This window comes from Hippocampus zosterae, chromosome 2 (genome assembly GCF_025434085.1).
Source record: "Hippocampus zosterae strain Florida chromosome 2, ASM2543408v3, whole genome shotgun sequence".
Classification (NCBI taxonomy): Eukaryota; Metazoa; Chordata; class Actinopteri; order Syngnathiformes; family Syngnathidae; genus Hippocampus; species Hippocampus zosterae.
In genome coordinates, this window is record NC_067452.1 from 32,977,629 (window position 1) to 33,265,986 (window position 288,358).

Sequence of the window (288,358 nt, forward strand, 5' to 3'; positions counted from 1 at the left end):
ATGCTCTTATGGCACTACCACTGCACACTGGTTCGGAATCACTTTTAGTATGCCGAATTTGGGAATTACTGTACATATGTTAGAAATTATCATTTTTTAAACACGCATTATGAATGCTCATTAGCACAATTTAAATCTCCCAAAAACAATACAAATAGTCATATGGTTGGCAGAAACTCATTAAAGGAAGAAAAATTTAACCACAGATATAGAAATTCTGACTCTCATCTCATCTCCTGAAAATGTTATGTGCTTAAATTCAAATGCATAACCGAAGGGTATGATCTAGAAGAAATTTTACTAGCCTTATATTTCAGTATGTCATGTAGTAAGACGAAATGTCAATATTCCAGTCTGCTGACAGTATTCACCATGTTAACAATACTGCATTCAGAAGTGAAGAGCAAAGTTATTGCTATGGTGCAACGGGAGAACAGTGGAACACAACATTATCAATAAATAAATAAATACATGACAACAGAAGCATTGATAATTGAATTTTTTCCTCATCTCTTACCATTACAGTTAGTTTTATGGCCCTTCAAAAAAACGTATTGGGATGTGTTGTGATCTTTATTGTTACCACACAAACACGCACTCAAGTCAGTATGAGAGCTGCACTTTTCAAGGAGAGATAATATTAAAAAGACCTCCGGCATTTAAATCTCTCTCGCCGCATGCTCCCCACTTCATTTTGTGTTAGTTGTGGGAACCTGCTCCGGCCCCTAACTGATCATTGTAATATATGTTGCTGTTATGCAAGCAGTTGGGTACCAGCGCTCACCACTGTGCTGGTACCCTTTTAATCAAACAAAACCCACTGTGAAATCCTGACTCCCCACCTACCAAAAGCGAGCATTTCTCCTCAGCAACCCCCAAAGTGGCAGCTAGTATTTAGTAATATTGCACGGCAATGCGACAGCTTCTGCTATAATGTACTCACCGATGGCGCTGGCCTCTGTGCCCTCTTCTCAAGTTATATTAGAGCACAGCAGGAGATCTGGGAGAGCGGTGGAGAAGGATGGAGGTTCTCAATACAATCTGGCATTTTCTCATGCTTTGAGAAGGGGGTAGACTTTCCAAGCATTCCATACTCTGTGCCGCCTGATTTAAATTATTTACTCAATATTGGGTCTGGGATGGCACTGATGTCCTAGTTTCATCAGTTATAATATTTGACATCACCATGGTGATCAAAATGTTCTTTTATTAGAGAGAAGGGAAATGTTATTAACAACATATCCCAGCTGCCGTGGGGTGGAAGGCAGGTACACACCGGCCAATCACAGGACACACCAAAACAAAGATCCAAACAAACATTCATTCATTCATCTTCCGTACCGCTTGATCCTCACTAGGGTCGCGGGGGGTGCTGGAGCCCATCCCAGCCGTCTCCAGGCAGTAGGCGGGGGACACCCTGAATCGGTTGCCAGCCAATCGCAGGGCACACATAGACGAACAACCATCCACGCTCACACTCACACCTAGGGACAATTTAGAGTGTTCAATCAGCCTGCCATGCATATTTTTGGAATGTGGGAGGAAACCGGAGCACCCGGAGAAAACCCACGCAGGCCCGGGGAGAACATGCAAACTCCACACAGGGAGGCCGGAGCTGGAATCGAACCCGGTACCTCTGCACTGTGAAGCCGACATGCTAACCACTGGACTACCGGGCCGCCCTCCAAACAAACATTCACATTCAAACACGACACGCTGCACTTTCCATAGAGTCCTAATAGCACAATCACTTGCACTTGTCCCTGTCTGAGTGCTAATTACATTTTTTAAAAAATCTCTGTGTGAAATACACATTATTTCACACTTACATTATCATTGCTGAAATGTGCACCTAAGTGAACCTAACATCTGCAAAAGAAGTCAAAAAGCAATGAGTGAGTGATTGTTTGTTTGTTTCTTGAACATAAAAATCATATACAGTATTAAATTGACAGAAAGTAAGGTAAGTAAAATAGTAAAAAGGAAAGAGAAATCGGTTATTATGTTCAAAGGAGTAGGAAGCTGCTGAAGTGTGATGCTATCTCTTTACTGAAATCAACAAAAACAACATGGCTCCCCCACATGTATTGTAGTTTTTCCTGTTGAGTTTGCCAGGCAAGGGACGGCTCCGGGATTTTTCTCTCCTGGCATAATTTTACACAATAAATTGCAGTTTTTTTATACTTTGCCTCGTCCTGCAACCTATACTCAGGGGCAAATTGTATATACAGGATTGGCAACCCAAATCCCAAGTGTGTGTTTGGAAATTAAATCTGATGACCAAACACCATTATCTGTGTGTATGTGTGTGTGTGTGTGTGTGTGTGTGTGTGTGTGTGTGTGTGTGTGTGTGTGTGTGTGTGTGTGTTCAGAGAGGCAGAGTGTGCTCCCCTTGGTTTAATTTCCAAACGCAACCTATGTTAAAAAAAAAAAAAAACAATCAGGAACTCATGTTGAACTCTTCCATCAGTATTGCCTGACGCACTGGGTGCACTGTGTCCCCAGTTAGAGCGTGTAGAGCACCAGCACTCCTTTTTTTCGGGCACTCTGATTTATCATAAGGCACATTTGAACAACACCCTGAATTTCCGAACAGTCTGAGTGAAGCAATGCACACTTGGAGCATATTTCCAAACACACGGCTAATGGTGTTAATGGCAGCGAATCTGTTCAAGTTGGATTTCCGCTTCTAATTACAAAATGCTTTTTTGTAACTTAACGGTACTAGTAACTAGAATCATGCAATTTCACCACCCACATTCTCAAGCAGGTGGTTAAAAGCTGAAGTTTGGAATCCAACTGGAAATGGTTCGCTGCTGTAAAATACGATTACGGAATGGAGATTTTGAGAGCCAGTTTGAGCTCTACTGTTCTTGGTCTCAGTTTTTGAAAAATAAACGTTCCCCCCAAAATGAAAATTCCTGAATAAATGTATACTTGGGAATACCTTCTATATGTTTTTTGCCTTCTTCATGAAAGTTTTTACTGGTGCAACATATAAGGTACAATGTTAAAAAGAATGTTTAAACCTCATAAAAATACTGAATATATATATGAACCTAGCATAAAAGAAAGGGTTTAAATATTTGTGGGCTTGACTTTCGAATTTTGTTTTTGTAAAATTTTGTTTTTGTAAAATAAAGACATTGGCTTCATACGTTGCAGCTTCATCCCATGTTTTGGCTTAATTTTCCTGTGCAATTCTGTCATGACTGTTTTTTTAAGCTAACCAATTTTTTTTAAAATAAATCAATCAATATGTTGCAAAATGCAAAGAACAACACCTGCACTGACTATAGTCATTCTGCCCATTGTAAATTTCCCCAGTGTGGGACGAATAAAGGATATCTTATCTTATCTAACGAACGGCCTCGATACAAGGGCTGATTATTTTTCTGAGTGAAAAGCTCGGAGACCCGAGAGGTTTGGGGCAGTGACGACATCGGTAATGACGACCTCTGACCGTTTGCATTTTGTTGTGCCTCATTAAGCAAGCGTGAACACATCAAGCAAGGCTACTTAACAGCCTTTCTGTTATGGCAACCAACAAGTAAATAAGCTCCAACTTGTCTCTATTCTCTTCGCTCTCTATTTGGCCTGCAGCATCACACAAGTGAAGAGTCTCTTTCCTGGAGTGCTGCACTCCCCCGAGACCTAGACGACCACTCATCAGAGAGCGACTGTATTGTTGCATGAATGCTTTGGCGTCCGTACAAAATTCTTCCACACTCACAGTGGGACCGCACTGACTGTGTGGTTGTGTTAATTTAGTTTCCTTTCAGTGTTTCTGGACCTCCACGGAAAAGGAGTTAAACCCATCTGTGTCAGCACAAGAAAGTCCCATTCAGCCCGATAGTGAAATGTCATTAACAAATGTGGCGCCACAATCAACTAATCTGCCGTTTACCTCACCATTGAGCGACTATTGTCTGTTGTCGATAAACCACTGCAGTGAGTATTTTAGAGAGAGACACAGTGGGTGTTCCACAATGAGCCACAAATGCAAAGCTCAAAATTTGTCCTTCTTTCTTTTTGGAGCAAATCGCTGACTTCATTTGAAAAGTTGCTTTCTAATTTTGTGGAGCAAATTTTTAATCCCAGCCACCTGAAACAGGGGTTTTGTAAAAAATAAATATTAATATATATATATATATATATATATAAAAAATGAACAATTGGGTGTGGGGGGTTGTTTGTTTGTTTGTTGTTATATAGATAATCAACAATTTTATTGTGGCAGGCAATTCACATCGTGCATAGCTCCAAATTGTCTAGTCTCAAAGCAAAGCCCAATTTAATATTTGGAAGATCTAACTAAGTAAGAAAACATTTCATATGCATACTTCTAAAGTCACAATCCAAATTCAGGACTCTATTGCAAAAACAAATAACATTATGTTGTGAATATTTCAGAATTTATTTATGTACTTTAAACCTTATACAGTAGTCAGTTGCGCCTAACTGACATAAACTGAATTTATTTCATTTCCGAATCAGTTGAGCTAGTATGATTTTCTTTTCAGAGTCCAGACACATATTCTTTTGCCTGCTATTTTGCTCCCTATGCTCTCCTCTTTAACGCTATTTAAGACAGATGTCTGTGAGAAGTGTATTCGATCTTAGGTTAGCTATTAGCATGGTTTCTCCGTCTTTCCTCTTCATCCCTTTCATGAGGACAATACTTGGCAGAAGTGTATCTTAGCATTGCGAAGTCAATTACTCGGGAGCGAGTCAGTGTTTCACTGTAGCGGTAGCAAGCTAAAGCTCGTTGTTAGATAGCTGGCGTGGTATAAACCGCTTCAAATTTAAAGCATGCCTGGCCCGCCTACTTCCCACACATAGGAAATGTAACAGGTCCGCATCCAGCCCAGGGAAGTTTTTTAGGACTGTTTTGGCAGTTGATTCTCTGTTTTGTTATTCAACGTGTTTTGATGAGGTGTAAAATGCTAACGTTTGCCATGCAAAACCCCAATGCAAAATCCCTTATTTCAAGCCTTGCAAATGAGTGAAACAATAGTTGTCTTTTGGGTTCTCAGAGATGCCTGCGCCCTTGTACAGTCATTCTGGCCACCGATGATACAGACGACGCCTTCACCCACCAAATGGCTGAGTCACATCAAGAGGGCAACCAGGGCACAGCACAGGAAGGCAACCATTGAACAGACACTGAACTCTGAGCGTTAACAGACCGTTTGTGACAAAGTTAAGGCAGAGTGGGTCATATCTGGGAAATGATCTCATTGCAGACACAATAAACCCCAGGCAAACACGAATGTGGCATGACAAAATCGTGTTATTTTCTAGTCAGTTGGACAACCACTAAAAGCTCAAGAAATTAAGCGTACCAGCACATCCATTCAGAGGTTGGATGATTTTTTTTTCTTTTAGAAGAACTAAATAAATACATGTCTCAGAATGATGGAGTGCATATTCCTACGCTTGTGGTTGCCGCAATAATACATTATTTTTATTACCTCTCTGGTAAATTTCAAAGCTGAGCACTGGTTCTTAATAGCTTGGGTGAGTTTGTTTTGGCCACAAGATGGCAGAGTAAATTTGGTTGCAAATCAAAATACAAGTGCAGATTATTTTTATTTTGCCATTTCAATGTGTGGGCACTGGGGCCGTGCGCACACGTATTTGTGTGTTAATGTGTAAGTGTACGTGTGTGAAAAGGTAAATGAAAGAGCCGCAACGTGATTGGCCAGAGCACTTCCTATTGATCGCCATTGTCCCTGATAACCCGGGTGACCCAGGCCTAAGGAAGGAAGCCTTCAGTTTGCGGCGGAGGATTTGTCACTCCTTTGTTTTGAGATAACTTATTAACCCGTCAAGTCCACTAAGAGAAGAATGATGTGTCTCATGGCTCACTGCATGTTTAACCCAGAGTAAACAGGAGTACGTCTGCATAGAAGAATGGAATTGGCAAGGAAGAAAGTTTCATGTCAACATACCTTGGTCAAAAAAAGTACAACTTACTGAATTTTAGTGTCAATAGGAATTGGTCTTTAAGTCAGTTTACAAAAAATGGGTGTAGCAAAGTTAGTGAGACGCAAAACTGAAGACACTACCCAAACTATAATTTACCCAAATTGAAAGTACGTTTTCATTTTTCATCAACAACTTGAGCTCGTTTTAATTTGATGGAATCTATCTGTCGGATTTGAAAGTAACGCAATCATAAAGAAAGCATTTTGCAATATTACCTTTAATTTTCTAACATGTCTCTCAGAAGAAATCAATGTACGTTTAGAAACTCTTTTAGAGGTGAAAAAAATTTGTAATCATGTTTATCAAGTGTTTATCAAATGCACCATCAAGTTATACGCACTGATCACACTTTGTGACCTTCGTAATACAATGGCTCAAGTCATTTTCTCATAAAACACAAAAAATAGAGCCAAATACTGATTACATTATATTTATCAATCATTTCATTCCATCGGTAGAATTGGATGAGCTGTTTAACGAAGGCTGCAAAAGATTTTAGCAGACGTGGCCAAGCATCATGAGGACATCTTTTAAGTATAACAATATTTTTTGTCAAAATATGACTGAGGTCATGGTGGATGTCACTTTATTTCAAACAAAAATATCACTACAGTGTGCATCTCAACCTCTGTCTGAATTATTCCAGAAATCGGTTCATTGAACCCATTTTTATTATCATCAGCTTTCTTATATTTATGAAAACACCCCCCTGGGCCACGAAAGAGTTACGAATTAGGAATCTGCTTTCATTGGCAAGGAAGTGAATTGGCTGTGTTCATTTATAACTGCGCCCGTCTATGAAAATAACAAAAGAAAGAGAACTCCACCCATGCGCAGTTGGACTGCACTTTGCGCTACACTTGCGCTGGGCACGAAAATCGGGCCCTTGGTGTGAGTGTGAATGGTTGCTTGTCTCGAAGCTTGGCTATGTGACCACTCCAAGGTATAGCCAGTTTCTCACCTAAAGTCAGCTTGCATCGGTTCCAGCTCACCTGCAAGCAGGGGTGTTGTGTAAGTGTGAGGCAGAGATGAATTAAATAGTTTTATCTTGTGGTTTCAGCCAACTTGTGAAGCTTCCCGGTTCTGCGAGGCAGAGAGGGTAGGTCAAGGGTCAGCGCGCACCTCGGGCTCAGGCGTATGACACCATGTCACGCTCCTGTAGGTCACGCCAGCGCGCCTTACAATCACTGCAACTGTTCTACTTCAAGGGAGGAAGCGGGGAAAATAGGCTGAATTGTTTTTACTGGTGTCAGGAGTCAGACCGCCTAAAGGCAGGAGACGGCAGGAGGAATCTCAAGTCGCCGTCTGCCGCGCTAAAAATACTCTAGCAGCATGCAACTAATGTGAAGCGATGTGCTTGTGTGCCTGCATGACGAAGTGGAAGGAAGTCGCGGAGGCCGACAGATCGGCTTCAGCGCGTGGTGTGCACGTGGTGCGCAAGACTCTGCCTGTGCCTGCGTAGGTTTTCTCTGGGGTTCTCTGGTTTCTTCCCACACTCCATAAACATTTAACATAGCTTGATTGAACACTCTAAATTGTGATTGTGAGCGCAAATTGTCGTTTGTCTATGTGTGCAATTGGCTGGCAACGAGTTTAGGGTGTACCGTGCCTGCTGCCTAAAGTCAGCTGGGATCAGCTCCAGCATGTCTGCAACTAAATGTTAAAGCGGTTCAGATAATGGATGAACGGGTGGATGAAATGTCATATAAATGAAAGCAAATGTTAAACAAAACTCTTTCATTTCTTTTGCAAATCGCCGATAGAAGAAGATGCGAAAGGAAATAACGGTTGCCACATTGGGTGGGATCACCTCTGTCAGTTGCATCGGGCAAGAGGTGAGGTACACCCTTGACTGCTTGCCATGTCGCAGGGCATATATGAACAAACACTCATTCAGATCTACAGAGGATTTTCAGTTATTGTCCCATCTTGATTGAATGATGTCACGATTGGGTAGGACTGATCTGATCCTTTTTGTTTTCCAATGTTCTATGTCAACATTTACATTAAGTTCATTTTGAACTTTTGGAAAACAATAGAACTTTGTGCAACTTGACCCCTCTACTCAGCTGCATCCACAGGTGTTGTGTCTTATTTTTGCAGATTAGACCTGTGCCCAGGTCAAATATAAATAGGGTCACAGTGAGATTAAGTGAGATCACCCACCTTTATCCATTAATAACATTCCCATGCTTAACGGTTGAACAATATGATTTATTTGCACCCACCGGATAAAATAAGCGTGAGGGTAAAAAACTTATGGCATGCCTCGAACGAAGAATAATTATCCAATATCTACACCAGATGTGGGCAAACTGTGGCTCAGAGTCCACATACACTGTACGATCCCCACTAGTCTTTATTATGGCCCACAAAGGAGTTACACAATGAAAAGTCCCGTTATCCATCCATCAATCCGTTCTTTGTTCCTCACCTCACTCGGGTCAAGGTCATGCTTGAGCGTATCACATCTGACGGGCTACCGGTGGTTGGGGACGACTCTGCTAACCAGTTGGTGTTATTTAAACATTTTTTTGTCAGTGTCAATCTAATTCAATAATTTGCTAGTTAAATAAAAAGTCGAAACACTCGTAAAATAAAGATACACATACATTCATAATTAAACTCCATTTGTTATTTTCATTTTAAAAAACTGTTAGGCATAAAAGGTTTGAAATAACTTCAGCCTTTTTCAAGAGAGACGGCTACCAGCCAAATGACAAGGCACATAAGTGTCAGCTTTTGTTAAATTGTTCATTATTATATCATTATTATTATTATAGTTGCCTAAATTATATTCTCTTTGATAACTTCTTAAACATGTTTATGTTGAGAGCGTCTGATTGGCTGAAGGAAACAGGAAGTGTTTTACCGGAAAAAGGAGTTGTGCTCTTGAACGTGCTGCGGTGTATACGTCTTTTTTTCTTCTCAATAAAACTGAATTCAAGGGATTCCATCTCTCCTTTTGCCGTTCGTAAAGTAGAGCTATCCACTAAAAACACTGAACCCCTCAACTTACATAAGCGAGCATACACACTCACATTCACACTTGTGGTCAATGAAGAGTCTGAACCTACCTTGGATGTTTTCGAAACGTGGGAGGACTCGGAGGCCGGAGTACCTCAAGAAGATTCCTTATCCCAGAACTGTGGCTGGCGCGTCTTGCTATGCTGCCGTTTCGAAAATCAGGCCCGCTTCAATTAGATCTCAAACAATGGTTGTGAGGCGCCATCAAGTGGTTTACTGAGAGCAGTGCGCTGCATACCGTTAATCTAACTGTTGTGTCCTGAATGACGAGGCACACACGCGTTTTCTATCACGTATTCGACCGTCGTGTTCCGCCATTATCCTCGTGGGGAAGAGATTTAGACATTCATTATACAACATATCACGCATGCGCAGTCAATGGCTATGCAAGGTACGGGAAGCCAATACTACATACAAAACTATGGTGGTTAATACACCACACTAACGTTGAATGAATTTAATGCGTAAAACGACCGGTAGAGTCGGAATATAAACTCGCACGTTTTTCGCGATGTGTCTGTCCGTCCAGATTAATTGTTGAGGGACTTTAACGCGAAAATGTGTTTCGGTTGTGTTGTCACGGTCGGTTGAGCGGTAGACAAAGATGCTCTTGTCAATGTACACCTGATCCGATCTCACCATTGTCAAGGGGCCCGCGGCCACATTCGTCGGCAGACCTGTTTAAACTGTTGATTATTATCAGGAGAAATCAGCCAAGTGGCACCATCGAGATACAAATAGACTAATATCTTATGAATGTTCAATGAAATGTGCAGTCTATATTACCTGTAACATGCATTATGTTACTTACCATTGCATTATTACAGCTTCGTCATGATTTTAACATATAGAATATTAAAATTTAACAGTAGGCCGTAATATGATGTCCTGCACGTCAAAGACATCTTGGTCAAATATTGCGCCTGTAAAAGCTATTCATCCTCAATTGTGATAGATTCTCACGTCAGAGTATTTCATATTAGTGTAGATATGAATGAAAATAGGACTAAAATCGAATATGATTTCATCAAATCACTATTAGCGTCTATTCAGGGTTTTTTTTGGACTCTTCACTCTGCCTCCCCTGCCCGCCCAGATTGCACATCCTTGAGTATGTTGCAGTGTTGCTCTACACTTCTACAAACTACAATCTCAATAACGTACTTTTCTGATAGTGTCAAATAAATTGAGTTTAAATAGCTTGTAAAGTCATGCACATAATTTTTCTGTTGTACAGTCATTTATTTAAACTGTATCTAATTACCGTACATGTTAAATGAGTTCAAGTATCTTATTCATCCACATAACGCTATAAACTGTGTAGTATTTGTACATAACTAACAGTATGTATTTGTTCTCTGGAGATCACCCCAAAAAAAGGATGCTTGCATGGATGAAAACATTGGTGAATGTCTGTTTACCGGTCACTGTTTAATAAAAGCCGAATTTCTGCACCTGACGTGGGAGACAATTAGGGGCGCATATTCTGGGACATTATAGCTTGAGCAGACTGCAATCTTAAATCCAAGAAATGGCTCACAAGAACCTAATCCTGTTGATGGAGACAGAAGCCCACCCGCGTTAAAACGGCCGACTGCCCCAGGTGCTGTGGCCACACAAGCCTGTGCTTGTCTCCCTTTTCTACAATTGGAGAATCGAGCGGCCCCTCTTGGGCACTGAGCCCAGTGTGGCTTGCCTAATTAGCAGCTCTGTTTTCTCATAACTCTCTATGGTCATGGCAATTAGGTGAAATAAAGGTTGTTGTTGCGGCCCATGAAAGTGTTCGGTAGTGTGACACTTGATAGAAAAAAACAGATGGCAAAATAAATGATTCACCTTGACATCAGACATCAGAATGGACTATAGTACTGTATATGTGGTTGACTTTTCATGTAATATTTGAACAAAGCAAGCAAACAAAAACAATATTTAATAAATCCCCCTTTTGATGTATCATTTATTTATAATCATGACTTAAAATCACCAATCAGCACAGATAATGAAAAAAGCTGAGGATACATTTATAATCACTGCAAATTGACCATCAAATTCAGTGCAGATTATTACGAAGTTTGATGATGACTGACCCAAGGCAACAATGTTGAATCAACACATACTGCTGCAATTAAGGCGCATTAGGCACCAACTAAGTACAGTTTAGCAGTTAATGAGATCAGAACAAGGATAGGTTATCTCTGTATCTTTTAGTGTGTGTGACAATATGACAGTAAGGATGGGCTCCGTAGTCACATTGTTCTCACTGATAGCTGTAAACAAAGGCTCAGCCACCCCCATTGAGAAACAGACCTAGCTAATGGTACATTTCACAAGAGACTAGAAACCAAAATCTTGCTTTTAGCGTGCCAGATGGGATTTAGCTGACAACTATCTAGTCATGCCCCCTCGGTGAAGAAAAGTTGAGACAACTTGAAAATAATTTGTAATGATTGAAAATGTTCATATTAGGGACAGTCAGAAAGTAGAAACCACCGTGACTTTGTTCCCCATCACCCTAGTATTCCTAGCAAGAAATACAGAGTGGTAATCAAATATGAAAAACGTTATTCAATTGAAAAAATGTATTTTTGCTTAATTAAATACAGAAAATCACTGCCACTGCCTCACAAGAGAGAGGGCAAACACGGAAGGCACCTTTCAGTGGATGGAGTATTCTCATTTTTTAAAAAGTGATGATTTGAACCTATAACAAGCGATGAACTCCTGACTTCTAATTACATTTGTACGCTTATGTTATATTATTAATTATCATTTTATGTTGGAGCATCATATTATTTCATGTTAGGCATACCAAAATTATATTTTGTTGTTTAATAATTGATTAGACATTTTTTATGTTGATTGTTTCTGATTGGCTGTTAAAGTAAGAGAAGCAGGAAGTGATTTTAGTGACGAGAATTGTGTTCTCGGACGTGTTGCGGTGCAGACGCCTTTCCCCCCCTTTTATTAAACTGCATTGAAGCAGTCCATCTCTCCTTTTTCATTCGTAAAAAAGAGCCATCCACTGAAAAACGGAACCCCTCAATTTACACATGGATCATTCACACTGCAGCCACAAAAGCCATAGTTGAAATAGAACGCCTGAAGTTAGACTTCCAATTTTTAAGTGAAAATTGTGCCTGCCTGGGTGCAAATCACATGTTAAACTTTTTGCTCAACCCCTCGACACTCACCCCAGCCTCACCTCGACTCCCACTTCCACTCTCAACACGCGAGTGGTTAGGATCCAGCCTTGCTCCGTTATGTCACACCCGTGAGCTGTCAAGTGACTGACAACACAGCAACCATGACTCATCGTGGAGTGACGTGACTGGGAAGACGCCACTTGTAGGTTCCTGCAGATTGTTTGTGATAATACTGTAACACTATTAAGATTGTGGGATAAACGCAACGTCAGAAACATCACAGCACAAATTCTGAACAACAACTAAAGCAGCTTCCAAGATTGGTGTTTTTTTCCAAGTTGCGAAATGTTACTTGAAATAGACTCTTGCTCTGTTGGAGACGCGGGCTCGACGTGCATTACGTGATCAGAAGCATTGCTCTATATTTATCAAATCATGAGGCTTGTAGTGACGCCTGTAAAAAGGACGCCCACCTCAAGAAATGCAACATGGTGCCGTACAAACTGCAGACCTACGGACCTTCAGAACCTCCGAGCGATCCAAGCGAGTATGGTAGGAAGCATGCGCACTTGACGCGAAATACTAATTGATAAACTGTACTTTATTTACTTGAGCTTTATCTTATCAGGTTAGTCCATATGACAAAACAATAATTTCATTGGCTCTCTTTATTTTTGTGGATGCATCGCTCTCCATATTGCGTTATTTGAACATATTTTGCTATATGAGTGTAAAAGACCATATTCGCTCTCTCTCTAACACGCGGTACAGAAATGGATCGATGGATACTGCATAAATGTGTTTTCCCTGCCATCAACGTAGATACATAATTCCACAGGATGTCCATAAAGTCTGAGTGCATGGTGTAAAAAAAAACCCCACATAATTCTTAAAACAATTACATTAAATTGTAATGCTGAGTTTAAAAGTTATTTTTATTAATTTCAAGGCCGAATCTGATGCACTTGATGGTAGAGATTTTCATTGTTGTTGATTTCAGCACATTGACTGGGCATGCGTTCTCTCATGTGGCTTGAATCTGTCGTCTTTTTTTGTTTAATTTATAAGTCAAGACAACTGTATTTATAGAGCACTTTCCAACAGCCATCGCTGCATACAAAGTGCTGTACATGGAGCAATTTAACATATAAAATAAACGGTAAAACAAATCGGTAATAAAGACGGTAGAAAGGACCAAACAGTAAAGCCAAGAATATATCATTATAATGATTTAGCATAGTACAGAAAAAGTATTCAAGGAGAGAAAGGTCTGATGAATGAGAATTTGCTATGTACACAGACTTTATAATAATAGTAATAATACATTTTATTTATAAGCGCCTTTCAAGACACCCAAGGACACTTTACAATAACAAAAAAAATTTTTTTTTACTTTTACAACTTCTAAAAATCATGGTTCAAATGCCACTGTTAACTGTCAGTTTACTGTCTTTAATGTCTGTCAGCATTGATGTTTACATTGACTTTTTTCATTTCTTTTTAGCTTGCATCGAGTCTCCCACGTTTAAATGGAGGACTTGGAGTTCAGTGTGGAGATCTGCGAACGTGATTGGCAACACTTTTTTGAAATGTGCGAGGAGTGTGACTTGCATCCTCCCTCGCTGGCGACAGCAGACGACTCTGGGCTGAGCGATTGTGATCACACAAAGTCCACGCTAGCAGAAAGTGCCCAGGAAGTCTATCTGACCAGACGCTACTCCCTGGACGCCATATCCAACTGCAAGGACTTGGTCATGGAGACCCAACTTGGTGAACAAGCCGCCGGTGAAATGGAGAGCATCCTGTCGGGCAGCGAGGAAGATATTCACCTGCAGTCGGTGAATATGTTCTTTGAAAGGATGACGAACCAGGCAAACGTTGGAAAAAGCAAAGAGTCAAAACGGGAGGACGGACTGTGCAGCAATGGGATGGAACCCGGCTCAAAGCAGTCTGTCGGAGATGAAACAATATTTGTCAATGAGAACGACCTTGACAAAATGAACACCTTTAAAAAAGTCAGGCCTTCTTCTTATACTTTACATGGCCTCCCAGCCTGCAGCGCACAGCTCAAGAACGACGGGTCAACTCATACCGAGTCATTTATCGGCATCCAGACTCAGACTAAAACAAATGATACTAATCCTCACAAACCTGATGACTCATTCAACCTTCATAAGTCACAACAAGGCACAGTCAGCACAAAAGAAGCCAGTGGCCCACCATCATCATTGGCAATGGCCACCATGAAAAGGAAGAGGAGGAAAAAGAGATGCCACGGCATCGAGTCAACCCAGAGTAGACATCAGAGGAGCAATGATGAGGAGCAGAGTTTATCTCGATTTTATCGCAATATAAAGCTGTTGTATTCAAACGAGCCGCAAAAGACTGACGCGTTAGTCGCAACCATGGTCCCGTGTGGAGGTACATGTGAAAGGAGGTTCCGTTGTAGAGATAGCGAACACAATGACGAATTAACGCGTCTCCAGTGCTTTCATCATCCAGATTGTGAAGATCAATTCAATCTAGAAGATAGAAGACTACAAGTCCAGGCAACCAGTGAGGGTGCAGACTGGGATGATGGGGATGTTATGGATGGTGGCCAAGGTGACACCCTATCTGCTGCTAAGTCCGTCCAGGCTGCAGAGGCTTTACATTCTGGCAGAGACAAGGGGACGGGATGTCAAAGACAGGCTGAGACCCAGCAACAGTTGGAGATGGAAGCTGACAATTTAGACCAAAATAGCCATGAATTTCTGTTCACATCTGATGCGCAGAACTCGACCTTTCCCAACACAGAACTCCAGAAGTGCAAAATCACTGTGTCTTCAGTAGACGAGACGGTAAGCGAAGTGACCTGCGCTCAATTAACGGCCAACTTCACGGAATTATTAGCTCATAAAAAGCACCTATCTGAAAGACCTTCCAGTTTAGCTCTTACGGAAACAGAATATCATGTGGATAATCATAAATGCGATGATGAAGACCGTGAGATTAGCTCTTTTGTTGGTCCATTTTCGGATAACAAAAAGAGAGAAACAAATCCGGAGTTGCCCTCGTTTGAAGACACAGGGCCAGCGCTGTCTCTATCCAATGTAAATATTGCTGGTTCTTGTTCATGTCCCAGTCCAGATCCGGATCCAGTTAATAGATGTGGCTCAATCATGCTCACGCATCAGGAAGAACCTCACGGCACAGGACAAACAAAGGATTTCAAGGCTGAAGACGACGATGTCATCTCAACATCACGTGAGCCTGAATACGTGCCAGATTCAAAAGATCCGGTTTTTGTCATGTCTTCTTTTTGGAGCGAGATGGAGAAACTGACAATTAATGACATCATGGGTCTAAGGAAAACGAATAAGGAGACGGATGAGAGCAATCCCAGTCTTTCCTCTCAGTCGGTCGAGTCCAAGACGCTGCCTGCTGGTGAGGACACCAATGGCGATTTTGACGCCGTTCCTTCAAATCCCGATTCCACTTCTTCAAAGCGTGTACTGTTGTGGGAGAAGGAACCTGTTGATATCATTACTGAGAAAGCGGAGGAGGCACCTTTCAGCGGCTCTCCGAGACACGGAAATCCTCCACAGGGCCTCCGAAGGATATCGAAAAACACAAGCGTGCACAATCTGAGAGCTTTGGATTCTCTGGAACCATGCAGCAAAGCAAAGACAGCACACATTTTACAAACATTAGAAGAATTAGAGGTGAAAGAAGTCAAGAAACACAGTTTAGATTCGACGCACTGCAAGAGTTTCTCTCTTCATGACGTATTTCAGTTCCTCCTTGGTGGAAAACAACAAATCCACAGCCAGTCAGCGAAAGATGATATCGTCAACTTCAACACGGATGGAAAATCAGTCCCTGAAACCTACGATCATTTCTTTGCAGAGTTCGGTATCGAAAATTTTTTCTACCCTTTCATTACAGAAGAGAAGCACACAAAGGCGCGTTCAGTCACCTCTGGACAGACAAAGATGCACTTGGCAGAAGCCTATGACTATTTCTTTGCATGCTCTTCTTCAGACGATTCTGCAGGGGAAGAAGAAGAAGAGGAAGAGGAAAGCGGCAGTCCGGTGAGGGTGGTAAGCAGGCTTAGCCAAAACTCAAAAAACACTCAAACTTTTACGGACGATTATGAGAATTTCTTTTGTGACAGTGACACGCGAGAGAATTTCTTTTGGACGGCAACATTTTCCTTCAGGAATTTTCATCTCAGTAGAGGTGCAGTCTGGAACAAGAGGTCAACCCCGTCATCACTCGGGCATGCGGGGCGGAATGTGCAAAATGCTGCGACTCTCCGTGATTTAGGACATACGGGCTTTACTCATCTGCTCAGCCAACAAAGGGAAAACAGGATCACCAGATCAATTTTGACGCAACTATTCGGATATGAAGACATGCAAAGAGCTCTTCCAAACCCAAGTAAGCTCATAAAAAAACTTTACTTGCATTTAGCAATAGCAGGAGGAATGACTCCCTTGCAATTTACCTGACTTGTTGATTTATGTGGGTGTTCCTGATAGACCCAATACTGTTCAGTATTGCCTCTTAATGCAAAAAAGTAGGTTCCGACTCAGTGGTAAAATCAAAGCACATGCTAATGTTGACTCGTTCTGTTTGCGGCGCTTTAGCTCTAAACGTTTTAATGTCATCCAACGGCCTTCACTTTATCGCATCTGGCCTTCTTTGCTTTTTATCAGTCTCCTCTTGAACAAAATTTGTTTCCTCACAGTATGCAACACCACAAGCTGTGGAATAAATACAAGACAGTCTTGTTTCTGCCCTGTACGGTTATCATGGGGACACAGCTTGTCTTGCTCAGTTTTCGAAAGTTTCAAATGAGTAATTCGTATGTTTGATGCTTTCGGGGACAGTGGTTATTACAGCGGACAGCTTAATCATGTTATCAGGTTAAAGGTTTCAAAAATGGTTTAAAGAATATGTTTTCAAAAGTGAGTTAGTTAGCACATCTGCCTCACGTTTGTGAGGTTCCAGGCTTGAATGTTGAATCCAGGCCCTCTTGTGTGGAGTTTGCATTTTTTTCCCCCATGCTCGCATGGAATCTCTTCTTTTGCCACATTCCAAAAACATGCACGTTAGCTAAATTGAAGACTCTATATTGCCCATAAGCGTCAAGTGAGAATGGTTGTTTGTCCATAAGTGCCCAGCAATTGACTGGCGACAAGGCCAAGGTGTACTTCTCGCCAGATGTCAGATGGGATAAAATCCTGCCATGTTTTGGTTTGTGACCAACAGGTGGCACTGTGGGGCATTTCCCTGCAGCTGCACACCTGTTGGTTGTTAGGTAATTAGTGGCTATAAAAGGACTCCCGGCCAACGAGTTATTGTTTGTTGCTCTACGCTGCTGTCATGTTTAGGTCATGTTTCTGTTATTGATAGTTTTGAGCTTCAGTCATAGTTTTTGTTTGATACTTTGGACTTTGTTTAGGATTTAGTTTACTGTGTTTTATCAATCTTCTTCTTCAAATACACCCTGCTCCTCCCTCTTGCCTGCTTTTTGGGGTCCATCACCACCTCGTGATAAATCCAACTCATATGTGACCTGAATAGCGACACAACTTTTTAAAAAATGACGGAGGTTAAACAGTTTGCAACCTTTCTGATGGGAGGCCTAGATTACCTAGAACTGACGCACATAAACATACAGATTTAAAATACCCAGAAAATCAAAATGTTGGAAAGATTCACAACAGAAAACATTGACCAATTACACGACTAATGCCAGTGGCGCGCGCGTGCTAACTTGACTTGACGTAAACAGTGTCCTGTGTCAGCAGAAGAGATCAACTTTGTTCGTTAATTTGAACAAGTGAGGAGGGAGTCCTACCGTATATCCCACTGTGGCTAGGGAGGATCGGATTGCAGTTATTTCTGCAGAACATGTTGGAGATGTATGGATTTAACCGGGTCATCGTGTGACATGACTGGAAGCGCGAACGTATTGGCGAGTTCTACTGCTCAGCTGTTGTTGTACGTTCACCAAAGATGGTGTCCATGTCTGTTCAGCAGGATCCACCGTAAAAATCTTTCCCTTTTTGTTTACAGGGACGGATGTTTCCCTGCTCCGTCTCAGACAATCGGATATGTGTCTGGTCTGTATTGCATTCGCTTCCTGGGTGTTGAAGACGGCAAATCCCCAAGTTGGAGACATGTGGAAGGCCGGTATGTATGTTAGCACGTAAGATTGGCGTCAAGCACAGAGACTGATTCTGAAGAAATGAATTTACAGTTTGAGATTTGTCTTATTTAATTTTTTAGTTCATTTTTTAAAGAAATAGCACGATTTGTTACTTTGTATGCTATATGATGCGTTTCTACTTAGATTAAATCAACCTGGAAAAAAAAAGAACACGACCCAAGACTGCGGGGTTATTTCAGTACAGGCAGAATGATTTCAGTTGTGCACTGCATCACTCGTTACTTTTTTCTTCAAACAGTTCTGCTGGCAAACCTAAGTGCTCTGTCAGCCATTCGGTACCTGCGGAAGGACGTCAAGGTGGAGATGGCAGCCGGACAGAAGAAACAGCATCTGACCACACTCAGTGGTACTTGAGTTATCTAAATGATTCAGCACTGAGCTCAAGTTCCTGTAATTAATTCCTTTTGAATTTGTACCAAAACCTCAAACTCTCCTTTGTTGCTGTATGACTGGGTTTCCACAACTACACCCAGGAGAAATACTCGATTTTGTGGAGAAGTAAGCGAGTCAAAGTAGCAGACAAACACTATGCCTTTGAAGCTTACTTTCACCGTATCACACTGACACAAAGAAATAATACAAAAGTTGATGGAAGCTAACTGGCTCAGAGTAAAAGTGAATATCCACTCCTGATGAAGATTGAGAAGACGAGAATATCAAGGAACAAACCTGTTCCTGTAGAGTGGGCTGGTTCTATATTCACTATTTCAATTATTCAACAGCACATCATTCGCTTAGATTTGCCACCGCTGATAGCAGTTACGTCTCATGTTAGTAGATAGTTCCTGAATCAAAATACAGAAATGAACAACAACGTACCATTCATTCATTCATTCATCTTCCGAGCCGCTTGATCCTCATTAGGGTCGCGGGGGGTGCTGGAGCCTATCCCAGCTGTCTTCGGGCAGTAGGCAGGGGACACCCTGAATCGGTTGCCAGCCTATCGCAGGGCACACAGAAACGAACAACCATTCACACTCACACTCACACCTAGGGACAATTTAGAGTGTTCAACCAGCCTGCCACGCATGTTTTTGGAATGTGGGAGGAAACCGGAGCACCCGGAGAAAACCCACGCAGGCCCGGGGAGAACATGCAAACTGCACACAGGAAGGCCGGAGCTGGAATCAAACCCCGTACCTCTGCACTGTGAAGCCGACGTGCTAACCATTGGACTACCAGGCAGCCCACAACAACGTACCATTATAGCTAATTACAAGCAGGCTACATAATTTATCTTGTATCATACAAGTGTATGGTATTTACAGCGCCTAGATTTACAAAATAGTCCACTGGATGGATATATCCAGTTCCATGACCATGATATCAAGTTCATTATGTGTGTTAATTAAACATATATTGTATATATGCTTTGTTTAGTTTTTGTTACTCTGACTTTTGTAAACATACCTGAGAAAAATGCCGTTTTATACTATTCAAGCACTAGAGGGAAGCATTTGATCACGAGTCAAGCAGAAAAAAAGTTGGGTGCGCTTCCGAGAACAGTGCCGTAATTTACAATGTTTGCAAAAGATTTAGTGTCACGTTGCGAGCGAAGCGGAAAGGAACACGCTTCGTTTGCAACAAAATTGAAAAATAGGATTCCCGAAACAGTAGACACCAACAAGAACTCCGTACGAAAATATTAATTAACAAAAACCGAACCGCAGAAAATAGACAACAGAAAACGCTGGTCAAAACGTATACCACAAAAACATGAACAACCCCAACAAAAAGCGCTCGCACAAAAGGCAAGGAAGAAAATAAACTCGAATACTATTACACACGAAAATAAGACGACACCAAAAGAGCCGACGAATATAACTAGCGCACAAAGACTAAGACGAGAGCGAAAATACCGATACACGGGCATAAGCAGTGGCACGGCAAGCAATTCTCTGGCAAGGAAGAGCTAGAAAGACAGTCCTAATAAAGCAGGGGTGTCTATTGTCTAAAGTCGGTCCTCAAGGGCCGCTGTCCTGGCTGTTTTCCCGCTCTCCCAGGAGACACGCACCTGATTCAAATAATCAGGAATGTTCTAATGCTGATTCAGAGCTGATCATCTGAATCAGGTGTGTTGCAGCCCAGAGAGATGAAAAACAGGCAGGCGGACCTCCAGGCTCGGAGCTGGACATGCCTGTAATAAATAAAGCAAGTGCTTAATGACAAATAGGTAGCAGGTGTGCAGCCAGTCAGAATGCACCGCCTGCCACCTGCTGCCGAAAACGGAACATGACATATTGATGTGGATCCAAACTAATAAACACATTCATTAATTGCTCACAAATCTTGGAAAAGCACCCTCTGATATCGTTTCATGATTTAATCCCGTACTTGAGAGTGCTGGGCTGAAAAGTAAAGTAAGGTCATTTTTGACTTTTGTCTTTGAAACTGTTGTTCAGCCCACCGTCCCCGCTCCATCATCAGTCCCAAAATAAAAATGATATTTTATTATGTCGTTGGAATTTGCATGTTCTATCCATGCTAAAATATTCTCTTAATTTCAAAGCTAAGAGGATATAAATCTTTGGCCTTTAAGCCAAGTGTATCGTCTTTGTACGGACAGACTTTTTGATACAACGCTTTATTTTTTCACCAATTTATTTTTTGAACATATAAATAAACACCTCAAACAAATGGACAGACACTACATGTGTATCAGAACGATGAAGAAATATGACATCCTTACAGCCAAAATAAATCTGTATTTACATATATAGTATACTATTTACAAAATATATACAGTAGGTTCATTAAGAATGCCCTGCGGAATGTTTTTATTTCTTGTTTTTTGTTTAGTTTTAATGAAGCAAAAAATAGAATAAAATAAAATAAAATAACAGCAAAATAAAGAGATTGACTTACTCCTGAGTACAAGTACAATCATACAAAATTAGTGTCAAATATGTGAAATTGTATTTAGAATGTATTATTCTTTAGTTCTTTTTAATAATGTTTCCCCCTTCACACACCCACCACCACCACTACATCCTACACTTTTAATGCTACTGTACACTGACTGGATAACAACACAGCCTGCACTAGTTCACTTTCATAATCCCTCTGGTAGAGGTCCGTTGTTTGCACACGCACAGACGAGTGCCGGCCTATTGTTTTGCTTTATGACCATCTCTGCTCCGTTGCCATGGCACCAAGGCCCCTGGCCCGGCCATTTAATCCCGTCCAGTGTGTCGGAATTACAGACGTTGGCTGAACCATTCCAGTGTGGCGATCAGACTCCCAAATGTTGTCATAGTCCATTTCCTGGTCATCTGGTTCTGTGGGTTTGAGGTATGAATGAAGATCTATCAGGGGGAGAAAGGATAAACGGACTTTTAGAAATGATTCAATAACATGAGACACAAATCACCCACAAGCAAACCACAATTCCATTGAAGCTGGGATGTTGTGTAAAATGTGAATGAGAAAATGATTTGTAAATCAAAAAATTGAAATCGCCCACAGATGTCCAATATAATCAGGCTGGTTTGATAGAATTGGAGGACACAATATAGGCACTACAAATGTTTGTCTCATTTCACCAATTAATTTTTTGAATACATAAATAAACACCTCAATTGGGCTGAAAATGGCTAAAATTATGGTCTTGTGCTGGAGTATGGTGCGTGGGGTGCAGGTCACACATTGTTTTTTTTGTTATTTTTTTTAACTTGTCTCAAGTACTGACAAAACCAAACTGCGCTATTGTGTTAAGACCAGCGCTTGCCGGTTCTTCAACTGAAACCAACATAGCTTTGTGGACCTTGCTTTACGCACTGAGAAAAGGGAGATCCTCAAACTGTTCCCACAAACTTGGTAATAAGATTTCAATACTTTTGTGTTTCGCGTGGTGAGCTTTCAACAAAGGATTAGTTTCATCGTGCTTCTGAATACCTTCTATCAGTTCCTACCTGGTGAGTAATCATACGTCCGAGAGGAGTTGTTCCCACAGTTGGACCGCAGGTGTCCCTGTCAACAGATGTGAAAACACAAGAATGTCACTTCCAGTTGTCAGTAATAACAAATATTCTCTTTCATCCACAGCAACTGATAAAAAAAAAAAAAAAACACCGGCACAAAAAACATGTAAACGCATCTATCATTCAGTCAGCCACCCTTGCATGTTGTACCACAGTATTCCAGAAACCGGAGTGCCCTGGGAGATGAACGGTACTTTCTTTCTCACCTGCTCTTGTCCTTTTGAGGGTGCATTCAACAGCTTGAGCCTCGACACGGCCTCGGCTCTTTGCTCCACTTGACCCCGAGGGCTCTCTTTCTCCAGGCCCGGAGCATCTCCCTGCGACTTGGTCACGACCAGACTTCTCCGGTTGTGTCTGCCCATTGGTGGGGTGCGGAGCTTGAAGGAAGAGGGTGGAACCCAAGAGCTTTGCTGGGCGTGGTACAGATTAATGGGCTCCTGCCAGCTCTCCTGTTCAGGGCGAGGGAGATGATTTAGGGATGGTTCTATGCGCATGTGACTAAACATTTCACACACTTTTGATTGTATTTATTTATTTATTTTTAGGGAGAATCTATCCACCGTTATTGACAGAAAAACTCGCTTTAAAAAAAAACTCAGTTTTTGTATTCAAGCCAAAGCCATGTCTAATATGAAAATGTTTCTTTTCTGCCTTCTTGGGGCATCGAGGGGCCAAGGAATGCATGTTGAAGTGAGGGGAGGAGCTTAATTTAGGCAGGACATAAGCCTTATCAAAGTGCTTTGCCACCATTTATAAACAATTCAACGTTTTAGGGGAGACGTAGCAGGCCTTGGTCCCTATCCCCCGCAAACAGCAGGGGAATGGCAAAATTAACAATAGCTTAACTGGATTAAGGTTGTTTATCATTTGATCAGCTATGACCTTTGTCAACAAAATTCACAGAAGTACATTGAATTCATTTAACGAACAATGACTTTCGTTACAAAGACTGACCAATTCACTTATCTTGCCCGTTGCTGATTGTCACCAGACATGCAATTTTTGACTTCTTGTTTACGTTCATTAATTAACCTGTGTGGTGTAAATTGAATCTATAAATGCAGTATCAATGAACCCCTTACCTCTGGACCCGCTTCATCCAAGGCGAAGATTTCAGGGCTGCAGGGCACATCGTAGAGGGGGGACAAGGGCTGGCGAGGAGCGCACATATCCGAGTGTCGCTGTGGGACATTCAGGGAGTAGCTGAAAGTTGTCTGAGATGTGTTCCAGCTGTTTGACTGATCAGAGCAGACCCAAGTGTGAGTTTCAAGCAGTAATGTGATTATTCTTCTATTAATCACTGTGAGGCGAACATAAGTACCAAGTCTGTGTACTGCTGAGTACACACACACACACACACGCACACACACACATAAAATAATTTGTGGTGAACTAACCACGTAAACAATTGCTCAGGTACTCTGGCTTGTTTTGTGATGTTCTAAACTCTCTTTCAATCGCAATGCATAAATAAAATAGTACAGACAACAAACATGAACAATTTAGCATAGGGAGCACCAAGATCATTTGCATGACCGCTTGCTGCTACGTAGCGTTTATAGCATTCAATCACATGTGCCGATAAATATTTTGGCACATGCCACTAGGTTCTTTGAATGTTTGACAGGATCAGGAAGTCCAAGAAGGAAAATTGCTTAAAAAAAAAAAAAAAGAAAAACGCATTGATAAGCTCTGTAAAACAAGTTTGTTTTTAATTTTGCTCTGTATTAACTTAAAAATACATTTAGGAAAGGAAGCAAGCACTCTCTCCAAGATCCAACCTATCAGGTCATTGTTTTTCTGCTCATTGAGGTTTATAGGGTCAAAGGTTAAATTGGTACGTCTAAGCTTTGCCACTACTATCACAAATGCTCCTCCATATCATGACCGAGCTCGACTTCCTACTCACTGTGTATTTATAGTGCCATGTAAGATAAGTCGACAGGCATAAGGGGGAATACTGTATGCACTTATCAGGTTGAGAGGCCGGGCTGACTGATTACCTTGACAAGCAGGCCTTTCTCGAAGGGACGCGGGCCAGGGTACGGCGTGCTGTACAGCTGTGGCATTGCAGCAGAGCTCTCTCCTGACTGGAGGTAGGAGCTGCGCATTGGCAAGGGTCGTGGGTCACGCTCAGGCTTGGTGTGGGAAGAGAAGCTGCTGGTCCTGCTTCCCAGGCGGGCGGTCTCGGTCGAGGAGGGACGGCTATACTGTGGACAACAAGCGGGGCAGTTGTGAGCGGTGCAAACATTCTCAAATTGCGCCTGCCTCATTTCAAACCATTGCGACACTAAAGGGAGGGAAGAAAGAGGTCTCTGTCATTTTAATTAGACAGGTGTGGGTCAGAGGCTGAGAAACAACAAGTCATGGCAGTGAGCCCTCTCTGGCAATAACTAACTGGGAGTTTGCGCTGCGTTGCAGTTCTCTTCGAGGAATGTCAAAATGTTCTGATATGATCATTATTTCTACATGCCTGGATAAATGGAATGTTGTTTCAGAAGAAAATCCAACTTAGCAATGTGGTGTGTTTTTTTTTCTTGTCAACCTTGAGGTGTACCACCTGAGCCTCTTGACCTTGCTAAATAATTAACTGGGAGGGGGGTGGGGGTTGCTGCTGTGCTTCAGTAAAACAAGCAATGGAGTTTTCCTTATCATTGACAATTGATGTCCTCACGTATATTGATGACAACTTACACAGAGAGGTTCCGAGTATCCTGGAGAGAGTGGGTTTTCTTCATGAGTGGGGAACTGACGGCTGTGGGATCCATGTCCACTCTGACTGAACTTGAGGGACTCGGGGTAGCCTTGACTGTTTCCACTCCACCTGTCAAACTGCGGCGCCTACACGGCACACGAGTTTCCACACATTAACATCATGACACGGTCAATAATACTTGTATACGAAGTAGGAAGAAGTGAGCTGAATTTTGCCTCTATTTCTTCAAGACACGAACGATCAACAATTGTTTCCACACAAAGGGAATTTGCTATCATTCGCAACAATCCATGAAGTCACTATTCAATGAATATTAAGCTTTCCTAGTGTCTACGGTGCAAATTAAAAAAACACACATGAAATGTAAACTTTATCTGAAAACGTGTGTCATAACTCAGTCCAAAAAAATGAAACAGAAAACAATCATGTCTCTTCAGTGGTAACCTATTCTAACCTATGTAACCTATGTAGTCATTTCCCTTCATTCCCATTTACACCTATGGACAATTTAGAGTCTTCACTGAACTGAACTAACATGTTTTTAGCATGTGGGAGGAAACCAGAGTACCCTGAGAAAAAATTGCAAGTACAGTGAGAACAAACAAGCTCTCACACAGGATGGTCGGAGCCGAGAATAAAAACCCCAAACCTCAGAAGAGTGAGGCCAAACACAAGACTAGCAAGCTAGCTCACAGTTTCCAACATGGATTTATTTGAGACATGACGACAAAAGAATATTTAGCTTTGTCCTTAAGTAAAATAATTGCAAGTATATTTAACATTGTCATCCCGGAGACTCACGAAAAAGGTGTAGATAGAAACATAGCCTGCTTTGCTCATGATTGTTTATTTAAAAGAAAAAAGATGGGTAGGTCTTACCTCCCTGTGTGTTGGCGTGTAGATGATGTCATAGACCGGGGGCGGTGGGCTGAGAACGGGCACGTCAGCAGCTTTAAACTGTTGGATCCAGTCGCAGAACTCTCTCCTATCCAGACAGGACACCACGATGGGGTTGATGAGCTTCCCTGGCAACAGAAAAGGGAAGGGGGGGGGGGGGGGGGGGGGGGGGTTGGGGGGGTACAAAGCGTGTCATTCGATTCAGTCGTTCAGTGGAATGCGCCACGGTCAGAATGTCATTCAATGAGGATAAAGCCAAATCATTCATGGAGGGTTGCACTTTATGACGTTAGCACATTCCCGCAAAAGTCCACATAGCGTAAAATATGCATAACACTGAACACTAGGGTGGGACAACAAAACTGTATAAAATGATGTGAATCTCAATATTCTCCTCCGGGCGCAGTCAACATGGCTCACATAAACGACCAATGAAAACAGATTTTATTGTGTTGTGTTTTTTAACATGAGGTTGCTTTATGACTTATCATATTCATTTTCTTTCGACGAAGACAAAAGAGACAACATTGAAGCAGAGAGTCATCCATCCATTTTCTGATCTGCTTTATGCTCACAAGGGTCATGGGGCATGCTGGAGCCTATCCAAGCTGTCTTTGGCCAGTATGAGGGGGACACCTTGAACTGGTCGCCAGCCAGTCGCAGGGCACACAGAGACAAACAACCAATCGTGCTCACAATCACACCTAGAAACAATTTTGAGTATTCCATTAACCTGCCATGCATGTTTTCGGAATGTGGGAGGAAACCCGAAGTACCCGGAGAAAACCCACGCAAGCATGGGGAGAACATATAAACTCCACACAGGATTGCCAGAGCCGGAATTGAACCTTGCACTTCTGCGCTGCACCAGGCCACCTGAAGCCGATATATATATATTTTTTCATAAAACAAATCGGAAATGTTATCTACATGTACAACATCCATAACATTAAAAGTACCGTATATGTCAAAGACAGTTCTGATCACTCAGTGAAATACCTGTTTTTTTTGGTGGGTCCCCCACCCCCACCATCCCCCAATAGAGGATAAATTCAAGTGTACGGGAAATTAAATGTGTTTCTGTGTTTTAAGTGTCAGGTATCTTCCCCTTCTTCAGCTACATATATGTCACAATATACCAAACATGTTCTTTCTAGATTCCGGCTCCGGCCTCCCTGTGTGGCGTTTGCATGTTCTCCGCTTGCCTGTGTGGCTTTTCTCCGGGTACTCCGGTTTCCTCCCATATTCGAAAAACCTGCATAGCAGGTTAACGGAACACTTTTAAATTGTCCGTTGGTGTGAGCGTGAGCGTCGATCATTCGTCTGTGTGTGCCTTGCGATTGGCTGGCAACCGATTCAGGGTGTCCCCCACCTAGTGCCGGAAAAGAGCTGGGATGGGCTCCAGCACCCCCCGTGATCCTTGTGAGGATAAGAAAATGGATGGATGGATGGATGCATGCATGTTTTTTCTCCAAAATATTGTTGAATCACCGCACTGTGATGTTATTGATGCCAGCATTCCACACTGACAATACGTACACCACGCTTATTGTATTGCGCTTTGTGTAGCTACCTTCAATCATAAAGGTGTTGGGCTTGACATCTTGGCAAGGTGTGGTCACTGTGATCATGTTGAGCGGAAGCTTCCCCTGACAAAGATAAGAAGCATGAAGCATTTGATAAAACAAGGCATGCGCGCAGCTCGGGAGATGCTAAAGAGTTTAAATGGTGCCCGTGGGTACCGCAGTATATAAATCGACGTATTTATTTTTGTTGTCAATACCTTGTAGAAGAGGCCATTCTCCTCTTCTGATAAGATGATCATCGTTGACGTGTACATCACCAGTAGCCTTTCACTTTGTTGCTATCAACAAAAAAGGGAGTTGTTGGTTTCATGTACTCTTTTTGAGCTCATCATTATTTACCCATATTGTATTTTTTTGACACTTTTCTACAGGTTTGTAAAACTTTGAAGCAAGTAGATGTTTCCACCCACATTTCCCAATTTTTAACAGCAGACAAAACACGGACTGAATGTTCTTGACCTACTCAACTCTTTCTGCAGCTTTGAAGTGGCACATGGCATAACAGCATCAAATTCTTTTGCTCTCAGGTTAATAAAACCTGATAACGTCTTGCGGACAGATAAGACTGAACAAGGAAATGCACCTTCACCTTCAGACTCTTTTTAACTCTTTGGAAAAAAAAACACAAATTGGATCCTTTCACCTCTGCAGAAAGACCCAACATGAATCCTGGTCAATTTTGGGCATTTAAAGGTCTGGAAAGCGTAGGTTAAATTTCCTCACTCTCACACAGGGTGTGTCCGCGGAGACAGCTGACATTCCAGCTGTGAGGTGAGAGTAGTTACTTCCCACACCCTGAATCTCAACACACTTCAATGGGGCAGCCGCTCGTTCCCACAGTGAATAAATCTCAACAATCCCAGCACGTTGTGGCATGATTACTGTTTTGTTTTATTTTTTTTTCCCCCATCTCTATTTGATATTGTTCAACTTGGGTATGCCACCTCCTGGAAAACTAGAACTTAGATAAATATTTGGCTATCCAACATAGAGCAGTGGTTCTGAAACTTGGGCCCGCACGAGTTATAACTTGAGGGTAGTGAAAATTATTTGCATTATTATTATTATTATTATTATTATTTTTTTTGTAAACGTGCATACTTAGAGATGGGGAGTAGTGCACCAATAACACAATTAACATTCTAAACCAGTTAATCCGTCCGACAATTGCTTTGGCCAATGGTGTGATTGTCAGATATAGACATATATCCGATTTCATGGGTACATAATTTTTGTCTCTCATGTACTTTTCTGATTCTGAGCTTTGCAGGTGAGGCAAGGCAACCTCGGCAGAATATTTGCAAGCATGGAACACACATTACACAGGGACCATGTTTTGGGCAATGTTCAGGACAATTGACTTTGTGATTGCCTTCCCAACTCCTTTCTTGAAGAAGAAAATTTGAAAAATGATTTTAGATGTCAGGGCGGCCCGGTAGTCCAGTGGTTAGCATGTCGGCTTCACAGTGCAGAGGTACCGGGTTCGATTCCAGCTCCGGCCTCCCTGTGTGGAGTTTGCATGTTCTCCCCGGGCCTGCGTGGGTTTTCTCCGGGTGCTCCGGTTTCCTCCCACATTCCAAAAACATGCGTGGCAGGCTGATTGGACGCTCTAAATTGTCCCTAGGTGGGAGTGTGAGTGCGAATGGTTGTTCGTTTCTGTGTGCCCTGCGATTGGCTGGCAACCGATTCAGGGTGTCCCCCGCTTACTGCCCGAAGACAGCTGGGATAGGCTCCGGCACCCCCCGCGACCCTAGTGAGGATCAAGCGGCTTGGAAGATGAATGAATGAATGAATGAATGGAAGATTTTAGATGTCGATTTCTTAGTGAGGATTAAACTTGCGAGATGCTTTTTGAATGTATTTATTTATTTTTTGAGTTGCTAGTGGAGTATGTCAGCAACACTGACGTGCTTTAGACAACGTGCTCCTTCTCCGAAGCAGTGCATTGTGCACATTAGGGCAATGTTAAATATTATTGATTTTAATTTACACGGGTCAGAAAAAAAACGACTATTTAGGAGGTAAGATGGTAGTTATGTTTGAGGAATTTTCTGTGGCCAATCAGAATTTGTGAAGTGCGGTTGTGTGTGTGCCTCAGTGGTCCAATACAAAACGTGCTAATGCTATTTGCAACGGTTCTAAACAGTCTTAGCTGATCCACACCGCAGAGAAAAAAATAGGGAGATGTGGCAGGAACACAAACATACACAGCCTACGACTTATTAAAAACAAGCGCGATAAGGAGTTCGGCATTTACCGTTAATTGATTTACTTTGTATTTTTATCTGCACAGCACTTCTCTGTATTTTTTTCTTTTAAAATGTGCTTCTAAACAACTTGGGCTCGATTTATCAATTCACATTTGATTTCCAAACAATCATTGACCTGCATTTATTGTGAAATGAAGAACAAGAGCAATCTTTTTTGATTGTTATTCACAACACAAGCTAACTGTACCACTTGATGCTTTTCTCTACTTGCCACTAAAGCAAAATCCTGACGGTGCAACAGTGTGCAGTAGTTCACTCCTGTGCCAGACCTAACTATGCTAATCATTTGTTTAAACACAAATAAAGGCAAGAAGTGGGTGTGCAGGAGAGGCCACAACACTCCACCTTTTATACTCAGCCCTCATATTTTGCGGTGGAAGCAATAAATGTGTTACACAATTCGAACACTCCGTGACTCATTTCCTACTTTCTTTAAGTCACGTCAACAATTCCGTGAGCCTGAACACAAGTGATGCAGCTCCTTTATGTTTCTTCAGAAGCTACGAAAAGAACATGAGTGTATGTTTTGGTTGTACCTGACAAGGCAGGTGCTGCAAACGAACTTTGGTGACATAGGTTATGGGGCCCAGGCTGTCCCGCTGCGAGCCCTCCCACTCGTAGATGGGCTCTTTGTTGATTGAGTTCCTCAGCTCTTCTCTGCCTGCAGCAGTCTTCTCCTGGTTTTGCTACCAAAGACACACAATGCATCTGGAAAGTTAAACATGGAAAATGACTCAAGAACCAGCTGCCAATCAAAATGCAGGTCCCCCCCCCCCCATCTAATTTACATCAGCCAATTGCACACCTGACGTACTTAGGAGTGCTTAAGGTTTAGTCAACGATCGTGGTGTGGTCAAGGCCACTCCCTACTCTCGAGCCCTGAAGGAGAGCCAGGAGTGACCTACTTGACTCATCCCCCCCCCCCCCCCCCCCCCCCACACACACACACATATATCCTGTTTCTTCATGCTTGGTGCAACTGATATTTTCCCACCGGGCAAGTTAAGACATGAAAAAGGTAACGTCCAAGCGCAGAAAGACTATGGTGAGAACTATTGTTTTGATCTTGGATTGTTCGGCATTCTGTACTTTCTACTTCTGTCAGTATCCTTTTGTTCCAACAGGATGGTTTTGTTTTTATCCCCCACCTAGCATCATTCATTCATTCATTCATTCATCTTCCGTACCGCTTGATCCTCACTAGGGTCGCGGGGGGTGCTGGAGCCCATCCCAGCCGTCTCCGGGCAGTAGGCGGGGGACACCCTGAATCGGTTGCCAGCCAATCGCAGGGCACACATAGACGAACAACCATCCACGCTCACACTCACACCTAGGGACAATTTAGAGTGTTCAATCAGCCTGCGACGCATGTTTTTTGGAATGTGGGAGGAAACCGGAGCACCCGGAGAAAACCCACCCAGGCCCGGGGAGAACATGCAAACTCCACACAGGGAGGCCGGAGCTGGAATCGAACCCGGTACCTCTGCACTGTGAAGCCGACGTGCTAACCACTGGACTACCGGGCCGCCCTAACATCATAGAATAAAAAATACAGTGGTACCTCTACTTACGAAATTAATTAGTTCTGGAACTAGAAAATTATGTAAGTAGAGACGCGTTTTCCATGTAAATGCCCTAATCCGTTCCAAGCCCCCCTAAAATTCAGACATAAAAGTTTTCGAAAGCATAAAAATGCATCAAATATACAATATACCTTTCATATCTTGAAAATTTCTTTCGAAACATGAGGCAAGATTTTCCTGTTGTGACATTTCGTCACTTGATAGTTCATGTTCGTAAGTAGAAGTACTGTACTAACTACCTAATACTAATATAAAAATACAGACCCATGAGCAGCTTCTTCAGGACATTTTAAGCCGAGTATCACTTTCTGACCACCCAACAGAGTTAAAGCGCACACACACACACACACACACACACACACAACCACACACACACACACGCACTACTATAGAACACCATTCCACTTTCCGTCCGGCCCAAATCCCAAATTTGGTTTGTCAGAACTTACTTTGATTCTGGTGTAGTTTTCCGGTGCGACCGCGTTGCCGCCGTTGGCTTCAATGTTTTCCTTCAGAAGACCAAACCATCGGTCCATTTCTTGTTGGTTGGCACAATAGACGATGATGGGGTTAAGGCTGACACCTGTGAGGAAACAAAGGAAATTCATTGCCGGGATAACTTTCCACTCGCTCAAGGAGTTCCCGCTCCGCTCCCCTTGTTATGTCTAGAATGCAGTAACTGTTCACATATGTGGAAAACCACACGTCACACGGTTTTCTTCTGAAGATCCCCACAAGAATTTCAAATCATAGTGGTCTCGTCCTCCCACACTCTGAGGGCCCGGAAGGAATGAGAAAGACTTTCCCCTCGATCAAATGTGCACATACCAGAGATAAACGGCAAAGAAGTTTGATTTAATTTGTGCTGGAAATGGATGCCTTTGCAGATGAATCCATATCTGTGTCGAAATTGAGCTAAATTATCATTGAAAAGGTCAAATTCTTGATATCCCTCTCGTAACGAGCTCATTAGGTTGAAGAAAGGAACAGAAACAGAAACGTATTGTTGATAATAAATCCATTGTTGGTAATAAAACCGCTGTTATGTAACTTTCATGCCGCTGTTAACATTTCTTGGAAGTTTACGATAACTTGTTTGCTTGACTCAGACTTTCGTCTCACACTTCCTCCATATGTGTGCCGTTGTCCGTGCGTCCCATGAAGTCAACGTTTCGGAGTGAGTCAGAACAATGACGAGTGAGTGACAACACGTCTGCCTCACAGTGTAGAGGTGCAAGGTTCAATTCAGGCTACGACCTTCCTGTGTGGAGTTTGCATGTTCTTCCCGGGCCTGTGTGGGTTTTCTCCGGGTACTCCGGTTTCCGAAAACAAGCATGGCAGGTCAATGGAACACTCGAAATTGTCCCTCAGTGTCATTGTGAGCATGGATGGTTGTATGTCTATGTGTGTCCTGCAATTGGCTGGCGACCAGTTCAGGGTGTCCCCCTGCTTACTGTCCGAAGACAGCTGGGATAGGATGCAACACCCCCCGCGACCCGGATTAGAAAACGGATCAATGTTACACCGAAAGTATGACGTGTAACAGTTGACTCGGCAAAGATGTCTAGGTTACATAACGCGTGAGGTCGATTGCGACACGAAATTGACGCCGACGGGTTCATTTTTCCACATACCATCTCCTCCGATCTTGTAATTTATTATTTTCTTTCGCATACACCACCGGTTAAACTGTTTGTGTCGTATTTCCCAACATAAGCGTTTCACTTCCACGACCTTTTCTGGTATATAGTAAGTTCAAAAATGAAGGTGGCATTCGTCTGCGGCATGCATGGTAGATTTGCACCAGTGACAAGGCTGAGAATGGTAGCTGTGGCTTTTTTGGGGGTTCGGGGGGACAGCTGGCCTCTGTGAACTGCACCTGTTGTCTAGCAAGTAAGGCCTCTGAGGCAGATTTGGCCCTCTGACCAAGGTTAAAGGGGGGCCCAACTCTAGTTAGTCTTGAAGTTGAGTGGAGGTGACAAGGGTCATAGTGCCGTTGAATTACCGGAATGCGATAATATACGAAATGCCGGAGCTTGAAAAGATGACAGATTTTTTTTTTCTTTTGTTTTCTTGTTTTGTTTTTAAGGCCATGCTACTTTGATTATCTGAGATAACAGTGAGCAACACAACATTTGACTTGCTAACATCCTGGTGGATTAGCCGATTGCAGTATGAACCCGGCTATCCCCTCCATGGCAATATTATTCATAAATCATATTGTAATGCGTATTTCAGATTTAAAAAAAAACAACAGCAATGCCGTAATAGTCATGTGACAAGAAAATATTCTTCAGCGCTCACCATTTATTTGAAAGGCGTACTCCATCGGTTGGCTGTGTTTGCAGTTCTGTTGCGGGTTGCAGATGGTGAGCTCTTTCAGCGGAAGAGTTCCCTGCACACAAAACAGCACAAGGATGATCCATCTATCATTTGCCGCTCAATTTGTCCTGTTCCGCGTGATTCGGTGGAACAAACGCCGGAACGTTCTCCGGTCAGTTGTAAAGTAATTGCGGAAAGCCAACTGAGTCATCGGTGTGAATCACTATATAAACAATGACACGTCACTTTTTGTGAAGAAAGCTTCCACCATGTTTGTTTACAGTTAGTCGCATCTTACCATGTTCTAACAAAAGAGTTTTTTTCCCTTTTTTTTTTAACTAAACCGAGATGAGCTAAGTTCGCCATGCTAATGCTGCCTTGTGTGTGACGACTTAGACGGACGGGCGCTTTGACTTCAGCGGACGAGGTGCTCGGATGATTAATTGACTGCTCATGCTCCAGTAGACAGGTGACGATATGCAATCATATCACACTCCCTCCGGTTGACAGGATACGTATGTCAGAAGCAATGACGGCATGACTCCAACGTCTGATCCCAGCGAACATGAAACCTCGTAAAAATGCTGACGTAGTGATTCATGCATGGATTTTTGAAGGAAGGTATCAAAGTGTTTCTGAGGTTGAAGGGAGGAAAAAAAAAACTCACCTGGTATGTCAGTCCAGGGGTGTTGTTAGACACAAAATGAAGGTGTGTCTGGAAGAGATCCAGGTAGCAATCGTGTATATCCTGAAGAGACAACATGAGAAGCTCAAAAGTCAAGTTGGACTTGTTGCTGTAATTGGCTTCCTTAACAGGTGGCAAGATTTTGCAAACCGTAGATAAAGATTACATTGACTCAGCACTTCATACAAATTCATAACTCTGTAAAGGTCTCGGTCAAAATGAGGTCTTGTTATCATTGTAAATGCATCTTTTTATTTTATTTTTATTTTTTTACATTCAACTCTTGTGTTGTGTTTTAATTTTGTCTGAGAAGAATCATCAACAAAAAGCAACTGCTTTTTGAATGGCCCGCCTGTTGTCTCAGGTGCTGATTCATCGATTATTTAAAGGAAGCATGAGGGTGATGTAAGTTTTGGATTCTCAGAAATAGAAGAAATTGTTTGACTTTCACATGTGATGTCAAGTAAATATTCTGGGATGGTTTTCTCCCATCTCTTGAAATACTTCACAAATCTCAAGAAACACATTTTGCTTCCCGCGCTCTTTTTCTTTTTTTCTTCTTTTTTTAAATTAATTGGATCTGTTTCTCAATCTTTGAATTCTTTTTGTTGTTGTTCTGGACAGATTTGTTGTGTCACAGCGCCGACAATTTTGACTTGCCGTCTATCAGGACGTGCGATCAGGAGAGCTCTCTCTCTCTCTCTCCTCCCCCCCAAGGTTTTTTTTTCTCCCAAAGATGTTTCACAATTACCACCTTGCAAAGCGTGTTGAAACACAGGCTGGAAAAGAGATTGAATTATTCACAGCGAACCACCATGTCAGTTGCATCACCGAGTTTCTGTATGTCAATGTTCGCACAGTCGCGTCCTGCAAGGCTGCACCTGCTTTAGATCATTTTGACACCTTCCGGTTTGGTATGGATTTGTCATTGCAGCATTGAGTCATATTTTAATTCTCCGGAAGCAGCTGATTAACCTGGATAATGTAGTATCATAATGTTTGCCTACTGCTTCATAACAAGGCCATTAAAAAAAAAAGGAGCGAGCGAGCGGTTCTGCTCACCTGGCAGTGCAGGAAGCGGAAGCGAACTTTGGCGCTGTGAATCAGCCGGCCGTAATTCTTCACGTTGATGCTGCTCTTCTTCCAGCCGCTTGCCGGGTCGTACGGGAATGGAGGATCCCATTTGATGTTCTCGATGGTCTGCAGGTCTTTAGTGGACATTTCCTGCAACCGGACCACCGATTAGCATTGACTTTGCATGCACACACAGCAGGACAGTTGCATTACAGATGATGATGATGAGTTTTTACCTTCCTCGGGGTGACCGTGCAGAGGATATTGATGATGCTGTTGGACTTCTCCTGGCCCTCTTGGGGATTCTTCTTGCGAAACAGGCGACTGCTGCTCAAATGGGAGAAAGTCTCGTCAGTGCTTTTTTTTTTGTCCGGTGTTTATGACTTGCTTCCCAAGTGCGTTTTCAAGGGACATTTCCTGTTTATAGGCGTTGCCTGTCGTCGTCCACTTCTGTCCCCGGGAGGTAGAGCAAAGATTATAACTGCTCGTGATCTTATTCAACACTTCATTTTATTAAGTCAGACTTATAATTACATTATGTACCGAATTTGGATCCAGCATACATTTTACTTTGACTTGAGTATTTGTCTTAACGATGAATGTTTTTTTGCTTTTTTTTTAATGTTGTCACACTGAGTAACAGTACATTGCACAGGTTACTTTAACTTGAACACTTTCATCCTCTAATAATGATGACCTGTGACCTGATAACATGCGAAGCCGTCCACTGTAGTGACCGCTGTCCCTGAAAGGGTTAAACTAGTATTGCTCTTGTGTTGTCACTTTCACACGAATCTTTCACCAATCCAATATAAACGTTGGTGACGTTTGACTTTATTTCACCCATCAAACAAAGCCAGGAAGTTCCGAGAAAAGCTATTTCATTCTCTAAAACAGGGGTCCTCAAACTTTTTCCTGTGAGGGCCACATAACTTTTCCCTTCTCTGATGGGGGGCCGGTGTTAGTTTGTAACAGAAAAAGTGTAACGATCGAACGCCACCTATCTTGTCTTGTTTATGTCTGCTACTGTCTTGTTCATGTGTTCTACTAATTGATCTGAGACACAACTAAAACACTGAATCATTCTGTGGGGTGTAAATAACTTTGTGACCTTGATTTCAACCCTATTTGCCTCATGGGTCATTTTTGACCCGAAGACCACCTTTGTACTTTTTTTTTGTACAGCTTCCATGGAAATGTGAATAAAAACAACATTTCAATTTTTCTGCAGTTGGGGCCAATCTAGGAAAAGTCATAAAATTTCAAGTTAAAAAAGTATCATTTAAGGGTTTTTTTGGGTGTTTTTAACACAGTGACGGGTCATTTTGACCCGAGGACAACAGGAGGGTTAGAGGGCCGGGCCAAATGTGCTGGCAGGTCGTATACGGCCCGGGGGCCGTAGTTTGGGGACCCATGCTCTAAGATGTCTTTTTAAGAAAAAAATGGGGCGGGGGGTCGTAATTTCTGCCTGCTGAGCCTATTTTGCCATTTCATGAGCGCAAACAAAGAAAGTTAATTCCAGACCAATTTCTTGTGGCTAATTTTGCTCGATTTAAATCCATTCATGACGACTATAGAGATTAGAGTTCTTTTCTTTAAAGTAATCCGGGGCAATCTCTGAACATGCATGTTCACATATATTTTTTGCCTATTTGCTCTGTTTAAAACAATAAATGAATCCGAAGTAATTCACCTGGTACTACTCGAGCACTCCCCCTACGCTGAATACTTACAGTCCTCTTTACACTTTTCATTATTTGGAGAACTATTTTACTTTTACATAAGCCATATTGTTCTAAAGTAATTATACTCCACCCTCCTCTGCAGACAATTCCCAATAATTAACCTCCTCCCTTTGTCTTAATTACATCAATGACAGACATTTACTTAATTTGAACAATTGACTCCTGGGCTGCTGATATGCATAGGAAAAAAAATCAGCATTCAATGCTCCTCTTTGTTTTGCATGACCCTCGCCTGCTACCATTAGTGTCACATCTTCATGAGGAAGCATCCTCGGTGTCCCCGATAAAGCGCTTCAGCACGGCTGTTGCAGGGTCACTTTGGGAGTTGATCTGCTTATCTGTGCATGTATGTGTGCGTATGTGCAACAAAGTGGGCCTTTGTCTGCATGGTGGGAATCGAGTTCTGTCTAATCAGGAAGTCAGTGACCAGCGTCAATCATTTAAAGCCACCCAATGCTTTTCCGTTTTGGTTTTGTTTCAAAAAAGAGAAACGTTTGAGAAGAACACTCCAAAGTTGCCATCGGTGGATGCAGCATTAAAAAGAAAAAAAAAGAATGTGGATATAATGCTGATAAGGCGGTGCATTTACACACCTAGCATCCTCTAGTAGTCATCGCAATGGCATTTAACCACAAAAGGAATTGTAATTCAAAATTTACTGTGCATACTTGAGCCAGTGAGCCAACTTGAAACCCTTGTAGCTGTTCTGTGTGTGTGTGTGTGTGTGTGTGTGTGTGCGTGTGTGTGTGTGTTTACAAATACAAACCACATTTTAAGAGCTTCTGGGCAAGTTGGTGAAAACCAGAAAGTGAATCATCAGTGTAAGCTAGAAGAATGGGTACTAATGGAAATCAGATGTGATGATCCAGCACTGACTCGGAGCATGTCCAGACATATAATCCGCTGGGATTGAACAAAACCAGCCGTATAAACCATCACTTACAGAGTTAGGATCATGACAAGCTGATTCTGCTACATTGGGATCACAGATTTTTTTCCTTAGTTAAGTATAATTGGCCCCATGTCAAGAGGACCCTAAGGCGATCAAGGCCTGATTTTGTTATTGGGTCACTTGAATCTCTGACAGCCGGCAGATCATCTTCACACTCATAGAGATGTGCGGAGGAAGCAAATGGTAACCGGATAGTTGAACACAGGGCCAGTCGGCCCACCAGTCAGACGGAACACTTAGAACCAAAGCCACCGGTATGATCCCGTGTTACTGTGGGATCTCAGAATTCACAACTCCGACTTCTCCAAAGCCTGGTCAAATGCTGAGAATTTTTTCCACCTCAGATCACGGGCAAAAAGTAAACGAGCTGACGGGAATTGTGCGGATCGGATACACATTATGGAATAGACCAAGTATATCCGGATAATAGCACTTACCTGTTTCTGCGAATGAAACTTTTGCTGGAGAAGGTGAAGTTGTGCTGGGGCACACATGAAATGCTGCTCCCCATGTTGCCGCTCTTCGTTGTGTTCGTGCGAGTGTCCTCAGTCTGAGAAAAAAAAGTGTTTGGTGGATTGCAAGTAGTCCGGAGGGGCAGCGCAGTGCACGCCGTGCTCTCGTCAAACTGAGGGAGCAGCGTGTGAGCTGAGAGTTGTATACCGAGAGCGTGCCTGCGTAAAAGTGGGCGGAGTTAATTTTTGGGGGGAGGGGGCGGTGTGTCATTGACTCTGCGCGTTCATGTGTGTGAATAATCAGCTGGGCTCACACTTTATGGGGACTTGGCGATGGCTCTGTCTGGTATATCAATCCTGGCAGCTACAAAGACAAGTCTCGCGGGGGGCGGGGGGGTGGGGGGGTTCCGACAAGTGTGCCGTTTCACACCTTCCAGGGGCCAAATGGGGTCTCAGTGTGTGTGGGTCGCAACTGGGAACAAAATAGTGGTCTCTGCAAACAGACTGGTGTGTGTCAATCACAGAGGGAAGATAGGACGGAGCTTCCAATGCGGCATGGCCGGACATGAGCACAGTCTGCCACTGTAAGGAGGTTATTTCTAATTAGCGCTTATGTTTTAATATTGTCATTTTGGGAAATGTTTCTCCAGGAAGCCTTATGTGACCTGATTCGCGTACACAATCTGAATGGCAGAAATAGGCGGGTAACTTTAACCCTGGAGAAGCCAAGAACCCTTTTCGTCTTTGGAAAATGATTAATTATACATTAAATGACTGCTATATGTTCACCGAACACCAAAATATATGTTCTTTCAAATATTCAATGTTTTAATCTTAATTTAGGATTAGGGCCAAATTGAGCCCTTTGATATTTAAGGGTAGCATTTGAGTAGCAGAATTTATAGGGGCCAAATTTCACCCCGTGGCTTGTCCAGGGTTTTCAACACAGGCAATGTGACACCCCCCGATCGTGTTCTTGCCCTGGGCAGTCAGTCGTCTGTCAGTGTGCGCGATGTGAAGCATGGATGGTTAAACAGGAGGCCTGTGTATTCGAAAGGTTTTTATTTGCATATGGGTACGCAAAGAGTGACTATCCAGTTTGCATATAAGGTGCTCGCTCCCAAAAGATGAATACCCTTGAAACGAAATCCTTACTGGTACATTTGGAGTCTTAATAGACTTTCTCAAAATGTAAAACTAGATAAGCCCCGAATAATTGAAATTCTGATCAAATGCATGAGATTAAATACATTTTGTGTATTTAATTCAACTGAAAGTTGAATTGGTATCAAAACCTAAACGCAGTTTGCCAGGTTCGAAATGATTAGGACTTGGAATAGTACTATGGAACAAATCTATTGTAATATGAAGAAATTGGCTGTATATCTCTATTTAATTTTCCATTTGGAACTTCCAAATAAAGTTATAAATGATGCCATTCAGTATTAGGCCCATGACAAGGAAATATGTTCCTTTCCAGAGAAGGACAAAAGGGGATGCGATACACACTCGTATCTCTTATCAGTCGGAAAGGTGTGCTGCGTGTGTGGTTTTATTTCTATTTTTGTCTGCGGCCATCTTAGTTATAAAATCCAACACGTGCCGCTCGTTTGCAGCTAACCTGTTGGACAGGTTGTAAAACGGATAAACCTGAGGCACCAACAGTCCACTTTGCGGTCGTTATGACTTTGATGTACAACACTACTTTATTGTTCTCTCAAAATCTCTTCTTTGATGAGCTAAGGAACCGGTGACAATTTCAAAGAAAGTTGATTTGATCAACAAAGTGAAGCCGACTGATTGAGCTGCTTGTATGACTAACATCAGGTTTAGTGTGCAACAAGATCAAAATGAACCGGGGAAAGTTAATGTTCTCATTTGATGACTGGCACAAGAGAACTTTGTTATGAATGTCGGTACGTAAGATGAATACATAAATGGTTTGTTCACAATAAACATCTTAGAAGTGCAGCTATTACAAAAACACATCCAAAAAGACCTTTAATATAATGCCAACATTTTATATTTGAATGATAGACAGACTGACTATCAATCAATAGATACATACTCCTGTTATTCTTAAATTAAATGAGATGCCGTTATAATATGTGGCCCATCATGGAGAAATATGAAAGTAGGCTTGTTGCCACAGCCAGCCAGCGTGTTGACTCATACATCTCCCCCCAGTATTCCTCACAGGCACGAGGAAGTTGACGTCCTGCAAAATATTCCCGGGGTTTCCTGCGTTATCTTGTTTCAGTTTTCCATTCATATGTTCAAGTAGGATTCATCATCCGCCCAGCCCCTCCAAAAAAAAAAAAAAGATGACGGAAAGAGACTTACTCATGTACCGGCAACTTCATTTACAGTAGATCAGACCACTGTTCTTGAGCGCATTAGTGTGTTGCGAGAGATCACCAGGTGTGTCATGGGAAATTATGCAGTGTTGCTTAATTGGTCTAAAAATACACATTTCTTCAATTAAAGTACTGGTGTCAAAGTCAAAGTCCGGGGGCCAGATTTGGCCCCCAACATCATTTTATGTGGCCCGCGGAAGCAAATCCTGCGTGTCAACTATCAAGATTCTTGTTGAAATCGAAACCGAAATTTTCACGGGCAATAAATAACGTTGAGATTTTGCACCGGCCCTCCGTCGGAAGCCGTAACTCCAAAGTGGCCCGCGACAAAAAATGAGTTGGACAACCCTGAATTCAAGGTTGCACAGCGAACATGTGATGAGCTCATAGGCCTCAACGGCCGTGGGTTCAAATCAGGCCTCCGGCATTCCTGTGTGGAGTTTGGATGCTGAGTGGAATGACAAAAGAAGTTAAATAATCTCAGGATCAACATTTGAAAAACAATAAAAGTGCATAGAAACAATGATACATTTCTTAATAGTTGTAGTCTGGAGCGCTTTCTACATTGTCTCATCATTAGTATATTTATATTAGGCATACATATTGTAATTGCAGAGTAAATAGATTGTGTGTAACACATTATTTCAACCTTTTAACCTGTTTATGACCTCCCAGGTTCACAAAGTGCCTGATAATATTCATCCATTCTCTTTTGTTTTCACCAAGCTCCATCACCCATTTCAACAGGAATAAGAAATTTGTAACTGAATTGACATTTTCATATCTAAATTTGATCTAGCCCACTGAGAAGTGAACAACTCGAATATACCGTTAAAAAAACATTCAAAGCCCACAATATCACGAACATACTTTTATGGTTTTGGTTTTCCTTCACAGGTGACATAGCTTGGCTGGCACCGTGGACGTATAAGTATACTTGCTCGTCAGAAAAAGTGCCAAAAGTGTCTTTGGCCAATGAGATTTCGATATCGTGACTGACTTTGCATCGAGTATCTGCGCTGTCAATGTGCGATTGTGAAGTGACAAATGTGAAACATGCAAGTCTGAACGCGCTTATTTCATATTGCTCAACGGGGCTGGTGTGTTCATAACAGCTCGTGTGAGTTTGTCGCATGATGTGTCAAACCCTTTTTATTCATATTTTCCAATGGAACTGATACAATCTTAATCTCCCTCTCTCCGTGTGTGGTGTGGCTGAGGAGTCGCTCTCTGTTGTTTATCCTAGACTCAGCGGGTGAGAGAGACGGTGCTAAAGTCACACCTTGGCCCACTTCAACGGAGCCTTGGGTCTGAGAGCACAAACATCAGGTGTTCAGTCGAAACTCCACCGTGCCAAAGTTCTCACACGGGATCAGCATAAAGGAATCTTAATTGGACCCCCGGCACTCCTTTGAAGGCGAGATCAACAACAAATTCATTCCTCACATTCTGTTTCGTATGTGATAAGCACCAAACTGGAAAATTCATTTGTATTTCTCTCTAATTTTCTCAGGATAAAAACATTAAATATTGAGGCAGAAAGTCACATACTCAGGATAAATGGTTTGGTATCCATCTATATGTCTGTCTGGAATCAGATAGATCTCTTTCTCTTCCTCTCTCTATATCCACACATGTACACTTTATTTCTTTAACATGACTTTTTGAACAACCTTTGTTGCTCTAACACCGGGGTCCCCAAAACTTTTTCCTGTGAGGGCCACATAACTTTTCCCTTCTCTGATAGGGGGCCAGTGTCAGTTTGTAACAGAAACAGTGTGACAATCGTAGGGGAGCTAAAAAAATGTATCGTTTTCCAGAAAGCCACACATAAGCAAATAACCCTTTCCAGGTTCTTTACAGAAGAAAAGTCAGGAAACAAATAATAACACTATTAATGAAATAAAAAATAACTAAATAACCCTCTCTGAGTTCTTCACAGAAAAAACAGGAAATAAATAATAACTAAATAACTCTCTCTGGGTTCTTCATAGAAAAAAAAGCCATGGAACATTAACTTTCTGTTGTGCCATGTACAATCTTAACAGATAAAAGTTCAGCTCAGTTGTCAGAGCAGAATCTCTCTGACACATATGAGCAGTCTCTTAAAGTTTTTGTGTTCCTTCCTTATAATCCTTTTGTAGGTTCCAGTAGGCTTGTAGAGACCGCTGTTTGCAGTTAGGGGGTTTTTGGGGCGTTTTTAACACAGTGACGGGTCATTTTGACCCGAGAACAACAGGAGGGTTAGAGGGCCGGGCCAAATGTGCTGACGGGCCGCGGGCCGTAGTTTGGGGACCCCGTGCTCTAACACAAAGCTGTGCCCTTGTACTTTAGTTTATTTTCCAACCAGAAGTACATTTTTTTTGTCTTATCATTTTCACAGTGTAATAACCACAGTAAGTTCATGCACACATAACCACACATGCACGTGTCGATGACTATACATCACTACTTGTCTGCAGGCTTATTAAACATTGTCTGTTTGTTTGAAGGAACTACTTGAAGTTTAAACACACCTGGAGCATTTGTCAGTTGTTGACACATCTTCCGGAAAAAAAAAAAAAACAAAAAAAACACTTCCAAAACACATGTATGACAAAAATGCCACTTTAACCCTTTCAGGGACAACGGTTACTACAGTGGACAGCTTATCATCTTATCAGGTAACGGAGTGCAGGATAAGTTACTCAGAGATTCCAACATTGTATTTCATCTCATTGAGCAACAAACATAATAATCAACTGTTTAATTAATGCCGCTTTAATCGTGACATCATTATTAGCTTCATCAAGGCAGAAATTCATATGCAGCTCTTGCATCGAATATGTTTACTCTGTGCAAGTGTTAAAAGAGTTTGTGGCAGGCCGGTATGCGTTGTCACCAAATTCATGGATTGAATTTGGTGACATTTGATTTTTTTTTTTGGTTGATTGCATTTAATAGGGTTAAAATGGTGTGTGCAGAGGAAGCAGAGGGTGCGGCGACCATTTGAGTTGGGAGTTTTAGAGAGGGTAAAGAGAGTGTGCTCAGCTGTCTGCGCAGCTCACAGTGAAAGGAGAACATCTTGGGACACTACCAAGCAATCGTGTTGTAGCAAGTGAGCCAAGGTTCAAAGATTTAGATCTTGTCTCAAACTTGGATCACATTTGGAACATCTTTATTTCATTTTTGTATTGCTCCATTTGCAATAGTGCAAAATGTCTAGAATTATATTCATATTTTACAGTTCAAATAAATAGTCATCACATAGAAGCAGAGCAGAAACTTAAAATCATTGTTACAGTCACGTTCACACTGAATAACATGGATTCATGGAGCCATCTTCCTATTTACAGGACATTTTGATCGACATGCGATTCTTGGTCCTTCACTGCATAATTAAACACTAACAGTATCTCCATTAGACATGGGCACATTCATTTAACTGGATCCTTTCTGAAAAACAATAGCAAAAAATGAGGTAGAAACTGAAAACCTTGAACAAAATACGAAAAGGGCAATGTCTCGCAACAGTTTGCAATAATAATGTGGGATTTTCCTGTTTGTTAGCCATGATGTTATGTTGCATCTTGATGTTGCAAGTTCAACACGGGAGAGGAAGGCGGGGGGGACAAAAAGAACTGTTGGGGTTATTTCCACACATATTCATACTTGGCATTGAGTAATAGAAGTTGGGTGGGTGCTGCAATTTATTTTTTACATGACGCTGTAATTTTTTGGTATATTTTTTTTTTAAAGTCATCAGTCCTCCTTGTGCATTTGTGGTATTTGAGTCACATGATCATCTGACAAGTGGGAGTGGGGAAACTCATGTAAACTAGCCATGAGTATGGAAGCATTGATCTGAACCACTTTAACCACACATGGGTCGTGGGCATGCTGGAGCCTATCCCAGCGGTCTTTGGGCAGTAGGCGGGGTACACCCTGAACTGGTCGGCAGCCAATCGCAGGGCACACAGTGACAAACAACCACTTGCGCTCACAATCACACCACGGGACAATTTAGAGTGTTCCATTAATCTGCCACCCATGTTTTTGGAATGTGGGAGGAAATGGGAGTACCCGGAGAAAATCCACGCAGGCACGGGTAGAACGTGTAAATTGTGTCAAACTGAGTGCACAACATTGCTACAACTAGTAGAGGCCACCATTGAGTGGAACCAAATGAGTTTGCAGCCTTTACAAGTTTGACTTCAACGATGGAAAATGTTGCTTTATCCACCCAACTTCTCCAAGCATCATTCTGTCCAAAGTGAAAGGAAACAAGGTGGAAACAACCATGATGTTATTGCTAAAGTTACTCATTCTCCATTACGGAGAAGTCATTCGATGCCCACCCTTAAGGGAAACAAATGGAATTCTGCATCACAGCTAATCTTGTTAACGCTGCGGACGCAACCACACTATCCTGCTCTCACGACATATCACACATAAATAAATATATTAAAACACTTTTAAACAGGCATCTCATGTTGTCTTCAATTACCATTTTACAGATAAACATATAAATATTTATATAAGAATCTCGTGTTTTCTTCTCTTAACATCTTACAGGAAAACATCTGAACATCCACACACCTTTATAAATACTTGAAAATTCCTCACATCAAAGTTTGGAACTCCTTTAGACACGAGAGCTTGGCTTGTCGTGTTACGTGCATGCTGTCTCACAGCGCACTGCGGTGTGGGTTGAGGGTGTGGCATGTTACTGCCACCTAGCGTGACATTAGCGGTACTACCTCATTTTCACCTCCCCGTTTGGGAGGCGATGCCAGCCAGCTGTTGTGGAATAAACATGCAGTTTGCTTTAAGCACCCCGTGAGCTACATTCTAGTTTTTTTATACTGCAAATACTACATTTTGGGGTAGTAGCAAATACAGGTTTGCGCAATCTTCTTTAGTTTATGTTCATATCTTGAGGAGAGAGCGCGTGGCTGAATAGGACGCCGCTCAGAAGGGCAAAATATTCTGTCATCGTACAAAATAGACCTCTGGGGTGGCAGTAGCTCAGTCTAATCTGTCCGAATTCAGATTTTCATGACATTTTTGATGGCCAATCTGTAGCAAAAGTGCCATTAATAACGGCCAGGAGCCTCATTTTACCCCCCCCCCCCACACCCCCTCCACACACACACACACCTCATCTTCATCTTGCTCCCTCTCAAAATGAGCAGTTACGTCTCTTCCCAGAACCAGTCTGGGGTGTAGCAGCGGCGGCTGAAGTCAGCCAAGCGATGACCCCGTGTCAAAGGCTCGTGGAGGACACGGACAGCGTGGGCGAGGACGGCGGCGGGAAGTTGAGCAGTTCCAGCACAGCCACGCCTACGCTGCTGCGGCGGGTGAACATACAGGAGGCCGCCACCCATTTGTTGCTTCGCGGGTTGTACTTCTCGATGGAGTTGAGACTGGAGCTGCCGTCGTTGCCTCCCACGGCGTACAGCCAGCCATCCATCGCCACCAAGTCGTGAGTGCTCCTGTGATGGGCAAACAAAACAAACCAAAAGGTAAATCCCAAGATATTTGCCGGGGATAGGAACGGAGTCCTGCCACAGATGAAAAACTGAGATCAATTGGTGCCCCAAAATTTTCATAATTGCTTGTATTAATAGTGTAAACTGTAAATGTACTGTTCGCCCCCGGGCCTGTGTGGGTTTTCTTCGGGTACTCTGGTTTCCTCCCACATTCCAAAAACATGCATGGCAGGCTTTTTGAACACGCCAAAAATGTCCCTATGTGTGAGTGTGAGCGTGAATGGTTCTTTGTCTCTGTGTGCCCTGCGATTGGCTGGCAACCGGTTCAGGGTGTCCCCCGCCTACTGCCCGAAGACAGCTGGGATAGGCTCCAGCACCCCCCGTGACCCGTGTGAGGATAAAGCGGATTGGAAAATGGATGGATGGATACCGCTTTTGTGTTGCACAGTGAAATAGTTTTGGCAACGGGCAGAGGGACTGTGATGTCTGTGCCCCCTTCAGGTGGATGCCTGGCTGAAACTTTGTAGACTACCGGTAGATTTTATTTGTACTAAAAATCTGATTCTTAACCCTTACATGCACCCTGTAACCTGATAACACTATAAACTATCCACTGGAGTAACCGCTGTCCCTTAAAGGGTTCAACATTATTCAAAAAATGCTCTTCTCATGAAGTGTTGGTAAAACCAGCTGCCATTTTTGTGTTAAGCAGAGTTGTTGGCGGACGTTGAATGTCAGCAATAAAGTAACTTGTAATTGAACTCCGTTACTTTCAATAGCAATGAATCAATTAAGAACCTAAATCGCTTTTTGAAAATAACCGTGGCGACGCTGTTGTTGGATAGACACAGGAAAACTCCTTGCAACTCTCACACAAACCCTTAAAAAAAAAAAAAATAGACCGACTTTTTTTTTTTTTTGCTTCTCGACACATATTGACAATGTGTGTTTGGGTCAGGAGACAGATTAGAGGTCAGCACAAGGGGACATTACTTCAACTGTTAAATTGAGCCCAGCAACTGGATAATAAAAGCACTTCACGCCATGGTTTATTCATGGCGCTGCACTTGCTCCCACCACATTCTGACTCACACAAAGGCAAGAGGGTGTCTGAGCGTGTGCGTGCGTGTTGTGTGTCGAGGGGGTTGAGCGATTGAGCTGACACATCCACAAATCCAAGACGGTTCAATCGCCAAAGCCCGCTGCTCGATGCTGATCCGCTGCATCTATATTTGGTTGAGAGCATGCGCAGGATCATCACACATCAAACAAGTGGGGGACAATCTTAAGTTTTACTGTATAGCTTTCAGAGAAAATCCCCAAATGAAATTTCCAAATAATGTCATTGTATGATAATACAATGACATTGTAGTCATGATATTGTGTTTTATCCATCCATCCATTCATTTTCCGATCTGCTTTATCCTCACAAAGGTCGCTGGAGCCTATCCCAGCTGTCTTTCGGGCAGTCGGCGGGGGACAATTTAGCCAATCGCAGGGCACATAGAGACGAACAACCGTCCGCGCTCACACTCACAGCGAGCGACAATTTAGAGTGTTCAATCAGCCTGCCGTGCATGGTTTTGGAATGTGGGAGGGAACCGGAGTACCCGGAGAAAACCCACCCAGGCCCGGGGCAGAACATGCAAACTGCACACAGGAAGGCCGGAGCCGGGATCGAACCCACGACCACCACACTAGGCCTTTGTCAGGTAGTTTTATTTGTTTATTGATTTTTAATCAAGGGTATTGCATCCTGCTTTTTGCTGTACTACTGCAAGTTGTGCCGGCCGACAAACCTGCGGATGTTCATGGCAGACACTCCCTCCCACGTGTTGGTCTTGGGGTTGAACCTTTCCACTGAGTTCAGGCAGCTGGTGCCGTCATTACCTCCTGCGACATACAGCATGCCGTCCAGGACGGCCACGCCGGCACTGCTGCGTCGACTCAGCATATTGGCAATGGGTGTCCATGTGCTGCTCTGCTCATCCGATCCAACAATTCAGAAACGGTCATGAATCAAAATTCAGCCCTCAAAGCAAAGATTTTCCACGTCATAGCAAAAAGCAGAAAATGCACCTGAGGATCGTACTTCTCCACCGTTGCAAGATGCGAGGAACTGTCGTAACCACCTACCGCATACAAGTTGCCATCTGGAGGGGGAAAGAAAGCGAAAAGTATCAAAATGCATCCTTCAACATTTGAGCTTCAGTCCAGCTTGATGCTATACATTATAAATGTGAAAAATTCCGAGTAACACGAGTCGCTACCTAGAGTTGCGACTCTAACGTATCTCCTGCGTGTGCTCATGGCAGCAATTGAGGTCCATGTGCCGGTCAGAGGATCAAAACGCTCTGCGCTGTAAAGAATATGCAAAGATCTCTTTGAATATGTCTTAAAACGACAATCAAAACAAACATTCTAGTACTGTATAACAGTGTTTGTGTGTCTCTGCGTGTACCTATTGAGACAGGAAGCTCCATCATAACCCCCCGCTGCATACAACAATCCATGCAAGACCGCCACACCCAAACAGCTCCGCCGCGTTCCCATGGAAACCTCAGGCTGCCAGGAGTTAGTGATGGGGTCATATGACTCCACAGTTGCCAGATCCGAGGTCCCATCATACCTGAATGACATGTGGACCAATGAACAGGAGTGTTTTTTTATGTTGAGCAGTGGTTCTAAAACTTTTTTTCAATTATGTGGAATATTTTTGTTTAGCCAAGTGCCCCAAAATGAGTGCAGAGCATTTTTGGATGGGGAAAAAAAAAACTTGAAGCAGAGTGTTGTGCAATCAATGTCTGATTTCTTTCAACTTTGAACTTTAAAACTCAATTTTTAGTGGCATCGCTAGAACCATTTGGAAAGACTGTAAATAGAGGGGGGGAAAAAAAAGAAATAATTAACTTAATTATAGATTTGTCCGCATGAAAATAATTATCAACATAAAGTGTACACCTCTGGGATCACAGTACGGTCAGTTATGGTGGCAGGGAGGCAGCTGCTCTGATCGAGCTCTCGCTCTCTTTTTGATTTATTATTATTTTTTTTTGCAATAATGCTACTTTTTAAATATATTTTTAAATCTCACATACCGCCTGAAGTGCTTACACGAACACAGTGCTATTTTTCTCAACAGCCCAAGTCTAGCGCAAAGTTCAGTCTAACTGCGTGCATGGTTAGAGTTTTCTTTCTTTTGTTATCATCCGAATTGTGTGTTTGCGCCGCTGTGGAAGTGAACACAGCTAACTTGATTCCTAGCCAATTGAAGTGGTTAAATTCAGCCCAGGTGAGGTGTGTGGTAACCATGGTGTAAGCAGAGTAGAGTCGTTCCCTGCAGTCTATGCAGGAGATCGATGCACGGCAACGTACGTTTATAAGGAACTGCAAGATCTCCACTGGTGGATGATATGAAGTTGGCACCTGTCAAGTTGTCACTTGGAAACCAGTTTATAGCTCTGATTGTCTGTCTGTGAGCGGCTATTTAAAATGCAATGTAATGGCAGAAAGGATGAATTTGGAGAGCACTTCTGCCTCACTGTCAGAAGTTCTGGGTTCGACTCTCGGCTCGGGCCTTTGTTTTCCCCATGCATGTGTGGGGTTTCTCAACTTCTGCCCTCATTCTAAAAACAAGGATATTAGGTTAATTGAAGTCTCTAAATGACCCACCCATTGGTGTGACTGTGAGTGATTCTCTTTATGTGCACTGCTACGACGCTTCTTGCCCAAAGTCAGGTGGCTGAGGCTGCAGCACACCCGAGGCAATGAAAATACAGTAATTAGCGGTCGAAAATTCATGAATGTATGCTGAAGTGATAAGATGTGTGTACCAGCGAAGTTAGGCGTATATGTCTAGCACTGTTGTCACTCACCCGCCAACAGCATACAGTCTGTTCCCAATGGCTGCCACGCCCACCCGGGCCCGACGAGTGGACATGGATGCCACCATGTGCCAGCGGTCTGTCCTGGTATCATATGCTTCGCAGTCTCCATGAATAGCAAACAGGCTGCCTCCACCTTGAACACACACACACACACAATTCTAACTGGACTATTGTGGCCATTTTATAGTCGTTTGACATGAGTTTGTCACGAACCAACAGCAAAGAGGACGGGACTGGCGCCCTCGCAGCGACGAGGTCGCGTCCGGCTGTTACTGAGCACGCCTCTCTGTTCGGGCATCAGGTGATACTTCAGAGCCTCGATCAGCAGGTCCTTGCACTCCGAGTGGTGACGCACCAGCAGCTCTGTGTCCACATTGCTCATCAGGAAGTCTCGCCTCAGCAGTGGCAGCCGCACGCACTTCATCAACTGACGGCACAGTAGCACTGTTTCGGTGAGTTGACATTTAAGAGCGTAGTCAGAAATCATCTCAGGTGAGACAAAATGCGTCCTACCCATGGAACGTGTTGCCGACGCCCATCTATGTCATGTTTCACCCAGCTCAGAACAGCCCGGTACACTTCCTCTTCAGATGGTACGTTCAGGTTGTCACTGGAAATCAAATCCAGCACCTGCGAGGAAAGGATAAAGCGTCAAATGGAATGATTAAATTTAAAAAAAAATTGTTGTACACCTTATCGAAGACTATTAACATACACTATATTGTGATTTTTCGTTCCACAATATTAAAAATTGTTTCTGGTTTTGACCGTTAAAAAAAAAAAAAGTGGAATTCTGTTGACAGATGATTGCTTGAAAAGTAAAAACCCAAAACGTTGTCAAATATTTGCAGTGGACACAGATAGTTTACACACCCCTGTTCAATTGAGAGAAAAGTATGAGGGGGCAAACCCAGAGGAGTAGAAAAAAAACATACACAAAATGTTACAATGTGGTTGCACAAGTGTGCACACCCTCTTATAACTGCGGATGTGGCTCTGTTCAGAATTACACAATCATATTCAAAGTCATTGTAAAGGGAAGTCAGCACACCCCTGCCACCATTTAAAACAGCTCGGATTAACCCCAATTAATGTCCAGCTGTTGTCGTAAGCTTTTCCTTACATGTTTTTATTTTCAAGAAGATGCTTGAAGGTTTTGTGCTCACGGTGACTGCTATTTGGAACTGCTCGTCATTCCCTCCACCTTGACTCAGGTCCCAGATCTAATTTTGCACATATACTTGAGGAGGACATTTAAGAGTTCAAACATTGCGGAAGAAAAACTGATGCCTTTTGCAAGGCAATCGTTCTGTCGGTTCAATAGAAAATCCAGACTGGGAATGATGACTTTTAGAGATGGAAACCATTCAGCAGTGAACAGTTGATGAACAAGCTGTCGCAACTCATTTGGATGCACTACTAAACCTGCACCCACCTGTTTCAATGGCAGCAGCATGAACTCCTCTGTCTTGGACACCTCCACAAAGTGTTGCAGGACATACTTGTGCGCCGACTTGAGAAGGTCGCTGCAGGAGTGTGTGTCAGCAAAGCCTCGGATGCCCAGGCAGTTCGAGGGGTCCAGCTGGCTGAGGAGGAACTTGCAGCAGGCGTCTCGCACCCCGTTGAGTTGCAGCAGGCTAGCCGCTGGAAGCAACGTCTGAGGAAGGATTGTAGGTGGAAGTAGCCCCTGGGTATTCAATGCATATTGAAGATTGATTGATTGATTGGCGATCTAATCTGTAGGTTACCTGAACGTTACCCTCCCCGACCACGATCTCCGCTGTGTAAGTGTACTGAATGAGCTGCTCCAACGCTTGGGGGTCAATATCATGTAACGTCACGTGGGTCTGACGACTCTCTGACATCTCATCTACATAAGAGACAGAATAAGAGTAGTTAGCATCAATCCATTTTCTGGACCACTTATTCAATGCAGGTCACAGGAAAGCCGGCGCAAGATGGCTTTAGATGGTGAGAGGCAGGGGATAAGCAACATTTAGGGAGCCACATTCTCACCCAGTACATTTTTGCTGTGAACAAGCAGTTCTAACCCAGTCAGTGTTGGCCAGATCTATTGATTCAGATGAGACTACTTTCGTGTATGGACTGAAGCTCATTTGGCGCCATTTTTAGAATACAATAACAAATATACAACCAAACTTTTTACCCAATAGGAAAATGATATTACCACTGCTGTATTTTTGCATTAAATGCATTGCATCACGCAAACAACTACCGGAAAATAACACATAGAGGGGACCAATTTCAGAATGGTAGGACAGTTCAAAAAGTTGACTAGTGTCAATTTGGAGGTTTGCTCAGAGACACAATAACAGTGCTCAGCTGCTTGAATCTATTTTTTCATTTGAGGACCAATCTGCCCCAAATTAATAACTCATTCATGTAATTAGTATTATTATGATCAAAATTACTAAATTATTATCAAAATTACTGAAACAAAAATTGACAAAATATATTTTTTTTTAAATGTTAACTAAAGGAAACCACATTTTACATTTTTGAAAACTAACTCCAACTAGGGCGGCCCGGTAGTCCAGCGGTTAGCACGTCGGCTTCACAGTGCAGAGGTACCGGGTTCAATTCCAGCTCCGGCCTCCCTGTGTGGAGTTTGCATGTTCTCCCCGGGCCTGCGTGGGTTTTCTCCGGGTGCTCCGGTTTCCTCCCACATTCCAAAAATATGCATGGCAGGCTGATTGAACACTCTGAATCGTCCCTAGGTGTGAGTGTGAGCGCGGATGGTTGTTCGTCTCTGTGTGCCCTGCGATTGGCTGGCAACCGATTCAGGGTGTGCCCCGCTTACTGCCCGGAGACAGCTGGGATAGGCTCCAGCACCCCCCGCGACCCTAGTGAGGATCAAGCGGTTAGGAAGATGAATGAATGAATGAATAACTCCAACTAACTAAATCTAATTCGAATTACAAGGAAATTTTTCCTCACTTTCATCTTCATCGATTCATTTCACATGTGAACTTTCGAGTTTTACTTTAAATGCATTTATTTCAGAATTACTGTATAGCCGTACAGAAGAAGGAAGGTCGAACGGTTGTTCAGGAATTTTAGTTTAGGTTATAACACAAAACGTGCAGTCGATACATACAAAAAAAATTCTAACTAATAATGAAGGTAAAACATACTAAACTAAAACAAAGCATTTTCTATTTTTTTTAAATTGACAAATGTGCTCAAAACTAAATTAACTAAATCTAGAAAAATGAAATGAATATGAAAATGAAAAGTGAAAAAAAAAGAAAACCCTGGCTGTCAGGTGGCGCAAGGCCAATCTATACTTTTCAAACAACAGTGGCACTGGCACTGATAAGGCAAAAAAACAAAACAGACAATGAAAATGGGCTCATTAGTGACTGGGTAAGACTAGATGAGGCTTGGTGTCTGGAAGTCTGGAGGCATTTTATAAGGACAATGGTCTTGCATGGAGAGGAAATGTGAGACACGCACCTACACCGACCACCTGTGCCCCAGACAGGAAGAGGAGGCAGTGAAACAATGATGCTTAAAATGCATTAGGTAATGTTTACTGCACACATACTGTTTTGACATGAAACTGCAAATCTGAAACTATCCCGAGACAAATTAAAGGACATTGACTGCACAAAGAAACAGAGTTGCAGGCCGCTTTTAGGGGACAATGTGACCTGTGCTGAACTTACTGGTAAACATGGCGTGGAAGTAAGGGCTGCAAGAAGCCAGCACCACTTTGTGCGCCTTGATTTCTTTGTTGGAGACGTGCAGCACAATATCGCACAGCAGCCCGCGCTGTCGCATCCTGTTCATGGACACGAAGGAGTCGTGGTAGTGGCGCTTGGAGTTGTGCGAGATGCTGTGGCCGTCGCGGTTCAGCAGCTGCATGCCTCCCTCCATCATGGCGCCGGGTGCGTCGGTCACCGGCTCGGGCCTGTGCCGCACTCTGGCCAACTGAAAGAGTGATTGTCATTGCCTATAAAACTACAGGATAAAATATCCTTTGTCATCAGTCTTCCACCTGAAAGAGCTTAGTTCATCAGCAGGTGGTATGACAGGTGTCCAGAGCAATCACGGTTCTTTGTGCTACTGCTGTATTTCTCATGGTGACAGCTGTGACAGGACTCCTCTCAGCACAACAGAGATCCAATCATTAATTGCAGGCTGGCAGGGCACTTGGTGTCAACGCTGATTAAAGCCCAAAGCAGCAAAACATCAGGTCTATAATGCAGTTTACAGTATGTAGATTATTACTTGAAGAATAATTGGATATGAGAAGGGTGTAGCTTAACAATGACTTTTAACTCAACATTTTTGTTTTGGTAAATAGTTACACTGCATGAAACAATTCAAACCAGATACATATCAATCAAATAACTAAGAATTTGAGCTGCAATAGCTTATTGAACCAACATGACAATTAATTAGGTACATTATATCTGAAAAGCTACGAAGATCTCTTTGAAAAAAATGTATTTTTGCAATGTGAATAATTTGATTGAAACTGTCAGATTCATCATTGCAGTTTTTGTGGATTATGTCAAACTGCAAATGATATTGATGCAGTTTCATTTTAACACTCTGATGTCACGAAATAATGTTGCCAAATTAGAAGCACCTTTGCAGTGGTGCAGTTCTGCACCACTGCAAACTATAAAACTTGTAATGGCTCTTTGATGGTGTCAATCAAATGTGGCAGATTTTCTTATACAGGTACACTGCTTGCATGGGATCTCATTATTTGAGGTGTCCCAATGGGTGTTTGTTAGTAGGTGGGAGATTTGGGGTGAATTGAAAACTAAAATAAAAACATAAACATCACACAATCTTTGTGAAAAAGTCGATTTTTTTCCTTCTGTCAAACACACTATAACCCCACGCCCCACCCACACACACACACCGAATATGACAACCTCTGTGTCTTAAACCACTACCGTTGAGTGCCATATAGCATGTCGTGAATTTTTAGGCATGAAACGCGGCGCATAATCCCAGCAACCCACACCATCGCCACCACACACACACACATACAAATGATGATCATAATCATGCTCTGCTGGTCGGGACAATATTTAATGTCCACGGAGTTTGTCTTCGATACTTAAGCATTCATCCACAAAGCTCCGAGAGCCTACACTAATTATTGGCAACGTAAACACAGTATTGGGTAACAACGCAAGTATAATTTTATGAATGCAAATTTTTCCAACCTGGCCCGTCATTATCCATAGACAACATTAGCAAACACAGAGATATTGTCTCTTTACCGGTAGCTTTGTTGCGGTTATGTTTGCAATTCTTGTTCCTCCCGAAATGATGGAAGATGAGCCTTTAGTTGTCGCAGTCAGGATGGTTTGGAAATCGGCTGCAGGGAAGCTATCTGTCCATATTCGTCATAGGAAATATTCAAGAAAAAAATGCCTGTTTTGTGTCTTGTATACGTTTGACGTCATGCACAAAAAAAGTATGGGCGCCACCTTGGGTCTGTTAAGGTGGAAAAAGGCAGATCACCTAAATGCACGATACGATTCAAAGTGAAGAACCAAGATTTTTGTGGACGATTAGGCTAAAATGACACTTGAAGGCAGATTTCTTTTTGCATAAAATACTTACTACACGTTTTTAAAAGACCACCGCGTATGTTAAACTTTAGTCGTGATGCTTGAATACTATTCGTAATTAACATATACAACCTTAAAAGTTCGCCTCCGACTCCGAGTGCGGAAGTAAATTTGAATGATGCGACTGCGCTTGCGCGAAAGGCCGGGCTTCTTTTCAGGAATCATGATTGGTCAAGGTGTAATTTGGTTTGTTTGAGTTGTTTTTATTTTATTTTATTTTTTGGGGGGGGGGTCATCAACTATGATTTTTGCCAGTGAAAGTTAAATAAATCCCACCACTGTTGGTGGTTATTCTGTCTCTTATTCATGCGATGCGTGTACTCACCAGCAGCCGCTTTTGGCGTGACAGTCACGAAGCGTTTTTGTTCGTGCACTTTCCCAGCTTTGTGCAAGAAAATGACAAGTAAACAAAAGAATACAGCTGTTTCGATGCCAGTCTCTTGGATGTAGATATGATTCGATTTAAAGCTCATATGTAGCGTCACGACACAACTCGAAAATACTGTGATTCTCGTGCGCCCCGAGCGTTTTATTTTTATTTTTTATTTTAGAATACACTAACGACACATTGTAAACATATTTCACTGCTGATAAATGTAGCACCTATGGTTTTTCAACGACTGTACATATCTGAGGTAATCACGTGCTAATTTTTAAAGCTCTTAAACAAAAATATATGAGAAAGCCTCAGTAGTTGTCCATGAAACATAAAATCAACAGAACCCGGTGCATTATGGGTGAAGGAAGTTCGGCGTCACATGTTGAAAACAGCATGGCAGGGAAACGGTGCGTGTTATTTTTCCGATGTATATTTATTTGTAAAAGTTTGTCATACATCTCTTTGCCATTCTTAGGATAATACTGGATGTTATATTTTGGCATTAATATTGGATGTTATGTTTTGCCAATGTTGGACACTGAAATAGAGTTACTTTAACATGACTGATGTGCTAGCTTGAAGGAGTCTTGCTAGCGGTTGCTATCAACAATCAATCGGACGTGTTATCTATACTGCATATGAAATGTACCGACCCTGCTTCTTTTTGATGATGATACTTGAACTATTGTCCCTCCGTATACGGATGTGATTATAGAGATGTGTTTGTCGTAGAAAACTAGAGGACCTCAGTTTCGATGAGTTCTTGCGGTATGGATTGGATTCAGATGATGAAGCGGAGACTAAAGACAAATCCCCCAAGCAAAATGGACAGAAGAAAAAGGACAACAGGAAAGATAATAAGTAATGACCCTACTTGTTGATTCAAATGTATTAATCCAAACGCTGTCCTAAAACAATGCATTTCCCCCCTAATTAGGGATGAAGTGAAGATGGGGAAAGCGTCCCAGCACAAGAACCAGTTGTCCAGATTAAAAAATAAAGATCCAGAGTTTTACAAGTTTCTGCAGGAAAATGACAAGAACCTCCTGAATTTTGATGACACGGATAGCTCTGAGGATGAGGAAGAGGACAATTACCACAGACTGCCATCTACGTTGGAGGTGGGACTGACACCAGTGTTTAAAATCTGTTGTCAGGTCATAAATTATTCCCCAACTATAAAATCATCCTTTACATTTAGGAGGCCAGCGATGAAGAGGAGGTTGAGGTGGAGGGTGCTCAAAAGGCTTCTAAGAAATCCAAGAAGACAGACGAGGCCATTAAAATCACCGAAAAAATGATCCGCGATTGGAAAGCTTCCCTAAAAAAGGGACCTTCCTCCCGCCTCCTCAGAGAAATCACCCAAGCCTTCAAGGCTGCCGTTGCTACGACTAAGGGTGATGGAGCTACCCAATGCAAGTACAAGGTGGATGAGAGTTCAGGTAAGAACCACTCATTTTGTGTGGTGATATTGTAATATTATTAGCATTGTAACTCCGGGTTTAAGGACTAATCTAGCTCGGGGTTGAACTGCAAGCAAAATGATTATGAATACATAGTTTGGAAGATCACTCAAGACATTGCAAAAATGTCATCAAATGCTGTGACTCGTATCGCTAAGGCAAATTCATCGCTAAGGCAAATTCAATTTGGACTCATAGTCCTTATTCATGGCTAAGATGTATGCTGCAGTGCTGCCTCTGTGTTTTAGTCAAAACGGCAAGACTGCAGAGTTATTGACATTTTGCAAACATCTTTAAGCAAATCAAACTACATGAGCCCATATTCTCACGCCACCCCTCCCACTCCACCTTCATGGTGACTTCAAGTAGCAAGCCATTTGTTTCTGTCAGGGTCAGCCACCTAATTGGGGATAACGTGGAGGACCAGCCAATAAAAAAATGAAACCAAATACCACTGTTCCAGCAGGTGGCGCCAAATTAATGCATGGACATCTCGGCAAGACAATCAGTTAGCGAAGGCTTGGTTCCAAAACTAATCTGTGAACATGTGAGTTTGTGAATGTTGAACAGCCAGTAGGTGGTAGCTCAATGTTATCTTCCAACTGCCTTTGGTCTGCTTTTATTGGTGTAACAGTAATGTCATAATTTTTCCCCAACTCTGCAGTTTTTAATTCCCTGGTCCTCTTCTGCATCAGAGACATGCACGGTGCTTTCCAGCAGATGCTCAATTTAAAGGCAGATGCAGACTCAAAACGGTAGTCTGGGAGTTTCTAATCTGCTAAATTCTACGCCTCTGCATATTTCAGGGCTGATGGAAACAAATCATTGACTTTCTTCTGTTGCTGTTGCTTGTAGGCTGGTACTACCACAAACTAGTCCGAAATGGCAGAAGAACCAAGTAGACATCAAGATGTATCTCAGTGGCGTTATTCAGGTTGGTTTGCTGCCATTATTGTGTGATCTAGAGTACAGAGAAACAGCTGATCAATTCAGAAGTTGTGCCTATTCTGTGACTTGCCTGTGTTCTCTGCAGCTTTACAAAAAACACTTGCGTTCTCTTTTCATTGATGCTCTCCATCCACAGTTGCTATCCGGTCTAACAGAGGCCACAGTCATCAGCGCTGTCCTGCGACACGCCAATCAACTCGTCCCTTATTTTCTTTGTCTTCCCAAACAGTGTCGGCACCTGCTTAAGGTAGGATTGTTTCCAGATGGAGGGTAGCATCACGGTACTTTGTTAATCTCTAAAAGGAAATGAACAAAAAAATCACCTCTGCCAGCATCGCACAAAGCTCGATTATTCCGGTGTCATAGTTTTAATGTTTTTGTTCATCCACGTCACGTTTGCCTGTTTTCAGCAATTGATAAAGCAATGGAGCACTGGAGAGGAGACATGTCGGGTCCTTGCCTTTTTGGGCCTCAACAAAATCTGCAGACACAAGCAAGAAAACTACCTTGTCCCCATTTTGAAGGTGAGTAACAAAAAGACAGATTGAGATGTTATCTCAGCGTGGATTAATGTCAAGAAATAAAATGTCACTTTGTCCTCCTCCCAGCAAATGTACATTTCGTATGTGCAAAACTGCAAGTTCACGTCCCCCAATGCGCTGCCCATGATCAACTTCATGCAGCGCACCCTAACGGAGATGTACGCCCAGGACACGCAGGCCACTTACCAGCATGCCTTTGTCTACATCCGACAGCTCGCCATCCACCTAAGGAATGCCATGACCATGAATAAAACGGTTGGTCTCCCATCATGTGAAAGGGTTTAGGAGGGCAGACTACCAAAGCAAAGGAGAATTTGAAATGTAATCCTCAAAAGAATGGGATTCAGAATTCACATGCATTTTTTGTTGTTGTCCACTCTGAGGTTGCATTTGCTCCATCAATATGTTATCACTCATCTCAGTTTTTTTTTTAAATAAAACGTCATCACTGTGGGTTAAGTCATCCTAAATCTTTAACCAATGGCAAGTCAACCCTCCTAAAACCAGAGGAAAGTCATTGACACAAAAGGCATGATTTAAGAACGCCAGTCAGGAGTCTTGCCTGGTAGCAACGTCTAGTTCATGCTTGAATTTTAATTTGAAGACATGTTGAATTACAAGGTCTCAGTGTTTGGAAATGATTTAAGCCAGTGGTTTTCAAAAGGGGTGGGGGGTGGGGTGTCCGCACACCTAAATTGGGGTTCTGCAAAAATAATTTGCAATTAATTATGTTGGATATATATTTGTGAAATGTAATATATTTCATATTACTAGTTTCATTGAATTTGAGAGGAATGAGTTTCTTACACACACACACACACACACACAGAAGCAACAGCCATAACGGTCTCAGAACATTGTCATTAAGAGAGTTGAGAAGGGCTTTTTGAAACTCTGCCTTTGTCTGTTCCTTAGGAAACATACCAGTCAGTGTACAACTGGCAGTACGTCCACTGTCTCTACCTGTGGTGTCGTGTCCTCGGCACCCTGCACCCCAGTGACGTCCTTCACCCTCTCATCTATCCACTGTGCCAAGTTATCATTGGTACCATCAAGTAAGTACTTCGAGTTTACCGCAGGAATGTTGTCCAATGTTCTCCTTTTTCAAGACTGCAGAAAAAAAATGTTGCTGTATGTTTCACCACCAGCAGGTGGCGACGATGATCACTGTGTTGTGTCCCTCAACAGGTTGGTCCCCACGGCAAGATATTATCCTCTGAGGATGCATTGTTGCAGAGCTCTCACACAACTATCATGCAGTACCAATACATTTGTGCCGGTTCTTCCTTTCCTCGTCGAGGTGAGATTCCATGCTACCGTATTTGTCCTCTTCAAATACAGTATATCTATGTGGCCAAAGTTGCCTACAGCTTCCGTACTTTTTTTCATCTCGTTTTTCTCCAGTGATCCTGAAATGTACTTTTTTTTAACACCTAAAAATAAGGCGCCAGTATGTGGGGATTTTGACCATTCAAGATAAATGTAGACAAGAAGGGCGAGTGCCTTTTGTTGAGGGGTGGTTCTCAGAAAATGTGGTCCAGGAATGCAATACGAGAGCCCCAAAATAAACTTGTTCAAAACCAGGTCACATTGATATATGCGTTAAATCAAACCTTCCTTCGGTGTGCTCTGAATAAATAAAGGTAGTTTACGCACCGCTGTGTTCGCAAGAGATTGTTAAATGTTGTGGTCCATTGTTTTTTATTGAATTGGTACCTTTGCACCAAGCACTGACCACTCAAGTAAAAAAATAAATAAATAATAATGTCACTTGAAGAGCTTCATGAATTTCATACAAAGATATTCAGCTGACGAATTGTGCATTGAAAATCAACTCTGAATGGTGAATATTTTTTTATCTCAGTGGGTGTCATTTACATAGCGTTACTTTGGAGACACGGTAGATACCTTCTAATAATCAGTGTCCGCATGCCTGCAGCGGAATTTTGAGCCGTTACAATCCTGGTGACTTGGTCGGTTCCACGCTTGTATAGCTAGAGAACCCAGTTTTCTGTAGGCTTTCAAAAATATGTCAAAGTGATCAAAAATGGCTGCCACCGGCTCTCCCGATTTGAGAAAAACGGCTGGCGTTGAATGAGTTAGTGTGGAAGACAACCAGTGGCGGGTGTCTGTCCTTAGGCGAGTGTGCTTGTGAGCAACAGGAAAGCTTTGTTGCCTTAAATCGTGCGTCACTAACTGACAACTTACTCACAGCGTCGGGTGTTGTGCTTGGTCTGAGGGAAGAGAGTGCTTTTTGCTGCCAGCAACGACTAAACTTCCCCCTATAGCAGTGGTCTTTGTGTGGGTTTGTGCGTGTAGCAGTTTGACAAAAGCGATAAAGTCGCGGTTGTGGTTCACACTCTGGTCTCAGCCCACTGCGCAGACCACATCCTGTCTGCCTCTGCCCTACTCCACACACCCCGTTCTTACCCGTACTTTCATGCAGAGGCCATGCCCCATTTAGCTAACTCTCCTCCTTCTCCTCAGAACTACATCCCCGACATCAAAACCATTTGTGATGCTCATTTTTCCGTCTGCTTTTACTCATTTATGGTTCCTTTTGTTCAAGGTAAGCTGAGGTGCGCTGCTATTGATTTAATTAGGGCAGCAGTGGCAGAACCCCAACCCCCGCCACCCCCGCCCCATCCGCTGCTGTGTCTGTATGCGTTCTTGCCTCACCATAGGGGTGTATAAGTTGAAGCTTTCGCATCAGCAGTGTGTGCACGCTGGCGTGTGTGTGCATGTATGTATGCATGCATCAGGGTTGGTCCATGCTGTCCCACTTCCCCGTGCCCCCCCCCCCTTCCCTCAGACCGCCACCACATCCTCTGTTTATCGAGACAGCAGCGGCCAGCGACGCCGTTCTGCTTCGCACACACTGAGCACATTAACGACCACACAGGCGCACAGAACCACACAATGATAAGCGGGTGTCAGAAATAGCTTCAAACACGTACACAGCACATTTTCACGTGCGCGCCATGAGCAGAAGGCGAAAGCATGTGGACGAAAAGTCGATGCGCTGCCTGGAATGTTCTCTCACTGCTGAAGAATGTGCTGCATGACCGTGGCGCAAAGTCGGGAAATGAATGTTAGGCTGTACTCAAGCAGCGGGATATTTTAGTCTCTATTGTTCTGTATTAGTAAACACATTAAACCGATCATGGTTTTGATGATTTCATCAACTACTTTTTTTTTTTTTTAAATCTTATCCATCCATCAATCTCCTCTACCACTTATCCTCATTGCCGTCTTGCAGGTGTGCTGATATGCTGTACCAGCTGCCATCTGGCGGGAGTGATAGCCAGTCGATTGCAGAACACATATAGACAAAAACACTTACATTCACACCAAAGAACGATTCTGTCTTGTTTTTGGAACGTGGGAGGAAACGGAGGACTTCCAGAAAAACCTATCCTAACTCCACCCCGCAAAACCGGTGCCCAGATTCGTACCTCAGACATCGGAACTGTGAAGTTGCTCTGTTAACTACTTGCTCACTGTACAGCCTTGATTTAATACCTAAAGGGGAAATTAAATTTACGATTATACTAAAGTCTCACCTGATAGGACGCCAAATTGAATGTAGGTCGATGCTGAAACATCCAAACTGTTGTTAAATGATTACCTTTTTTTTGTATTCTACCATTTGAATCTCGTAAAATGTTCACTTTATTCTTGTCATAGTAAAACTTGATGGTTTTATTTATAACGTCAGTCCACCGCTTCCAGCTTTGCTTGGTTGTTCACATTGCGGTGTGTGAGTACCCTTTCAAACCAAATAATAGTTAACATTTTGAAACCAGTCGACTAGTACAGTATTTCATATTTTGAAAACGGTGGTATCCATTGATGTACACTCTTCTATACAAATGTCTACTCTATGAAACCATAGTTCTCTATTTTTCATATTTGGAAAGCTTCCACAGCGTTCTAGGCCTTGTAATACAATGTGTTTCCACCAAGCGATATGCACTTCATTTGATTTTTCCATAATATAGTTTGTAACTTTGATCTGGTTTGCAATTTATACGTTATGTAAATAACGTGACATCATTGCGGTAACAATGGCGGGCATGCAGTGTTTTGTTATTTCTTCCTGTAATGTGGCCATTGGACAATTTCTGGTCTGGCTTCACACTTTGTAAGTGTCATATCACTATCCCCTTTGAAATTGCAGTTAAAACCCTCACTTTTTTCCATTGTCGCAGTTCTATTTAAATGGCATTAACGTTGAATCGGGGAGCAAAGTTAACCCTGCCATTTTTCGCCTTCAAGGGTAGTGTGATGGACGCAAGAGGCGGGACGGCGCCTGCCTGCCTGTAAGGGAATTCCATCAGATAAATAAGTTCAACACCCAACACTCATTTCTCCCGCCTTGTTGTGCTTTGTGTCTCTGGTGTAAAACAGGCCAACGCAAGTGTTTTGGGGCAGGTGAACTTTTGATGAATTTAAAAAAAAATGAATGTGCCATTCTGAAATTAACTGGATTTGTGGAAACAGGGTTATATTGTCAATCTAAAATTTTCAGCAACCCTGCGGCCTAGGACACTCTTGTGCAAAATGGTTTGCGTAGCGCTGATCCGGGACTCTTGTTTTGCCCGGCACCACGTAAAGATGGACACCAAAATCGGGCTGCAGCTGCTGTTCTTTAACTATGTAGCTCAAAGCTCAGTCTTAAGTGGTGCCCGAGTAAAATGCCGCAGTAAACGCTGCTTGGCACTGACTTTCCAACAACGTTACGATTGGATTACATCACATGAAAGGTGCCTCTTTCCCCACTCCTCAGGGCGAACAATTGCAGTCGAAACAAAAATCAACTTATTTAAGCTTAGACAGTAAAAAGCTCAACTCAACTAAACCAGAAATAATGAAAATCCAACACAGGTTTCTTGCCAAACATTAACAGGAGAAAACATTGAAAACAAAATGCCTGCCCACCCCTATAGCAACCCGGATGGCATTTTTAAAAAAATTTAAATAATTGTGGCATTTGAACAGTTGAGTAAACTGGTAGACAATTTAGAACGATCCGAACGTCCACGGTGGCATTCTTGTCCACGATGACGTTGAAGCTGCCGGCTCACAATTCCTGTTCCTGCTTTCCTTCACAGATCTTTCAGCAGGTGGACTTTAACAAGAAACCAGGACGGATGAGTAAGAGGCCCATTAACTTTGCCGTCATCCTGAAGCTGAACAAAGTCAACCTGATGGAGAAAGCTTACAGGGTAACTAACGCTTTGAAAAAAGGCTCCGTGAACATCACCATCAACGATAACAGCAACTTTTAAATAGTGGAGGGGTAGGGAACCCCACTTCCCCGAGAGCCATATCCTGCCTGTTTTAGGGCTCTCCCTACTCCAACGCACCTGATTCAATGAGTCCTGAACGTTTCAGGCTTCTACAGAGCTTGCTGCCGAGCTGATCATTTGAATCAAGGGCATTGGAGTAGGGAGGGATCGAAAGCAGACCAGACATGGCTCTTGAGGAACCGACGTTTCCCACCCCTGAAATAGAGGAAACTCGGAGAATAGCGCAGAAAGTTTTTTAAAAAAAATGTTTTGTTTGCAAATTGTGAAGAAAATCCTGCTGAATATGTTAAGTGTTCATTTGTCTATGAATTTTAAGTATGGATTTGTGTTATTTAGGAGACTTCCAAATTTATTTGAGTCATTTAAAAAAGAGAGTTCATTTTTGATGTGTAACATTCAAACCCATGTCATACTGAGCGGCACAAAGACATTTTGATCATCTTATAATGTCTTTGGGACCATTACAACTATTCAAGAACGTCTTTGCAATGTTGAACGAACCCTGACGGTGTTCGAGCCGTGCGCTCACACTCACAAACCTTCGCTGCTGAGTGAGATATGGGCTGTAAGAAGATTGATTTCAAATGCAAACAGCTGTACATGCATAGTATAAGATAGGTTGTCGCATTGGTGTAAACCGAAGGGCACAGATGGCCACAGTTGGACATGTGCATCTGATTTTTGTTGCACGGAGAAAGAGCAGCTGATCCTGATGAGTCATTCAGGCCTTGTCTAAAGTTGCTTTCATGTTACACATCTGACACCCTGTGCCGAGTCTGTGTGTGCGTGTGTTTGCGCACATCACGGGATTGAGCACTCAAAGCCCTCCTTCCAGGCCTCTAAATCTGCCCCAAAAGGCACCACACTTAGTGCTGCAGCCAAGAGGAGTGCAGCGTGGGCCTCTGGGATTATTTCCCCCATTGTTTCTCATGGTCACCTGACGCACAAACTCATGTCTGTCGTCTCTTCCTGAATGTTTAGACGTAAACCCAGACCATGCCTCTTAACGAATTTCGTTTGCATCTTGGTAAAGTAGGTTTTCAATGAAAAGGGAAAAAAATGTTGAATTTGTGATATGAAAAACGCATTCAATGAATGGCATATTTTAAAAGTTTTCATATGTAAGGCGCACTGCATTATAAGGCACGTAGAATAGAAGCTACCACATGGGGTGCAGTTTTGCTACGCATCCACTAGATGGAGCTAAGCTAAAGGGAATACAATATAATATGATTCCAGCTTTATTTATATAGAGCCTTCTCAACCGCTGCAGGTGTAACAATGAAAACTGGTCATAGACATGAAACATATAAATACAAATGGCATTACAAAACAATGAAAGACAAAAGTTATGAAGACAGTTGCTTCAACAAACAGGCACACAAACCTCGTGGGCTCACATCAACAAGAGGCTAAGTATCCTGAGACGTCTTGCTTGTTTCTTTCGTTTAGTCACTAGTTAACTATTCTTTTGGTATTATCTCTGTTTCATAATGGCAGCGCGGAGCTCACAAAGTATTCAAGTGTGTCTTGGTAAATGCTCACGTCAGTTCGTGTCAGGCAAAAGAACCCTTTTGGTTCCATTTGGTTCCTGCTAATAATCACCACTAGATGGCATCGGAGCACGACCAAGGAAACAACTCAACGAGGAATATAAAGAGACTGTACACCATTTATAAGGCACATCGGATTTTAGGACGCACTGTCGGCTTTTGGGAAAATTGAATGCTTTTAGGTGCGCCTTTATAGTACGGAAAATCCGGTTAGATTATTTCGTGTGGAAACTACGTGCACGACACAGAAGCACATCTAATGTATGAAACGTTTTTTTTTTCTTTGTTTGGTTTTACCCTGCCATAGGATGGATTGATCGACCAGCTCTATGACTTGATGCTGGAATATTTCCACACTCAGGCCAGCTCCATCGGCTTCCCAGAGCTCGCTCTGCCCACCGTCTTTCAGGTAAGGCGCACTAATCACTACTGTGGTCGTCACCAAGTCTCTGTAACCTCTGCTGAGATGTTGAACTCCGTTCAAGGAAATGTGCACTTTTCGTGTTGGAAGAACATGGCAAATGTTCAGCTATTGAAGGGATTTTTCCAAAACAATGGTGACTAATTTGATTACCTCAGTAGGATGACTTTGTTGCCTTGCCTTTTTCCGTGCCACTGTTTTGTGTCGAGTAGACCACACAAGCACAAAATCAGCACTTTTCGACCTCCTTTGTGTGATGGTATTTCACAATGCAAGAAGCGGGAGTGAAGTTTAACGCAAGATGCGCACGCGCACAAACTCTGGATAGCAACGACACTTTTAATTGTGCTTTCATCCGTTCGTCTATTGGGATTCATGAGAAAAAAAAGTAAGATGTATTTTACCTTGTCAGTAGTGGACACCTCAATTATATTTTTATTTCAACAAAATAATAATCATGCTCAGGTGCTGCCTATCATTAAAAAAAAAATGGATCCAGCAAGCCGTGTCCAAGTGCTGTTTTTCCTCACCACCCCCAACAAAAACCCTTTTCCCTCTTCCAGCTGAAAGTGTTCCTGAAAGAATGCAAAGTGGCCAATTACTGCAAGTCAGTGCGCCAGCTTCTTGAGAAGGTGCAAGAGAACAGCAACCACATCACAGCAAAACGACAAAACGCCACCTTTGGAGTGGCCGATTCTAGCGCTGTGGTGAGTGGAGACCAGAGGGCTGTAAAAAATATTCCGTTTTACTTATGATTGGTGGTGTTTTGCTTTATTGTGATTAGATGTTCTTAGAAACATATTTCAAGACAGCTTTTTAACGTATTCAGTACTAGCCAATTCAAGACCAAGTCTGAAAAGACATTTAAAAACGTCTTTGGGAGTGAATGAATTAACATTGTTTTTTTTTTAGTGTCGGCGTGGTTGAACATCACACAAAAAAGTTATACAGACATTAATGCATATCTTATTACCAGAATCCACCCAGAATGATTGAAAGAGCCAGAATACCGTGGAATCTTCCAGTTTGACCAGAATCCATCGTGACTGCAATATGATTAACTTTTAAACCAAAATTATCCATTGAGATGAACAATATTTAGAGTGATTTGTTTTCAGAGCTGATCCTATCAGCATCATGAAACCTTTATGAACTACACGGAATTAATTTAGTAGTAGTCTAGCATTAATTTCAAGTAACTGTGAAGTATTAATCAAATTTGGGGCAACCTCTATCTGATTAAGAGAGAGAAAAAAACCCAACACTGAACATATGCAAAGAAGTCAACCAGTAAGGTCGTGTGATAGAGAATGTGAAATCCACTTTGGTTGAGACATCCGTGGATCATTTCCTGACTAACATGACGATGAAACACAATCATGCTGTCAATCCTTTAATACTGAAATAAATGAGGTCCTGTGGGGTCCGCAGGCAGCTTGCGTAATATGCAGATGTCACACGTGGTTTGAATTCCAAAAAATGTTGTGGTTATAACTTCGGAGCACCATGCATTTTTTTCCACCATGATTTTGGTTGAACTCAACAAATTCCAAATGTTAGGATGGTTCAAACAAAGAAATAGCCGGGCACGTTTCTTCTCCCACTGTGAAGTCTCGCTGAGGCACGATTTTGCTTTGAAGGGATGTACCGTACGTTTGAATGCACAAAAGTTTTGTGGGAGCTTGCTTATTGCTCGCAACAGGTGCTGCAAAGAAGTCGTACTTTTAGCGCTTTGAACTCAGTTTTCAGATGCGTCACATCGGGCCTGTCAAGGACACGCATTGTTATGCAATATTCAGAGGATAACCTGGATCAGCGAAGTAAGCCTTCTGGTTTTCCAGGATATCTGACTCAAGATTCACGACGGGATAAGAGGTCCCATCTTTCCATTGTCGGCCCTCGGTTTGCCATCAATCGCAGTGCCAGATTTGTGACACAGTTACGCAAATTCAATGGCTGTGTTATTTATTTATTTTTTTGCTTGTCAGAAATTATCAGCGGCCTCAAATATAGTCACCGAGAGACGGTCTCAGTGTTTTTTAAGTAGACGAGGCAATAAGATGTGTAAACGCATCAGTCTGCTAAATGAACAGACAGCTTGGCTCCTGCAGCGGTCTCAACGCCGCCGCCGCCACTGCTGTCTCATTGGATGCTGTCACCGTGGCATCCACTTCCTGTCAACAGAGTAGTGGTGGAGGTGTCCCTGCAGGCACGGGAAAGCGGACGTCACCCCGCCGCCGCCGCTGCTGCTGCTGTGCAAAAGGCCACGGCCCCCTTCTGGCCACCAGCCCCCTCAGCTGCTATTGCCACTCGAGCTCGGCGGAGATCCAACGTAATTAGTGATTCAAGACTGTTGTCTCTATCATGGTGTTTTATTTGTTAGTAACAGGGATAAATACGGAACTTGGATTTCTGTCGACAACCGTTATGGCCCACCATTAGTGAATTTAAGGTGTTGAGTTACTCGACTATTTAATCCGCACATCCATTTTCTGACCTGCATATCCTCAAAAGAGTCGCGGGGCGTGCCGGAGCCTATCCCAACTGTCTTCAGGCAGTAGGCGGGGGGACACCCTGAACCGGTTGCCAGCCAATCGCAGGGCACACGGAAACGAACAACCATGCGCGCTCACACTCACACCTAAGGACAACTTGGAGTGTTCCATTAACTTGCCAGAAATGTTTTTGGAATGCGGGAGGAAACCGGAGTACCCGGAGAAAACCCACGCAGGCACGGGGAGAACATGCAAACTCTGCAGCCGGTATCGAACCCTGCTGCACCTCTCCGCAGTGAGGCCGACGAGCTAAGCAGTCGACCACCGGGCCCGCCTGTACTACTTTATTTATTTGATTTTTTTAAATTTATGACAAATCTTCACTAACTACTAACTGTAAAACTGCAATTTTATTTTGCAATTTTCACTGCACTGCGTAATTAGTCACAAACAAAGGATCTGCATGTGCGCGTTTTTTCTTTCCAGAAAAGGAGATATGAGAAGAAATGTATTGAGGGGAAAAAATGTTGAAAGGAAGTTATCGCGAAGAAGCAGGCTTAACTTTTTAGCAGAAAGGACTCCAGTGGTGTCCCAAGTACTTTTGTATGACGTTAGCAATAGTCGGAAAAGATCACCTGCAGCCATCAGGGAGACTAAAGCAGAAGTGTTGTTTGTTTGTGATTTTCTTTAGCAATATTTTGTCTTTTTTTGTTGTTGTCTGTTTGTTCATTGCCCTTACTTTAAGACTTTGACGATATCTTATTGTCACGACAAAGACGTTCTTTTGTGGTGTGCGTTACAAAGGACGTTGTAGATTGATAACGCTAGCTTCTTGAGCTAGCCCAACTAGCCAACACGGTGTGTAGTATTTTAACATTTTCATACAGTGTGAGAGATTGTTTTTAGCTTTAAGTGTTTTTCGTTTTAAACTTGAGTGGTCGCGTTAGATCATTCGCCATTGAAGATATTCTTCCCAATATACTAGATCTCAGTGGGAAATTTGGGTTTGGAAAGTTCATCAAATCGAAGTTCGACAAGCGTCATAGAGCCGATCGCCGTCTAATTTTGAAGTTCCCCTCTATCTCGAATGCCTCTGTGCTCTTTATTGATTTCGTCTGTAAAATAAATGGAGATGAGCTGTTTTGATCTTCCGCTATCCTCAGGCGGCATGGGAGAAGGAGACCGCGAAGGAGGGAACTCCTCTCAGCAAATACTACATCCAATGGAAGAAGTTGAGGGAGAAGGAAATTCTGTTGGAGATCTCTGGCAAAGAAAGGGTAAATATCCAACACAGCACAAACTCCCCCCCCCCCCCCCCCCCACATCTCAAAAATCAATTCAGGCCTTTTTGTAGCCACGTGGCTGGCAATCTTGCCCAGTGTTAATCATATAAAGAAACATTCTTTCTATTATATGACTAAAATGCAAAAAATTAAATAAAAAAGGCCCTAACACTGTTTTCTGCTTTGTCAAGATGGAAGATCTGAATTTGCCAGAGATTAAGCGTAAGAAGATTCAGGAGAAGAAAGCAGAGGACAAAAAGGAGTTCAAGGGCTTGTTTGAAAGCGACTCTGAAGATGATGATGACGATACAGGACTCAAAATTAAAGGTGAGGCATTCATGTAGAAATGTAGCTTGGCCGGTGTTCCGGAAAAGAAAGGCCTCCCTCAAAAGTCACACAAAAAGTTGAAGGTGGAAGCTTGGGTGGCACGTGATTAACTCTGCATTTGTTTTGCCCTTTTTTTTTTTTTTTTTTTGCTATAATTATACAAAGTGTCGTCCAACTGCTATACACATTCTCAATGGTTGTCAAAGCAAGTGTTTGATTGATTTAATGTTTTACTCAGATTTGGGAGGGTTACTTTAATAACGTGTATATTTGTGTACATCAAAATATATTGAAAATGGAAATATGACGATTGTGATTAGTGGTGTCAAAATGTATTGATGAATTAATTTTCTCAAATAATTGATTATCAAACGATTCAACAGCTCTCATTTAGGGCCATTGATTTACTTAAAATTATCCAAACCACTAATTTTTAATCACTAAACAATATCAAATAAACAATAACTGGCTAATTGTAATTGGCGGGGGGAAGGTTTTCTAATACACCTTGACCCACAATATAATTTTATTCGATTTTTTTGATTGATGGACTAATTGATACAATAATCTAGCATTTGATGTATTTGGTGACAGTCCTAAATAATGCAAAATGATGAATGGATGCGTCAAGCAATGCCTCAGAACGGATTGCATTCAACCTGCGAGGTCAACCTGTATGGCCAAGCAAAAAGAGAAGATAAAGTACCCACGTTGGCCTCTGGGGGGCGGTGTTTTGCTATATTTTGATTCATACAGAGAATAATTTCCAAAGATGATGTCAGCTAAAGTCTGCTTGTTGCCATAGAGGTTTTCTCTTATTTCGTTTTTTTTGTTTTGTTTTGTTTTGTTTTACTTTAGTGCTATGTAAAGTACATCAACCTGTAAACGTCCACCTTAGATTGGAGGAGAAAAAAATATATATCTTTTTGTGTCCTGAACTCCCGTTGCTGTTTTGTACCTTGTCCTTTTGGAGCAATTGTCTCCGGGCTTCACCTCGAAACACATCCACAGAAGTTGGGGCGGGAAAAGTGGCTGGTTTTTCGAGGTCACTGAGAAAAAGAGGAGTCGGCGGCAGTTTTTTTTCCCCCCTTTAATGCATCTGGACTTGATTGTCGGGAGAGTCCCCGCAAACGCACGTGCAGCCGTCCCCCTCCGTGCCTCCCACCCTCCCTTTTGGTTGCTCTTTTCCTCCGCCCAGTACAAACACAAACTGACCTCCGTCGACAGGAAGTACGGGCTCGGCTCCCCTGCGGGAGTTCTTAATTCAAACCAGACCAGTGGAACAGCCAGAGGTGGCGGCTTCCTCTCTTGCTTTCATTGGCGCGCACACGCACAGATGACAGCACACGAATACAAACCTCGTTGTCCAGTCTTGAGTCTTCAGAAGCTTCTTTGTTGACACGGTCAGCCCTGGAACTTGCAGGAGAGGCTAATGATGTGGTGTATGTGTGTGGTGCTTTGGCGTAGGGAAAAGGGGCTGTGGGTGGGGGAGGGCTTGGAAGTCCTCCGGGTCATTTGGGGGGAAACTTTAAAGGTAGCAATAGTGGAGCAGTGAGAAAATCAGAGTGAGTAGCACGAGGCCACTGATTTTAGATGGCGAGAGAAGTGCCTGATATTTTTCTCCGTGTTTGTGTCTGCATTTAATATATGTGTGTGCGCGCGCGTGTGCGTGCAAACAGTGTAGCAGACTGGAGGAACCGCTCCACCGTGTGTGCATGCGTCTCGGCAACTCCCTCATCATACCTCAACTTCAAAGCCTGTGAACCCCCGTTGTCCCTTTGGCTATTTCACACACACACATGCACACACAACCTCCATCATAAGTGTTGCTACGAAACCTGCCAGCATTTGCTATATATAGGCCGTGAGCCGAAGATGTCTGAAATTGCCAGTAGTAAACTGTCATGGGTGTTTGTGCAGTACAAGCGGCAGTGGCTGTAATCGACTTTGGGTTCCATCTCTGGGACGAGTGGGGGAAGCACACACGCAAGCACGCAGAAACGCTTTGCAGCTGCCTCTGATGCTTGGCCCACATCGAGGTGTCTCCAAAGAACGTCAGCCGTGTAGCAACGCAAACTTGAGAAAAGTCATGGGGGGGGGGGGAGAATTTGGTTTGTATCTGCTTGTAATGTTCTGTCTTTGCCGCTGTCTCTATCTGTGTCTAGATAAAAAAGGCAGCCATGATGATGACGACGATGACGACGAAGATCTTGAAGGACTGTCTGACACGAGTGACGGAGACTCAGGTGGGTGTGAAATGAGGAGCACAAGTTTGTATTATTTGTGTCTTTGCCCCTTTTGTGCCGCATTCAATGCAGCCACGACCAGTCTGATCGTAGCCTTTGTGATTAGAAAAATCACATTTTATCCAATCACAATTATGTCGGAATGTAATTAAACGTTCTGCCCTATCATGTTGTTATAACCCGGTATGCAACTGATATTTTTAACACAGCAGTACTCACAGCCCAAGGTTCAAAATATCAAAATAACAACCCCCTTTCGCACGCACACATACATTTTGGCTGTAATTTGCCATCGTTGCTGTGTAGTAAAACCCTTTACGCATTTAAAAACGAAACAATCTTTTTATACAAGCTTGGGTCACGCATTTACCGAGTTAAGTGTCACTCATGGGTGTTGAAGCTGCTCGGACGGCCCGTTGGCAGTGGATGTGAGAATTCATTTATTTATTTATTTTTATGGGGGGGATATATATATATTTTTTATATGCTTATAATATTTAAACAGTTTTTGTCATATTTTTCCTTTTTTGGTTAAAATATTTACAGTAGTTTTGTGGTGTTATGACTTTTCTAAAAACTATTTTTAGACTTTTTCTAATACATTTTTGATTTTGGCTCAGTCCTTTACACACACACACACACACACAGATACATACATATATATATATATATTTTTTTTTTCCCCTCTCGGTTTCTTTCTTGTAATATTTGTCTCATATTTATTATTTCCATGTATTTTAAATGACACTTGTAAAAGTAGGTCTTTGATTTCCAATTACAGCCGCGTGGCAGTCAAATGAACCGTTTTCTCCCTCCTAATAGTCCCTTTTTTTAGGGACACGTTGCAAAAATATTTCCCATAATTATCTGGAACCCAACTTCCAAGATTTCCGCAGATCAGACAATTGGCTGACAGTATTTTCTAAAATCAATCCAATTCAGGTTGTTAGAAAAGCAAGACAAAAATCGCCCAGCTGCCAAACTGTTTTCGTCATATCCAAACCGTAAACTCGCATTTCTTTCCGCGCTCCGTTCTAGATGAGGAAGAGGAGGACAAAGAGGATGAAAAGGTGTCAAAGGCCCCTCAGCCATTATCGTCCTCTGCTCTCATCAAGCTGGCCGAAGGAGACGAAGATGTGGTGGAGGACCTGGAACTGTCCGACGACGACTGAGAGGCTCATTTCGCAAAGCCACTTCACCGTTTAATAAGATGTCGTTTGCTTTTGACAGTTGAATTGACTTCTCTGTACAGTACAAATCCATTCTCATGTCCTTTTATAAACCATAAACAAGATGAAACAATCCCAGGTTTGCCTTGTGTAATATGGAAGCGGAAACCACTTTTGGAACCCCCAACCCTGTCTTCAAACCCAAATCTGCTACCCAGGCTTTGTCTTGTAACCCGAACATTTGATGCTCCACTTGCCTTTTTTTCTATGTAAGTATGCAAATTTCAAGCAGTAGTGCGCTTGCATGTCCATGTTGCACACCTCCGGGCTCCCTCAGGCCAGCGTGTAGGGAGGGAGAAAGGGTGGGGTGATTTGTGGTGGTGGGGGAGGTGGGGAGGGGTAGACTAGGCAGGAGGTGGGCGTCAAGGCCCGAGGCAGCGGAGGCGTGCCGGCCTGGCGGGGTGGCGTCTGATGCCATGCCAAGAAGCCGGGCCCAGGTGGGAGAGCGGCAACACAGGCTGCTGTGTTTCTCTGCCAAGTTCTCGCTGGGCCCGCTGTCTTCCTGCCTGCGTGCTCGCCGCTCGGCTTCCCTCGTCCAAACACCGAGCCTGGAAAAAAAAAGGTTTGTCCTCGGTGTTGCCTGAACACAACACCAATGCTTAGCAGTCGTTATTGTGCAATGTGTAACTCTGCTGGTAGTTTTTGAAAGCAACAAGAAAAAGAAAATATCTCATGAACCTAACGTGCTAGGGTGGGGGGGGGGAGTACTGGGAAAGATATTTTGGGGGGGAATCAGCCTAAAAAAAGTTTTGGAACACACAAAGCCATCTCTACTTAAAATTTGCTTCTGACTAGTTTTATTATTTCTTTACGAAAAATCTAATTATGCCAGCGACATATGATGGGCGGAAAATTTTAAAGGTCCATTATAAAGCAGAATCGCCAGCCAGTATTGAGCCACCCTTAAATGCAGTTTCGGATTTTTTTTTCAACACACAGCCTTGTTTTACAATTGCACACCGATGCGGAATTCCATTCATCACCCACACATCCACACACACGCCCGCGTGCGAGGTTCAATCAGGCCCGCAGGATAATTTAAAAACGAAATAAATGCATAAAAGACAATTAATATAAACAAGGTGCAATTCATTGAGTATCCGCTAGAGGACACTGTTTTGACCAGAGAAGAAGACGACCACAGCCTCAGTCCGTCACTGAGACAGACCCATGAAAGCAGACGCTGTCAATAGCACTCTCACATTTACACATTTAATAGTACTCTCCTTAGTTTGTAAGGTGTAGGCAAGCATTACATTTAGATTTATATACACGTCTAAATGGTTTAAAACTTCCTTTCTTTATAAATCTTGTTTAATCAAAGTGCAATAATATATTTTTCAATACCAATTACTTGTTAAAGTTTGTACAATCAATGGGATCAGTTGCAATGCATATATGTGAATGATAAAAGTAAATTGCACATTGGTTGAAGGAAATGTAAGGTGTTTCATGAAATGTTTTGTAAAAGATACGTTCATTAAATTTCAACATTTTTCAAATGTTCTTGTGCTTCTTTATACCAAAACAAAGGAAAGACATATTGTTTTGGTTGTTTATAGCAAAGTATGGTATCATTTTAATGGTCCGGCCCACTTGACATCTACCAAGGTCGTATGTGGCCCACCATGTGAAATGACTTTGACACCAGTGATGCGTTCGGCGTTTTTAGCCGAAAAAAACAACCATGTACACAAAAGCGTTTTTAGCCGAAAAACCTCCGACTATGTATAGTAAGGCGTTTTTAGCCAAAAAAACCCAACCATGTATATATAGTAAGGCGTTTTTAGCCGACCCCCCCCCCCAACTATGTATAGTCAGGTTTTTAGCCCCAAAAAAAACATGTATCAGAAGCCGTTTTTAGCCGAAAAAAACGACCACGTAAAGTGTTTTGAGCCGAAAAAAACGACCATGTATATATAGTAAGGCGTTTTAGCCAAAACCCCCCCTCCCCAACCATGTATAGTCAGGTGTTTTTAGCCCAAAAAAAACATGTATCGGAAGCCGTTTTTAGCCGAAAAAAACGACCACGTACAGTAAAGAGTTTTGAGCCGAAAAAAACGACCATGAAGAGTAGGGCGTTTTTAGCCGAAAAAAAAACGACCATGTGTGGTGAGGCGTTTTTAGACGAAAAAAAAACCCGACCATATATAGTCAGGCGTTTTTAGCCGAAAAAAACCTGACCATGTATAGTAAGGCGTTTTTCAACGAAAAAAAAACAACCATGTATATATGGTAAGGCGTTTTAACCCGAAAAAAACGACCATGTATAGTAAGGCGTTTTTAGCCGGAAAAAAAAACGACCATATTTAGTAAGGCGTTTTTAGATGAAAAAAAACGACCATGTATAGTAAGGCGTTTTAACCCGAAAAAAATCGACCATGTATAGAAAGGTGTTGTGACCCGAAAAAAACGACCATGAATAGTAAATCGTTTTAACAAAAAAAAAAATAAGGACCATGTATAGTAAGGCGTTTTTAGCCGAAAAAAACCGACCACTGATAGTAAGGCGTTTTTCGACGAAAATAACGACCATGTATAATAAGGCATTTTTAGACCAAAAAAATGACCATAATAGTAAGGCGTTTTAACAAAAACAAAAAAAAAACGACCGTGTATAGTAAGGCGTTTTTAGCCGAAAAAAACGACCACTTATAGTAAGGCGTTTTAACAAAAACAAAAATAACCGACCGTGTATAGTAAGGCGTTTTTAGCCGAAAAAAATGACCACTTATAGTAAGGCGTTTTTCGACGAAAATAACGACCATGTATAATAAGGCGTTTTTAGACGAAAAAAATGACCGTGTATAGTAAGGCATTTTTAGCCGAAAAAATGCCCATGTATAGTAAGCCGTTTTTAGCCGAAAAAAACCCCATGTATAGTAAGGCGTTTTTTGCCGAAATAAACCCCGACCATGGTATAGTAAGGTGTTTTTAGCCCAAAAAAAGACCATGGATAGTAAGGCGCTTTTAGGTCGAACAAAACGAAAAAAACCCACCATGTATTGTAAGGCGTTTTTTGCCGAAAAAAAAACAACCATGTATAATAAGGCGTTTTTTGCAGAAAAAAAAACGACCATGTATAGTAAGGTGTTTTTAGTCGAAAAAACCGACCATGTAGAGTAAGGCATTTTTAGCTGAAAAAAAACGACCATATATAGTAAGGCGTTTTTCAACGAAAATAACGACCATGTTTAGCAAGGCGTTTTTAGCCGAACAAAAATGACCATGTATAGTAAGGTGTTTTAGGCCAAAAAAAATGACCATGAATAGTAAGGCGTTTTTAGTCGAACAAAAATGACCATGTATAATAAGGCGGTTTTTTTGCCGCAAAAAAACCCCGACCATGTATAGTAAGGTGTTTTTAGCCGAAAAAAACGACCATGTAAAGTAAGGATTTTTAACCCGAAAAAAAACAACCCTGTATAGGAAGCCGTAGGCGGGGGACACCCTGAACCGGTTGCCAGCCAATCGCAGGGCACGCACAGACGAACAACCATCCGCACTCACACTCACACCTCGGGACAATTTTGAGTGTTTAAGCAGCCTGCCATGCATGTTTTCGGAATGCGGGAGGAAACCGGAGTACCCGGAGAAAACCCACGCATGCCTGGGGAGAGCATGCGAACTCCACACAGGGAGGCCGGAGCTGGAATTGAACCCGGTACCTCTGCACTGTGAGGTCGACGCGCTACGACGCGCTAACCACTGGACCACCGGGCCGCCCCTTGTTGAACTATTATTATATCTTTGTTCCAGTTTTGCTGCATTTATACATTTTTGGGGGGGGGGGGGGACATTTTTGATTTTTTTCCAAAGTAAATGATGTGCCTCGCCTCAGTTGGGAAAAACGGCCTTACTTTTGCTATTGTAACTTCCATTTGAACCCCCCCCCCCCAAACTTTGTTGTTTGAAAACCTTACTTGAACCCATCGTAGACACGCAGAAGGTAGAGAAGAAAAAAGACAATGACGAAGAGAATCACCACAAGAGACAAAGGCGCCATTTCTTTATGATTTATTTCACCCGTGCGGTGAATAGAAAAATAGGATGAAGACAAAACCTTTAAAGGGACCATTTGAATCAATTGCTTGCGTGGATTGAAAAAAAAAAAGTCTTAAGAGCTCTGTGCCTTTCTTTGCCCTGCAACCAAAAGTAAAAGTATCTTTGGAATCCGTCTCAGGGGTTAATTATAATACATATAATTTGCTTTATTTACTAAGTCCTATAAATACTTTGTCCTCGTTTATATGCTACAGTAGCATTCGGGATTGGAGCGCCTTTTAATATTAGTTTAAAAAAAAAAGTCCAACAAAAAGGAGAGGAAAATATATGAACAAAAGTACCACAAAAGTCCAGCGAGTCACATTATTTCTTTTTTTTCTTTTCTCTTTTTTTTTTTAAGTCAAGAAAACTTTTTTGTTCTTTTCGTGCATCTACATTTAGCAAAAAATTGAAAGTACCACGTATGCAACCTTCAGGATATTTTCATTTCAAGCATGACTCTGTACAATTTTGCATGATTCGTCATTCTTCTTCTTCTTCTCATTATTATTATTTCAAACTCTCCCAACAGTAGTCAACACAAGTGTCCAAACGGTGTGAGCTATTGTTTCCAGCAACACGCGTGTTGTTGTACCAAGACTATTCGGACCACACTGAAAAGAAAAACAAAAAAAAAGAAATCAAATGAAGAGATACAGACCTGCCATATGTTTTGCAGAAGGAAATATTATTGTCTATTTGATCAAATACAGGTTCATGTGAATTTCTTGGCATTTTTCTTCTTGGACTAGGCAGATCTTTTTTTTTCTTTTTTTTAATTTGTATTTAAGTCATATAATGTTTGAATTTATTGCTTCTCATTACTTAATTGAAAAGTTTGGTGTTATTTGGACGATTCTCGTAATTTCAATGTCATAACAGTTGGCTTCTTGCGTGTTATTCTTGTGACATTTGACCTTCGTAATAATCTATTATTGGTCATGATAACTTTTTTCTTGTAATCCATCCATCGGTTTTTGATCATTTTTATCCCGCTCAAGGTCAACGGGGATCTGGAACGACTCTGGGGTCGACTACACCCAAGGCTACTCTTTACTCGTCCATTTTTTTTTCTTGCAATATGAAAAGGACCCAAATTCAGAGCGACCTCTCATAAATCTAGGGTTTTATTGATGTATTTTTTAGCGAATGACGAATTGCGATTTGTGATTCCTGTCAGTGCGGTCCGAATACAGTCCTTTCTCAATACCATCGAGTGCTTCATTATTCCCCGCTCTCTCTTTCTCTCTGTCTGACAGCCTTCATGCAAACAGAAGCAGAAACATGGTTTCAATTCCACTCATCCGGTCATCTTTGGTATCGGGACAGTGGAATGCATAGTTGCTGTGAAAAGACGGAGCTCGTTTTAGCGTGGCGCCGCTCCGGCCTCGGAGATGACGAGGACGAGGACGACAGCTTCCCTAAAGCCGGAGGAGGAGGAGGACGGGGAGAGGGGAGAGGGGAGATGAGTCTTATTCCTGGATTGTGCGGGGCTTGCAGTGGACAGGTACAGAAAAGAAGGTGGAAAAAGAAATCCAGCACAGGAACGAAGGAAGGAAGGAAGGGACGAAGGAAGGACAGACGGCATATTCCGCTGGCGTTGGCTTGTCTGACTTGCAAGAATGTGGCGTTCGTGGCCTCTTTTTGGCATGCTGTCTGTGACCAGCTGTCTCTTTTTTTGCGCCTCGTGCGTCTCCCGAGCCACTTTCTTTGGATTCGGCTCAGACACAACCTCTGGACAGGAACTCAGTCCATGTCGTCCTCCACGTTGCCCTCCCCCACTCCACCCCCGTCCCGTCCATTTCTGTTTTAAGGCCTGGAAGTTCAAGCGAACCCTGTGACGAGGGAGCCCTTATCTTCCCACCGCCGTGGAGCCGTTGGTCTTCTCCCGCTTGGGTGAGGAGCAGCCCGGGGTGGGCCCGCCGAAAGGAGAAGGGCTTCCGCTTGTGGAGGCGGGTCTCTGGAGGAGGGAGAGGGGCAAGGAGGGGGTGTCGGCGGGCACCCCCGGGGCCTCCCCGTCCCGCTCCGAAGGGCGCAGGGCGGCCGACGGCGGGAACGGGAAGGCCAGCGGGAATCCAGTCATGTAGAAAAGTCTGCCGATGCGCCGCGCCACCTGAGCCGATGAGAGGAGGAAACAGGGCTCAGCAATGGCAGAGACATGCTGCTTACATTTTGAGTTCAGACACAAAGAGAGAGAGAGAAGGCTTGTTTTTCAGGGCAGGCTACATGTGGGGAATCTACGCTACGCTGGCTGACTTTCTCGGGTCTACTGTCTGGCACACAAGGACACACGCACAGCTGCAGTGTGTGTACCTGCGAGCGAATCCTGAGGGCAGGGCCCAACTTTAGTGCCATGATGCCAAGCAGGTGCTCCTCAGTGAGCAGAGCTAATGTCTCCCCATCAATGACCTGTTCCCGGAAAACCTGGCGGAGACACAGCCGCTTCAGCCGCAGACACGCACGCAAGCACACAACCCACTCACACACTCGCGATACTCACGACCAACAACGCAAATTTATTTTTTCTATTTTTTTTTCTCGTTCCGTGCGTGCTGTTTATTATTACTGTCATTCCAAAAGATTAACATGGCTATTTTAACCTCAAAATCAAAATCTTCATGTTGTTTTGGGATCTCCTGTCTTGAACCAGACGTACTATTCAGCACCTCAGAAATGCCGCAAATTCAATAAAGGACAATTTTAAGTTCTTTGCAACCTACCAAATGTCTTGAAACACTGCTGTGCATAATAATTTGGAACAGTATTTTTTCCATAAAAAAACATATTTTTGAGGAAAATACTGTCATCATTGGGAGGTGTGCTTGGAAAACATTCAAATTATTCTCTTCCAGTCGATGACTTCAAAATAGATAAGAGATATGAGAAGAACTAGATCAGTTGTTTACTTCATCCTACTCCCTTGAACATAATACCGTAACTGTGTTGAATGAAGACTGATTTCTTTCTTTTTACTTTTTTATCTACCTTATTTTCTGTCAAATTATTACTGTATATGTTTTATGTTCAATAAACAAACAAACAAAATTATGCTGAGTGCCATTTGCAGAGACTTTATGAAAATCGGAGAAAAACATCCTTAGCAAATAATTTGGAACACGATGTAGTGTGTGTTCCTTCACCACCGGGGGCAGTATAATACAATGATAGGCACAAACGAAGAAGAGTTTCACAATTAAGTGACTCGGTAAGCCACAGTAACACTTTGCATTCCTAATTTTTCACGGAGGATAAATAATATCTCTAAACATTGTCTTTCTCTCCACGCGCTTGTGTCGAGGGGCATTTTGCGTCATGTGTTAAGCTTTAAACTCGCAGACATTCAAAGTCATGCGGTTGTTTTAATCACAACTTGTGATTCTTTTCCTTTTATTTTAGTTTGACAGTAAACTTCAACCACGATTGTCAATCATCAGCTTGAAACTTGTTTTCTGAAGAATATTTCACGATGTGCCAAACTGCTTCTTGTTGTCAAGTTACCACATAGCTTCAGCCCAAAACGCCACAAGATGCGGGCACCAGCCTGTCAAAATAGGAAAGTACTACTAGTGGTGTCAACGAAAAATGTTGGAGTGATTCATCCTGACCGTTTGCCTAGATGGAGATCTGCATGCACATACGGCACTTGTCCTTAGTTCTCGGTCCATCAACTTTAGACTCAATTTAAGTAAACTAATTAATTTTAGAACTACAGTGGGACCTCGATTTACGAAATTAATATGTTCTGGATGAATTTTCTGAACTAGCAAATTTTGTAAGTCGAGACGCGTTTTCCATGTAAATGCCCTAATCCGTTCCAAGCCACCCCAAATTTCAGACAGAAATGTTTTCTAAAGCATAACAATGCATCAAAATATGTAACAAACACGTTACAACGAGATTATTGCACAATAAATGAGAGTTGCGCATAATGTAAAAAACGAAGAACAGAGTAAAGAATAAAAATGTAACTTTCAACTCCGTCCCTGTCATTTTTTGCCCTCTTTAGCTTATGTTCTCTCTCAGAAGTGTTTTTTTGCCTGGCATTTTGTAAAGAACGGATCCAAGGACGTTTGCTTTTGTCGGCTTTCAACAATCCTTCGAAAATGTCCCTCAGCATAGTGAGCGATCGCCCGACTGCTGAACACTTTTTCTGGATGATTCACCTTTTACGTAAAACTATCGGAACACCTCATGGGCGAATGACGAGGACGCTGCATAGACACGTATCTATCTATTCATCTATCTACACACAGACACACACACACACACACACATACACACAAAAACACACTACACACATAATGAGGAGGTCTCCAAAAAAAAAAAAAACCATTCACATACAAAAGTGTACACATAGGGTTTGTGCACACACACATGCGCACGCAGACACACAAGCGCGCGCGCGCACACACACACACCCCAAGCGCAGACTTCTCAATCAAGTTGACTCATTGTACAAAACGACCATAAGGAGACGCGATGGTGATGACTGCACACTTCTATGGTTATTGGTCAGCCTGCCCCTGGCCTCCATTTGTCCTCCTTTCTCTCTCTCGCTTTCTCTCCTCCCGTCTTGTTGTGCTCACGGTCTCACCTGAGCGTATTCAGCACATCCTGCCAGGCTGCTTATGAAACCGCACACGTCCTCCACGCTCCACTTGCTTAAGTCCTCCACGGGGTTCGCTGGAACCGAGTCCTCCCCGTCCATGAAAAGACCTCCCACGGAGCCTGAAAGCAGCAGCGGTGGGGGTGGGGGGGGGGGAAAGACAAATCAATTAAAACACAAAAAGGCTGTCTGTTTCTTCACATTTGTTGCAGATTCATCGAATGAAAGTCACAGGAACGACACATGAACAGTGCTGCCTTGACTTACGAGCAGAAAACCGAGTCGTTTTGTGCATTTTTTTCACAAAAATCAACTCACTAAAAAATGTAAACATGAGTGAAGTACTATGTTTGTTCCGCAAAAAAAAAATTGCGAGGCCAACTACATTGTAGTATAGAGCTGTATAACTCCAGGTGTAATGACAAATATGCGATATCTACCTTTTTGTGGTTAATGGCGACATCACAACTTAAAAATACAGGCAGCCCTTACATTTTGGCCGTTTGGCTTCTGCGGAGTCACTTATTTACAGATTTTTTTTTTATCTGTATTTTTGGAGGAGGGGTATATTTCGTCAGAAATTGAATGTTTATCTCTGTTTTTGAAGAATATTTTGGTTTTGGAATTCTTTTTTCAAACAATATTTTTTCTTTCAAATCAAGGGGCCACTTGGAGTGCGGTCGGTGCGACATGCGGCCCGCGAGCCGCCGGTTGTTCACCCCTGTTGTATGTGAACAAACCCCTGCATGGCCCTGGTGGTGGCGTGCTCTGTGTTAGGGTCAAAGGCAGGCCCCCCAAACAGGGCAGCCAGATACGCACAAGTTGTGACGCTAATGGTTTTCACATGCTGCCTTTTTTTTTTGCCTCTTATGTGTGTGTGGGCGGCCCGGTAGTCCAGTGGTTAGCACGTCGGCTTCACAGTGCAGGGGTACCGGGTTCGATTCCAGCTCCGGCCTCCCTGTGTGGAGTTTGCATGTTCTCCCCGGGCCTGCGTGGGTTTTCTCCGGGTGCTCCCCACATTCCAAAAACATGCATGGCGGGCTGATTGAACACTCTAAATTGTCCCTAGGTGTGAGTGTGAGCGTGAATGGTTGTTCGTCTCTGTGTGCCCTGTGATTGGCTGGCAACCAATTCAGGGTGTCCCCCGCCTGCTGCCCGAAGGCAGCTGGGATAGGCTCCAGCACCCCCCGCGACCCTAGTGAGGATCAAGCGGCTCGGAAGATGAATGGATGGGTGTGTGTGTGTGCGTGTGTGAGCTACTCACCCATGTGAAAGTAAGGATTGATGTATGGGAATCCAAAGGGCAACGACTGTCCTTGAAGAGCGGGCAGAGGTGGCACAAATCCAGGTGGAAGCTGGAGCTTGACATCGGACTTCCCCAGCGCCGAGGTGAATAAGTGGCGACTGGGCGAGTTGGTGCCGGCTGAACTACAAGATGCGTTGAGCCGGCCCGAGCATTCTTGACTCTCCTTGGCGCTGTTGCACGGCCCCTTGCCGTCTCTTTCTCGACTGTCCTTGTGTTTGCTTTTCGATTTGGCAGCGGGGCCTTCCCGCCTCTCGTCGCATGTTTCCGTTTCACTGCCCGAGTCCTTCGTGTCCTCGTCGTCTCCCTCGCTTCCTCTGTCCTCTCTTCTTCTTTTGCGATGGCCAGCGCGGAGCTCGGGCTGAGGGCCGCGGTGGGCGGCCTTCTTGGAATCGGCGTCAGAACCGGTTGTGAAGCTCTGGGCTTGGGCTTCTTTGTGGGTAGACGACGTCTTGGGCTGCTCCTGCTGGTCGGCGCTTAGGAGGGGCGCCGTGGCCCCGTGTCGAAGCACCAGCATGGCATTGGAGCGGCGGACCAGTTCCTCTCGGAGAGGATGACCCTCCGGGATGTCTTGGAGGCTCCGCAGGGCCGGGTGGTCCAAGGGCAGGCTGGCGGGGAGGGCGGCCAGCGGGTCGGAGCTCAGCAATTGCTGCTGCTGCTGTCGCTGGTGGAGACTCTCCAACTCCTTCTGTCTCAAAAGCTCGGCTGACATCTCAAGTCTAGGCGGGCAAACGCACACACGATCCCGTCGAGTCAGATGTCAGCATTTTACAAGGAGAAATGTCCATCTGAATCTAAAATCCAACACACACACAACTTTTGTCGCACAAACACACCTTGCGAGATTCTGCTTCCTCAGCATTTCCTGCTGCCGCACAAAGATTTCGGCTTGAGCTGGTTGCAGGAAACCATAGCCTGGTGTTGAAAAGGGGAGAAAAAAGAAAACAGTTCAGGGTTCATATTTTTCAAAATGGTGAATGATATACTTGCATCATATATACCGACAGCCAAAGCGTTGGATAAAAAAAAAAAAAAGAAAATCTGCCTTTACATACAAAGCTTCACGAGGGTCCGTACGTGAGAACAAAGCTGCCAATATGAGGCAGTGCAGTTACAGTGATCCCTCGCTATTTTGTGGTTCGTTTATCGCGGCTTCGGTGGATCTGGGATTTTTTCAAACATATTAAAAAAAATAAATAAATAAATCATATACATGAAGTACAGTGTATATGTTGCTCTATGTGACTTGCTGTTGTTTTGCTGACTTTCGCAGCTTCTCGCGGACCGTTTGCGGACTTTTAGCGGACTTAAAAAATAATAATAATACTAATGGGCGGCCCATGGGCGGTAGTCCAGTGGTTAGCACGTCGGCTTCACAGTGCAGAGGTTCGATTCCAGCTCCGGCCTCCCTGTGTGGAGTTTGCATGTTCTCCCCAGGCCTGCGTGGGTTTTCTCCGGGTGCTCCGGTTTCCTCCCACATTCCAAAAACATGCATGGCAGGCTGATTGAACACTCTAAATTGTCCCTAGGTGTGAGTGTGAGTGCGAATGGTTGTTCGTTTCTGTGTGCCCTGCGATTGGCTGGCAACCGATTCAGGGTGCCCCCCGCCTACTGCCCGAAGACAGCTGGGATAGGCTCCAGCAGCCCCCGCGACCCTAGTGAGGATCAAGCGGTTCGGAAGATGAATGAATAATACTAATGTAAAAAAAAATATTTTACTGGTCGTTACTTCGCAGATTTTCGTTTATCGTGGGTGGTTTTGGTCCCCATTAACCGCAATAAACAAGGGATTACTGTATACCCAACAAACTACAGTCTAACCGTCCTAATGAAAATAACGCCCAAAGTAGTCATCATGTTCTCACTTCACATAAAAAGTTTTGCTTTTTATTGTGTTTTCTCATTTCAATTTTGTTTTGGTGCTCATTCGTTGCATAGAACAATGAAACCTTCGCGCGCTATTCATCTTTATACAGCGTACAATACTCGCTTTTTTTCCCCTGGATTATTCTTATAATTAAATTCACACTGAGCGGACGAGACATCATGTAGTCAAAGTAGCCTGCGCCTCTTTACGCAAGGTGACTTTCATCCTCCGCTTCTCTCGACAGACAGTGCGTGTCACCAAAGTTTACTGCTGAGGACGGAGAGTTTTATGATTGAGCGGTGAGCCTAATTTTACAAATGTATGCTTGTTAAGATTCTGTAAATATTACTTCAACGTATTATCTTGGCATTGCGCAAAAGCGACAACAACAACCAAAAAAAAAATCCTCGAGTTGATCGGGTTGACTTCATTCAGACATGTACATCGCTTGCACATGACTGAATTGCGTTCCGTTAACTTTTACCGCTTGAATATTTTGGAGAAGAAGAAAGTGAAGAATTATATTGATTTATTTATAATTTCGGAGAGTGTGGCAATCGATATATGCTGCTGCTTTTTGTTCAGACAGCACAGATTTGATTTCCAGGCCAGTTTCCCAAATAGACAGCCACTGCAGGTTGGAAGGTGGATGCAAAAATAAATATAATAATAAATAAATAAATAAATAAATCATCCAAGTGACTCACTCACGGCAACAAGCAACTTCAACGTTTATTTGAAGACGGTGAGGGCTTGAATCTGAGCGAACCGATTGGAAATTGGAAGAAATCGAAGGAAGGCCAGCGTTGTCGTGTGTGTGTGTGTGTGTGTGTGTGCGTGACCTTCGATGTTCCTCTGTGTATCAACGACCACACGCTGGGAACCAACGCAAATATTAGCATGCTGACAAAGGTGTTAAACTGTCAAATGCTGACTCACCAGGGGCCTGGCAGAGCGCTGAGGGCAAGCCGAGGAAAGGAGCCCGCAAGTGAGGTCCTAGCGCGATGTGAGGGGCCGTTGAAGGTGAAAGGAGGGGCGGAGGTTGGGACAGTTCTCTGCGGAGGCGAATAGGAAAAGAAAAGAAAAAAAAATTAACATTGGAATTTAAAGCCCCCTGCGTTCATTCCGACAACCGTGTTATTGTTTGTCCTCCCGTCGCCACGCGCCTCAGCCATTTTGTGTGCGTGCTGCCACATCGATGTGTACGGTGTATTTTTATCAGCCGTGTTCCAGAGGCCCCGACGTCGCCCCAGTGCCTCATCAGTCTTGTCAGGCTGCACCAAGCACCGCTGGCCATTGCTGTACCCTCCACTGCCGCCTCATACACACACACACACACACACACATACACACGCGCACACATTGGAGCCCCACACATAATGAGAGCTGAATGCACAATGCCAGTGTGTCATGCTCTGACAGCTGGGGCGGCCCCTGCATCTTGACCGGGGCCACGGGCTGAAGGACCTTCTAATTAACACTCATCCCGCCTCCATTCACCCTGTCACCCCCCCTACACTCCCCCTTTTTTGATGCCCCCATTCCCTCCCTCCCACTTTCCAAGCCAGCATTGATGCTGCTAAAAAGATGGCGCGTCCTGCAACCTCAACTTTTGAAAAGGCCTCTCCATTATCTCCCTCGTCCTTTGTCCTCGTCAAGGGGGGAAAGGCGCCTCTCACCTTTCTCCCACTCAGTGTCTCCCCTCTTTCTCTCTCTCTCTCTCTCTCTCTCTCTCTCTCTCTCTCTCTCTCTCTCTCTCTCTCAGTTTTTTAGAAGCAAACCATCTTTTTTGTTCTCAATGTCCTCTATGAAAAATGGGTGTGTTTGTGCCCTTCTTTTTGCCCTCTCTTCCCTGCCCTCCTCATCGCTCACCATTTCGTCAAGGTACGCTCCCCCTCATTCATTTTCCCAGTTATTTGTAAATCCTCACAGTTGGAAGGTGTTTTTTTTCTTTTTAAGATGACAGAATAATGAGGCACCTTGACCTTGTGGCTGTGTCAAAATGTGCCTTGGCGCTCGATGGCTGCTCGTTGGCAAAAAATTACTCCTGTCTCCGTTGGAGCCTTTCAGTCAGGAGTGCCGCAAACAACTATTTAGTCGACTAGTCAACGATTGTCGAGCATACGTAAATCACAACATATTGCATCACCAAGCAGCTGCTCCAATATAACCATCATTAGCTTAAAGCTTAAATTGTTCGACGCATGTGCAAATTAAAAATAAAGACAATTCAGATGAAAGTACTTTAAACTCTTCATTAAAATTTGTAGCTTGTATTAGCACCCCTGACATGCCGATAAATTATGGTGCAATTTAAGATCAAGGTGGAGTTGGCAGCCATTTGCGAGAGCTTTTTTTGTTGCTTTTGTCTTTTGCTTTGTCATATTGTATTTGTTGTCTTTCGTGAGGCCCCGTTGTGGACCGTTTTCAGTGTTTTGGCCACAACATTCGTCGAAGAACAAGAATATGCGCTTGACGATTCCGCCTTATCGGCATCACGCGTCTTACTAGCATTGATTCTGATTGGGAGGAATGTCGGAGCTATTTGACTGCTGCCCCTTGACAGCCCCGGTGAGCTTGTGTTTTTGGCGCCTGTAATCGGCGGTATTTTTCACAGCCCCATTTTGTTTAGCGGAGATGAGGGCGTTGTTGGACAGCGTGTGCTGGCTGGATAGATGGCTTGTGGAGCCGATGAGGAGAGAGGAGCTGGGCGCGGAGAGCGGATGCGTATTTGGACCTGAGAGTCGGCGCTTGGAATTGAAGCGGATTTGCACGGGAAGGGAGAAGCGAAACAATCTCTTTTTTTTCGATGGACGATGGATTGTATTAAATTGACCTTAACATTTTGTATTTGTATATTTCACTCTTCTCAAGCAATAAGCATTTTTTGACGATAGAAGAATGTGAAATCAGATGAGTTGAACTAGGAAAAGGCACTGTGCTAAAGAATACTAAACACTACTTTTTATAACACAAAATGTGTTTTTGTTCATTATTAGGTATCATTTAAAAGTATCAAATTAGTCTCCCAAATCAAAATGAGGTCATAATCCTCAAAGATTACGGATGGCCCAGATTACCACGACTCTATGCATGCATCACAGACAAGCATAAAGCCAACAATGGGATACAAGGCCGTTTTGACAGGAAAAACAAAACTGCAAAATTAATTATGATGACGTTGACTATTAAATTAGCAATCGTCCTGACTGGTCGACTAAACTTGGTGGTCCTACTTTGAAACTCTGTCAATAGCTAGCTCACTGTTGCCTTTCTGCTCGCACGCCAGTCAGCCGCGTGTGAGCCTGTCGCCACACACAGGCACACATGGGAAGGGAGCTGAGGAAAACAAAGTGGAAACCAACGACGGGACGCGTGCAACCGCAAATATTGTTTTGTAACCATGTTCAAATTAGCTAGCGCCTGCTTGTCTCTCGCTTGGCTTAGCGGCGAGGGAGCGGAACAGCTTGGAGGGAACACTCGCATGCAGGGACAAGGGGATGTGATAGTTGTGATTTATTGGTGTGTGTGTGTGTGTGTGTCGGGGAGGGGGTGAAAAGCATTCATCGATCGCCTTTGCCGCTGAAATGTTAATGCTAATCGTATAACCGCTCTCTCCGGCGGCGCCTTGCACTCCTGTGGCAGCGCCAATTAATCTTGGGTGAGGGCTGTGGCGCGTGACCCCGGGCCGCGGGCTGGGGGCCCCACTCGCCGCTTCTTATGTAATTACACCGCCCAGTGTGTAATCACCTGGTTTAATCCCTCAGGGCAAGCAATTAGCCTCGCGACGCGCTGCTCCGCGAGGCCACGCCGCGGCTCACGCAAAAACCGCCAACAACCCCCACCCGCGGTCTGCTCCCCGCACGCCAAACTGCCTCAACCGCCGCCTCTCAGATGTTCCCTTTTCTTCCTTCCGTCGCTTTGCGCCGCCCACCGTTGCCTAGCGTTAGGCCACAGATGAATAACGGTCAATTAAAGCTGCATGACTGGGGCTGCCAGGCGTCTGCGGCACCATAATTAGGCCTAATCACGGAGAGCGAGGGAGAGAAGGCGGGAAAGGAGTGCGCCTGACACTCCCCTCCGCTCCTTTGCTCCGTCTCTCATTCTTTCTCTCACGCTTTTTTTAGAACGCAATTTGGACGGACCAGTGGCGTGCCTTGGTCTGTTTTCTCTTTAGCCTTTCGATGCATTCCTATTGCACAAATGCAATGTGGACTCTTAGTAACGCAAAGCTCCATGCTTGGCCTGTCAGTGTGTGTGTGTGTGTGTGTGTGTGTGTGTGTGTGTGTCTCACTGTGCCGCCAGTGAGGCCAAGGGCTTCTGGGAAATTCACTCGTGTGTGACGACCTGTCAGAGTGGCGACAGCGTTCCTGTCCTGAAGCAGCCCAGGCGAGGTGTGTGCGTACGTGTGTCTTGTGAGAATGCGCACGCGCGTGCGTGTGTGTGTGTGTGTGTGTGTGTGTGTGTGTGTGTGTGTGTGTGTGACAGGACTGCCCTTAATGACGGGAGCGTGGGGGGATTAGGAGCGCCGCGCAGCCGCCTTCGGCTCCTTCTCCGCAGGAACACATTTACACAGGAAGCTCATTAAAATGGATGAAGCTCCCTCCTCGCTCGCCTGCCCTCCCTCCATTCCCTTATCTCACATTCTCTCCATCGCCTCACTCCCTATCTTGCTTCATCTCTCTCTCTCTCTCACTCTCTCTCTTTCTCCGTCACATCGTCCTCTCGCCTTCTCCGCTTTTTCATTTTTTTTGCTCTTGCTTCCCTCTTTTCATCCCCATTTTAAACCCCCATGTTTTCTACTTCCTTCCTCTTTTTATTTTTCTCCATCCCGCCTATTTGCCTGGCAGATGCTCGGCGAGCTTAGCGCCATTTAAGGCCAGACAAATGGAGCGCCAGGCTCTAAGCCCATTGAGCGGCCCTAATGATTTGTTTTTAACAATGGGCCCTAATGGGCCCAAGATAATCAATGATGGGGGTCGAAGGAAAGGTGAGCCATACAGAGAGTTAGGGAGGGAATTTGCCGCCTCGACTCGCTTCCTCAGCCACGGCTTTTCATTTCACCAATTATCTCTATTTGAATTCTCTCTTCACTTTGCACTCATTCCACTTTGAGGTCGCTCGAGAATTTGGTTCCAGTTCTTTCTTTGTGCAGTCCGGCCCTTTACAACTCACATGCACCGTGGTGAAAAGTATGGGAACGTAACACCCATGTTCCACTCGACTTGAATTAATTCTGCTTCTGGACGATAGAAGAGTAAGGTTTGGTTCACCGTCATGACTTGGAGTCATTGCGCTATTCAGAGAGGGCTTGATGTCATCACTTTTTAGTTTTAGTTGTCATTTTACGTCGATTTGAATGAACTGGCCAGTGATGTAAATGTCCTTCGAAACTGTATCTCTCTAATAAAAGGCGATTCCATACGTATCTCAATATACTTGACAGTAAAAGTAGTAAATTTGGTTCGTTTTTTTTCCCCCCATTCATTCATTCATTTTACAGCCTATCCCTGCTGTCTTCGGGCACTCGGCAGGGGACACCCTGAACCGCTTGCCAGCCGATCGTAGGGCACACAGATACAAACAACCATTCACGCTCACATCACAGCTTGGACAATTTAGAGTGTTGAATCAGCCTGCCATGCATGTTTTTGGAATGTGGATGGTATATATTATATATATATAAAATATATTTTATATTATATATATTTTTTTATATTTATTTTTATATTTATTTTATTTTATATTTTATTTTTTATATTGGATTTTATGGATTTATGGATTCTATATGGATTCTTTATAGATTTATGGATTTATGGATTTTATATTTTATTCATTCATTCATTCATCTTCCGAGCCGCTTGATCCTCACTAGGGTTGCGGGGGTGCTGGAGCCTATCCCAGCTGTCTTCGGGCAGTAGGCGGGGGACACCCTGAATCGGTTGCCAGCCAATCGCAGGGCACACAGAAACGAACAACCATTCGCACTCACACTCACACCTCGGGACAATTCAGAGTGTTCAATCAGCCTGCCACGCATGTTTTTGGAATGTGGGAGGAAACCGGAGCACCCGGAGAAAACCCACGCAGGCCCGGGGAGCGCATACAAACTCCACACAGGGAGGCCGGAGCTGGAATCGAACCCGGTACCTCTGCACTGTGAAGCCGATGTGCTAACCACTGGACTACCGGGCCGCCCTTTATATTTTTTATATATATATATATATATATATATATATATATACACACATACAGTACACACACACACACACACATACACATACACAGGGGAGGGTGTGAGGGGACGTGTGTGGGGGGTGTATATCATCAATGTCCTATGAAAAACATATACAGTACGTGCATTTTTTTTGAATTTTTATGTTAATGGTTTGTCCAAAATGTAAGGCTGGATAGACGGACGGACGGACGGACGGACGGACGGACGGACGGACGGACGGACAGACAGACAGACAGACAGACAGACAGACAGACAGACAGACAGACAGACAGACAGACAGACAGACAGACAGACAGACAGACAGACAGACAGACAGACAGACAGACAGACAGACAGATAGATAGATAGATAGATAGATAGATAGATAGATAGATAGATAGATAGATAGATAGATACTGTGGGTTCTACAGTCATTTTGTGAAGTGGCCTTAACGTCGAAATGGGATGCAGTACTCAAGGACAGGTGTAATTATGCTCCTAAGTAAATAAAGGGTTTGTATTGTACACTGACTGATACACTTTCTGTTCCCCTTTTTTCTGTCATTCTTTCATTCTGACAAAAGTTACAATTAATGCCAAGTGCTCTTGAGCCCATTTTCTCTTTTAACCCCCTCCATTATACTCCATCCAAAAGTGTGTAGCTTATAAAAAGGTTAAAGAGGAGGCAGGTGGGAGGTTTTTGGGTTTGGGGGTGTGAGGCCTGTTTAACCCTTCCTGGCCCTGTATGGCTAATTACGCTGCTCTTTATACAGTGGCGGCGGGCGCATGGCCGCGGCTTGCTGACCACATTTGCACGGCACCACGGGCCACATGCGCGCAGGCACAAATTATATTCATACAAACAAAGCCAAATTCAATCCGCATATATGGCGTACATGACGCTTGAAATTGGAGCACACGTGCACACTCACACACGCACGCGCACACGATGCACACACACACACACCCCAACACCGCACCAGGAGGCCGCTCCGCTTCCTGCTTATATCCCCGCCCCTTCCCCTCACTCCCCTGCTCTCGCACAAACATCCCCCCTTCTCTTCCTCCCTCCCTCGCTCCCCGCTGCCGCACCGTCGGCCCATTATCGATCCCCCGCCTCTCCCCGCGCCACATAAATAATCGACAAGCAATTATCCGCCCACTCCCGCTGCCCCCGGCTTTGTTTGGGAGGCACAGGGGCCAGCACTGGGGGTATAGAGGTATAGAGGGAGGGAGTACGAGCCGGGTATGCAGCCGTGCGGCTCCACAGTTGTAGGCAAGAGGTTATTTGGACACACACACACATAGACGATAGTAACCAACCAACCCACTTCGATGCGTTTTCATATTTTCTTTCCTCCTGTTTCCTCACATCAACTGTAATGGTCACTTGCGTGGCAGACGTTATTGTCAGGCTTTATTAATGAGTCACGCTCGCACTGCAAACAAACTCGGGGCCAGCAAGTGTTTGATTTGTCACCTTTCTGTGTAATGTGCATCCCGGTGCTGCGGTAGGCCCTGCTTGCGTCTCTGGCTGGATGATGAGGAGCTGCCTCCCGTGGGCAGGTGAGCTTCTAAGGCCGCCGGATTCCTCACCGCCGCAGCCAACGCTTCCTGCTGAGCGCGCAGCACGTCTGAGTAAAGAACAAAGATGGAAAACACGGGAACGGGGAGAAAGGAGTGCGATGGAAGAATGATAGTTGAAGCAAAGACAGGAAATGAGGAAAGGAGAGAAGAGAAGGTATAAATTTAGCATCCGGCGGCTAATTTCCATGCAGGCAGGCTGAAAATCCTTATAAACATCTACTTAACACGTATGTTGTGTGGGCTGTGCATTGCTCTGTTTGTGACACAAAAGGAAAGAGGTATATGCCAGATGACACACATGAAGGGCCACGTTTCGATTTGCCAACTATACTTGGCTGATTTTTCATTTATTAGCCAGACTAAACATCATGCAATGCTGTGAAATAGCATTCCCCTCTCCCTCCCCTTTGTTACATCACAAAGTTACCGTTGACTAACGATAGTTTCTGGAAAGCAGAGTTCAATTTCACAGGCAACACACTAGCGCCACATTTGTTGAATCAAACCATCACATAAATAGAATATATCACACAAAGTGAAGTAGGCTACGCGAGCTGAAGAAACAAACGCATCACGCCACGATCCGAAAGTAATTCAAGATGAAATTAGAAAAAAATCGTTATTGAAATCTATCAGTCCGGAAAAGGTTACAAAGGCATTTCCAAGACTCCGGGGCTTCAGCAAACCACTGTTAGAAGCATTATCCGCAAATGGATAAAACTGGTAACAGTGGCAAAGATTCCCGGGAGTGGTCAACCAGCTAAAACCAATTCATGCGTGCGATGACGACTCATCCAGGAGGTGGGAAAAGAACTTAGAACAACACCCAGAGAACTTTAGACCTCACTGGCTTCCGTTCAGGTCAGTGTTCACAACTCTATCATAAGAAAGACACTGGCCAAAAATGGCATCCATGAGAGAGTTCCCAGTGCAGATATCCACCATGGCTAAAAACTCCACAGTCGCATCAGCACCAAGTTGTAAACATTTATAGACACACCATGAAAAGTCATGCAATATTCACCGAGAAATGGGAACCAAAAATGCTAAATCAGAATTAAATTCGGCATTTGTACCTACAACTGGGTTGACATACTAAGGCTGAGTATGTGCCCCACTCAACATGAAAGTTGTTTGGAGATCGGTTGAGTTGTTTCTGCTTAAATGTTTGGCTTGTTGAAGTGCACTTCAACAGCAAACAGGCAAACGACAGAAACAGGTAACACAAGTGGCAAGAGCAATTGCTGAGTTTCATATACAAATGAGATTTTTGTTTTATACCACCCGCTGTCGTGATTCACAGACCTAACTTTTGTGTGACTATTGTTGGTCTTGATTCCCTACGCGCAATCGCAGTGTTAGTGACGGGTGATGATTTGCGGATGGATGGATGCATGGACGGATGGAGTGAGATGAAAGCCCGCTTGTGTGGCTCTCCCTCTCACCTCCACAACCACAACAGTCTTCTCACGCTGCCTCCTGCCTCGCGCCTCACGCCCAACCCTGACCTCTGGCGCTCGCTTCATTCCACCTGCTTCCTCGTCTTTCCCGCCTCAGCTTCGCCGCTTCTCTCGCAGACGAGACCTCATCATTATTGGCTAGGCCAGGCCGCACCAGGAGACAAGGCTTCTAATGAGAGAAAAATCCATCCCGTCTCTCTCTCTCTCTCTCTCTCTCTCTCTCTCTCTTCCTCTCTCTCTCGCTCTCCTTCTCTCTGATCCTCAATCTATCTACCCCCCCTCATTTTTAATTAGACAGATCCCTCAGGTGCCAGCGGGCCATTTCCGCCGCCTGTATGGGCGTTATGTGTGTTTGTGTGTATCAGGGTGATTTAGGTGCTGCCGTCTGTGTGTGTGTGTGTGTGTGTGTGTGTGTGTGCGTGCTGAGCGGGCGCCGGGGTTGGGGGTTGGGTGGGAGGTGAAGCGACAGATATTAATGCGGCCTAGCTCCGGTGTATCGATCTGTTTGCTGCGCCAGGCCACAGGGGACTCGGCTGGCGGCAGACAAGGTTTTGTGTGTATGTGTGTGTGTGTGTGTGTGCGCATGTGCGCGTGTGTGTGCACGTGCGTGTGTGTGTGTGTGGAGGTGGTAGTGAGGAGATAAGAGAGGGATCAGAGGAAACCTGAGCCCCAGAGCGCAAGCACACAGTTGTGCACGATGCAGGGGTGACACGGTGGAAGCGTTGACCTCTGTGAGTTTCCTGGGGGTAACGCCAAACACCACATCGGCTATTTGGGATAAGCGGCTCAACTAAAGGGATATTATTGTGATTTAGTATTGCATCACAATTGAGGTCGGTGTGTGGAGGTGGGAACCATCAAACAAAGTCCAAAAATATCCAAACTCTTAGAACAGACAATAACCACAAGACCAAGAAAAAAAGATTCCCGTTACCATGACATAAGGCCGGATATGTTGAAGCACTTTTGTCCAACACTTCAGAGTCATGATGATCAGATGTGATTGCCAGTGGGAATTTGGACATGGCACAACATATGTGCTCCTTCTGTTAAGCTATGATAAGAGAGATTACTGGTTTTATTTTGGAAGGTTCTGACTTCCTCTTTCATTCCACCGCCGCTTGTGAAAAAAAGACATTGCCTTGGAATTTCCGCGATTGGCGTTGAACATTTGATTCCACCAAGGACCACGAAGCAACGATGTAGACTGCAATGTTAGCTTCTCTTGCTAGCGAGCTGCCAATTGGTTCGCTGTCATATTGTTGGTAAAGGTGCAATAGCACACAGTAGAGCAGACGTCCTCTACGTCCAATCGATCTTGGTTTCAATCAGCACAAAATTCCACACATTTACAGTATACCACGGTGTCATTTTGGCCACTGAAACGATCATTGTTGTTAACTCAATCAGTACCAGCCAATCCTGGACCAAGTCTGAAAAGACGTATGAAAACATCTTTGGGAGTGAATGAGTTAATTGACCTAAATCGGGAAATCTTGCTTTAAAAGTTGCCCATACCAACGTTCAACCAGTATTACATGTTTCCCTGCATGCAACTGCAATTTTCCCTCCACTAAAAAGGAAACAACACAAATGCTGTAAATCACAAACATTTCTTCCTATGCGAGAGTTATTTTGGGAGTTCCCAGTTCACACCACTGGGTCCATATTGCTTATCCCCCTTTTGTGCAATCTCTGTCTTTCTACTCGCCATCATTCCTGGAGCTGAGCCGAAATCCTTTCAGTTCAGCTCGTGAGAAAGCAGAGGAGTGCCGCGCTGATGCAGCTTGGCCGGCCTTGTGACGGGGTTGGTGGACTGGCAGGTACTGAAAAGCCGACATCCATCCGCTCAGCAGAGAATACAGCGGCAAATAGTGAATCCTTTTCACAATGTGGCAAGCTTAGGCAGAAGTAAATATGCAGAGTTTGTCACGCTTCATCATTTTGACTGATTGTGTTTGGAGCAATCACAGGGTGGAGTGGTCAATTTGTCTGGCGTGATGATAAAAAGATGAAGCATATCGTTTCAAATCTCGGTAAACTCAGACATAACAATGACTCACCCACCCATCCATCCCTTCACTTTCAAATGGATCTCTTCCCCCCCCCCCTCCACCACCACCACACTTGTGTTTTCTCGTCTCTCCTCACAAGCTGCTTTCATCAACTGATGGCGCGAAGGAAAACCCTGCTGGCTATTTCAACAAACCAAAGCCCTGCCTCCACCCTCTCAGAAAAAAAAATGCCCAGAGAGAAACCTGCATCTCACAGAAACACCGACGCCAAATCCACACACATGAACAGACTTCCATCTCGCCCCCCCTGTTTTACGCACGCTTTCATTTTCTGCGGCCGACACTTCAAACACAAAAAAAGCATGCTCTGAGGCGAAAAAGGGGCGTGGGCCGTTGGTGGATGCAAGATTTGAGAGGGATGTATAGAAGAGACGATGGCTGGTAAGGAAGGTGCTTCATTGGGGACCCCCGCTGGAGACCAGGTCAATGTCAAGTGGCTCTTACTGCACAGATTCATTCATGCCTCCTGTGATACAAACCAGTCACCGCTCTGTCCCAACTCTCAGATGTACCTGCTCCCCCCAAAAATCTAAGATTTTTCTATCGAAGAACTGAGAGTCCAGATAGCCAGTTTCATTGAGTATTTACAAAAATAAAATGAAATAAAGCAGGCAATCTTTAACCTCCGATGACGTGTGACTGCGTCGCCGGACGTTGTTAGCGCTCAGCAGTCTGCAGTTGCAGCTTGTGATCAGAGTTGTGGCGCTATATCTTTTATTGTTATCATTATTCTCATTCAGAGTTTGTTTTGTACAATTCACAGAGGGGACGTGCAAAGAATGGGAATCTGGAGGGCGGAGAGAAGCATTTTAAAACGGTACGTGTGAGCCGCGATAGTTAACAGGCTGCCTAAGTGCCTCTTACAAAACAATAGTGTCAGGCTATTGCTCATCATGGCATGCGTGTAGACTTGTGTGCGCGGTAATGGGTCGATCGCGGGAGGTTGGTTGATCGAGAAGTAGATCTTCGGTCAAAAACGTTTGGGCACCACTGATGTAAATAGTCATGGAAGAAGTCTTACAATATTTAAGGCTTGGGTTTTCAATTTTTTGGGCGACTAGGAATGCCAGAGCAAATGGTTGTTGGCATCAGCTTAGTGTGCGGATTGGGCGACAGTACGTGCAACGTAATGTGTAAAAATGGAATGGATATGAAAACATACAATGACAAGGATAACAACTGGAGTGTGGAATCAGCCGCCTCATACCAGCAACGCTGCTGGGAAAGTACGTCAGTGACCAATCAGATTGCACAGTGCTCTGAATTCTGCCTCCTTTAAGACCCCAAGAAGGTAATTCAACCTTTTATAGGTTTCCCCTCCTTAAATTTGCAGCCAGCAATTCAACATCATTGCTCATCATTCATTCATTCATTCATCTTCCGAGCCGCCTGATCCTCACTAGGGTCGCGGGGGGTGCTGGAGCCTATCCCAGCTGTCTTCGGGCAGTAGGCGGGGGACACCCTGAATCGGTTGCCAGCCAATCGCAGGGCACACAGAAACAAACAACCATTCGGACTCACACTCACACCTAGGGTCAATTTAGAGTGTTCAATCAGCCTACCACGCATGTTTTTTGGAATGTGGGAGGAAACCGAAGCACCCGGAGAAAACCCGCGGCCCGGGGAGAACATGCAAACTCCACACAGGGAGGCCGGAGCTGGAATCTAACCCGGTACCTCTGCACTGTGAAGCCGACGTGCTAACCACTGGGCTTCCGGGCCGCCCCATTGCTCATCAAATAAAAATAAAAGTAGCTCAAACTTCAAATAGAGCTGGGCATTGAAAACCTTGATGCCACGACGTAGGAGCTTATAGAGAACAGGAAGGGCTTAATCGTACAAGTTTGACCAAAAAATTGAATAAATAATGGATGCCATGGTTGAACAGCAATGTACACCGCTTTCATTTGTCTTTTTTTCAATTCCAGTTCCATTAACATTGAAGCAGTCCATCTTATTTCTCCCCCCAAAATAAAATAAAAGATGAAGTGGGGGTGTACAAGGATATTGAGAGATTTAGGTGCCTGGCAACCAGCCAATAAGGGGTTCTGGATCAATGGCGGCGTTGATGCATGCCGCTTGCGGGCGCTGTTAATGACGAAGCGGCGAGGTGGTCAGAAATCAATGTGAATCCCACCTTGACACAGGGTGGGCAATGCCCCAATCAGAAATGTCAGGTCGACCTTTCAATGGCGGTGGGGATAATTGCAATGCATCTCTGATGGATATTTTGGTGGGTCCGCTTTGTTTATTTTACAAGCCCAAAAATGCAATCGAGTTATAAAGACAGCGGACTGACCATGTCCGGGCAGTCCCATGCTGCTGGCCAGCTGGTAGAGGCGCTGCTGCTGCTCCTCGTAGGATCCGTGCTCGCTGAGTGCTGACATCATGTGCCTGTAGTGCTCCTCGGGGCTCATGTGGCTGTGGCTGCCACCCGCCTCCCCTTCTGGGCTCTGTGCGGTCTCTGAGGGACGAGAGCAACGACCAATTTAGTCGATTAGGACCAAGATCGAACTGCCCTTTTTGCAAATGCTGTCTCAAAACCCAAAAGTCAGTAATTCACTGGCAAATAATAAAGAATGAACCTGAACGGCATATACGCGGAGTGTAACGATACATCTATATCGTCGATGTATCAATGTGAACTGCTATGCGATCGTTCGGCAATGGGCTAGTTCACATCGATGCTAGCCACACATAGACACATTTTTAAGTGAAGGGACACAAAATTGGTATATTATATGACAATTGCATTGTCCACTTGGAGTCTGATGTCTGGCTTGGATGGCTCACATTCTTTCTTCGAGTTCATTCTAAAGGGGATTGATAGAGTTACATTCAGATGCGTCCATCGATGCATCTATGGACCTTGGACAAAAAAAGGACCCAAACCAAACTGATCTCTCGAAGCCGGAGCATAAAAATGTCCAAAAACTTTTGTTAAGATGAAATATCCAAAAGGAGGCATGTAACGCGTTTATGAAGAAGATGCAGCATCTAGCGATTAGTCCCCTGCATTTCATTGCTCCGTATGACCTTCCTCCTCCCTCTTTGTGTCAATAGTAAAATGATCTAAGGTAAGATTGGAGGGGTATGTGGAGGTGGTTGGGGAGACAGAGGATGAAAAGGGGGTTATTTTTACCTTCCTCCTTTCTCGTGAAACCTGAGCCTGGCCCTGAGCAAGCAAGCAGGAGCGGGGCTAAGAAGCAGCAGTAGCGGCTGGAGGGAGGAAAGCCAGCATGAGAGCATCTCTGTCTCCACCGCCAAGCATCCGCTAATCCACCTGAGGTACTCAAGGCTTTTATGTTTGTGCGCGCAAGTCGTCTGTGCTTGTCAAAAGTTTTCTCACTCTGTAACCAGCAGGAGGGTGACGACTTTGGTGCAGAAAGAACAACAGACATCATTTACACAGCGGCATCCAATCTCACCGACTACCCCCATCTGCTCTCCTCTCAGTCCATTTCTCCACATTCATTACTCATTAATGGTTATTCTCTGTCGCTGCCATATTTGGAAGAGACGCATCACATCCGCAGCGGCGGGTGAAGCGTCGGGCTTTGGGTGTGGACGAAACTAGCGCAAAAGCTTACCCTTAAGCATGGAGGAGCTACGCTATGAAAACGAAATAACTAAAGGACATTTTGCCCGTTAGCTGAACACAAATGCTCAAACACACCGAAGCATATTTTGAACAAACTTGCTAACCATTCCGAAAGTGGTCACTTGTGTTCAGTCTTGGTGAGAAACAAATCACTAAAACAATGGCATCAATGAGACTCTCTATTTGCCTTGTTAAAGGTGTTGTGTTCACTTATGGCTCCATTAGCCATCTGTTAGCGCCTATTAGCAGTGTATTAGCACCAGTTAGCCATCTGTTTACCATGTTTGTTAGCAGTGTTTTAGCCTCCTCTCGTCCTGTTTGTTGTCATCTTAACTTTCATGCCTGAAAACCAGTTCCATTATTCTTTTGTTTGTTTGTTTGTTTTTTTGTTTTTTTATCGACACAACATATTTCAACATTTAGGGCCTGAATTGGTTCCTATTTTGATACCCAAGTTTAGCTCAACGTGCAGTATATGGGTGAGCGAAAGTTTAGCGGATATTGCAATTGAATGTTGAGCATACGTGAAGTTTTCTTTTTTTTGGTATTTTTGTAGCGAAGCGCAGTTAGAAAGGGGCATATGCGCCATTGTGGGAGTGAACACAGCCGACGGGTTTAAAGGCCAATTAAAGCAGCTCCACTCATTCTCTTAGAATTCAGCGCAGAGGAGGCGCACTGCAGCCCATGCACAGGATCAAAGCCCACAATAAAAATCCAGTCCCGGTCCTGGATCATTGTCCCCCCCCCAAAAAAAAGTCCCATCTTGCTCCTGGTGAAAACAACGCCCATTTACACTTTGCACCCATTTTGGAGGTCAGCTCCATTACAAATGGTTGTGCATCTGTCCATTTTTTTTTTCAAGTGGGTAATCCCGCTCCTGTCTGCTACCTTGAACTTTTTTTACCCTTTAACGTCCCAATGCCAGACGCACGTACACTCACATATAAATAACTGCATCTTTAATAGGCTGAGATGGGGCCTAAAAGTAAGTGTGTAGGAGTAGCAGTCAAAAAGAAAGGGTCACCAAACACCGCTCCAGTCACTCGGTCCAATATTTTATCATGTTAGTGATACGTCAACTAATCAAAAGTTACATCAGACAAGCCAGTGAATATGTGCAAATGCATGAACTGTATGCATGTTGCTGATGTGCAGTATTTCCAGGGATGGGCTTGGATGTACGGTAAGGCGCCCTGGGTTTTGCCTGCTCTATAATGCATCAGTCAGGAAGTCTTCTTCGGGAGCCGAGAGGGAAAAGCCTGTTGGCTGCGTCGGGCGCCCAGTTCCACGCCACATAAGAGAAATATGAATAATAGACGATGGTGACTGGATTGCTGCACTATCGCCAAAGGTATTCCTGTCAATCCATGATTCATCATGCACTCGTATCATGTTATGGGAAAATAGAAAATGTGAACTGAAGATTTAGTATCTCGCAACGATGCGAAATAATAAAATGGATTAATTCTGGCCTGATTATGTTGCCCCAACTTTTACGCAAGGACATTTCTTCTCAATCAAATCTTGAATTCAGTTTCTTGGGCTTTGCTCTAATCGAGGGATTCCTCAAATTGGTGCGCAAGCGCTTTGTGACACGATGCAACACAATAAAAGTATGAAATGGGGGTCCGCTGTCATAATTACACATTTACATCTATTTAAACATGAGCATTTTTTCTGTATTATTTAATTTCAGCGATTAAAGGTGATGCCTTTATTGGCTGTAGATTGGCTTCTTTTTTTTTTTTTTTTTTAAGGATCTCTTTGGAGATGGGATGCGCCATCTGTGTCGGGCGGATTTAAGGGGGGGTGCGCGGATTACAAAGTGCGAGAAAAGCGCTATTCTAAAAGCGTTCAAACAACACATTTTCTCAGCATAATTTTAACTAAGTCAACATTGCCTCTTTACTGATTCTTCCCCTCCTGTCTTTCTCTCATTAAAAGCTGAAGATGAACTTCATGCGCGCATGTGACAAAAGCAGTCGATAAATGTCAGTTATGAGGAATTTAAAAAAAAATTAAATGCAATGGCACCCTAATAATGCCATGTCTTGTGCAGTCTCAGAGTTCAAATCAGTCAAGTCGAGTCTAAAGTGTAAAATTGACGACTCCAGTCTGACTCGACTGAAATGTTGTGTCTTTGAGTCCTCCACCTCGGATGAATGGAATACTGGCTCTTACCTTTGGGGGATACGCTGCGGGACTTCTTACTGTTCGAGGGGGAGTTGCTGCTGCTGTTGGGAGAAAAGCTTCTCCTCTTTCCAAGAAGGTCATCTGTAAACATACAGACACAAAGAGAAATGAATGCAAACGAAGGGTAAAAAAAAAATACTGATTGTCTTCCTGAACGAATGATTGCTGGGAAATTAGTTACTAATACTAATTAGATACTAAAATTTCCAATTGACAGCGCGCGTCGTTTTCCGATTGTGTATGACTGGTACTACACGTTAAGGCATAAGAGAATTATTCTCATCTTTAAGTTCCTTGATTTCCACCACACGACATTTGGTGAGACATGTCTTGGAATCGTGATTATTGACTCCATGTTTACTCGATGTCAAGGTCCGCTAAGCACACATTGCTCTTGTTTTGGTTCTGAATGTGGCAATGTGAGTCTTCTGCTGCTCAATGCAGGGACGGGATCTATTGTAGAGGGATGGCAGGGCTGTTAGCCACACAAAATCCTTTACCTTTTAATTATTATTATTATTATTATTATTTTATAAGCGTGTAATATATTCTGCATATGAAAAAAAGATAATTGCTTCACCTGTCTTTACCTTCACTGATGAATTGGTTGTAGCATGTTAATAACCCTTTCAAGGACAGCGGTAACTACAGTGGACAGTTTACCATGTGATCAGGTTACAGAGTGCATGAAAGGGTTAAGTAAATTAAAGGCGAAGATGATCCAAATTGCCATCGCGTCCTTTTTTTGGCGATTTTTCCATGTGTGGCCTTTGAAAGAAAAAAATGGGGGCGCATCTGCTACTAGCTATTTCCATTTCCATCAGCCCACTTGATGCCAGTATATTAGTTTGTGACCAACGCAAATCCGAATCTCTTATTAAAACGGCCTCTCATTTGTTCCTCTCGTCCACATCCGAGTTCCTCCTTGTGAACAAATACGTTTCTTCGCCTTTCCTCATCTTGTGTACAATCACAGCACCCCCTACCGCTGCCTCCTCCTCCTCCTCACCCTCTCCTCCCGTTCTCATGCGTTCCTTCCTTCCAGCCCCGCCGTCTCACCTCCACCCAATCAAACACACCTCAAATCAATACGGGCCTAATCACGGAGGGAGGAGATGCAGACCGCGTCGCAGGAATGGAAAAGATGTTTGTCATCTCTCTTGCCGTCTGTTCTTTTTTTTTTCCCGGCACACCTCGCCTTTTGTCAGACTCTGTCAGACAAACCACAGCAGCAACTGCTTCCTCTGTTTTTTTTGTGGGTTTTTTTTTTTTTGCCGTTTTCCTGCCGTCTCTTCACTGAGGGTATTTTTAGGGATGGGGAGGAGCATTTTTTTTTTTCCCGACAAAGAGAATGGCCTTTCCGTCTCCTCTTTAACACAGCAATGCTTATCATTTGTCGATGAAAAACAATGAACAACAAAAACAATAGCCATTCTTTGTAAGAGTTTGTAGACTTCTGTCAGGGGCTCAGGCCTTGTTCAAAGAAAACACTTACATTTTATTCTGAGAGTTTTGGTGTATTTTTGGAAAACTGCCTCCACAGTGAAAATTTTGTCTCTGAGTGGAGACGGAAAAGATTGAACATTCTGGTGGGGCTCCACCACTTTTCTCTTGTTTTGTCAACTTTATTTCCAATACTTTGCTGTCAGGCCATAAGAATTATTTACAGAAATGACCTTAAGGCTACAGAGTGGTCAACAAAGTTAGCTAGGGGGTTACAGTCCCAAATGGTGGTAAAGTTTAGCTTGGCAAGATCGAGACTTAATTAGAGTCCCAAAGGGCATACAGGCTGACAGGAATTGCGGATAATATTAAAACGCCAGCGGGAAGTGGTTTATATGTCCACTAAGTGGACATTTCAAGAGAAAAGTTGCCGTCGGGTCATCTCAAAGTTAAAACGCATTGGAAGAGTTCCGCCATCAACTTGCTAAACGTTTGTCATTCCGTTACTTTTGAAATGCAGTACCGAGTGTGATCAGCAGTTACTTCCATAACTTCACTTGTCGATTATTAAAAATCTGCTTTTGCACACCGGGTGGGCAAGCAGTTGGTGCACCACCATGTGATATGAGCATGGTATGCAAATGGCAGTGCCTTTAGGCATGAAGTGGGAAGGAAAAAAAAAAACTTCCATTTATAATCCCTTGTTTGATGTTGTTGAAGAGATTCAAAAGCATTACCACCCGAAAAACCATTAGAGGGAGGAAGATGTTAATGAGGATGGATAGACACACACATGCACACATACACATGAAGGGTGCTTCTCAATGACCTGTCCCCCCACCCCCCTTCATTTTCCATCCCAATGTTCTTTTATTTCCCCCCCACTTGTCCCTTGTTCGAAAAAAAACCCTACTTCTCCTAATCCAGAATCGGCGACAATCCCCATTAGCTGAAGCCTCCATTCCACCTTCAGAAAATGCAAAGAGCGTGCTTCCACCCACGCTCGGAGGCACTCGCTTATGATCAAACACACATCCCGGAGTCGTCTCTCGAGCTGACCTCACTAAAGACACGCCGTCTCCAGAGCTGGGCGCCCGAGGGCCAGAGATTTGAGGGCGGCAAGCTTTTAAAGCCAATTAAATGGGGCTTCTTAGAGGACTGATGCTCCCTTTTAATGCCCAGCCCTGAGCAGTGCTAGCGCCTGTGCAAGCCGTTTACAAACTTACAGTCAAGTTTGCTACCCGGGGCCCTTCCCGATCACATGCTTGTTATGTTATGTTGCGCACTGCTGTGGGGGTGGTGATTATTATTTGATCATCGGTGTGGTGAGTTTAAAACTTGTGGCGATCTGGGTTGTAGCAAACAACACGACTAAATTCATCACCATTATGAGAGCGTATCCAGTGATACTACAGAAAGCTGTATGGGGACCGGGAGTGTTCTCTTCTTAGCCCACTTCACGTCAGTCTACCTTTTATTTCTCTTTATCCAACCAGTTGAGGCAGATGGCACCCCACATCCTCACCTCACCTATCCCTTGACTTCAGTAGAAGTCGTTGAGGCTCTTCCACCAGTCTCTGTCCTCCACTGCTCTTTGGGACTCGGCCAGGCCCAATCCTGTCCATTCTTGGATGTTGTCCTCCCATCTCTTTTTCTGTCTTCCCCTTTTTCGGGTTTCCTCTGACCGTGCCTTGCAGGATGGTCTTAGCGAGTCCAGATGAGCGGGATGTGTGACCATACCAGATGGATCTGTTTAAATGTTTTGAGTTCGGCCTTCACTGATTGCTCAAGTGTTGGACTTGTTTACTACGGTTTGGAATGTTCTAGTATTGAAATGTTTCAATTGTCCAATGTTGCGAGGGTACCAACTTGGCAAAACTTTTGGCACGGCAACTGAAGCAACTTGAAATTCCCAGAACACTTTCTGTCTGACATCAAAATCCAAAATGCACCTTTTCTAAAACAAAGCGTGTCTTCCATTTGTAAAAAAAAAACAAAAACAGCCATGTGCCAAGAAGAAGGAACACAGTACACTGGATGTCCTCCATTGTTGTCCTTTGTTTGCTGTCGGGAAATTGTTGGCAGGTGTCACTCTGTTACGGGCCACTGCTTATGCTGACGCAGCCATTCTGCCAAGACGCCCCGAGCCGGAGACGCGAGCCATCAGATCAGAGTTTACCGGCGTAAACTGCACGACAGCACGTTGACGGTCCCGAGACTTGCGTCGTAAAACCGTTCAATAACTTGTCATTTGGCTGCATGCAAACCCAACTGAATCTTCCGCCCTGTAATAGCCATCAGAAACATGTCCAAATGCCGCGATGTGTTAACCTTGCAAGTTAACCGCCTTTAGAAGCGCAATTCATCCAACTGAGAGGAAAAACAGATGAGCTCAAGACCGAGAGGAAAAAAAAAGCGGGATCTAAACCACTCTTTCATGTGACACCATCAGGGCGAACCATCAAGCAAGGCAGCATTCCTTGCTCTCTCCTTCTCTCTCTCTCTCCAGTCCAATTTCCTCTCCTCCCTCCTCTCTCCATCGCAGGGAGCGTGGTGACAGCTCAGACAGCCAGACTCCTTAATTCCTCTCTTACTCCGTTAATCTGTCATCTTTATCAGGCCAGCAAGGGGGGGAGGAGGTGGGTGGCGAGGGGGGGAGGGGGCCGCGTGAGGAAAGGCGGGGTGACAGGCGGGGACGCGGGGTGGGCCGCCAGCCGCAGCCCCCCCCCCAATCAATCTTCACATTACAGCTGACAGAATGGTGCTAATAACTTATTGATCCCCCCCCCACACACCCACCTTCCGTGCACTGGGGTCTCCGCCGGCCCTGAAAGCGTCAGCATTGATTGGCTTACGGGCCGATGCAGCTGGGGCGAGGGAATGGGCGGGGGCAATCGTGGTGGCTGATAGAGAAGGGGGGGGAGCGACGTGAGGGCACTTGGGCTCGTGCCGAGGGAGGATGCGCAACTGCCAACATGCAAAGTACGCGCGGCAATACAGTTGGGCCCGCGTGCTTGTCTTTCTCCGGCGGGAGGCGGAGGAAATTGAACGAAGTGGAGCTCAAGAAGAATTATGGGCTGCATGCGGACAAAATGTGTCGCAAACCGCTAAGTCATCTGGTGCACAGGTGGCCGCGTGCGTTTAAGAAGTTTCCGGAAGCCGTAACTTAGCGCATTTAGATTAGCGAAACGCTGCGGCAAACACGGAAGAAGCCATTAACAAGTAATTATTTGGTCTCTGTTGGTAGCTACATTCGATTATTCTCGGATTTTAAGTGGTCCCACATAATTTGGATAGCAGGCTGCGTTCAGAATGCAAATTACGGATAGAATGCGTATGATCAAAACTGATTCATCGAGGCCTGAAGGTAACTTTTAATTACTAAACTAAAAAAAAATATATATATATTAAAATTAACGTGCATCTTTGTTCCTCGTCAAACCTCGGGTTGACTGTTCATACTTCATCTTACAGCACCTGTTGCTCAGCAACACTACTCCATATGAATAATCAAAACAATGATTCTTAAAGGTTAGGATTTTTTTTTTAAAGCATCCTCACATGATTGAAGATTAGTTGATAAAATTTGCGGGACTGTGGGACTTTGGCTCATCTAAAAAAGTTCATTCGAATCATCTCACAAAGGCGCTACTTTGATTTGCATTCAAATAAAATGTGGACCATCATCCCCTCAGGCAGCACAGTGACCAAGTGGTCGGTATGTTTGCCTCACAGCTCTGAGAGTTGAAGTTGGAAACTCTGCTTCAGCGTTCCTTGTCCATCCATGTGCTTGCTTAAGGTATTCCAGCTTCCTCCCATTCTTCCAAAAGCCCGTTAGGCTCTGTGAAGACACTTCATTGTCTATAGGGGTGAACTTCACTGTGAATGCTTGTTTGTCTCGATGTGTCCCGCAAGTGGCTTGTGACCAGTCCTGAGTTTATCCTGACTTTTGCCCTCCGTCAGCTGCAATAGGCTCAACCTCACCCGTGACCCTATGGGTTATTAAAAAAAAAAAAATCACCCACCACCCCCCTATTCCAAACTATTGTTTCAGTTATTTGAACAAACCCTCCAACGGTGGCATGGCTCTACCGCAAAGAAAGACCTCTCAGAAACACATTTTCGATTATTTACCACCCATACTACTTCCTTGTCTCTACATCATAGCATGAGACACCCAAAAGCATTTTCTTTGTTTCATAGAACCCTTTAAAAGGTATCACATCAGTAAAACTTAAAAGGCAACTTGCACTCACTACCTGCCTGCGAAAAAAAATGAAATCCCTTCCCTAAACATGTTGTGTTCCAGATTCTCATGCAAGTAAAAAAACAAAAGAGGCACTTAAAACACCCTGGGGAAGATGCTCTCACACACACACGCACACACACACACACACACACACACCAACAAGTTGTAACTGCCTGGGGAGTCTGTGCGGAGGGAGAGTAGGAGGAGGAGGCGGTCCAAAAAACACCTTATCTGCCTGTTTGAGTCTCCGGTCTGACCACAGCGCCACAGTTTACAGTCTCCACAGGCCGCCAGACTCTCAGCAACGGCGCCCGTGGTCCCCCCCCCCCCTCCTACCCCTCCACCCCCCCCCCCAGCCCCCACTTCCCTTCCTCCATCCCCTCATCCCCACATCCCCCCCCCATCGCCGCTCAGAGACCCTCTGAATAGCCGCCGGCTGGGGAGCGAGAGCGCGAACGAGGGAGGGAAGGAGGGAGGGATAGAAAGGAGAAGAGAAGGCGGGAGGCAGCCTTCCTGTCTGTCCCTCAGATTTAATTAACGGCCTGCTCCGGCACAGAGACGACCTCCTTTCCTCTCCGCGCGCACGCTCACACGCACACACACACACACACACACACACACACACAGGCGGCGCTGTCCGCCACCATAGCTGCCGCCGGCTCTCCCCCGAAGCCGCCAGCACACTCATTCATCTCTCTTTCCTCTGTCTCACTAATTCCAAATGTTTCTTCCATCACGGCGTCTCTCTCCTGCGAGCGTTCTCTTCTTCTGCCTCATCTACTTCCTGTTTTTGTTTGCGCACACTGTCATTCCGCAATTCTGCATAAAGTTGCAACGTTGACAGAGGAAAGAAGAGAGAAAAGACTGGAAGAGAGACAAGTTAAATAATCCCCGGCTCTAAAAGTTATACAGACACCCGCGCGCGTATTTAGACATCAATCCTAACCTGTGTTGATTTTACGTGGGCACGCATTGCGTGTAGCTAGCCGCTATTTCGTGTGTAACAGTGTGCTCGTGAATGTGTGTGTTGCGTCTAATTTCACTGGCAGACAGAATTACAGGCACTGATCGGATTGGACCTGTTTACAGACACGGACCGCGGCGCGCGGGCAGCCTGTTAAATCGCGCTTTAATGCTCAAACGGGCAGATTTTCAGGTCCCGGACCCCCTCTGGAGAAGGCAAACTGTGGTCAGCCCCTCTTTCGTCAGCGGCCGCCCAATGCACCTCCATATATCCGCCCATTGTGTCTTCCTTCATTAGCGCAACTACTCAACACTGATTTGTCGCGGAAAGAGGATGATTAAGATTGCGGTGAAAATCCATTCCTAAATTGGGTGTAAGATGCTACCCGTCTAGTGGTGGCGCCCTTGTACCCACAATGCATGGCTCTGACAGGTACCGTATGGGCAATTAATCCTGGAGACAAAAGATGAACAAACAGAGCGCGGGGGAATGGAGGTGTTGGATCTGAGCTTATTTGCCACTTGCTGTGCTAATGGCTAATAGGATGAGAAAAAGGCAGGGTCGCTCCGAGGGCAAGTTTAGGGTGCTACCCACAAAGCTGCATTGTACATGCGGAATAAAAAACATGCGGGCTGCGGCTGCTGTCCTGAAAGACATCGGTCCTATAAAACAGTCTCTAGGCCTTCAAGTCAAGTAATCCACAGCTCTCAAACTTCACACACACCCAAGTGCCACTGGACGCGAATCTTTGGCTTTACTATTTGCATACAGTCAAAGTACAGCATAGGCACCCACTATGACGTTATTTCATTAAATTTCATTTAATGTGTGCATATTTATATATTTACATATTAAGATTTCATTGTGTCAAGTATTTTATAAGAATTGTGACTCTTTAGCACGTTGGCCTCATGGTGCAGAGGTCATTGGTTCAAATCCAGGTCCGGCTTCACTGTGTGGAGTTTGCATGTTCTCCGCCGTGCTTGTGTGGGTTTCCTCAGGGTACTCCAATTTCTTCCCACATTCCAAAAACATTCACACTAAGTAGACTGGGCACTTGAAATTGCTCATTGGTGTGACTGTGGATGGTTGTTCATCGATGTGTGCCCTGCGCTTGACTGGCGACCAGTTCAGGGTAAATCGCTGCCAACCGCCCAACGACAGCTGGGATAGGCTCCACCACACCCGCGACCCTCGTGAGGACAAGCGGTTCGCAAAATGGATTGATGGATGAATATATTATTGAATACATGATTAAAATCGGATTAGCAAACAATTAAATCTATTGGAATAAAACAAATATGCCTTTTTGTGTGTGTGTGTGTGTGTGTATATATATATATATATATATATATATATATAAATTCATAAAATAATTAATGTCTTGAATTAATTATTTCCTAAATTGAAGAAATAAATGAAAAATCTGAAATGAAATGAAAAAAAATAAAAACAATGAGATAATAATGGGCCGCCCCATTATTATCTAGTTTACGCCGGTAAACTCTGATCTGATGGCTCGCGTCTCCGGCTCGGGGCGTCTTGGCAAAATGGCTGCGTCAGCATAAGCGGTGGCCCGTAACAGAGTGACACCTGCCAACAATTTCCCGACAGCAAACAAAGGACAACAATGGAGGACATCCAGTGTACTGTGTTCGTTCTTCTTGGCACATGGCCTGTTTTTTTTTTTTTTTTTTTTTTTACAAATGGAAGACACGCTTCGTTTTAGAAAAGGTCCATTTTGGATTTTGATGTCGGACAGAGGGCGGCCCGGTAGTCCAGTGGTTAGCACGTCGGCTTCACAGTGCAGAGGTACCGGGTTCGATTCCAGCTCCGGCCTCCCTGTGTGGAGTTTGCATGTCCTCCCCGGGCCTACGTGGGTTTTCTCCGGGTGCTCCGGTTTCCTCCCACATTCCAAAAATATGCATGACAGGCTGATTGAACACTCTAAATTGTCCCTAGGTGTGAGTGTGAGCGTGGATGGTTGTTCGTCTATGTGTGCCCTGCGATTGGCTGGCAACCGATTCAGGGTGTCCCCCGCCTACTGCCCGGAGACAGCTGGGATGGGCTCCAGCACCCCCCGCGACCCTAGTGGGGATCAAGCGGTTAGGAAGATGAATGAATGAGATAATAATGATCACATCTATTTATGTCATTGACTACAATCATATTATAATTTATGGTCTTAAATTGAATTTCATATCACTAGTTTTATTTGAGAATTTTCTATAGTCATTACTATTCATTTTCAACTTGAGCAAGCAAACTTCGAGTTAAGTGTGTTGGACTTTCCTCTCACGTTAGTGAACCAGGCTATCGTTTGTGGAATCGCTAATGCTTTTGCTAAGTGGTGCGCATGTAACAACGAATGAAAAAGATGTGCTTTTTGTGTATTTAGCTGACACACTAAGCACAAATATGTCATTTTTAATGGTCCGAGTGGCATAAAACACCCAAACACACCATGATAATAGCTGATTAGTGAGGTCGTTTTACCATCCATATGTCTTTAATGGCGGCACAATATCCTCACACGGGCTCCTTGACAAATAGCTGCGATTAAAAGCTGTCTGCGTTTCGTCTGTAAGATCCTAGCTTAGCACAAAAGCCTCAGCTCACATGATTGTTTGGATTAAGAACAAACAAAGCTATTTATTTGCAGGTAATTTGAAATGGGGGTTTTAACCCCAAAATAAATCCCCACTTGCTGTACGGAATGTAGAAAGAACGTTGAGTAAAAGAGACAAGAGAGCGAACTTCAGGAAGAAGTAATAAGCCTATGGCAAAATCCCCCAATCGCACGCATTAGAGTCAAATAAAATAATACTTGCCAAGAATCTACCAGCGTTAGCCGCACAACGTGCCCCGCCCTTACGCACACGCAACATCACTGGAGGTCCTACCTGCGTGTCCCGGACTGGCATTGTGGTCGGAGGCTGACTGGCCCTCGGGCATGCCATGCTGTCTGCTGTGGTGCAGGTTCGAGATGATTGTAGAGAGGTCACTGTCACGACTGACGCACGCACACAGGAGAAGAAGACAAGAGAAATAAACAAAACCGTTAAGCACTTCCAAACAGAAATCCCCAAATCCAAACCGGTGTGACATCAACCTTTTTTTTTTTTTTAACACTCTACTTACAACAGAAAGGCTCCTTATAGACCGTACTACAGTATTTCCAAACTCAGCAGCTACAGGTGGCTGCGTCGTTGTGGACTGGCTCTGAGCTCTGATGTGTGTCACACACTCTGACAGACTACACTGCAACCACCAGCTTTTGTCTATTTTCCAACATTTTCACAACCTTTAACTCATTCACTCCCAAAGACGTTTTTAAACGTCTTTTCAGAGCCAGTCCAGAATTGGCTGGTACTGAATGAGTTAAGTACCGCCAAGTTTAACAGCCTCATTGATTATCCGGCTTCTGAGACAGATGCTGCTATACCATATGTTTGAAGGCAACATTAAAAATTGCACAAATATTAAAGGTACACATCGCCCCGCGTTTCAAGATGCGCGTCGTACCACATTGTGCAACATCCTGGGGAGCACCGAGTTATTACTGGAAGTCATGTAGGGTCGGGCCGAATTATGAGCAAGAAGAAGAGACAGAGGTCTCCATGACAATAAAATTCCAGTAAAAGATGTTGTTCCCGGGGAGCAGGGTGACTATATGCCTGGAAGTACTTCATTTGTATGTGTTGCTGCTCCGTGCGTTAAAACTAGCAAAGATTTGAAGGTTCGTTATTAGCATAAGATCTCGTCTGATTTCAATTAGCATATCAGTTGTATTTCGCATTATATGCTAGCATTAAGCTAGTGGACTTTGAGTGGATGAAACTATATGGTTTGGTTGAATATTTTACGGGTTGAAAATACAATGTTTAATTCTTTTTTTGATTCATGCGTCAGTCTTACAGTCAAGTTCAAGGGTGATTAAAAAAAAAACACCAACTTGAAGCTTTGCTTTGATTACTGTGCCTCTTCGTTGAAGACCTTTGTGAGCAAGAGAGTGAAACAAGCCAAAGAAATTTAAGTGTGTTTTAATAAGTTCAAATGTGTTTAATGCATATGGGAGGTGTAGATTTTTTTTTAATCATATGGTCGCTCTAAATGCAGGATTTCCAACTATTGCAAGTAGCTCTGGAACATATTTTATATCACCGACAGCGTCTTACTGTTGTGCTAGACTTTTTTTATTATTTTACAATCGCTGATTTTTTTCTTTTACATCTAAAACAAAAAACTAAATGTTTGTGTGAAAGTGGCTCTCACTGTTATTTATCAAACTACGAGGTTTTGTAATGAGCTAAAACGGGCCTGTTAAATCTGAATTAGAAATTGTCAATTTCTCACATAAGAATAATCAACAATACGTCTTGACACAGTGCTTTCTTCCGCACAATTAGGGCGTCCCTCACATTTTCCGTTGCAGAAAGTTGTTTTATACTGTAGGCCCAATCGACTGGTGTGTGCGTGGGGTGGAGGGGCGGGGGGTGCTTGAGTTGTCGGCTGTAATTCTTTTCATGGCTTTTCAGATCATTTGCATCTGGCCACGCTGTTAAAAGTCAGAGTGGAGTTGCCAAACTTTGAATACCACTGACGCAGGTGATGGTGTGTTAGCACAGGCATCAGTTGCAAACATTACTGTCCAGAGTTGTGGTCATTGCCTTCTCACACTATGCACGGTACCGAAAAAACACATCGCGCTTATTTCTTGATGATGTAACACTGCGTGGTGCTGTCCAGGTATAATTTATATGTTCACTAACATGGCGAAATCTATTCACTGTAAGGGGGAGCCTTGGTGCACAAAAACGTCCATTCGTTCTTCGCCTTGCTTTAAACTGAGAAAAAAAAGCAAAAAAAAATGGGTTTACATCCCCAAGTTGGCTGGTGCTGCCCAATTCCCCATCAATTACCTTCTTTCCTCGCCAGCAGACCCACACAAGTGTGTCAGGGGGGTATTTCATTTGCAATCTGATTACCATCCTGATCGCATTAAATACCATAATGATGGGAAATAGCCGCTTAGCATTCAGGGGGAGTGTAGCAGCCGTCTAGTGGAAGTGTCGTCACACTTAATGGCAAACAGCTTGTGGAAGCAGAGGCTTGATTTTTTTTTCTTTTAGCTGACATTCCAAAATGCTAAGTCTATATATTCATTAGTCTCTCATTTCGTCACCCCAAATAAACCTTAAAAAGGCTTTTTTGTTTTTTTGCCCCATGTTTTTGATTTTGAACTTATCCTCATATGTCGCAAAGCATGACATGTCAGCTCGCAAGATGATTAAAAGCAGAGCAGTCTCTTAAGGGGGTCTGCTGTGACTCGGCAAAGCAGCGTTTATGGGACAGAAGTGGTGAATGGTTCTTAGCTGCGACCACGATGACGATGCCACACTGTTTGCGGCTGCTGGATTTTTTTTTTTTTTTTTTTAAAGCCTCATGATTACAGGCTAGCGCCGTAATGTCAGGCTGCGGGGCCGCCAGGCTGTTTTCCACACGCTAACAGAAAAGATGAAGGTGAGCGTTGAGGGCCTAATGCTGGCCTCCGACGGTTATTTTTCAGTCACACAGAAGCAATGACTCAGTAAACAGTCAGACGGTCACCTAAGATAGGAGAGCCTTGAGTGGCCCCATGAACTGCAAACGTTTTACAATCATAACAAACATCTTTCCGTCCGTGAGATTCCCGCTAACAAACGATGCGTAACGCTGCAGCCAAACTCATTGCCGCCCTCCCTCGATGGGTCACTCAAAATAATCATAATACTATCGTGAACTCCTCGGGGAGGTTAGAGGTTTATTATCCTTGCGTCACGTCGGCCGCTGCGAGCCATGAACGGCAAGGGCATTGTTAGCGGAGTAATTAGCGCACTTTTCTTGAGCTGTCCGGCCTGGACTAATGAGGGGCTGAGGCCGATCTTCACCCACGTCTGGCTGCCCTCGGGCCCACCCCCTTTTCCTTTCAGTGGATGGCGGCAAGGTCACCCCCCTCCCCCTCCCCTAGAGGGTGGAGAAGGGGATGGAGTTTAAGATCCAGTCACCTGAGTCAGCGCTCCCACATGAGCTCTCAGGATGGGAGCTTGGTGAGGATAGGCTGCGGGGAGCGGAGTATTATATTAATGTTGGGCCTGGCCGCTAATAGGGACATGATCCGCCGTTTCATCCTCAGCTCATCCTCGAAACGGTCAACTCCACCCTTCCATCCTGAACCACGGGAGACTCACTGACCCGGACGTTGAGGTGATAAAATGGCTGTTGACACACGTTTTAATCATAGCATTATCTCAACACGCTATAAAAATGTTTGCTCGTGCCGGCAATAGTCCTAGTGGACATGATTTGCTTCCGTAGATCATTTCGGGGGAAATTGTGAATGGTCGCTTTACCGTGTTACTTTTTACCCCGCATTTTTGAAATCCTAGACCCTCCAAATAAAGAAAATAGTGGAAGCTCTAAGAGTAGGCGCAATCCTTTCTAGGGTACTTTGTTTGCACCATGTCCCATACATCAGGCAACTACAACTGAGAACAGTCCAGAGAAACAGGAAAGGACTCGGCACGGTGCAGCAGTACCCCACTGAGGCTTTGGCACGCCGAGTCTGGGGTGGCGATGCCTGAGGTCACGATATGAGCTGGCAAAAGCTGGCGCGGAGGCACGTCTCACACCGCCACTGGCAAAGTGCTGACAGACGGACGACGGGGATGTGAATGTGGAGGAGAAAGAGCGACTGAGACAAGACAGAAAGAGGTCAAAAGCGGGATGGAGCGTGAAGATCGAGAGCCGTAACCTCCAAAACAGCCCGAACGTAAAATCCACTGCAGCCTACACCAGACCTGGGCAAAGTACAAATCCGTCAGTCTCTGACCAGCCCTCAGAATGACTCTGAACTCAAAGTAAGACGTAAAATATGCAGTGATTTTATTTTGTTTTCTTTTCTTAAAAACACACATCTGAATGCTTGTGCAGGTGAGGTAGCAAGCAAGAGCTCAACCTGTGTCTGACTTTTTGTCAATCTTGCCGTGCTTTATCCATCCATCGATCTATCCATCCATTTTTTCCGATCCGCTTATCCTCACAAAGGTTGCGGGGGGTGCTGGAGCCTATCCCAACCGTCTTCAGGCATAGGCCGGGGACACCCTGAACCCGTTGCCAGCCAATCACAGGGCACACACAGACGAACAGCCATCCACACTCGCATTCACACCTTGGGACAATTTAGAGTGTTCAATCAGCCTGCCATGCATGTTTTTGGAATGTGGGAGGAAACCGGAGTACCCGGAGAAAACCCACGCAGGCCCGGGGAGAACATGCAAACTCCACACATGGAGGCCGGGGCTAGAATTGAACCCGGTACCTCTGTACTGTGAGGTTGTCGCGCTAACCACTGGGAAGCCATGCTTTAGCAATAGCCTATTTAGCAACTTTTCCGACCCCGCTAGCAACTGTTTTTTTCCCAAAAATCGACTAGCAAAAATGGCAACAATGGTCCCAATGCTAGCAACATGCTTATTTCCTGCACTTTGAAGGGAAGAGGGCCAAGAAAAGTCCTTCATTCACAAAAGGTTGTTCGGCATGCTAGCAATGGGGGCTCGAATTGAACCCGGTACCTCTGTACAGTGAGGTTGTCGCGCTAACCACTGGGAAGCCGTGCTTTAGCAATAGCGCTGTTGTGAAAGCGCTATATAAATCGGCATGTATTGTATTGTATAGCCCATTTAGCAACTTTTCCGACCCCGCTAGCAACTGTTTTTTTCCCCAAAAATCGACTAGCAAAAATGGCAACAATGGTCCCAATGCTAGCAACATGCTTGTTTCCTGCACTTTGAAAGGAAGAGGGCCAAGAAAAGTCCTTCATTCACAAAAGCTTGTTCGGCATGCTAGCAATGGGGGCTAGAATTGAACCCGGTACCTCTGTACTGTGAGGTTGTCGCGCTAACCACTGGGAAGCCGTGCTTTAGCAATAGCGCTGTTGTGAAAGCGCTATATAAATCAGCATGTATTGTATTGTATAGCCCATTTAGCAACTTTTCCGACGCCGCTAGCAACTGTTTTTTTCCCCAAAAATCGACTAGCAAAAATGGCAACAATGGTCCCAATGCTAGCAACATGCTTATTTCCTGCCCTTTGAAGGGAAGAGGCCCAAGAAGAGTCTTTCATTCACAAAAAGTTGTTCGGAATGCTAGCAATGGGACCAAAAATAGGAAGGAGGAATCTAAGAAAATAAAAGAGGCTTGTGTGTGACGTGCAGTAGTGGCGTGAATGATGCGACGTCACATATGAGAGGTATATCCCCCCCCCACCCCCCGAAAAGGTTGTATCACAGCATTTGCTGCTCCTATGGACAAAGTGTTGGAGAGAAAAGCGAAAACAATTATTTATACAAAAAAGAACTATGCTACTGACCTACTAGCCGCCACTGTACATTTAAATTCGGCTCATGCAAATGATTTTTGTTTTGTTTTTTTTGCTTGTGCTGCTTGCAGCTATGAAAGACAGCACAGAATTGAGAGTCAAGCAAGCAGAGGTGAGAATAAATAAGAATCAAAATAACGAATGAGCAACAGTCGCTCGTCTTCAACTTAATGCTGTTCTCCCTCAGGCACAACAAGTCACTACAATTGGAACAGTGTCGCTGATTTTGGCCAGACGTAATCTATGTTCGTCTTCCCTTTTTCACACATGGTACCGTGTTCATATTTTCTTGTTAGGAAACTCTGGAAATAATTCTCTAATTCGTCAAACGGAGATCAAGAGCATCAAATGGCACACGCTGCGTTCAAATTTGAGATTTTTGAGAGACTTATGAGGAATTACTTAAGAGTTACTTGTTGTCAACACCCACTCAAATACGAACTTTTGCAACTTTTTTCTATTAGGGCCTCGGAAAACAAGCGTCAACAATACTAAAATGGCTTAAAACAAGAAGCGCTTCCACAAAGCCATAAAGCCCCCCCCGAAGCTCACTAATTAACACTTAGAATAGAGACATTTCCAGTAAATTCACACTGTCCTTCTTGTTCCGTTGTTCAATACAGCCACAAAGCGAAATGTTGAATGCGTCAGAAATAAAGTGTTTCCGTGGTCGTGGTTATTTACTCAGATTGACGAGAACATAACCATGTGCAAATAGGAACCAATCCTACGGGAAAAGGCCTGCGTTTTCAAGTAAGCACGATTCCACTTATTTAAGTTCAAGGGTTCGTACGGTTGCGCATTACTCGGGAGAACGGCGGCTGATTAAAGAAGTTGCTGGCTCCATTGAATGGGATAGGAAGACGCATCGTTTAAACACCGCTTTGGAACAAATATATGAATAGATGTTTTTTTTTTCAGGGTTTGTTTAAAAACTGTGAAAATTAAACAGTGTCACTTGCACAAATGTTCATAATTGTGCCCATGGATGGATTGGATAGAAATTGTACATAATGTAAAGTAAATGGGCCTGAACTTGTGCCTCGTACTTTGCGCCGTAAAGTCAATTGGCTCGTTTAAGTAAGGTCCCCGGTTTCTTTAATGTCTGCTTTGCCACATTTAGAATGACTATTAGTCAGCTTGAAGTGAAATTCTGGAGGTCTTTGGGTCTTTTTTTTCCCTCACACTTTTTGATCTCCTCGTTCAGTAATATTATAGACGTTTCCCCTCAATGGTGATTAAGTGGCAAATGAAGTGCTCTGAAAATGCATAAATATACACCCACCACTTACCCTTCCCCCCCCAAGGAGGATAAACAGAAGACATCAGCAAGCTCCAGAGATGGTAACTGGGTAATTAACCCCGACTTTTTGTCAGCACTTTTTAATCAATCTTTAAATGAACTGAAAAGTGATTGTCTTATTTTGTTTTGTTGGTTTTTTTTGCACGGTATTTCATCTTTGAGATGAAATGTTCCATGGGTTTACCATACTGGACATGAAGTGCGATACATCAATGATTTTCCTTCTAGTGCCCTTGTGAAATATTACTTGGGTGGCTCAAGTATCTTTAATGTTGTTGATGCTCTAGTGGGCATACACAGCATAGATTGTGGCGATTTCTGTGATAGGTCGTGATGTATCAAGCGGCGTTATAATCCTCGGTCCTGTAGTCCTCCTATAAAACGGCCATTTGTAGTTGTCGTCACCTGTGGCTCAAACTGAATATAAAGGGAAGAACTGAGGAGATAAAAGCAGAAGTGTGCTTCTTATTCAGCCCATTATGCCGTACAAGGTTATGTGGAGAAGACACACACATTTGGCCTCAATTTAGCGACACGTTGCGGCCGCCGCTGATGATACACACGCACACACACACACACACACATATACAGGCGCCCTGTATTTTTCACATCCAATGGCCAAATCCAATTTGTTAAGACCCCTCTGCGACTCACTTACGAAGCTGCGGTCAATGGAAATCGCATTTCTGTGATTGGACATCCCATTATCCCTTTCGTCCAGACCTGTATCGGCGGATAAAGCGGGGCCGAGACGGATGCCCAGGACAGACCGGAGCTACGGCTCCAGTGAGTCCGTCGCCTTTCTAAAGGGTAAAAGCCTGACATATTCGTCATAAGTGTTCTTTAAATTCATTATCATCTTAACACGCCAGCGGCGCAAGTGTCAGGGGGAGAGGAAGCCCTCTTAAATGAGGTTAGTGGATCCATTTAAAGCGTCACAGTTGGTGCGCTGTCCGCTGTGTCACACGCCAAGTCTCAAGACATGAAAAACATCTCCTCCGCTAATGAGCTTGCACAAGCTGCTAATAATGCAGCCGGGGGACTTTCTGAGGTTAATCAATGAACGGCCGCTGCATTATATTCATCCCGACTCGGTCAGATTTTAGAATTGCACAAATCAGTTTATCCAAGCATCAAGTGATCGCAAATGCATGTGGCGCCTCTTTGAAAAAGTCACATGAAGGACTTACTGCGAAGTGCGCCAAATTGCATCGAATTTTCATCCATCCAAGCGCAACAGCCCATTTGGCTTATCTCAGTGAGACAACCTCACCCTGACCCTCACTGGGCCTGTGTATGACGTATGACTGTGTGTGTGTGTGTGTGTGTGTGTGAAGCTGATTATTATTGAAGATTGATTTGCGCTGGGCGGTCCGGCGTTCCAGTGGTTAGCGCGTCAACCTCACAGTGCAGAGGTCGTGGAGTTTGCATGTTCTCCCTCGCGCCTACGTGGGTTTTCTCCGGGTACTCCAGTTTCTTCCCACATTTCCAAAACCATGCGTGGCAGGTTAATTGAACACTCTAAATTGTCCCCAAGCGTGAGTGTGAGCGCAGATGGTTGTTCCTCTCTGTGTGCATTGCGATTGGTTGGCAACCGGTTCAGGGCGTCCCCCGCCTGCAGCCCGAAGAAGGCTGGGATAAGCTCCAGCACACCCGCGACTCTTGTGAGGATGAAGCGGATCGGAAAATAACTGGATGGATGAATGGCGCTGTTTGGTTGTCATGATTGAAAAATATTGTTGATTATTCATAGAAGTTTTGTACATAACGTCCAGCAAAATTTGTTCTCTGCATTTAACCCTTCCCTGACGAGCAGTTGGCAGCGACTGTGGAACAACAAATCCAAATCTGGGTGTCAGCACCTTCAACTCAACCTTACATATTTTTAATTGTGGGATGACCCTAGATCGGGGGTCGGCAACACGCGGCTCCAGAGCCGCATGCGGCTCTTTAACGACATCTAGTGGCTCCCTGTAGCTTTATTAAAAAAATGTTTGAAAATGGAAAAAGATTTTGATAGTAGGCTAATGTAGTTCAAATAGATATAGATAAATGTTGCAGGTCCGAAAAAGGAGAGCTGTGGTGTTGTTTTTTTAAACATACACTTTATTTATACCTTTAATAGTCTCGACAAACACAGACATGTCTACTTCCGACTCTGTGCGTTCTCTCTTCTCGTTTGATTCAAGAGGCGTTCAGGACAGCCTCCGAAAAACGGAAATTCATGATCTCTTCACTGACACTACTAAGAAAAGCGAAAATAATGCACCAAAACAAAAAAAAAAAATCAACCGAGGAAATTACAAAATAAATTCTATGGGGGCGTTAGTGAACACACAACAAAGGAATGAATAACAAACAATTCTGAGACAGTCAGTCTCTTCCATACATACAGCATGTGTTTCCTTCATTGTAAGTTTTATAGGAGGGCTTTTATTTTTTTGCGGCTCCAGACATATTCGTTTTTTGTTTTGTTTTTTTGTCCTATATGGCTCTTTCAACATTTTGGGTCGCTGACTCCTGACCTAGAGTAACCGGAGAGGAGGCACATGGGCATGGTGAAGGTGCACACTCCAATTCAAACTCAGGAAGGACCGAAAGTCAGGTACACAGAGCGGCCCATGCTGGAATCAAATTTGGGAATCTCCTTGCAGCGAGGCAGCCGCTCATTCGCCGAGATACTGCAAACCACTTCCAGGTTTCATCATAATGCGGAGTTTTAAGCATTCTGACTTCCTCCCATTCTGACGTGATGAATAGAGTGTGCGCCTGGGGGCCAAATCTGTTTGCTGATGCCAGACAGCGGAGTTCTTAATTTGTGCGGGGTTGCTTTTAGGCAGCGCCACTTTTTCCTTCCATTAATCCTCGTCTGATTTATTCTGTTTGTATTAATTAATCACTTTGTGCGCTTAGATCCTCAATCTTGTTAAATGGGCTGCAAAAAAAAGAAGTTGTCCATCAGGATGAGCGTCGGCTCCCTGCGGTCGTTTCACTATTTGGCGCTCGAGGTGCAAAAAAGATGACATGAGGTCATCGCGGCTAATGTACGATAGTTTGAGCACAGACCAAGTAATGCTCTGGGAAAAAAAAATACATCCATGACTCAACATAATGTCAAGATGCACATCATGAGAAACAACAAGCCTTGAGAGCAAAAGCCATCACTATCTGCACGTGTTGCAGAATGAGCCTGACGTACGTACTCAGTCACACATCAATCAAACGTGACGTACCCCTTGCGCACGATACTGTAATGAAGCTCGTCTTCCTGCTTGATGTGGCCATGATCCCCACTGGTCCGTTCGCTCCCTTCACTGTCGTCACTGCTGAAGATGGAGGCCAGCTCCTTCTTGGGCACACGGTTGGGGGGCAGCGGGATGGTGCGCTTCTCAGCGAGGCGGCCACGATTCTGGACAACGAGGCACACGCGGGAGAGGAGTGAGCATTTCAGCATGCCGAGACAACAAGTGCAAAACTTCAGCTGATTGATACAAGCCCCGGTTTTGACTGCAGTCTTTTCTATGCACAAAATGCTATTTTGGTGGGTTAATATCATTCCTGTAAACAATTCGGACGTCTGGGTTAGCCAATGTAGCATCTTTGCTAGTCACCGCAAAACCCAACAGTCTTATTCCGTCCTTGTCAACAGCCCTCAATGGTTCTGAAAATGTCGTTGGAGCTCATCCCCGGGCTAAAAGAAACTATCCAAGTCCTCCCTGCAGCTTTAGCTCAAACGGCTACATCTTCCGACATTAACGTTCGCGAGATGATGCTTTTGGTTTCCTCACCCAACTGTCCGGAAGGAAACCACGGCTGCTTCAAGTCCCGCAGTTCGTATTTGATTTCAAATCAGCATTTGATGTGCCAGTGACCGTATTTCAATATTTGTGGCCACAATTGTCTTTTGCTCACGAGTGCAGTTCTGTCGAAATCAGTTCCACACCACTGTGGACGACAATGAAGCTATTGATGATGCAATACCTCCTTGAATGTGTCAGTTGGCGCTACCTGGCCGAATCGACTTTCGACGAAGCGCCCGCAATTTGATCTTGTGCAGATGTGCCACATGTTGTGGCCGGCGAGTGGACCTCCGAAACATTCTCACCGGACAAATAAGCAGAAACATTTAGGAAATTTGGAAGCCCAGCTCGGACCTTGAATGATGAGCACGGGCCAACGACGGGCAGACGAAAGTGAGGAGCGCGAGCGGGGAGGAAAGGAAAAAGAAAAAGGAGGAAATTGGAAGCGAGCAAGAGAATTGGGACGTTTAGAGAAGGAACGGAGCATGGGTTTGTGTTTGCGCAAGAGGGGCCACGGGTCAAACGGAAAGAGAGACAAAAAAAAGGGAGAAGAGAGAACGTGGCGAGTAAAACTTGTGAGAGAAAGCTCCACAAAAGAAGGTGGGTGTGAGAAAGCGGACATGGGAAGTTTAAAGTCCTCCCAGGTCTCTCGCTTTCTTTTGTACGCCGACATCTCCGCTCCTACTCCCGGACGCCTTCCAGCCCTGCAGCTATCCCTTCAACCGCACGCAATCCCGCTCTTCTCCCTCGCTCCCCTCCTTTTCCTCTTCCCTCCCCCTCCTCGCCTCGCTTCTCGCCTCCCAGGAGGCGCTGCAGCGTGAGTGGCAGCCAGGCAGGCGGCGGCGGCGGCGGCGGCGGCGGCGGGAGGAGGAGGAGGAGGTAGTCGGGGGCTTCTAGCCAAGAGGCAAACAGGTGCAGCCCCTCCGGAGTCTCTCAAATGGCAGACATTAAACAGAGCCGGGAAGGGGAAGGGGAAGGGGAGGGAGCGCGGCATGGGTGAAAACATCCCCCAGGATGAGCAGGCCACAAACTTCTGCCATATTTCTCTCCCTTTACTATCCCTTCATTGGCCGCCACAGAAAAGCACTTTGCCCACTCTTTCTTCTTTCCCGCCGCGGCTAGAATTGCTCTAATGCTGGAGGACAGCGCGAGGACCACTTTGTCATTTGGGGTGGTGGTTTGCGCTGGAAGGGCTGGGAGGCTTTGTAAACACGAAGCCATCAACTTCACGTCAAGCACAGCAGACCAAAACACTCGCATCTGTTCAATGCAAATTCTCAGAGTCAAAGTCCCTTTATTGCTCTTGTTAAAAGGGAAACACAAATGTGCCCTTGCGCTCCACTCGCCCCCCCCTCCCCCGCACACACACAACCCCCACACTCGGACACCTGTTCCTGGTCTTGACACGTTGCGTTTCCCCTCCAAAGTGGGGGACTTTACTCGGAGCATGCCAGCATTATAGCATCTACAAGAATAGCTTGTCTGAGCACACTTGTGACTAAGACTGCGAACGCGAGTGTGTAGACAACCACCCACACTGGCTGTGACATAGCCGGGCTGACAGTCCCCCGTACCTCACCTCCCCCCCACGCCCGCACAACACACACGCCCTTGCCTCTCCCGGAAAGCCCCGATGCTTTCTTTAGTGGCACTGACGCAGAACTCGGGTTGAGCTCCCACTGCTTCCGGCAACACTTCCGCAACACGGGGGAGGGCTCGCCAAAGCAAAAACACCGAGCGTAACACACCCCTGGCAGCCCACGTAGGAGCCCTAAAAAAGGAAAGACGCACAGCGCATGCGTGTGTGTGTGTGTGTGTGTTGCGGCAACCTTACTGTGTGTGGTCAGCCTCGTTTCAGACGCGGAAAAAAGTCTCTCATAAAAGTCCCACTAAAAGCACCACTATGAATATCGCCTCCCACGTGTTCTCTCTGACAGTCGAGTAGCCAAAGAAAATATCTGGGCTTCACATTCAGACATTAAAAAAAAATAAAATAAAAAGCCCTCACATGTATGCTCATTCTGTTAACTATCCATCGGACAGATCAGAAAACAATCCTGACAAGTAGAGCACAACCTCAAAACGATTGAAACGATTCGATACATTTAACACACAGGCCACGGCATACAGCAAATGTTGAAGTCGAGGTGTGAATATGTGATCTTTAAAAAAAAAAGAAGTACCACCTCTCGTTCATCATCCACAACCCAACAAAGAAGAAACCCAAACATGGCAGAGTCGGTCGGCGCCTGTTGCCCATTCATTCTTCCTCTCTTATTTCCCTTTTTAATGCAGAAACCAAACTTTGACTTCAATAGTTATTCTTAATATACACACTCACATTCACACCGTCACTGAGTGGGAACCGATTCCACATTGCCCGCACGCAAGTCTGGCGAGTGCACCACTCCGCCATCAGTGACTGGTTATGAAATAGAACAAACTTTTAAGATGAAAGCACCCTAGACTCGGGAATCCAAGCAAATGAATGTACTGTGCTAAACTAATAAAACATTATAACATGAAATGAGCTAATTTATGATGAGCGTCAACATGTTAACTTAAAGTAGAAGAGGGAATAGCATTGCTGTGTTGTCAATATGTGTTTTGGCGGCATGGTAGTCGACTGGATAGCACATCTGCCTCGCAGTACAGAGGTCCAAGGTTCGAATCCGGCCTTCGGCCTTCCTGTGTGGAGTTTGAATGTTCTCTGCGCGCCCGTGTGGGTTTCTCAGTTTCCTGCCACATTCCAAATACATGTATGTATTAATTGAACACTCTCGATTGTCCCTCGGCGGGATTGCGAGTGTGAATGGTTGTTGGCCCTGCGATTGGCTGGCAACCAGTTCAGGATGCACCACACCTGCTGCCCGAAGACAGCTGGGACAGGCACAAGCACGCCCACAACCCTTGTTAGGATACGCGGATGAGTATACTACAAAAATTGCAATGTCTCTAAAAATGAAATGAAAACCACTTAACTTTTATAAGGAATGTCTACACTTAAGTTATGTCAAATACTGCACTAAAGTTGATAACGTTTAAGTGGCACACTGGTGACAAATACTGAAATAACTGAATGTGGGCGTCAACACGGACAAACATCTGATTTTAAAACTACATGTGTTGTTTCTGGTGCCAAACTGTTCCCCAAATTGAATTAGTGTGAGTAAATTTGTGTAAATGAAAGGCATGAACTTGATGCACTTTTAGGTTGTCACTTTTTGAAGTTGAGTGACGCTAACGTGCTTTAGTGTACAGGGGCGCTGCCACATCAAATATGGCGGACAAGCTCACCTGAAAGGTACTCTATATATAGACTCTATTTGTCGTTGTAATACTCTGTGTTAGACTCAATATATCGATGTCTATGCTTAAATAACGATCATCGTATTAAAATTGTATGGGTTCAAGACTACAGTGTCAGTGGTGTCTAATCCATCACTTTATTGGCTTTTCAATTAAATGCAGAAATGACGAAGTATTTGACCAGTGATCGATGAGCTACACGAGCGAGCTAACCTAGCTAGCTTACCGTACGTTCACAGAGCCACTTAGATGCACCAGACAGATGAAAGGAAACTTTGTAGCTGTCGTCTCTTTCATCTTCAAAAGCCTTGCATGTTGCTCTAGTCTTTTTTCCAGTTTCATCAAGACGGTCATCCTTGAATACAAAAACGTCGCCACGCCTTTTTTCTCACCACAATTGACTGCAAGCAACATGCCCCTTCGCCTCATTTGCATGCAACCATCGGCGTCTATATTGCGGTGCAGAGACGCTCCTTTCGAAGTGCACATCGCTTTACCTTGTTATTAAATAGTGGGCGGAAGCAACTTTGGCACGACGATGCGAACGGAAACGCCAGAGTCGAAACGAAAGGTGCGGACACTTTTCACGAACCATTCCACCCCGAGTTACGTTATTTATCTGTACTCAAATGTTAACAGCTTCAATGTAATCGTTCTCCTAGTTGCTCCCATGCTGTTGGTCTTTATGTTGCCACTTCACACTAATAAGTGACACCGAATAGGTTGCCAGGTTGGCGTGAATGAAAAGTAACCCCTCTTTTTTTCTTTCTTGCTTTCCTTTAATGCCCATTTCACACTTTAAATTAAATGACTTGTCAAGTCATGCAGTTTAACCCTCTGTCAAGTCGTGTCACTTTGACACCAGGTCAAGTCCTTGGCAAATTTTTAGCAATCATGTCACACCTCCTTGACTCTTTTTGTACACAAGTTCTATCATCTTGATAGCGCACTGCACACTTGCAAAATGATCTACTTAATGACAAGCTACTAAATTTGGTATCACCCAATCAATCAATCAAATATAATTTGTAGAGCACTTTTATAGATGACAATGTAACACGATGTGCTTCACATTGATAATTTGCCCCACATCATCCCACCACCAACAACAATCCAAACACATTATGCATATGAACAAATACAAAGAGTGACTAAATGGCGAAAAGAAGAGAGTTAGGGTGCAGTATCAGCTGTCATCGTATCTGGGTGATGAGCGAGTGCAAATGCAAACATACAGTCTTGGCCCCTAGAAAGACACGAGTCTCAAAACATTCCCAGTTTATCAACTTGGTGACAAGCAATACTTCATATTAAAGGAAAGGGAACAATTGTGGTCAGAAGAAACTCCGTTTATTTTTATTTTTTTATGAATTGATTTGGTCTGAATTTATATGCATGTGTATAACGTATAATGAGGTGACATCAATCTTTTAATCGTTCTACATGTTTATGTTATAACACTACGTCTTGAGCAAACCGTTGCATAAATACTACGCACAACTCTCAACAGAACGGATACAGATGCTATTGTCCAATACGTAAGCCAATAAATCTTTCAGCTGGAACGTTTTGGATCAAATACGACTCAGTAGAGCTGTAAGTGCTGAAGGACTCATGAGTTCTGACTGCGCTCTGTGTGTCTTGAGTACATAACATAAAAAGAAAATAAATTGAATTGGTGATCAAGCAAGATAAAAGAACATACATTCTTATATGTTTAGGTGTCATCATGAATTGATTAAGACAAGGCATGACTAGAAGGCAACAAAACCACCTTTGTGTGTCATCGACGACAAAATACACAACTTGGAAACCAAAGGCGTTTAAATTCAAACAGTGATTATTAAGCAATCAATCTTCCGAATTTTTTTCCTGACTTTTAGCTGCGCTCTTGGTGGGGGGAACCCCCCCCCTCCCCGAATAATAAGGGTGTATTTTTATTCTTCATTTATTTTCTTTCCCTCACTTCCCTTGCGTTATTTCCTGAAAGGTGGCCTTCTGCTGGCTCCAAGCAGCATTAGCAAGCTCACACCCTCCCACACACGCGCACTCACACACACACACACGCACACGCACACACACACACACACTGTGGTAGCCGCCCGTGACATTCCTGCAGCTGCGGCGCTAGCTCCCCCTCGCACGCGCCCCCCCAGCAAACTCCCTAGGGGACGAATGCCTAATGAGTCACGCGCCTGTCTGCCGTTACCTCGCCGTGTGTGTGTGTGTGTTTTGTGTGTGCGTGGAAGCGGGATGGCGGGCCGACTTGGCATGAGCGCTTGAGGGAAGGGAGGGTGGGGGGGGGGGGCGGTTGAAGAGATGACAGGGAAGGAGAGAGAATGGGGAGTGGGGGGTTGGGGGGGGCGCAAGGCATGAGGGTGGGGTGAAGCGGTCATTACCACGCTCAAATATAAAAAGCTCTGAAAAAAGGCCAAAACCAACAGCATGTCGTCTGTGTACGGGCTCCAGGTCGACTTCATCGCCACGTTACGAATTCTTATTTTGTTGAGTCTCACCACCTCATGTCTGGCCCTGACGCGCGGAAACGGAGGTGACATTTTCACAGGTTCGTGCCTGGATGGTGATTAGCCACTCGCTGGTTAGATTGAGATCACTCAGAATGCAAACACGGACCAACATAACCTGATTACTGCCAATAACCGGATTAAAGTAGTAGTTTGATTAAAGTGTTTACAAGGTTGGCGGTCACCACATTTCCCCGCAGCTAACCCTCTAATACGCTGGCTATGATTTGCTTGATATGCCGGCTCATGTCTATAATGAAATAGGTTATTAGTGCCGCAAATACGTGACGAGAATATGGCAAATGCTATTTACCGGACTGTTGCTGTAACGCCAAATGAGCTGTTTGTTTACGAAAACTCACATGAGCATCACATGCAACTCGTGACCTTTGTGACGTTGGGGAGACAAATATATTGAGGCCCGTGACCGCAAAAATAAGATGGCGGGACAACAACATTAACTACAGTACGAGCAACGCATCATAGTTTAGGCACAGCAATTGGGATTGTTGAGTTGTTGAGTTCGTTTGTTTATTGAACATAAAACATATACAGTAATAATTTGACAGAAAATAAGGTAGATAAAAAAGTAAAAAGAAAGAAATCAGTCTTCATTCAACACAGTTATTATGTTCAAGGGAGTAGGATGAAGTAAAAAACTGATCTAGTCCTACCCCGTTATGTGTTTATATCTACTAAATCATTTTTATATCAATCAGAAAAGAAAAAGTAAGAAGAAGTCTCCATTAAGGCTCATACTTTACCCTTAACCGTGATATTTTCACAACTTTTGGTTTGTATCGGGATTATATACATCCTCACCCTGGCACTCTTGTGTCAATTTTCTCTTGTATTCAGAATGGATATTTCAATAACTTTCTCTATTTATCAACTTAGTTCTGATTTATCATTATATTTAATGTTTAGAATTTATCATTTTAACTCTGATTGATGTAGGTTGTTTGTACTATTTTTTTGAATTTGTTTTTGAACTCAGCAAGCGATTTACTCAGGTCTGTTTCGAGATTGGAAGCAACTGTAGTACATGACCTTAACTCATTCACTCCCAAAGACGTTTTTAAACGTCTTTTCACGTCTAGAATTGGCTGGTACTGAATGAGTTAAACAGCGTCCTTTTTCTACTTCTGTCCTGTAGGTGTCAGTAGCACCCTTTCAAACTGTTACTCATTGTCAAAAGAAATCAAGAAGAAGACATCTGTTGACTTGGAATGCTCATTGTAAAAACAATGCTTACAACAAAACAGCCTTCATCGCTGAACTATGTGTATCTTTATCCTTGCCAAAAACTTTACAAAAAAAAACAACATCAACAAAAACAACCACAGGCGCATCTAAGCGTTCCTTCGTAACTTGAGTTTGTTTAGCCAGCTGTTCACCCACTTTGCACAAGTGCAATGATGGAAAAATAGCCCCAGAGATTGCAGATTACTTCGACTGTCTGAGGTCACTGTCGGGACTGACTGACTTTTTTTTTCTCCTCTTTCAGCCAGTTAATGAGACAAACTAGCTGAGCTCGTTTTAAAACGTGCGTGTTTGGTAAGCGTTTAGTCCAAGCGTGCTCGAGCACGTTTCAGCCAAAACAGTCATGGCGGAAAACAACGCTGTTGTAGCGTTCGCGTTGATCACCTTTCTCTCGCAAAGTGTGTCACTCCGAGGTCGTTTGGCCTCAGATGGCAAGCTGGTTTGTCTGTGTGTGTGTGTGTGTGTGTGTTGTTCTCGGCATGTCGATTTTAATCGTCGAAAACTAACAAAATAAATATGGAGATAACATGATGCCCATGTGACCGTAGACAAGTTAAGCAAGACGGGCGGGATTCCGAATTACCGTACTTAGATGAAGATTTTTCAATTCAGAATGGCTTTTTCAAATCATTTGGATTTTCGAGTGGCCCAAAGTATGATTAATTCCGACAACAAGCCATCGCATGGTCGATTTATTTTTTGCTTTGTATTGCGAGCCAAAATGAGAGGAATGCATAGTGAAATGAAGTGATGGAAAAATGGCGCAATTGAGGCATCGTAATGTGTGGGCACGGACAGCCACAGTCACCGAAGCAATTTCAGCTATTTTTTTTTTTATGAAACAAACAGTAAAACACAAAATGAGAACAATCACAGTCACAACGACTCATGACGTTACTCACAAGGCCACACCCCTTAAAGGAACACCAACACCACATACGATGCACGTATAACAGCGGGTACAGTTGCACTTGTTTCGAACCAGTTTCTTTTTCTATATTTGCTTTTATTGTTTTATTTTTTGCTCTTATGAAATGCAGTGCTATTTTCTTTATTCATAAATGTGTGAAAGAGAATTGATGGCATTTCAATAGGTAAAAATGTAAAGGAATAAACTGCATTGCAAACTTGGTCACAAACTGAACGCAAAAGTCAAGGTAGCCCCCGGTTAGCAACATATTACAAAGCAGCCATCTTCAAAGAGAACGTATTTGACTAAGTAAACGTGATTTCGTACTAGAATGAACCAAACTTTGTTGTTCTTTTTTGGCTTTTCGAGACTCGGAGAGAAGAAAAGTGAGAAAGCATCGTGAGGCGGGCAGGCATGCGACTAAGTCCCCCACCTTCCCACACGCACACACAAAACAAAGATGCACGCACACACTCACACACACACACACACACACACGCACACGCACACGCACACGCTCGCATTCATCTGCACTCTTGGCCCCCACGCGCTGAGCCGAGCGGCAGTTTCAGCCCATTGGAGCGGCACAGGGCAAAAGGGGGGAAGGGGAGGGAGAGGAGCGGGAGTTGCTGCAGGGGGGGTTGCGACGGCGGGAGTGGGGCGCGGCGGTGCACAGAGGGCGAGAGGGCGGCGAGGCGGAGGGAGGGAGTGGTGGTGGGGGTGGTGGGGGGGGGAGTAGCGCTGGAGCGGCGCTGGGAGGTCAGTGGTGGTGCAGTCAAGCGTGCCAACGCGCCTCTCACGCTCCCCTGTCCCTCTTGTCTCAACCGCACCCCCAACCCCCTCCCGCCCTTCGTTCCCCCCGCCTCCATCTCCCTCATTCTCCCGCCGCCTGCGTGTTTGGATTGGACCGCCGAGACCACCGCGGGGGAGCTTTCCAGACAGGTTGCTACTGGATCTCTGAGATGACGGAAGTGGAGGCGAAGACTTGGTCGCATCACAAACAACGCACCGAGATGTATTTCGTGACATGTAACGGCGCAATGAATGAAAAAACGACACCTCCTCGAGGTTTAAACGAGCACTTTGATGAGCTTGAGTCACACACACGCTCACACCGCAGCTCTTTGGAATGCAATCATTTGGAATCATCAGTTACGTCGTGCGAAGGGAGCCAAGATAAACTGCCCTCGTTTATCTGTTGGCGTTTTCATTCATCCACCCTTTATTTGACTTTCCCTCATCTTTTATCGTGACGGAAAATCAAAAAAAGTTGTTCATACAATCGGGCAGTTAAGGCGTAATCATGATCACGTGTGATTTCTATTACCATGCTGACAAGCGGCAAATTTCACTTCCTTGTCGCCGTTCCGAGTTTTCTTGTCGGAGCTTGTCGCCGTAACGGCGCGTCAGCAGATATGACGGGAAATTGCGCGAGGGGCCCAATTTGACGTCACCACAACTCGTGGAAGTCACACGTCGGAGCAGAATGCGCCCACGGATGTTGGGAAGAAGGATTTTGACAACAATAGCTCAGAAGGATCCTTCAACTTCTTTCACCTGTCTTAAATACTGAGCAACGCAATGAGGGAAGCTCGCACAATTTCTTCATTCACGCAAACTTGCTTTTCAGTCCGTACAGCACGTTTGCGAAATTGTACACTAGTTTTAGCCGATTCTTACCCAACTCAACTTGAATGAATTTAAGAGGGGAAAAAAACAACAACAACCGGATGTCAGACACATGTCGCCATTACCAGGGATCTCCATTAGCGTGCCATAAGGACCACATCCTTGGAGTCTCACAAACACACTCCGCGTGACCAACAACTCTGCGCACTTTTCTCAGCCCGAAAGCCCATGCTGGCGTTACCGTAGCAGCGAAGCTTCAGCAACACGCGCGCAAACGGCGAAGCCCGGCGAAGACTCCACCTCACGAATGAGCTTTTATTTTGAAGGACAACAGTGTTTTGTGGCCACTTCCGCAGATGTTTGCGAACGTGTGGATTTAATTCCGTTTTGCAACGGCGGGAGAGGGAGGGAGGGAGGGGGTGGGGGGCATGATTGGGGAGGGTGGTGGAGAGGGTCTTTATGAGCCAGAGGAGGCGACTGTAATTTCCTCCCATCCGCCGCCAGTTCCGTTGAAATAACAGAGTAGAGGAAGCCGAGCTCTCCCGGGAGGAGACGCAAACACACGCGTGCACACACGGCTTGCTAATCAGCAGGCCACCTTGGGCTCACCCGCGCGCACACACACACACACACACACACACATAAAAGTGAACAAACACCACATTTAGAGTGAGGGCCATAGGATTAAAGCACCGCAGGAAAGTTTCTGTCTTTTATGGACCCATTTATACCGAATAGACGGCATTTAATACGCCCATTAAACAACTTCAACATCCGATGATCACACATGAGGCTCGAGAGGGGGGGGGGGGGGGGGGACCATGACAATCAACAGCCTATCAATCACTCAAGTGTGAACGCATGACGTTACACATTTAATTTAATCACTAACTGTCAACCGTTTGTGTGCCAACATGACAAAGAGCTCCAGTCGGCGCTGACGCTGCAATTATCGTGCACGAGGCCTGAGCAGGCAGGTGGACCGTCTTGCCACCAGCTGCCCCTTCCCCCCCCCCCCCCCCTTTTTTTTACCAAAAAATCGCCTCATGCCTATAGCGAAGCGAGATCACTTAAAGTTCAGCTGTCAAACTTTCAAAATAAATGTCTGCATGAGGTAATTTGTGTCAGTCGGCAGGCGTATATAGTGTGTGAGAGGGAGGGAGAGATGGAGGGACGGACGAAAGCGGCGAGGGAGGGTTGGTGTGGGTCGGGGAATGCTGGCTGCCATGCCCTGGGGGGAGCCGGGGGGGTTGGGAGGGGGAGCGGGCGACGCCATAGAGGCCATACAAGCCCCGCTGCCTTCCCTCCGCCGTCTCACCCTCGCCGCCCTCGCGTGAAACTGCTGACATTCTTAGCCTGCGTGCGAGCGTGTGTGTGTGTGCGTGTGTGTGTGTGCGTCTGTGTGCGTGCATGCACACAGTGCGCGTGGGTGTCCTAAGGCGTCATGGTGGTATTCAGTCGCCGGGTTAAACTTCAGGCTTCACCGCCAGACGAGGAAACGAGGACCATAACAACAACAAGCTCCGGGCCCTCGTCTCCCCCCCCCCCCCCCTCCGCTTACGTCAATTGCAACGTTTCACTCCATCACGTCTGCAAATGGAGGTTGAAGAATACGTGCCGAGACAGGCCAAAAAAAAGCCGTTCGACGATAACCTTCCACTTGAGTGTAAACACATGCAAACATATTGAGATGATCAAATCCTCGGAAAAAAACAAAACAAAACAAAACAAAAAATCAGACTGCGCATCTGGTTTCCCATCCCTTACCTTGATCAGATAATTGGTTTGGGCCGAGCTCTGTTTTTTGGGGACGAGCTCTTGTGAAAATGTCGGCAGTTTACCTGCATCACTCAAACACCTCCCGCCTTATCGAAGGCGCCTTCGCCTTGCGTGTCTCACACGCAATAATCAGCGGTAGCCACACTCAGAAGCTCGCTAAGCCTCTTACACCCTTCCCTCAAGATTAGGGCTGGCGAGCGACAACAGATGCACGCCGTGGTGATGAAAACACACACATGCGGACACACAACTCAGCGCACCTGTGTGAAACCCGGAGAAAGCTGATGCCGTAATCGTGACACATCTGCGGGGCCTCCGGGTTTGGCGTCGCCCCCCCACCCCTGAGTCAAACCCCGGGGGACGGAGCGGGCAAACAAGAGCTTGTCAGCCAGGTGACGAGGCTGACTGAACGGTTGCCGCTCAGTCGACGCGAAACGCGCACGCGCGACGCCAGACGGCTCGTTGTCTCCGGATAAATGACTGTTTGATGCTCGGCGTCTTTGAAAGGCTGGAAGTGCATATTCGCTATTCACGCTGAGAGAAAATTACTGTCAAATCTGTCACAGTGTGCCTGTAGGGTCTTGGGCGGAAATGTTATAAACAAAAGGCAGCTCTCCCAAAACACGCTTACCCGTCATGCAACGGCGCGACAACACAAGCGCGGCAATGAAATATCGCTTGTTGCTTTCTCACACAAACTACATGGGGGGCGGGGCTTTAATTCTCGTTGTCAGTAACCACTTAAATTTCTTTCGCACTTTTTGGCACCCTTCCGTTTAGTAACAACAACATTGGGGGCAGCACGGCTGTCCACTCATTGGTTGACAGACAGGTCGTTTTTGGTGAGGTATCCAATGGGAAGAACAGAAAGTCAATTTCCGAAGCATCTTTGTTGTTTACGGACAACATCAGCACTGAACCTTGTCATGCTCTTCATATTGGTCAAATTCATTCGTAGGACAAACTGTGACCATAGCTGACAAAACTGTCTTGATCCCATTTCCGCACACGCGGTGTAAACACAAGTCAAGTCAGACTTTAACAATGCCGACTTCTTCGTTGGCCAACTGAACGGTACAAGTTTGCAGAGACATAACTTTCAAGGACAAAATCATCTGAGAATACACACACACACAAAAAAAACTTAATGACTTGTCTGAGTTCTTGCATTTGTCCTTAATTTCAATCAGCCACATCACAAGTGAGCTAAATTCTTCATATTCTGTGCAAACACGTTCAAAGCAACTATCGATGGACCCAATGTAGCTCGGCGGCGTCAGCGCGAAACGCACACAAACAATGACAACAACAAAAAAATTGGACGGAAGATGAAATATCCTTACCACGGGAGAGGAGATTCGGCAACCCGGACAATCGCAGATTGGAGGATGCACCTGTAAGATTCCTTTAGACATGAGAGTCTTGAGACTTTTCCCTGCAACACAAACAAATGAGACACTCCGAGTGAGTGGAAAAGAACTGCGACGCGTTACCTGAACGCATCGCAGCTGCAACACATGACATCGGGTCAACAGGACTTGCATTTTCTTGTCAGTTCCCAGAAAGGTAATGTCATAGCCAGCAGAAGGTTCCCAATGTTGTTTTTGCTATTTGCTTGATCACTCCTGGGTGGTGGTGTTGGGAGGGGGTGTTCGGGGTGGGGGGGGGGGGGGGTGAACCGCCCCCTCCAATACATCTGAATGTGTCACCTCACTCTTTCTTAAAAATGTGTGTGTGTGTGTGGTGTGAGTTGGAGGAATAGAAGTAGTTGCTTCGAAATCTCACCTGCTCAATGGTGTACCCCTCAAAGAACTCTATCCGAAACTTTTCAAGCCACTACAACATCCTAGCAAAGTTCACATACCCCCCACCCCCTGTCCCCCCCCTTCCTTAAAAAAAAAAACAAAGCCTTTTCATCGCCATGAAAGTTGCTTCACATTTAATTAGGTCCAATTCATGTGTTAACATGAACCTCCTGTTCATGTTAACACTTTTATGTTAAGAGGAAAATGAAGAAATGTCACACTGGCATCCCTGCGGTATGTTATGGATTAAAAAAAATATATTTTTATATCTATATATATATATGCTGTCGGCCAATTCACACCAAATCCATCCAGGATGACATTGACAGCATCCAAGCAATCCACATACTTCTGAGGGTGGAGCGTAAACATCACCGCAGGAGATTTTGTGAACCGCGTAATATACATTCTGGTTATAGAAATGGGAAATTTTCAAATCTCAGTTGCTTGATGGTGCCCTCATAAAAGTCGCCGATGCCAAACTTGATAAGCCACACGCCATCTTCGACGTGCTGGCAGAGTTGGCGGACCGCATTAAAAAAAAAATCTATCAATAAAAACAAAGCCTTTTGTAGCCATTCAAGTCGTTTCATAAGCACATATGAGCACCAGGAAATATTCAGATTAACACTCTTAGTCATTTGTGGAGGCAAAGGAGTGGAGGGCAAAAAGTGTACCGGACCGGCACTCCCATGGGTGAGCGCACCACAGTTTGGGAACCCCTGCCTGACGCGTGGGTTAATAGCAGTTCGATCTTGAACGTAGCAACAGAAAGCCGAGAAAACAACAAAAGCGCTTTGATAAAAGTATCACGTGTAGTATCCCGCTTTCCTACATGGCTTAGGACACAAACCAAGATGAATAAAAGGAATTTAGCTGTCCCCGTTTCCACTTCAGCCCCGATGAAGAGCCCTCTTGACTCTTCCTTTTGTAAAGTGAAGGAACTTTGTCTTGGCTCATCACACACACAAAAAAAACAACAAAAAAAAATCAATTTGGCGAAATAAAAGTGAGCCTAAACGTGTCCGCTCCCAGTGATGCCACAGCTTACCTTTGTGTCGAATACTCCGTTTCCAGTCTTTGGCTGTCTCCCGGCCACTGACAAACTGGAACTCGTTGGGAGTGAGCCACTCGCCCCGGTATTTAATGGAGGGTCCTTTGCTGCCTTGACAGAGTTTGTTAATATAAAGCAAAGCTTTGTTTTCCCCGCACTCCACCTCGATGCACGGCTCGCCGTTGTCAAAAAAAGGCTGAAAGTCCGGGATGGAGGAAAACCTCTCCAGCATCAAGTCGTCCGTGGCGTGCTGGAGGTGCTGGTGATGCAGGGTCGAGTCGTGGAGCCCCAAGTACGCGCGGTGGTGGGCCAAAATGTGCTCGTAAGGCGGCGGGTGCGGGGTCACCACGGGAATCGCGGCGGCATTTAAAGGGGCCAAGTATTCGGACTGGTTGAAGGCGGCCAAAGCCATGTCGTCGCCGTCCAGGCGCTCCTTCTTGATGGCGGGCATGCCGCTGTTGCGAGCCGCTGCGAGTCGGGAACAAGTGCGGGAAAAGTCGACGTCCGATCCGAGCTGCTGAGCGCGCTCGCCGCCTGTGGGTCGGCCCGAGCCACACTCGGAGACGCGCCGCTTGGTTTTACGCAGGGCGCGCGTAGGAGACAGCGGTCTGTTGGAGTTTGCCGGATAGATTCCCATTCAGCGGTGCGACGCTCGCAGCGGCGGCAGCGCTCTCCGCCAGCCCCACAGCTTCTTACAGCTTCCTACCTCCCACATGCACCCACACGCACTTTCTGCTAATACCTGACATGCTGCGCGCGCCGGGCGCGGACATGATGCTGCATACGGGGATCATTAACGCGCGCACTTCCCCGCCCTGCCCGCCACCCCTCCCACCGCCAACCGCCTGCCCCCCCCCCCCCTCCCACTAAATGATTTATTGCCTTGGCTTGGACTGGAAATGATTTCTGCGGTGTCACTCGTGTTTCGTTTCTATAGAGTCCGCGTATATCCGTACTCTCGGTATATTGGGTTGCATTATGTGGAGTTTAAAGTTTTGAGGGTTGTTGTTGTTTTTTTGTTTGTACGGCAGAATACGCGCGCACACGCGCGTGTGCGCGCGCGTCTGTTTGAGTGGAGTCAGGCTGAAGTTCACAGACGCAGACCAAACAAGATTTGCACTCACCGCCTCGTCTCAACTTGGCCCATTTAAACCGCGGAGGCTCCGCGGCAGCCAGCAGCGGATAGGGGAGGAGAGAGGGGGCAGCGACGGACGACGCCATGTAGACTCAAATGAAGGACGACATTTGTAGTCGTCAGCATGAGACAGGTTTGATTTATACACGCAGTGAGCATTCTGCGATGAATGCTCACATATTTAATAAAACCACGAACTAATTCAGTTCAGAGTAAACTCCTCAACTCACTTCAACATAGTTTGGCAAGCAAAGCATTAATTTTCTCGAAATGAAGCTCCCCAATTCACATCAACAAAACTTGAAACCTGAGATGCCACAACACGGCCTGTATTGCTTTGTTATGAGCGCACGGGCGCGCACGCACACACACACACACACACACACTCACACACACACACACACACACACAACAAAACAAAAAAACAGCAAAGAACTGGTTTTTCACACTATTACGGAGGATAGGCTTCCCCCCCAAATATCTGTGATAGGTGAATTTGTAAATATTGAACTGAATATTTGGGATGTGCTGCTTTCCTGAGATTGGAGTCAGCATCACAACATTGATTCAGTGGACAATGAAATACATTAATTTAGATCACTGGTGTCTAATTGAAGATCCGGACGCGCATGTCATTTTGTGTGGCCTGCGCATGCTTGCCACATTTTTTCGTTGACTTCAAAATCACTATCGGTTATTAAAAAATGCTCATGATCAAGTACAGAGGCTATTATGTACTGTTATATAACTAAATAGCTAGCATATTAGCCCAAGTCATTTGTTACTTACATCAAAATATTAATAAGAAAAACATGTTTGTGATCTAATTAAAAAAAATTCTTCATGCTTGTGTAGAAAAGTGGAAGGGTTCTTCCACAGACCATATATGGGAGGGAACAAGAACTGACCTGCATTACAGCCAGGAGACCAGAATGTAAACAAACACAGTGATGCTCACCCTCATGAGTAGAGGACATCATGGCTATTTCATTTATTCCCACACCCTTTTTTTTTTGCCTGTCATTCTATTCCTGTCATTCTATCCCAAGTCCATCATTTTATGTTTTCTACGTTTTTCACATTGTAGGTCTGAAAATGGCTAGCATTGGTTTACTTTAAAAAAAAAACAAGGTACATACAGTATGTATCTAAGTGTGACTTATGGCGTACTGCTATGATTAAGTAATAAGTGCCGCAGTGTTATCAGGCTCAGCTGATGAGGCAAGGGGGGGGGGGGGGATGCATAGGTTTTAAATCGGGGGTGTCCAACTCGTTTTTGTCGCGGGCCACATTGGGATCACCGTTTCCCTTGGAGGGCCATTCTGACTGTCAAACCATCTGAAGAAGTCACCAATAATGGGTTTATTCAACGATTGTTGAAGTGACTGCGATGAGGACTTTGGTCACAAGAAAATGCTTACAGTATGTTTTTTTATTACATGTGATAATTTGAAATGTTGTAAGATTTTAGCAAGCATCAATCTTGGAAGTTGACATGTTTGATTTGCTTTCTCGGGCCATATAAAATGATGTGGCGGGCCAAATCTGGCCCCCGGGCCTCAAGTTGGACACCTGCGTTTTAAATCATCAACTCAATAATTGACCTGTACGATCAGGCTAAAACCTCCAGTCCTCAAAACATTCCGCTTTGTCTGTGTTCCTCAGCCGGTCGTATATGTTGGGCCAAAAGCAGGTGGAACAGTTCAGAAGATCGGATGCTCAGATTTGTACTTGCGCTGCTGGAAGCATGTTGCCTAAACCTGGGAAGCACATTTGGTGAAAGCACCTTCTCTCCCCACTTTGTGCAGGGACGTTGCCCTGAGCTAGTGGAGCTCGTAAGCAGGTCCACATCTGACCCCCATCAGTGTAGAACCACCCAGGTGGATTCCCCTTCCGACACATGGAATAGCCATCGGAGCAGCAGAGGTGGGGTCCAAAGTACTGCGTGTCCGGGACCCATAAATCAGGCCAAACGGTCTCTGACACACACACACAGGAAGGAGGCACGCCGCACGGCAGCCGGACGGGTTGCTTGGGAGGGCCGGAGACCACAGCGTGGCCAGATCTGGTAGAAGGCCTGCAGCCAGAACCGGGCAGGCAAAACCGCTGCAGACATTAACAAAAACATATGACTGCTACCACAGCAAAGACGAAGACAAGACAAGTCTCCTTCTGGACCTCGCAGGCTGTAACGTGTCGAACCAAAGGTGGGAAGAGATCAGAACGAGACACAAATCAGAGCGCGTGCGGCTTGAAGAATGAAAGCAGATATATTTGGAAATAAACAATAATGTCACTTCCCTCGTTTATGAGTGCACTGAACAGTAGCACTGACATAAATCGCAACCCGCTGACATTTATGGTGTGCGTGTGTTTCTGAATGTGTATATGTGTGTGTGTGAGTGTGCGTGTGTGGGTGTATGTGTGTGTGTGCGTTTTGAAGCAGTCATTTCTAGGAAGAGGAAGACTTCCAGACGAGAAGCTTTGAGGTTCTCCCGCTATCAAACCAACCTTTACCCCAAATGTCAGTGTCGTCACGGAAACTTTAGTCGAGGCGGCGGCACAACCAGGAAAGCCGTGCTGAAAGCAGTCGGAAAAGGCACCCCCCGTACCCACTTGCACACACACACACATACACCCACCCACTTCACGTCCCAACTTGTGACTCATCCTGGAGGGGTTCCCCGAACCTTTACGATGTCAACGCTTCAACTTTCACATCTTCAGCCAATCCCGTCAACTCATTGCAGACTTTTCCATCACTCTTTCTGCTGTTTGACATGAAGAGAAAACTTTGCTTAACCTTTACTTCTACGAGAAGAAAGAAAATGAACAGAAAAAAAATAATTTCTCGGCTTTTACAACAACGTGGAAGGAAAACACAAGACTCTGATGGTGTTTAGCCCAGCGCAAGACGTCTGACAAGGCTAAGTATCCTCCAGTACTTTAAGTAGTCGTAACGTTCATCACAAATATTAGCCTGCACTGCAAGTACTGTAAGAAGGAAGCCATTTTCCACTGCAGCCCCACTTTGCCGGATTTGACGGGTCCCAACTCAAGCAGACCACAACTGCAAAACAAAGAGAAAAGAAAAGAGAATCCTCCATCTTCCGACATCTTCATCCAAACGCGTTCAAGTCATCGAAGTGATCCTATGCCGACACACTCCAAAATAACGATGAGTGCCGCCACGGGATACACAAAACACTTGACTGACACAGCAGAACTATAGAATGGAACCTCCCAAGGTCAATTAAATCAGGTCCAGGATTGTGCTTGGCCACTGAATTGTTCCAATTTTGAAAAAAAAAATGTGATTTTAAATGAGTGGAATTAAAACACAGTCCCAGAGTTAATGTGTTATCATGGTCAAATCTTTGTTAACTGTACAAGCAGTCTCTTACGTAACGTAACATTCTCAACTGTCAAACATAGTGTGAAAAGTGAAGCACCGTTTTATTTGATTTGAAAAAAAAAAGTACCTTGCAATCATATCCTTAAAAATGAACAGCTTAGAGAAAATTTGATTTTTTTTAAATGCACAGCAAGTGAGAAAACGTTGGCATCGATTGTCCCCACTTGAAACCCCGTTAAAAATACTCGTTAGTGTTGCCTTGACTAATTCATTTCATTTATTCCATCACCAAGCTCACAACTCAAAACACGTGTAGATCAAATCATTTTCCATCATTGAAATGTGTCTGAACGCCCTCCCAAAAACACCACCAAACATTTTTGTCATGTTTTTCTTTAATAGGAAAATAGCACTTGATAGTATTTGATAGAAACGTACATTATTAGCATCAGTGAAGAAAACGTAACGAATGAAACCGTGCATCATGGTTCATTCATTCATTCATTCATTCATTGCGCAGCCCCTTCTGATGTGTACGTGAGAGATAACGTCACAACTACGCATGAAGCTCCACTAATATTTGTCACTCTTCACAAAGTGCAAACATTGCGATGCCGAATGTCATTGTTTTCGTACATCTTTGCTGTGTTAGCATTGTGCTAGCAAACATTTGTAAGGAAAAGTTACGCGGTTGTTTTAAACACACAATGAATCCATTTTTTAAAATTATTATTTTTGTTTAGTTTAACAGAAAACTCCATCTGGAGGTGGGAATAAACTGATTGATCTCAAGATATTTGTTGTTTATTTGGTTTTGCTTGGATTTAATTTTGTTACTGTTGTTTTTTTTTTTCCTCTGTGTCCCTTTGTTTGTGTCTCGTCTCCAGGCGCAGGGTGGCCGGCATGAATTAAGATAAGATAAGATAAGATAAGATAAGATAAGAAAAACATCATTTGTCTCACAGTGGAGAAATACCCCATTTACAGCAGCAAAATTATAAAAGGGAGAAAGTAGAAGACAAAAAGTATAAAAAATAAATATATCGGTAAAGATAAAATATGAAATATAATGAGCATTTTAAAAATGGGTGAGGGGGGCTAGGGGGTTGAGTCCAGGTTTTCAGGACCGTCTATTCAATGGCCTGACAACAGTTGGCAGGAACAAGCGGCGGTCCCTCTCCTTCTTGCATATTTTAGCAATATTATAAAATATTAGCATATTTTCCCCAACGGCCGGTGTATTTCCCTGGCTGGTCCGCTTCACGAATCTGCCCCCAAAGCATCCCCACTTCCCCCATTTGCCCGATTACTTTTTGTCACATGACTGACGTACCCCCATGTGCCAAACTACGGTTTAGCGCATGAAGGCCCGTGGATGACAATTTTTCAACACGGCTTTTGTTCAATCTGTATTTTTGATACACCCACATACCTTGTTCGCCTTTTGAATTTCGATTCCCTTTTTGAGAGCACTCTTGCCTTGACTCCCAGCACTTTGGATCTCAACCACACAAACCCATGACACTTGAAGCTTCTTTTTTTTTAACAAATGTTCTATTTGCCAAACCACGCGTAGCGCTCGTATCTCAAAGTGTTGCTTTATACAGATATTTGACAACACTTAACTAGATTTAAAATGACACATTTTATATAAAACTTGTTGACAGAAGAGAATTTATTTTCTTTTGACCAAGCAACCATGTGGTACGAGCAGGAAAATCCGAGCAATCCAGATGATCTATCTTGCTGAGTCTGCATTTGTCACGAAGTTTTGTAATGCATGGCGATCAGTTGGGATTTATAGCACTGCTGGAAGAGAAATTGGAACAAAACAAAGGGAGCGCCGTCGCAGTCTTCCACAAAATGCTTTTAAAATCTAAAAGTCTTTAAGGAGTTAATCCAGTTGAGTAAAATAATTTCATAGGACTAAAGTCTGACAAGTGTCATGCGAAGACCAAAGTCTGAAGTGCCTCATTTGCGAGTCCATTGCGTTTCCTGTTCGTCCGTCGGCGACCCCCCCTGCCGCGGCCCCCGCCTCTGTGCCGTTACTGGCAGCGGCGCGGAGCCGCAACGCTGCCGGCGGGGGAGAGAGGTAATAAATAACCCGGGGAGAGGAGAGGAGACCGGCGGAGACCGGCGGGCGGTGCACAGTCTGACCTGACAAATACTCACTGGAAAACCATCAGAGGGCTGGAGCCCACCCCGGGCGCTTGGAGCCACTCTTTCAGACATGAGCTGCAAAATATATAGCTGGCTCGGCCGGAAAAAGACAGAAGCGTCGCCATGCCCCCACCCCCACCCCCAACCACCCTCCACGCCATTCCCCCCACTCTCCACTCACACACCCAGAGACGAGAGTAATTAACTATTTAAAGCACTGAATCAATTCTCAACTCTTGAGGGGGAAGAAAAACTGCTGATGTGTTCAAATGCAAGTCGCCAAAAACTGTTGATATCGAAAACTTTTGTTGTGTTTTAGTTTGTGTTCGATCCCTAATTTCATGACTTTAATTATTTACGGTTAACCGAATTTTCTGTGTACCATCCAAGTAGAGAGAGGACAGCTACCCTTGGAACTGAAATACTAAACCCACTCCTGTACCAGTCCAGTAAAGTTGCTTTTTATTAACATCGTGAAATGCATTTTCTTTTTTAATGTAGCACGGCCATTCTGTATGGAATTTACATGTTTTCCCCTTTCATGTTAGTTTAAGTCGGTCCTTCTCAAATAGTCGGGCAGGGCCGTCTGTCTTGGTCAACGCGTTGCGATGCTTGGGGAGAAATGTGTGACCCGTGGGAACATCCTTTTTGTGTGTGTGAGAATAAGATGTAACTGCACATCCACTACAGTAGGGGGCAGTGGCACTCTCTTTGTTTTCAGGCAAATTGATGTACAGTACTTCAAATCTAGTCTGTTACAGACTAAAAGACTGTTAGCTACAATTTTAACAATATTTATAGACAAATACATGGGCACAAAGTGTTTTCTTCTTCCTTGTGAAGTGTCGTCCACGTATCCTGACAGCTGGACAAAATTTGAGAATTTTGCCTGCATTGCCATCAAAGTCAGCAAAGGCCTGCTTTTTTTGTTGTCTCTGAAAATTAGCCTGAGCGATTATTCAATGGTGTCGGTTGCGTTGAAAGTATTTTTTTTTTCTCCGATATGCTCGGAAAACAGTCAGAGCCGAGTCAGAAACAGTAAAACTCGTTCAATGTTTACACGTACTGTATGTATTATTATATTATGTGGTCGGTGTGGTCAACACCGAGTTTGGCCAAGCCACAGAGTCTGTGATCATGATGTGAAGTGGAACAATAGCCAATTCAGAAGTGACTTGAAGATTGTTTGCGCTGTTGTCGAACACAAATAGAGAAGCAAATGTTTGTGTTGAGTTTATAGTGCGTCTCGTAAGTCACCGCAATTAAAGGACCAGAGTTTGCCACTTCACTTTTTTAAAATCTTCCACACAAATAAAACATACACACATAAAAAGGAAAACTAACACTAAAATTACATAAAAGTAACATTGAAAAGACGAAACTTAAAACAAAATAATAAAGAAACTTCTGCTAAAATTCCAAACCGATAATAATATCTGGAGGTATGGAACAGAGTAGTCCAGTGGTTAGCGTATCGACCTCACAGTGCAGCGGTGCAGGGTTCGATTCCAGCTCCGGCCTCCCTGTGTGGAGTTTGCATGTTCTCCCCGGGCCTGCGTGGGTTTTCTCCGGGTGCTCCGGTTTCCTCCCACATTCCAAAAACATGCATGGCAGGCTGATTGAAAACTCAAAATAGTCCCTAGGTGTGAGCGTGAGCGCGCATGGTTGTTCGACTCTATGTGCCCTGCGATTGGCTAGCAAGCGGTTCAGGGTGTCCCCCGCATACTATTTGAACACAGATGGGATAGACTCCATTATGCCCGCGACCCTCGTGAGGAAAACCGATTCCGATCACTGATGGATGGATGGATGGAGCGTCTAATAGCTGGTGTGACCTCAACAAAAAGGAGCAGGCCTATAGAAATTGGAGCAAGTACGTTGCCGTACCTGGTGAGCGTATTGACTTGTTGACAGTTGTTCAACTGTCAATCAAGATAGCATCTAGCAACCCAAGCAGCTGTCACCAGATTGACAAGTGATGTTGAACGTTGTTTTTTTTCTCCCCCCTCTTGGAGGAGGAGGAGGAGCCAGTATTCTTCTTCGCTCGAAGCAAACCCAAGGTATAGACACCTTGTGAACGAAATCACGCGAGACATGCATAGTAAGGTGATATTTCACGCTCATTCTTAACCTGGCAGAACAAAAGTGACACGACTGCTCTGTCATCCACATCACCACTGGTCATTCTTTCGACCTATTAGCAAAAAATCTTTTCTCATCAATCTGCTCACTTCACGTGAACCTCTGGTGAACATTTTCCTTCTGTTCACTTTCTTCTATTGCCATTTTTTCTTCTTCCCCCAGTAAAAAATTCACTTCACAAAAAGCCAAAGGAAAATGAATGGACTACAATGAGGCCAAGTGATGTGACCTGACTGACTCATATGATAAACAAAGAGACTAAAATGTTTAAGTTTTGATATTATAAAATATATCCATAGTTTGGAAGTTCTGAATTTGAGAGTTGGCGGACACGGTAACACTAGAACACAGGGGAGCCTGTAAGAGGAGGCGGCAGTGGGGCTGGGGAGCGGGGGGTGGGGGGGGGGGGGTCATGGTGTCGTGCCGGCGCCCTGAGCCTCTCCCGGCGGATCTGAGAGGTCAGGCGGCTGTCTGTGATCACACGCAGCGTCCTTTTCCACATGGGATTTATTTTCTTGCTGGATGGGCAGGCAGGCGGCCCAAGAGGATTCTCATTTTAGACCAGCAGTCTGTAGCTGTCAACGCCAGTCGACAGAGGCTAGCGGACACCCGACCCCGAGGATCCTCCCTCAACACCCCCCTTTTGACTCCCTCCTTTATTCCGTGATCTCACACACACACACACACACGCACGCACACACACACACGCTTCTCTTTAATTTTGATGTTGCATCTTACATGATACTTTATTGAATGTTTACCTCTAAACAGTGATACCGCTACATTATAGTTCATAATAAAGCTGTCCAGTCAGGTCTCTGTAGCCGCCCCCCCCCCCCCAAAAAAAATGCAGCGTGTGTCCTGCCCTGCGCCGTTAATAATTTGTGCTGTAAAAGATAGCATGCCTCTCTGAGTTTGTGGGAGTTATTGGCACAGTATTCCCCCACCATATTTGTGCGAGGCAGTGATAGAAACATAAATTATTCCTTATCTCTTCTACAATCCATTTTTCAAAGGGGTTCATTCCATGTTTGAAGGGGAGCGGCGGCAACAGCCGCAGCCCAGATAGCAGGCTACTTCAAGAGAACCGCGGTGGTGATCTCAAACACTGAGATGAGAACACCCGCCCATTCGCGACAACCGCACGACTGCATTTTTAGTACTAAATTACACAAATGGACCAAAACAAAGGTGAACACAGAGGTGAGGTCCAAAAGATCCAAGCAGTAAGGACATGCTTACCGCTACCAAGGCATGGCTTTTATTTTTGCCCCTAAAGATATCGAATCCCTGCCAAAACTGTTCCATTTTGAACGCCATTCTGTTATGCATCAAGTCAGGTGAGTAACCAAATCTGCTTTGGCAGCCAATTTACGTTCACCATGGAAAATCCTATTGAATGTTTTGAGAGTATGCATCATTCAGTTGATATCGGAGAGCTTTTCACCATAATCACTGAATTATGAATGCATCGATCTCACAAATTCTTCTCTCACCCTCTTTGAATCGTAATCACTTTTGTAAACAGTTCGACCTCGCCAGTTATCATTCTGGTTTAATTGGCATTGTGTTGCTTCCACGGGAGCGGCCAAGCTAAATTTAAAATGGCCGGGGCACACTGATTGCTTTGGATGAAGTCCTTGTAGAATCACAGGCCACTTTTCCACAACAAGGCCTCTTTGATGCTTTGCGGAGGTCAAGAGGTTCTCTCACAGTGGAAAGAACGGGAAAAGTTTTTTCCAAAAGCGGCAAAAGTCAAATAATATCTCGGTCTGGTCGGTCCAACCCGAGTGGTGTCCTTTAGCACGCCAAAGCAATTTAAATACAATGCACAGGTCCAATCTGATCTGCATAGACAAAATGACAAATGCGAAATAACAAAACCCTCCGGTGCTGAGCATTCAAGTTTCTCTGCAAATAAACCCTGGCTCTGCCCCGGCTGCTATTGATTTTTTTTTTTCCTCTGTGTGATATGAAACCAGCAATCAGCACTCAGGCTGGCAATACTGTAGCTTGAAACGGCAGCCGAGACGTCGATGAGTCGCCAACACATTTCAATTAGCCAGCCGCCCTGGACGATCTCTCCCCTGGGGCAAAGAGCGGGAAGGGTGGGGTCCACTAAGCCCGGGTCCACATATGGTTCTGTGCTAGCTCAAATCAATCAGATAAGGCAATGAAGGGCAGCAGTTTATATAGGCTGCAGCCAACTGACTGATCTCGTTGTAGCGCGTTTGTCACAGGGCAAAATAGAAACTTGTTTATGCCTCGATTCGTACAGGCAAAACAATACTCACGTGGTTGAATGTTTAGCTCTTGCAAGGTCCGGTTGCTTCTCTGTGGATTTCAAAATCACAAGCTTCGGGTAGCTTTCTAATTGACGGTTGTTCCTGATCACATCTCTCCGTGGCTCTATTATATACATGTTTAACATTCAATGCCATCGGCCGGATTGTTTTCCCAAGTTGAAGATTTACTTTACCATTTTATTACAATTCTAGGTTGTTAAATGTTAGCCCGGTAGTCCAGTGGTTAGCACGTCGGCTTCACAGTGCAGAGGTACCGGGTTCGATTCCAGCTCCGGCCTCCCTGTGTGGAGTTTGCATGTTCTCCCCGGGCCTGCGTGGGTTTTCTCCGGGTGCTCCGGTTTCCTCCCACATTCCAAAAACATGCCTGGCAGGCTGATTGAACACTCCAAATTGTCCCTAGGTGTGAGTGTGAGTGTGAATGGTTGTTCGTTTCTGTGTGCCCTGCGATTGGCTGGCAACCGATTCAGGGTGTCCCCCGCCTACTGCCCGGAGACGGCTGGGATAGGCTCCGGCACCCCCCGCGACCCTAGTGAGGATCAAGCGGCTCGGAAGATTAATGAATGAATGAATAAATGTTAGCATTAGTCATTTTACATCTTTAGGCTTCAGGGTGTCACAAACTTGAATATATACGGAATCAGATGTTGAAATGAGTAAAACTAAATAAAACAACAACAACAACAACAGCAGAAACACGGAAAAAGTCAAGGGATGAAAGTAAAACACTGTCTCTTTCTTCTATGTCTTCCATCCATCCATCCATCCATTGTCTGATCCACTTTATCCTCACAAGATGTGCTGGAACCTATCCCAGCTATTTTCGGGCAGTAGGTGGGGGACAACACGAACCGGTTGCCAGCCAATCGCCTGGCGCACAGAAACGAACAACCATTCGTGCTCACACTCACACCGAGGGACAATTTAGAGTGTTCAGTCAGCCAGCCATACATGTTTTTGGAATGTGGGAGACAACAGGAGTACCCGGAGAAAACCCACGGAGTCACGGGGAGGGAACATGCAAACGCCACACAGGAAGCCCAGAGCTGGAATCGAACCCTGCACCGCTGCACTGTGAGGTCGATGCGCTAATCACTGGACCACCGGGCCACCCTCTTGTATGTCTTGTCATAATGAATTCTTTCTCCGAATTGAGGCATGCTCCATAAGGAGTCTGGGATGTCCGTGACGGATAGTATCGGGACTGCTATCCAAGAATATTAAATATATATATATAATGATGATAGTTGCTGCACTCACGGTGTCCAGTGAGGAGTGGTTAGCCACATCCCAGCAACTGAAAAAAGCTAAATACCAAGACCGAAGGCTAGCATGCAACCATCTTCCCCACTGAAGTCAGCGGGTTCCCAGCAAAACTGGAGTGCTACGTCCTCCAGATGGCTGAGCTGGAGCCCAAACAGCTGAAGAAAGCCACCGGGGGATACGGTCGGAGGAGCCGAGCCCAGCACAAAGAGCCCACAGTTGGAAGCTTTCAGCAGGTGAACTCTGGTCGGTCTTCACTGCCCCACTCAGGCGTACAAATTAAACGGCAGAGCACCTGTGAAAATTCCTGCAATTTCATTCATTCATTCATTCAACTTCCGAGCCGCTTGATCCTCACTAGGGTCGCGGGGGGTGCTGGAGCCCATCCCTGCCGTCTCCGGGCAGTAGGCGGGGGACACCCTGAATCGGTTGCCAGCCAATCACAGGGCACACAGAGACGAACAACCATCCACGCTCACACTCACACCTGGGGACAATATAGAGTGTACCTCTGCACTGTGAAGCCGACGCGCTAACCACTGGACTACAGGGCCGCCTCCTGCAATTTCAGCTTGTGGCAAAGTACCTCTGATGTTTACATCAACGTAATGGGGACCTCCTTAGCATGTTGTGTGTTCCGACCTGATCAACTTTTAAACGCAGCCACCAAATTTAGACAGAATCTAAACACTTTATATCAATCAAGTAGATTTTGCTGGTTTTAAACTTTTTGGGGGTTCAGTTGTGGTTAAGATGAATCAATCGAGTCCTAAAGGCATCGCCACGAGACGGTCTCAGCCATGTTGTTTCGTTTTCTGACAGCTCTCATCGACGACAGATTGGTGCCGCCATTGTGCGTGCGTGTAAGCGCTGTACATTCCCTATTGAGGGGGCAGGGGAGGGAGGAGGGGGGGGGCGTAGCTGCCAGAGGCACAGGGCCACAGCGACAATTCCCCACACCAACCGACCGACACACCACCGCACCCCCTGCCGCTCCACTCCCCCGCCCTGCCCTATAGAACCCTTCTGGCCTTTTGCTCTTCGCCTGGCTGGCGGCCCTGCATCACGCAGACACACCACAGGCTCCACAACCCCCCGCCCACCACAGCCACAACGCCCACACCTCCCGTCATCCCCACAACACACACACACACACACACACTGTCTTTCTCAATCGATTTGGTTCTCTTCGCCTTTCATCTGACCAGAGCTTTGGAGGAGCCGCATTTCCTGGAGCAAACCCAATACAGCGCCCCCTCCCAGTGTGTTGGTGTGCACGTGTTTGTATGAGTGGGTGGACGGATGTGCATTTTCCTCTATGTTCCTGCACTTATCAATGACAACGTTTGCTTCCAAGAGCTCAGAGATGCAAACGGGAAAGATTGTGAAGGCTAAAAAAAAGCAAAAAGAAAAATAGTTCCTCTTATCATAACATAAATCATGTATCTCTTGTCCTCCCACAATGGAAACACCTTAATATCATCGTAAAAAGTAAAAAGCAATGTTTTGCTGAGCTGAATTTATGAGATAATGCTTTGCTCTTGTGTACTAGCTCATACCGAACTCCAATTTCTGGAATCTATGCGTTGACTAGCTAGCTAACAACCAACCGCAAGTGATCGGTGTCATTGACGGCCGACACCATTTTGTATACTGTGTTCAATGGCTCGTTCATTCAAATGATCTCTAAAAAGACACCAAAAACCTCTAAATTTTTCATAATTTTAAATATTGAGGTTTTTTTGCTTTTTTTTTTTACTAAGGTTGTTCCTAATTATATTATGAGTGTGTGTGCAAGATTGGTTATGTGTACATTTTATTTCTTGAAACCCCAACTCTGGCTATTCTGATAAAATGTCGTTTGCTTATTCTGATATGAAACTCATGATTTTCATTGGAAGAATGGAACTATTCTTTGCTTAAAACAGATTATTTTACAATCACATCAGTGACTAGCAGAGTAGCAGAGGGCTCAGTACTGCATCTGTATGGAAATGGCAGAAAAATCACAGATATCAAAAATTTCCCCTCGGTGTGGATGTGGCTAGCCATGGGGTGCCCCTGACCACCTCTGAGCACCATATAGCTCCACCACTGCTGTGCAAAAACAGAATATGACATTTCAAGTCCATCTGAACTGTGGAGAAAGGGTAGGATTAAATACTGATGCTCTTCCTACTACTTTTTGAGCATGTTGGGTCTGTATATTGTTGTTTGATTGACTGTGTACAATCATGTTTGGGGGGGGGGCGAGCATTTCATTCATTCATTCTAATAATGTTTGAAAAAATGCTTGTAGGGATAATAAAGTAAAGAATCATTACACATATAAATGATCTCAATGGGAAATTTTCTACCACTAATTTAATGTTCAACATCACTGAATGGATTGTGGGCAAACACTGAGGTACGCCTTCATCGTGGGATTTAACCATCTACAGGTCTGCCACCTATATGTCCAAACACATACTGTACATATGTACAAATTCTGCATTCCATCGAAATTATTGCTTCACTATTTAGATGGTGTAATGGGGACATTTGCACAGACCAGTGGTGCAACATGAAGCACCGCCTTTTTTTTCAGGTGCGATAAGGACACTTCGCTGTTCCCTGTGGGCCAGACGAAGGGAGGAGACAAGTTTAGAGGGGTCGGAGGGGATGTCGGGGGGGGGGTCCAGGAAGGCACTTGGCAGGAAGATGAAGAGATGAAGATCAAACGGACCAGCGTGAGGGTGATTAATGCAAAGGGAACATGCAGGATGAAAGCAAGGCAATAAATCAGCCGTTGGGCATCCTTGCTAATTGTAATTGAAATTAATTAGTTTGGTGCAGAACTGCAACTTGTCCAAGGGACATGATGCTTTAGCAATGGCATTTCTGAGCCAAGGTCAATGCATCATCGAGAACACGGGTGTCAAATTCATTTTTGTCGAGGGCCACATTGTACTTACGGTTTCCTTAGGACGCCCGTTCTGAATTTTGGGAAACCATATAAATGTTTAATCACCTCCACATATTACATAACTAGTTTTAAAATCAGAAGTCAAGAATAATGACTGTTATTGTGGATTACAAATGACAATTTGAAATTTTGGTTCGGACTTTAGCGAGTATGATGGAACTTGACATGCTTGATTTGCTTTCGCGGGCCTCATAAAATGATGTGGTGGGCCAGATCTGGCCCCCGGGCCTTGACTTTGACACCTATGATTGAGCACATGACAGTGGGTTGAGGCCACAGGATTGGACATTGCAGGATGGACTCGAATACAATATTTATTCGATAAAAATGGTCACCTTGATAGTGACTGAGTGATTTTTTTTGGGCGGAGTTGGGGGGTCACATTTTCTGTTATCCTTAGAAGACAAAGTCCACAAAAAATGCGGTCATGCTTTACTTCGTATGTTTTTTTTAATACTCATTCCTCTTAAAAGGACAATTTTTGAGCATGGAGGAGCTTTGGAAAAACAGAGAGCGATACTACCCAACAAACACTTGCGGACTTTCTGAGTTTGCTGTGGTCCAACCCGTCAGTGAGTCAATGTCTTCACAGCCGTTAAGGTTGCAGAGAGTCATACATTAACTCGCAGTCCATGCCTCACAGGCAAGCAGTTCGCTGCCTATTCATTAACCCAACAGCTCGCTAGCTAATTGGCACATACAGAGACGTGTCTGTATACGTGCATGTGTTTGTGTGTGTGTGTGTGTGTGTGTGCGTGTGTTTGTGTTTTTGCCTCAACGGTAGCTGGTCCAGAAAAAAAGTAAAATCGTACTTTTTTTTTTTACCTTTTACAATTTTGTGAAAATCTGCGATGCAACTCAATGTGAGGTTGTCACTGTTACCACCAGCATATCATAAAGCACACACATTCAAAACAAAATCCATGTTAAGGCACAACACGGTAGTACACTGAAGGTGCGCAACCCAAAATACAGATTTACTTGTAAAATGTAAAAAACGATCACCTAAAAATCTACAATACGGTGGCGGACGTGAAAGATACATTTGGATAAAGCAGGTGGTTCACTGCATAGTTATAGCTGTAACACAACAGCAGCCGTGGATACATGTTTTGTTGCGGACCCAGTGGAATTTTTCACAACTTGACTCTCTGTGGGATTCAGTCCCCATGTTCTGATTTAATAAATTGCTCCATGAGACTGCAGATAGCAGATTTACTGCAGCAACATAACTGTTGTAAAAAAAACACAAACACACACACACACACACACTTCGATTCAAAATTGACCTTCTTTAGGACTCCTTAGACCACAGGTGTCAAAGCCAAGGCCCGTGAGCCAGATCTGGCCCGCCACATCATTTCATATGGCCCGCGAAAGCAAATCAAGCATGTCAAGTTCCATGATGCTTGCTAATGTCTGAACCAAAATGTCAAATTGTCATATGTAATCCACAATAACAGTCCTTATTCTAGACTTCTGATTTTAAAACTAGTTATCAATCAATTTGTTGTGCGGTGTGCATGTAATATGTGGAGGTGATTAAACATTTTATATGGTTTCCCAAAATTCATAACTACAAGGGAAACCGTAACTACATTGTGGCCCGCGACAAAAATGAATTTGACACCCCTGCCTTAAACGATGGTAGATACTACTATCACTACAGTGAGTGCAAACTATAAATCGTACTGCCTTTACAGCACATATTGTGATCAACAATAATCTCCAAGGCGAGGATCAAAGGGAAAAAAAAAGTCGTTTTGAAATTTCAATTGCGGGCAATTTAGAACTGTATGACATATGTTTTGAAGTTGTAAACAGTGTGTAATGACACAGTGATATATTCCTGACACAAGAATGTGCCCCAGTTTCCGCCATACTTACTGTCTTTGCTTTGCTTGTTTTGTAATTATGAGCACAACATGTTTTTTTTTCTAAAATATTTACAGTAATTATGACTTCACAACTGTGCCAACATCGCGTAGTGGGAGACTACAGACTCATTTCACTTTTTCCCATTGAAATGAAATGAAATTGTGGTCATCCATTGCAATCCATTCCCCACCCCCCAAAAAACCCAACAACTGTAAAAAAACCCAAAAAATCAATCAAATGAGGTATTGTCACATTTGTGGTGCCGGTATAGGTTCATCTTTGACTTGAAATGTTTTATACGATTATCAACTAATTTCTCGTGCGGCGTGGGGGTCTTTGTAGTGGCTGTCGAGGCTATTTTTGTGTAGCACCACATACTGTCTGTTAGGACCAGGGGCTTTTCTCTGATTGCACACTCCATCCACCACAACCGCACCTCCCCTACCCAACCGCTATGCCGTCCTTCCCCTCCGTCAGGAATCTATATTTCATAAGCGAGCTGTGGAGCTCTAGCGCCCAATTATCAGCAGATAAGGCGCAGGAAGCCCTGGAGCGCCGGCACGGCTATTTAGACGGGCGGCGGGAGGGAGGGAAGGAGGGGGAATGGGGGAACTCAGGCGGGGGTTGGGGGGAGCGGCAGAGCGAAAAGGCAGGCAGGCAGGGACTCAACCCCCCGAGGGGTGCGTCGCCCTCACCACGCTATTTTTTCCCCTCCCTTCTCTTTTCTTTTTTTTTTTCCTCTCTCCCTCATTGACAGCCCCCCCCCCTTCTCCCGCTCACCCCCACCTCTGCTGCCACCCTCGCTTCCCTCCCCCCATCAGCGGCAGGGTTCAATTAGTGCCGGCGGCGGCAAGCACCCGCAGCCCCGCTAAGCCTGCGAGCCGAAGCGTCTATCAGCACACACCAACAACACGCAAGGCTGACTTCATCCAGCGCGCTTGCGTCACAACTGACTTGCGAAAGCTCAAAAGTGAGCACAACAAGGCCAGCTATATTCGATTTGGCCATTTTTATTTTCTTTATTTGGTCTGCTTTCTTTTTCTGTGGTTGTTTTAATTGAACTTAGATCGAGATGCAGTCTGCAATCATAGCAAAGCGTAATCTAATGGTCTCATTCGGGCGGGGGTGGGGGAGTGGGGGGGGGGTCAAACTTGATGTGCCTCTCACGTTTTTTCAAAGCCCGACGGAAAAACAAAACGGCGGCTGGCATCGCTGAGCAAGGTCAATCAGGGGTCAGGCGCAGCTCACGGATACGAGACGGATATCGATTCACGGGGACAGGCCGCAAGCGTGCGTGTACACACACGCATACGCATACACACACACTTTCTTTCCCCTCCTCTTTTTCCTCTGCAGTCGCAGGGCAGGCGTCAGCCAATAGATCAGCCAGGGGCAGGAAATGGCCCAGGTCAGAGGGGACAGTGTGTGTGTGTGTGTGTGTGTGTGTGTGTGTGTGTGCGCGATGAAAAGACTAACAGCCTGCTGAAAGCCACTCTCAACCATGAAACGTTCAGGACCTTCTGGCTTTAGTAAATTCACCTCGAATCAGCAAAGAAAAATCGCCCCGGCCAAACACTGATGGCTTCTATTTTACTGCCCCTGCATGTCTTACATCCGTACATACAAGTCAGCCGCTTTCACCGGGATTCAGGGGTGTTTACGAGCGCATCTATCTCGTACAACGCTTTGATAACGCATCCCTTTTCCAACCGCTTGAGGTGTGCGTGGTGTTGTTGCCATGGCGCAGGGATAAGTCTGACGTGAGGCGAGGCCGCATCGGCAGGACCGGAGGCTCAGCTGGAGTCCTGCACGTACGGCGTCTGCCGGCGCACAGGGCGTCATGTGTGTGCATGTGCCATGTATGATTGCTGTGCATGACTGAATCAGTATAGGCCTGTGTGTGTGCGCGCATGTGCCTAAATGCGCATGTGTGTGTGTCTATACTGAGAAAGTCAGAGGGTAGTGAAGCGGAGGAGGGCAGGCGACGCTTCCAGGCATAGAAAGCAGGCCATCTCCCACTATGGACGCTTTCAAAGAGGAAAAGGGGGGGGGGGGGGGGCTGAGGTTGAAAGAAGTGAAGCAGCAGAAGATTCCAGCCTATAAGAGTTAATTTGCATGAGATAAGCTTTTCTATTCTGGTCACACCTAATAATAAGTGCATATCACAGCAAGTCTAATGGGGAGAGTCATACAATGGTGTTCAACGGGCGCTTTGGGATGCAGTGAAATCGCCAAGGTCAAACAATCTCTTCCGGCGGATAACAGCTGAAATACAAGTTGTTCGGTCTCGAAACATGACTGTAAGTCTGCTAACTTCACACGAACGTGTAGAGTACAGCGGACGCCGCATAGTCATGATGAGCATTTGCACTCATTAATCGCCGAAACCGCCATTGAATTGATTTTTGTTTTTTACTCAAGTGCCGGCTTGTTTGAAATTTTCCCTTTTTTTTCATGGCCTCATAAAATTAGGCACGGCAACTTTATTACTTTATTTATAAAGCACATGTCATAACCGGCACCACTCAAAGTCTTTCACACGACATCTAAAATTATTCACAAACACAACAACCAGAGGCATTTTCAAAGCAGAGAGAACAAAAGCAGCTGATTAAAAGGACTAAAACAACATATTGAGAACATTTAAGCAAGCAAGAGATTTGAAGACATTTAAAAGTAAAGGACATAAATTCAATGGATCTGTTTGTTTGAAATGACTAAAAGACCATCGATTGAACTTAAAAGACCTTCATCTAAGGAATCATGAGGGGGGGGGGAGCCATTGTTTTGTGAATCAGGATCTAAAAGCATTCATTCAAAGTACTCGGGGGTGACTCCACTTCCAATGGCAACCTATTCCATTTGTGTGCAGCATCACAGCGAAAGGCCGCTCCTAAGTCAATCCTGCTGAAATGCGTCCCCCGCATTGACCAGGATTCACTGTATTTTTTTCATTTTTATTTTATTTATTTTTTACTTTTGGGGGTGGGCGTGCTATGAACTCTGACAGAAAATACAAGCTGATGACTCATGCAAGAGGAACTCTGTCCAGATTCGTAGGCTGCGGCCTTCAAATGACCCCCTCACGGGCTGGGTTCCTCCAAAGGCTCCTCCTCATAGCGTCTTTGTGGACGGCCTAAACCCTGGGGAATTTTCAACGGGTCGAGCGACTCTCACTTGACTGTGTTCTGTATCGCCACAAGATGGCGGCAATGCGCTCTGCTGGTTGGAAAGACGTTGGGAGTGTAGAAGAAGAGTGTTGTCGAAGGAAAGCAGAGCCAAGTCCACAAGTCCACAAGTCCACAAGTTACGCATCTTCGTTGACTTGCACACCGAACAACCCGGAGTGTAAACAAACTTGTCGTTTTCCGTGCGTGTAAGTCTGTCGGCGTTGTGCTTTTTCAGCGGCCCCTTCAGAAGGAAAACAAGCTGAAGACAAACGACAAGCTCAGAGCGACAGCAAAACAGGAGGAAGCGAACTTCCCCAGTTGACACTCTAATTCCACGTCGAGAGTCCCCCCCGGCAGCTCACTTTAGACATCTGGCATCAGTTAGCTCGCAGCGCTTTGACGCGTTTCCTGTGCTGCTGCTGCTTCACGCAGGGACAGCCGGCCATGATGCAGCTCTCCCAGCGCTACGAAAGCCAAACCCTGGAGACGATCCACCGTCCACTTAGAGACCCACATACAAACACGAAATAGACCACGTGAAGGAGGAATTTCAAATCACGTAGCATTTGGCTCAAAAGCTTGACGATGAACACGGGTTGGCGATGATATCGTCATCTTCACGATCTTTTGACGTCGCCTCGAGAGATAGATGGGGGCAGGGTTGACGAGCAGACAGCAGTGGCTCACAAAAATTTTGAACACAGTAAATCAAAAAAAGTGGGAGAATTCAAGCCAAGGTTTGACTGATTTATGCTCAATTAATCACTAGAGTGCAAAATCATCATGATTTAAAATTCTTCGATAGATACCTGGCTCCTAATCTACCCAGGGCTCAACGCGGTGATCATTATGCTAAAAAATGCTGCCAATTTTTTTTCTGCTTAGGATCAAGGCTCTAAATATTTTGTTGTCTTTGTGGAGCAGATTTGCAAATTCATCACTTCACATGAGGAGTGACTTTCTAACTATGTGGAGGATCTTTGGTTCCACTGGTAAATCCCATGGAACTAAAGCAAGGAAGGGTTTTACTAATACATTTATGACAATGTAATTAATAAACTTTTAGTTAATAGAATCAAAGGTTTTTATTTCTTAAATTCACAGTGTGTATAGCACCAAACTTTATTTTCTTGTCTTGAAGCGAAGCAAATTTTATTTTAAAAAGGATGTAAATACAATTTTGAGAAAATTTTGCAGGTTTTTTGCTCAGAAATGCAGGTGCAGACAAAATGCGATAAAAATATATCCAAAATTTCCAATATGACAGCCTCCAGGATATGTCATTATTTTTATTCTTTAAATCATCTTTAACCTTTTTTTTTTCTTCAGGAAATCCAATTCATATTTCCAGTTTTATGCTTTCTGCCCACTGACTAATCGAATGCTTGGAAATTAATTTTGACCAGTCCGTTCCTTTCAAGGAAACAGCTCACCAAATTAATTCCACTTAGCCTTTATTCATAACACACAAGTGATGTTTACGTACTATTTTAACATTTAAACCAACCATCGGAAATTTTGTTATATAATACATCTAAAATAAAGTACCCTCCCCCCCCTTTTGAACACCCCTGACAGGCTCATAACGGAGAGGGAAAGTGAAGGTGTTTGCTCGATGATACTTCACCGACTGATATATGTGTGTAAATTATCATGATTTAAGCATTTGTTGTTTTGGGTGCTTTTTTGGTGGTGTGTATGTATAATTTAAAAAAAAAGTTACCGTACAACAAGTTAGTGATTGCACACGCGAAACCCTCACAGCTAGTGAATTAAAAAAAATGTGAACGAACGGCACAGTGAGTCATGACACAAATGCTGAAGCGCAACCACAAAGTTTTTCAGTAAGGTGATTCCCTCTGTGGGCGAGTGGAAAGATGGTGACCCAAAATAACAAAACAAAACCAAAAAAATATATAATAATAATAATACTGCCCACGAATCCTTGCAGCTCGGCAGAGGAGCAGAGCAACCTCACGGGTCACACACAGGATTGTGGGTAGTGAAAGTGGTAACGAGGGCGTGAAAGCATCGAAAGACGCAAAAGCACCGCAATGAAGAGGAGGAGAGGTGACAGGAAGGAGCTTTTGAAAAGGATTTCCTGTATTGGAACGAGTCCCTACATGAATAGCGCGCAGAACAATCTTTGAGTTGACGGTGCTTCGTTACATCCGCAGCTGTTGTGAAAATGCTGTACATAAAAAGGTGGATTGTATTGTGCACATCTGAAACACCCCAAAAAATGGAAACACCAAGGAAAGAAAAAGGCTAACATGGTTACAAAAAGCTGTTTTTAATTCACTTTGCATATAAGTGGAAGAGAGGCACTTTTGTTTTGGGTTTAGTATAAAGCGGTACCTCAATTTATGTACTTAGTTGGATACGTGACTCCGCTTGTGACTCGAGACTTTTTCATTTTTCCATTGAAATGAATATCCATTCCATTCCATCCATCCAGCAATTTTCTGGTCCGCTTTATCCTCACAAGGGTGACGGGGGGTGCAGAAGCCCATCCCAGCCGTCTTCGGGCAATAGGCGGGGGACACCCTGAACCGGTTGCCAGCCAATCGCAGGGCACACAGAGACGAACAACCATCCACGCTCACACTCACACCTAGGGACAATTTAGAGTGTTCAATCAGCCTGCCATGCATGTCTTTGGAATGTGGGAGGAAACCGGAATACCCAGAGAAAACCCACGCAGGAGAACATGCAAATTCCACACAGGCAGGCCGGAGTCGGAATCGAACCCTGCACCTCTGCACTGTGAGGCCAACATGCTTACCACCCTTAATCAGTTCCATTTTATTTATAAATATAGGATCAAGGCTTTTTTCCATTTTAGTCATTGTGTAGTCACTGGGTAACATAATAAAGATTTACGAAATGTCAACGTTCCTCCCAGAAGCTAGATCAATCGTGCTTTTGTAAAACAAAACAGATCACAGGATCACGCAGAATCCTTGTACCTTGAAAATCATCACTTTTCAGGAAACCCCCAACAGCATGTTTGTTCAAACATGAACATGACATTGTCACAAGTGCACAAGCCATTTTCAGCTTCGAAAATGGCAACGATATGAAACAGAACTGTGATAGACTTTGCTTTTGTGACACCTCTTACATCTGAAAAGTATTCCATAAACCAGCTCAAACAAAATTCAGGAATGGCTTTAGATGACGAAATAAACAAGTTTTTAGAAATGTACAAGGGCCGTGACGCCAATTACAGCATATTGCACGTCCATCATGGGTTTGTATTGCTCAATACCTCTTCAATTGGGGATCAACGTCATATATCCAAGATTTCAGTTGTACTTTTATGACAAATACACGCTTCTACTGACTACGCAAAACAACAATAACACTTTGCAAAATGTATACCTGTCAGAGATTTTCTCAGAGATTTCTCGATCAATATTACCTCAAGTATACACTTGACACAGTTGCTCTTCTACTTGTGCCGGGCACCAATGTGAGCTTCAAGTTGCTTTCTAATTAGCGTAATTAGTGTTTCATTTCATGTCACAATTATTGAGTCTGTGGTTCGGTCAAACTCTGTGCTGGCCACACACACACACACACACACACACACACACACACACTTACAATAGGATTTACAATTGGAATTACTGATCAACATTTCAGATTCCGGGCTTGACCATTTTTCACGCTGGTGGGTGGGGAATCACCTTTAACGCAGCCCATTCCACCCAAAGTACTCAGAAGAATTCTTTAGAGACATCTGAGACTTGGTACTTTGATCGCAGGAAAGAAAAAAAAAACCCTCAAATTTGTCCCAACTGTCAGTACATGTGTGTCCCACGTTCCTCGTGGTCTGTGCTCTGTGGAATGTGTCATGTTCCCAGCCACTTTTGGGATGTGTGTTCCTGCGAGAGTATGCACCTACATTTGCCCAAAGTTTAAATTCCAAGGACAAAAGTTCAGTTCAAGCAATAAATCTCTCTTAACGCATTCAATACCAACCAATTCTGGACCAAGTCTGAAAAGACGTTTAAAAACGTCCTTGGGAGTGAATGAGTTAAGATTTCTGTCCTGCATAGACAATCCACACACGACATATTTCCGTGACTTATTTTTTTTATTAGCGCATTGTTTTCATTCTGGGACAGCCTTCATTCCCCCCCTCCCCCCACTCTGTCTGGTGTGAGTGTGAACAAGGACAAATGAAAGTTTACGGAGGCAGTATTGATTTGCGTGAAGGTCAGGGTCATCGCTATCGAAAAAAAAAAATAATAATCAACAAAGAGCCGCCAGCAGCCTCCTTAGCTAAGCTACTCACCTTTTGACCTGGTCAACCGTTACCATGGCGACTAATCCTGAACCACAGGACCTATATTTTTTGCCACGTCACAGAGCTCTGCACGGATTGCGCAACAGCCAAACATCTCGACAAGAGCGCATATGGATTGAAACCTTGATGCAAATTGTGAAAAAAACAAGACGAAAATTGATGACGTTCCCTTGAAAATGTTTCTCATTGCCATTATTCATAATCTAAACCAAGGATGGGTAACTTGAATAATGGTGGGGGGGCACAGTTTCTCCTATTCGGGGTATTTTACTGAGCTGCGAGTGTTGTAATGTTGTTTTTTCATCCGGGTAGTTTAAAAGATTCCAAACGGTTGCAGATTTTCTTGTTGCGAAGAAATTTTGAACAAAGAAAAACTGTTTCTGTCCATTAAAACTCTGAGCCATTATCGACCGAACATCTTTGCGACCGTTGCATAGTATGTACTTCTATTTTGAAGTGCTTTCAAAGGACAGGAACAGGATGACCCAGGTGGTGGACGGAGGACGGGCTCGCAAAACAGGACAAAGTGCCCATCTGTGATGTTCATTATGGACCAAAGTCCAAAGACAAAATACCACTCGAGATCTGATCGGGGATCCCGATCACGCCCTTCCAGATCTCACTGTCATTGCCCACGTGAGCATTGAAGTCCCCATGGACTCCAAAAAGGGGCGGGGAGCATTGGCACGAGCAACAGTCAGGACACGTCCCCCCCGCCCCCGCACCCGAAGATGGAGGAAGGCTATGCTCTGAACCCCCCTGAAATCACTTTCTTCCGTGGCTCCACAACCCTCTGCTCAACCAGAATGGAAGCGAAACGGTGGTGACGACCATTCCGTCCACCAGTTCACTTAGCTCCACCCCCAAATGAAATCTGGGTTGAGTTTTTCATTTTCAATGCGCAATAAAGTGTTAAAGGGCGGCCCGGTAGTCCAGTGGTTAGCACGTCGGCTTCACAGTGCAGGGGTACCGGATTCGATTCCAGCTCCGGCCTCCCTGTGTGGAGTTTGCATGTTCTCCCCGGGCCTGCGTGGGTTTTCTCCGGGTGCTCCGGTTTCCTCCCACATTCCAAAAATATGCATGGCAGGCTGATTGAACACTCTAAAATTGTCCCTAGGTGTGAGTGTGAGTGTGAGTGGTTGTTCGTCTCTGTGTGCCCTGCGATTGGCTGGCAACCGATTCCGGGTGTCCCCCGCCTACTGCCCGGAGACAGCTGGGATAGGCTCCAGCACCCCCCGCGACCCTAGTGAGGATCAAGCGGTACGGAAGATGAATGAATAAAGTGTTAAAAAGCAAACGCGGTGTCATATGACGCTATGTCATAAAACCGCCATGGAAATCGTGAACAACAACAACAACAAAAAAAGGGAGGCTGTTAAAATCCATTGTGGGCGGGGTCAAATGTTTAGTTCCATGCCACGTTGAGCCGCGCCTCACACTGCTCTCTGCCGCCAGGGCCACTCACCAATTTCTACGTTCCGGTTTTGCCAGGGCTTTGGCGCCATCGGGTAGCATCGTAGGTCATTACAGAAAGAGTGGGTGAATTTTGGAGTGTGTACGCGAGAGCTTTTGTGGATAAGATTTATACCGCGCGCATGAAATACTGAAGGCATTGCCTGTTGTAAATCATCACATTGGGCTGTAACGAACATCATCCAAACGTCATCGGTTTGCAACCTTCCAACTCATGTCGGACTCCCCATGAGACCTCTGGCTCACCCACTCTTTCCATCTCGCCTCCAACTCGCCCCTTTATCCCTCGCTCCCTCTCACGCGCCTCCCCTCCCTGCTAGGCAGCCAGGCGGTGCGCTAACCAAGCCTCTGGCAGTGTGTTCCTATCCTGCAGGAGCCCTCAGGTTCCAACCTGTCAATATCTCAGCAAAGAATCTTGGCTCTGCTGTGGCTCAGTTAAACTTCCTCACCCACCGCAAAACGCGGATGGGGGGGCGGTGGGGGCGGAGAGGGGTTTCTGACCCTCTGCCAGCCCAGAGGCAAGCGGCCGTCACCCTCAGCCCGTCGCCCCCACCCCCGCGGTCCCTTCGGCAAACACGCTGCGTGCATAGCCATAAAGGCCAGCATCCTGGCAGCCACAGCGAGCAATATGGCAGCTGACGGCAGTTTTTCTGCTCGCTGACGTCTTAGATGTTTTGGATGGCGGTCACGTCGAAGCTCGCTGAGGGTAAAAAAAAAAAAAAAAAAAAGAGGGGAGGGGATGGGGAAGGGGGATGGGAGTTTGAAGAGGGAAGCTTGTGTCCTCAAAATTAGGGAGAGAGAGCAACAGAGGGCGAAAAAGGAAGACATTTTGAAATGATGTAAGTTTAGTGACGGGGAAGTCAAGGTGAGGTTTTTTTTTATGTTGGTCTGCGTACTGCACGCACATATGCCTCATCCCAACGTGTGACAGCACGTCTCTCGTGTGTACGCACACATACACACACACGCACACACACACACACACACACACACACACACACACACACAAAGTTCCTGGCTGTGAGGCACCGCGGCTGTCTGCTTGGAGCTCAGGTTACTGCCAACCGGCGGGACAGACTTTATGGAAGCCTGCTCCCACACCCACTCGACCCATCCACAAGGCTCCGGAGGAGGTATCGGGTTGCCAGTTCAGCGCCGGACAGGCTTTGCGCTGGCGGCAGCTTGTGATCTCGGTTTTGTGTGTGCGTGTGTGTGTGTGTGTGTGTGTGTGTGTGTGTGCGCACACGCTCGTTTTATCTCCCACTCTATACACGTACAAATGTGATGGTAGCGACGCACAAAGCTGCCGTCTCCTCCAGGTATATGTAGGTGTGATTTACAGTGCAGACGCCTCACCACACACACACACACACACACACACACACACACACACACACACACACACACACACACACACACAAACAGGCGCACACATGCGCTTCCTCCACCAAATAGGAATCTTCCAGCCTGCGAGCGCCGCCTCGAATAAAGCTTGATGAAGAGCTTGAAACGCAAACAAGGCGATCCCCGCAGTTCAGATTTGTTTTCGAATGTGTCCAGAACCCTCAGCGCACGAATGAATGGTTCATCCTGGACCAACAAAATGCAAAGGCCAACAAAAGATGAATTCCTCCTGATGCAATTGACAATGGGCAACTGTTGTTATTGTTGTTACTCTTGAGAGGAAGCCTTCCTTTGGTATTGTTTCGTTTTTGTTGCTATTAGCAATTTCTGTGAAACTCTGCTGCAAGTCAAGGAGACCACTATGGGAGTAGCATTTAGGCCTCGTTCAAACTGGACTGCTAGCCTAAATCTGATTTTTACCCCATCCCGTTTGAAACTGGATGGCTCAGTGCAGAGGTAGCGGGTTCCAGCTCCGGCCTCCCTGTGTGGAGTTTGCATGTTCTCCCAGGGCCTGCGTGGGTTTTCTCCGGGTGCTCCGGTTTCCTCCCACATTCCAAAAACATGCATGGCAGGTTAATGGAACACTCTAAATTGTCCCTAGGTGTGAATGTGAGCGTGGATGGTTGTTCGTCTCTGTGTGCCCTGCGATTGGCTGGCAACTGATTCAGGGTGTCCCCCGCCTACTGCCCGAAGACGCCTGGGATAGGCTCCAGCACCCCCCGCGACCCTTGTGAGGATTAAGCGGTTCGGAAAATGGATGGATGGATGGATGGATTCTGAAATGTTCGTTTTGACTGATTTTACTCTACATGGTAGTGTAAAACACCGTGTTCACCCTATCCACCTCGTTGGATATTGCACAATTGAAATCAGGCCTCTTCCTAATTTGGACATGAATAAAAAATGAATCAGAAATCTACCGATCCAAGGCCCTTCACGTATACTAGGGATGTTCAATACTGTATCACTTATTTTCAGACTCATGCCAGTATGAGAACTCAACTCTTCCGTATTATCACCAATACGGATAATAAGTACCGATACCACGAGTACTTTTGAAACATTATTTTATTTAGTGACAGATAATTTTAAAGATTATAGAATATAAACACTATAACCCAGCAGATTTTTTCTTTTTTCTATTTTCCTTTACAGTATCTATTTTCTATTATCTTTTCGCCCCATATATTCATTCATTTTCCGATCCGCTTCATCCTCACAAGGGTCGCGGGAGGTGCTGGAGCCTATCCCAGCTGTCTTCGGGCAGTAGGCGGGGGACACCCTGAACTGATTGCCAGCCAATCACAGGGCACACAGAAACAAACAACAATTCGCACACACACTGACACCTAGGGACAATTTTGAGTGTTCAATCAGCCTGCCATGCATGTTTTTGGAATGCGGGAGGAAACCGGAGTACCCGGAGAAAACCCACGCAGGCCTGTGGAGAACATGCAAACTCCACACAGAGCTGGAATTGAACCTCTGCACTGTGAGGTCACCGTGCTAACCACTGGATCACCGGGCCGCCCCATTTATTCATAAAATATATATTTTGTAAAGACCATATACTAAGTTGAATTTGAATAAATTAATCAAATTAAATACAGAAAGTCATTAACCATTGCCGTTTAATCACAAACACAAGTTTGTTGCCCTGTTCTGTCCTGAGGCGGCGTTTAATTCAACTGTGGTGTCGCCGCCTGAACACTGGGTGGCACTCACATAGAGACGTACATGACATGGGCATATTTTACCCATTGGTGTTGAAGTCAATTTTGGTGAAAAGTGAGGCTTCGGGAGATGCGAGTTTCCACCCGACGTCAGCAAATATATCATCTATTTATTTCAATACGATTTGCCCTTCACATATGCATACATATTATCTATTATTCATGTACAGTTGCCACACATACACTATTGACTGATGTTTATTCTGCTCAGTCTTACTGCCTGGTGATCTGAACACATACACGGATAGGGTAATATTTTGAATTATTGTTGATGTTTGCCGCTACTATCGACTTTCCTCCTGAAACATTGGAATTGCTCAAATCTTTATTCTATTCTAATATTCAAAATCATCATTCATGTTTTATTGTTTAGGTCCTTGCTGTTGTTGCCCAGTGCTGACGCTTGTGTCGTTGTTATTTTGCATTTTGGTCCCAAGTGCCATCGGGTTGTTGCATATGTTCAGTCAATGTAAACATTGACATTGTTAAGGACATAAAAATACATGTGAACAGATTTTTTTTTTTAAATCAGATGTACGCACTAAATCGTAATTGGGCACTGGGACGTGCAGCGTTACTCCAGTCTGGGCAGTGAAGCAAAGGAGTGGCAGACATGACGGAGGCCCGCGTCTATACTTATGGCTCGAACTGTCTCTCTTTGGAGTTGTTGGCCCGGCAGAGTCGGGGAAACTGGGACGACACACAATCCCCAGTGCCTTACATCCTGTGACGGCATGAGGGAGCAGCAGTCCAGACGTGCCACCCAGAGGAAGCTCATTCAAGCCACAGTGATGTCATTCTTTCAGTCACGACCCAAAGCTTGACAGCGTGACAGAGTGGAACTTGAATTTTCTGGTAAAGGGAGTTTTTTACCCTCAGCCCATGCCAGGGAAACTGGCATTTCCGCCTGTTTTATTTTTTTTTTGGGGTGTTGTTGTTTTTTTTAGAGGAGAGTAGAAAAATCCCAAATGCGAGGTTACACACTGCCCCCTATTGATTGAAAAAAGTGCTTGAAATTGCTCGGCTTGCAGCTGGAGCTTTCATAATTGAGTAGGTTCGAAAGGTTTGGGTCTTCCACGTCATCATCCCAACTGAGATGGTCTTACAATTATAAAACGGAGGCTAAACAATAGCCGAGCCAATTTTCTCAATCCCCCATGTATCGGAAATAACATGAAGATCTGATTAATTCGATTTTGCCGCCTGCATGCTACAGAGACAATCGAGCTATGACATGAAAATTGACCTATTTGCGGGGGAAAGGGGCACTCAAAAGGTCAATATTGAAAAGTCCTGCTTTATGCAAAGACCTTGCGATGGTTCCGCGACTGGCTGGCTCGCTAGCGTGGCATGGAACGGCACTCATGAATAATGCATGGGGACATCTGCCACCCCTGAATTATAGATCTGTGCCGTCCAAGCATATGGGGGAAAAGCCCAGTGAGCGCTAATGGCCAACTCCCCGTGACAAAATATGGGTTAGAGACACGTGAACGATAGTCGGGTCGTGCAACCTTTCAGTCATGTGACTGCAAGATGGACTGTAAAAGTGATTATTTACATGTGAGCCGACACGTGTAATATGTATGTATGTCGGTACTGCCGCAAGTCTCCAGTAAATGAGCTCATGCGATTCCAGTGTGTCAGCGTTGTGTAGTGGATCCTTGCTCACTTACCGTCCCGCAGAAAAGCCACAGTAGCGTTTCCACGCCGCGCTATATTCAATATTCCACGTTAATTCTTTCACACAATGAACCATCGGGCTTCTTTTTTCTTAACCAAACTGAACTGAGTAAATTGATGGAGCTGAAAAGGAACCTCACAAGCCTACCCCCCCCCCCCCCGCGCCTAACAAGCAATGGCTGAAGTCTTTGAGTCTTTCATGCAGGCTTCCTCCACTGAAGTGCAGCCTGCTTGAATATTCTATACTTTAGAGGAGTGCGGCGAAATTAAAGCGCGCGTGTGTGTGTTGGGGGGGGGTTGGCATGCATTTTCTTTCGGCCCAGCTGAGCAGGAGGCCCGGTCTAGAAGAGACCACTTCGATCACTGCCTTTCACTGCAGGATTATCCTCTTATCAGCGCCGTAAAAGCCCGGCTAAGAAGCAGTGGTAATTAGCCCATCTTTAATTAACGAGCGCCTCGTTCCAAAGCCACCCACGGCCCGTGTCGGCTTCCGTTTGGAAGGCGGTCAGCCCAATATCAAGACGAGCAGACTTAATCTTGTTTTTTGAAAGAGTAAGAAAGAGTCAACGCCTAGAAAGAGGGCAAAGTTCATCTTCGGCGATGAGCAGTCACACCAGAAAGAGGATCCCGCGTGAATAAGCAAGTCTTCTCTTGCCCTGCATGTTTCAAAAAGGGTCTCCTACCAAGCCTGTAAGCGCCACGTTTGCTCTGCAGGCGCATGCAAAGTGCGTTTAGCTTCCAGTGTGTGAATGGATTAGTGCAGTCAAATGATGCACTCAACGGGAACCAGGTGAAAGTGAGGGCCAAAAATCATCATGAAGTCCGTGACAAAATATTGGCTTAGAGCATGGTGTCAAAGTCAAGGCCCGGGGGCCAGATCCGGCCCGCCACGTCATTTTATTTGGCCCGCGGGAGCAAATCATGTGTGTCAACTTTCATGATGTTTGCTGAAAACTGTACCGAAATTTCAAATTGCCATGGGTAATAAATAACGTTGAGATTTTGCATTGGCCCTCCGAGGGAAGCCTAACTTCGAAGTGGCCCGCGACAAAAAATGAGTTTGACACCCCTGACTTAGAGCATCTGTTACTAATATTTCATGCAATTTAAAACCGTTACCGGTTGCTCACTCCGACACATTTTACGCAATGACAGATTTTTTTAAAAAGTCACATGCTTTTTTAATTTCACATTTGCTGGTTAAGGAGGCACTCCGGAGATTCAACAATTTGTTACTCACAATTAAAATCCATTTTCCATAATGTGTCCCCTTAAAGACACTTGGGCATATTCAAAGTGGAAAAGACTTTGGATGTGCTAAAATACTTTCTCCCGAATTACCAAGCGTTTCTGTCAGCTCTGTGAATGACTGAGTGCTTTTCTATGAAGTGAGGTTGGTCGGCACCTGCTTCCTTTTCCCATTTCCAATCGTTTGCAACTTACTGTAAAGAACTTTGTTTTGGATCACCAATGTTATACATTTTGAGTCCATCTGTTTGTGCTCTACTCAAGACAAGAAGCATCCCTGACAGAAGCTGTAGGCTGGTAGTTTCTCGTGCTAGCGTCTAACTAGCGACATGCCGAAAGCCAAGCTGCCAAGCTAACATGTAATCAAAAGGGAAGGTGGTTTATGCCTGTTATGTTTTCATGTTTTGCATTACAGTAGAGCCTGAGACTGTGTTCTTCCAAAGAGGTTCCGCTGAACGAATGCTCGGCGCCACCTATGGCAGGAGGGCGTACTTATTTCATCCAGTAAGTGCATTCCTGCTTCCATCACATACTTGGATATGAAAGGACTAACAATGCCCCTTTTCGTCATTGGGGGAAGTCAAGCCACCAGCGGCAAATCTTAGGCTGCCAAACTCCCGAAGTGCCGTCAAACCTGAATACATTCATTTCTCTGCAGCGTTTTCACCTTAATTTGCATCTCTACGGCGAAAATCCCGTGTATGGCAGTGAGGTTGCAAAGGAGTCTGGGGGAAGCGCTACATAAACATTTCCTCCTTAAATATGCACATTGAAAATTTTCTCTGCATCATGTTGTCAGAAACATTAACAATTCAATGAAAGCAAAGCCCACGGGGACTAAATTCGCACCAAAATGCTAACCTAACCTTTGTCGGCCACATTTCACGATATTGAGATCATATACTGTGAGTGGTCGATCCAAACGGTGGGGTTCATTCATATAAGGACCCGAGTCTAAAACACTCACTTAATGTTTTCAGCTAAAAAAAGAAAAACAACATAAGTTGTCAGGAACAGTGGCAATGTAAGATGGCTGCCTACTGGCTTCAGCTATGGAGGGGTGCTATTGATGGTCCATTGATAAATACTTTCATAACTCCCATGTAAATATGCTGGAACAACACAAGCAACCAAATTTGAGTTATACCGACAACTCACCTAACCTTTAAATGTAAAGAGACTGATGGTAGAAACTCAACATAACATCCGTTATGCGTTTAATTCCTGCATGAGTGGTGCACTCATAGCCGCATGCTAAAAGAAAACAAGTCACAAGGTCATGAGAAGGAGAAAACAGGGACAACGTGACAGCTCGAGACAAAAAGTGCTAAAGGGAGGGCTGGACGCAGAGCTGGCCCGGACCTGGCACAGACGAAAGGGGGGTGGGGGGGTTGCGGAGGGGCGGCGTGGGGACGGCCCCAGCATGCATACATTAGCAGTGCTTAGGCGCACTAATTGCTTCTCACTTAGACAAATCTCCTGCAAATCACGACTGCGCCGCCAGCACTGCCCAGGCCCCCCGGGAAGTCGAGACGGCAGGCAGGCGGGCGGGCGGGCAGAGTGGGAGGAAGAGGAGGAGGAAAAGGGGGGATGGCGGTGGCGGCGAGTGGAGCGTGTGTTGCAGAGGCGCCTCGGAGCAGGATGGGGGAAGGAGGATGCTCCCTTGAGAATGAGGGAACAGAGAGAGAAAGAGAGAGAGAGATGGATCCAACTCCCAACTATTGTCCTGTCTTTCTCTCTCTCTCACTATAGTCAAATCTATGTGCACCATCCCCAAATTTCTTCCACCCGTTGTACAGAAGCCACGCTACCAACAAAGCTCCCCTCCCCCTGCCCCCTCCCCGGTAACACACACACACACATACAAGTACACAATCACACACGCACACAATATCCCCCTCCTCTCTCTCTCTTTCTCTCTCACCCAACAGAAAAGTAGAGGAAAGATGAAACTCTACAGGGTGCGGGTGGGGCGAGGGGGGGTGTTGATGGGGGACGCGGGAGAAAATCAATAAGACAGATGGATAGCCGGATAACAGGGTCCGGCATGCTTCAGCGGTGAGGCAATCCAGAGGGTGCCCACACAACTTCCACATAGACGGAGGCGTAGACAAAAACAGGACGTGGGGAAGAGTGAGGTGATCAGCCTCAGGAAGACGCCGTCATCCGCAACATGCGAGGACAAACACACGCACACACGTGCATACACACAAAAACACAAGAACAAGGGCATACACGTGCAATGGTGAAACTTCATCACAAATATCACAAAGTAATGCACAACACAGCATGCGATGGCAAAAGCGTGGTGCATGCATACCGATTATTATTTTATTATTTTTACATCAGAACAGATTTTTTAAAATATGAGCCACACCACACAAGATGAGGGAAAATTAGCCCAACTTTGTGCTGGACATTATTTCAGATTGACAGCGCATAAAAATTTACATGCACTCAAATCTAAATTCATTCATATTCCGTTCCTGTTTTGACCCGTAAGATGTCAGAAAATCACCAAAAAAATCAAGCTTAATGCTAACATAATGAGAAACGTAGATTTGGGGTGCCCAACTTTTTTTGAACAAAGATTTTTCTTTTCAAGCATCGAACCAACCCTGATCAACCCGTTACAGCATGTGCACACATACACACACACCAGTGGCGGGCCGTGCTTTTCAAACTGAGGCTTTCAGTGATGTCACATACAGTACATTAACACAATATAGGCTCGTCAGGCAGCACTTAATTTCAGGAGCATTTAAAACCATCAAGTATGCATTCACAATTAAAAAGAGGAAACTAAATTGACAAATATTGTCAAAAATAAAAATACTAATTAAAATGCCACCCAAACTACGCTGTGTGATCATAAACAATAAATTGCGCAATGTCACAGTTTCATATAAGACACCAACCACACAATAACAAAACAAACTATTCTTTGAAAATAAAATTAACAGATCATTTGCATTTTGAGAATAGGCTATACAACAGCAAATAAGTGAAAATGTTGAGCAGCTGAGATTCAACAAATTTTAGTGCACAGAGCTGACTATAATGCGCCATTATAAATTGCAAGTGAGCTGATTTATATGATACATTTTTGCATTGTATTTCATGACCATTAATACTAACGAAATAATATAACAACAAGAAATGTAAAATAAAATTCATTTACTCACCAATGTAGTGCCTGTTCACTGAGCTGCAGATCTACGCCAGTGTCCCCAAACGTTTTTAAACGCACCGTAGCTTGTAAGTGCCCAGCCGTGCTCTGATGTTTCCTCGCTGCCTTGGTAAAACAACTTAAATTGGTAAATCCAGTGGAAGGTCCGTCTTGAAAATTGTGTGGAAAGTAGTCCTGCAACCAGATCAACGTCTTCTCCTTCGGCCATTTTGGGTCAAAATACAGCAACAGCTCCCTCTAGCAGGCGCTCATCCAATCACCGAACACGGAAGTGCAGTGTCGACGTAAGGCCTTCGAGCTGGCCCTGGTCCGCAGACTCCGTGGTCTGATTGGCTATTGCAAGCTGACTGCGCCCGTTCATTTACAGCGCACTGGGAGGGGCCTGCTTTGTTTAATCTGTAGGCCCCAAGCAAGTTTAGTTTACCTGGCAACACAAGCTATCTGAAATATGATTGGTTAAAAACTCTACCATAATAAATAAGTTATTTATCGAGTGGCTTTCAATGTTATTTTAAATAACATTGAAAGCCACTCAACTAAGTGGAAATAATATGATGTAAAGAATACAGAGAATCATTTTGTTGACATATTTATGAAAATAAAATAAATTAAATTTGTTATTCTCAGAAAAGTAAATTTAATAAATTTACTTTTCTGAGAATGTTTAGGCCAGCAGAGAAGGCCTTGCTGACCCTGACGGAACGCCACTGACACACACACACGCACGCCTGCACGCATACACATGTGTACACATGCACGCCACAATGAGCAACAGCCATAACAGGCGGTAGTGGTGGGAGACTGGGTGTTTGTGTTTGGTGATGTCCCCGCAGATACACAGTAAATGGTTTTATTGTCTTTACGGGTACTCATATTTTCCCCACATTTTGAACTCTGTGTTAGACGCATGCCAGTCATCAAGATAAAAAACCCACTTTTCCCCCCAAAAAAACTTGGTCATTGCTGTGCTTAGTTGGGGCTTTACAAATTCTTACGAAGAATGTTTTTGGTTTTCCACCGGCAAAGAGCCAAGTAGGCGCTACGTTATTACGTCATCGTAAAGCATCCAAATGTCACTGCTTACGTCAATGTTGACCCAAGAGTTAACCCTAACACTGCGCTATTAATAATAACGACGTTAGCATCTGCTAGGGAACTTAGCATAGCATCAATAATACTTGTATGTAGTATTTAACAGGCAAGGATATGCAATCAGCACACGCTTATACCTTTCTTTATCTTGTGAAAAAAAATACATTTATGAGCTGTGCTTAAAATTATGCGGAGCTACTTTTGTTTCCAGCTCAAAATAGTTTCTTATTCAGGACCAATCGGAACCGGAAATCAACTCTCATTGCGTTAAAAAGGCTGTTTTGTAAAGTCGGGTGGTGGGTGGTATCTATCATCCAAGTGAATTGTTCATCAATCCAAATAACGTTTGACCTGTCTGAACCACAAGGGTGAGAGATGTGCAGATTCAATGTCGTTTAAAGAAAATATTTTTTTAATGAAGTTCAGCACCGACTGTGATAATTAATACAAAGTCAAGTGACAGGAACAGGATCAAAGAAGTAAGATCTATAGTAATACAGTATCAATAGCGCCATCTGCTGTGTTTCCTCGCTTCTTCTTTTCATGCCATGCAACAAGCATGTACATAACGTTTGACAGTGGCGCCATCAAGCGATAATAAACCTACAGCTCACCTCATTGTTGCCATGATCGTTAATTTCCCATCTGCTTGAAGTTCCACCGCTAAAAGCGTTAGTCAAGTTATAATTAGAATATTAGTTTGAGAATTGCAGAGCCCCATACATCACATGAAGAAAACTGTGACGACAATGAAGATATAACATGTGCATAAAATGCTAATTTGTGGTCACTCGATGGTTATCATGTGCGCATGAAATACTCCTTTGTGGGTTTAGTTAGCATCATTTCCATGAACAACAGCAAAACATCGAGACCCAAAAGATCCTATGCCACATTTTTTTCCAAATCTGATAGTTTTTAAAACTATAGAGTCTTTGAGTGGAGAGCACGACGAACTGAGTTTGACTAATTAATGTGTGGCTAATGCTATTTGCTCAACAGACACTGCCTTCTAGTGGATGACGTGGACGTCCACACATACAGAAGCACAGTGTAATTTTATATTGAACCTTTCGCAAATATTATACCGACAGTATGGCTCATTTATTCTTTCCAAAAACAATTAAATGCGAGCGAATATGTTTGTGTTTAGTTTTAAAATTGTCTAATGTCCATTATCCGGGAACAGTCCCTGGTGGTCTAGTGGTTAGGATTCGGCGCTCTCACCGCCGCGGCCCGGGTTCGATTCCCGGTCAGGGAACTTATTTTGTGGTAGCGGTGACCAAACAGATATTTGAGTCATCCCATGAAGGTTGGAAAAGGTAACAGCATCTCAATTCAAATTTACAACTAAGTCAGACGGATGGATTTACATTTGTTTACGTTGGGGTGTATATAAGCCAAGTAAAAATCTGTTTTTTGATAATCGACGTTTGTACGTGCATAGAGTGGGAGATGAAACAAGACACAGACACGTACAAGGGGTGTTCACACGGCAAGATTTGGTCTGGTGCTACGCCGTGCCTGCCTCAGTAGAGCGTTCACACGTGCAAATTAGCTCCGGCGTAGCCCCGGAAAAGAGCTTACACCAGACCAAATTTGATCCACCTCAGGGAGGTTTTTAAATTCATTTAAAATTTTGCTCCAGAGCAAATGCTTGTTTGCGAAGCAGCACCGGTGTAAATTTACACGTGTGAACGCAACTGGGTTACATTTGCTCCAGAGCAAAGGCTTGTGAAGAGTTTACATACGGCGAGAATGCGTGCTCTGTCGGACTTCCGTCACGTTTTTGTTTAATAACAACACAAGACTTGGCTGGTAACATCTTTCCTTTTGTAGGAGACTGGACTGTCTCGGAGTTGTTTGTGTAGTTTGTTCCTTTGTTGTGTGTTCACAACCCCCCCGCCGCCCATATAATTTATTTTGCGATTTCCTCTCTTGATTTTCTGTTTGGCGCATTACGTGTTTGCTTTTCTGAGTGTCATTGAAGTCATCGTTGATTTACGTTTTCGGGGGCGGTCACTCTCAAGCAGAAGGCACGGAGACCGAGAAGAAGAGGACGTGCCTGTCCAGTTGTCGCTCGAGTTGTGTATACGTTTTAAAAAGAACCAACACGACAGTTTATTTGTTTTCTGTCGTTTTGCTGCGCTGCAGAAACTGCCGTGTGAACGCAAGTGGGGCTGCACCGACACTGTGCCGGTGTTGCTGCTGTGCAAATTATATCGCAATAAAATACATCGGTGCAGCGCCGGAGCAAATGTGTGCCGTGTGAACACCCCTACAGAGTATTCCAGTTTGGAGGCAGCCACAAAAGAAGTTCCCTGACCGGGGATCGAACCCGGGCCGCGGCGGTGAGAGCGCCGAATCCTAACCACTAGACCACCAGGGACTGATGATAATCTTCGAACATTAGCCAATTTAAAAACTAAAAACAAACATATTCAATCGTTTCTGGAAAGAATAAAATGAGGCACAAGTGACGGTGTAATATTTGCGGAAGGTTCAATGTAAAATTACACACCGCATTACTGTGCTTCTGTAAGTGTGTACCTTCCACATCATCCACTAGAGGACAGTGTCTGCTAAATTCTACTTTGTCAAACCTGAATGAAGCGACGACACACCCACCCAGTCTTCCAGTTACTTTTTTCAAGGGCCACATTTAAGTTTTAAAACGCATAGATGGGCTGCTCCATTTGAAGACGAGGTGAAATAAAATAAATTAAAATGTGTCGTTAACATGTAAAGCCAATAATTAAAATATACAACTTCTAAGTTTCCCCATAATTCGACCCATAAGTGAAAGAAACATTCAACATAAAAGTCTCCCATATTTCTCCCTCCAAATTCAAACAAGGCAGTTAATTCAAAACATTTACTATTTTCACACTACAATAAAAGTAAAGATGAATAAAAAGTTAAGATAAGTGGACACACGGATCAATACATGGGCGAAGGGCATTGGCAGAGATACCAGAGGAGCCAAACATCAGCTCCTGGTTGACAGGACAGTCGCACAAGACAGCAGATCCCGACGTACCAACCTGTGCACAGCCTGGATTGATTACAAGAAGGCCTATGACTCGATGCCACATACATGGATCATTGAATGCTTGGAGTTGTATAAAGTGAACAGGACCCTGAGAGCCTTTGTTGCGAACTCGAAGAGGATGTGGAAAACCACACTTGAAGCCAATGGCAAGCCACTTACCCAAGTGTCCATCAAATGTGGCATATACCAAGGTGATGCACTCTCCCCACTGCTGTTTGGCATAGGACTGAACCCCCTAAGCCAAGACACGCCGCCTCAGAAATGGAGGTACGATCAGTCACCTCCTCTACATGGATGACATGAAGCTCTATGTTAAGAGCGAAAGGGCCATAGACTCCCTGATCCACACAACCAGGATCTACAGCAGTGACATTAGGATGTCATTCGGGCTTGAGAAATGTAGTCGGCACTGAAGGGGTCTCACTCCCTGAAGGAACAATAGCAGACATTGAGGACAGCTACAAGTCTTTCAGTATACCACAAGCCAATGGCAACCTCGAACTGGCAACAAGGAAAACGGTACGGCCAACTACATCCAGCGGGTGACGGAAGTCCTAACAAGCCAGCTCAATGGTAAGAACAAGATCTGGGCAATAAACAGCTATGCCCTGCCAGTGATTAGAGACATACTCAGAGAATGTCTCAGACAATGGGGAACGGAGTATGTACCACCGGACCATAACTGAAGTGGCCGATCTCAAGAAGTCCTATCAGTAGCTAGAGAGGGCTGGCCTGAAGGACAGCACAGAGGCACTCATCCTGGCTGCTCAGGAGCAGGCCCTGAGCACCATAGCCATTGAGGCCCAGATATACCACACGAGACAAGACCCAAGGTGCAGGTTGTGCAAAGAGGCACCTGAGACGATCCAACACATAACTGCAGGGTGTAAGATGCTGGCAGGGAAAGCCTACATGGAACGCCATAACCAGGTGGCTGGCATAGTCTACCGAAACATCTGTGCGGAGTATGGACTGGAAACCCCAAGGTCAAAATGGGAAACACCTCCGAAGGTGGCGGAGAATGACAGAGCGAAGATCCTGTGGGACTTCCAGATCCAGACTGACAAGATGGTAATGGCGAACCAACCAGATATCGTGATCATAGATAAAGGGCAGAGGAAAGCCGTTGTAGTGGATGTAGCGGTCCCAAGTGATGGAAACATCAGGAAGAAGGAACACGAGAAACTGGAGAAATACCAAGGGCTCAGAGAGGAGCTGGAGAGAGCCTGGAAGGTAAAGGTGACAGTCGTGCCTGTGGTGGTCGGAGCACTCGGGGCAGTGACCCCCAAACTAGATGAGTGGTTGCAACAGAAGAACATCGGACATCTCAGTCCAGAGAAGCGCAGTGCTGGGAATAGCATGGATACTGCCCAGAGCCCTCAAGCTTCCTGGCCTCTGGTAGAGGACCCGACCTGAATGGGGCACGGACACCATCCGAGGGGTGAGATATGGATGGATGGATAGATAGATAGATTAGATATAGATCGATAGATAGATTAGATATAGACAGATAGATTTTATATATACATATAAAATACTAGCCCATTTTAAATGAATACGATGTACAACTGGTTCGCATGTCCGCCTCACAGTGCAGAGATGTAGGGTACGCTTCCGGCTACAGCTTGCCTGTGTGGTTTACATGTTCTGCTCGTGCCCATGTGCGTTTTCTCGGAGTACACCCGTTTCCTCCCACATTCCCAAAACATGCGTGGTAGATTAACGGAAGGTGTGATCGTCTATGTTTGCCCCATGCTTGGCTGGCAACCACTATAGGGTGAACCTCACCAATGATCCGAAGATAGCTGGGATAAACGCCAGAACGCCCACGACCCTTGTGAGGATAAGCAAATTAGAAAAAGGATGGATGAATTAAATTTCTCAACTCAATGCAACTGTATTTATAGAGCACTTTAAAACAACCATCGCACGGAGCAAAAATAAGTCGCACAACAACAAATGTTAGAAATGATTAGACAATCATCATGAATCACGAACACAGTAAAAGCACACAAATGGTAAAACTTAAATCAAGTCTCATGCTGAATCAAAAGCAAAAGAATAAGACAGGTTTTCAGGATGGGCAGAGAGAGGGATTGAGTTTTCATCAACAAACTGCATTGGAGAATTAGCAAAATGAAGAAACATTTCACATATTTACCTCCTCATTTCACACCTTGTGACTGATTCCAACATCAAATCACAATCACTGCCTCCACAAATTGCCAACCAACTGCACAGCATTCAGACACACACACACACACACACACACACACACACACACACACACACACACACACACACACACACACACACACACGACGTTGTCTAAATGACACGTACCACCTCCTTCCACCGAGTGGAAGACAATTTCATTGTTCTGCCTGTCTCAACTGTATGTCCCGGGCATCATTAAGAACGAAGATAAACAATTCAATTTTTTTACAGTGATTTAAAGCATATCTTTACTTTTTTTCTACCACGTCAGGTTTTTGAGATATTTTCTTTTTTTGTTTGTTCTTAAATTTAAGTAAGCCAGAGTTTCTCATTTTGTAATTTACAACCATGAGAATTGAGGGGGGAAAAAATTCCACCTGTTGCAAAAAAAAATAAAATAAAAATCACCCTTAATTCCTAAATGTAACCTGATATAACAGAATATTATAGGCATGTATTATTATCATTATGACAAAACCTGGTGTGGTAGGAAAAACATTAGGGCAGATTTAGAATTCCGTGCAAAATATTTCTCAAGAAAATGTTTTCTAGCGTCTCTGAATTCAATAAATAAATAAATACTTGTTGACCAGTAGTATAATCACTTGATTCTGTAACCACTCTGTTGGCTGCATGAAATAACAGAGTAGGTCAGACCATACCATATGTTACCCATTCACAACTATTAGGATGCAAAAATATATTCATCGAAAAGTCGTGCACCTACAGTCGGTAAGAATGTTCTACATACATACAAGAAACATTCAACTGGAGGAGTGCAATTTGTAAGCCAGTAAAATGGACGACTGCAGCTTCTGTGGCAGCAAAGTTTATGCGGTGTGTGCGCGCGTCCATGCGTCCGTTCTTTGTTGTAAGCAAAGCATATGCCCCAAACCCTCGCCGTTTCCTCAACAGCTGCTAAATCCATTAAATCTGCAGCCAGCGATTGGACTGGAGGGCTTTACGGGGAGAGGGGAAGGGAGGCAGAAGGGTTGGGGGTGGAGGGACTGTTGGGAGAAACCATCTATCGTAACACCTCCAGGCTGCTGGAGAGCAATGTGCTACAGGAACATATTGAAGCTCGTTGACGTATGTCAAACTAGTCAATGTGTTGTATTGTGATCTCCATGAATCGCACACTGAATGCTCAGTGCGCGAGTTGCGCAATGCCTCGGGATCAGGAAGTGCATCTTACATATGCATGCATTCCCGCAGGCCAAAGCACTTTCATCACCATGGATACAGAAAATAAACATACCTTTTGTCATCTTTTCGTGGTATGAGTCGCTTTTAGCTTTCAGTCGATGCAGGAGCAACTCCCAAAGTGCAGCAATTTGTTTTGGGTCTGTGTTCTGACAGTGAAGCCATTTTTTTTTTTGGGGTCATGAAAGGTGAAAGTCACCCCAGCAGCCGTCTGGAAATTTGCAACCAAGTCCCTCCACTTTGTTGATGATACCATGATGTGTTCAGGGCAACGTCGTTTGGGTGGCGCGCGTGCGCTTCGCAGTTCTGAGGTTGCGGGTTTGAATCTTGGCTCCATTGTTCCTGTGCGCGGGGTTTGTGTTTTCTCCCTGTGCTTGGGCGGCTTTTCTTCAGGTGCGCCGCATTCCAAAACATGCATGGTAAGTTTTCATTGAACGTTCGAGTTTAGTGATTCTCCAACAGTGGTATGAGTACCACGAGTGGTGCGCAAAAATCGTTGAATTAAATGTTCAAACTGTGCTAAATTTTTATGGGTCTGAAAAATGTTGCTCTAATCCAGTACAGGAGATTTATTATGGATAGCTCAGCTGTATTTCTGTCATGATATTTAGGTTGTTTTCTTGTTAAGGCTTGGTTTCTTGTGGTGTGTGTGTTGCTCGTTAGGTATTTGTGTCCACCTGTTCTCGTCAACTTGGTCCCTGGTGTCGACCAATCAGCTCCCTCAGCCACTCGTGTCCTGCCATGTTCCTAGTTGTCACAGCGGTTCGCTTGCATTTATTCATTCATTCATCTTCCGAACCGCTCAATCTTCACTAGGGTCGCGGGGGGTGCTGGAGCCCATCCCAGCCGTCTCCTGGCAGTAGGCGGGGGACACCCTGAATCAGTTGCCAGCCAATCGCAGGGCACACAGAGACGAACAACCATTCGTGCTCACACTCACACCCAGGGTCAATTTAGAGTGTTCAATCAGACTGTCATGCATGTTTTTGGAATGTGGGAGGAAACCGGAGTACCCGGAGAAAACCCACGCAGGCCCAGGGAGAACATGCAAACTCCACACAGGGAGGCCAGAGCTGGAATCGAACCCGGCACCTCTGCACTGTGAAGCCGACGTGCTAACCACTGGACTACCGGGCCGCCCGCTTGCATTTAGTTCCCTGGTTTTGTTCAGTCTTTGGTGGATTGTGATGGCTGTCTTCTCAGTTGCAGAGGGTTTTGGTTCCTGGTGCTTCTTGTTGATTTCTTTCTTAATATAGACTTTTATTTCTACAGTCAATAGTTTTGTTACTTATATGTGACTGCCATGCATGTTTTTTTTGGAATGTGGGAGGAAACCGGATTACCCGGAGAAAAGCCAGGAAGAACATGCAAACTCCACACAGGGAAGCCGGAGCTGGAATTGAACCTGGCACTTCTGCACGCGGTAACCATTGGACAACCGGGCCGCCCCTCTTGTTCTTCCTACTGATACGAAGTGAGTTATATGCGATTGTGAGAATTGAACTCACGATCCCCGTTTTACAAGACCAGTGCTCTAACCACTGAGCTATGAGGCCTTATGATAATATACTATATATTTATCCAGTTTCAATGATACCAGCATGCATTCCTCCAGATGTGCACGTTAGAATCCATCCATCCCTTTTCAACACCGCTTATCCTGAAGAGGGATTTGCAGGGAGTTGCTGGAGCCTGTCCCAGCTGACTTCGGGCGGAAGTTAGACTGCACCCAAACCGGTCGCTAGTCAGTCGCAGAGCACATAAAGACAAATGGCCATTCACACCCACATTGTCACTGGGCGGAAACCGATTCCACGCTGCCCGCACATAAGGCAGGCGAGTGTACCACGACGCCATCAGCGAGCCACATTATAATTATATAAAATTTGCACCAGTTCGTGATGCTGCAGTGAAGTTAAAGTGAGTCTTAAAACCGTCTAAGACAGGGGTGTCCAAACTTTTTGCCAAGGGGGCCAGATTTTATGTGGTAAAATGTCGGGGGGCCGACCTTGGCTGACATTCTTTACATTGAACAACAATATTGTTCAACAAATTTTAGTAAGGCAGTCTGTTTCACATTTCCATTTTTATTTTTATTTCAACAATCTTAAGAATTTCTTTTGGTTCATTTGAAACAGGTATATCACATGCAAGCGCTTATTCACTTGACTTTTTCTTAAACAGAAGTCTCCTGAGTGCAAATTGATTGATTTGAAACATAAAATGTATCACCATGACTTTTCAATAGTTACAAAACCTTTGACTCGAACAACAGGGAAATGAACAAGCAATACACATATCCACAACTGCAAGGCTCATTTGAAATATGACATATCAGTCAATATAAACACGGAGTGATGTCTTGTTAACTCGTGAGTGATGCCCCCTAGTGTCTAAATGCTATTACTCATTTAGCCACTAGAGGGAAGCAGTACTCTATGAAACATCACTCACCAGTCTACGAGACCTCAGTTATGCAACACGTGTTCCATTGCGCACAACCTGCGGGCCAGACGGCACTGATTTTATGACAGGGGCCGAGGGCCGGATGAAATTCGACCGCGGGCCGGACTTTGGACATGCCTGGTCTAAGAAGACTCAAATATGGTATCTTCTTTTGGTGCCCACAGGAACTTTTCGTTGTGGGCCCGCTGGTGGGTTTATCAGGCAACATGCCACAGACGCCCATGGGAGATAAATTACACTGTGGAAGTGAAGAGGGGGGAAAAAAAAATGGCCAATCCATCTGAGTCACAACAAGTGGACAGCCTCTCGCCGCAGCGGCTAAATGTTTTGCCGGCACAATCTATCTCACGCGCGCGGCCATTTGCGCAAACAACATCAGGACGGAGGCTCACTGTGTCTGCTGCAGACCCCCCCCCCCCCACCTACCACTTACCATGCCCCTGAATTTGCGGAGGGCAAGAAGATATTTACAGGCTCTGATTTATTTTTTGACAAGCGGCCTCGACGAAGCCCCCCACCGCAGGTATGAAACTCAATGCATGGCGAGAGACTCCATCTTGATTACTGTACCGTGGTTGAAGTAACAATTGATATCTTTTAATATCCTGTGGTGAACTAACTTTATACGGGTACGGTGCTCTGCGAAGGAAGGATTTCCGTGCACAAACATTCAGGAGGATGCTCCGCCCAGGGCCTCATTGAATGTGAACTTGCGGCCAGCAGCCTGTTTTATGACGACGCATTAAAGAGGAGCCTGCAAGTCTCGTCCGCCGCCAACTCGCTACGCTTTATTGAACTAAAACTGGTGTCTGCTTCGTTTGCAGTCCCTTCCCTCCGAGCTCAACCAGCAAAGAGGAAGAGGAGAAAGACGAATGTGTGGGAGTGCGGGAGGTATGCTGGAGGAGGAATGCAAAAAAAAAATGGTGTGGTAGCGGCCACACTCGGTTAACATGCGGGTGAGGATACCGGCTATGATGGGAATGTGGGAACAGGATATCATTCAACGTGTAAAAGCCGTAGACCAGGTCCAAACACATAGCGGGCAGTCTTGCAAACGCAGTCACAGACCAACCTACAAAGGAATGACTGTAATGGCTAATCAAAACGGGTACGTGGTTAAAAAAGACATGCATTTTTTTTAAGTGGGTACGAGCTTGGCTATTTATAACAAATATTAAAAGACACTGGGCCAAATCCACAAAGAATGAAGCCCCTGATAGCAGCTTGAATTGCACTTCAGTTCACCAGCAATTTGCTGCGTCTTAACGTCGGTGGTCCAGTGGTTAGCACGTCGGCTTCACAGTGCAGAGGTACCGGGTTCGATTCCAGCTCAGGCCTCCCCGTGTGGAGTTTACATGTCCTTCCCAGGCCTGGGTGGGTTTTCTCCGGGTGCTCCGGTTTCCTACCACATTCCAAATACATACGTGGCAGGCTGATTGGACGCTCTAAATTGTCCCTATGTGTGAGTGTGGTTGCGAATGGTTGTTCGTTTCTGTGTGCCCTGTGATTGGCTGGCAACCGATTCAGGGTGTCCCCCCACCTACTGCCCGAAGACAGCTGGGATAGGCTCCAGCACCCCCCGCGACCCTCGTGAGGATCAAGCGGCTCGGAAGATGAATGAATGAATGAATGAATACATTTTATTTGAAAGCGCTTTTCATCACACTCAAAGATACTTTACAAGAGCTTAAAACACAGGATAAAAATGTGCATTTAAAACAAGAATACATAATTTACAAAAGCACATTTAGATGAACAAAAGAAAAATGGGTAAAAGAGATTAAAAGGTATTAAAAGCATTGCGGAACAGGTGAGTTTTAAGGGATGTTTTGAAGGATTGGGGGTCAGTACAGTTGCGGATGTGTTGTGGTAGAGCGTTCCAGAGGGTGGGGGCGGCGACAGAGAAGGCTCGGTCCCGCCAGGTTTTGAGCTTGGTCACAGGGATGGCGAGGAGGTTTGTGTTTGAGGAGCGGAGATTGCGGCAAGGTGTGTATTGGTAAAGAAGGTCGGAAAGATAGGAGGGGGCCTGATTGAGTTTACATGTTCTTCCTGGGCCTGGGTGGGTTTTCTCCGGGTACTCCGGTTTCCTCCCACGTTCCAAAAACATGCATGGCAGACTGATTAAACACGCTAAATTGTCCCTAGGTGTGAGTGTGAGTGCGAATGGTTGTTCGTCTCTGTGTGCCCTGCGATTGGCTGGCAACCGATTCAGGGTGTCCCCCGCCTACTGCCCGAAGACAGCTGGGATAGGCTCCAGCACGCCCCGCGACCCTTCTGAGGATAAAGCGGATCGGAAAATGGATGGATGCATGGATGGACAGAGAACAGAGAGAGAGAAAAAGAACTGAAAGCAAAACCTGGACACAGAGCTGCAAGGAGGTCTGTGGGGAGAACTGAAGGAAGACCGGGAGGAAGAGCTATGGATGAGGAGGAGTATGAAGAACTGAACGAAAACCTGGAGAAGAAACAGCAGGCATTGCCGGAAGAATATGCTGAGGGAAAAATTGGAGGAAAGGGAGAAGAAAGAGCAGCAGGAAGAGCAAAGAACTTGACAAGCACTTTCACAATAATGAAAGATACAACTGAGTTCAAATCCAACCTGATCGACGTTATCTCCGCATCTATGTATGATGAAGGCAAGAAAGAGCAGAAGGAGAAGCTCTCGGATAAGCAGCTGAAGGACGAGCTAGGGGAAGACATGTAAAATGAGATTGACCCAACAAAGACACGTCTGGCTCAATCTTGGTCTAAAAGTTGTATTTACTTTTAAGACATGACATTTGGTTCCATGGCCACAGTGAAACATGGCCGCCACTCCCTTCCTTCTTTACCAAAACATTACACTGACTCCGCAGCGTACGGGACACACAGCAGAATGCAACTGAGCAATTTAAGCGTTTTACCATCCTGCAGCCTCCCTGGTGTAGTTATCACTTTTACTGGAAAACCTCACGTTAACCTTTGCTTGAAATATAAACTCTCGTTTCCTGCCGGACTGCTGAAACACACATACTAAGCCTCGTTCCAGGAAAAAAAAAAAAAAAAAAAGACGTTAGCATATTTTGGTGCACCCGCCATTTGCATGGATGATGTGTTTAATTACCATGACTCGCGAGCGTCACATTTCTGCAGCTGCGGTTTTACATAACCGCCACGCTCCCACATTTGCAAAATCGGTTGCTCCAATCTCGGATTGGGGGGGGGGGGGGTAACGGCCTAAATAGGATGACCTCTAAATGAGTTGTGAGCTTGCTGTTTGTGTTGTTATGTAGCCGAGACAAACAGCAGAGGCACGGTTGCTCCTCTGTGTCAACATCACCGTTAGACAAACATGGCGGTGACTACCTGCGAAAGGCGGCATTTCCATTTCCGTGGGGCACAAACTGCAGGAAAGACACGGGGATGATATCGCTATTCGGATACAACCAGCAGATTTTCTTGTTTTGGTGTGTGTATGTATGTAGAAATGACGCATCCCCGCGCGCCCGCCTGAGGGGTACACACAGCATCATGAAAGGGATTTGACTTGACACGAGTCACAGTCGCTCCATCCCCGATGTGGAAGAGGCGCAGGGAGGGGGATGAATTATTCAACCAGCCAGTGCTTGGCCTGGCTGACGGCGTGTTGTCATGTGGAGCTGAAGCGGCAACACCGAGCAGCGCCCTCCTCATCACGAGAAGAGGGCAGGCAACCTGCCATTTGCTTGATCAGAAAGAGGGGTATCATGTCATTTCAGAGCGGGAGTAAAGGCATAGATGCCAAAAAAAAAAAAAAAAGCATAGCATTAGATTGCGGCTCCATCCATCACTCCCCGTTGTGATAGAGAGGAGGTGTTCTTTTCGAATGAGCCTGGCTTTGACGTTATTATGCCACAGCAGTGTGTGATATCCAGCTCGCAGATTTGCTACCTGCTGCTGAGAGCTCATCTTCTAAAGCTCAGACCCGGTGAAGGAAAAAGAAAACAGACATGCTTGCGCTTGATCCGCACTCCAATATGTTCCCCACGGTGCAAATAAAAAAATAAATAAATAAAATTGATTCAAGTGTTTAAATTGAGTATAACCAAAAGAGACTTGGCATAATAATTGTCAAGAAACTTAAAAAAAAAAAACGCTTTTCCCTCAAAACGCTTTAGTCTTATTGTAGTTCCAGCTCCACCACAAAAGCTGTATCACGAAGAAAGAAAGCCAAATAAAAACAAAGATAAAAATGATTTAAGATGACAGACAGCAACAAACTGGCGAATTAAAGCGCACCAATCTCAAAGTCAAGCACACATACACTGTTGCCTTTATGCATTCATGTCCGAATGATCAACTTTAGGAGCCTGGAACCAGTCTTATTGGCCGTTTACCACCTGCTGAGTTCAATGTGGTCATCTCAATTCTCCTTGCAAGTGTTTTCATTTTGTGTCTGTTTGACACGTTAAATAAAAGGCTGAAAGTTGATCTTGCTCTGCTTTTTCAATTCACCTTAGGGGTAGTCGATGCGAAGAATGCTCACAAACCAAATTTTGGCTCATAGAAAAAGTGAAAAAAAAAAAAGGCTGTTAACTTGGATAGCTGCTAAGATGGGGCACTCACAGGTCAAGTTACCACTGGACCGGAAATTCAGCTGCCTGCTCTAACGTGAGCACAGAACAGAAATGAGTGCTCATAGCCAACTGAGGTAATTCTACAGCTTGTACGTCTGATCAAAGCAGCACCATGTTGTTGCAGCAGCAACCTATGACATATATACCTCACAGTGGAGAGGTCACGGATTGGATCACATTTTTGGTCTCTGAATCATGTTTTCTGCAGTTTCAACCAAAATGAGTGAATGGGTGTCTCTATTTATTGGGAATATTTTCTTGTGAACACATTCAAAACAATGCCCTCTTACTTTGGGAAAGACTCCAGCTCAGCCAACGAGGGCAGAATGGACGAAGCTCGGATGGGGCCGGGCCTGAGCGCGTGTCGAAAATATGAGCTTTAATGGTTCAAAACCAGTCAGGGGTCAACCCTGCCTGTGGTCTCAAGTTAGTCACAGGATCCAACTCATCCATAGTAGACAATATGGATATTGTTGTCACACTCACTCATAAAAAGTCATAAATAAAACTTTAACCAATATGCGCATCATCAACAAAAACGTCACTGCGGTGTACAATTTTTTTATATAAAAAAAAAAGAAATTAAAATGAAGACGAATTCAAATTCGAGTCATTGATTGTGGTGTAACTTAGTCGTTTATTTTAATTCCACAAATTTTTCAAAAAAATTACAAAATACTCAAATGGAGAGAACACAGGACTCACATTTTTTTCTTATTCTTTCTACTTTTTGTTTACATTGTGTCATCCCATTTGCGACTACTCATATGTACAATAAGCTTCAAGATACCAGTATATATAGAAATCTTGGCAGTCAGAACGGACATTCTGCTGCTGCCGCTTTGAAACGAGAAGCTAAACCGTTGACAACACTGAACACCAAAGGTTTGGAGACACAAAAAAGGGGTGGGGGGGGGGGCACGGGAAAGGCAAAGGAGGACGCTCGGGGGACGGACGGGAGGATGAAGAGTGCGTCAGAAAATGGAAGGTCAGAAGACTTTCCACTTGCAAAACAACATAAAAATAGTGCTCCGAGGAAGTATGACATGGTCATTTAAAAAATGCGAGTACAGTTTCTTCATTTGGCAAAACGAAAATTATAAAAACAAGGAATAAGACAGTTTTGTTAAAATCCATGACAAGTCAAACAGTGTCCATTGGAAAACGTGAAGCGCACGCTGGTGCGACACACACACACACACGCACAAACATGCGCACAAGCACGCTTCCCGGTGGTCGCACGTCGGCAGGCCACAGTGAACATGAGGGTGGAGGATGCCACCACTAAAAAGGTCCCGTAGGGCTCCTGTGATCATGTATCATAGTCACCTAGCATTAAAAAAAAAAAAAAAAAAAAGACTTCTGGCACTGTCCAAATTGTTGGGGTCAAAAAAGGTCATTTTATATGACTTGTTTTGTCGTTTAAATAATGGCGGCAGAGGATAAAAAGAAATTTCAGTGCAATCAATTTTCGTCGTCGTCAGGGATGAAGGGAATCTTCAAGTGTTTCAAGTCACAAAGTCAACAGGCCGCGTCGACACATTCTGAAAAAAGCTGGTGTGTGATGAGTGGGTGCAACAGGGGTTCGGGGTTGGGGGGGGCGGGGTTATCACATGGGCTACGTGGGACTAAATCTAACACGGCAATGTCAGACCAAGGTCACAAATCAAATGGCTCAAATCATAAGAATAATGCCATGTTGCTCCCCTCTGAAACAAGGGATAATGCATCAACACAACTGCAGCGGAGGTTGAAACGACTTGTTTGTCCACACCTAGGAATAATAATAATTATAATAATTATATGTTTATATATACTATTTACAAATTCCAAAAAAAAGGGGGGAAAAACTCCATGCGGTAGCTCTTCCTAAAATGATTTTTGTCTAAAAAAAAAAAAAAGCTCCAACAATGTATTAAAATAAATGTTGAGTTTAAGATAGCACTTGTTATTCTCCATAAGCGGCCAACTTTTTTTTTGGGGGGGGGGGGGGGGGGGTAAGCACAGTGTGTCTTCTTCTAGCACCTACAAAAAGAAATGTCAGGGAAGCTTGTCATGCAGGAGTCTTCAGGATGTTGTGTCACTTTTACTGGCTATATACCAAAGAAAATGTCTTGGGGGGGCGGGGGGGTTGGAAAAACAAAGAAAAATTGGATCCACTTGGCCTTTTTGTGTTCTTCACAACTTCCTGTCGCCTCCCTCGGCCCGTTACAGCTGTTTGTCGCTCTCTTTCTTCAGTCGGCTGAAAGGGAGGGGGCGGTGGGGGCGGACAAGACATGCGTTAAACCTCCTTGTGTTGTTTGGACGATAACCTTTATGAGTTGGAAATGAGTCATTTAACTCATTCAGTACCAGCCAATTCTGGACCAAGTTAAAAACGTCTTTGGGAGTGAATGAGTTAATATCTCGAATCAGCTTAAAGATGATTTTCTATAAAATCACGTCCTAAATCTGGATCAGTCACGAGTCAATATTTAGCATGTCAGCATGATTTGAGACAGAGAGTGAATGTCCAGGAGCGAATCTAGGACTGTATCAACGTTGCGATAACGACCCGCGGCGGTGCCGGAGGTGCGGGCGGCGCTGGGTCTGACCTGTAGTAGTCCTCCTGGCCGGGCAGCGGGCCTCCGTGCATGTGATGGTGGCCGTGCAGCCACTGCTGCTCCATGGCCAGCCTCTGGAGTTCGGCCGACTGGGCGTGCATGGCCTGCAGCTGGTGGGCCGCCGACATGGGCGGGGGCAGACCTCCGGGTAGGTCCCGAGGGTACGGTGCTCCTGTGCAAAGCAAATAATTCAGCCTCCCCCGATAAGATACATTTTGCACAATGCCAATGTTAATTAGGGTTGCAAAACTGCGGGAGATTTGGGGGAAACTTTCCACGGGAATTACATTTTGAATGTGATCTATTTGTGCATAGAAGGTGGAGCATTTGTTGATTTTTTTTTTAAATTGAACTCATTCAGTACCAGCCAATTCTAGACCGAGTCTGAAAAGACGTTTAAAAACGTCTTTGGGAGTGAGTTAAAAACAGGACATAGTTCTACTTCATTTCATGCTTCTTAAATTGTGTTATTTTGGATGGATGTTTTGACGTCTGTGCTTCTTATTTCCCAAATTCCACAAGCTCACCTCGCCATGGACATCTAACCAGAAACGTTCCCGCTTTGCAACCCCAATGAGAGATGAGACGGGCCGGGTGCCTACCGAAGACCGGGTGGCGCAGCATCTCGTGTTCGTGCGGCGGCTGGCCGAGGAGCGGGTTGGGGATGGCGGCAGGCGGGTAAGGGAAGCGAGCCAGGTGCGGTCCGGCTGCCAGGGGGTCTACGGCCAGGGGGTGGGCCCCTGAACCTGGAGGACACACAAGACATTCACCACCACCTGCTGGGTGTCAGAGCGTTACGTTCAAGGGACAGGGCAATTCAACATACAAGTACAACTCGTCAAGCGCTATACATCACAGAGCCCGTTCATTACGATTAGTTGCTATTTATTTGCCAGTTAATGTTACTCTATAGAAAAGCGCTGGAAAGTGCGGCTAAATTAAACTTTCTAATATGACAACAAAAGCATGACATCGGCTCAGAATGTCATCTTGATCCTGAGACCTTACGTAACATGAAACATGACCGGATTGATTTTTCTCCTCAATTAATACATTTCCTTGACTACCAATGTGATAAACATCTCAAAATGGCACTTCAGCTGCAGAGCCCCCATCGTAAATCAGATCCATTTTCAAAATGGAATTTCACCACCACTAGTGCTAATGATAACCATTATCATCATCATCATTGTCAATTGAAGGGTGCTTTACAAGGGAAGCATCAGGACTGCTTGTCATACCACTTGTGTGTGTGTGTGTGTGCATGTTTTTTAAATTTTATGTATTTACTTTTACAATTTTCTCATCACAAACTTTAATTCTGTCACCTTTGAACAGGCAGCTTTTCGATGGGGGCTTAATAACAAGATGCATGTGAAAACATGAATTTGAATCATTCAATGTCATGAGGATGCAAGTACGAGCATAATGGCTGAAATGAAAATACAGATGGCGAGGTTGTGGTCGTAAAAAGCAGATTTACTTCACGTTAAATACAACTCAACTGTACTTAAAAAAAAAGGTCTGGGGAAAAAACAAGTTTTTCATGAGCTGTTGAGTGCATTTCATGTTTTAAATGTTTTATTTGTATTCAATTTAGCGTTTCTTCCGTGTAGCACGAGTTGAACTCATATGACGCTTTGAGAATCACTGATCTTGAACGTGAATGAACCCACGCACTGAAAACAGCAGGTCACAGCTCTCCTTTTTAGCATTTTGTTACGAATCAGTGTCAGTCATTTGCCAGTGTAGACATTGTGAATGATTCATAGAATGAGCATATACGCTACACACAAAACATGAGGAATATTGGGCTTTGGGGTGAAATTTCAGGATGTACCTCAAAAGAACTAGAATCATAATTTGATCTTCTCAACATTTTTGAATGAACATGTCCAGCTGTTAAATGTACATTTCCTTTTTTCTCCTTAAACAATGCTTTTCATCACGATTTTTACATTTAGGGTGTATTCACGTCAGCAAAGGGTCTTTGGACGGGTTGGTTGGTCAGGACAAAAAGCAGACTTTTTTTTTGGTTTGGTGCAGTTCCCATTCACACTTTACTTTTTGCAAGTGAACTAGATTTTGTAAACACTTCAACACGTGTGACGATCGGCGCTCTCATTGGACAGAAATGACGAGGGCAGCGTACAGAGCACAGACCCCGGACATGGAGGAAAATATGCGAAGCTGGGTTTCTAATTTTGCAACACCATCGACAAATGCGCGCAGTGACCCAAAGGATCGTGTACTCGAGCATGCCCAGACCCACAACGTGCTAGGAGCAGCGTGCCGAAATTCAAAGATGACGGATCAGGTATGAACTCGGGTACAATATTCACTAGAGGATCATTTTTCCCCACGATGCCCGGCTACGGTGGCTTGTGAGGCTCAAACGGGCGCATGTTTCCTCGAGGTGGTTCGATCGACCCTGGTTTGGATTCACACTCGAAGCGTAGTGGACCAAGTCCGGTAGCGGACTGAGACCGCTTCAAAAACTTGGTCCTGGTCCGCCCCGGGATTCGTTTGTGTGTATTCACATCTGAATAAAAGGTCCGGACCAGTGTGGGAAAGATCTGTTTGAAGTGGATCGAACGCTGCAGGTGTAAATACATCCTAATACGACCTAACAACCGCTTCACAGTAACTCGCCACTGCACGGCTTCAAACCTCAGAGCGAAGTGGTCACTGAGCTGCGAGTGTCCTCAGCAGGTTGCAAAGAGAGAGGGAGGTGAGGACCGCCGAGTCAATAAAATTAGATGTCCTTGGAATGTTTTTATGAATCAAACGCCTGTTGTTAATCTACTGCTAGAGATCAGCAAGTTTTGTAATTGAACAGATGGGCCATTTAAGTCATTCAGTACCAGCCAATTCTAGACCAAGTCTGAAAAGACGTTTAACCCTTGTGTGCTCCAAATTAAAAAGGACTTAAGTTACGCATTTTACAATTTTTGTAATGATGTATTTTGTGTTATAAAAACCTTATTTTTTTTCAAACACTCAAAATGTTCAGAGGCATCAGTGCTATCCATACATATATAGTTTTTATTAGTTCTTTGGGATTTTTTATTTCTTTATTTTTTGCAAAAGGGAAAAAAAAATTGTGTCTGGAGGTCCCAACCAAGCCCTACTAACAATCCCGACCTGACGTGTTTATGTAAAATGCATCGGTTTGAAGCCTCCTGCAAAAAGGCAAACTCATTTGCGATCTTCTGGCGCCACCTAAAAGTTGCACAATTGGAATGACCTCAACCCAACAATGCGGCATGCTTACGTCTGTCCAAGCGAAAACAAAGCGATTGACGTAAAAATCGCGTGAAATGCATCTATACACATTAGGTTTACGATTCATTCAAAAATATGAATTATAAATGGTCTCTATGGTGCAAAATATGTAAATTGTGAAGATTAAGGTATCAAAACGTTTTTTTATTATTGCTGCAATGCCTGAGAATTATCAGCCGGTGACGTCATGAAATTTAGGCCATTTTAGAACCCCTCCATAAGTTTCAGCTCTCTCGTGTTTTTTTTAAGACATCATTTTACATTTATCGCAAGCGGTGCACTACGAGGGTTAAAAACGTCTTTGGGAGTGAATGAGTTCAAAGTTTCGAGAAGGTCAAATCCAGTTCACCTGTTCAGGTTAGAGCGCATTCTAGGTTGATCCTGAAACTTCACCGCAAAGCCGAATACGGCCGACGCTTTGTGAATGGCGTAGGATGTTTGTGTGTGAGCAGGGCTTTGTTTTACCTTGGTGAAGAGGGTCTTGCTGGTGCAGGTGTAGATGGGAGTGGATGTGTGAGTGCTGATGGTGGTGCGGCGTGACGTTGAACATCTGGAGCCTGGCGATGGGGTCGTTGGCCACGGTGGCCATCCTCTCGGCGTGGAGTCTCTCCGCCGCCAGCCTCTCCGGGTAGCTCATGTCCGGCCGCAGCTGAGGCCCGGCGAGGGCCAGCCGCTCGCGCTCTAACGGGTTCAAGCCCGGGTGGAAGGAGGCGAAGGGGTGATGGCCGGCCATGGGGGGCAACGTGATGGCCCCGTGCCGGGCGAAGTGCTCCATGGGGTTCGTGGAAGGGTGGAGTGCGTCCATTTCGGGAGGTTTGACCTCAAAACCGGGCTTCATCCTTTCCCGCAGCTCCCGCTCGCGAATCTCCCGCTCGCGCATCTCGCGCTCACGCAACTCGCGCTCCCGCATGGCCGGGTCGGCGTTGTACAGGCTGGGCATGTGGTAGGCCAGCAGCGGGTCGGCGGGGTTGAGGGACACGAAGAAAGGGTGGTTTCGATTGGTCGGCGACATGACATGCGGTCGGGCGTATTCGCTGAGGGTGCGCAGGGCGGGGGTGTCGGGACCGATGTAGGGAGGCACAGCTGCAATAGTGGTGGGGGGTCCGTCAAAGTGGGGGCGCATGTGGGCGGGCCCGGCCATCTGCGGTTCGCCCATTCTGCTCTCATGGGCCGAAGAGGAGGCTTTCTGCGAGGGGGGGGGGGGGACAGAAGCCGTGTTAACAAAGTGTTCATGCGGAAATATTGCCACTCACATTGAAACAAGCACGGCGACTCACCGCCGCTCGCTCAGCCTCCTTTTCTCGTTCCCGCTCTCTCTCCCGCTCCTTTTCCCTCTCCCTCTCTCTCTCCTTCTCCTCGCGCACTTTCTGCTCCGCTTCTCTTTTGGCCTTCTCCACGGCTTCCTCTCGTTTCTTGGCCAGTTTGGAGGAGGCCAAGGGAGTGAAGTAGAAATCAGTCCTCGCGCACGAGTTGTAACCGCGGTCCAGATGCTTGTAGAAACTGAGTTCAAAAACAGAGAGACAACATCAGGGAAAAAAAAAAAATCAACATTAAGAATTTCAAAGTACAGGCCAGAACGATTGTCATTCGATTAACGCATGGATGGGGGTCGGGGGGGTAAGTAAGACAGCAACCGCACCAGCCAACCTCAAGCCATTATGATGTACATGTTGCTGGAGCCAATTGCGGCTTGAGATGATTGAGGTTGAAACGTTTCTGCAGTAAAGTCGCCACCGCAGCGACGTGAAAATCGGAGCGACAAGTCACATAAATGTTTGTTTCGATGCAACGATATCGTAAGAAATCTGCAGCGGAGAGGGGGGGGCGTACCGTGCAGACTGGCTGGCGTGGCTCGGCGTGTTGACGACGGTGGGTTCGGGGGAGGGACTCCTTTGCGGGGGCGGAGGGCTCTCTGGCTCCTCGGTCTCGTCCAGCGGCTCCTCTTTGATGTGCACGGGCGGGAGCCCCATGCCCAGGCCGGCGCAAGCGACGGACGCGGGCAGCGGCATGGAGATGGACGAGGGCGGGACGGAGGAAGACGCGGGTTGTAAGCCCGGCGCGGAGTTGGATGAGGATGCGGAGGGGCCCGTTGGAGGTAGAACTGTACTGTAAGGGTGCGGGGAGAAGGGCAGCTGCGGCGGCCCGTTGGGGTGCGACACCCCCGCAGAGGGCGGCAGTGAAGGAGCTGGGGGAGGCTGGTGGCCGGATGATGAAGGGAGGCTTTGGGACTGGGTGAGAACTGGAGGTTGCGCCGGGGGAGGCTGAAGCTGCTGCCCCTGCGGCATAAGCTGAAGTGGAGGCGGGTGTGCCGACGGAGGGTGATGGGTGGACAGCGAGCTGAGGGGCTTGAGGGCAGGAGGCGGAGGCAGGTTGGAAGGCATCTGCGGGAACGGAGGTGCCGACACGTGCGGCGGGTGTTTGTGGGACTGCGGAGTGGGCATCTGAGAGATGGGCGTCGTAGGCGGGGGCTTGATGTGAGGCATCGACATCGGCGCGGGAGGGAGCGCTTGCTCTCGAGGAGGCTGTCCTCCGCCGTGAGAAGACGACTGTGAGGGCGGGGTATGCGGCCTGGGTTGCGACTGGCCCGATATCGGCGGGGGCGGGACCTGAGACTGACTCAAAGGGAAGCCCTGGGCAGACAGCGAGTGGGGGTGAGGCATGTGCGCGGGACCGGGTTGCAGCGGATGCGGCATGGGTGGCACGGGGCCGTGATGCGAGCCGGGTAACGATGGAGGTGGGACCGGGGGGCCCGGAGGCGGGGCTTGAGTCAAGGGTGAATGTGGAGAGGGAAGCCTTTGAGGATGAAGGGAAGCTCCTGACTGGATGAGAGCCAAGGGGCTCGCTTGAGGAAGAGGAAGAGGCGGCAGAGAGATGGAGGCCGCTGTCGGGGAGACCTGCGGAGGCAGCGAAGGGGCCGAGGCCGCGGAAGGAGGCGGCGGCGGGGCAGGGGGGGCGGCTGTTGAGGTGCTTGGCTGACACTGGATGACCGGAGGGTGCTGGCTCTGCAGGAGCTGCTGCTGCTGGGCAGAAGAGTCCGAGTCGCTCTCGTTGTCACGGGGGCTGGGGATGCTTGGAGAAGAGCTGCGGTTGTCCTGGTCAATGTCCTTGGGATCGCTGCTGAGCTCCTCGTTGATACTGCGTCCGTCGGAGCTCTCGCCCTCGCCTTCGCCCTCACATTCGGAGGGGGAGTCTGGTCGACTCAGCTCCTGAGCAGGAGGAAGGAGAGAATCATGAGCCCTCCCCCGCCCGAATTCCGTGCGCTTACATACACATACGGATGAGACAAACTTGAACTCACTTGTGTTTTGGACTTTTTGGCACCTGCCCTCTCAGGTTCTTCTGTGTCTGAAGCTCCCTTCTCTCGCTGCCGTTTGGCACTCTTCATGGGTGAAGGAGCCTCCTCTTTAATCTTCTGTGGGGGCCACAGATGGACACGTTATGAAATATTCAAGAAACATGTTTAAAAAGACATGTCGAAGCTTGTCCGCTTTGCGTTTACCTTGCCGGGCTTCTTCATGGTGTCCGTCTTGCTGTCGGTGCTGTCTGTACTTGCGGCACTGGGGGAAGTACGTCCGCTGGAGCGCAGGTCCTCATTGATGGGCGAGGCTCGGCCATCGGGACTGGCTGTTTGCTTCTTGCGACCACTGCGTAGCGTTGACATCTATTGGCGACAAGCATATAATATGAATTGCTGTCGGGGACCGACGATGAATAATGTAAAGCCGACCCAAGGTGACTCGGAGGTGATGGATCACGAGAGTTAATGGACAGACAGAAAACGGGGGGAAAAAAATGTGCGCACCGAGCCTCGGTTCCGTCTGGTCCTCATGCTATGCTTCCCGCTGAGTCCATCCTCTTCCTCTTTGACAGGTTTGAACATAAATGGCGGCGGGTCCACGGGCTTCTCGATGGGAGGTAGCTCCCCGTACTTCTTGAAGTGAATGCGGCAGTCTGTGCACAGCAAGATGTTCTCTCTGCCCCCGTGGTGCCAGTCTTTGGAGGCTGAAGTTGTGCAAAAAAACAGCAGTGTGAAGCATTAAAAAAAAAAAAAAACCAAGAAAAAGAAAAAGAAAGATGTGACGTATTTTCAGTCATGACAATATTAGAGATCTGTGAAGCTGAAGTTAGCGGCCACCCTCACTGTGACATTGTGTTAATCTGCGTGTGATCAAATGGGGACCAGCTGTGAGTCGAGAGGCGATAGATAATGAGGTGGTGAGCGATTAAGCTTTGGCCTCATGTCTGATTTGATCAAATTAGTCTCAACATCATCTGATGCCCATCTGTCTTGCAGCACAGTGGTAAGGAGTCCGACGCTGATGCAATCCAGGCCAGAGTCCATAAACTAATGAATCCAACCTACGGCCTGAGGGCCATTTGTGGCCCTGCATCCATTTTTCAGCGGCCCAATGAAATGAATTCGACAATACAAACAATATATACCTTATTGGCCCGAATACTGTGTTTTTTGCAATGAAATAAGACTGAAAAAGTGGGGGTGGGGTCGTCTTGTATTCAGGGTCTAGACATTATACCCATTCACGACGCTAGATGGCGCCAGATATAATTGAAGCGAATGCTGAACTTGACTTCCCAGGCCAAAGTGAACCCCTGCCACGAAGAATAAAACTCAAAATAGCGGTAGCACAAAGAAGAGCAACAAAAAAATAGCGGTAACAAGGAAAAGAGAAGAAAATAATAGACGAAATAACTGAAAATGGAGAAACGTAGTGACAATCTGGAAAAAAGTGGGTCGAAGATCGGCCAGGTTAACCGGCAGCTGAGGAGAAGTTATGATGTAATTGACATTTCAAGAACCAGAAGCCATTCATTTACGAATGTGATTGCACTTTAGATTTGAATGAGGCAAAATAACGTGCTCTTTCTCTCAAATATATTGTTATAATCATTTGTTTCAGATGTACTGTAATTATTTTCTGTATAAAAATTAATTTGGTGTTCAAAAAGTCTTTTTTCAAACTTGAGTCTTGAAAGAGAGGGGGTCGTCTTATAATCAGGGCCATCCGTCTTATATTCGGGCCAATACGGTAATTGCTTTCTTGACTGGCTTGAGCGTGTTTTAAAAAGTTGAGTAATTTTGAAGAGGCTCTTTCACCCTTCCATTTTTCTGCATGCAGCCCTCTAACAAAAAAGATTGAACGCCCCGGCCAGAAATAAATCGCAGCAGCTTACTGGTCGTGAAGCAGTGGCGGCAAGCGTAGCCTTTCAGCTCCTGTTCACTGTCCTCACTGTCGAAGTCATCTTCGCTGGCTGAACTGAGGTCCACTAGAAGAGGAAGAGGACACCACACGTCGTATACCTTTACCCTTAACATCGCAGCATATGACGTCACGCCGCCGCCCATGCGCCCGCCTGTTAGGGAGTTTGAAATACATACAGAATTCACTAGAAGGTGGACGGGAAGGAGTGTTGACAGGAGTTGAAGCCGTTCGGGTCTTGATACGCCGAAAGACGGGTTGGCGGCGATGTCGGCGATGGGCTCGACAGCTGGCTGCCTCGGGGGTCTTCTTCCAGTAGTAGTAGAAGGTAATCAGCTCACCCTGAAATAAAATACAAGTGCTGTGAAGCTGGTGGGGAATAAATAAATAAATAGATCAATCGCCAAACAAAGGACACAAATGGAGGAAGAATTCAGAATGCACAATATGTCAAATGGAGAGACCACAGAGCAGTTGAGTCCATGCCAGGATTTGTAGCTGGCTGGGCATGTTTGTGCTGTAGGCCTGTCTGTCCCAGGATTAGGCGAGAAGGCTGACTGAATGCGAGGATATGAGGATCAGTGCGCTGGTGGCTGCCTGGGTGGCAGCAGTTTGAATGGGAACAAAAGAACGTGTCAGGCAGCGCTTTGGAGCTACAAATGGGGAGTGAAATAGCTCCTCGCCCCTTCACTGGAAGAGTCAATTGCACTTTAATCAAACATTCGGCGGGGCGATCTTGCAAGCAGGCGGGTTGAATAAATCCAGCCTGCAGAAAGTCTCGTCAGGAAATCAATAGCCAAATGAAACATTAACACTTGCAATCATGGCTACGAAAGCATTCCGCCCGTACATATTAACTGCAGCTCTCTGGACACGCTCGTAAAACGCAAGCATGTAGTTTCCTGTGTGTCTCGACCTTCTTTTAACTTGTGTCGGCACTTAAACACCCCCCCCCCCCACACACACACACACAGAAAGGCCTCCATTCCAGATTCATGAAGGAGTGTTGTGGTTGTCGGGTGAATCGTAAGTTAACTGTAACCTTTGAAGTCAAGTGGACATCCATTTTTCTATCTGAGGTCTGTTAAACTGCTGTTTGAGAAAACTCCAAGTGTTCAACGCCAACTGATTGGTTCTCTTGCTTCATTTCGGAAACTTGACAAAGATTAGTGAGTGAGTTGCGTACTTAACTCATTCACTCCCAAAGACGTTTTTAAACGTCTTTTCAGACTTGGTCCAGAATTGGCTGGTACTGAATGAGTTAAAGGGAAAGTCAACCCAAACACTTTCTTCAGCAGCCATTTTGCCACTTGCTGTCGAGTGAAAATAACATCACAGTCGCGCACGTTAAAGACCAATCATGGCTCATCTTCAGAAAACAGGTGAGCCGTCATTACGTAGCCGTAACCTCAGCCCGGCGCAACTGCGAGGTCATTGTCAGCTGACAAAGTGGCAAAATGGTGGCCCCCTTGAGATGGCTAAAAACTGGTGGATTTTGCTGCTAAACTAATATTCCATAAAAACAATATTAATCAGAATGTTGCGTTTAGACTAGTGCGGGTGCATACAACATATTGCTGTCAAGGATTTTTTTAAAAAGTTGAATTCCCCCCCTTTGAGTGCATCAACGACTTCTCTGTGTCACACTAGCATAAATGTACTGAAATAAAGCCATCAAAAAAGGTTGACCATTACGAACACGAAAAAAAAAATGAACAGGAGATTCAAGAACTTAATTTTATTTGACTTAATTCCTATCCTTAAGTGAAATAAAATACTACTGATAGCTAGTTGATATCTTGTGTGCTGCAAGAATGCGCAGGAATGGAGATTGGTCAGTGGTTGCTCATTAAGGGCCGTTAGATGAGATGCATATTTGACGTTGGGAAAGTGAGTTCATGCTTTTTCAATTGTTGCTATGATTGGCAGAAAATGATTTGCTCAATGGGCTTATGGGCCAGTTTCATAAAATATTCCCTCACGACGGTTGCATTTATATACGCGCCTACCAACGCCTAAAGAACTTGCCCTTCTCAGGCAAAGCAATGCTGAAAACACTTCCGGGAGTCAGAGGAGGTGCTGCTGTGTTTACAAGAAAGTAGCAGCTCTAAAGCTCTCCCGGTTCGAACCCCTCCCCAGATTGCTACACTTGAGTACATCTGGAGTAGGTGAATTGATTTCATACGTGAGAGCTCAGCAGAACGAGGCTGCATAACACTTTGGATAGAAAAAAAATGATGATGAAAGAAGAAAAGATTTTACTCAAGGCACATTTGAATATGCGTTTGGGCACGTGGTAACTAAATAGAAACAAGTTAGCAATTGATCGGCTCCTTTCACTTCGGCGTGGCCAGCTGGATGGGGAAGTGAGGGAAGGCAGAACGTTCTGATGCGAAATCGAATTGAACCGTGCACATCAAAAGCTGGTGCAGCTGCTTGCTTTTGGCGGAGCAAGAAGCGCTGAACCAGTTGTGCTAACAGTTAATCGATGAACTGAAACGCTACTATATACCAAAGGTACAGTATATATGCTAAAGTAGCGTAAGAGACATGGGTTGAGCTCAAGAAATGCCGTGGCCGCGGGTCAACAAAAACATTACGTTGGTCGACGCGCGACTGGAAAGAATAGCGGTCCAGAGTGGCGTCGGCTTGCCGAGCTCTAATTCCGCGCGCCTGTCCACTAAATCAGACCAAAAGCAGTCCAGAGTGTGCTGCCACTCCGCAGAACATGAAATAGTGACAACATAAGCTCGGCATTATGAGGCTTTTTACAGAGCCTCCATCTGCAGCTTTCTGGTCGGTGGATTATCCAACATGGGAAGGGATTACCCTCCTAACACGACACTCGGAGCTTCCATTCTGTTTTATTGCCACTTAAAATGGCTGCCTTCAAACAAACAGATGTGGGACATATTCATGGTGTACAGGATTCAAGTATGCTAATGTTTTTACTCGGTAGAGACATGGCTGAGAAACAAAAGCAAGGGCTTGGGAGTGAAACGGTAGTGATGGGAACGGCTCAAATGCCATCAAATGAAGCGCTGCGCATCAAGCGGCGAATCACACGTATGATGCTCCTGTTTTGATGGATTAGACCTGATGATGTTCCATTCATCTACGCTTAATTGCTGGTCGGAAGGCCACGTGGGAAGGCTCGGAGGTCCCGAGCGCACAGGCACAACTGAGGGCGAGGGCTAAACTCATGCATTTACACCCTCATCCATGCTTAAGGCATGAACAGATGGTTTCTGTTTTTCCTGGCAGATTTGTGACAGAGCCACAAAAGGCCCCTGCTTTGACAGGAAGCCAAACGGTTAAGGCCGTTACTGGCAGGAGCACGGGAAGAAAGAACGAACAGAGGAGAGCAGAAAAAGGGGGAGGGCCGAGCGTGGAGGAGAGCCGAAAAGGAGTAAAAAGCCAGCAGTGGATAACAATGGACAATCAAGCATACAACCCTTTCCAAAACAGCTCTCGGAAAATAAAATAAAAAATCTTTTGCAATAAGCGTTACGATCCGAGAGCGCAGAGAATACGCTCGCGCAACTATTTGTGGGTTACGGTGACTGATGGCGAGCTGTGTAAACATCATTAGAGCAGCCTGAACTGGCGCTCTTCCTGCTTACTGGCATGCACCGAGTGGTACAGCTGAGTTTGTTTCGCCATGGTGAAAGTCGAAACAGTATTTCCGCATGTGGTTTGTGTGCCGACGGGATGCCAATAGTAAGAGTTGTTGTACCAGCTAGGTCAGGGGTGGGCAACCTTTTTGGCTCAGGGGGCCGCAATGACTTTTAAAATTTGACAGAAGGGCCAGGTCAGCACGAGCTATGGTACATTAAAAAAACAAAACAAAAATGCATTTGTTGACAGTCCATATCAAACATCAACAGAACAAAAGCATGAAAGTACTGTATTAATATACTTTTTTAAAATGACAACAGTGTTGTTGATGACCTATTTTAGCCTGTGCATTGCTGCAGATGCAAGTCCAATTGAAATGAATGCAAACATTCACATTGAACCTTAATCGTGGACCAACCTTCGGCGGACCGGATTAAAAAGACCAACGGGTCGGATTCGGCCCGCGGGCCGTAGTTTGCCCACCTTTAAGCTAGGTCAATCATGTGATTTACCACAGTGTTTTGTAATTCAGAAATTTAAAAACACGATTTTGAACCAATTAACCTTTGGCCTGGGATTTTTTTTGGGTGCTCTTGATCACTTCTGACAACAGAACTGAAAAATAATGTGAGTCAAGCTATAGTTCTCCACATGTATGTGGTTTCTGGGCTGACCGTGGTTGCACTGGGCTATGCCCGACTGCTTCTCTTAACTAAAATCCTATTAATTTATTTGCAATCCACTTGGGCAAAAATGTTTGATCCGAGCTAACGTAAGAGCAAAGTGTGGCAGACGGAATTCTCGACAATTCTTGAGGCACTGAATACCCCCATTGGCTGGCTCGCGACGCCTGTCCTGTGATGCCCTGTCCTCTTTCGCCTCCCTCTCGGTTAGTTGTTGCATCAGTTTCTTACCCTTCTTTCACAGATAAGAACACGACTCCGATGTGAAATTACTGTCAATGTATTCTGCAATTTCTGAGGTATCCTCCCCCCCCCCCTCCGCTGTTTGTGTTCTGTTCACTCGATCTTACCCCCTTATACAAACCTTGTTCTGCTCAGCTGAATTTCCACTAATAAAAAAAAATAAACAGCACAACACACACAACCACAGAGGGAGTACAGGGTTTCAAATTCCTCTCTTGCACAGGGGGGGAACAAAAATGTTCCAGCATAAAATAAGGTAAAAAGATTCATTCTGCATGAACAGGAAACGTTTCTTTCAACGGAAAAAAAAGTTTGTTATTCTTATATATTTGTAATGGATTGAAATTTTTTCCCCCTAATTTCCTGTTTTGATGTCAATTGTCGTACTGATCACTACAATGCTGTCAGGAGGAATTTCAAATCCCCGCAGTTGCTGTCATGATTCAAAAGCGCTTACATCACAAGAATATAACTAATTGACCCATTCACTGAAATATTACAGCCCCAACGGATGTCGAGCGGCGACGCCGTGTAGTTTCTCCGCAGACGGTATTAGCTGAATAGCAAAAGACTTTGGTTGGCAGAGCGGGGTGCATGTGAAAGGCGGTTAAATAGACAACCCTTCCCCTGCTGTGCGGAGCCTTTCAGCGTGAGACTGACTGAATAAGCTCTGCTTTCATAGGTCAGCGATGCACATGCTGAAGAATCAGCACTCGTGTTTTTCCTGCTGTAAGCGCTTTTCCCAATGAAAGCAGATTGGATGACAACGGAGTCTTTTTTTTTTTTTTTTGCTGGAGGCTCAAGTCTACGTGTTGTGCTGATACGCCTGTTCCCCCCCAAAAACACGACATGAAGCCGAGCAAAGAGCTCAATTATACAGGGAACGAGACCCGTCTTCGCTCCGTCTTTCAGACGAGGGGGAGGCTTTTGCCGAGCCTCTGCTCCTGCTTCTTGTCAGTTAGTCGAACATCACCGCGGACGGGCAAAGCTACCAGCCCAAAGCGATTCAACTGCCCGGATCGGTTAGATCATTGGCACCACACGGAAGCTGTTCTGTGACACTTTTGACAGCTGCCGCTAACTGGCACGGGCATCTGTCGTTTGTAGCTGCTTTAATTAAGATTTCAAGCAAAGTATTTGTAAATCAAACTCCTGCCCTGGGTTCTGGCTGCTGATCTAAGGACACGACAATTAATTTACTTTGACAAATTGAACAGATTGGACGGGGGCAAACATCTGCTTTGAGGTTGAGTTGAAAACTCAAAGCCGTCTTTTTTCCCGTCGGACATTTTGTTAATGACACGACCCGGAGGGCTCAAGTGCTCTCTTTTCTTCAAGAAAACAGCGATTCCACACTATCTGAACACCAATAAGGTGCTGCTGGGGGTGGGAGGGGGGGGGAGATTTATCGTTCAGGCTACTTGTGCCCGAAAATTGCCATGTGACTGTCACCCAACAGATCCGAGGCTGTCACAAATGACGACGGTGTCAGTCAGTCTGTAAACCAAAAAGCTCAGCGACATTGGTTTCAAAGGATTATGTTATCAAATGACTGTGGCCGACGGGAAACCTGGACTCCACCTATCTGAGGATGCATTTAAACCAGCAAACACATACTGTGTGTTTGACAAACGAAACAAACTGAATAAAGAAATGCAAAGTGAAAATTTGTGAATGAATGTAACAAGCTCAAGTCATGAGTCGATGGTGTGCAATATTTAATGGACAGCCTGAGTATAGGCATTGGATAACTAATTCTCTATACAAGGTATTTGATCAATACTAGCTTATCAGCTCATTGACCATATGAATTCAACAGTTTAGATATTTGCATATATATGTATATTACATAGGGCACGCCCCATATGGCGGTCGACTGGTTAAGCGCGTCCGCCACACAGTGCAGAGGTGCAGGGATCAATTGCGGCTCTGGCCTTCCTTTGTTGAGTTTGCATGTTCTCCCTGTGCCTGTGCCTGCGTGGGTTTTCTCCGGTTTCCTCCCACATTCCAAAGACAGGCATGTCAAGTTAATAGAACACTCGAAATTGTCCCTTGGTGTGAGCACGGATGGTTGTTTGTCTGCGTGTGCCTTGCGATTGGCTGGCTACAGGTTCAGGGTAAACCCTGAGCGGAGACAGCTGTGATAGGCTCCAGCACACCCGCACACCAGCGACCCTCGTGAGTATAAACGGATTAGAAAATCAATGGATGGGTGGATGGACGTATTTATGTATAGTGACGCGCATACCAAACACGAAAAGCTAACAAGCTAACATTTACTTGCTAGGCAGAAAGAGCCTATATCTCAATGTTCCCGTTTTAATTTGCCCACTGAACAGCAACCTGATCTTAAGGTGATCAGTAGTGCCAACGTTTGCTCAAAACACCCTTTTTTTTGGTGAAAAACAACAACAACAACAAAAAACCTTTCCAATGACACTAGTAGGCTAACACAGTTCGTGTTCTGCTGTTTTGCCATGTTTACTTATTTTTACTTATTTAAACACTGGCAGCAGAGAGCTTGTTCTGTATGACACCAACTCCGGACTGAAGGAAATGGTGGCAGCAAGGCCAGTCAGACGACACGCCCACTTCCCCCCTCCGGGCCTTTTTCTGATTTTATATGAAGCATTCCAGAGTGTTAGTCAGGCCTGGTGTGTTTACACAGCGCTGGGTGCTCTGCCCTCAGCTCAGGCTTGTTTGAGCCAATGCTGAAGCTTCAGCGCCGATTCGGCTAATAGGGTCGAACAGTAGAAACAGATAGAGTACCAGACTCCTAAAAGAAAGTCGCCCAAGGGCCTTTATGCTCGGCACTATAGCTCAATCGCAGTGCTTCCGACTTGGCTTAAGACAAAGGTACAACAGCATTGATGTGATATGCGTTCTTTGTTTTGAACGTATAGTCACAGAAGTGTATCCATGCAAAGAGTGGTAACATTCTGAATTACCGTTGTGCTCATGTTTTAGGGGTAGGATTTAGAAAGGAGGCGGGAGCAAACAAACAAGAGCTTTCCTGCGGGTATTAAATGGCACTCGCTCCGATCAGCACAAACGCAAGTTCAGTCATAAGCAGAGTTTTCCCCTCTGTGCAAAAAGCCAGGCTGCTTAGTGTCGACAGTAAGCTAACGCCCAGCCTTCTTCGCTTTCTCTTCCACTCGCCGTTACACTGCTCTGTCATTTTCTCCCTTTTTTTTTTTTTAGTTGGCTTAAAGGGCAGTTTATTTTCCATTTGCAGGGGGAAAATTAATCTTTCTCTGCTGTATGGCGGTGGCAGGTCTCGAACCTGGAGGAGGTCGATTACCTCTCCTGCCAAGAAGACTCCCCTCCAGGTTGAATTGCACTAATACCTTCTTTATAGCCAATCTGGACCAAGCATATCTTGTAATGAGTTAACAAAGCCTTTGCAAGAAACTGTATCATTATACAATACTCAGGAAATTCTAATTGGGCTTTCAGGACTAAAAAAATGGGCGCTAGCGCAGGGGAGGGCAAACAGAGCATTGACATTATCATGTGTCCTGTGATCTTTGTTGCAATACATTAAACCGATCACCCAAGCCCACCCGAAAAAAACGGTTTGGAATGCACAACAATGAACTGATTTTCAATCCATGTGGAATTAAATTGGAAGTTGAAAATGCACTATGTAATTATTAAATCATGACATATTTTACATACATTTTAACCCTTAATTTAAACCTCTGCTATACAACTGACCATCTGTCTGTTTTGAAAATGGAACTGCGCGCATGAGCAAAAAAAAAAAAAAAAAAAAAAGTTTGACAAACGCTGCTCCAGAAAAGACACTCAACAGTTCACGGGGCAAAGATAAAACATGAAAGTCTATAATATATGTATGAGACGCAGTGCTGGCTTTGTCAGTTCCCGCCAGAAAAAAAAAAGTGGAGCTTCATAAAAATGACAAAAGACTTTGGATTTTGCCTGAGTGAGCCTCAAAGGAACAACAAAGTTTGCTTAACTTTAAAGAGTCAAAATTATGAGACGTAATAACGATCCAAGTCAAAAATGTGCAGGTTCCGAGCAACGTGGGCATGCACATACGTCATTTAGTAAACAAGCACTTGAAGGAATACAGCCAACAGGACACTATTTGTCCATGGCTGTTTTGCTTTTTATCATCGGCACACGCTACACTTAATACGAGTGTTAATCATTGCGCTGCCTCGATTTTGACCCAGTTGTACCATAACAATGGTCACACAGGCAGTCGGTGATGATTAACATGCTATACGAAGCGCGCACAAAATTGCACACACACACACCCTGCCAGTGTACAGGAACAAACAATAACAAAACATTTTTATTAATTTATTGCCTCTAAATGGTTTTGCTTAACGCACTAAAACCACAATGAAATCGAAGTCATAAGTCCTGATGATCCTCAGTAATTATTAGAAAGGAACGACAAATATCACCTACTATATTATGACTAACATTATTGCACAAGAATAATTTGTATAAAAAGACTGATCATTTATGAAGACGTACGAATAAAAAGCATTCTATTTTGTGCAGCCTCTAGAATTCAACTTCATCTGGAACTATCTGCTCTGAAACTCACGGTCAGAGATTTCATAAATACGGTACGGAGAAAACTCCCTCAAACTAATGTGATTGGATTCCCATTTTAACAGACTAAAGCTTTGGTATGACATGTCGTTCCACTTACAGGTGCTGCATACTTGCTCTGTATCCCTGACAAATGTGATAAACGCAGTCACACAAATCCAAGCTGCACAACTTTCTTATGCAGGTTAATTTTATAATCGCTGTATAAGGGTGGGGGAAAAAAAACATCAAATGTCACGTTTTTTATCGAATCGGCGTAAGATATAATACGACTGGCAATCATAAATAATTTTGCCGAGCCTTTTTTTTTGACATTTAATGTTTTCAGTCATCCTGTTTGTAACACAAAAAATGAAAAGGGGCATTTAAAAAAGGAGAGGAAAACAAGTAACCGTACCGTTTCTTTGTGAGGCAGGAGCTCCTTCCGGATCCTGAAGAAGTTTTTGCCGAACTGTCTCAGCCCTTTAATGAAGCGTTTCTGCACATATAATAGACAGAGAGCTTGTTAGTATTTGTGATTCAGCAAAACTGCAAGAAGTAGTGTTTTCATTTCACACAAGTGCGGTTCAAGAGGTCTGATGCGCATCTAAAACCTGCGTGGGCAATTTAAAGTGCATTGCAAACAGACATGTCAGAGCAAAAGAGAGGAAATGACAAGTAGGGCAAAAGAGACATCGGGATTACGTGGGGGGGGGGGGGGGGGGGGGGGGGCAGATGTAAAACAAGAGACACATGGGAAGGACATGTTGATCACAAAAGTGAAGTTGAAAGGCTACACCAAAACTTCCCCCTCAAAACATACACGGCACAAGGCCAGTTTTGATATATTTCCATGTCGTTATTTGAGAGAGACGAACAGACCTTGACCAAAATTGAAAGATCGCAGAATGATGACAGACGGTGACACTTTATCTGCTTTGAGCAGGACTGGAAAGCGAATGTCAGCTCAATGAGAAATAATGAAAAATGTAACTGCCTAAACACATCTCTGCTCCTTAAAGAGGGACAGACGACAAAGCCATAAAAAGCAGAGGCTGAAAACATTCATAACCAGTGAAGCAGACAACCAGCCAGATTTACTTTCTTGTTCCATAGGCGAGCCCCCCGTCCGTTTTCACCAAGTAACTCCAGCGAAAAGCAGGCAAAAGTCCTGGTGGATAAGCAAAAGCCTCTAACACCCAACCGCGGGGAAAGAAAGAATCAAGGAGTAAGTCCACAATGTCTCCGATGGCACAATGCTATTTTTCCTCTTGTTTTTTTTTTTTTTTAAACAAGCAAGAAATAGCTTGTCACCCTCGCTCTTCCACTACAAAGGGGAAGGCTTTACATGTGATCTTTCTGCAAGAGAGCCTCTGGTTTCCAGCAGGAAGGAAAACCCGGAACGGAGCTTTGTACTCGGGGGAACAGACGTCATTCCAACATGTTCATGTTTCACAATTCAAATCTTTCACACAAATACCCAGGCTAGTAAGATGCTGTGAGTTTACTTGAGGTTGAAACACAGACATACACACACACAAAAAAAGCAACGATCCGGAGCAGCCGGAGACTGACGCGGCTGGTTGATATGTGATGTGTGGAGTGAAGTCTCGGACATGGAAGAAGGAGGCAAGAGAGAGGAAAAAACAGACACGGACTTTTTTCCCAAACGTTAGGAGTTCATTTTCCATGGCGCGTACTATGAGTTATGTAACCAACACACTGTTTACCCGATGCAGTGGGGAATAAAAGCCATATTTACAAGACAGAAAACCAGCTACCAAAAACAAAAAACAAAAAGACATTTCACTTTTTAGAAGAGAATGACGTCATTGCAGGAAAAAAGGTGGAAATGACGGAGTTCAATGTGTTCATTTCAGTTCAGGCAAACAAGGAGTGTGTAAAAACAAAAAGCCCCCCCCCCCAAATTTTTTTTTAAAGAAAGCATGTTGCAGGACGGTGGTGGAGGTTGATTTGCACCAATCAGACGGTGTAGTGTCTGATTAACCAGCAGATGGCGCCGTCTGCAACCGACGCAATTCAGGCCAGCCTTGACTGCCTCCAACCACACCTGAGGCTTCAAACAAAGTAGCGCCATAAAACAAGCAACTCATGACATTTACCCAAGGAGGAGGTCAAATAATGACAAAACAATTACTTGACTATGAGAATTTCAAGGCTTTTAAACATGTGTGGACAAAACCGGCAAACCAAGCATATTGGCTGAGGAATGGAGATTTTGCCAATATTTCGATCCCCTCTCCGCGATGCACAGTCGTGTAATGCCTACTACTTCTGTAGCCGTGAGGTTCAGTTCAATTTCTATGTCTGTCCTAATTATGTCACCTTAATTATGTTCCCGACGATATAATTTACACCGTCTGTCATGCCCCCCGCCCCCTTTTTTCCGTTTTCTTTCTCTTGCTGGCTCCCTCCTCCCTCTCTACATGTCGGCTCCAGTTTAAGACTCCATTTCAGCTCACTGCTCTCCAAGCCCAGCTAATAAATCATCCACCAATCTGCTCCCTGAATCACTCTGCCCCTGCTCCTATTGCTCCAGCCCTCCGTTGCTGGGCAACAACAGCGCCAGAGGAGTGGTTTGGAGGCGTTGGAGAGTGAGTGAGAGGAAGAAGGGGGGGGGGGGCACGGGGGTTAAGGCTGGGAGTGCTACCAAATGGCCAGCCGCTGTGCAGAAACAGGCCTCTCTGTCGGGAGTGTGTTGCAGAGAGCTGCCGCTTTTAGCCCGCCCCAAGTTTCCCCTCTCCATTGTGGGTGGAGAGGGGACATTGGAAAAAAAACTCAATAGGTCTTTGTTGCCTGTGAGCACTTCTTTCTTTATAGTTCATTGCTGGAAGTTGTAAAACTGGTTTTGATAATGTGTACATAAGCATCAGTAAGAAATGTCAGCATGGCTAGCTTGCGCATGCTATACCATTTCGACGTGCTATTTTGTGAGAACACTAGTCCAAGTCAGAACTCGGTCAACAAAACCCCTTTCACGCAATATGGAGCCATTACAGCTGATTCGCTAAAAGCCATCTTTTCAGGGCGGGCCGTCAACACGCATGAGGAGGCAGGGGAGTGATGGTGGATTGCCACCCAAAACCAAGAAGCACTGCTATTTGAAGTAATCATCAATCATTATATGTAATAATAAAAGGATTGCCTGATATATGACAAGGACATCTCAGCATGACCAAAATTGTACTCTTTTGCCAAATAACTAACCTTTAGTAGTTTAAGATATTTCAGACGCAGTTTTCACAATTAACATAACTTGTCTGATTTATGTGACTCAGTGTGGCTAGTGTTGGGACCATACCAAATTTTGGACATAAATACAAAGCACCTCAATACCAGTACTTAAGCGACAACGTGGTCAAAAAAAAAATACGTTGAATAAGAGCTTACAACAACTTTAAAATTATTTGTATTAATTCAAACAATTTCTATAAGGATACTCTTTGTAATACCTTTGATTAAATGAAGAATATGAACATTTTTATATTGTTTAGAAGGAAAAAAAGACATTAATATATATATATATATATACACACACACACACACCTGTATATAAAATCAACTACTGTAATTTGGCATATTTTTTTTTCAGTTGCTGGTTCAAATGCCAACAAGTTGCCGAGCTGCGCAAAGACATTTAGAAACGCTACGGCGGCCGACGATCGTTCAGAAAACAGAAGCAACTGATTGCTAGCATCAAAGGAAAAATGCATTCTCAACTTTTACCAAGACATTTTGCAGAAGAACTTCGGGCCATCTGTCCACAAATTGAAGCTCAACAGAAGATGGGTGATGCAACAGGACAATGACGCAAAGCGCAGAAAGAAATCAACAACAACATGGCTTAAAGGGAGGAAAATGCGCCCTCTGGAGTGGGCCAGTCAGAGTCCTGAACTCAACCCGAAAGAGATGCTGTGGCATGACCTCAAGTGAGTGATTCACACCATACATGCCAAGAACATTGCTGAACTGAAACAGTTTTGTTCAACGGAATTAGTCCAAAATTCCTCCTGACCGTTGTGCAGGTCTGATCCGCAACTACTGGAAACGTTTGGTTCAGGTTATTGTTGCCAAACGATGGTCAACTAGTTATTAAATCCAAGGGTTCACTTACTTTTCCACCATGAACGGTGAATGTTTTTACAGGGTGTGTTCAATAAAAATAAAAATGTTGGTGTGGTATTAGTTCAAGCAGACTGTTTGTTGTTGTCACTTCGATGAAGATCAAAACACATTCTATGACCAATTTAAGCAGAAATCACGGGAATTCAAAAGGCTCCACATACTTTTTTTTTCTTGCAACTGCAAGTAAGACCGAAGAGAAAGAAAGAAGAGGCTCAAGGGCGCATGCGCCCTATGAAGCACGGCTCGTGGCTACCTTAGAGCAAGCCAACCCCGCAGTTGCTGGGCTATTGTCTCCCTCCCACGTGGATGATGTTGGGAGCTAGCTGGGGTCATCCATTCAGCTGAAGACGCAGGCGGAGATAAGCCGTGGCACAGCGCAGCTGGCTGAGGAATATGGACCTACAGCCTCACCGCAGTCATACATCTCCGACACGACGACAGACTTCAAAACCGTTGCTCGTGCTGTTTGTTTAGATGTCACCGCCTGTTATTCCGTTTGCGACAGCAAAATCATTTGTGTGATGGCAAAACAAAGAAAGGCCATTCCCCCCCCCCACCCCCCCACCAAAAAACAAAACATTTGGCTTTGTTTTTAGAAGTTGAGCTATCATTTTAAAGTAATTAAGTGCACGGAAGATTTTGCTGGAAGACCCTGCACAATTAATGTATGGAACAATATGTACACGAGGCATATTCTACTGAACACAAGCCACCGTTATTCTTTTTTTTCTCTTTCTTTTTTCTTTTCCTTCCTGATATAGGGAGAATTAATGCCATTGAGATTTGACGACAGACAATTTGCTATGTGCAAAGCCTGCGATTTGACTGGTTATCGAGAGCGGATGGGAGGCGAGGAGTTCTGAGCAAGCAGAGACAGCGACGCTGTAATTAATGCCTGCTAGGCTAATGTGCGTAATTTTCAGTGAGTTCTCCATCTCACAAGAGCTTGAGGCGAGAAACTAACATCTTTGATCTTCTTTGTCCTTGCGAATTAAAAAAAAAATCACAGTCTGTGTTGTGTGTGTGTGTGTGTGTGTGTTTTTGTGCCATTTCGGCTGACTTTGTAGGTTAGGGTGCGTGTGAGCAAGTGTGTGAGCCACCATGGCTGTCTGATGTGTGCCACCCATGTGGAAAAAAAGGGTTATGTTCGATTTGCGTGCCTCTGGTGTTTGAGCACAAACAAAGACACGATAATGTATGACCTACTTGATTGGTGACAACTAGAAACGCATTGTCCAGACAAATAATTTGAACATGACAGAGCCCGGGCAAGATTTTTAAAAAATGAAGTACTGTGCAGTACAGAGATAACCAAAATATTTTTAAAACATTAAAAGAAAAATTGACAAAGCAAATATTTGTGGCTTGAATTACTGCCATTTTTTTTCGAAGAAGTAAAATATTTTCCTTTACAACGAAACCTAAATGAGCGAAAACACCCCTTAGTGTGAAAAGATTTTCATGCATGAAACCCATTCCCACTTTTCTGCTCCGTTATATAAAATCTTTTTCTCTGCTCTTGCTTCGTAACGAGTTTCACTACAACGAAAACAAGCCGTCTGCAAGTCTAATCCAACCTCAGCATGCCACAGCGACCTCTACTGCTTCGTTCGGAAACAGCAACCACCACACTGGTTTACACATGCGCAGTCGTACAGGAAGTACAGTATTTGTTTCAGATGCAGCATGAACGTTGCATTGCTAAATTGTTAACAAAACGGACCTTTGCATACCAAGGAGTTAAAAAAAGCTAACGCTTGATGACAGGATAAAGGTCATAAAAATGAAAGATGGAGGAAGCAAAATAAAAGACATTGTGCATGAAATTGATGTAAGTGAAAGTAAATGCTGATCGTAAATTTCGCAATTTCTTTCCCTTTTTTTTTCTTTCTACACTGGCTATATGAAGTGTCAAATAAGTGTATGCTCATACTTATGCACTACTGGAATAAAATTAAAAAGTACACATACCTGTACGTTTTTTGTGTGTGTTCGTGTTTATGTCCGAGATAAAATTTGCTACAGTGAAAAGTCCCCTGTTGTGAAAATGTTCTTGCTGCAAACTCTTCGTTGTAGAGGAGTTTCACTGTATTTAACTTTTACTCTAACTCTAACTCTACCTCTGCTGACATATATTCTGCGCAGGAATTGTGGACAGATACATATCGAGTTTAGTGAAGGTCCAGGATTATGTGGCAACAGCTGCCACCTAAGAGATGTGTGAGGTCAAGGCAAGTCAAAGTGGAGGAGGGGAGGCTGACAAGTGACCTTGAAGACAGGCCACTGCTATCATTCCGGTGACACCCGCTGTCAGTCGTAATTCACATCATAAGTACAGCCGAGGGTGAGGAGAAAGAGCAGGCAGGGATAATGACGCTCAACCTGGAGGAGAAGAGATGTAAAAGGAAGGCAAGGCCGACGATAATTAAATGAAGAGAGAGTCCCGGCTCGCTTTCTGTGAGCTGGACCGACTGACACAAGTGCCTCTGGGCCATGAGGCTGAAAAGGCACAACTGGTGAACAGATCTGGGACCTACTGGATATTCCCCCAGGTTGGGCAAGTGTTGCACAAATAGCCTCTGCACGACCCACTCCGGGACACTACCACTGAAGGTGATGATCAGCTTCAGAATCATCAACATGCATGTTTGTTATGTCACCTTTCCGTAGCAGTTTCACGTGGTAACAAGAACGCAAAACCGGTGCAACAAAAGCATGGCTGGCTTAACTACCAGCTGACAGCTTTTAGTTTTTTTTAATCTGTCCATCACATCACCACTTGCACAGCATCTGAGCCGCTCGACTCAAAACTCAACAAAAGGGGGCCAAACTTCGGGATTACTGGTAACATCCCGTGGAAAAACGGAGAAAAGAGGAGGAAGAAGACACCACGGAAAGAATGCGGTCCATGAACTTCACTTGAATAACAAAGAAAGGTGTGACTATTTAGTTGTTGTGGCACGGCGCTCTTTCCCCTCCTATTTTCCGATTGCATTTCTTCAACAGCTGGGTCAAAATGCACATCTCAATTCAAATGGCAGATAGGATTACCAGCGCTCAGCCGATACCATTTCCAGCCTTCTCCCCCTAAAGATTTATTCTGTGGGTGACAAACCGGATGCAGCTGCTCTTGAGGGTGGGACGAGTTGGAAAGTGTTTTCCCTGATGTCTTTTGAGACGCCGGCCCATGAGCACTGCTTCAACCTGCTCTCAACAGCACCCTCCACAGGCATGAACTAGTCTTTGTCAGCTCTTGAACATGCAACGTCACGATAACACCCAGCAAGGAGAATAACCTCACCAGATACTCAAGCATCCCCTTTCAGAATTCCCTTTTCGCATCGCACGCACATGTTGTATGCATGTGCCTTCAAATGGACGCTGCGGTGTTTCTTACCACTTCATCCTCAGACCAGCACTTCTCTATCAACTTTGGCACCGGCTTCTTCACCAGCCGCTGGAGAGCTTTGCCGGCATCGTAGCTGCTCTCATGAAGCTGCAGAAAAAAATAAAATTAAAAAAAACAAGGAAATTACAAATACGACACCTGCAAATAATTACACAGTATTCAAATTGAACAAACCTTTTGAACTGCAAACAGGAAATCAGCACTATCTTTCAAAACAAAATCTAGAACGGGCATGTTGAACTCGCTTTTGCGGCAACATTTCAGAACACACTTTGGATCGTAGGCCAGTGTCAAGGGTTTTTTTTTTAAATAAATGTAAGTCGAAATAAACAGGATATGATAATATTCTCAAATAAATCAACTTCCAATAACATGTTGCCCTGCAAAAAAAAAGAAGAAGCCCAAAACCTATTAAAATGAAAATAAATTCAACAATAATTAGATGTCAAACATGTCAATTCCTTTGCTCTTATGCTATTTCGTCAGAGCTGGATAACGGCATTCTTTTCTTGGCAGCAAGTTCGTTTACGTCTAGGATAAAGTAAATTTCATCAAAGAGAAATTGTGCTACCAGTGAGACAGTGTTCAAGATGTACAAGTCGCATTTCGACGCACGCAACGGAATGATCGTTCAGTAAAGCAACTGTTGCGAGGCGTTGTGAGATTTAAGGTGTGAGTGTCATCACTGCTTCACATCATGTCATTAAAAAAAAAAAAAGCTACTGTGGCGATAGAGAATCGAAAGAGGCGTTTCCCAACATGCTTGGTTGTAGTCGCAATTCTCACATTAGACTTTTTGTTCTGCCTCTTTACTGTGCTGTTGTGTACAGACAATGTATTTGTGGTTTTAATTTATAGCTGGGTAGAATTAGCTATAATGTTAGTCCAATTAACGACACTGTGGTCATTTGCATCATTCGGAACTATGTGTCTATGTTCGTGTCAAATATCGATTCGGTGTGGCTGAGATGAACAAAGTTGCCGTTAGCCTCTTTTTACGCTCACTACATCGAATAGTTACACTCTTGTTACCAAACGGTTCCGCAGGCTGGTTGCAATCGCATGCTGGGCCAGGAGTTTGACGCATATGATAATAAGAATATTTGCTGAAATCTACACTTGAACTGTCTTTCTTGAACTATACTCTTCATTCTTTGTTTTTGATCACACATGCTCCCGCGTGTAACATCAAAAAAACTATGAAGCATGCTTTTATTGTGCAAAGCCCTTGGGGTACTATTTTCCCCTGCTATATTCCCTTTCTTCGGCAATAAAAGTCTCCGTGAAAGCATTCTTCTCATCTGTTTTTTTACGTGTGTATATTATTGAGGAGGTACATTATCACAGACGACAAAATCTATTTCAAAGGATGGACAGTGATCAGATACCTCACAGCTTGAGCATGAAAGGAAAAGTCGCGACGGCGAACAACACAGAGACAAAGGCAGTCGCAACGCAGCTTTGAGCCTGGTGTCACATTAAATTGGCTGAAAAATAGACATGATTGAGTCCGAGGAAAAAAAAAATAAAATGAGTACTCCACATTGGAATTGCAAATCCGTAGAGGTAGGTTGACAGACAATGACCAGCCAGCTCTGTTAATGTCCTGGTTTATAGAGTTGGAATACAAATGACCTGTTTATGGACCCCCCCCCCCCCCTCTCATCTCCTCCATAGGATTTTATATCTCTGTATTCAAATTCGGTGTGACAGCCACATCTCTCATTACATCTGATGTATTAAGAAGCCCCAGAGGGAGAGTTTACTACAGGAAGGTGCCCTGCTAGCTCAGGGGCCGTATCATTGCCAGTCACTGAAGCGATGCGGTAATGAGCGGACTCCCGGTGATTCAAACATTATGATGGTGTTTTTTTGACTACGTTCAGCCCAGTGTTAAGAATTATGGTATGGTATTGCCCTTACAGTGTTGAGTGCGTTTAATGTAGTGTCATCTCGAGAGGCTGCTAGACATCCATCCTCTGTTGAGCCTCCGTCACACATCCCTGCAAAGGCGGCCATGCTCCTGTGGATGCAGCACATAGTCAACATGAATGACCGCTGGTCTCCTGCTTCAAGCGTTTAACAAGATCAATTGGACGGTAAATGTCGTGTCTCACGGGCATCCTCCGAAACACCCAGTGCGCAACTTTTTTTTTTTTCTGAGCACACTTACAACATTGATATCTCATTTGAAGATGAGAAAATTTGTTTGATAGTACCCACGAGCAGAAAGTATATTGAAGTGTCAAAATGACATATATGGACCTTGTGTCTGTACTATGCGACCACTTTAGATTTTTTTTTGGTCCACCTTTTGGAAGCTGCTGGATATGCACACAATATAACAGTGGCACCCATTGTTGATATCCCAAAATGTGGATACCGTTAAAACAAAAATCCCCAACGGGCATGCCAAAAGACGCTACCGCCTACCCCCCCTCCCACTTCTTCTATTTTGACTGACAGAGCTTTACTCCATTTCATGTTTATTTGTGTCATTTTATTTGCTAATCGCTCACTCGTCTGTAAAGCAATTCTACTTCCTGTTTACATTCTTGTGACCAATAAGAGAACTAGAGACTAGCGGTAAGACCACTCTTGTGCATTTTGGTGCATATCAGCATCGACCATTTTTTTTTTAAACAATCCATTGCCCAGGAAGCGATCAATTAAAAACTGGATTATTTTGAAACGTTAAACTCTCTGTGAGCACCACACACTGGTGACCTGTTGGCCAGTTGGTGTTTTGAGGAGGGACTTTTTTTGTTTCTCAACTTAAAATAAAGATAGTAATAATTGAAAGATTCAAATGTTAATGAAATTGACATTTTGTAAAACTTAATTTAGTGTGGAAAACGTTGTTGTTAAAATTTCCTTTTGACTTTATAAGAAATGCTGCTTAGCCTGCCAGGTCCCCGCACTTTTTGGTCCCATTTTCAATGTCTATTTTCCAGGACTGACCAAAAAATAAAAAACACGTTAAATTGTTTATAAATTCATCAAAATTATTTTGGTTGCAGTTGTTCACATATGTGTAAAAAGACGAGTTGCTGAGTGTACAGTTTTTTTTGTATATACAAATAAAATTGGCTTCATTGCTTTCAGTGCATATATTTGACATTCTTTTAATGCCAATATTGTAATGTTGTCCATGATAGTTGTGATATGATATTTTCATACTCTTTCTTTCCTACACATAGGATGAAAATAAACATTGCATGTCATTACTGTTGTTTTTTTGGGAAAACATATCTGACAAAACTAAATGTAACCAACGACCATTCAAATTTGAAAATTGCATTGGGGCGCAATTCATTTTGATTTGTGTGTAACGCAAACAAATGTTGCTTTTCCGTTATATAAACAAACAAACACACTTGGGTGACACCGAAGAATGTGACTCGGGCTCACCTTGCGGCTCTGAGGTACATGAGAAGGTCACAGTCGTTGACCCCCGGCATCCAGACCAGCTCCTCATTCTCCGTTATGGCCTGTCCACCAGAGGAGGGGAAAGGCTGAAGCTCTGGTAGCTTAGCCTAAATAGGTCCGGGGGAGAAGGAGTAGGACAGATGGTGTCACACTACAAATAGCACGCAGCCTTGAAGAGAATATCGGCTTTCCAACCCGTCAGCAACGTTCACTCTCTCAGTAGTGGCGGGGATGCCCGATCGGGCAGGCACAGTGTTACGGAGATACGTCAACGCGATTGCACTTTATTCAGCAGGTGGTTCTGTGCGCTACGCTGCCGTAGATCTTAATAACTGCACTTCGGTGTGGCAGATGACGGTATACAGTATATTATTGGGTTAACGACGAAGGAAAATCCTACCTCCTCCAATGATTTCATGTTGACAGATTGTGTTAAATGATAAAATCACCAAAGGCTCAAAACGATTCAAACCTCGGCCAAATGTTGGGGTTCAGTGATATGTATTTGTTGTGCTCTGGGTGGAAATGACAAGAAACCACCCTCGACCTAGATTTTAAGATATACTGTATTTCAGATTTTTTTTTAAACAAATTTTTAAATACGTTCAGATTCACAATTTTGAGGACCTTATCCCTTTGCACTATTCAAGGATCTTGTTAATTTTAAGCGTCACCCGAGCAAGACCACTCCATTTAAATTTGGAAAAAATTGATAAGCCTCAATTGAGATACATTGCATTTTGGACACAGACATTTTGTAAAAACATAAGAAATAAATACATCCCAATTCAAAAACAAAACAAAATACAATTTTTATCTACTGTAGGATTTTGGAATGAACTTCTTTTGCTAAATGTTCCAAGGTGTTGATAGGGACAAATGAATTAAATTAAATTGTCTATATTGCATAATTATCTGTGATTTATCAACATGGACAAGTGTTTTTACAGGCTCGTTAATGCAGGAAAAAAATGAGCCGCCGCAAGGAAAAAAAATCTAGTCCATTCATTCAAAGGGAAGAGTTTGCATATGCTGCAAAGAAACTGTTTGGAGTATTTTCCAATTATTAACATTTTAGGAAGAGTTTGGATATGCTGCAAAAAAACGGTCAGGAGTATTTTCCAATTATTAACATTTTAGCAATGAGTGTATGAAAGCATCGCATCTCAAAAAGCCATGTGCACAAAACCAAGTACAAGGCACTTTTTATGAAAACGTGATGAGATGAAGCAGTCACCGTGTCCCATTCAGTCCTTTGGTACATCAATATACTTGTGTGCCAATGTGTGCTCTTGTGTTTGAATGTTGGTCACATTAGTAGAACTTGGAGTTTGTTTTTTTTTAAAGTTGTATTTCATTGAATTGATGTGCAATCGTACTGTCGCTCAAGTGACAGGCAGCTTGGACTTTGAGAACAGGAGTTAATTAAGAAAAAAAAATAATAAGGACAAATGTTTCCAAAGTAAAATAAAACATTCAACAACCAAGCCATTTTCCAATGGAAAGGCCGGATATACAATTTAGAAGAGTGCGATGACTTACTTGGTGACTGGGGCCCACCCGGATTTCCCCCTGAGTGCTGTTTAGCCGCCTGAGGAGACAAAAGGCCAGATTAAAACCGACAGTATCGACTTGGAAGCCTTTCAAAAGTTTGCTGAAAGAAAGCGGCATGCATTGGAATTGATGAATTAAGCTGTGCTTCTGACGTGAAACTCGAACAACTTAAATGCGCCAACACAATGAGTAGGACACCAGTACATTTGCTGGCGCGCTATTGTGAATGCATCCATAAAACGGAATCCTCTAAAGGAAAAGGAGGGGCTGGAAGGGGGGGGGCTTCTACAAGGGCCTCTGCAACGGCTGCTGGTACAAATGCCGGTAGCCATAGCAACTGCACTTTAATAACAGCGTTCCGAACCTCCAGCTGCAGTGGATTAAAGAAAATGACAAGCTGTTCCTTTTGAAAAGCCTTTCCCTTCGGTTGCCTAGGTAACAGCGCTGATTTTCATAGAGCCACGCGCAGGGCAGCCCAGAATGTGTCAGTGTGATTTGCACCCTGAAAAGCTCGCACTCCATCATCGGGAGGTGGCTGAAACACGAGAAGCCCGCTAGTCTCAGACTGCGAGAGAGGTTCTTATTTGATCCAATGTACTCTGCAGCAGCCATGCTGTTCCTCGCAGGAACAAAAAAGGACATAGTGGGTCAAACCTATAGCGAGACACGTTTTCAGCAGCTTGGGAGTATTCCTTTTAGAGCAAGTTCAGAATTGGCTGCTGCTGCTCAGGATGTCCCCCAAAATTGTTCAAAATGCTATTTTTATGATAGCCAAGCCCATGAGTGACTTCGGTAATCTCGGATTATGATCGTTGAAAAAATCATGCTGATGTCACATAAGACAGCGGAGTTTGCATCATGATTGAAGAGCATTTAAATCATCCTCTCGGCTGTCCTCATGAGTCACAACAATTCCATTCATGGCATCACTGACTTTAAAGGGTCAAATTTAAGTCAAGGTACACAAATCAACCATGCTCAAAATTAAAACTACTAACTACTTTTGATGAGACAAGGTTTTATCACAGCAACATGTGATGTCAACATCAATGTCAACAGTGTGAGCGAACATGTTCACACGTCACTGACTGTATTAAGTCCACAGTGTGCTTAACTGCTACAAGCACAATCCCAAAAATGAGCAGCGAGCAGGGTCCGTGCCTGTTACGATTAACAGAACTTGATTTTGAGTGCAGACAACCAGACGCTGAGAGCAGAAAATGGAGAACAGAAGAACTGCTTCTACGTGCAGGCAAATCACCTGGTAAACTCTTCAAAATATCTTTTTAAGATCTAATACAATATGTGTACAGTAAAGGCCAGCCATGCGTGAGGGACAGGGACCATACCATGTCCTGCCTTAAAGAGAAAAAGGGAAAAAAGGGGCCTAAATGACATGTTGCTTTTTTTTTAAATAACTGACTATATTAAAAGTTTAAGCCTTAAATATACCACAGACTATAACCTCAAAACACTTCAGCATTTTAAAACTCATATTACCCTCATTTAAATAGCTTACCACTCAGGTGTCAAAGTCAAAGCCCGGGGGCCAGATCTGGCCCGCCACCTCATTTTATGCGGCCCGCGAAAGCAAATCAAGCATGTCATCTTCCATGATGCTTGCTGAAGTCTGAACCAACATTTCAAAGTGTCATATGTAATCCACAATCACAGTCATTATTCTTGACTTCTGATTTTAAAACTAGTTATTCATCAATTTGTTGTGCACTGTGTATGTAACATGTGGAGTGGAGTAAACATTTATATGATTTCCCTGAATTCATAACGGCCCTCCAAGGGAAACCGTAACTACAACATGGCCCGCGACAAAAATGAGTTTGACCCCTGGCTTACCAATTATCTTATTTGGAGAAATTTGCGTGTGTTCATTTAAAAGAGCCAAAACATACACATGTGCTAAGGCGCTAACAAACTTCCGCAAACAACATCAGGCTAAACTTAGCTCTTCCCTGACGTATAAACAGTTTAGTCACTCAGCTAGAGATGCATCATTTCAACATACTTACTTAACTAACACCCATTACTACTTTCCTCCGAGGCAGTGATTCGGTGGCATGCTATGGCATTTTAGGGCATAATGGGCCCCAAAAATGGGAATATCTGAGTTTCTCAGAAAACAGGTGAGAAGTGGTTCCAGAGGGAACAAAAGGGTTAAATCAGGAATAATAAACCACATATACATGTGGGCTTCACTGTATTTTCTGTCCAGCATGGAATTAGGCAGTTTGGATTAGTACTGGTTACTACACTTTAATTGAGGTACACCTCCTGCACATGAGTGAATTTGATCATTCATTCATGCATTGTTATTATTATTTTACTTGAATGTTGACAACTTTACAGGTCACATTATGTGCCACACAAACGGGTTCGATGATTTAAATAAGTTGGTAACCAATTGCATTTCATTTTTGTTCAAATGCACGGCACTGAGCCGCTCTATCCACTAAACTGCGGATATGCAACAAGCCCAGCTGTTAATGACCAGGCGTTTCAAATCCAAACTTTGCGCGTGCTTGCAATCAGCCTCGGCACCGCCCCCTTTATCAATTTCAACCAATAGCGGCCCGAGCGTGTGGCACACTGACATAATTGCTGCGCAGTAAAAACAAGAGAGGAGCCAATTCGGCGGCATTCAAATGCTTTTTGCCCGGCGCCGCGCGTGTTTGTGTCTGTGTCAAGCTTTGTGTGCAGCCCGCTGAGCGCCATGTCATCCGATTGTAAACAGGAGCTGAAAAAAGGGGAGCCACACTCGCTCCCCCCCGTGGAATGTTCAACCGTCTCGCAAACGCATGCACGCTAGCGCGGACATCAAGCGCTTTATTCCAGGTGTAAGTCTACGGCATCGCGAGCTCGAACGCACAATGACAACGAAACAACAAGCGGACGACAGACAAGAGACGTTAGCGCGCGCGGCTGCTGACGGAAACCTACCTCCGCGGGCTGAACAAGTCGTCCATGTCGGACATGGATCCTTCTTTTGCGTGTGACACTGCGTGAGTGCGACGCTCTCCCCCCCAGTCCCCCGCCCCGCGGCTCTCACCTATCTGTACGTGGGTGCTCAAAATGGAGCGGCGCGCACCGAGTTTGTGCCGTGACCCTCAGAGCAGCCCGAGAGCGCACGCACGGCGCCTTGCCAGCTCGCCTCGCTGTTTACGGGGGACGCCAACTGAGCATGTGCCGCGACCCCGCAGCGGCGGACGGCCAACCAGAGGCGCAGACACGCGCACGCACGAGACGGAAATCGGTGCCCCTCTCCACCCACGACCCCCCCCCCCTCGCCCCCCTTGTGTGTATGCGCCATCATAAACACGGGTTGCAATTGCGAGGCGGCCGAAGCGTCGCTCGGAATACCAAGCATGTGGAGCAGAGGAAGAGAAGGGTGGGGGAGAAGTGTGAAGCGGAAGAGGAATGAACAGAGCTCGGGGTAAGAGGGTGCGTTCAATTGGCAACCCTCCCACGATCAGAACGACGACGACCGTCGGTGCAACACGTGACAAGCCCCGACGAGTGAATGGTACCGGACTGGAATCACACCGCTGACGCCTCTGCATTAGCGGCAAGGAGGCATTGTCGCGTATGGTCCAGCAGATGGCGCCATTATTATCTACGGTGGAACCCCTGTTCACGAACAATACGGTTCAAAGAGTTTTTGTAACAGTCACAATATTCATGTAGAACGCTGAGTTGTCCAGTCACCAGAGGGTCAAATGTTCGAATCTCTCTCTGTCCAACAGAGTGATGTGTCCTCGCGCAAGACACTTCACCAACCTTTTCTTCAAGGCCGCTCACACCTGCACACGGCTGGGTGTGAACGTCGGAGGGGCCGTGGGCGCACACTGGCAGCCACGTTTCGGTCAGCTGTGTTGTGGCTGAATTCCGAGTTGACTGCCACCGGAGTGTGAACGTGTGTGCATTAAAAATTGAGCCGCTTTGAGAGTTTTATAAATCTGGTGCATCATTATTATTATTTTTTTAAAATTATTGTTGTGTCTCTAAGACAGCATAAAAAAAATATTTGCTCTGTTCGCAAGATACTACTTTTTGATTTTTTTTCTGGCAATTAGGCTTCAGCATGGCTCCCAAGAAAGTACATTTAAAGAATTAACAATCAATAAGATAAAACAACAACAAACAAATCCACTGTGTATTTTTATATACCTTTCCAAGCAGCCTCAACACCGTAACATCGGGAACACCACTTTAATGTGGTCACTACGGTAACACAAGAGACACTACAGAAAAAAACGATACGAGCAAAGAGGTATTTTGTATATATGACAATAAAAGTGAAGCCACATTTTTATGCAACTATATTAGCATCATTATCCCTCATTGCGCCAACGCAGAAGAAATATAATTATCATAAAGACATAACCATAATGCTCAAGAGCCAATCACTACCGATGTGTGCGGAGCGTGGGTTTAATATTAGTATTATGCGGTCGACAACTATCATATGCATCTTGAAATGCATCAGGAGTCAGTCATAGAGAGAATCCGGTCACGTTTCTAAATAAAATATTTTTTAAAATTTGGACTACACATAAATGTTTAGTAGAGTAAGTTTTTGGAACCGTACCTGTCTGCAGCCTAGTGGCACAAGGGTGCAGACCACTCAGCTCTTCTTAAAAAAAAGAAAAGACTGACCAATACCTTTTTAGTGAATGTCTAAATGTAATGGTGCACTGTTTGTGTACAATTTATTATCAGTGGCTTGTTGGGTTATTTGCATTTGGAATTATGCTGTAACATTAGCATTTAGCAAGTATAAGGGTGACACTATGTGTTTGTTTGTAATACACAGGGTGTGATTCTCCTAGCTTTGTTTTGTTTGTATTTCACAACAAATACAGGCTAGTGATTCACTGTACACTGTATTTTCTCATATAATGGCAGAGGCATTTATTTATCGCTCCAGTGCCAGTGATAAGATGCGTGTATTTAAAGGAAATCATCTATTTGAGGGAGACATTGATGAGTACAAATGGTGGAGCTGGAGTGGTGCTGTTTGTCCTATATTTTATGTGACTCGAATGTACATTTTTCCCATAGCATCTGAGCGCTTAAAAAAAAAAAGGACGGGGGTCCATCGTTTGGACATGCCTAATTTAAACCATGCGAACCAGTATCGAAAATCGTTTGGAATTAGAATCGGAACCGGATTTGTTCAAATTCGTACAATGCCCAACCTTAGTCATCATCCATATTTTAATACATATCTGTAAATTGTGAAAAATTATGGAACAATGTAAATGAGTAAAGTTTCAACTCTGGTTTAAAGCATATATTTCAAGCATGGGGATTAACAGGGAAAAGAAAAGCTCCTCACCTGGTCTCTGGGTTATATCCAAGGATATAGAAAAAGGAGTCAATGCGGGCTTTGAACTCCCTGGCAGCAAAAATGTCGGAGAAATGTGAAATGTTGCATTTCCCCCTGTGGAAGAGCAGACAAGCATGATCAGACACCGTTGAAAGTGGATAGGGACGAAGCCTGGCCCCAAATAGCGAAAATCCAGAGTCACCGGCCATTTAAGTGCATTGGGAAATACATTCACATATAGATAAAAATAAGAAAATGGCATGCATGAATATATAGCTGATCTACACCACACATATAAACTGTATTTTCCGTACTACAAGGCGCACCTAACAACATTCAATTTCCTAAAAAGCAGTGTGCCTTATCATTCGATGCGCCTTCTCTATGGATTAATATTCAGATTTCTTGGACCAAGTATTTGAAATGTTCTGTACAGCATTTTGTTTCAGCTGCAGTGGTTGTGAAAGTCTCTCTCTCTCTCTCTCTCTCTCTCTCTCTCTTTCTATAAAGCTGTATTGCAGGGGTCACCAACCTTTTTGAAACCAAGAGCTACTTCTTGGGCACTGATTAATGTGAAGGGCTACCAGTTTGATACACACTTAAATAATTTGCCAGAAATAGCCAATTTGCTCAATTTACCTTTAACTCTATGTTATTATTAATAATTAATGATATTTATCTTTGTGAAAACACTGATCATGTTAATGATTTCTCACAACAAATATATAGAAACAGATAAATATCAATATGCAACACTTTATTTTTATATTTTTCAAACATTTGAAAATGATCACTTCTACAACAGTATTATGAAATCACAATATCCCATTTTAACTAGCTAGCCACTAACATTTTTTAACAAATCATGAATTACTTTGCACCATGTTTGTACAAATAATAACTCATGTAAAATACAAAAATCAACTCTGGTCAACAGCTGGTCGGCCAAGTTCCCAGACATCATCGACACTCTTCTTACGATTGTAGTTGCCCCGAGTTGAACATTGGAGAGACTGGAGAGTACATCGGTTCCATACTTCTCGTCTTCAAGCACAGTTTTAGCAATTATCATCATTACTTCTTTGACAACATCCCCGTCTGTAAATGCCTTCTTTTTCTTAATCAAGAATTGCGTAGCTCTAAACGAGGCTTCGGTTGCTTTTTGGGAGTTTTTAACCGGTCTAGTGAAAAAAGACTGCTGTTTGCACAAAGCAGCCTTTAACTCACGGGCTTTCTCTGCTCGCAGTGCGCTGCCCGGTGGGTAGTTAGCGTGGTAACTTGTGTGACACGTAGTGAAATGTCTCTCCACATTGTGCCGCTTTGCTACCGCCACAGTTGCCCCGCAAATGAGACACACGCAGGATCCTTTCACAGTGGTAAAAAAAAACTCTCCCTCCCATTCGTCGTGAAAATGATATGTTTTCTTTCTTTTTTCTGCCATTTTTTGGGGTAACTCTTCTCAGTTTCGTTGCGTCTGCTAGCTTGTTTGTATGAGCGCAACAAACGCTATGAACTATACTAGGTCAGAGTTCATTTATATTAAACACAAAAAACATTTTAAATTTTAAGTGTTTTTATATATATGTTGTCATTTGTAAGTTACATGCAAGTCTGATTTAAACAACAATAGCAAAAAAATAAAATAAAATAAAATAAAAAATAGAGGCAGCTCACTGGTAAGTGCTGCTATTTGATCTATTTTTAGAACAGGCCTGCGGGCGACTCATCTAGTCCTTACGGGCGACCTGGTGCCCGCGGGCACCGCGTTGGTGACGTCTGCTGTATTGTGTTCCTTTAGCATATCTCCATCTAGTGGATGCATAACGCAACTGCAGCCATTGTAGCTTCTATTCTATGCGCCTTATAATGCGGCACCGCATTATACACATATTATATTACATGTTTACAAGTTTTAAAATAGGTCATTTGTTGAAGCTGCACCTTATACTCTGAAGTGCCTTATAGTGCGGAAAATACGGTACAAACACATCCAAACAAACACATCCAAAAACAATGCATCCTAAACATTCTTTAAAACCCACTGCTAAAAATGTAATATGTCTTTTCCATGAAAAACTCCAGAAAAAGGGGAGGAACTCTCCCCCCTCCCAAATATGTTAAGATATTCAAACATTTTGGGGGGCGGGGGATATGTGAATATTGTATTCTCAAACAAACGGGATATCCACAGTGTTTTAAAGCTTCTGACTAGTACAAAGTCGATGTCTTAATTAGACATTCCTGGGATATATATTTATAAAACCCAAGTAAATTACTTTACAGTGGAACACCACGCTCAGACTGGCCAAAATGATGTCTCCCTTTTCCCACTCCTAACTTGGCCCTACTTGTACTGCGACACCGCACTGTCTGACCACAGACAACACGGGTATAATTGTCAAGATAAGTTGTCTCGCACAGACATCAGTCATCCCCACCAGTGAACAAAAATTAAAGGGCAACGGGAGCATTCATCTTTAGAGAACTACACCAATACAGCATCCCACTGGAATTCCATCCTATTTATCTGAAGCCCTGTAAGTAGAAGTGAAATCAAAGGATGCTCTATGTAGGACGAGACACAGCTAATTTGCCCTGACATCCGTGGTCTCTGAGAGACTTGCACTGTGTTGCTCACAGACAGTTTTACTTTGTGGAAAAAGAAATTGGGAGAGGGATGGATGACTGGACAGAACGAACATAGCAAAGAAATGTTCTTTGCATGAAGGTATTACTTATCCTATTTAGCATACAACTATGAAAAAAAGGGGTGAATTTACTTTGAAAATAATTAACCATACACAATAGTTGTGTGGGGCTTATCACAGATTTGAAAAAAAAAATTCTAATTGGTGGACCAGACCTAATTGGATCGTGTAGCTACGCGAAGGTCCACCATGTGCTCATTAATTGTCAACTTTTGGCAAAATTTCCATCCTGACAACGAGATCCCATATTTTGCAGTTTGCGTGTGCACCGTCTGCTTGCAGTTCATTTCCAAGGCGTGCGGGAATTTGGTAAATCTCACGTTTTCACCTTGGAGGGCTATTGAGTCAGATTATTTCATGCGGTCATTTTGCAATCCCGGAACAGATTATGGTTTATCTTGGGAGTTCAATCGTACGTTGTAGTCATGTTCGGTGCAAAACGATATACGCAGTTTGTTTGGAATTACAGTTGCAGCACTTTCACATTTTTCGATAGATAACATTGAGAATGTGAGGTGCGGCAATCATATTAAGATACGGGAGCGTTTGCGCATACCTGAGAGCAGCAGCATGATACGTGTCCACATAGTCAGAGATGAAGAGCTCTCGACTCCTGACCACCGGGTCTGTGATAACCAGCTCACGGCCGGAGTCTGGGAAAAAGAAATGAATGGAGCGTGTTATCTGCTAAGCACGGGGTGACAAAAATGGCATGAAATCAGGACAGTCGCTCTCTATATGGTGAGTCATAAATACATTTGGAGAGGTCAATAATATGCCCCATAAATGAGCAAAGCCAATAAAATGTCTTCCCCTGAGGGGAGGACATCATGTCCAGTCTTCAACTTAAATGACCCTTGGAGAAGGGGGAGGGGGGGAGACATATCAGCAGCGCAGAGAATTGAAATGGCACTTTGATGAACGATCCGGGTTGTTGTGACATGCCGGGACCACTGTAGTACGACCTTGCGACATTAATCCTAATAATCCAGAGTCCCTGTTGCAAGGACGCACTGCGGACGGCGTAGCACCACACTGACACTTCTATCCTGTGGTGGACAAATCAAAAATATGCTGTGCTCCGTTCCTAAAACGGATGGCGTGAACTAAAAGCCTTGCCTCTGACCCTGTTTTGTTGTAACTGTTTGTTGATGCATTTGACCTCGGGTTCCAGGCCCTGGCACAGCGTATATTTTTAGAGGCATTTGCATTCTGGGAGGTAAACTGCTCAGTCATCAGGGCGCCACCAACAGGATTTGTCAACAGGTGAGCAGCTTGTGAAAAGGTGTACACATTAGATCCTTTAAATAAAATAAAAAAAAATTAAAGTGAGTTTAAAGAAGCACTTGAAAGATAATCTACAAGTAATATAAACTATATTAGAATAGCTGATGTCTATAAATTGTGGGGGTAAAAAAGGCAATACCAACATGTCCACAGGTATTATTATAAAAAAAAAAAGAAAAAGATTTAAAAATGTGTTTGTTTTGTTTTACAGCTCATGTTTGGAGATGAAATGGTCTGTTTTTGTGTGCCTCAGTTGGTCCACCCGTGTCCCCCTTTTGTTGAGGACGTTGAGAACAGGGTTCATATTTAACTCCTGGTTGAAGTCGATCATGGGGAGAGTAACGGGCGCTGTTGAGAGTGTGTATGCTCAAGGGCCGCATGGCACCGCAGGCTATTAACACTTGACAGCAGTGCTGTGTGGACTGAGGGAGCGTTACCAGGGGAACAGTGGAGCACCACTGATTTCGCTCCTCTGCCCAGGACACTAGGCCATGCTTTCCGTTTGAAATGCAACCCACAGCTCCTTCCTGTAGCCCTCACACATCTGGAGGACAGAGGTGCGCGTGCGCACACAAGTGTGCGTGTGTGTGTGTGTGTGTGTTTGTGAAGGAAAGATACGTGTTGCGTAACAGTACACAGGCTCACCGTTCTCATTGTTGCGATCCTGCACCAGGTGCTGGTAGACAGAGTCGGGCACTTCTGATTGGCGGTAGTACCATTTCACATTCATCAGCAGATGGTCCCGTTTACTCTGCAACACAGAGAGACGTCGTTGAGTTTGATCACACCGTCGCAAACTAGCCCCTTGTCAACAGTGATGTTTTTGTAGAGTCGGAAAGGCTGATGCCGGCGTGGCATGAAGGGCGGCTGAAATCAATTATAAAGGGGCTGCAAGTCATTTCAAGCCTGATGGGATGTGGGAAGTTATTGTCTGAACCGAGTGAGGTTCCTTTTATCAATGAACCAGGTTGTGATTTGATTGAGCTATTTTGACATCATTTTGCAGATAATCGATGCATGGATGCTCAACAGACGGCCATCTACTGGTCTTGTTATAAAGTGCATTTCAGGGAAGGCTTGTAATTTCTTAGATGGCCAGCAGGTGGAGGCACAGCAGTGAGAAGACATCCTCACATCCATGGCCAGTCAAAGAAAAAAGGGAAGGGTGGGGAGAAATTGAGGCGAGGCATGAAAAGGGTAAAATACTGTTTTCATTTCATGTTATCATTTATTTTTTTGGTGCCTTCCCATGAACTCAACTCAGCGTCACTGTCGTTTCACGGAACATTTACAGACACTGCTGGGCTATGACACTATCTTGTGTGTATGAACCACCACTATCAAGACTGGAGAAAAGAAGGAAATGAGTGAAATGTACGTCCCCTTTCTGTCTTATCCTATCTGTATGGAGGGGAACATGAAGTCAGAGTTAAGATATTTCGAGTACATTGTTCAGTTATTTCACTGGGGAGGAGGCTGAGCCGAGCAAATCACTCTCAAGCCCACCTCTGCTTTTCCCATTCTCCTCCAAGTCCCTCCTTCCCTGTTTAATCGTTCTCATTCCAGTGCTCCGCTCCATTTTCTTCTCCTTCAACCTTGAGCACGGTTGGAGGAAGTGAGCGTGGACGTGTTAAACGGCAGCTGCATTGACTCCTCTGGGTGACGGTCAGTATTCACACGTAACCACACACTTGGAGTCGACAGAGAGCTACACTAATGGACTGAGACAGAACCTCAGCAGAGCGTGAAGAAATCAGTGCGGTGACGTCATGCCCCCACCTCCCACCCCCGCCTGTCAAGTTTGCCCACACGCCCGATCGACTTTATAGGCATGATTGCCTTTAAGACATTGGCACGGGCACAGTGAAACAAATAGTTTTCCAGTGCTGATACGTAATTAAGACTTCAAGAAGAGTGTGCTGCTGGAACGTTTCTATGCTTGGGGGGGAATGTAGCGCCTGTGGATAGGTAAACAGAAAGGTGCACTTTGACCAAAAACAAAACACTTATTTGAAAAGGTGCATTGCAAAGAGAAGACTAAAATGTTTCTTTTGCGACAGAGTGTCCAAAATAGATGCTGCTCTATAGAGCATATTGCTGTTTGGAAGCTCAAAGTGGCGTTAAGCCCTCTTGCGCAGAAGTGGGCGGGGGGGAGATGGAGAGGAAGACAGAGTGCCACATATGGAGTAGATGTGGGGGGGAAAGGCATAGCTTTCAATTATGACATCGCTATAAAAATGTGCGCCGATAAAAATGTGCAAAGTAAAACAAAGGAGGTGTTGAAGAGCGAAGAATCGAAATAAAAATAGAAAATAGGAATGAACTGGATTTTGACTACATCCATCATTGAAAACAAACAAAATAACAAAACCACAATGCTGAACTGCATGGGGAGCTTGCGGCAAATCAAAGCCCCGTAGAACGACGGCCATCTCGGTTCGTCCCGCCAGAGGCTAAACATGGCCCTGCCCTGCGCCTCCTCCTGAGCCCTCAACCCTGGGAATGCTGCTCACAAGCAGATGGGCTAAAAGGCAAAGCCAGTTGCTGAGAGGCCGAAATGAAAAAAGGTAAAGAAAGAAGAGTGGGAGTTGGATTATGGTAGGGGCTGATGGGGGGGAGGGGGGTGCGGGGTGACGTTCTCGTTTCGGCAGACTTATAAATACAAGTGTCCCCGTGCTTTGCCAAAAGTCTCAAGGGGACAAGGCTAGCCCTTCATTGAGTGTGGAGATATAAATCTGAGAGTCATGCTTTGGGGCTTGAGCACAATGGCGGTGAATAACCCCCCCCCCCCCCCACCCCCCTCTGCCCCCCACCGTCTCACTGGCTCAGTTTGGCCTGTGGCATTCTTGGCCACACTCAGAAACCCAGGAAAAAGAAGGGAGGGGCCGCAACAGTTACACTGGAAATACTTTTGAAATATCCCTCTAAAGCAAATACGTTAATCTTTATGAATAGAGAAACTAATGGTGGCTATTTTCATCTGGGCTCCAAAAGTAAGCAAAAGAACATTACGCGAGTTAGTTAATTCTCCTTCTCGCTGGCTTCGGGCGCCTGGCCCCTTGAATCCATCATGGGTGAGCGGTTCTCTTTGTGTGGCTGCGTGTGTGTGCAGTCACCTCTACAGCTGGGGCCGCCGTGCGCGCACATCACAATGAAAAGCGAAGGCGGAAGAAAGAACAGAAATGTGTGTTCATTTGGGGGAGTAATTTGTGTCGAAAAAAACAGGGGGTGTGTGGCGGGGGGGTCCGCGAATTAAGGATTAATTCAATTTTTCCATTCAGACGGGGCGCAATTAAGACGGACCTTTTCAATGCAAAGCAAAGTGCGTACGGCTCATCCCCATTCGTGTTGGGTCTTTATCTCCCATCTGTTCACGGCGGCTTTTACGATAAAGTTATTGCTGACGACAACAACTCAGGGAACATCGTAACAACCGGTGAGCTGCAAACCTCACGCCCTCCGTTCCCGCCGCACGCTGTAACGCAAGAGCTTTGCTTTTAAACTGAACCAGACCCCTCTTGCTCCCACACGCCAGGCCCCCCAGTGCACCTCATTAACAGGAAACCTCTGTTTATTTTCTCTGCTTTTCAAACACTCTCTTCTTCCTCTGCTAACTCTGTTAGTGCCCCCCCCCACCCCCCATCCCCCTGGTGACATCAGCAAGCGGGATCTATGACTTCCTTCAGGAGCTGGCAGCCAGCGGTAAGGAAGGAAAGACGGATCTGCAAGACATGCAGACAAACGGACAGCAGTCGCTCGGTGCTAGCAAGGAATGTCGAACAGTTTGGCTTGGCTAGCAGGCGCTGCTGTGCTAACAGCTTAGTTAGACGACCCCCCCCACCCCCGCCTCCCTGCAACCCCCCCCCCCCCCCCCCCCCCCGAGGGCAAGGGTGGGCCGGAGCATAGTCAATCAGTGCTGGTAGCAGTGTGACATTGACAGGCAGAGGCTCAAAATGGCACAGAGGACAAGCTCTTGGGGGCGGGTACACGGGGAGTGCGTTTCACCTTCCCAGCCGCAAGGGGGGAGCGAGCACAACCGAAGAACAAAAGGCTGATTGTGGCATTTGGAGGCAGAGATGAAATCGGGGAGGACTAATCTTCCACTCTAACATGATAAGATTAGTGAGGGTGGGGGGGGGGGGGGGCAGGAAGAGCCGGTTGGGAGGATCACACGTGCACGTGCAACAACACACATATGCAAGACAAATATGATGGGAGCTCGTTGGAAAGGATTTCCACCTCTTGAGCCGCCGTCTTTGTTATTCATCTTGCTCTCCACTATTTACTCCCTCTTTTTGTGAGGTGGAGAGATGTGCCAAGCACACCAACGCTCGGTAAACGCTTCCATCTGGACGACACACACTCCCAAACACGTATTTTACTATGTGTGTGTGTGTGTGAAAATAAACTGGTGAGGTAGCACGGGATCTGCTGTGGTCATGTAATCTTCAACATCACGATGACTGACAAAGAAAGAGAGGGTGTTAGCAAGAAATGCCAGCATGCAGTGAGCAAGCACACATACACACATTCACGCACACACACACACGCACGCAAATAACAGGCTTTCAGGATAAGCATCACTTTTCTTCTCCCAACCTTGCAGTAGACTAAGGCAGGCTGAAACTGTGTGTCAGAGGTAAAAGACAGCACCTCTAAATCAGGCTGTCAGAGGCGGCGGCGGCGGCAGAATTCCACTCTGCACACTCTTACCCCACCCCCTCACTCTGTATGGGCTTCACAGCATGCACTCGGCCACTGGGACGAAGGAAGGACAACCAGGCCCTCAAGCGTTCTTGTCTTCAGTACATTTAATAAACACTAAACAAACACTGATTACAATGTTTGGGAAGGGTAACTGTGCACAGTCTGCTTTGCCCGTCTAGCAAAGAGAGCAAATACAGTCCATGTGTGTGGGAAGGAAAGATGATGATGATGAGCAGGAGGAGGAGTGGGAGCGTGTGTGTGTGTGTGTGTGTTGGGAGGGGGGGGGGGGGGGTGCTCCCTCAAGTCCCAGCTGTAGTGGCGGTTCTGGCGGAACCTTTGCTCCGAATCTACACAGGGGCGCCTCTCCCTCTGCATCCCTTTGGCTTGACCTGTTTGAATATCGAATGGGTGAGCTCTGCTTTGAACACACCGGGCCCATCTGTCAGCACAGCTCCATATTAGATGAATGCTTCAAAGTGGCAAATTTGCTCTCCCTTCTGCTGCGGGCGTGCGTGTGTGTGTGTGTGTGTGTGTGTGCGTGCACCTCATTCAATGCCAGTGGCCATGTCTGCCTAACACTCAAAAACAAATTTGAAGGAGCAGGAAGGAACATCTGTTTTACACACATCCAGAGGCCGATGTATACTCAAACCTTTAAGTATAAACTGAATGAAAATTGCTGAAGTGCATTCTCTTTTTTTCTTCTTCGTAGTATATCATAACAATCCCTCGAAGCCATGCTGCCTCAAGGCCGAGGGCAGCAAACAAATGAAATCACATGCTAATCTGATCGGACACATAATCCTCCTTTCCGCCAAATGGTATTCCAAATGAGTTCAGTTTGGTACGCCACAGTGGGCCTTGATGAGTTTTGAGCTTGGAGCTTTAGAAAATTCTGCGATCTACCGGGGATTACACATCCTGCATATTTTGACTTGGCAAAGTTATTCTGTTTAGCATTTAGCGTCGCCGCATAAGATGTGTGTGAACGCTTCACTCTATCTACACATGATTCCAGGTTTCTAAAAATAGATCCTTGCAAAGAAGAGCACAGCAGGGGTAAAGCGCTGCTCGTAGCAGCAAACAAGAATATACAATACTATGAAAACAAGAGAGGTAAAACAATTTCAAAGAACCGTCAAGTGAAAAAAATTAATAAAACAGCAATAATGTGTCATGCACAGTGGGATTTTCACGTTCCTATACCCGTAGTTAGTGTTTCGATAATGAGCGCATTTGTTGTGAACAGTGCAAGAGATCCGTTCGAGCGTCACATGTGAAACATTGGAACTCCAGCATTAGTCTGAATACTGTCGGCACTAGTACAGGCCAAAAAAAGGGGGCCTTTCTGGGCAGGTCCACTCAATTTTAAGTGTTTCAAAAAGCCCCGGAGGGAAAGACTATCCATGGCAGAAATAATAAGAAAACGCCTGATGTTGACCATACGATCCTGCCCCCACTGAGCACTGGTGGTGAGAACGGACAGAGCACACTAACCTTGAGCCCAAAATAAATATTTGTCTTTGACTCCCAAAAAAAAAAAAAAAACAACAACAAAAAAACCCCTCAATGTTATTCGACGCAGAGGGAGGCAAAACAACAACAACAAAACAATCACTCATAATGATGATTATCTTCACAAGAGCGAGACAAAGTACCGAGGAGTGATTTAGTCGACACACAAAAAGAACAAGGCTATTGACTAGAATGCAGATCCAAGTGAGACTTCAAACGTGGGCTGTGTGAGGACAGATGGAGGCAGTTAGGGGAGCTCATATCTGCTGTTCAGATCATAATACTGACTTTATTTCTCAAGCCCTAACGCTCAGCTAGACAGAGTTACCGCCTGCCAGAAAACATTGTCATTTTTGCCTACAGCCTTTCATTTAGAAGCTTCAAAGCCAGCTCGCTTTGATACCTGCCTTTCTCTGTGCTCGTGTGTGTGTGTATGTGTAGCCTGGGATCTTTAATTTGGACCAGAGACTTGCTTGGTCTCAAGGCAATAACTATGAGTCAGAAAGGAAACCCCTCCCCCGCACCCCCCTATATATATATTATACACACACACAGTGAAACTCCTCTACAACGAAAACATGTTTGCAGCAAGAAATTTTTCACAACAGGGTTTTTTTTCACTGTAGCATATATATAATATATATATATATATATATATATATATATATATATATATATATATATATATATATATATATATATATATATATATACATATACTGTATATATTAGAAAAGAGCGACGTGCTGACATTTTAGATACAAGATGCAACACGTTACTGTTATGCTGTGCCAAGTGCCTCAACCTGTTTTGCTTTGGAAATCCATTGTTTTAGTTTTCCCTAATTACCATAATACCATAGCTTGAAAAGCTAATGAGACATCTCACTTGTACTGGACTGTCTGGACAAATGAGGAGGGGGAGGGCAGAGCGTCACGTCAGGCTTTGTGTAGATGTGTGTGGACATAATGGACACTCGCCCAGATGACTAATCCAAAACCTCGGGTGTGTGTGTGTGTGTGTGTGTGTGTGTGTGTGTGTGTGTGTGTATGTGTGCGTATATGCGCGCGCATGTGCGCGATTAGCCTCCTGGGCAGAGCACGGCAGAGAAGGAGTTGTGGGTTGAATGTGTGCAGTAATGGAAGACAGGAAATGAGAAAGCTTGCTGAAGCCTGCACTAATTGACACCGCCCCTAACCGATTGAGCGCACGCACACAAGCATGAACCTTGAACGCTATAAACACACACCGTGCGCTGACGTTTCACCCTAAAGTTGCTTGCCGCATTCACAAAGGTGTCAATTGCAGATGATTCGGACAATACTGAGAGGGGCAGGGGTGGGGGGGAAAGATCATTGCAAAGATGGGACAAATATTGTAAGCAACATGATGGCACAGTCATAATCAATGTGTTTCAATGTCCGGAGTTGTGATGGGCAATTGTCTAAACGTCCTTTATTCTTTCACTGCCAGTCGTTTTCCAAGTCGAGTTGCCCCAATTTAACTGCAGTTTTTACAGCATTTTGACTGATCTTTCAAGAAAAGAAACTCAGAGCCTCTCTCAGTTTCGACCTCCCGTACGTCTTGAGTAATAAGCAGTCGAACAGGGGTCTGTTTCACCCCCCCCCCCCCCCCCACCCTCCAAAAACCTTGGTTTCTGACCCAAAAGCTGAGAAAACTAGCTGTGTGTAAAAAAATCACATCAAGTGGAAGTGTGGCTTAGATGATGATATTTTTTGTTTGATGACACCTCATGCTATAAAAACAACCGTCTTTCTCACCGACGCAGCAATCTTTCTCTTGCCTAACACGACACATACCATAAGCATTACACGATCAGGATTCTGGAAATGATCACCAATTTATGAGTTAATTTTATTTTTTAACCGACAACCGTTCACCAAGCCGATCAGAAAATCAAGCAAAATTTAAACAACTTGTCTATGTGTGTAATCAGTAGGGGGGTTATGACCAGATGGCCCATAAAAAGCCACAAAGACAATGCATTGGGGGGAAAAAAATAAGAATATATATATATATATATATTTCACCCAAAATTGTCTCCCCAAATACGAATAAACATTCAATACGCGGGAAAAAATTATACGTACAGTATATCCATTTGCACAGAAATCTCATTATGAACGATAGCAACATAGAACGTCCTTGGAGTGAACAAGGTTATGTTTGCTGTAATGTCTTATTTTGCAGATCCCATCAATGCTGTCATTGATTGATTGATGACATTCTCGCCGATCAGTCAGTGTCATTTCTATCATGAGGCAAATTTGCAGATGAGCTTGAACTGTCCTCTTCATTATGCTGCAATGAATCCCTTTGGTAATAGTGGATTTTTAATCCCCCCCCCCCCCCCCCCCCACACACACACAGCTCCACACTATCAGCATCCACTGGCAAGCCTCAGCAATTGTTGCTCTTGTAAGCGTTACTCTTACACTTCTCTCTTCACATGCATCTGCATTTTTTTTTTTGGTAAAAATTTCGTCATCCAAGCCTCCCAAAGAACTACGCAAATGACTGATAGGAATATTCAGCATGTGGGCGGACTCCGATCGTTTCATTGTACCACTGTGAAGTGGTCGGCAATTTCAATGGTCGGATCTAATGAGACTATCGGTGAATTTATTGGCAGCATGAAGCTCATTATTATAAATTGTTAAACACACCGCATCACATTTAAAGCTGCAGGGTAGAAAGCATGAGGGGAAAAAAAGTGTGGTTTATAGTCACACACACACACACACACACACACACACACACACACACACTCGCATACGTATGTATGATATTCCAGTTGACAAATCCTTTAAATGTGCTGAACTCCTGTTTCCATGCTCGTGTTGTATTAGGCAGAACAAACCTGCCCAGAGGAGTTGAGTCGTAGCAAAGGTCTGTGCGGATGTATCTCAACCTCTTCTTGCTCATGTTGCCTGCCTCAATTCCTCCAAGACGCAATGAATCAACATTCAGTTCCACATCAATAATGGTCGTCGCAAATTTCGTGCACCTCCTCCAATCTGCGCGAGTTCTGAGAAGAGGCGGAAGGCTTCTCTGTGCGTGCACACGGAGCTGATATGAATTTGTCATTCATTTAATACGTAGCACTGCAGCAGTCATTTCCGCGTGCATGCCAGGAGACAAACATCCAAATATGTTTGTGTAGACACTAACACGCCCAGGCGAGTGGTGACACATGGCTGGGGGTTGATGAAGTGAGAGTGAAGCCATGCAAAAAACACATTTAAAAAAAAAATCTGATCTTCAAGCCGAAACCGGTCCAACGGCATGGCACGCGGCTTAGAACGGCTCAAGCAGTCGCAATTGTATCGTTTAATCCAGCGTCTGTAGATATCCATCGCTCTGCCTCCCTCCCCGGATGGGGGATCTGAAGGTGACCTTGCCTATCAGTCAGTCTCTGGCGACGACACCGGTCCTTATCACTAATAAGGCATGTACACCGCTAAGCACTGAGGAGTAGGTGGCCCCATCATGCACACTCGCTTTGTACAATATGCAAATAGATGCATGCAAATGACCAATCTGCATGCAATGATAACATCAGCGCAGATGCAAATTCGGTAAATATGTGCATGTGTTTGTACTCCAAGTTACGTCCCTACAGCTGTGGCATACAAAATCAAACAGCTACTTAGGGGCAAATGAATAACTGACGAGGAGCGTGAAAACAACTCGCGCCCCCCTCCCTCACCCCCCCCCCCCCCCCATACACAAAGCATTGAGCAGCCTCCTGCCGTGTTGCAACAAGAGATTTATTGTCGACGACCCAGCTGCAATAACAAGGCATGGCCAGTGCTCAAAGGATGTGAAACACATGATTCTCAGTCTAGACTGACAAAAAACAGTTGCCTTCTTGTCACATCATTATGGGCGCAACGTTAGAAAACACACCGAGTGACCAGAGCGGCCGCTAAAAATGATCTAATTTACGGTTTATTTTGTATTCCAAGAGTCACATGCGAGGAGGAATGAGAACTGTAATATATCCGTGCCTTTTGGACCCCTTGTGGATAATTGTGACTTCAAAATGGAAGACACTTCAAATGGATACTGATGATCAAGGAAAAATGCACAAGTTGATCTGTAACAACAGTTCAGTTAATGGAATATGTAGGCTGACTTTTTCGTTTTTTGACTATGAGCAAAATTAAAGTGGGTTACTTCATTGTTAGCATCTTTTATTGCTTTTAAAATACTTGGCAATGTATCGTTTCAAACTTTTGAATGTATGTGTGATTCTCAACCGGTAGCCCAAAAATCGCTTCGCATACATGTAGTCATAAAATGCATTTGCATATTTCATCCATATCCAACGTACGACTTGTCTTTTATTTTGAGGAAAAAATCCCAAAATACATAAATACATTTTACTTGTTACATTTTAGGCTTGAAATTTTGTCCACCATTTCTGATTTAAAAATAAATAGTTTGGTGTGCCCAATTGAGATTTCATGGAAACGTTATGAGATCCGTTTCATACGGGACTCAATATAAGAAAAGAAGAAATAAAAAGAGGAGGTGTGCCCTTGAGGAAAAGATATACAGCATACCTTGAGAGAACAACGAATACCATATTTCTGTCAAAAAAAACGGGCGATGAAGAGGCGAAGCAACACACTCCGATCCAGACAACACAGCAAGTGTGTGTAAATCAAAAGGCATATTTGGAACACTCGCACGCAGTAACGATGACTGCATTTGTTGTTTTTTTTTTCCGGGTCGGGGAGGCAAAGCAGTTTACTGTCAATGGTGGAATTACTCACTTCAGCTCACTCTATTGGGGAAAAGAGAGGACGGCTAAAGGGGGTTCAACAAAAGAGAAGCAAAGAAAAGACGAGAGGTCAGAGCTGTCCCCGTGATGGTGTTTTCTTTCTGTCTACCCCTTCAACGACGTCAGTGCTGTGTGTTGTATAAGTGGCCAGGTCAGTGTAATTAGCTGTGAAAGCTCGCTCGAGGCGAGGAAACAGAAGACAAACAAGAGTACTAAACACATTGAGGCCATTACTATGAGGAAACCCCCCCAAAAATAAAAACATTTTTTTAAAAAAACAGCATCACGCCACACACAAGCGGATGATGCATGTGCTTTGCGGGGGAGGGGGGAGGGGGACTTCCAAACCGCCGCAAAGGAAGCGTCGGTTTATAGCACTGAGCTCTTCTCCATCACATCCTGCCTCCCAGCTTTGAAAGGAGACACGGGTCACTGTATCAGGCAGACAGGATTGCACAGAATCCTGTAAAGCAACCACTAAAAACTGAACACGAGCCGGATGAAGCAAGAGCTGCGAGCTATTTCGTGTATGTGAACTTCGATGCCCCCCCCCACAGACTCTCCTTGGCCGCTGGCCGATAAGGTGACTTGACGTTGCGTGTTTGTAACAGTTTGGCTGTGAAGAGAAATTTGACTAACAGTCTACGGAATCTATCAGGGCGGGGCGAGCGGCAGCTCACTGAATAGTGGGTATCATTGCCTTGGCAGCTCATACATTACCGCTGTCCATCCACGACCCCCCCCCCCCCCCCCCCCCCGTGGCAGGGCGTGACCAATGGCGAAGCGGCAGCCCAAACAAACAAATCCTCGGATCCTCCCACGGCGTTGGAGTGGAGGAGAATGCTCAAAATGTGCCGCTTCAGCTGGTGATTGACACAAAGCCTCTTGTTTATACCGGCGCCACAGAGATTTGCATACGTTTACCATATCCCCCCCCACCCCCCACCCCACCTCACTTCCCCTTTCTGGTGTCCTCATGCGTACCCCCCCATCCCTGCATGAAGTGGATATTACCCCACCCTGCTGCTCTGATATTGATCAGCCTCCTCCCTCAACCCCCCCACCCCCCTCCTTCCTCTCTCTCCTCTCTTCATAACCCACTGCATTGATTCCACCTCTCCCTCTGAGGCCGCCAGCGTGGAGCGATTACACACACAGCTCACGCGCACGCACGCCCACACACAAACGTCGGTGTCTCAAGCACATGTATACACGCGCACACACACAGACAGACACAAACAAGAATCTATGGTAGAGCATGTGGAGCTGTGCTTTACTCTGGAGGCTACGAGGCTATTGCGACAGTCTCTGTGAAAACACCGATTCTTTTCATTCGAGGTAAACGGTGAGTGAAAGCTGAGCATTGCGTATTACCGTAGCAAATACGGCCAGGATAGCCTGTTAGCATAGCAGATTGACATGCTGGCAGAGAGCCATATGTGCTCTTGTGGGTGGAGGGGGGGTGAAGATGGTGGAACTTGACAGGTGGGCTTCAGACACCTTGTGATTCTGTACAGAGCCACGCTGAGCAGATACACGCTTCCTTATATGGGTCTGCAGTGCTGCACTCAGCAACCAGCTCAAACCGAGCATCCTCGTCCTCTCCAGTGAAGGTAGCAAGCGAGCGAATGCCACGGGGCATAACGGCAACAGATAGACAAAGGATTGTAACAGCCCGTGTAAACTGGGCAGCACTGAAAGAGATTTGACACGCTTCGATGACCTAATCTGTGCCAGCAGCCTATTGCATAGCTAAATAAACGATTTACCAGAAATGAGGGGGCGGGGGGCTAAAATAAAGGGCGGGGAAAAATTCTCTGTTTGGCATACATTCCGCCATATGGAAGACCATTTTTGCCACCACTTAATTAATGTTTTCATGACGCTGGTGGACATTCAATCACGCTCAGAATGTCCCAGTATGAAATCACATTTTTTTCCCCCCCCTCCTCATGGTATACCGTCTCTAAAATGACGACACGCATAGCAAACAAGCTGTCTGATATGCAGTTTTAGCTGATGAACCAAGATTGTCTTTTTCGAGCTTCCCCCCACAGAGCAAAGATTGTACAGTAACACGCAATATATAATCTACACGCTGACCCCCGTTTGGCATTTAGATGGCATTTTAGCGGAGCGGCAAACAGTTTGCTCCTAATTATGGTCGGTTGCCGCTGTATCCTGACAGACATCCAAGCAGGACTATTATTTCCATTCTCTTCCGGGTAACCCACACCTCTGCCGTTAGATTTAATGTGAAGGTGGGCCGGGGGTAAGCGCTTGAGATAACGAAAGTCCAAGCAAAGCGGGGTTGAGAAAAGTCGATGTGAATCAATGGCGTTCGGCAATGTTTTCCTCGAGTACCTTTCGCTGTTCAATTAGCACTTTTATTGCGCGACATGTAACTTCTTAGAGCAGCTCGAAGCGATTACTTTAATGGTCTTATCTGACAATAAAAACAATCCGTCTCTAATTCAGCTGGAGTGCATGAAACGAAGGATGTTACAAAAGAAAACCGAAAACAACCATCGCTAGCAGCACATTTGAAATATACAACTAATACACTTCCTGAACTGAATCATACTACAGAGCAAAGGTCAACTTCAATCGAGTCAGAAATCTGTTCGCAGTCATCTGCAGGCACGACTAAGTTGCACGACAAACAGATGAGCCGAGCTTTTCAAAGAAGCACATATTTGTGGGAGTGGGGGGGGGGGGGGATCGAATGACAGAACACCCCCCCTATGCAGAATGCACAACTGGATCGCATCAATCACGTTGCCTATTCCTTAAAAAATAAAATAAAATCACACGATTTAATAAGCAGCTCAAGTCGATCAGTATGAGCTGAAATCGGGGCTTTTAAACCCTGCATGCTGACACCATCAGTAAATGGTCCACTCCACTCATAATGCCTTGAAGCAAAAGATTCATCACAGGGTCCGGACAGCAGAGGAGACGGATAAAGGGGGATCTCGGGGGAAGCCATGTGGAATAAGGTCAAGAATGCCATAAGGTATGGAAAGTGCCAACGATGAGAAACCCACAAAGCGGTATTCAGCCCCGAATGGATGGAGCTGTGGGTGCACTGGAAATGGGAGCTAAAGCCAACTCTGAATTTGGAGTCAACCCCCGTGCTGTTTTTTTTGCAAAATCCATCATTGCAGCGATTTCGGACATTGCCCCCGATACAAATGTGAAGACAGATGTCACTGAATCAAAACAAAAATAATTGACAGCTGTTTTAAAAAAAGGGGACTTAGTGTTGTCATGATAATTTCATCAAGAATATTTAACAATCAGCAAAATACTCCGTTTTTTTTTTTAACCTCCCTCTGCTCTGTACACAAGCGTTAACGGGCTGCTGGAACAAAGGCATCCCTGTTTCACAAACACGCTGCCAAGCTGTTAAGTACATTTTTATAATGAGCGTGGCAGGAGCAGAAATGAGTGCAGTACAGAGACGGACGGATGCTAGCGTAGCTGCAGCTCTTTGATTCCACCAAATGTATTCTCTAGTTCAAAGAGTATTTTGTGGCTACTTCACAGCAACGATCAATTGATATTTGTGTCAAATTTCACCGGCGACTACCGTGTTTAGTCTACAATAAGACATACCTAAAAATAAATAAAATAAAAAAAGATAAAATAAAATAAAGGGCGGCACGGTAGCCAAGTGGTTAGCGCGTCGGCTTCACAGTGCAGAGGTACCGGGTTCGATTCCAGCTCCGGCCTCCCTGTGTGGAGTTTGCATGTTCTCCCCGGGCCTGTGTGGGTTTTCTCCGGGTGCTCCGGTTTCCTCCCACATTCCAAAAACATGCATGGCAGGTTGATTGGACGCCCTAAATTGTCCCTAGGTGTGAATGTGAGTGTGGATGGTTGTTCGTCTCTGTGTGCCCTGCGATTGGCTGGCAACTGATTCAGGGTGTCCCCCGCCTACTGCCCGAAGACGGCTGGGATAGGCTCCAGCACCCCCCGCAACCCTAGTGAGGATTAAGCGGTTCGGAAAATGGATGGATGGATGATAGTTTGGGATTGAAGGTTGATGATAATCATGACACACACCAAACTTTGTCATAGCTTGTCACTGCGTTCATCAAATGGGTAAGGGACTCTCTCAAGGCATATATGCTTAATGCACAATACAGAATTTAGAATCATTCAAGGAAATATGAATCTGAAATCAAAACGTTTGATGATAGATTCTGGATGCCACACTAAGGACTCGACTTGTGCGCGCATCAATAGGTTAACTCTTTTCCTTTGGCTTTCGAGTTAAAATTTGACTACAGCTACCCCCCTGCCCCCATCTTACATTGACAGCAATGTTTTGGTATTATAAATATTTAAGTTTGTCATACAGTATTTCATAATCTTCAAACATGTTTACACAAATAGGAAAAGTGACTGTAAAATGACCTGTACAGCTAATAAGGATTTTATAATGGCAACCATTTAACCAATAATTGGCGTTATTTAATAATGGTAATTAATGAGTAAGTCAAAAAGGCATGGATCGATTTCTATACCCATGATAACATACAGCCTTCATAGCTTGGGAACATACGTTTGGGCTTTTGTTTTTTTTTTTTTAACTTGTAAACGCTTAAGAGGCCAATAATGTGGTATTATCTTATCTTATATGAATCCATTTTACCTTGAGTGAGCGACTTCTCACGAAGCCCTATGACAAACCTGTGAGACTAAAACTGCATACACAGATTCAAAAGGTGCACATCTGGTGATGTGATACTCGATGAATCTCATCCACAGGCAGTGAGTGACGGACAGCCAAACACAACTGAGACCGAATCCCAATAAATAAAGAAATAGACCCGTCACAAGACACTGTGGGAGGAAGTAGAACGCCCTAAGCTGAGAACATACCATCCTTTGTATCCAAGGAAATGCCATTCCATATTTGAAGAAACGAGTGACAAATATGGAGGGTGCAGTCTTTGAAATGCCGCCAAAACGTTGCGAGCATCTGTTGGGGCTCTTACTGCGTTTTATGTACTAAAAAGCCACATTTGAGCGTCAAGCTTCAGGACTCGGCACTCCTGTTTTATTGGTTCTTGGGCAGCCGCAGCAAATAAATCCTTATGACATATCAGATAAAAAAATTTTTTTAAAACGCTCTTTGGTTTTGCAAAAGTGTTGCTTGAATACACTGTTGTGGACGCTTTGCGAGACATGAAAAATAGACTTTTAAGGAGACTGGTATTCCTTTCATGATCAAGGAAACGCTGTGAGTCAGCTGCTTTAGATCAACGAGCATTCAGAGGTGGTGAGGACACCAAATCGCTGCGAGTCGAGCCGGAGCGCATGTACAGAATGTCAAGACTGTGCTGCGGAGGAGCCGCCGGAGATGGCAGCCTCTGGCGGTTCGGCTGCTGTTTCGCGGAGGCAAGCGGCTTCGCGGGTTACCGAGTGGGGACATTTCGCAGACTTTGCAGCAATCTCTGAAAATATCCTCTGATCCAGTCTACTCTTCTCTTTGCCATTTCCTTCCTTCCTTTTTCTCTTTCTGCTCGAGTAAATGTACACCATGTGTTCTTCAATGGGGGTTGAGAGAAAAGTGGAGGGAGGGGTGTGTGGAGGGGAGGGGTGGGATAAGGCCCTGTGTTGAGTGTGTGAATACGATACCACGGTAAATCTTTGTTTCCACGGCAATAGCCGCCTTTTTCCCTGTTGTATCTCAGTCTTTTATTTATTTTTTTGGCATGACACACACTGGGCAAGCAGCAAATTACCCCGAGTTGAGAAGAGAATTACCCCACAGAAGAGAAGGAGGAGGAAGAAACAGGGTGAGAACGCAAAGGAGACAAGGAGTGGAATGGAAAAATGTGAAGTAGGTGAAGACAAGGACGCGGTGTAAAATTAACTGGCTGTTTTTAGAGCAGAGGCCAATCCAATTAAAGCTTGACCAATCCACGCAAATGTGTTTAGTGTCTGGTTACTACGCACGGCTCTCGGAGGCCAAGCAAGGGTAAGAGATCATCCAAAGACGCGGCTACAATTGGAAAAAGAAGGAATGAGTATTAAAAAAAAAGACGGAAAGAAACAGTTACTTAATTGCAGCCATAGTCTCCTGACTATTAGGGAAAAAAATGTTGTCCAATCACATTTATTTTGAAAGTCCCCAATCTATGGGAAGTAATTTGACGACTCCAAAAGAATTTTTTGAAATCCCACCCAAGACATTTTTTAAACAGGCTCAAATACACTTAAAACAACTCAAACAACACTTTAACGTGTTCATAAAAGTCTTATAATTAAAATGCCAACAGCATTTCAAGACAAAATCTGTTTGATAAAAAGTTTGACTTTTCCTCTTCCCATAAAAAGTGCTTGCACTGATGGAAGCCATTTTCTTACTTTTTCTAACCCCTACAAATTTGGTATCATTGTACAATACTGAATGTCCTCTTTAGAGTAACAAAAGGAGTTAATGCGATTGGATGCACTGGGTGGGAGATATTTATGTTCACAAATGTCCTCTACAGAGGACAAATTTGAACTACTGGTAGTCAGGAGGATATTGGGAATTTACCCAAGGAGTCGCTAACACGTCGGCATGTCTGATTAATTAGCCTCCCCCGGTGGTGGCGGACGATATGACAGAATATGAAGAATGATTTGGGATCTTGAAAGTTGCAGTAAATAAATACGCAAAGGGTTACGAAAACTGTAAAATTGCAGCTCGGAGTAGGGAGAAAAAAATGTCACGAGAAACATCTTCTGGTGGTTGTGTATCGCTGCCTGAGGTGGCACATGCAGAACCTGATTTAATGTCACTCTTTCTACGCACAAAGAACATCCAGATTGAATATTTCACCGAGTCACATTGATGGTGGCAAGAAACCGTGTCAAGTGTTCACGCCCCCGTAAGGATCTTGATCGACGTAAAACTTTCGCGCTGGACAAATGTGCATTTGAAATGATGAGGTTGAAGAAAACAACAAGGTGCAAAAGTGAGCGTGAACCTTTGTGAATGAATAACTTAGCAGCGGTGGCTCTTGATCCAGCTTGAAAAAAAAAATCCTGTCCCCTGGCCTCAAACCAACCAAACCCCCACTGCCCGGAGACAGCACCCCACCCATGGAAAAAACAATCACTACGCTAATACTCTGCAAATAATACGACCGGGTGAGCAACTTGTTTCCATAGCAGCGCTTAAATAAAACAAACGGAGGACAGTCAAGGTAAAAAAAAAAATACAATAAAATACTGTGTAATAAGAAGAACGGGGGTTTGTTTTCAGGCTCAAAAGGGCCGCTAAAAAGAGCCTTTTCCAAATGTGGTTGAGTCGCATCACCTCAACATTGCCATTTTGTATTGCTTTATTTATTCATCATGGTGCTCCGGTGAACAATCAATGGAACTCTACTCCCCATCAGAGACGGCGCCCCGGAGCCGAGCTAAGAGATGCAGTTTGCAAGTGGCTTCGCCGGATCTGGAAAATGCACCGAGCGTGCAAGCTGACAGCCGCCTTGTCCGTGGAGTAGCATGTGTTTGCTTTGGCGCACGTTGCCGAGAAACATCGCCTCCGCTAAATGACCTGGTGTTATTACAAGAGTAGCATTAATGGCTTCATCTCAATGAAAAATCAAGAGGAAAAGAAGGGGATTGGGAGAGCAAGCACAACTGGTGCCTGTGCTTACCTCACAGAGGGGGGATTAATCACAAGTGACATAATGGAGAAAGTCTCCGTAGTGGAAAAAACATGTTTTACTCATGGGGTCTGGCCACATAATATAGAAAGAATAGAATTGGGGGAGGGGGGAGGGGGCTACTTGACGTGTTAACCTGCTGTAGCCTAATCACAGGTAATGACTACGACCATTTTTGTACGGTTCTCCATTTGAAGGTAAGTGACAACGAAGGGAGTGGTCGGTAGCTGTTGCTGTATGCTTCTATTGCTTTAGGCAGGGATGGCAATGGCTAGTGATGAAAAAAAAGCGGAAAGGGGCGTGGCCTGGACGGGGCGACCAATCACAACAAGTAAGACATCATACACGTCCAATCGCAGGGCTGTTTACAATCGGAAGATGGAAAGACTGATTGGGAGAGCTCGTGAAAACTTGACGATAAGGTACCTGACCCCACCCCCCCAAAATTTTCTCAATGCATTTAGACCAGGGGTGCCCATTAGGTAGATCCTGATCTACCGGTAGATCTAAGACAGGTCCCAAGTAGAGCCGAGGAGTGTCGAGAAGAGAAAAAAACAAACAACCATTTGTGTGTCTTTGTACATGTTAGTAATATATTTTTTGTGTTAATATACACTGCACACTAATCATCTTATCAGTCTCATTTTCACAAAAAAAAATATTTAAAAAATAAAATAAAGCAGGTAAATCTTAAATTTGTGTGTGTGCGTGCGCGCGCCGGTAAGGGTAGATCCCGTGAGGTTAGTTGATCGAAAAGTAGATCTTCGATCCAAAAAGTTTGGGCACCCCTGATTTAGACGATTCACAAAAATGATCAATTTAAGAAATAAAACGGCGTATCCGCGGAAAAATTGCCATCCCTGTTTAAGGCTGCCGCCGCTACTCAATGGGAGAACGTTAACGGCAGAATGCTTCAATCAAAATGCTTGCAGCAGACTCAGCGGGCTGGCCATGTCTACATAGGCAAGATGCCCTTGTCAAAGCTGCTTCCTCTCAGAGAGAGCGGATACAAGCAGACACTTGAAGACAGCTCCATAGACACACACACACACACACGCGCACACAAAATTGAGAAAGGCAAGAAACTCCAAACGTTCACGCCTGTGAAATGTAGCCGCTCAGTTACAGCAGCCGAGTGGACCAGGGAACTAAAAGAAAGAGCTCGGCCATTCGCTCTCGCGCGCGCACGCGTACAAGATTATCACCTAATGACTGCAGCGCCCCTTTCTCCAGAGAAGGCGGCGGCCGCTGTTGCACTTGATAAATATTAACAAGAAGTACGACTGATGGTGGTGCTCACTGATCCATAATTGCATTTCAAAGATGTTGAATGGGTGAAGGTGGGTGATAAAAAAAAAAAAAAAAAAACGGAACGCAGCCCTCAGGAGTGACAAGTGATGCCTGTCGAGTGAATCGCTTACCATCGCATGAATAGAAGAGACTATTTGGTGCAAGAAATTCAAAGATTGTACATCATAGTGAGACATTTTTGCCTTTCCTGGACTTACTGGGCACACATCACAGAGTACGTCATGCAAAGATAACGCTCCATGGAGGTTGGATCGGGGCGATAACGTGACTGCATTCTCCAAAACCGCAATGAGTCACAAATCGAGGTCGCAGTATCCAACCTAATTAACTTGAGGACATCCTTGCATAGCTAATTAACAGCACCGCAAAAAAAAAAAAAAAAAAAAAAAAAAAGGACAATCACATATTTGCGTTTTCATTCAAGAAGGTAAAGATGTAAGAAACAGCACTCAGCATACTTTTTAGTGGGATATGCGTCATATGTGCGCAGAGGAAGTGTGCTGCTGTTGCTATGCCGCACAAAACAAACCGCAACCACATGGCTGTCACAATTCTACTCGGAAACTTGAATGAACATCAGTGTAACGGATAAAGTGTTGTTCTGTTGTCCAACTTGAGGAGGCATAAGAAGAGCCACAAGAGGCTGGAATTATTCACTGGGATTGGATTGGATACCACTTTATTGTCAAATGTGGGATGAGATGCGGATGGCAAGATTATGTTAAAAATTGACATCTTTTCGACATACACGTTTTTCACCCGTAGAATGTTCATATTTCAAAAAGTCCCGATTTCACATCATTCAGTTCCCATTTGCCGATTTTGCTTATGACGAGCAGCTTTACAACGTAAACGTCATGATAACAATTCGATTTTCCCCACAAAATATGCAAAAAGACCTACAACGAATCGTGGGAAGTTAACTGCCACCGCGACTTTACTTATGAACAAAATGTGCAGCGCGGCATCACCCTCCGTTGCTCAGCAACGCTACTGAGGCACGGCGCGGTCCTGTGGGAGAAGTAATTTTTTTTTTTTTTTTAACAGTTCTCTAAAACAAATTCATGATATTGAAAATGAAGGCCAAAATAATTATCCCCAAAATATATCAAGGAGAGTTTTGGAGTGGAAAAATGGGCCAATCAAGCTGGATGCCATCGACTGCTATGGTGTCTGGACATGATTTGGCAAGTCATGCTAACCTATATTCGAAAGCATTGATCTACTTGTCGATCAACCAACCTCCTGCGATAAACCAGTTGTCGCATACGCACGCACTTAGGCATGCGCTGATGAGCAATGGCCATAATGAACAAAACAGAAAAGTAAAGTAGACACAAAGGTTAGTGAGTTTGTGAAAACCAAATCCCATCTCTTTAGTTTTGCAGCGTGTGAACGATTGTAGCTCACGTGTATCGTTTTAAAATGCTTCTCCCTGCACTCAAGATTCCGTTTCTTTGCAAGTGCCCTCGGTGAATTGTACATGAAACAAACTCTGAATGAGAATAATAAAAATAATAATAGCAACTTGCGGTGATGCCGGTCACGGGCCACCATAGGTTAAAGGTGACCTGCTTTTTAATGACATTTTATTTTTTAAATACTTTTTGCTAACGAGAGACGGATAGGATGCTATGGGTACAGTGTGCACTCACACAAAAATATATCATATTAATAACAAGCGCACACACACACACAAATGTTTTGGGTTGCCCCCCCCCTCCCCAACACCCTTTTCGATCGACTTGGGGCCCAGTCCGTGAGCGACCGGTCGATTGCGATGGACGTATTGGGCACCCCTGTTCTAAAGTGTATTTGCCTGATTTTCTTCCTGCATATGCCCGCACCCCATAATAAGACAAGAAGTGAACAATATGCCACCGTATTTGCCATCTGAGCATTGTTTCGTTAAGAAATTCTTCTCCCTCAATCTCAATTGTCTCTCCTCGGTCTCCATTTTTCTCTCCAGTCTCATCTGTCTGCTCCTTTGCTTCACCACTCCCCCCCCCCCCCCGCCTATCACATCGCCTTCCTCACTCCTCTTTATCTACCATCGCTCACCTACCTCTTTCCATCCAACGTTCTAGTCATTGTGTCCACGTCCTCAACACTCATTGACCCCCACCCACTGCACCTCCTCTGCTTGAATCTAACCCCATTTGCTGTTATTTGCTGTCAGCTGCATTCAATCCATGCTGCCCCCCCTCTGTCCCCCCATTGTTCCTTCCCCACATCCTTGTACCCCGCCCTCACTTGCTCATGAAGCGATTGCGGCGGTTCTGCCTCCAGGAACAGGGCAAGTATGCCGAAGCATACACCCACACACAGCCTCTCTTCCCCTCTTTAATGACACAACCTGTTCAATACAGGATTTGTAACCAGCAGTCCAAATTTCACCATCACCAGGTGGGGGGGGGGGGGGGGGGTCTTTGTGTGTGTGTGTGTGGTGAGAGATACAACACCATATTTTGTACATTTCAAAGTGTTTCTTGGGGAAATACACCGGTGGGAGTGTGTTTCGACTTCCACTCGCTTCCAGTCGTGTTACTTGAGGGTATTAACGTGTATTATTGTTCTTGATGAGATATTAAGTGTGTCCGTCGTCTATCACGAGGTCGTTATTAATCATCAGCAATCTAACAGGGGGAAATGTTTGCTTCTTGTATTCTCTCATTGGATATTTTAAATGGCACGTTTGGGCTTTGTGAATAGCGATCATAGCCGGCATCACGTTGTTCTTTAATCAGCAAGCTTAAATGAGACTTGAATCAACAGGGCCTCAGCCAAGTTGCAGCCAAGTTGCGGACTCCATTTTGTCTCGACTGCTTCAAGATGCGGTTTAATCAATCCCACACAATCAAAGCTATTTGAATTATAAATGAATACGTTATGAAGACCGTCCCTTAGTTTAATATACAACAGGGCTGCAAGTAATTTCCACGCTTTTATTCAAAAATATCTTTTTTTCCAAAAGGACAGAGCAGAAAATTCACAAATTAATTCTGATTCAAGTTAATGGTTTTGTTCATTACATGTTGGAAAATGGGCAAAAATGATGATTCTTTTTCAAAGATAAAAACAAACAAAAAAAATGTTTATCACAAGGAATCAGTCACCGTTCATGAAGGACTAACGGGGGTTATTATTGAGAAGCTGAAATACTGATGATTGATGTTATAAAAAATGAAGATCCATTATTTTGATAATTGATTAGGTGTCAATTAATTGTCGCACCTCTACTATTCAGAAATAATTACCACGGTGCTCCAATGACTTACTTCTAATAATTCTAATTGAACTCTGTTGAATAATGTTTGTCTTCCAACACGTGGCTGCTCTTTTCTTGGCAGATATTTTACCATGGGGAGAGTAAAATGAGGTTTATACGGCTCGATCAATGAGTCAGAGAGGTTGTTGTCGACACTGCGGTGGCAGCTGGTGACTGAACAAAGAAGGGAAGACGATTGCCCTATGTTGCAGGACTTGTTCTTGCGTATGCCACTGTTGGCAGCCCTGCTCCGCTTTGTGTTTAAGCGCATGAGTAACATAAAATGACACGCCTGTGAATCATCTCTAACTCGAAAATATCGTATGAGTGAAAGACAGAAAAAGAAAAGGAACGGGCTCCAATCCACGTGGACGAGACAACAAACGAGAGCGTGATGGCCGCATTTGGGTATTTATACACACTAATTAGATTCACAAGTCATTAGCTAAAAGACACGAGTGGGACGGTTCCAGTCTTGGATGGAGAGATGCGGAAAGGCATGGTGGTGGGGGTGGGGGGGGGGGGGGAGACAAAAGATATTGATATGGTTGTTTGGTTGGAGAGGGGGAGGGAAGGCAATGAAATTTCCTTCCTCTCTGATGCGCCTTCACAGCCCAGTTTTGCACAGGAAGGGTGCAAGGGATGTCGATCAATAGTTACCCCGGCTTGAAAAGGAGTGGAGACAAGGGACAGATGCAGGGAAGAATGCGATGGGAAATAAATTGTGTTGCTGTCTAATGAGAGCTCACCTCCAAGTGGGCTTTGTGTGGCCTGCTGTTTTCAGTATGTGGTGGCAAAAGCAGGAAGCAAGAGCATTTTAAGAGCAACAACAGAACAGCGTAAGAGCTTCCTGTGCCCCCCCCCCCAAGGGAAAATTGTGTGAATCATTTTCATGTTCGTGACGGTATTTCAGTTTTGCGATGCAAGAATTTACAATAACTACCCAAGTTATCTAATATTGTTCCCGAAAAAAAAAAAAAATATTTGGCAACGTAAACAGGTTGCAAGCCAGGGGAAAACCGGTGGGGCTTGTTGTTGTAGCCGAGAACGACAAGATGCGTCCGCACAAACAAATACATGCAGGCAGATGGCTGTTCAGTAATTACAGGTGGACATTGGGGGAGGGGGGGGGGCGAGGCGGGTGGCAGGGCATGAGACGCAGATGTAGAGCAAGTGAAAGCGAGGAGAGTGAGAGAAAAGGTCACCTGGAGGAGACGCGGGGGGTTTTCTCTTTTGTAGAGACTCATTTCTGTCTAGTCCAGGTCTCCTCTGAGACTCTTGGTCAAGGTGGAGTGTGTGTGTGCATGTGTGTGCACAATCCAGAATCCGATTAAGGGCCTGCTGTTGCGCGGCCAAATTGCCCTATTGTAAGGCCTGCTCATTTAAAATAAAAAATATATATATACACATGAAACTGACCTTCATAGTAGAAGCGGGTGATATATACGAAGACGTACATACGAAAACCTTTATTAGTCTTGCAATGGAGAAATTCCCTAAATATATATATATATATATATATCAGCGGCCCGGTAATCCAGTGGTTAGCACGTCGGCTTCACAGTGCAGAGGTACCGGGTTCGATTCCAGCTCCGGCCTCCCTGTGTGGAGTTTGCATGTTCTCCCCGGGCCTGCGTGGGTTTTCTCCGGGTGCTCCGGTTTCCTCCCACATTCCAAAAACATGCGTGGCAGGCTGGTTGAAATTGTCCCTAGGTGTGAGTGTGAGTGCGAATGGTTGTTCGTTTCTGTGTGCCCTGCGATTGGCTGGCAACCGATTCAGGATGTCCCCCGCCTACTGCCCGAAGACGGCTGGGATAGGCTCCAGCACCCTCCGCGACCCTCGTGAGGATCAAGCGGCTCGGAAGATGAATGAATGAATGAATATATGAATATATGAATATATATATATATATATATATATATATATATATATATATATATATATATATATATATATATATATATATAAAATACCGTCATCGACATTATCGTCAATGTTCATTTCACAATGCGCAATTTTTCATTATCGGGTATTAATATAATATAATATCATATCATATATCATATCAAAAGAAAACAAGAACGGGTACATTCATTGGCTGCAAAGTAGGAGGAAGTGATCCAAGTCCTCATTGGGTAATTTTAGAATTCAGTCATGTGACACGGCGGCTGAGCTGAAGACAGCATTACTTCAACTAGAGGAAATCTAAGAATGGAGGAGTCGCCCATTAGGTTGGAAATGATTCGGGCGTTGACCAAGACGTTGACGTTGGTCAAAATAACATTTCAAGATGTGCCAAAACGATCGCCGTAAAGGGCAAGTCACCCACAAATCCACCGCTAACCAAACGAAGGATTATGAGAGAAACTTCACCAACGCGACTACTGCTAGAGACAAGATCAATAATGCTCAGCAACACACACATGAAACCCTCACCAAATTAAGCAAAACACGCACTCTAGCAATCACGAAGCAAGTAAACGGCAGTGCGACATAACGCTGCCATCTCGTCTATTACGCTCACATACATTACGTGGGCAGGCAGAAGTATGTCGATGTTTGATATTACAGTGATATATAAAAACGTTTCTTTTTTTTCCATTCTGTAATAGCTAGAAATAGTCAACCTTTGATGTGTAGCATGCTCCACATAAAACTTTGATGATGTCTCTCACAAATTCTCCACAATTTATTGAACCTCGTTACGAGATCAAATAAACTGACAGAAAGCTTCACCAGAAATCTAGTTAAAGACATTTTCTCATTCTGATAGCTGCGGCAGTCGCACACCAGTGCACTTACTGCAACTCAAAATGTGATGATGATGGTGTAGTAAGGTGACGTAAACAGTCACAAAAATCAATGAAAACACTTCATATATCCTGAACATAATTTAAACTTCTCCACTATTAAATATTGCGGCAGAAAACTGTGCAATGTTTTGCCGAAGACATCGTTTAAAAAAAAAATCAATGACCTGTTGTTTAGAAACGCCGTCATTCCCTTGTTTTGTGAAACAAATGCAGATGTACGATGCTTTTTGTCAACGTCAAAAACATCATTAGTTGAAAAAAAAAAAAAGTTATTTTTCTTAGTCCATATTGCCTACCCATTCTTATACTGTCAAACACACACATGCGCATGTTGGCGTCCATATCCATACAAATAGATACATACGTTTGCAAAACCTGTGTGTGTGTGTGTGTGTGTGTGTGTAGCCTCTCAGCTGACCTCCCATCATGACCCTGGCCTTTGGTAGCCATTATTTGGGTCCCCTGAGAGTGAGTTGACACTAACTAAGGCCTTCAATGGTCTGTGGAAACAGCCAATCTATGAAAAGACAGCTAAAGCTCACTGACAGCAGCAGGTGTACAAAGTGCCTCTTTTGGAGACGCGGGTCTGTGTATTATACTGAATAAGTAGCATGACGCCAGCTAACAACACATTTCCAAACTGGCCAAGCACGGTTTTCATGAACAACGAGTCAGCAAAAGAGGTAAACGGCCATTTTAATTGGGAGACGGAATTCAATGAGTATTAGCGCTCTCAAATTAATTTCGTGAACACGCTGACAAACGTGTTTCGTGAGTGCATTTCCACCACACTGCAACGTTCAACTGTTTGAAAAGAGCACAGCTCAACATGGAGCCTCTTCCTCAGATTTTGGGAGTTGCACGATGTTCCCGGCACCTCTGAGCCTAAGTGTGAGCACACAAAAGCAAAACCGACAGGAGGGAATGAAACTACTCACCAGTTTGAACTCTTGAATGCTACAAATGAAGTAGGGAGTGTTGGGCCGGCGACTCTCAATATACACACAATCTGAAAGAAAACATAAAAAGTGTGTTAGCGTGAAGATGATTCACACTTCCCAAGCCATTTGTGCTTTGATGCAGCCAAACTCAGTCAGAAATTATTTGGAGTGTTGTTCCCTCTGCTGAAAAGTCTTCTTTTTTTCCCCCCCTCATTGAGTCAAATTCAAATGGAATGCGAGTAATAGGATTAAGGACTTTTGGAGCACTACAAGGTTGCTTTTCCAAAGCAAACATTACGCCCAAGGGGAATTATGCCATTGTTCCACTCCATTTATACATCCGAGTGCAATACTGGCGCGTTAACCCTGAACACCCAGCCACCACTGTAACCTGGATTGGAAAAGGTTTTACACTGTCGATCTATCCTGTGAGTTTGCTTTGCTGGAATAAGGAAATTCATGCCCTGCCAAATTAAATAAACTCTCACAAACGTAAAGATCTGATCTGTCTCAAAATGTGCAATGAGGTGGGGACTGGTTGTATAGCCGGGTCATGAACCACGGTCACCCTCCCCTTTGCGGAAACAAAACCATTCTCGCTGCAGTCGGCAAAATACAGTGGACCACTTGAAGAAAGAACAGAGGAGGACACATTTAGGGGGGTCTAATTGTGGTTGCTCCACCAGCAGCAGTCCTTGCGCCGCACATGATGTGCTAAAGTTAAAAAAAAAAGGGCAGCTGATTTATGGATTACAGTTGATATTTTTCAAGTCGAATTTTAAGGGGATGAAAGAATCGATAAGCTCCGACACACCCGCGACGCTCGTGAGGATAAGTGGATTGTTCGTACTGTAACTCAACATCGTCGTGGTCTTTCGACCGTAAACTGGTGTAGACTGACTCAACAGAATCTTTCTTGGTTTCACATAATTTGCACGCAAAGGCAAAAATCTCAATGGATTGAGTAGTTTTCTAAAAAAATGTTGGGTTTTTTTTGACAAAGCAGATCACATCATGTGACAACCATCCATGCTGAACATACAGTAATCCGAATTCCTATCACGCTTTTGACTGCATACTAAGTCAATTTGAATTCTTACGAGCTATTTCTTCCTAGATTAACACCGCGTACATGCGCCCATGCATAAAACCACGTTTTAATATGCTACAGTCAGTCGCATTGTACCAAGTAGCAATCATTAAAACGTGCTGCTCCGTGGCTCCGAGCTCCCTCTCCAACAAAAGGTGTGCGGCAAGCGTTTTCTCTGACACACGGTCTCTGTTATTTATATGTTTGTGTCAGCTGAGTTATTGATCTGGAGGTGGTTTTATCTTACCACTTGCACAAAAAAAAAAGGGGGGGCGGGAAAAGATATTTAATGGCCCTTACAGCCAAGAGCCCATTTGTAGAGGTGCGGCTGTCAATATACAAGCGCTCTTGTGACATCACTGGCTTTGTTTTGAGGCTGTGTGCGCGCGCGTGCGTCTGTGCTTGTGTGTTTGTAACCCCGGGGTGGGCTTGTTATCTGCTAAAGGGTGAATGAGCTGTTTGGAAGAGTGCGGGTGAGGAGGAGGAGGGGGGGTTATCACCCTCACCGGCTCTGAGTGATGCATTATATCTCTCTCAATGCTGCCCTCTCCTCATCCCCCGCCCCCCTCCCCAAAAGCTCTCTCTTCTTTGCTGCCGTCTCCCAACCATCCCAGGAAGTCATTTACAAGATAGCATGAATGAAAATATCCATCAGTACTACTGCGCGATCTGTGAGTGACACAGTGTCTGAGCATGTTGAGAGAGGCGGCCAAACGAGGAAGATGGAGGGAGGCAGGGAAGGGGAGAGGCGCAGCGACTGGGGTGGGTTTGGAGGGGGGGGGGGGAGAACAAAAGAGACTAATCTGAGCGAGATGACATGTAACTGAGGAGTCAAAGCAGGGGGAATTAGGGTTTAGTGTCCCTTCACTTCACCCACACATTGATTTAGAGGGGTCGGATCAGCTTTCTACAGACAAGCTCATATCAACAGGCATAAACATCAGACAGCGCGAGTCAAAAAGATGAGTGGTCGAGAGAAAACAGTGGTGGGGATGAGGGCTAGGTTGGATCTGCTTCGTTCACAGTTTGAGCCTGTTGCTTGAATGCCAATAGCATATTGTGATTTCATTCCCTCGGCTACCTCCAAAATAGGTTTCTTTGTGCTGGCGGGACAGCTATTAAACCAAATCTGATCGTTTAAAAACAAAACAAAATGTTTTGTCCAGAAATTTAGGCTCGAAGTAGAGAAGTATAAAGGGGAGGGGGTGTTGGGTGGTGGCTCAGGGTCTATATTCGAGGGGGGAGGGGTCGTTTTTTCCTCTTTTTTTTCCAAGGGGGCCGGGGGGTTGATGGCTACGCCACGTGATCACGTGAGAGCACCATGACGTACGGCAAAAGTTAAAGACTGCCGAATTGAGGTGGATGCGGACTGATTTATCGACTGTATTTTATTTTTACAAGTTATTTTTGCCCATCTAGCCATGACATCCACGACTTCCACTGCTGTCTGCTGTGTTCACTCTTTTAATACAATCACCAACTTTACAGGGCACGACCTTGATCATTTTGTTTTCAATGCCGTATCCCCTTACACTGGAGCTGATTTAAAAGCTTATAAAAGTCTGGACGCATACCGCGAGATGCTACGCTCACATCGGTGGGACAAGATGTCATGGCGAAGCTACAACTTGCTTATGACGCGAACTGACATATTTCTTTTTATTTGTACACATTGCGTACTATGTTTGCCCAAAGAAGCATGCAGTCATGTAATGATTATGAGTAAAATATATGAACAATGATCAACTAATGCAGTAAAAAAAAAAAAGGGTTGCTCCAAATCCTCGAATACTTTTGAGGGCCGTCAGCCCTTTCGGTTGATTGCCGATATCCGCCGTCTTTCATCGTCATCAGCGGGTATGTGATAAAAAGCCCAATTTGGTTTTCACCCTTGTCTACTCGTACATCCGACCGCATAGCAAAATATGACCATTCGCTTATATAAATGGATACAGGACTATACACTTTACGGGGGTTTCGACGGTTCCAACAGGCGCAAAGAAGTTATTTTGCCGTCCGTCAAGGCTCGGGGGGCGTTCCGACGAAGGCTGTGACATAGTGCGCAAAAAGGTGAAAAGGAGGGAGAACCACAGCACGTACTTTGTAGGGAAGTGCTCTCACTTCCTCATCAGCCATTCGTTTGATTTCTTTCACTTGCGTCCACCCGACAGGAAAACTGCTAACCGGCGCACCATTCAACCAGGCTGAGAGGCAGGGTAACAAAGTTCAGTCTTTCAAAACATGGGAGATAAATAATCATTACTCTACAGAGAACTGATCAGCGCTTCGCTAATTACAATGTCACTCCTGGGATCATATATTCGATGTATTACTTTGACACACACACACACAACATTTTTCTCTGCCTGGCTCATTGTTCAGTCAGGCTTTCTCTTATGGCTGCCAAGCGTGCCTAATCTAAAACACACCTCGTCTCAGCTAAAGAGCTGTGTCCTACTCTCTCTGTTACAGAGCAAATAGGATGCTGTTTAATTTGCCGCAACGTTCCAGGAGAGAGGAAGGGGGGAGGTGTGAGCGGCTCTTTTTAGAAAGCAACAAGATAGGGTTTCTTGTAGGGAGGGCAGCAATGCCGGAAAAAAAATTGCAATGCAAAAAAACCCCCCAAACAAACAAAAAAGCGATATGTCAATAGCTAGTTAAACAATGCACAAAGAACACATATTTAGGATACAAAATGGGGCCGTGGCTATATAATTCAGCTCCAAATCAAAACCAAAAGCTGAAGGGTGTCGGCTACCCAGGCTGTGTTCACACTATTTGGCGTATTTACGAATGCACACTAGTAAAATGAATACAAGTTCCTTTTAACTGAACCAAACCTGTCAAGTGTGAACACCAAGATGAGGATTTTTTTTTTAATGATGCCAAATGGGGGAAAAAATGGCATAACAATAGCACATAAAAATTGCACGTGGGCCAAAAGTGAAACTGGTAATAAACGGAATAAATATCCACAACTAATAGCCAACCATCTATCCCCCTGGAGTGTACTGATCCCAAAATTAAATCACAAAAGGAATGCAATAAGTGAACCACAGGGGTGTAAGAGGACCAGCAGGCCAAAAAAAAAAAAAACTAACAAAAAACAGAAAGCCTGTGAGGAAGAGAGACTGATGACCAAGCCTATGCGGGGCTCGACATGGTTTCCTGAAACAAGTGTGGAAAAAAATAACAATCGTGGCAGTGGAAAAGAAACAACAATAACAGCGTTGGAATGGTGAATCACACGAGTAATCTATAATACGGGTGATCCCATCATCTTGTTGTGCTGTAGCATATTCACATTGGGCCATTTGAAGCATGCCGAACTCTTGTCTGGAAACGCTTTGCCTTCCCTGCTGGCCTGTATTCACACAGTTGCATACATTTATATTGTGGGAGATGATGGTCATGATTAAAAACCGAAAAGAGCGCAGCACATTACATTATTAATAATAATTGGAAAAAAGATAACTGCTATGCGATTTACCCGGTGGCCTGTCCAGAATGTACCCCACTTCCCGCACAGTCAGCTGTGCTCTAATCTTTTATTTGCCCATTTCAACACTTTAATATAGATTAAGTGTCACCAAAGGGCAAAACATACCAACCCCCCCACCCCCAAACAAACATATCCTTACTGTTGATTTACGGTTGTCAGCAACATTCTGAATTGAAATCTTTCAACGAAACACCAAGTCATGTTTTTGTCCACATGACAAATATTTAGTTTGGAGAGTAACCCAGACGAAAGGATGTGTTTCTAAACTCCATTGGTGCCTTGTGCCACTTCTTGCTATGTTATTCCAGTGGGATGGCCCGACAGGTAATGAAGGTCTGGAGGTGCACAGACGCACTCCCTCTGAGCTTCAGACCAACCGTTCTTCCTTGTTCTGACCAAAGTTATTTTGGTTCATGAAAAGTGATGAAATTGAGAAGAAAAAAGAAATTGTGAACGAAATAAAATGAAAACAAAAATGCTCTTCAAAAAATTGAAACTAACTGAAACTAAACGTTATTTTTACAAAACTAATTAAAGCAAACTATAATTATAGCAAAAATGTTTTTGTTGACTTTTCAGGACACCATCCATGGTTTATTTTTAAAATCTTGCAAACAAGAAATTTACAACAACAAAATAAATAAATAAATAAAAGAATAAAAACTAAATTAAAACAAAATATTTTTTTAAAAAACTAAAATTAATTAACACTCAGAAAAATCAATAAAACCAAATTTAACACAAAAAGCCTTCAACACAAACTAAAAACTAATGACATTGAAAATCGCAAAGCTATTACACCTTTGGCTCTGACTGGAAACTTCTCACACTGGGGAAACTTACAGTCTACAGCAGCAAGATTGTGGGTAGAAAGAAGAAAGAAGAAAAAAAAATGAGTGGCAAATACCTAGCAGGCCAAATTGTCATCCCCCTTGCAACAGGGCAGGCTTACAGCGGACTGAGCTCCGATGAGAGAACAGAGGCTCTTTGACATCCGCCCACCCCCACTTTTTCCGCTTAGCAAAACCACATTCTCTCTTTTAACAGGCGGCAGGTGGTTGAATTTCACTAAAAACCTCTTTCCCAAGAGTCGCCAGCGTGGGGAGACGTGGGAGAGAAGACAAGGTTTTTTAAAAATAGATCTATGCACTTTAGGGACAAGCTACACACTGTTGTGTTTCAACACAAGATGACTTGAAGGGCTTGTCCCCCTTGTTAGGCTGTCTGGAAACAGCGAGCTGATCAACAGCTTGACTCGAGATGTGCTGCTGTGCATATCTGGCTCAAAGCCCAAATGGTGTCCTGGCTAATGAAATAGTGGCCCTTCTCGTACTGAACCACATTACACTGGCTCCTCAAGAGGAATCCATGCTCGGGAGAAAACTGGAGAGATTTTCTTGATTGTTTGGAAAGCAACAACAAAGCAGTCGTAGTAGAATGTTGCCATGCTATGCATATGAAATTCCAAGACATAACTCTGAGCATTTTTTTTCAAGTACAATATTTAAATTCAGTGATTAAAATGATGTTGACAAATAACAGCATACGCCCTTGATACAAAAACGACTCCATTCATACAATAGGTCATACATTTCTAATAAAGCTAAATCATTAGCGGCACACGCTCCGTGTCACTGCCAACAGTTGTTTCCGAGTGTAAGGGAGAAAAAGGGGCCTGTTATACAGCGCTGTGTGTCAAACTGCACAGCTTAATGTGTGTGCACATGACACACAGAGTGACACGCCCGCACTCCTGAGTGCTATGGCAGCTGCGGCAAAACGCGCCAGCCGTCCACATCAAGTCACCTAAACACCCGTGCACACACCAAGTGTTTTTCTACCGATGAGCCTGCGATCGCAGTCGTGCACACTCTATAAAGCGCTGCCGCGACTTATAATCTGCCTCTCTGACGGCAATTGACGAAACAAAATCAATTATTGTCTTTATCTGAGCCAAAGCAAGCCCATTCACCAACAGTGAGGCGGCCATGTTGTGCGACATACACGGGAGTGCAGAGTGAGATGGGGAGGGCAGGTGGTTTCCATTAGCTCTCGCCATTTTAAACAGAGCCGCCAAAAGGGAATAAATTCGGAAGGAAGGCAGCATGCGATGGCAGTCTGCCACCCGCAGCACCAATTGCTGAAGACAAGGGAGTAGTGTGGTTGCTGTGCGTATATGACACCACATAATAGAACAGGACCCCCCCCCCCAAAAAAAAACCTACTAAAACATTGTCTACACCGTGCGATGTCATGTGCTTGTGAATTTTCACAACTGTCTATTGCCTCAGTGTGTTCCTCTGTGTCCAACAGTACAGCTAATCTGCCTCTGGCTATTTGAATAATCTCCAGAGAGAGGATCGATAAACTGAGTTCGGGGCTCTGGAGGTGCCTATCGGAGAAGTCTAAGCCACAGGGTACAGATTGATTTGGCGTGTCTGCTTGCACTGGATGGGACCCGCTTCCGCTCAAGCATACAACAAGGCAGGACACCATCTCGCGCACACCAGCGCATGCACTGCTTCATCTCTTTAAACTGCAGCAAAGCGAGTGTTAGCTGCAGGACTACCTAGCGGCCGATTGCTCATCTTCTTCCAGCCTTTTCCATCCAGTCAACTCTAAGCCGCCTGAACCCATCTCACAGGGATAGACAGGCTAAGCTGCGCGGGTGGCTGGAAATTGGGACTGCGAAGACTATTTCAATACTAGTTCACCTTATGTGACAACAGAAATGTGCACTTGATGATATAGGAAGGAATCAAAACACAGTTTGGGGATGTTTCATGTACAGTGGTTTTTGTTTTCCTCCTCTCATCCCAGTCCCTCTCCTCCAGTTGGAGGCTGCGCAAATCCTTCACCCAGGGTGGTCAGTTTTACATATTGTGTGTCACTAGACGGCTATAAAGGGATTTAACATTTAGTAAAGCATAATCCAACGCAGGCTTTGTGCCTGTCTAAGCTGCGCACGTCAAATCTGATTGCAAGAAGGCTGCTCGCAAGCGGGAGTAGGAAAACACTCAATGCACTCACACACGGGGCTTATCACTTGAACAATAAGCAAAAGAGACAGCAGGAGGTCAGTTACTGAGGTGGAGGATCTTCCGTGTTGACAATAGGTGGTAAATTGCATAGTGGCGGAGCAGCTCATCCCTGATCGAAGACAGCCTAGCAACTAGAGTGTGGAGGAGCCAGGGGAGCCGAGGGGGAAAGGTTGTGACAACCAAGCAGCTCTCGACCTGTCAAGCTAATTGAAGAAGAAGACAGGAAACATAAATATTCTCCATCAAGCCGGCACAGGCTTCACTCCGATGTGAAAATATAAAGATTCGGCAGCGCTAATCCACTGAGACGCTCGACTTTGTTTATGTGCCTTTTGAATGTTTCATTGATGTGACTGACTGCTTACGGTTCTTTTTTTTTCTTTGTCAATCCCCCTTACCCACCCCCACCATCCGCATGGCTGAATCATGAGACAAAGCCTTGGTGTGCTCTGTCTATTAAACATGGGGGAAAAAAAGGTTTCTGTGGAATGTGTGCAGATTATTAGAAAGAGATGTGAAAAGAGAGCAATAGGCGGGTATAGTTTCAGTGGAGTCTGCTGGTTTAAGTATCGCTATTGACAACGCCGACATGATTCAGCGAACAGTCACAGCGGACTGTTTTACAGCATTCACGTCGTCATTCTTGCGGCTTGTGGAAAAAAAGGAAGCGATTGTGTGGTAACGTGTCGAACACAAGGGTTTAAATTCTCTTCTCTTTTTCTTTCGTATTCAAGCAGCCTACTACTTGACCTTGTTTGCAATTTAACATATGAAAAGAGAACAAGAGATCGGATGAAGGCCAACGGAGACAAGGGAAACTACGAGATGCACAGCAAACGCAGGCTGTCTGAAAACGTGGCCATTCAACATAAAACTGCTTCAGTAGGAACATGAATGGAGTACAGTGAAACTCCTCTAGAACGAAACCTACATGGGCGAAAATAACCCCTAATGTGAAAAAATCTTCATGCATTAACACCATTCCCATTCTACTGCCCCCCATGCGACGAAAAAAAACCCTGTTGCGTTAAACGAAATCAGTTTCTCTGCTCCAGCCTCGCGAAGACATTCACTACAACAAAGCCTAATCCAACAGCGACCTCTACTGCTTCGTTCGGAAACGGCAGCAGCAACCACCACACTGGTTTACATAGTGAACGATGTTTATTTCGGTCACAGTTGCGAGTTTCCTGCATGCGACATTTCTCTGCCATTGGCTTATCGAGCATCATGCTGGCCTCCGATTGGCCAAGAGAGACCTCACTGCCTATGTGTGTAGATACTGAAGCTAGATCCTTAGAAGATAGAGTGGAATGCATCCGATTAGCTGCTCAGAGTAAATTGCTCATGGCTCGACGGACATTCAAATAAACGAACGTTTCCTCGTATTACAAGTAAAATGGTTTTTACAAGTAAAATGGTTTTTACTTGTAATACCTTGAAAATGCTTTACTTTTCCTTGAAAATGCTTTACTTGTTATCATGCTAAAAACCTTACGCTAACTGGAGCGCTAATGAGAGAGAAGCGCTCCAGTTAGCGTAAGGTTTTTAGCCTTCGAGAGGCCATAGTTAGGGCCATCGAGGACTACGAAGCGTCCCGTGGCTGGCTTAAAAGTTCATTGCATGACATCAACTGAGCAATGCTGTCTTGGGTGGCGATCGAGGGGAGGTCGAGTTAAAGACAGTAAGATAAGCGACCGGGTCCAGGAAGTATTTGTTATTGTTAGATTCAGACGAGCATGGACGTTACATTGCTAAAATGGCTACAAAACGGAGCTTTGGATGTCAAGCAGCTAAGACAAGAAGAGCTCTGATGCTGGAAGAGAGGGTAAAAGTGATCAAAATGAAAGACTGAGCAAGCAAAATAAAAGACATTATCCAAGAAATCTATGTAAGAAAGTGAATGCTGATCATAAATTTCGCAATTTCTTTCCCTTTTTTTCTTTCTACACTGACAATATGAAGTGTCAAATAAGTGTGTGCTCATACTTATGCACTTTTGAAATAAAAATAAAGAGTACACATACGATAGTGTGTGTGTGTGTGTTTACATCTGAGGTCAAATTTGCTACAGTGAAAACCCCCCTGTTGTGAAAATTTTCTTGCAAACAACATTTCTTGCTGCAAACATGACTTCGTTGTAGAGGAGTTTCACCGTAGTTTTATTCATCGGTGATTTTGCACAGTCCATACCGCAAAGAGCCCGACATTAAAACAGCTTTGGGTTTCGCAAGGAGAAAGCATACTTTCCGGTGAGTTCGATAATGTTTGTATAAAGTCATTATTGTGGTCGCCGCCACTATCGCATCTATTGAGGTACCACTTTGCTTTATTGACTCAGCCTGAGACAAAGCACATAGAGGGCTCAACTCGGAATTGATTGCATGATGCACTGGCCTTTTAGCCCGAGGTCGTCGTTGCAAACTGTAAATAGCAAAATTGTAAAGGGCCCCACTTTTATTCGTTTTTATTTGCACCAACAACAACGCGAGACAGCAAGAAATGAGAGCGCATTGTTTCCCACGTTGTTTAAAATGATCTTCGTAATGGGAGTTTGATGAATGGGGACCGACTGGCCTTATTACATTTACTCAGCGGCCATGCGGCTATGCTGGCCCCCTGCTGATAATTAGATTAGACGGGACAAGGACTTACCTCCTGGTCTGTAAACAACATCGTCTTCTGTAATGAAGGATGTGATCTCTCCGTTCTCTGTGCGCTCGTAGCGGGACTTCTTCTTGGGCATCTTTTTCTTGCCCTTCTTGCCGGCCTCCTCGGCCGTGCCGCTGCCTCCACCTGTGCTGCCATTGTCATTGTCCTCATCCTCGCTGTGTTCGCTCTCTGCATAGTTCTTGGCGCCGCCTTCCAGCGTACAACTGCGCCTGGGCCTGGAGCTCTCGCTCTCGCCCCGTTCGCCGTCTTGTCGGCGGGACTTCCCGGACTCCCTCTTGTCCCTATCCCGATCTCTGTCTCTGTCCCGCTCTTTCTCCCTCTCCTTCTCTTTGTCAGCCGTCATGATCCGCCACGTGCCTTCCTCAGTCCTCTCACGGCTGGGCCTCCGTGAAAGGTAGACTGTGAGCCTGGGCTTCAGTCTTCTGAATTTACTAGTCAAATCCAGGGAAAATTTGGCCACACCAACAACCCCAGAGTTTCAGAAAACCTGTGTGGGGGGTGGAGAAAAGAGGTAGAAGAAAACAAGAGTGAGCATCATCTTTGCTGGGCAGAAAGAAGTTAATAGTTTGTGCATGAGCAGTACAAGATTGCTCCAAGAGGGCAGGCGACTGGGGAGGCTCGCATTAATTGTTGGCAACATCCTCCGCAGTCATTAACACTTGTGAGAGCAGCTTTATCAAACGGGCAGAACCTTCTCGCGTCCTGCTAAAACATTTGCCATCTCTTAACGCGGAATTAGGATGTGTACACAGTCAAAGGATGTTGAAAAGAAAGTCAGAACATATTAAATAAAGGTCAGAGCCGTATAACTAAAACACAACATGGAGGAAGAGGCTAGCAGCCAATAAACGTGTCGGGGGTCGGGGGGGGGTTAGTATAAACAGCACAGGAGCGAACAGCATGAAACTCACTGACAGTTTGCTGGCCAGCTTTCTCTGCAAACCATCTGTAATGACACCGGACCGAATCCTGTTTGCTGTGGATGTGTGTGTGTACTCTGGCTTACTGGACTGTGGCTCAATCCAAGGCCTTCGCCACAGTCACCACTGTGTTAATGTCAAATGACAGGTCTGGAAGGAAGAACGCGGCAATCCAGTAGGTAAGGAAATGGGCCATTTTCAGCGATCCCAAAAACATCCTTTTTGGTAGCATAATGAAAGCCTCCGAGTGGGCAAGGTTGAAGAAGCCTGCTGTGTGCACAACTCGTACGACACCTGAAAGCGGGCTCAACACTTAACGCCTATGTTGCCCTCACTAACCCCGCAGCAACAAATTAACAGGAAGTAGTTATTACATTCCCAAGCGGGAAAAGGCAACCTCTGTTAGCGCAGAGGCTGGAATGGCAGCAAGTCTGTGATGAAAAACCATTTACAGTCGCAGTTGTGAAATTAGAAACACACACACACACACACACACGAGAGGTGTTTGGTGACGACCATGCTCCTAAGCAGCGGGTGATGTCACTTTGTGAGCAGACACCAACTGACAGGGCAGCTGCTCCTGTTGTCGGCTTGCTCGCAAACACCGGGCCTGATTAAACCGCAGCCTCGTCACAGCCCCATTAATCACCTAATGATGAGTTACCACGGCGACCACGAGGCTGCCAGCCTGCAAGCGCGAGGGACGCATTAACGCGCGCATGATATCCAAGGGGCTCGGGAGACTTTGGCGCATGTGTGTGACTCTTTCGAAACTACCCCCTGGGCCTCCTGAAGTGTCCGTATCCAGTAGCTTGTCTTGTCAGGTGTGAGGAACATGAAAACACTGATGACCGCTGCATTTGATAGCACGGCCCTAATCCTGGGGGCCGCCAGAATCAGTGTATGAGTTAAGCACCTCTTCTCTCCTCTAATTAGAAACATAAGCCTCTTTCTGCGAAACCAACAACGTTACAATTTGAGGGCTAGGCCTTTCCACTTTGAAGTTAAAGGCTCACTAAAGATCTTTACAATCTGGGTGCCATGAGTTTTCATCTGGATTGGACTTGGAAAGAATACAAATTTTCTGTATCCTTTTTACTATGCTCGTGGCATCCTTGATGTATAAAGTCACCCCCGGAGAGAGGGAAAACGGTTTAGTTTCCAGTATTTCAAAAGGTGCCACAAAAGCCATGCTGATCTGAGGCCGCAGCGCGGAGTAACTTAAAAAGAGCAGTTTGAAGCCGACCACGGCCGAGGCGAGTCGCTGTGAAGTCGTAACGGTGAAGAGTCCTCGTGGAGTGATGCTTGATAGAGCAGGAGAAAGACGTGGAGCAGACGGTGAAGGCGAGCAAGGCGGCTCTCCGCCCACTCGCCGAGAAACAAAGTGCTTTGTGGAAAGCAGCGGCGTGAGGGGGGCAGGTGAGCCTTGGAGCTATTACACATCAATCACAGGGCCGGGACCTTTTGAAAGATACCAGCTGTCTTAATGGAAAAGAGAAGGAGGGGGGACAGTGGCTGGAGAGGAGTTAAAGGGGTCCCAGACAACGATGCCTAATCCGCCATTTACATTAGTGCAACGGAGTCAAGCGGGGGGTTCGGGCTCGACTACATTTCTCTGTTCCCTGAGTCTTTTTAAATGAGTCCTCTGGGCTGAGACAGCCGTGTAGTTTGTGGCTCGATTAAAACATCAACCCCCACAACAGCCACACAGCAGGTTTCGGTTACAAAAACCCTCCCATCCCCCAGTTTCTCCTGCGTATCTTTTAAACAAAGCCATGTTTTATTCATTTACTCCCTGTCATTAAATCATCTTAATGATATTTTTACCAAAACTCGTCTAAGAGTAAACATCAATGGGAGTGCTTGTTTTCAACTTGAGTAACCAAAGCGAGAAAATTAAAAGAAATGGCTTTAATGCGCTTTGTTGTAGGGGGCAAACCTCTCCCGCCATCATGGAATATTCATTGGTAGAACTGCGATTGCCGGGACAGGACCAAATACTCCCACGAATACAGATTACAGATAAACAATCCAAGCGCGAAGATACCAACATGATCCTCGGCAGTGAGCAGATGCTGGCTGGAATGTTGTGGAAATGCAGCAGGTTTTTGTCAGCTCCGATCCATTACTCAGTGAGTGAGATCTAATTTGAGCTGTCATCCAAGCCACCAAGAAGCAGGCGCCCAATGAAAGGCTCAGCTGGAGGTACAGTGTAGGGCACTTCACCAGGGATTTTTTTTGTGGTGCCTGCACTCGCCGCCTTTTGTCTTACCTTGTGTAATCACATCTTGCTTGATTCTCAAGAGCCCTGCATTTTCGGTTGCTTGGCAGGGCCAAGAAACTTCTGTTGTTTTTTTAATTCACTGATAAACGGCCAAACGGCCACCCCCTCTCTTGCATGTTCACAAATATGCCGTGTTGGGCTTAAGTAAATTTGGTGGGTATTTACTGAGATTGTTTGGGCAAAAGTAGCCGTTCACCGCAATTTCCATGAAAAGTGCAACAGCACTCTGACCAACGATTGTTGTGCCTCATTTCCAAGTCACAAGAATCTTTATATGGACCAGCACCAGGGATGAGCCTGATAATTGAGTCCTTATATATAAAAATAATGGTCGATTAAGTGGAAGTGATTGGTGGTCAAGTCTTGTGGGAAACTGAAAGTGAAATGGGGTGCAGTTGGCTGCAACCAGAAGAGGCACTTAGATCTAAACTCGTTTGAAGAATACAAAGAACAACACGGCTTGAGCGAAGGAAGCTCCTCCGGAGATGCACTGCCCGGCTCAGTATGACATTGGCAGTGAGAGGCATCAGAACCTTAACTCGTTGAATACCACCCTTTTTCACTGGAGCAACCCACTCAATCTCTCACATTTTACGGAATTTTGACTGATTTGCAAGGCCCACAGAATTTTCTATTCTTCGGCTAAATAAACATGCGACCTGTCAGAAGAAGGGTGAGACTCTCGTCTTTCAGCAAAAAAAAGTTTGTTTCTATCTTTCTCCGTTCGCTGGCAATCAGCATTAGAAAATTGCTAAGTTTTATGTGAAAATGCCGATTTTCTTCAGAAATCCAGAGAAAATTAGCTTTTAGTAAAAGCATGCATTTCAAGCATCATTTCAAGTTTGACACTATTTTTTTTGCTTTTGTGACTGCTCAAATACTAATAATGTGCTAGTCGCTAATATTCCAATCCACTATCCACATCCGCCACGACTCCACTATCACGCCCACTCTATTACTTCTGCAGCATGATCCTGCTGGACTTTTGGACCACTGCCACCTGATGGTCATTTCTTTTACTATTTAACATTGCAGTCAAGCCTGTTCCTTCAGTGAGAAGTTGCATCAGACTCTCTTGCACCCTCCCCTATGAAAAAAAAAAAACACGATTGACGCCTTTAGACGTCATGGGGAGGCAGGGACTCGGCGTTAATTGACGTTTTTAGACGTCAAAGGGTTTGAATGAGTTAAGTGAGACATTTTCCTTGTCTTGAACCCCTCCTCCCCCCACCCCTAACCCCACCACCCAAATTTGGTCCCCTCAAATATCCGTCGTAATCAGTACTTGGTTCCATTCCTAAAAATGTTATACTTCTGCTTATGCCTAAATGTTGCAACACACACACACAAAGATAAACAGAAATTTAAGGTGAGAAACAAAATAGTGATTTAAAAAAAAAACAGAACCTCTTTGGAGGGGAAATGCAGTAAAGTAGGGAAACTATAATGATTAATACGAGACTATTCCTAAAGTGTGCCTTATCTGTGCATGTGAAATGTGATGTGTGTGTTGTAACAGACTACACAAGTATCTGCAGTCAAGTGCTTTCTACCTCACATTGATAAGGATCAGACTGTGTGCACCACAGGGTTTAAGCCGCTCCTCCATCTCTCCAAAAAGACAAAATTATTTTCTACTTCCTGGTGTGTGTGTGTGTGTGTGTGTTTGGGGGGAGCAACTACATTTACATCCAGTCAATATTCATGTTCAGATCAAAAATTCTGGTTTCCGAAACATTCCGGATCACCCTTTTATATGCCTAAGCAAACAGAGGTACTCGCATATACAAAGTCGCTGTGATCAATCCCGATCGAAACAGGTGATGTACAGATGTCATGAAGCCAATAAGTCATTTCGACTTCTTATTTTCTACTGTCAATAGAACACATTGTATTCATGTGACTCACCACAGGAACAAAGCAGTCATTTTCCTCCTTACTCCAAAAGTGTGTTGCGCACCAGACGCACGGACCTATATATACACACACACATTGATGTGTGTCCATGTACAAACTGTGTCTTTTCACAGAAAAGAAAAGTGGAGACAGAAAAGAAAGTGAAAATGCCGCTGAGAAATCAATGTATTCAAGTTAGCCACGCTACGGCGAATAAGCGGGTATTTCCTGTACTTCAAAGACCTAGATTCCTTGCTGATAGAGCATGCGCAAAACACAAACCAATGTGGCTTTCTTTGGAGGGATTCCAACACGCTTTCATTTGACCAAATATGCGGGCTAGAAAAGAGGTAACCGAGGGGTCTTATTCGTGTCTCATAACGTGGCCTTTGTGTGTTTGCCAAGAGGTCGTCAAATGGTCTAAGGGAGGGGGACGCTGTGGTACAATGATCTGTATTTTGTACAGAACATGCCGGCGACGCCGATAGCGGCTACTTTAAGATAGTAGCTTGCAGTGTATGCTCAGGCGGTGCGAGCACGAGATCCATTTGAGCGGCTCAGAGAGTTTTCACGAGGTGCCACGTTTTCATGAGGCTCCTGAGGGAAATGCCAAGGCTGCGGGCATGGTTACATCTCCCCTCTCTTCTAAATGAGACACTCTTGAGACCAGTTAAAGGGCCTCTTTACCCCATGCCATTGATAAGAGGAAAGCAGAGAATGCGAGGCATGTGGTGGCCAAAAGCGTGATCATCATGAATGTGACTCTTAATTGAGTTCCTCTCTAGTTGTTTGGGATGGCCTTTTAGCAGGGGGGAATATGCTTCAAGAAGTCTGTTTCTATTTTGAGGAAAGAAACAAAGGGCATGAGATGTACAATGAAAATGCGGACACGTGCGAAATGCACCAAAATGCCACTTCAGCAATCAAACCTCCCTAATTTTCTCTCTTGGATCCAGTAGCATACTGTCAGCTGAATGATCTTATCCATCGGTTCAAGTACAACCGGTAGTCTAAATAAGTGTGGTGAGGGGAAGGAATGTTATTTATGAGGTCGCCCTACATCCTCAAGCGACCACCCAGAGTGACGTGACAGATAAGACGGCTCGTAGGCTTGAGATTGGCAGGGCAAGCCAGTGCGGGGACTGAAGGTTGTTTTGGATAACATCCCCAATAAACAAAATTATTAGGCCGGTGCACAAAATCGTTCCCCAAATAATGTTAGCGAGCTACATGGTGGGAAATACTGCACACAATCGCTGAGCAGATGGTTGGGAGTGGCTGAGGGACAAATGGCCCATTCAACATAACATAATACCACCATAGGATGATATTACCTCTAATTAAAGAAGCCCGTTTTCATAACTCAACCAACCATAACCCTTTCTAAACAATAAAAGAAAGGATTCATCTTCTGAACGTCTTCATTGTCTGGTCGTCTGTATATTACTGCAACAATCTTGTCGCAAACACAGATCTGACTTGCAAATCATCGCGTATGAGCCACAGCAAGAAACTGTGCGCGAACCTTCGCCGCTTGACAGTTTGCTTGCACAATGAAAAGAATGGCTTCTGAAAGCAGTCAGTGGGGGAGTGGAAAATTCACTGTGTTCAGCTTTGACACCCACCGTCTCAGCTGTGATGGCCGCTGATCCTCGACAATGAGGAGTGCGCCCTCTGAAATGCACATGAGGAGAAAATCAAGAAGCTCCTCGTTGTGACCGTCGCGTACAAATAGCCAAAATGTATAAAGCACACAGCTATAGACTTAATGGGGAGCTATATATGACTGGATGTGTTTTTACTTCCTCATTATACACACACATAAAAAAATGTGTGAGCAGGATCTGAGCTCAGTGCTCCCATATCCTCGGAAGAGAGCTCGTAAAACATGGAGCGTTCAGGACTGGGCCCCCTAACGGCAGTGGCATTTTAGTACGATACCACAAAGACCCCGGCCACCCGCGCACACACACACATTATATGTATATATAAAGTATATCAGTGGTTCTTAACCTGGGTTCGATCGAACGCCAGGGGTTCAGTGAGTCGGTCTCAAGGGTTTGACGGAGCCTCTGCCATGAAAGGGAAGACGCACACACACACACACACACGACTCAACATGTTAACTCATTCAGTACCAGCCAATTCTGGACCAAGTCTGAAAAGACGTTTAAAAACGTCTTTGGGAGTGAATGAGTTAATTACTTATGACACGCCCACTTGGCCATCACTGGCTGCAGATGATCACATGACACTGCTTGTCCAATCAGTGCAGCGGGAAATTTAGTTCTCTCTTGAAATTTTATTTACTTTTTTCTGTTTTTAATAGATGTGTTTTTTATATGTTGAATCTATAAATAAATAAAAATATATCTAATATTTTTTCCACCGCACTCATGACTGGTTTGGTAAATGTGCATATTAACTGGTAGGCTCTGTAAGAACCACTGATATATATATCTATATATATATAGATACATATCCACACACACATACACACACACACACACAGGATAATCAATTTTTGAAATGTTTGAAGGCGGTACGACATGCATGATTTATATGCTGCACCGCAAGCTAATGCTTATGTCTTCCCTTGAAAATACACAGAAGCTATATCGGGCAATTATTTTCATAAAACATGACCAGAGGGAGCCAAGAACAATCAGCTTCCTGGTGCAACAGTACAGCGTACAGCATTCATCGACAGATTAAACTCAAGCCCTTTTGAGTGCGCAGAGAATCGGCTGATCTGATGGCGCATGTGTTGTGCTTCCAAGCGCACGTACACACACACAGACAAGATGCGTGCTTAAGATTACTCATTACATCCTCTACTGTGCACAGTCCAAATAGGATACAAAGCAGCTGACTTGCATCCTGACGCCTTCAAAAAGTGGGGGGTTGTGCATCAGAGAGTCTGTGAATAAGCCTCAGATATTCCTGGAATGTTAATGTTAGGCTTTGACCGCGGAAGTCTTTTTTTTTTCTGGCTTCTCTTTCTCTCACTGGACCATTCATGACAACTTACAACGAACCTGCACGGCGAACACATTAAGTAACCCCGAACATTTTCACAAAGATTTTAAGTCCAGGCAAGACTGCCTTAGCGTCGGAGCAATTACATCACACTTAATGCTCACGTCAAGTCTAAAATACTCTGAAACCTCTCAGTTTGAATGCACCATTTCCTTGTCCAATGTATAATGCAACCAAAAACCTTTTTGGGGAGAAATGTAACCATAACCTTTTCAAGTCAGAACAATTGGGATCCCAAAATGAACTGTGGTTGACCTCAGCGCTTCAACTGTAATGTCAAGCCTGTGTCATGTTTAGCGCACAGCGCGCGCCGTGCTTACGGACAGGAAGTGCGCTTCAAGCACTTCAGCCATCTCCAAGGGCGAGAGCAGCTTTCGCAGCGCTACGGTCAATGTTAAAATAGCTTCCTAGCGGCATGTGCAAGCGTACAAAAAGCCACAGAGAGCACATTCACCTACAGTGGCGCATTCATCTTTGTTTACACACGTTTCAATCTTCAAATGTGTAGGCCATTGACGCACATGGACGCGCACGTATCAACACAAGCGTATTTGCAGTGCAGGTCAGCCCGCGTGTTGAGCCAGTAAATGGCTGGAGTGTAATGCGCCTTGACCTTCTGTCTTTCTTTTAGATGCACCTATCGTACATTGCTGTCGCTCCCCATATATCACGGGGGCAAATGGCGCCCTTCACCCTGCTCCCTCCTGTCCTCTCTTTAAAACGCTGAGGGGGCGGTGGGGAGGTGGGAGGGGGGCGGGGGGTTCAATTGACAGGCCTGCCGGGTTCCTCAGCGAGTACAAGAGGGGAGGGGTAGTTCAGTGAGGGCAAAAGCCGCAATGAATAATTATACTTCATAATGTGACTCCCTTATTTCCTGACCACCAAATGATAATTAATGGGAGGGACAAGGAGGGGCATGAAAGAGTCCTGCCTTTCGTTTTCTCAAACAAGGGGTCCGGATGGCCGTTTCTCGCCTGCCACTATCAAAGCAGCACGGTTCATCCCTCTCAAAAAAAATAAAAAATGCTCTTAGCTTATTTATGATGCCGGGAGAGCGAGCATGCAGCGCTGCTTCAGTCAGCAAAACTGGCTGGATCACTTTACACAGCAGTTTGCCATTTCCAGCACCTCACTTGTTTCGCAGCGGGGCAAACCTACGACGAGTCGGAAAAGGCTCCTAATTGATGTGTTCATGGTTCAAGTCCGAGCCGCTGGAAATACATGCATTGGCACGTGGGGGGCTCACATGATGAGGTTTGCGTTTCATTTAAACGTACGTATATCAAATCAGTGATGTGCCGTAGCAAAGCCTGATCGAAATGGTTTCCACACTAAGAGCTTTATTGATCTTGGCACTCGTTTGGGCTGGGTGAAAAGGGCCGCTGGTAATACAGGGATGGGAAGTGCTTCAAGAACCGTGCGGTGTTTACGCACCTATTTCCGACCCTGACATACAAGATGTTAATGCACACCACTCACTGGGCTAGTTGGAAGCAGCGGTGGCTTGGGAACTTTCTTGAAATGGAATCAAAGGTGCGGTGTGACCCGAAAGCGCTGAACATGAAAGGTGAAAGTAGTCGCTTTCACAACAGCAATCCTGTAATGAGTAAACAGGAGGCCTGAATACAGATCAGTGCAGAGCGCCATTATGCTTCGTTCGTGATGCAGGCCAAAGACGAGGAAGGAAGCCATTCAAGGTGCAATTCATGCGCATGTCAAAAAGTCAAGCTCGGATCACGAATCTCCATAGATCTGAACTTTACGCCGCCGCCAGCACCTCTTAGCAGCGGCACAAATTTCAAATCCATTTTGTGTAAACCGAAAGAGGTAAAGGCCAAAGCCATAGAGCTGTTCCACCTCTGGTAATAGTTCAAGTGACATGTGCCATAACAGGATCCTTGTGTTTTAACCTCAGTGAGACGCACACACTGAGGGCGTACATGAATGACTGCTAAATAACAGACAGAGTGCGGTTCTTACTTTTCATCACTCCAGCAAGTTAGATGAGTGACACACACACACCCACACGCATGCACACGCACACCCCACTAATAACCTTGGGCTGGAGCATCTAATGCTGTGGCCTTATGGAAGCGTAAGCGCTCTAAATAGACCGTCCATTTCTCAGCACCAGTTTGTAATGGCTCTATTTCAACCCCACCCCCCACCCACCCCCATGTTGTCATTAAATATTTATCCTTGCAGAGTGTCAAGGTGACAACCATTACAAAATCCAAATGGTGTGTCTTCTCCTCACGCCGCACACAACAAAGGGATGTTTTTTTTTTTAAAGGCATTATCTACAAGTGTTCCTTTAATCAGCACATGGTAGAACTGCAGAAATCCCTCAACAGCCCAGTCCCAGAGGAATACCTTTCTGTGAAGCCTTATCAGGAAAGGGATCTCCTTCAGAAACAACACGCTGAGCGTTTGAGGATGAAAAGCCCGACTGCTGCTACAACTCCTCCCTGGCTATGATGTCCTCTCCAATGATCTCGGAACAAAGGCCCCCCATTTTGACCAGGAGTTATACTGTGTATCCTATTGGTTCCAATCCTCTTTGTTAGCTTTGTTATGCTAGCAAGATAAGCCCCTATGGTGGGTGGTGGGGTGCACCAGAGCAAGTGGCGTACTGCATGAGCGCCAAAGCCGGCAGACTGAGATGGGGGGGCGGGGTTGGTGGGGGACCGCGGGTAGTACAGATCCCGAGGACACAGATGTCCAGTCTTGTCATCACAATGACTCACACCACCTCCAAGAACCTGGTGTTTGCAAACCGGAGTGCTTACGAGTGAGTGTTAACTTGATCTTTTGACTTGCTTCCATCAAAAGCTGGAGTAAAATTAACAGACCCGTGCTATGTTTCCGTACCCTTCTCTCGGGGATGTTCTGGAAGATGTCAGAGATAGACGCTTACGATGGGAAAAATTCACGTTCAATTTGTCAGTTGTTCTTGTTGTTCAAACGAACTGAAGTGCTGAACTCGTTCCCATGCCGGTGTCGTATTTCGTACAATAATATTGCCTGAAGGAGTTGTGCCATCCGCGGATGTAGCTCAAATTCCCAAAGTTGAGCTACGGTGTGGCGACAAACAAGGTTAAAATTGGATTTACACATCCAAATTGCACCAGGACGCAGTTCATCAACTACTTAATTCAAATCTATATAATTAATAGAATTTTTAATCATCAATCAATCGATTAATCAGTTATTATCCCCATCCCCAGTAAAAGTACCACCTGGATAAGCACAGTGGAGTCTGTTGACTGCAGATAGAGAATTTGTCTTCTGAGCAACAACAGAAATGAACCGGAGCACACCATTTTCAAAATACTGTCGATGTGAAGTCAATTGCTTTTCCTCTTTGCAATAAAGGTCAACAAAAGCAGCACCGTCGCGTCTCTTGTTCCTTTCATTTGTTAAATTAATTGGCAGATTTGTCAAGCTGGTCTGTTGTGGCTCAGGCGCTTATTGTTATCCGGCCTTAGTTCACACCCCACCGTGGAATCTCACACCAGATCAAGGGTTTTACCACTTCAAACTGTAACCATGTCAAGAAGAAGTCAAGTGTAGCGCTCGGTGGAACGTTAGCCCTCAGAAAGGCATGTTGGCAAACTCGCCTGCTTCGGAAATGGTGTAGCAAATGTAGTCATCTCACTCTGTCATAGAAGTGTTACTCTTGAGTAGCTTTCGAATTTATGCAATTAGAGTCACTCAGTTGAAGCTGGAAAAACATGAAAATCAGTTTCGTGTAAAAGTGAGAACAGTCAACCCACACGTATTCGTGGTTCGGAAATCGCAAAGTCACCAATGTTTTGGGGTCCCCCCCGGCCCCCTTTATCAGCAGAAAGCCCACCTGATGACTTGCGATTTTATAAGACGTGGACAGGAAAGTGATTGTTGAGGAAGGTCTTTTTGAATTCTCTTCCTGTTCTAACATGCTACTGGAAGTAATGAGCAAGCACTGTGGGGACTGGCAACATTTGTCCTTTGCTCTCTCTGGCGTTGAAGAATTTTTTTATAATGACCTAATTCAAAAAAAATTCCCCCTCAATATTGTGATTCATTGTATGGTTTTAATCGCATGATGTATTTGAACAAACACAAGCAATAAATTAGTATCACAATTATTATTCAAAATTGTTTTGGTCTCCCTATGGCGGCGGGGGCACCCGCAGCGGCTCCTCTTGTTGTCTGTTTAAGAGGGATGAAATGTCATCTGTGACAATAAAGTACTTGATACTTGATAAATTAGCCTGATGCAAAAATAAAGCCAAACTTCAATTACAGTTGTTATCTTATACAATGAGACTTGCAGGCTTTGAAGCGTTCACTACGACACCGGCGCAAAACTCCACCAAACACGTGTGGGCTGAACATAAGTCAGTAAGCCATAAGTCGTATTACAACAATAATGCAAAGAATCTGCGACTTTATCGCTTCAATTTGTCGGGTTTTAAGAAACAATGATATGTAAACACGGGGACTGTGAACTTCTATAGAGACTATATAAATAAATGAATGAAATAAACCTGTACATGCAATTAGATATGAAAAATAAAGCCTAACCGCCAACTGAAGTGAAGCAGTCCCCACCCGTCCAAATTACCTTTGTGATTTGAAAATTGCGATTGTTGAGCCCTGTACTATACAGTATAGTACTTGCATTTTTAAGCGTGAGAGTGCAGCAACCATTAAAGATTTTAAGTGCATGAAATGCTATTAAAGCCTTGAAGGATCATAGTTTGTGGTATATTTGTGGTTTAAAATAATAGGGAATTATAACTCTCGCTCATCATAAAATACATCATTATGGGGGAGCAGAGGTGGCGTCAATTTGTGGAACTCGCATCCTGACTTGATCCAAACACGAATAGCAGGGGACCACTGCAGTCAGAGAAAATTCAATGTGTGCTGTGATGAGAGCATCCAGGCACAATGGAACAAAAAAAACCCCAACAACAACAACTAAAAAAGAGGTGCGATTTGGAGGTAAATGCATAAACATGAGCAGGGGGGGAAAAAAACAGCAAATGCCTCCGGAGAACAGATGAGTGGCAGAGTATTAGCCAGACACAGCATCATTGTCTACTGTTTAGACTGGAGAGGTCATGCTCCAATAAGCACAATCAAACCATGTGAGCATCTGTTGCCTTTAACTCTCCCCCTCTCTTTGTTTTATGGTGCACGGTCACAGTGAATGATTTACCCAAGCTCTCCCATTTTCCGCGTGTGGTTGACGTGTTTTAAACGCTTCGTCGGGGGCACATGTCTGGGCAAAGCTTCGATAAGCTTTCCTCATCCAACGGGAAACACGCACCGGTATCAGCATGCCGATTTCAAATCTTTGCAGTTCTTGTTTACATATCTGGATTGTGCAGTCATCTCTTCCTGACAATTTGCTTCTCCCCCTCCCCCCAAATGCTCTCTCTCTTTCTCACCCCCGCCTCGACTCAGCTTGACAATCAACCCAATTAGATGAGCCTGTGAATGAACACGAGTGATGCTGTAAGCACTCTTACATGCACACACACACATCAAGAAAAGTGATTAGCCCGTCTTTTTAGCATTTAAAAAAAAAAAACATCAGATGATTTGCCGGTTCAGAGAGAGATCAGCCCCTGACATGCAGCCCGGGGCAGCTCAGAGTGTCTACCTCATTATTTTTGCAGGAACAAGGCCATTGGTGATCCCTGCAAGGTGCTCTCATTATGATCGGTTCCACACACTCGGCTGTTATATGCAATAATCATTCATTATTCGTGGGTATAATATAGGCAGCAGTCCAGCTGATGATCAAGTTACATGACACTTGCAAATCATTTGTTGGCGATACAGTGTAAACTTTTTTCACCATTTCAGTTTTGGAGATTTAAAACAAAAATTTAAAACATAAACGTCACTGAATCGTATTGCGTGTATCGCGGTATGTATCGGATCATCTTTAGTGAGCGATGCAAGCTAGTTTTAAATTGGTATAAATCTGTTGGATGTTGGTGATAATTTGTTGCTTCCTTGAATGTAATTAATTTGAATAGTTTGGGCTTTGGAGAGCCTTTCCATCGTGAAGATGACAAATGCTATTGTCGCACCAAATTGAATCGTAATGCCACTGAATCAAATCGTCTCACTTGAAAATGATCCATACGTCAATATCTTACCCCAAGTATTGAGATACACATTGAATTATCTTTTATGGGCCAGATGACAACTAAGTCCCTACACCGACATGCCAAAAATGAATCTTCCCTCGATTTCACAATTTACAGAACAGCTTGGTGTCGTCATTTTACGAAGCTAGTTGGTGACTAGCACCTTTCGCAGCGTGGAAAGCCCTGTGACAAGAAGGTGGGATTTTTTTTTTCTAATCACCGTAGGTTTCCAGTCGATACATTTGAGCAGGTCAAATGTCAAAGCATGTGTCGGGATGAGAAAATCACTAGATCAAGAAGCATTCAGTGTTCGGCAGGTTGTGGTTTTCACACAATCAGTGGACAGACAACTCCCTACCCAAGCCCCTCCCACAGCATTTGAGAGCGTAGACGTGGGCTTGATTCTTCAAATATTTGAAGTCTCATTTTAGGAACTTAGTGATTTTTTTAAAAAAAAAATGTAAATCATGTCTTGTCGCTTCTCTGTAGTTTGCCAAATGTAGGAAACATCTTGACTTCACAGGGATTTGAAAATAAGCGTCAAGCTCACCCTACTCAATGTGACACCTGCCTTAAAATTGCATTACTCACTTGATATTTTACAAAGGAAAATAAAGCTTAATGTGTCATGTCACTCTGCCGAAGCGTTAGAGAGAAGTAGCTTCGCCGAAGTACATCACTCCCACACAGTGACTGAATGTAAGATTTTTTTTCAACACAAGCTGACAAGTGCAAATGACACCAGGCGAGTGACAAAAGCCATTTATGGCGGCTTCCAGAGAGGTCTTCCAGTTGTGATCGGCTGTAACGCTCCAGCGCTTCCTCGATAAATAGAAAGGAGGCTGCCGTAATGTTTTCCAATTTACGTTGCCAGGGTGACAAATGAAAAGCAAAATGACCCTCATGCCTAATCAAATGAGTGAGTGACGACAAGTCAATATTTTCTCATTGTGTGGACAAGCAATATATATCTGCGCAGCAACGGCCAGCGTGTGCCTGCGTGTGCGCTAGGGCTAAGGCAACGCTAGATTCACAGCAGTATGTGGATAATGTGCCAATAATCTGGCTCGGCGCAGCTGTTAAGACCGCCGCCAATAAAGACGGGTATCAAAAGAACCTTTACGAAGGAGAGGTTAAATTACCAGTCCAGCAGACGTGGTCTAGACTGCGCACTTCAAACAAACACTCCATCCTGGAAAGGCTTCAGGCCAGTAAAGACAAAACTGTAATTGGACATTGATCTGTTGAATTCTTGGGATGAATAACTCATTTTAAGAGCAGCCAGGAGAAGGAGAAAGTGTGGGCCTTTCTGATCTTTGTAAAAACGGAACAAATGACATCTGAAAATACAAGAGAGAGAGAGAGAGAAATTGTGTGTGTGTGCGCTATGAAAGATTACATCCATTTTTGTTTTTGTTCCAAAGAAGTTACTTGTCATTTCCAAAAGACATTACTTAAAGAAAACATCAATTAGCTTGTATTTGATTACCCCCCTGACAAAAAAAAGAAGAAAAAAATCCCACGAGCCCCTTTTCCCTGAAGACAAAATGGAGCAACATAATTGCTACCAGTCCACTTTAACAACACAAGCAAGATCAATGGCAAAATGTATCAGCAAATATTACCATTCGCCGCCTGGCAAGTAATCATTACGGAATGGCACCGATGCATTATTCATTGACTAATGTATAATTCAGAGTTAACAGCAGATTCTATGCATAAATAAAACGGTGATACATTTAAAGGCATTAAATGTTTACTCACTTAAAAGAGGATACGGATCCACAGCATGGAGACTACCTTGCTGCGGTTACTCGATTAGCATATTTTGTAACAATTGCTCAGAAATCGGGAGGTGGATACAGGAAAGTGGTGCGTGGACAGGAAAAACAGGTTTGTTGGAGAACATCCCAAAAGGGTGAGTATTTGCTTCTTTGAGGGATTGAATTTGTGAACAATTGGGAGCGCGCCAATGAAAACACACGGGAAAGTCTTCACTATAGTTGCTTGAAAGTCTGATAAAGAGACAGTCCATTAATTTTCATTCATGATTGAAGAATCAAGCTTAGGCGTTGGGGCTACAGAGTTGTTTTCAGATGGGATGTCGATAGGGAGGGACAAGGAGGCTCCATATGACGGCGTTCAGAGCAGGTAGCCCTTTGGGGATCGCCATTCCACTTTATGACCGTGCACCGGCTTGAACAAAGCCAGATGTCTCTCTCTCTCTCTGTCTCTCCCGCTCGCTCTCTCTCTCACACACACAAACACTTAACATGTGTGAAAGTGCCCTCCGATGAGCTGAGCCGCTTCAAGGATGTGCACACAAGAGGAGAGGCAAGAAGATAGGACCTGTTTTCAATTATGCCAATTTCTCACTCATTCGCAGCTCCTCCTGGGGTTTATGTTAATTAAACATATCGGCCCCTTCCACTGTGCATACAACAAATGAGATGGAATTTTTTTTTATGAACAATCAAAGCACAACGCCACTTCCTCTTCATGCTTGAGTTCTGTATTCACCCAGCAGAAAGTACTGCCTCCTCAGCGCCCTTTCATGTGAGCTACATCAAATATGTGGCAAGTATGGACTTGGCTCACTGGTGAACCACAACCTGGGATGATTTACCAGGCTGGCTCTATCATTTAGGTTAGACTCAGAATTCAACCTTGTCAAAATGATCACACAGGCCATCCTTTAAAATGCATAGTAGGACAGCAGCCATTGTCACTTTGTAGCCAGACACTGGGGAACAGCCACTAAAACTGACTCCCGATGACGCAAGTCTTTTGAATTGCTGTTGCGGGTGTATGTGTGAAATGTATACGAAGACTTGGTAAGTAACGTGACTCAAATGTACACAAGGTGTGTTGGAACTGGAGTAGAATACGAGCTGCTAGTCCGTTTTCCTAATTACTGTCATGGTAACGTCGAGTTCTAATCTGCTTCTCTCTGTGGTGTGCTACAAAGATATACGGCACCGTGAAGCGATTCTCCCCTTCACATAATGACTTCAATATATTAAAATGCGAACATCAGCACTGACTTAAGCGGTTATTGTTTTGATTATATCACATACAGAAGAAGCATGTCCCGATTGGACACTTGTCCTTGCCAATGCTATTATTAACAAATGTTTGTAGCTGCCATGTAAACAAACAACCAAAACGACAAAATACTTGAAGAGGAGGGGGGAGGGGGGATCTGTTTTGTTCAGTTCAAAACAACCACGTGTAAAACCTCTGAGTCCTTCACACAACCATGTCTGCCTGTTTGTAGGGGGATGGAAGGGATGGCAACAATGGCATGGAAGCCAAGGCTTCTCATTGATTTTCTGCCTCTCTTTATGATGAGGCGGCTTTCGCAAATCCTGCATTGTTGAGGTCAAAAGTGGGAGGGTGACAACGGGTTATGTGTGCGCGTTCACCAACACCAAACTAAGCAGCATTAACACACCCAAACAGACGGTAGTAATTAACAGACATTTATCTAATCGGTGACTTACAAATGCTTTTGGTTTTTTTTTTTGTTCCTCGGTGAGGCAAACTGGCATTTACATTCACAGACAACACGCATCACGTGCGGCTCATTTATATGTAACTGAAACAAAGCAGTCAGTCAACATATGAACAAAATGGAAAAAAATATGCAGATCCCAACGGACTTTGGTATGAGAAAAAAAAATGACAAGCACGTCATCATTGCATCATTTACAACTCTTTCCTCCAATTCTTTGTTTATTGCATCATTCAAGATGAAAAAAACAGACAATCTCTAGATGGATTTGGGTTTTTTTTTTTCCACCTACCAGCCAGCAGCTGCCATCGTCCTGTCAGAGGAAGGAAAAGGGGCCAAAGACACAGTGCGGTGCAATCCCAGCAGGGCCGTTGTGTGAGCACATTAAATAATATTTTTCCAGTGCTGTCAAACATTCATCTGCCTCTAAGCGGCTGGACAGCCGGTGCAGCTTGTTTCTATGAAACATGTCTCTCCCTCTTTTCTCCCGTCCATGCTGGGAAACAGCCTCTTTGATACAGATGTCAGATTCCTCAGAGGTGACACTCCAACATGTGCCAGTGTGTGAGCTGAATGTTTACCAGCTCTCTGCTACAATTGCTGTTTGTGCAGGGGGGGTTGGGGGGGGGGGGGGGGGCTGACTCACGCTGCGACCTCACCTCCCTTACTTTACATGAACAGGCACCGCAGACAAGAGGAACTGGACTGGGATCAAAAGGGCACGTCAGGTTCAAAGTGCTGCGAGTGTCGGTCGGCAGGATTTCGAACATAACATCAGAAAGTAACAAACGGCAGTGTGATTGTTTGATTTTGCTGCTCAATTCTCATCCCATTGCAGGCTCACCACAAACGATTAGGATGCCGCGCACATCACCTTAACACGGCTGACCACTTCCCCTTTCGGCCTGTCGGCAAGTAATGAAACTAAACGGATAGCGCTCCCTTAAGCGGAGACGGGAAGAAGCGGTTCCAAACGGTGACAAGAGGCTGCATCTGAGAATGGGGACTGCTTGGTGATATCTGAACCCAAACACACTACGAAGAAACAACAGAAAGGAGTCAAACTCCCGATGAAACGTTTCCTTTTTTCACCTACGGGGGGTGCCAAGAGCTAAATACATAAAGAAAATGAATGTTTGACTAACACTCATCAACGTATTACGTTCTATTTTTTGCAGTGACGGCATAACTGATGAGGTGGCAATGTACCATAAAAAGCTTTTCAACATGTTCAGGGGGGCTGAGTGTCGCCCAAGTGTACAGCGTTAAGAACCGCACAAGCCGAAATATAAACAGAACACCTAATTTTGACCGCAGTCAAATAAACACCATCACTGAAATTGACCTGAAAAACACGAGTATGAGTAAGTCAACAGCACAGTGGAATTAAGAGTAACGGTCGAGGAGGATTACTAAATCGGGAATGAATAAAAAGGCAACAAAGCAATCTATGGTAACATTATGACTTGTTATACAGCCGCGATGCATAAATTCTTAACACATGAGCTCATCCCCGATCGCGTCGAGAGAAGTTGCACCATGATGACGATATGGAAAGAAACTCTGATGAAACAATGTTGATGTGGCGTAGATCTTAATCGGAAACAGTCAGTGAGCCTCAGTCAAATGTTTAACCAGAACTGCACCTGGTGTTTATACAATGCCACACAGCTACATTCCTCAACGACTTTAATAACACAAACTGCCCTTTACTAGTCGGAGCGTTTTTTGAGAGCTTAAACATCCTTTTACATTCCAAAAACGTGTCGTTATCTGCAGGCGAGTCCACACCGTGTCTCCTGACTCCAGTGGATTAATCACATCTGAATCATTAAACTAGAGGTCACTTCTTTTCATTTGGTAGTTATGCAGAGGGGAAGTGAAGCAGCCATACAGGCATGTCGGGAGATTAAGCTCCTCGTAATTTGCGATGCAACATTTGAGTAATAACTGGGTGAAACATTCAAGGAGGAGGGCAGAAATTGTTTTTATAATGGCAGCGATTGGAGGCAATCACTACGCAGCTCGTGAGGGGTTTTTTTTTTTTCCTTCTTTGTGCTTTTGTGGCCACGAGCCTTGGTGTGAATGTGACTTCTGACTGGTGTCACATGAGTACTCACTATGACCAATTTTGCAATTTTGACTCGAGTGCGCTCTCACTCACGCACACACACACACACACGCTTCTCATCCTCATAGACTGGAAAACATTAGATAAGCGGCCTTTCGGACAAATAATTTGGTCTGCTTTCAAATCCTCATCTGCCTCCCTGAATACACACATCCCACCAACTAAGCACCCCCTCTGCTCTTTTCAGCAACAGGCACAGCCCCTCTTCTTTTCACCCCCACAGTGAGAGCTGCATGTGCTCGGGCCAGAGTTCATAGCCTCTGGGGTGCCGAAGGGGGAAGTCAAGTTAATCTGGTGGTTCTTCAACAGTTTTCAAATGGGGCAACATTCACAGGTACGGTCATTTCACTCTCCAAAAGGGTGGTGGTTACTTTCTCTTCTGACATTGTAATCACAATCCCAGACACTACAACGTCTGGATTAAATTTGGGGGAATCCCGCTCCACCATTTAAACAGTGGGAAGAGATCCCATCAAAGATTTTTGTTTTGTTTTGTTTTGTTTTTCCCTCCCCACTTCCAAAAGCATCTTCTGGTCAAAACAGCAGCCAAGTTTTCACAACTACCTAATCAACTTTCAACTTAGTCACAGCACACCAAGTCACACGCACTCGCTGCAAACGGAATAAACACAAACAACAACGACAGTTCACATTTTAAATGCCACCTGGCTTTTTCAAGATAGTTCCACGCATTCCACACGCGCTGGCAGCCCACCTCCGTCAAACAACCCAAATCACCCCCCCCCCCTTTTTTTTCCTCCTCTGCGTTCAACTACTCACCCGCCAGTCTGGTGATTCTTGGGGAGTCCCGTTGCAAACAAGTTCTTCAAATCCTCGCCCGGGATGACCCAACGAACTCGCTGCAGCAAATCCAGACACGCGCACAAAGCAGACTTTTCCTCTTATGCGAATAAAACCCCCCCACCCCGCTCCACTGGCCACATGCAGAAGGAGCTGAGGCGAGCGGGCACTTGTTTCAACAAAAGACGGCTTCAACTCGCTCCGAGATCCGACGGCAACGAGGCGAGCGGGAGCGACGTTCGGCGGTACCTCCCCCCCACCCCCCCAACCCGGTCCTAAGTATTCCTACTCGCTGTTTCATCGACGACGAGAAGGGGGCGGGGGGGAAACAAAAAACAAAAAGTAGCCCGTAGCTGCTGGTTGCTCGGAGGGCGACTAGAAGGCAGCGAGTTTGCCGTTTACAGGCTCCGCTTCCTTTTTTTCCACACAAACACACACGGCTACACGCACACTCATATGCACACGACCCCCCCCTCCTTTTCTAGTGCCTCACTTCACTATACGCGCGCGCACACACACACACTCCTTATCAACCCCCCCCCCCCCCATCCCCTTC

The 288,358-nt window shown here is 44.6% G+C and overlaps 6 protein-coding genes, 3 long non-coding RNA genes and 2 other non-coding genes across 23 annotated transcripts in view; 5 read left to right on the forward strand and 6 right to left on the reverse strand.

Moving 5' to 3' along the window:
- Nucleotides 1-12,196: 12,196 nt before the first annotated feature.
- LOC127596815 (PPARGC1 and ESRR induced regulator, muscle 1) lies at nt 12,197-18,814 on the forward strand. Its single transcript, XM_052059728.1, has 4 exons — nt 12,197-12,713; nt 13,666-16,583; nt 18,228-18,344; nt 18,620-18,814. Exons 2-4 carry the CDS (start codon nt 13,691-13,693, stop codon nt 18,733-18,735), a joined length of 3,126 nt encoding a protein of 1,041 aa, XP_051915688.1. The 5' UTR covers nt 12,197-12,713; nt 13,666-13,690; the 3' UTR covers nt 18,736-18,814.
- Nucleotides 18,815-20,964: 2,150 nt separating this feature from the next.
- On the reverse strand, nt 20,965-38,838 carry plekhn1 (pleckstrin homology domain containing, family N member 1). Its single transcript, XM_052059771.1, has 16 exons — nt 38,629-38,838; nt 35,731-35,821; nt 35,483-35,644; nt 34,403-34,483; nt 33,718-33,808; nt 31,863-31,996; nt 30,367-30,516; nt 27,758-27,838; nt 27,548-27,623; nt 25,957-26,102; nt 25,056-25,202; nt 24,365-24,571; nt 23,444-23,599; nt 22,568-22,810; nt 22,293-22,350; nt 20,965-21,686 (listed from the first exon to the last, which is right to left on the reverse strand). The coding sequence occupies exons 1-16, from the start codon at nt 38,700-38,702 to the stop codon at nt 21,502-21,504; spliced, it is 2,082 nt and encodes a 693-aa protein (XP_051915731.1). The 5' UTR covers nt 38,703-38,838; the 3' UTR covers nt 20,965-21,501.
- Nucleotides 38,839-39,044: 206 nt separating this feature from the next.
- Nucleotides 39,045-45,165, forward strand: LOC127596884 (uncharacterized). 2 transcript variants are annotated; one of them, XR_007961581.1, is made up of 3 exons: nt 39,045-39,227; nt 42,221-42,694; nt 43,316-45,165. It is a non-coding gene; the product is annotated as an uncharacterized LOC127596884 (long non-coding RNA). The 2 variants fall into 2 exon arrangements; XR_007961582.1 differs by lacking the exon at nt 39,045-39,227 and having other exon boundaries at nt 41,898-42,694.
- Nucleotides 45,166-46,114: 949 nt separating this feature from the next.
- klhl17 (kelch-like family member 17) lies at nt 46,115-56,448 on the reverse strand. 4 transcript variants are annotated; one of them, XM_052059795.1, is made up of 13 exons: nt 56,305-56,448; nt 54,380-54,546; nt 54,048-54,312; nt 52,107-52,228; nt 51,794-52,015; nt 50,872-50,988; nt 50,572-50,785; nt 50,347-50,491; nt 48,933-49,100; nt 48,742-48,830; nt 48,551-48,624; nt 48,271-48,452; nt 46,115-46,474 (listed from the first exon to the last, which is right to left on the reverse strand). In XM_052059795.1, exons 3-13 carry the CDS (start codon nt 54,259-54,261, stop codon nt 46,246-46,248), a joined length of 1,776 nt encoding a protein of 591 aa, XP_051915755.1. In that variant the 5' UTR covers nt 54,262-54,312; nt 54,380-54,546; nt 56,305-56,448; the 3' UTR covers nt 46,115-46,245. The 4 variants fall into 4 exon arrangements, with proteins under 4 accessions (XP_051915755.1, XP_051915753.1, XP_051915754.1 ...); XM_052059793.1 differs by lacking the exon at nt 56,305-56,448 and adding an exon at nt 55,626-56,086; XM_052059794.1 differs by lacking the exon at nt 56,305-56,448 and adding an exon at nt 55,626-56,086 and having other exon boundaries at nt 54,380-54,579.
- Nucleotides 56,135-74,250, forward strand: noc2l (NOC2-like nucleolar associated transcriptional repressor). 2 transcript variants are annotated; one of them, XM_052059759.1, is made up of 18 exons: nt 56,135-56,157; nt 57,091-57,219; nt 57,296-57,479; nt 57,560-57,800; nt 58,486-58,576; nt 58,677-58,755; nt 58,906-59,016; nt 59,180-59,293; nt 59,378-59,566; nt 60,227-60,366; nt 60,500-60,611; nt 64,426-64,539; nt 66,484-66,585; nt 67,161-67,304; nt 70,256-70,369; nt 70,567-70,702; nt 72,868-72,948; nt 73,987-74,250. In XM_052059759.1, the coding sequence occupies exons 3-18, from the start codon at nt 57,309-57,311 to the stop codon at nt 74,118-74,120; spliced, it is 2,073 nt and encodes a 690-aa protein (XP_051915719.1). In that variant the 5' UTR covers nt 56,135-56,157; nt 57,091-57,219; nt 57,296-57,308; the 3' UTR covers nt 74,121-74,250. The 2 variants fall into 2 exon arrangements, with proteins under 2 accessions (XP_051915719.1, XP_051915718.1); XM_052059758.1 differs by lacking the exon at nt 56,135-56,157 and adding an exon at nt 56,538-56,765.
- A 4,295-nt stretch (nt 74,251-78,545) lies between these two features.
- samd11 (sterile alpha motif domain containing 11) lies at nt 78,546-138,369 on the reverse strand. 2 transcript variants are annotated; one of them, XM_052059733.1, is made up of 12 exons: nt 137,579-138,367; nt 136,066-136,157; nt 122,741-122,916; nt 112,690-112,799; nt 103,119-103,211; nt 99,636-99,800; nt 93,695-93,848; nt 86,937-87,052; nt 84,967-85,045; nt 84,092-84,849; nt 82,816-82,949; nt 78,546-80,334 (listed from the first exon to the last, which is right to left on the reverse strand). In XM_052059733.1, exons 1-12 carry the CDS (start codon nt 138,216-138,218, stop codon nt 80,074-80,076), a joined length of 2,778 nt encoding a protein of 925 aa, XP_051915693.1. In that variant the 5' UTR covers nt 138,219-138,367; the 3' UTR covers nt 78,546-80,073. The 2 variants fall into 2 exon arrangements, with proteins under 2 accessions (XP_051915693.1, XP_051915694.1); XM_052059734.1 differs by lacking the exon at nt 78,546-80,334 and adding an exon at nt 80,346-80,645 and having other exon boundaries at nt 137,579-138,369.
- LOC127596885 (uncharacterized) lies at nt 114,835-121,546 on the reverse strand. The gene is made up of 2 exons (XR_007961583.1): nt 117,985-121,546; nt 114,835-117,380 (listed from the first exon to the last, which is right to left on the reverse strand). It is a non-coding gene; the product is annotated as an uncharacterized LOC127596885 (long non-coding RNA).
- Nucleotides 138,370-175,279: 36,910 nt separating the features above from the next.
- On the forward strand, nt 175,280-175,351 carry trnae-cuc (transfer RNA glutamic acid (anticodon CUC)). Its single transcript has one exon. It is a non-coding gene; the product is annotated as a tRNA-Glu (tRNA).
- A 1,056-nt stretch (nt 175,352-176,407) lies between these two features.
- On the reverse strand, nt 176,408-176,479 carry trnae-cuc (transfer RNA glutamic acid (anticodon CUC)). Its single transcript has one exon. It is a non-coding gene; the product is annotated as a tRNA-Glu (tRNA).
- Nucleotides 176,480-183,476: 6,997 nt separating this feature from the next.
- On the forward strand, nt 183,477-186,805 carry LOC127596882 (uncharacterized). Its single transcript, XR_007961579.1, has 2 exons — nt 183,477-183,984; nt 186,493-186,805. It is a non-coding gene; the product is annotated as an uncharacterized LOC127596882 (long non-coding RNA).
- A 1,435-nt stretch (nt 186,806-188,240) lies between these two features.
- Nucleotides 188,241-288,358, reverse strand: part of rerea (arginine-glutamic acid dipeptide (RE) repeats a) — a 154,669-nt gene continuing 54,551 nt past the window's right edge. For 2 of the 7 annotated variants that reach the window (XM_052059693.1, XM_052059694.1), the window contains 21 exons: nt 267,048-267,552; nt 256,757-256,827; nt 230,366-230,471; nt 228,990-229,086; nt 225,735-225,839; nt 220,370-220,418; nt 218,810-218,934; nt 217,322-217,421; nt 215,387-215,485; nt 208,262-208,342; nt 198,910-199,072; nt 198,705-198,797; nt 197,314-197,513; nt 197,011-197,172; nt 196,810-196,923; nt 195,342-196,717; nt 194,789-195,011; nt 193,977-194,697; nt 190,829-191,002; nt 190,218-190,398; nt 188,241-189,865 (listed from right to left, as the gene is read on the reverse strand). In XM_052059693.1, the coding sequence (XP_051915653.1) occupies nt 189,832-189,865; nt 190,218-190,398; nt 190,829-191,002; nt 193,977-194,697; nt 194,789-195,011; nt 195,342-196,717; nt 196,810-196,923; nt 197,011-197,172; nt 197,314-197,513; nt 198,705-198,797; nt 198,910-199,072; nt 208,262-208,342; nt 215,387-215,485; nt 217,322-217,421; nt 218,810-218,934; nt 220,370-220,418; nt 225,735-225,839; nt 228,990-229,086; nt 230,366-230,471; nt 256,757-256,827; nt 267,048-267,408 (4,635 nt within the window). In that variant the 5' untranslated portion in view covers nt 267,409-267,552 and the 3' untranslated portion in view covers nt 188,241-189,831. Of the gene's footprint in view, nt 189,866-190,217; nt 190,399-190,828; nt 191,003-193,976; nt 194,698-194,788; nt 195,012-195,341; nt 196,718-196,809; nt 196,924-197,010; nt 197,173-197,313; nt 197,514-198,704; nt 198,798-198,909; nt 199,073-208,261; nt 208,343-208,725; nt 208,939-215,386; nt 215,486-217,321; nt 217,422-218,809; nt 218,935-220,369; nt 220,419-223,336; nt 224,345-225,734; nt 225,840-228,989; nt 229,087-230,365; nt 230,472-256,756; nt 256,828-267,047; nt 267,553-287,781; nt 288,252-288,358 lie in introns of those variants that run through there. The other 5 variants (XM_052059695.1, XM_052059692.1, XM_052059698.1 and 2 more) reach the window with 5 other exon arrangements.

Bases quoted from the DNA above. Each gene is read 5' to 3' on its own strand.
- LOC127596815 (XM_052059728.1), top strand. From the start codon at position 13,691: ATGGAGGACTTGGAGTTCAGTGTGGAGATCTGCGAACGTGATTGGCAA. The intron at 16,584-18,227 runs GTAAGCTCATAA...TTTTGTTTACAG, and splicing joins AAGAGCTCTTCCAAACCCAA to GGACGGATGTTTCCCTGCTC. The intron at 18,345-18,619 runs GTATGTATGTTA...TTCTTCAAACAG, and splicing joins TGGAGACATGTGGAAGGCCG to TTCTGCTGGCAAACCTAAGT.
- plekhn1 (XM_052059771.1), bottom strand. From the start codon at position 38,702: ATGGGGAGCAGCATTTCATGTGTGCCCCAGCACAACTTCACCTTCTCC. The intron at 24,572-25,055 runs GTAAGTTGTCAT...TGTTGTCCACAG, and splicing joins GATACTCGGAACCTCTCTGT to TATAGCCGTCCCTCCTCGAC. The intron at 23,600-24,364 runs GTAATCAGTCAG...TGCTCTGATCAG, and splicing joins AGAAAGGCCTGCTTGTCAAG to TCAAACAGCTGGAACACATC.
- klhl17 (XM_052059795.1), bottom strand. From the start codon at position 54,261: ATGATGGAGGGAGGCATGCAGCTGCTGAACCGCGACGGCCACAGCATC. The intron at 48,625-48,741 runs GTAGCGACTCGT...TTCCCCCTCCAG, and splicing joins CGTTAGAGTCGCAACTCTAG to ATGGCAACTTGTATGCGGTA. The intron at 46,475-48,270 runs GTTTGTCGGCCG...TGCCCATCACAG, and splicing joins TCTGCCATGAACATCCGCAG to GAGCACTCACGACTTGGTGG.
- noc2l (XM_052059758.1), top strand. From the start codon at position 56,680: ATGAAACATAAAATCAACAGAACCCGGTGCATTATGGGTGAAGGAAGT. The intron at 59,567-60,226 runs GTTGGTCTCCCA...TCTGTTCCTTAG, and splicing joins CCATGACCATGAATAAAACG to GAAACATACCAGTCAGTGTA. The intron at 70,370-70,566 runs GTAAATATCCAA...TGCTTTGTCAAG, and splicing joins AGATCTCTGGCAAAGAAAGG to ATGGAAGATCTGAATTTGCC.
- samd11 (XM_052059733.1), bottom strand. From the start codon at position 138,218: ATGGGAATCTATCCGGCAAACTCCAACAGACCGCTGTCTCCTACGCGC. The intron at 85,046-86,936 runs GTGAGTCAGCAT...TTTCAACACCAG, and splicing joins AGCGCTCTGCCAGGCCCCTG to GCTATGGTTTCCTGCAACCA. The intron at 82,950-84,091 runs GTGAGTAGCTCA...TGCTGCTTTCAG, and splicing joins CAATCCTTACTTTCACATGG to GCTCCGTGGGAGGTCTTTTC.